General features: G+C 35.4%; 3 protein-coding genes and 4 long non-coding RNA genes across 20 annotated transcripts; 3 read left to right on the top strand and 4 right to left on the bottom strand.

Moving 5' to 3' along the window:
• Positions 1 to 3,237: 3,237 nt before the first annotated feature.
• On the bottom strand, positions 3,238 to 13,096 carry LOC127841453 (uncharacterized). Its single transcript, XR_008030991.1, has 3 exons — positions 12,350 to 13,096; positions 8,535 to 8,603; positions 3,238 to 3,269 (listed from the first exon to the last, which is right to left on the bottom strand). It is a non-coding gene; the product is annotated as an uncharacterized LOC127841453 (long non-coding RNA).
• A 14-nt stretch (positions 13,097 to 13,110) lies between these two features.
• LOC127841452 (uncharacterized) lies at positions 13,111 to 15,778 on the top strand. Its single transcript, XR_008030990.1, has 5 exons — positions 13,111 to 13,626; positions 14,077 to 14,153; positions 14,349 to 14,444; positions 15,050 to 15,131; positions 15,423 to 15,778. It is a non-coding gene; the product is annotated as an uncharacterized LOC127841452 (long non-coding RNA).
• A 2,442-nt stretch (positions 15,779 to 18,220) lies between these two features.
• LOC127841450 (uncharacterized) lies at positions 18,221 to 29,602 on the bottom strand. Of its 5 annotated transcripts, none has more exons than XR_008030987.1 (10): positions 29,040 to 29,602; positions 28,586 to 28,858; positions 27,728 to 27,826; positions 27,360 to 27,436; positions 27,069 to 27,164; positions 26,382 to 26,463; positions 23,845 to 26,090; positions 22,748 to 22,879; positions 22,293 to 22,418; positions 18,221 to 20,971 (listed from the first exon to the last, which is right to left on the bottom strand). It is a non-coding gene; the product is annotated as an uncharacterized LOC127841450 (long non-coding RNA). The 5 variants fall into 5 exon arrangements; XR_008030989.1 differs by having other exon boundaries at positions 27,778 to 27,826; XR_008030988.1 differs by having other exon boundaries at positions 29,156 to 29,602.
• A 4,918-nt stretch (positions 29,603 to 34,520) lies between these two features.
• On the bottom strand, positions 34,521 to 152,580 carry LOC127841439 (protein mono-ADP-ribosyltransferase PARP14-like). Of its 7 annotated transcripts, none has more exons than XR_008030982.1 (31): positions 152,297 to 152,580; positions 142,014 to 142,135; positions 137,099 to 137,762; positions 134,843 to 135,076; positions 134,054 to 134,326; positions 132,243 to 132,512; positions 126,177 to 126,476; positions 124,141 to 124,389; positions 122,760 to 123,098; positions 120,269 to 120,520; positions 116,371 to 116,607; positions 112,974 to 114,698; positions 112,002 to 112,257; positions 111,667 to 111,863; positions 110,069 to 110,167; positions 109,087 to 109,175; positions 108,710 to 108,940; positions 106,596 to 106,817; positions 101,504 to 101,603; positions 95,592 to 95,753; positions 95,395 to 95,460; positions 95,041 to 95,220; positions 86,015 to 86,191; positions 78,487 to 78,692; positions 76,957 to 77,075; positions 76,453 to 76,635; positions 69,993 to 70,102; positions 68,040 to 68,182; positions 60,596 to 60,773; positions 36,240 to 37,326; positions 34,521 to 36,094 (listed from the first exon to the last, which is right to left on the bottom strand). XR_008030982.1 is itself a non-coding variant. In XM_052370257.1 (30 exons), exons 1-30 carry the CDS (start codon positions 152,487 to 152,489, stop codon positions 37,040 to 37,042), a joined length of 7,863 nt encoding a protein of 2,620 aa, XP_052226217.1. In that variant the 5' UTR covers positions 152,490 to 152,580; the 3' UTR covers positions 34,521 to 37,039. The 7 variants fall into 7 exon arrangements, 4 of the variants coding, with proteins under 4 accessions (XP_052226217.1, XP_052226219.1, XP_052226218.1 ...); XR_008030983.1 differs by having other exon boundaries at positions 36,385 to 37,326; XM_052370257.1 differs by having other exon boundaries at positions 34,521 to 37,326.
• A 1,917-nt stretch (positions 152,581 to 154,497) lies between these two features.
• Positions 154,498 to 197,669, top strand: LOC127841441 (DNA-directed DNA/RNA polymerase mu-like). Of its 3 annotated transcripts, none has more exons than XM_052370267.1 (10): positions 154,498 to 154,657; positions 176,481 to 176,673; positions 177,801 to 177,896; positions 180,661 to 180,737; positions 183,076 to 183,169; positions 184,731 to 184,802; positions 185,960 to 186,080; positions 186,476 to 186,608; positions 192,061 to 192,769; positions 195,869 to 197,669. In XM_052370267.1, exons 1-10 carry the CDS (start codon positions 154,545 to 154,547, stop codon positions 195,953 to 195,955), a joined length of 1,695 nt encoding a protein of 564 aa, XP_052226227.1. In that variant the 5' UTR covers positions 154,498 to 154,544; the 3' UTR covers positions 195,956 to 197,669. The 3 variants fall into 3 exon arrangements, with proteins under 3 accessions (XP_052226227.1, XP_052226228.1, XP_052226226.1); XM_052370268.1 differs by having other exon boundaries at positions 183,076 to 183,178; positions 192,061 to 192,753; XM_052370266.1 differs by having other exon boundaries at positions 183,076 to 183,178.
• A 335-nt stretch (positions 197,670 to 198,004) lies between these two features.
• On the bottom strand, positions 198,005 to 198,526 carry LOC127841454 (uncharacterized). Its single transcript, XR_008030992.1, has 2 exons — positions 198,456 to 198,526; positions 198,005 to 198,311 (listed from the first exon to the last, which is right to left on the bottom strand). It is a non-coding gene; the product is annotated as an uncharacterized LOC127841454 (long non-coding RNA).
• Positions 198,527 to 198,582: 56 nt separating this feature from the next.
• Positions 198,583 to 217,671, top strand: LOC127841447 (fumarylacetoacetate hydrolase domain-containing protein 2-like). 2 transcript variants are annotated; one of them, XM_052370276.1, is made up of 8 exons: positions 198,583 to 198,793; positions 199,883 to 200,099; positions 201,378 to 201,437; positions 202,253 to 202,421; positions 206,726 to 206,834; positions 207,798 to 207,885; positions 208,906 to 208,942; positions 209,692 to 217,671. In XM_052370276.1, exons 1-8 carry the CDS (start codon positions 198,633 to 198,635, stop codon positions 209,697 to 209,699), a joined length of 849 nt encoding a protein of 282 aa, XP_052226236.1. In that variant the 5' UTR covers positions 198,583 to 198,632; the 3' UTR covers positions 209,700 to 217,671. The 2 variants fall into 2 exon arrangements, with proteins under 2 accessions (XP_052226236.1, XP_052226235.1); XM_052370275.1 differs by lacking the exon at positions 208,906 to 208,942 and having other exon boundaries at positions 198,585 to 198,793.
• The last annotated feature ends 27,065 nt before the right edge of the window (positions 217,672 to 244,736 follow it).

The following is a 244,736-nucleotide window of genomic DNA, read 5'->3' as shown; positions in this document are numbered from 1 at the left end:
TTTCTTATTGCTTTTGGAAATATCTTATATATAATGTTATAATGTTCGCATGTATCTCCAATTTATTTCTACACACCGTTCAATACATTGAGCTGTACACTATAAATGTAGGGACTAAAATATGATAATAACATTTCTCATCTCTTCTTCTTCTTGTCAATCACTCAAATGGAAACACTGGCCCCTGTGGTACACATTCTTTTTGATCAGCATGTTTTGTCTGCCAAACTGAAAAAATAATAATCACAAATAAACATTTTAAAGAGAAGTGTATGCCCCAACACTAATCTTTAGTTTCAAACAATTGTTATGTCCAAACAAATTAAACTAAAATACCAAAGTGTGGCAAATTCAAATGCTTTTTACTTTGAGCTAATAGAGAGAGTTATACAGACAACAAGACATTTGCACATGGGTGAATACTTGTGTTATTTGGATAAGGCATTACCATGATATAGTCTGAGCGTATAGGACGCAATGCATGCCTCTCCAACCGCTCAACTATTGGGACTGCTAGATGATGATTTCAGCTGAGGAGCTAAACAAAAATGAGCAAGTGCCATAGTTTTCTGCAAAATTTGGGCTGCATACATAATTTATTCCTTTAAGATGCCATGTTTTCCAATGTTGACTAGAAATGGCGCGGCAGAGACCGACGCACATCCCCACGCCGCATGTTTGACCCAGGGGCGCCCCAGGGTTGGTAATGGGGCCATGCATAGTTGACCGTATTGTCATAAGAGAAGTTCAGTATCAATTAGAAGTGAATCGGTGTAGAAATGAAGAATTATAGTAAAGTAAAAGGCAATTTTGGGTGGTCGTGGCCTATGTGGAGGGGCACCCCCCCAGGGTTGGTAATGGGGGCCATACATAGTTGAGATTGACCGTATTGTCATAAAGGGGGTTCAGTATTATTTGAAGTAAATGGGTGAAGAACTTTTAAAGTTATCGAAGGATCCAGAAAAGTGTCAGACTGACAGACACGAGCGCAAACCGTAAGTCCCTCTCCTTTTCAAGGGTAGGAAAACTAACAAGTTTTGATAATAATGTAAAATAATGGTCAAAAACAAGAAACTGATTGAAATACAAAGTTAGGAGGTCGCCCAAAGGGTGTTCTCATTATGTTATATGCACAAACAGGGATTTCAGATATTAAAGGGATCAGGACCATGGATAATTAATAAACCCTCATGTCAATTTCATGTGAATTGCCAGCATTTAATTCTTACGTTCACCTACCATTACTAACATCAAGAGTGTCTTGGTTTGGGTAAAGCTTTCGTATATTGTTTGGAGGCATAGTGTAATAGCTGTGATATTTTAGGAATAATGAACCTAACACAAAACTGAAGCAAATCTGCACCTTTCTAGGTATATTTTGACCTTTGACCTTGAAGGATGACCTTGACCTTTCACCCACTCAAAATGTGCAGCTTCCATGAGAAACACATGCATGCCAAATATGAAGTTGCTTTCTTCAATATTGCAAAAGTTATGGCAAAATATTTAAGTTGGAGCAACAAACCAACAGACAGACCAACAGACAGGGCGAAAACAATATGTCCCCCCACTATAGTTCATTCCAACGCTCACGGACACTGGAACCCCCGGGGAGAGTAGGAAAGCTTCCACTATAAATATATATTTCATATATAATAGTCGACTAAAAACCCTATTTTACTATGATTCAAGGGCCATAACTCAGGGGGTGTCTGGGTCTATTTGGCCCATTATCTAACTTGACTTAGATGTTATTGCCTGTACACATTTTCATGAAGTTTGGTGAAGATCTGATGACAATTGCTTGACTTATTGAACGGAAAATAATCCGGACGGACTGACAGACGGACTTACTAACTTACAGACGGACGGATGGACTAACAAACTAAAGGACGGAGCGATTGTTAATATGCCCTCAAAATCACTGGTTCGGGGGGCATAAAAACGACATTGTATAAAATGTATTGTATTTCTTAAACTGTATGAACGTTATATCATACATGCCATACGTCCCGGATTTTCCGGGACAGTCCCGGAAATGAAAAACTTGTCCCGCTGTCCCGGAAATCTGTCAAATGTCCCCGAATTTACAAAATCCATATATACATGTACCTTATCTTAGGCTTAACTGCACCTCAATCTGTGTAATATATGCAGCGTCTCCATGACAAATGCCTACCCGAATAGGCAGACCTACGCTACATGTCAAAATCGATCAATTACAAGGGGTCCTGTTATCATATTGATTGTCTCACGTTCGCTGTCAAACCGAAAGGCGGCATTGTTTTGGTTGTTAATTGACTTATATCTACATCGAAACAGAGTGCAACTAATGTGTGACTGTACGGATTTTAAGTTGACGATCTACCGGTACTGTTTTGTTGTGATTGTTTTATGTGATTGGTTGTAATGTATTGTGAATTGATTTGAGTTGACAATCTAACGGTACTGTATTGTTGTATTTTTTATTATATAAATGTGATAAATGAAAAAAGGCGTATTCAACAACTACGCGTTACACACCGGTCTTAATAACAATAACGCAGTGACGTCACCATCTATGTTTAGATAACGATTACAACTGAAAACACATGGCCTGTATCTAGTAAAGGAACTAGTAATGTTTAATTTGACGTAATAGATCAAGTATATTCGGATAGGCTTTCGAACTTTTGCAATTAACGATGCGAAACAAAACAAAACGTACCAAAAATGCATATGTCTATAAATATCGCTACATTTTAGACATGTCCCGGAAAATCGGCAAAAGTCCCGGTCATGTATGGGTTATAATGTTATTTCCATTTAACATTATCATTACATGATCTCATGCTACATTGGAAGTCCTCTGAACTGTTTATATACAGACAGATCAATCCCTAGTTTTATCTTCCAGGGATCATAAGATGTCTTGAAATCAATTATGAACTGTTCCAATCATTTAAAATACTGTATGAAATAAATGACAAAGTTATGGCCCAGACAAACTTCAGGTTTAAAACACAATAAGTGACCCCATGACCTAGTTTCTGACCGGGCATGATCCATATTCAAACTTGACCTATACATCATCTAGATACAATTTGGTGACCAAGTTTGGGTGAAGATCTGATGAAATTTCGGGACAGGACTGACGGACCGACAAAGTGGTTCCTATATAGCCCCCATTACCAAAAAGATAGTATTACCAGCAGTTGGTTTCAATGGAAATGTTCTTACCAGACAAGAGGTGTGATGGCAAATTGTTGTGAGGGGAAACTGGAAAATATCTGAAACAAAAATAAAGTCTTATATAATTTGAAGCGCTATATTGTTAAGTCAAATTTTAATATTTGATAATCATAATACTGCTAGCTGTCTGATTACAGAGTCTTCACAACATAATGCGTTAACAGTTTTCCTGCAATAAGCAAACAGGACAAAATCAACAACACGAGTATTTATAATATATTCAGAGACAAAGATGATCCATCCATGTCTTTGGAAATAAACAAAGGGCATTTAACAATTATTTTGGCCTCATTTTAGCCATGTTGATAAATATAATGGGTCATACTGCTTGGTGCGTTACAAGTGAAACACCATCAAAACCAGTGCTCCAGCTTGGCATGAATGGAAGGGGCGCAGCACCCTGCCATTCAAAGATTCCAACCTGTCAACCTTGGACACCCTTCATGCCCTTTGATGAAAATGCCGAGTTGGGAATAGGGAGTTACAGTTGTAAGATCGTACGCGAATATCATTTGCCATTTAAAAGGAATCATGATGTTCAAACTTAACCTTTGACCTAGAAGTTGGCAAAGGGTTTGTTTTTATTTGGTCGCATTTTAGAATTTACAGAGCATATTTTGCAAATCAGTGTGTGCTTAGAAGCCTTAGCTACGGAAAGAACCGCAACTCAATTTGCTTAGAACGATCACCACTGCCTGTCTGCAACAGATGACAAATGATTCTGCTCTAGCAGTGAGTGTATATACCAGCTTGTAAGACGACATTGGCCAGACTAGTGTTTATCATTAAAGTCTGTACGTATTTGTTCCATTTTTGACCTCATCCAAGATATCATTGGGACAAATGTTCGGACAAAGTTTCATGATGATCAGACAATAAATGTGGCCTCTAGAGTGTTAACAAGGTTTTACTATATAGCCATAAAAGAAAAAATGCAGAGCCCACTGGCAGCCATGTTTTTCAACCAATCAGCATCATGTTTGAACTCGTCCAAGATATTATTGGGATGAATCTTCTGACCATTTTTCATGAACATCAGAAATAAAAGTGGGCCTCTAAAGTGTTAACAAGACTTTACTATAGCCATATAATGAAAAAAATGCCCCGCCCCCTGGAAGTCGTGTTTTCCAAGCAAATGTACCCATTTTCAAACTCTTTCAAGATATCATTGAGACCAATCTTCTGACCAAATTTCATGAAGCTTGACAATAAATGTGGCCTCTAAAGTGTTAACAAGGTTTTACTAAAGCCCTATAAGGAAAAAATGCCCCGCCCCCTGGTGGCCATGTTTTTATAGCAACCATACCCATTTTCGAACTCTTTCAAGACATCATTGGGACAAATCTTCTGACCAAGTTTCATAAAGATCAGACAATAAATGTGGCCTCTAGAATGTTAACAAGGTTTTACTATAGCCATAGAAGGAAAAATGCTCTGCCCCCTGGCAGCCATGTTTTTCAACCAATCAGCATCATTTTTAAAAACTCGTCCAAGATATTATTGGGATGAATCTTCTGACCATGTTTCATGAAGATCCGACAATAAATGTGGCCTCTAGGGTGTTAACAAGATTTTACTATAGCCATTTATAGCCATATTAGGAAAAATGCCCTGCCCCTTGGCAGCCATGTTTTTCAAGCAAACATAACCATTTTCAAACTCATCCAAGATATCATTGAGACCAATCTTCTGACCAAATTTCACGAAGATTGGACAATGCGGCCTCTAGAGTGTTCACACGGTTTTACTAAAGCCATATATAACCATATATGGACCATATATAAATGACCATATAATGAAAAAATGCCCCGCCCCCTGGTGGCCATGTTTTTAAAGCAACCAAAACCATTTTCAAACTCATCCAAGATATCATTGGAAAAATGTTCTGACCAAGTTTCATGAAAATCTGACAATAAATGTGGCCTCTAGAGTGATAACAAGGTTTACTATAGCCATATAAGGAAAATGCCCCACCTCATAAATGCCATGTTTTTCAACCAACCGGCGTCATTTTAAAACTTGTCAAAGATATTATTGGGTTGAATCTTAAGTAATATGCATATAATAATGGAAAAAGGGCCATTATTCTTACAAAATGCTTGATACAGTTGTCTGCTCTTCTTTATAGATTGGGGTCATGTTGGTAAATAAGTTTGCAAAATATGAAAGCAATATGTCAAGGGACGTTAAAAATATTTTAGGTGGTACGCCAACTTTAACATAGATTTATCAATAATATGAATATTCAAAATGGTAAAGGAGCCATAATTATTACAAAATGCTTGATAGAGTTGTCTGCTCTTGTTTATAGGTTGGGGTCATGTTGGTAAAGAAAAATGCAAAATATAAAAGCAATATGTCAAGGGACATTGAAAATATTTGGGGTAGTAAAACAAACTTAAACATTTGCTGCATTTTCTAAGTGGAATAGGGGCCATAATCAGTTTTCGAAATTAGCACACGCCCGATCGCCCGTGGCGAGTAAAATTACTGCCGGGCACATACAAAATTCAAGTTTGTGGCCCGCCGGGCATGTAAATTATTGAAGCCAATTGACAGTTTATAAAAAAAAAATCGTAAGCGGTTCTTGATATTTGCAGATCTCTTGATCAATTTTGCGAACAAACACCTTTCCGTAAGTTGTAAAACAATGAAATTCGATTGGTTTAACAACACGCACCTGCTTGCACACGTCATCGTTATTGTTTTTTGACCGATGCAGTTCGGTCACATTCCGTTCTTATCGACGGTTTCTCTAGACATTAATCGAGGAAGATACTTTTTGAATCAATCAAGTAATACACTTCCGTTTTTGTCAATGTAAACAAATGTCATTGTCGACATAGAGGCAGTATCTTAGGTATGTTGATGGGGCTAAGCCCGATAAAGCACTTCCAAAATAGAAAATTGACAATGATTTAGAGAAAAAGGAAGCCAAGAAATGGTATGAGGACACCAGAGAACGCTCTTTTCAAGAGCACTGGTGTAACGATCGACCGTCTTAATTCTAGTGATTGATTAGATGTAATTGTATTCACTACTATTGAAACAAATGTTCTGCTTTACTATGTGTAGCATGTAAGTGTTAAAATGTTGTGATTTGTTATAATTTTGGTTAAAAAAGTTTGGGCATGTAAAAAATATGTTGGGCATGTACAAATTCTTAAGTAACTGGCCCGACTGGCATGTAACTTTTCAAAGCTAATTTCGAAGACTGCATAATTATTACAAAATGCTTGATAGAGTTGTCTGCTCTTGTTTATAGGTTGGGGTCATGTTTGTTAAGAAGTATGCAAAATATGAAAGAAATATGCCAAGGGACATTGAAAATATTTGGGGTAGTACGCAAACTTTTAACATTTGCATGCTCACACTAACGCCAATGCTAAGGCTAACGCAAACGCCGGGTGAGTAGAATTGCTCCACTATATAGTCTAGATTTCATATATAATAGTCGAGCTAAAAAGGGTCTTTCTGTAAATCTTTAAGAGAACAAATTAAAAACTCAACAGGCCTTTTTTATTATTAAATATGCTTGTTTCCATATATAATTTAAGGCCCTAAAATCATTCAGGATATAACTTTGAACATTTTTTACAGAAATAAAATGATCTTAAAGTTCTCTGCAATGCAAAGTAATTTTTACACACTAGATATTTAAAAAAAAAAAATTGTTAACTTGTCCATGCTATTCGGGCCGGCTGTGCTCTGCCTATGGAAAATCTTGATTATATATATATTATATATATATACCTGTTGTGACCCTTGAGATCCTTATGAAATGTTCATAATTCACTAATAACTGTATGTAAAAACAAGAGCACCGCCTTGCGGGTGCAGACCGCTCATCTATTTTCTTTTTTAAAGGTGAAGGGACTCTCATTTTCAATCACAAAGGAGGGAGGGGTGGAGTGAAGAGCGGTGCATTGTGTGGGGGTGTGGACATTTATTTTTTCTTCCAAAAATGCGAAAAAAAGGAGAAAAAAAATCGGGGGGGGGGGGGGGGTGGTGGGGGGGGGGGGGGGATTCTTGGGGTGCGATGGTTGGACGGTATTTCAAACATAAATAATAAAAATAAATATTTGTGTTTTTTAACCGTTTCATAAAAAAAAAAATGGGGGGGGGTGAGGGGGGGGTATAGTGTGAGGGTGTGGGTGGTAATTTGTGAGATGATCTTAAAAAAAAAAAAAATAATAATAAGGGGGGGGGGATTAGGGTGGGGGGAGGGGGGGTGGGGGGGGGGGATTCTTGGGTGCGATGGTTGGACGGTATTTCAAACATAAAATAATCAAAATAAATAGTTTTTGTTTTTTAACCGTTTAAAAAAAAATTGGGGAGGGGGGTGGTGGGGGTATAGTGTGAGGGTGTGGTGGTCATTTGTGAGATGATCTTAAAAAAAAAAAAAAATAATAAGGGGTGGGGGTTGGGGGGGGGGGGGCACGGGCGATGGTTTGGGTGGAGTCTATTGTGGTATGTCAGGTAAGAGTAGTTTCAATCTATCAATCAAATCTAATCATAAATAAAGAAGTTATGGCAATTTTAGAGAAATTTAATAATTTGACCTTGAGAGTCAAGGTCATTCAAAGGTCAAGGTAAAATTCAACTTGCCAGGTACAGTAACCTCATGATAGCATGAAAGTATTTGAAGTTTGAAAGCAATAGCCTTGATACTTAAGAAGTAAAGTGGATCGAAACACAAAATTTAACCATATATTCAAAGTTACTAAGTAAAAAGGGCCATAATTCCATAAAAATGACATCCAGTTATGCAACTTGTCCTTTTACTGTACCCTTATGATAGTTTGCGAGTGTTCCAAGTATGAAAGCAATATCTATGATACTTTAGGGGTAAAGTGGACCAAAACACAAAACTTAACCAAACTTTCAATTTTCTAAGTATAAAGGGCCCATAATTCCGTCCAAATGCCAGTCAGAGTTACATAACTTTGCCTGCACAGTCCCCTTACGGTAGTTAGTAAGTGCTGCAAGTATGAAAGCAATAGCTTTGATACTTAAGGAATAAAATGGACCTTAACACAAAACTTAACCAAAATTTTCAATTTTCTAAGTATAAAAAGGGCACATAATTCAGTCAAAATGCACGCCAGAGTTATCTAACTTTGCCTGCCCAGTCCCCTCATGATAGTAAGTAAGTGTACCAAGTTTGAATGCAATAGCATTGATACTTTCTGAGAAAAGTGGACCTAAACACAAAACTTAACCGGACACCGACGCCGACGCCAAGGTGATGACAATAGCTCATAATTTTTTTCAAAAAATAGATGAGCTAAAAATAGTATTACCAGATAATCGGGTTCAAAAGTTATTTCTTTCAAGACAGGATGGTTGGTGGGAAATGTCTTCCGACGAAACTGAAAAACATCTAAAACAAAAATAAAGTGACTTCTTGTATAATTTGAAGCACTATTCATTTTAATACAATTTTGTTTTGACAGCCATAGTTCTGCTGAGCCTAAAAATTAAAAGTAGGTCAACAAAACACAAAATGAAATCCAATGATTGCATCACCAAATCTTCTACATATCCAATTAATAAAATTAATGTTTATATATAGACGGTTTTGATACATGGCACAACATCAGGGGTGTCAAATGTCCCAAATTTGAAATCCTAATGATAAAGTCTGGAGTCTGAGCCTGTAGGTCCCTTACAGGTAGAGCCCCCCAAACTGAAAGCCATAGTTCATTGTTCTTTTTATAGTCTTAGTTGCTATTTCTGGTGAGTAAAATGCAAACTATTATAAGCCAGACCACCAGTAACACTCGATGTGTAATTGTCATTTTATATAAATGTTATAAAGAACATCGATAACAAGGGCTGTTTGTAAAACATGCATGCCCCCCATATGGGCTGTCCGTTGTAGTGGCAGCCATTATGTGAATACGTTTTTTGTCACTGTGACCTTGACCTTTGACCTAGTGACCTGAAAATCAATATGGGTCATCTGCATGTCATGATAAATGTACCCATGAAGTTTCATGATCCTAGGCGTAAGCGTTCTTGAGTTATCATCGGAAACCATTTAACTATTTCGGGTCACCGTGAATTTGACCTTTGACATAGTTACCTCAAAATTAATACGGGTCATCTGCGAGTCATGATCAATCTACCTATGAAGTTTCATGATCCTAGGCGTATGCGTTTTTGAGTTATCAACCGGACCCCATTCTATTATTTCGGGTCACCGTGACCTTGACCTAGTGACCTCAAAATCAATAGGGGTCGTCTGCAAGTCATGATCAATCTACCTATGAAGTTTCATGATCCTTGGCATATGCGTTCTTGAGTTATCATCCAGAAACCATTTTACTATTTCGGGTCCCCATGACCTAGAGCTTTGACCTAGTGACCTCTAAATGAATAGGGATCATCTGCGAGTCATGATCTATCTTCCTATGAAGTTTCATGATCCTAGGCCTAAGCGTTCTTGAGTTATCATCCGGAAACCACCTGGTGGACGGACCGACAGACCGACCAACCCACATGTGCAAAGCAATATACCCCCCTCTTCTTCGAAGTGGGGCATAATAAATGTTAATCCACTAACCATACAGTAAAACAACTGTCCAAAAATATATCCAGATATGTCTTTTGCAAATGAAATAATATATGCACTTAGTTTGACAGCAGAAAATGGAAATTAAATGATGGGGACATATGCTACATTTTGTAGTATGTAAGATTTCTGGAAAGTAGCCAAGAGGTTAGGTCAGTTACCTTTTATGTCCTTGTCAGCGGATAACCAATCAGAAAATAGTAAAACAAGGGACAAAATTGTCATAAAACCAGGTTTTCAATGTAGAAAAAAGTCTGATAGAGGGAGACAACTCAAACTGAACTGTTTATAATTAACCCCCTTTGTTTCAAAATAAATATATTTTTAGTTGTGGCGACCTTGACCTTGGAGATATTGACGTAATTCTAAAGTGCGATACAACGTCCCACGATGGTGAACAAATATGCCAAATCATTTTTAAGTCTCACAATGAATGACATAGTTTTGGCCCGGACAAGCTCTTTTATGGCCATTTTTGACCTTTGAACTCAAAGTGTGACCTTGATCTTGGATATATTGACGGTATTCTTTTGAGCGACACACCGTCTAATGATGGTGAACAAATGTGCCAAATGATTTTAAATTCTCACCAAGAACCACAACGTTATGGCACGGACAAGCTTGTTCCGTCCGCCCGCCAGCCGGCATTTGCCAAATTGAATAACCCGTTTTTTTCTTTGGAAAACCTTGTTAAAAAGACCAGGAAAAATCCATACTAAGCGCACATGCCCGGCATGCCAATGAAGCAATTACAATATTTGTTCACACCCCCTTAAAACAAATCATCAGATTTACACTGATCTAAAATTCAATCCTGAATAGCTCAAATCGGGATTTCCAAATAATCCGGACAATTAACACCCTTGCAACATGCATGGGTTGCTAAGTTACTAAATGTCCTACATATAACAAATTCAGAATTTGTGTTCCATCCCACTCACATAAATAGCAATTGCAAGATGTCCATTACAAACCTGTTTGTTATCATTCTGACCTTTTTGTACTTCTATAGTTTTTCAAATTTTAATGTGATTAAAGTGCAAACACCTGATTATAGAAGGTATACCTAAGATCATATTGCTTGCCATGAGTAATAATCCAACAGATTGGCTTTGTTTGTATGCCAATAGATAGAGCTTGCACATTCTTTTTCAATATGTGGTTATGGACAACTGTAAACATTACTTCATGTATTTTAAGGAGCCTTTGCATGTTTTGGTAAATTGACAAAATAAAACAAGAGCAGCTGTCACCATAGGATGACTTATGCCCCCTATAAATGCTTGATAGAAGTTATGAGCTTTTTTCGAAACCTAAACACAGATTTCGAAACCTAAACGCGGACCCTAAGTTCAAGGTCACAGGGGTCAAAATTTGTGTGCGTATGGAAAGGCCTTGTCCATATACACATGCATACCAAATATGAAGGTCATATCACAAGGGACATAGAAGTTATGAGCATTTTTCAATATCTAAACGCAGATTTCGAAACCTAAACGCGGACCCTAACTTCAAGGTCAAGGTCACAGGGGTAAAATTTTTTGTGCGTATGGAAAGGCCTTGTTCATATACACATGCATACCAAATATGAAGGTTATATCTCAAAACATAGAAGTTATGAGCATTTTTCAATATCTAAACGCAGATTTCGAAACCTAAACGCGGACCCTAACTTCAAGGTCAAGGTCACAGGGGTAAAATTTTTGTGCGTATGGAAAGGCCTTGTCCATATACACATGCATACCAAATATGAAGGTTATATCTCAAGGGACATAGAAGTTATGAGCATTTTTCAAAACCTAAACGCAGATTTTGAAACCTAAACACGGACCTTAAGTTCAAGGTAACAGGGGTAAAAATTTGTGTTCGTATGGAAAGGCCTTGTCCATATGCACATGCATACCAAATATGAAGGTTATATCTCAAGGGAAATAGAAGTTATGAGCATTTTTCGAAACCTAAACGCAAAGTGTGACAGAAATACGGACCAACAGACGGACAGTCTGATAACTATATGCCCCCTTTTCTTTGAAAGGGGGCATAAAAATTGTTTCAGACTTGCACATTTTTGTTGCAGTTATGATATTTGTGAGAAAACAGTTATACTTAACATTAACAACCTGAAATTGATAAATCGTTGCAAAGCAAAACAATTGAATAATTTGGAGTTCTGTTGTCGTTTTTAGTGACACTACGAGCTTTGCTTATAGAAACTAAAAGTATAAAATATTGTATGAGCATGGATGGCCGTCTTAGCGTTAGACTTTTACTCCAGAGGTCAGTGGTTCGAGCCCAGATGAGGATTACTTTTTCTTTTAATTTGTTCTTGTTTTTTAATTGAGCTTTTTAGATTTAATGTTTATATTTATAAATATAACGCATTTAATGACAAACTTCAATACATGCCATAATCTGTTATAAGGTCCATTAAATACCAAGATGAGTATCAAGGAACCTGAGTGAAACATTTTATCTTATTTCGGATATATACAGGACTGCTTATTGGAAACAAAAAGTTTGCTCGATTCTTGAATGACTTACAAAAATGTTAATCAAATCAAGTAGGTTCGTTTATTCTTCGTCTGTTGTCCCATCTCGCCAACAGTCAACCAGCTCCCTCCAGGCTTGTCAGTTCCAGGCGAGTCTCTCTAGCTGCCCCCATTTTGGCCCATCTGCTTAGAATCTGCATCCAGGTCACGGCGCCAGGTGTTACTGTATTTGAAATAAAGTAGGTTGGATGCCATTAAATGTGACTTTAAACACCATAATGAGAGACAAAATAACAGGTCTATTTCCCTTCAATTAATAACAAGCAAATTCATTGAATTGATATCCCCCGCTAATTAGCTTCTGGACACAAAAGTGTTATATTTGACACTCAGGTAAAAAAGCATTTTTTTAGGTTCGAAGGGCCATAACTCTGTTATTAACAGATAGTGTACAATGCCATTTGGCATGCATCATCCTCTTATCTATACATATACTCATACCAAGTTTCGATGAAATCCACCAAAGCACTTCCAAGGTATGGCTCCCAACACAAAAGTGCCGGATGGACGGAAAGACAGGCGGACAAGGCCAAAACAATATCCCTCCGCCTATTGCAGGGTGATAATAACATGAATGTAAATTAAAGCCAGCACATATATGAATTAACTGCCTAGATGGGTGTATTAAATATAATTTAGGGCTGTACAATACTTACTGATATGTGAGCATATATTTACTTTTAGTAAATATAAATAAATGTAACAGTAATACTTACACACTTGTGACTGTGAGTAGCAATAACCACGCACCTGCTATGCAAATTATTGCGCAATCGGTGTTCAGGCAAAAAGTTGACCGAAAAATGTGGGGTGTTTTTAACGCTTCACTACGAGCATGAAAGAAGTAATCCAAATGAAAAATTTGCATATGTGGGAGGAGATATGTCCAAATAAGCAGTATCTGACCTTGCCATGACCGGAAAATAAAAAATCATTGCTCAAAAGTGAAAGTAAAAAATTCGAAGGCCAATATTTTGCAGAAAGAAGGCAGATTCACTTGAAATTTAGCTTTTAATAAATCAATTATTGTGTTTTTTAATAAATTCTAACCATTTGAATCAGGTATATGCGCGTGAAATAATATATATTTATTTATTTCCAACACCACTATTCCTGTGCAGTAGAGTTACTCCCCTTTACGCGGAATTATTACATTGTTGTTACGGTGAATTCGGGAGCGATCTTTTGAGCAGTTTTACGGATATCGGTACGATAAACACAGTATTTGTTTGGCAGGAAGAGAAATCGTCTCATTTGGTATCGATGCAGGTATGAATTCACTTAAATCACCTAAATTATTGTGTTAATTATGTCAAAGAAAATCTGTTCCAGATCGTACCCGCGCCATGTCGTACCGGACTTGTCTTCATTTGTAACAAATGTAAAATGTAACTTCTGTGATTGATCATAATCATAAACTTAAAAGCTAAGGTACGTTATTAGTTTTAAGTTGATTATACATTTAGGGAGCATTATAATTCGCACACCATCTCATTATTAGTTTTGTTAACGTGTTAAAACTGCTATAATTAATTTCAGTTATTTCATTTACATGATTAATATACAAAAAATAAATGGATATTATTATATATAAAGGTTAGGTTCTAGAATTAACCTTTGCAAAATTGAGGATGCAATGCTAAGACTCGGTTATTATGTGTCGCAGGTTTTGTGCATACCGGTATTGAAATTCTATTTTATTTACTTGTTATTTTATAGAGAACATGACTGACAAAGATCTATTGGACAGTGATTATGATGGGATTTCACAAATACATGAGCACAGTTACATTGTGGTAAGTAACATTTTAAGCAGTTGCATGTTGAAGACATTGAATTTGATGGTTAACAATTATATCCTGAATTAAAACTTAATTATTTAATAATACAGAATATACACATGCCCCTACTGTAAGAAATAATATTATTGTTGGAAATGTACTTTGTAAGTATGATGACAAAAATATGAACGTGTCTGTTCATTTGCATAGATATCGGACTCTGACGAGACACAACCACCTTCACCTTTTGGTTGACAGGAATATTCCAGTGAAAGATCAGTTGTTCAACAGCCTTTTTGACAAACAGTATGTGTGGCTGCATCTTATTATTAATTTTAATATTACTATTAAAATTAAATTGGAAATTACTTCAGTTGGCAAAGGAATTCCAGTTATTTCATCATATGGCGCTACATTAAAAAGATGACTTAAATGGATGAAATATTAAATGCCCTTACAATTGGCTAATTTTGATCTCAGCATGATTTTTTAGCAAACTTTGAAAAAAGAAACATTGAATCAGTAAAAGCTTGTAGAAAACATTTGCGGTTAAATGTTCTGTTCTTTCAGTTTGTCAGTATCACTTAATTAATATTTGCATGCAGTGCACTATTATATTTCAGCATCTTTGGAGTTCCTTTCATGAAGAAAACAAGCTCTTAATTAATGTATCGACAATGATTTACTAAATCCAAGAAGTTGTTTAAAGATATTGAGCTGTTACATACATTCGCCTATTATGAGTTCGAAACTTCTTACAGTAATTATTATAATATTTTTTTAATTATTTTATTATATGTTTATCTTTTTTTGAATAGGTGTGTGTTAAACTATTCTAACAAATAGTGTTTCTGTTTCATCTTACAAAAGTATATAAGATTTAATTTAGCAATGCATTGTCGATCTTTTAGAATTCCTGGTGCTGCCATTCCTAATCAACCGACATATCAGAATTTTGGATAAGAATTCAGATTACTGGCTGCATATTCAACCGTAAGTGCTTTTCCTGTTCAATTTAACTGCTAATTCATAAATAAAACTTTGTTTAAGAGAAATAATATTACTTAGAAAATGTTCTTAAATACCAGGTTGTATCACATTTGTATTGGGTGGGTGGGGCAGTTGTACATGTTTTGGATAATGTTTTTTTTTTAAATACTAACCAAATAAGTTTTTGTTTTTTGAACATTTATTCTTGTTTTGTTGTACATTATTTCAACTGTGATATTGAATCACATGCACATTTGCAATTTAGAAAAATCAACTTTGTATTGTCTATTTCAGGAATTTTTGGGTCCTGGGTTGGTGGGGGGTAACGTGTTTCAGACCAGAATCCTGCCGGACCATCCAATTGCAAGGACATCTAACATAGCTGAAATGTATCTGTAATGAATTATTAAAAGTTTGGATAAAAAATGTGTTCTTAAATCATTATTTTAAACAAATTATACACCCAGGTTGACTATTTTGAAAAAATGAAAAATGACAATTTTTACACATGGGATTTTTCAATGTTTCCACATTCACTAACATTACTTTAGACAATGTAAGATAGACAAACCATACATATTTGGAAATGGTTTACTAATATCTATCAGAAAATGTATAATTTTACTGGGTTTATGTCAATTTTCAAAATCAGTGGTTATTGCTACTGTGAGTTTATACATGTAACTAAACCTCCTTTATAATTTTATAACAGTGTTTTATTCCTGCCATAGTATTAAGAAGTCACTTGCTCAATAACACATTTAAGCATGAGCTGTTTTTTTTAATCTGCATACATAAGAAAACATCGAAAAAAAACACAAGAGGAGCATGTATCCGAAAGTAAATTACGTCCGAAATCGGGCAAGTTAAGCATGCGCGAAATTCACAAAAACATCGATTAAATATGGTTTAAACAGAATCATATGTAAAACTTGAATGATAAATTAAACATTATCCAACAAAAGCATGCAGCTATAACCAAAAAACAACAGCAAAAATCAGCAATATAGCGATGTTGTTGAATAACTCAGCGAAGGCTAGCAAGAAGAGAATTTTCCAGGTCGTGTCAGTTTTGGAAGGAAAACTATTTGGCAAAAAAATATGGAAATACAACGCCTTTGCAGCAACATTTACGACAATGATTTTTTCCTTCTATTTTCATTGGATTTTAAAAGTATTAAATAAAATTTGTTACTTTGATAATGATAAGTAGTTATATCTCTATTTATAGTGAAAATATTGTGAATAAACATATTAAATTTGGAATACAGATTTATAGTGCTGATTGTGCACTACGTGAGCGAGGTGTTTATTTTGCGGATCGGCTAGTATGAATTACGAGTGTTATAAAGCCCTATTTGTCTGCTTGAACAAATTTGATGCTTTAGATGCACACTTGCACATCATGTGGAGTTCTGCAAACATCATTAGATACAGACAGGCACACTATTAGGAGTTCAGAATACAGATTTATAGTGAAGATCCTGTATCTTCTATTTACCAGCGTCTCTGCGTCTCTTCGCAAGTTTTTATACGGGTGTTATAGCGTTGGTGAAGTAATGGGCGCCTATAAATCTTTATCCAGATAACGTTCGCATCGTGCTTATAATGTACGTTAAATTCGGGTTTATAAATTATTGGTCCCTAATGATCTGTGCTCAGTTTACATGACATGCGCTTATATACGCCCGTTATCCCATAGTTGAACCCTATAAATATATGCGTCCAAAAATTGAGTGAGATTGGGATATGCATGGGATAACTCATTGACTTCTATCTATGGACTATCTGCGCGAATACGAGTGTAATAGCGTTTGGGAACTAATGAGCGCCGATTATTCTGCGTCCAGACAACGTTTTTTTTATATCCTGCGTAAACGGTTATATTCGTGTTTAAAAATGATGGTTTAACGGTAATCTGGGCCCAGTAACATTTACATACGGTCGTACGTGCATTATAGAGCATTTAGAGCCCTATCAACCTGAGTCGAGAGTCAACACATTAAGCATAGGCGGCTCCAATGGAGGGGAGCGGACGCGGCGTACGCCCCCCCCCCCCAAAATCTTCAAAGTAAAGTCAAATCATTTGATGTTTCACACTGAGCTAGATCTAAATCACCTATGTAAACTCATTTTTATCTTCTTCTTCGTACTCAAAATTGCCCACTAATCACAGACAATCGCTAAAATGTTTTAACTTTATACTCTGTGTCGCCCGGCGTATAAACTATGCATATTTTTGGCATTATATTTTTGTGTTTTATTTTTTATATTTTTTGTACCATTGTATAATTAATACCCCCACCCCCTCCAAAAAAGCATCCAGACAACGTCCACTTCGTGCTTATACGGTACAATTCGGGTGAAACCAGGGATGGATGCCCATTTATCTGCGCCCAGTTAACGTTCACATGCGAATATATGGTCTTAATTGCATTATAGTGTAATAAAAACCAATAAATCTGCATCGTATGGCCTAATAAAACCCAATCAATCAGCATCGAGTGAATAAATTGAGTTTCTTTATACGGTATCAATTGCATGAAGAAACTGATCCACTTCTGTTTATCTGTGTCCATAGAATATGCACATGTTATTTTACGGATTTAATAGCGTTGAGGAACACATGAACCCATATTGGTATACGTCTAGGCAACGATCACATCGTGCTTATACATCGGGTTTTATAAATGAAGGACAAACAAACAATCTCATGTGCTTATCCCTTTACCTCTCACAAATGCACTTTGATGCATTTAAAGTCCTTTAGAAAATTAAATTAAATAAGTCCTTTCTTAACATATTCAAGTTTTAAATGCTTCATTTCCAATCCTTATGTACTGATGAGTAACAAACAGCATAAAACCTTAACAGACTGCGAGTTGCTGTTCAGGGTTTATGCTGGTTGCAAAATGAATTTTCACTTTGCTTCTTATGGGAGAAAGGGTTATACGGCCTATATTACATTTTAGAAGTTATACATTGTAATTACCTTATAATTGATGGATTGTTATTGTCAATGACTTTATGTTCTCTGATAATGGCATATCTTCCGTTTTAAGACAAACATTGTTACAAACAAAAATGCTTAGAACAAGAACAACATTTATTCAGCAACAAAGCTTATACAAGCTCATAGCTTACATTATATATGGATTATACAATTTATTTATAAGTGATGGTAGAAGATAAAGAATGGACGATATTGTTATGAACTGGTTAACATGGTATGTTTATGAAGGGAAAACATGATTTCATATAATATTGCAACTTTTTTAATCAATGACATTAACATGATAAAAAGGAGTACACCTTATTGGTAAATGTGCGTGATGCATATGGATCAATTGTTAGGCTATAAGACTAAATATATCTATTATGTATATCATTACATACATACATACATACATACATGCATGCATACATAAATATATACAACTTTATATGGTATTTCAATATGAACACACATCTATGAGATTTAACCATCCTTGGCCACATAAGTGCTGTTGAGTGCAGTCCTATGTTTGGTTAAATTTATTTGTTGCGAAAACCCGGACTAGACTTAAAAGGTTACAAATAAACAATAATTACAACTTTAAGTATTTTAAGATCATCTTTGAAGAGTGTCGCCATAACTAATGCGATAATGACGAATATGGTTAATTTCACAACTATACACAGTTAACATCATACGTCTCCTAAAATGCAGATAAAATTGACGTTTTAACAACGCATTATTTACACGAACTTCATCTTTAATATTTACTGATTCAAGGTGAAATGGGAGAAATGGTGAAATGGTTTACACACAATCTATACATTGCTGCCATTCACGTTTGTGGCAAACCATCTCGTTTCAAGAAAATCATACCATAACATCGAATAAACTATGGTTATACGCAAATGCTAAAAAATGCATTGATTTTTTATCAAGAAAAAATATAAAATAGCAATAAAAGAGCGCAAATATGAACGCTTTTGTTTTGCAGACGAATTACAAAATATAGAAAAGGAGAGCGTATTAATAACAGAAAGGCACAACATTAAATATATAAGGTTCATCAAACCCGATATTTTTGGTGTATTCTGCAGAATGCGTCTTAAATTAAAGAAGTTAAATCGAACCACTCAACCGTAGATGATATTTATAAAATAAAATGAACACTCGTTCCATGTGAAAGAAAGCCAAACATGAAAGTACTACGATCAAAGTGCGAATAAAAGTATAAATACATTTATAAATGTTAGCAAAACATGACATTTCTAAACGCTGGAAAATTAATAAATTAACAAAACAAAAATAAAATCCCGGGAAAGCAACAACCTCCGGATAAGATTATCAAATGTTCAATAGCAAGACATTCAAAAGCAAACAATAACCATTGGTTTAATCAATTAATATTCTTGTCTTGGTGCGAAGGGAAAAAGTCATAGTTTAAAGAAATTGACGTAAATGATGCCACAATTATAAACGCATACCTGTATATGGATATTTTCACGGATTTTGGCATGTGTTGAAGTTTTAAAAATAAAAATGATGAAATAAATAAAATAATGTAAAAAGATAAATGTTTACATCGGAATTAAATAGCTCCATAATTAAACAAGAACAAAATCAAAGATAAAAAAGTTATCCTTAACTAGTCTTAAACAACTGACCATTTGAGTAAAACACTAGAACTTAAACAACTCGCCCATCTGTGATCGTATAGTAAGTAATATGTTTATGTTATTATTTATATCAGCAATCATCGTACTGTCACAAAATATAATGATAACAACAGAACTCGCCAAATTATTCCTTCATAATGCTTTAAATTTTTAATGTGTTTAAATCATCAAAATATGCAAATACTGTAATATTGTAGAGCTTAGTAAATGTTCAGTATTACTGATTCCTCGCTAAAATAAAACTACAACGAAAATTTTGAAATCTGAAAAAAAATCAATTTCGTCAATTAACCAAAACGTGAAAAGGTCCATTTAACAAAACAATGGTACAAATCTATTCACAAGAGGCAAACTAATATCAGACATCAGAATTTTAATATGCTCACTATTTACAACAAATGTAAATGATAAAGGAAAATTATGTCGCATGTTTCGTTTACAAAACAATGTATGACCTTAGCATCTTAGGCCGAAAAGTAATAGATGAAAATATAATAACACAATTTCTTAAATTTTGCTTAATGAGATGTATAACTCTGTCAAATGTTATGTATCATCCTCTTATCCATATTTATACTCATACCAAGTTTCAATGACATCCGCCAAAGCACTTCCAAGATATGGCTCCGGACACAAAAAATTATTAAAATATTTTCGCAAACTTAATGATAAATCCGAAATGTTGTTTACATTTCGTGACGTCATTTGACGTTGCAATGTTATTTCAGCAACATAACAAAATGCGATTGGTCAATCAAACGAAAATAAGCCAATGAAAATCCTTAAAAAGTATATTACACATGTGTAAGATAAAAATATTCGTAATGGTTATATTACAAGGGGAAGCAGGGTATGGCATGTGATAAATATATATATCTGTATTGAAGTAACTGTTAATTACACACTAAGCACACTCACAAGCTGAACCAAGTTGTGTTGGTCATCATTGCTATCACAACCCTTCTTTGCTGCCTTATTCATGTGATATCTGATCACTTTTTTGTAGGGGCAAATCTCCTTTTAGTTCTTGATGGAGCAGGTGTTACATTCTTCATAACAAATGAGGTCAGATGGCGTTGCATTTCTTCAACATTTGCAACGCCCTCTTCCACCACAAGTTCTTTAATTTTTGAGGCAACATCACTGTCGATACGTTGCAACAGCCCAGCGTTCTGTTGAAGATTCAATAAGAAATTTAAATAGCAGCAATTAATATAAACATGCACTTTGCAAACATTATCACCCCAATGTACGATCATCTGCATTTTAATACAGATCTTCAAGCTAATATAAATACATTATTATAAAGAGGTGTCAAATGAAAAGATGTAGATGTCTCAGTGTCTGACAGACAGTGTGACCCCAGGTTGCGTTGTTGTTGATTAGTTACATGTAAGATAATCAGTAAAATTTGAATCTTAAATTAACAAGAGCTTGTTAACAGACAAAACAGCAGCCCCCTAGTGGATATTTGCTGCATTGTATTTATATAACCATAGCAATCAGCAATTTGAACCATATTAAAGAAATTGACATGAAGTGCATATTCCCAATACGGCCATTTATGCCCTCCAAACTTTATCAACTCTGCTTACGTACTTTTTGAGTCAGCACGCTTTTAGTTTCCAATCATTTCTTTAAACTCAGCAACAATAATTTGGGCTGGAGGCAAAAAAAAAATGAAGGAAATTGTACATTCAACTTTTTGTCCCTCTTTCAACATACCAAATTTCATCAACCTAGGTAATTTACTAGTTGACATATTGCAATATGCTGATTGCGAAGATGGACATACACACACACAAACGTAATGACAACTGCAAGTTCAATATACCTATGCCTTTCGGCAGGGAATAATAAAGAAATTATAATGGAAACCAGGGCATAATCTTTATGTCCTTCTTCTCCTCATTATTTCGTTATTATTATCTTAATTATTGCAAAACTTGACTTCTTAAGAAAGTCTTTAAACAGTCATTTTTAATAAAAGTCCATATAAATCATTCGACCACTGGCGTGTGGCTACCTTCGATTCCAGGAGCATGCTTTTAACAATCTTTAGTTTTATTATTTGATGTCAAATAACAACTATCAAAACTCAAGCATTTAGAGAAAATTAATTGTAAGTTATTTTATTATACACATCATCTTTTAAGGAAAGATCTAGGATAATGTAAAGGTACAGAGTGCTGCCAAACAAATCAGGTTTAAAGCTGGAGCAGTCTGATGACATTTTTAAATATTCTGCATAATCCTATTCATCTTTTAGTTAACACTGGTAAAAATAGCTATAAAGCAAAGTCTTTAGATTTGGTTTTAAACATATGCAAAAAAATCAAATTCAAAAGATTTTTACATTTTTTAAAATTATTACGTGCCAGGTAAACAAGAAATCCCCATGATGGGGCAACTGTTGACAATTTTGATCACATGTTACAGCAAATGAATCAACAGAAATTTAACTTTACAGAGTGTTACTTTACATATCAGTACCTCTCCACTTGTATGGTACTTGTGTTCGATGTTAGGAAACACCACCATTATCTTCTTGATGCCTTTACTCAGATCACTCCTCACATTAGAAGCAGCCATTTTTTTGTCCAGCTCGCTTGATGAACCCTTGTATTAAATGACATAATGTTGACAACCTAAACAGTGCTTAAAACCAACAATAGCAAAAAATGATTGGATGAAGATGTTTAATTTAATTGTCATCATATTTTGCTTATCACACTTTTACAGAGGTAAAAACAATAAAAATGAGGCAAACACAATACAAAAGTACAATTTGTATGAATCAGAAGAAATTGATGATATAACCAGTGGATTTTGAGCATTGGTGCAATAGTAAGATTTCTTAAGTGTTATGATTGCAATAAAACAATGTAATGTACAGTAATTGTCCTGCTTGTGGGTAAATTTAATAAAAGAAAAACAACACATCCAACCTCTTCAGGGGTGAATATCAACACTTCCTTCAGAATGATAGAAGCAGGACAGTCCAATTTTTTGGAGAGCTGCACTGCATGCCTTGTTTTCTATTTAGCATATGAATGTTGCTCACTGCTAACTGTCTTTGTCTGAAAAGTATGTTAATATCTTTACAACTTTATGTACATGAAAATGCATATTTTATCTGATATCACACAGTGTTGAGTTTTGACAACTATTTGGACCAAATTTGTTTAAGAACAGATACTGCAAGGCTATGTCATAATATTAGTCAGTATAAAACAAAAGGGTAAACATTTTACTCTTCATGGAATGATCTGATCAATGTTGGCATTTTACCAAGTCCAAAGAAATAAATCTTATATTTTTATCTGAGCATTCATCAAGACAATAAGAACAAAAAATTTTGTTTTGCACTGAAATCAACACCATTTTAAGAACATTTTTAAAATCCTGTGTCCATCATTACATGTACATTGTTTATTTTTGCATTAAATGGCTTACAGGATGCGCTAAATTGATGTTTCAAAGTTTATATATAAAAGATTCTTGTACATTTAGCTGATTCATCTGGATCCTATTTTTTAACAAAATTGTTATTAAATACAATGCTTTCCAATTCAGTAAAGACTGATTTATATGAGACATTGCTATTGTATTGTTTATGAAAATAAAGATTCTGCATACTAACAAGGAGCTCAGGTAAGCTAAAAAGAGCACCGCATAAAAGGTGCCACGCTCAGCTGCGGGTGCAGTTTTAAATACATGAAAGCTTGTCAGATTTTTTTGTGTTTTTTTAAGAGGTCGCAGTGACCTTGACCTTTGACCTAGTAACCCCAAAATGCGTGTGACATGTAGAACTCATCAAGGTGCAGCTGCATATGAAGTTTCAAAGTTGTAGGTTGAAGCACTTTGATTTTAGAGCCAATGACAAAATGTTAAGGTTTTAGCATGACGCGGACGGCCAATGACACGACGACCGACACGACACGACAAGCTGGCTATGACAATACCTCGGGTTTTCTTCGAAAACAGCCGAGCTAAAAATCAATGACAACATGGAGGGGAAGGTTACCATTTTTCTGTCCAATACCTTCTCCTTTTCCAGTTTTCTCTTCTTATTCTTGTCTGTACCATGGTGGCATTTCAGAACCTGATGTCCAAGGCTCACATACATATAAGGGTTCACCCCATGGACCCAACAAACCTTATGGGAGGATGAAGTAAAAACTGAAATTATTCATCAAAACAGATTTTTTTTATTTTCTGCTTATGTATACACTTTATATAAAAAACACAAAAAATTGAAATTAAACAAAAAATCCATATCATGAATTCATTCATTTAATAGGAACAAGAGATGTGTTTGTCAGAAACACAATGCCCTCTATTGCGCCGCTTTGATTTTTGTTTTACCTTAGACCTTAAAGGATGGCCTTGACCTTTCACCACTCAAAATGTGCAGCTCCACAAGATACACGTGCATGCCAAATATCAAGTTGATATGTTCAATATTTCATAAGTTAATATTTCAAAAGTTATCGCAAGGTTACCAAGGTTAAAGTTTTGGGACAGAATGACAGACAGACAGGCCAAAAACAATATACCCCCGATCATTCAAACTGGGGGCATTACAATAGTTGATAAAGGTACATAGAATCACATTGTTCTTAAAAAAAGAGAAAGTACAAATGTTTTCACCTTTATAAGTCTTCATTTTAAAACTTTTTTGATTTTTGAAAGACAATTAATAAGGAATTTTGTGACAGGATATGGGAATGAACAATACTTTATCAATTGGGGAAAAATTCTTTCATTTTTTTAAGTCAAAATATTAATGCAAGTAAAAAGCTATCTGTGAGGCATGCTTTTTTCTACTTACCCGTTGTGATAAATATTCAGGCCACATAAAAGCTAAATAGATTTGATAACGTCTTTACAAACTTATTGTATAAAAATAATTAATACCATAGTGTATTGCAAACATTTCATCATTTAAGAAATATATGAGTGTGGCAGAATTTATAGGTGCCAGTGTAAATTTAGTATTAATTTAGTAAATGGTGAATAAAAAATAATAACATATTCACAATTTTTTTAATATTTTGCTCTAACATGGCTCATCTTGAAGGACATACGCTTTTTGGTACAAATTCAAGTGATTAACATAGTAATCAAATACTGAGAAAACGCTGCTTAATGCCCCTGTGTTGCCATGGCTGTGAATACATGGCCATCATCACCTGGGTATAAATATCCATGCATCCAGAACAGTATTTACAGATTGCACTGCTGTTACTTAATAATAAATAAATTAAAATAAGTGCATGCAGAACAATGTACGCTGAATTGCTAACAGTTGATACTGTTATTTTCCATTAGAAGTTTACTGTGTTTATTTAAAAAGTACTTGAATGATAATTTGTTAAATAATCAGAGCTCGATTCAATGTATTCAAAATGACAATAATGGAAGGTAATTGTATTTCTCTTCAACTTATAATTGATAATATTTGACAACAATTTCATTAATAATATTCACTCTAGTCAGGTCTACAAAACGGTAGTGTCAATATTGTAAGGAAAACAAAAATGGAAATGCCGAATTTTTTGGTTCTATAACCGATTATTTAACGATTATACTATCAATTTGATGTTTTTAAATTTGTGCTTTTGCATCGTTAAAACAATTAAATAAAAGTATCTTGTCTTCATTGTGATTTCTCGTGTGACGATTGGCAGACGACATCTTGAAAACTTTGACAAACATGCGGTAGCAGTATCTTTACAGCAAAATTTTTGTTTCCTAACCATGTTGCCAAATTGTCCTTACAATACTGACTCGACGAAGGTCTACTAAACGGTCGTGTCAATGGTCCCAGTGTCAATATTGTAAGGAAAACAAAAAGGAAAGCTAAATGTGTTTCTTTCAAACCAACTATTTTTTATAGATTAACATGTCTCTCTTTTTAGCAATAACCACTGATTTTGAAAATTGACATAAACCCAGTAAAATTATACATTTTCTGATAGATATTAGTAAACCATTTCCAAATATGTATGGTTTGTCTATCTTACATTGTCTAAAGTAATGTTAGTGAATGCGGAAACATTGAAAAATCCCATGTGTAAAAATTGTCATTTTTCATTTTTTCAAAATAGTCAACCTGGGTGTATAATTTGTTTAAAATAATGATTTAAGAACACATTTTTTATCCAAACTTTTAATAATTCATTACAGATACATTTCAGCTATGTTAGATGTCCTTGCAATTGGATGGTCCGGCAGGATTCTGGTCTGAAACACGTTACCCCCCACCAACCCAGGACCCAAAAATTCCTGAAATAGACAATACAAAGTTGATTTTTCTAAATTGCAAATGTGCATGTGATTCAATATCACAGTTGAAATAATGTACAACAAAACAAGAATAAATGTTCAAAAAACAAAAACTTATTTGGTTAGTATTTAAAAAAAAAACATTATCCAAAACATGTACAACTGCCCCACCCACCCAATACAAATGTGATACAACCTGGTATTTAAGAACATTTTCTAAGTAATATTATTTCTCTTAAACAAAGTTTTATTTATGAATTAGCAGTTAAATTGAACAGGAAAAACACTTACGGTTGAATATGCAGCCAGTAATCTGAATTCTTATCCAAAATTCTGATATGTCGGTTGATTAGGAATGGCAGCACCAGGAATTCTAAAAGATCGACAATGCATTGCTAAATTAAATCTTATATACTTTTGTAAGATGAAACAGAAACACTATTTGTTAGAATAGTTTAACACACACCTATTCAAAAAAAGATAAACATATAATAAAATAATTAAAAAAATATTATAATAATTACTGTAAGAAGTTTCGAACTCATAATAGGCGAATGTATGTAACAGCTCAATATCTTTAAACAACTTCTTGGATTTAGTAAATCATTGTCGATACATTAATTAAGAGCTTGTTTTCTTCATGAAAGGAACTCCAAAGATGCTGAAATATAATAGTGCACTGCATGCAAATATTAATTAAGTGATACTGACAAACTGAAAGAACAGAACATTTAACCGCAAATGTTTTCTACAAGCTTTTACTGATTCAATGTTTCTTTTTTCAAAGTTTGCTAAAAAATCATGCTGAGATCAAAATTAGCCAATTGTAAGGGCATTTAATATTTCATCCATTTAAGTCATCTTTTTAATGTAGCGCCATATGATGAAATAACTGGAATTCCTTTGCCAACTGAAGTAATTTCCAATTTAATTTTAATAGTAATATTAAAATTAATAATAAGATGCAGCCACACATACTGTTTGTCAAAAAGGCTGTTGAACAACTGATCTTTCACTGGAATATTCCTGTCAACCAAAAGGTGAAGGTGGTTGTGTCTCGTCAGAGTCCGATATCTATGCAAATGAACAGACACATTCATATTTTTGTCATCATACTTACAAAGTACATTTCCAACAATAATATTATTTCTTACAGTAGGGGCATGTGTATATTCTGTATTATTAAATAATTAAGTTTTAATTCAGGATATAATTGTTAACCATCAAATTCAATGTCTTCAACATGCAACTGCTTAAAATGTTACTTACCACAATGTAACTGTGCTCATGTATTTGTGAAATCCCATCATAATCACTGTCCAATAGATCTTTGTCAGTCATGTTCTCTATAAAATAACAAGTAAATAAAATAGAATTTCAATACCGGTATGCACAAAACCTGCGACACATAATAACCGAGTCTTAGCATTGCATCCTCAATTTTGCAAAGGTTAATTCTAGAACCTAACCTTTATATATAATAATATCCATTTATTTTTTGTATATTAATATTGTAAATGAAATAAGAACTGAAATTAATTATAGCAGTTTTAACACGTTAACAAAACTAATAATGAGATGGTGTGCGAATTATAATGCTCCCTAAATGTATAATCAACTTAAAACTAATAACGTACCTTAGCTTTTAAGTTTATGATTATGATCAATCACAGAAGTTATATTTTACATTTGTTACAAATGAAGACAAGTCCGGTACGACATGGCGCGGGTACGATCTGGAACAGATTTTCTTTGACATAATTAACACAATAATTTAGGTGATTTAAGTGAATTCATACCTGCATCGATACCAAATGAGACGATTTCTCTTCCTGCCAAACAAATACTGTGTTTATCGTACCGATATCCGTAAAACTGCTCAAAAGATCGCTCCCGAATTCACCGTAACAACAATGTAATAATTCCGCGTAAAGGGGAGTAACTCTACTGCACAGGAATAGTGGTGTTGGAAATAAATAAATATATATTATTTCACGCGCATATACCTGATTCAAATGGTTAGAATTTATTAAAAAACACAATAATTGATTTATTAAAAGCTAAATTTCAAGTGAATCTGCCTTCTTTCTGCAAAATATTGGCCTTCGAATTTTTTACTTTCACTTTTGAGCAATGATTTTTTATTTTCCGGTCATGGCAAGGTCAGATACTGCTTATTTGGACATATCTCCTCCCACATATGCAAATTTTTCATTTGGATTACTTCTTTCATGCTCGTAGTGAAGCGTTAAAAACACCCTACATTTTTCGGTCAACTTTTTGCCTGAACACCGATTGCGCAATAATTTGCATAGCAGGTGCGTGGTTATTGCTACTCTTTTCTCTTTTCATTAAAATATGTTTGAGTTTCTTTCAAACGCCAGCTGGTTACAACCACAACAATCAATTAAACTTTGAAGAATTATTAATTTATGCTTCTTTCAACAGAAATCATTACGTTTAGATATATGAACAAAATAATAAAATGAATTTACCTGAATTACCAAAGGTTTTTGTGCTGTAACCAATTATGTAGGTTATTCGTATCAATTTCATTTCTTTTTATGTAAGCTTTTGCATCGTCAAAACAATAAAATAACATTATTTTGTCTTCGTTACGATTTCTCGCGTGGAGATTTACAGACGCCATCTTGAAAACTACGACCAACTTTCGGTATCAGTCTCTTTACGGCAATTTTTTTGTTTCCTTATATCGTTGCCAAATTGCCCATACGATACTGACTCGACGAATTTTCCAGGGGAAACAACTAAAAAAGTAATGCGAACGGATTTAAATGGCTCATGCACGAAAGTTTATAATATAGCAACAACACATGATTTAGCTATAGAATTAGAATGCGAAAGATTTTTTTTAACTATTACTCGAAGATTCCTTAACTAAATAAAATATCAATAAAATTAAAAGTTAAAACTTTGAGTTTGACCTACTTAGCAATCAATGGTCAAAACAACCTCGAAATAGCTTTTTCTTCATGTCAACAATACAATTGTTGAGTTAATGTTGACGTAATACTAATAATGGTAATACTATCCATATTCTCTACCTAGAATACTCATCATATTAAAATATCCAATATTTCTTTTCACGCTAACAATTCAACATGGCTTACAATCGGTTTTGCTCGGGCATGCGCATTGCAAGCCTATTTGGTTTGGTCCCGCCTTTTTCTCCATATATGGTCATTTGAGCTTGTGGACGGCCGTGGACCATCCACCTACAGCTAAACAAAAGCATAATCGCCAAGACCGTAGCATCAGTTCGGAGCGTTATGACCGCGAGCTACTTTCGTTTCTACTAATCGATAGCTACTGGTTACGTAACAAAGTATCGACAAGGTTAAACGCGCGTGGGTAAAACATAAAATGTGTATTTCTCGTGTTTAACTCGCTATACATCCATTAATAACAACGTAAATATACTAAAAGTTATATTTTTTTGAAAGAGGAATTAATAAGCAACAAGATAACGTATAAACCAATAAAATCGGATGATTTGTTTTGCATAAATTTGAATTGACTACAGTAAGGGTCAAATTGACCTTATCGCAACATCCGGGCACTTGCGTCAGTTAGAGTTACATGCCCCTTGACGACGGTGAAAACAAAAGCGCTGTCGCCATTTTATTTGCATTGAAATATTTAACACTGCTCGCAATTTACTTAAGTTAAAGCACATCTTCGCGAGCATTTTTTAGAATAAAAATACCCAGAAATAGAAATTCTTTCATAATAAATTTAATTTAATGAACGAACACAAATAAGGATGAAAACAAACAACCAATAAATTTTAAATATATGCAACATATAGTATAGCTGATTTGAACCTCTATATTTGTTACCTTATTACCTTGTTACGTATTAAATAAATTCTCAGGATAAATGTTATTGTTTTTATTTAATTCACACCAATTTCAACACTTTGTTTCCGCATGTTAGGCATTTGAATGCCCCTTTCTTCATCACAAACCGATTATCTCGTTATGATCGGATACTGTCCAGACAAAGAAAACACGGTGTCATAAAGCTAGCTGGGGACCTATACTTGGGGCTCTGCATAAACCACATGTGGTCATTAAACACAATTTATGATACCTCTATGTCATCTCTTATGATACTGAGCAGTCATTTAAGCCAAATTTTTAATGCCGAAATAATTGAATATACAGTTGCTTTATAAAACACTTTGACACCTTAAATAAACACTTAATTAAATTAAATGCAATATTTTTCATTTGATTGTTTGCATCAGTCTTAAAATCGTGTAAGCTTTTGTATTCTGGCGTTTAATTGCCCCTTTGTTTTGCATAATCCGATTATCTCGTTTTGATCAAATATTGTCCAAACTTAACTGACAAGAAGGTGTCATAAACCACACTGGGTGGTCCAGACAGTGTCATTTAACACGATAGATGCCACCATGTCTCCTCTTTCTGGTAGTATTAAGCAGTCATTTGGATGAATAATTAACGCCGATGTACTTAACAGTTGCTTAAATTAGATATGTGACATATGGTCAAATATAAAATCATGTCCAATTTGCAATTTACACCGTAAAGATACAAGCCCGATTAATTTATTTAAGTATTTAATAATTATTAAATTTACGTAAAAAAAAAGTAATGTATTTAGCGTGTATCAGTTAATTACAAGAAATATCTTTAAAAAAGATATACGGCGTAAATAGTTTAATGAATGAGATCAAGGATAGCGAATGTCTTTTTCTGTGCAGTTCTTAGCTGCATCACACGCAGTACGGGATGTTACGGGGAGTTTTCGCGGCTTATTTTACATTATAACATATTGCTGGTCATAAACCTATAGATACAAAACAGAAAACCAAAAGAAGAATGGAAGTGAAATTTAAACATATGAGTCAACCGGCCACACGAGAACAAACCTGTTTTAGTGGTCTGTCGGGCATTGCTATTTGATCGATTATTAACAGTATCGAGAATCATCGTGCTCATGCTTAAAGTGATATTATGGGCATTTTGCACTGTCGAATTGAGCTGAAAAGAATTAACAGGTCAAAATAGTTAGTTAAAATGTGGTTACTGATCAATTATCTGCAACTCACCTTGCTACCAGTTGTTTATAAAAATATATTTTATATTCGATATTCTTACGTGACCCACCCATCCTGTAAGCCGAAATGATCCGTAAAACAATATTGTGTCTTTGTTTCGTATAAACAAATCTGCACTCAAACTAAATTTAGGTTCACCTCGTAAACGCATGATCAGTTGTCAAACGAAAGTACGGTTAATATTCAAATGCATTATTTTTCTCTTTCTGGTATATTGTTTTAGTATGTTGATGCTGCATTAATTACTATAAGTGTATATGAAGTAGAAACATCAAAAATAATCAACGGTTGCGATAGACACCTATAAACTGTTACATGCTCATAATATAACTTAAGTACATTAGGCAATATGGTGGAATAATTATTGTTAAATTTATTAAAAATAATATTTATCATTGTATTGTTGAAAACACATTAAGAATCTATTATTGACATACCATAATTATATTGCTGAATATCTTCTTTTAACATATTTCTGGTCTAAAGAAAATTCCAGGTAACCTAGTTCACGGATAGCGTCTTTATTATATAACGATTATTTTACTGACCGCGAACTCCGGTGATGACCTGTATATAAACTCTGAATGTCCGCGACTTGACCCGAAACCTCGCGGGTTGAAATGCAATTCTTTAAAGTGAGGCCTCGCTTCCACTGCTCTTTATACTTTTACATGTTAACATGTTGACAGGAATATGGAAGTAAGTACTAAATATGAGAACATAGCCTTTTAAGTATAAACGCTTTTGCGCTGGTCATACTCTGAAAATAAAAGGTGTACGCACAAACTGTATTGATGTCGAGAATTGAGTGTAAAACTGTTCTATCTATTAAGCCTTTTCATTAGAGATAAAATTGTTTCATACAGTAAAACAGTGGTACAAAGACGCGGATATGTTTCCAATGTTCTGGTGGTATACTCAAATCAGCCAATGGAATAAATGAAGTGTATTCATTCGTACCTAGCCGCGGGAAATTTTATTTGAATTTTATTGGACACTTACAAAGGTCAAGTCAGGGTGAAAAGCTGGCTTATGCAGCTTACGCCGAAAAAAGACGTCATTCCGTATTATGATTTAATGTTACGACAATAAACGATCGACATCATAAAAAAGAAATTACGTTTGACAGCAACGGGGGTAAATAATGTTTGAAAAACAAATATTTATACAGATATATGTGTGTTAATTTTATTATTTGTCACTCGTACTCATTACAATGAACACAGCTAAGGCTTTCAGTAAGTCATGTACCAGATGTCCCTACGTATTTTACAGCTTCACATTAGCATGATAAATTGACATAGTAGAAATAGAATTATAATGTTCGAAGATAAATGAACCCTGAAAAGAACGACAATACTCATTACATCAACATCTACAAGGATACTCCCATTATTACAGAATAAACGAATTTACCCGGTGTCTCAGTGAGAAAGTTAATCATGAATGTCGCCGTACTCGATCGTCGCCCACTTGGTCGGGTCATTTTTCCAACATCCAGCTTGCAATTTGTACGGACATTCATTAAGTCCAATTAGTTTTATTTTCTGATCATATCGGGCTTTCGAAGTGCAATCTAACCCTTCATAATAGTCAAAAGACATTAAAACACCAAATACAGGACATTTAATTACCTATCGACTTCCCAATAGGAATGCAATTGACGAAATATCAGCAGAGGTGCTAAATCAGCGTAGTAAATCGACCGTATCTAGGGCATTGTTTTCACCGTCGCTAAGGGACTGCCCCTTTTGTGACGTCATCGCGATAAGGTCAATACTCGTGTCAACTCCTGTCAATATACGCTCCGTGATCAAATGTGCCTAGTAGATCTATATTTTTTATTATTTTATGCAGGATGAAAACCAAAGCAAAAGAAACATAATTTCTGTTGAAATATTTAACAGTTTAGTGTACATATTTTTAAGAATTAATTAGATATATAAATGTGACTGTTGGGACATGTTCCATTGCATTAAGACCATTATTTTGTGTGTATTTATGCATATTTAACACTGCAATGTAGCAAAATTATAATAACAGAGGTTTAGGAATCATGTGGACCACAGAGTATTACAATTGGGATCCATTAAAATTTTGTGATCTGTGTATAGTAAATCCGCCGTGACTGTTGGGACAAAAAATTTCTATAGTTAGTATGATGAATTGATAAACCTGAAAGGTCAAAGACCAGTCTAATTTTCTCTATGGCTGTTCAATGAAGACAATAACATGCATGCTTATATTTAGGGTGATGTTAAAGCAGAAATAGAGGCACTTTTAACAGTTGGGACAAAAACCGTGACTGTTGGGACACATATTTTAGGCAATGTAAAGTTGATACTTGTCAACATATAAGTTTGACTGAAATATGTATACCTCTGTTAGGGTCTTAAGAATACGTTAAGATAGCTTTTTCATAGAAATCTGCTATCGTCAAACAGTGAGCATTAGAAGAGACACACCGTCAAACCGTGACTGTTGGGACAAACTTAATTGGTGCATTTTAGGACACAAATCTCCAGAATTCAGGAAATATTATGACAAAGGTTAGGATACCATCATTAGATGGTGCCTAATGTCTAGTGAAATAGATAGGTTACATACATTTAAAGCTGCATGTATTGTTTATTTCATGCAATATATAATAAAGGTATGAAAATGCTCTTCTGGCCTCAATTGAGTATATTAAAAAAAAACACAAGTAAAATTAGAAAATGCTTGTTTTTTCTCTTGAAAATGATTTTCTGAGAAAAACAGATAGTCTTGCAACAGTATAAATACAAAAATAATTTAATATGATACTAAAATATCTTTTAACATGCATTTCTCATTTACCAAAAAAAAATGTCACGTTAAAATGGCAGTATTTTGCAAGTTTGGGCAAATTTAAAGTTTCATAATTTTCAAATGAGTTGGCCGATTTATCTGAAATTTTCAACACAGAAAGAGTAAAACCTATTCAAATGAAAACAGAATTAGAAATATGATAATAAAAAGAAACTTTTCTTAAACATGCCTTCAAAACCTAGCCTCACAGTATCAGATACATGTATTGTCAAGATAAACATTCTTGCCAAATTTCATCAAGCTTGACTCAAATATCTTGATTCTACAGCGGTAAAGTTTATCACATTAGCTCACCATAAGCACGTTGTGTTGAGATGAACAAAAATGAAACAAAAAAGGATTTCTTATGACAAGATCAATAAAAGCTAACAGGCCATTGTACACACAGACTAGAAAACCTAGTATGAGTTTGTGAAATACATTTCCAATCAAAGTGACTAATGGCGATGTTTGAATTCTGTAACACAATAAGATATGATGAAGTTGTTTTATTCCACAAACATAACGTTCAGTTACAAAGTGCATGACTTACTCAACAAACAACAACAGAAAACATAAAGATATTTAATCACAATAAGCAGGTACCAATGCGAAATCCGGTTCCTTTTTTTCAAACGTTTTTGTTAAGGGCAAAAATGCCATAAAGAAATATACAATCTCTTTACCACTACCAAAACCACAACAAAGACTTTTTCTCACATACTGAGTGGGTAATTTATATCTTCCCTCGGAATGCAGAAAATATTACTTTAAGCAAGACAATAATGAACAAAACATAAAATTGAAGAGTTGAAAACATCGGCGAAGAAAATTCTTTATAATCAACTTAAATATAAACATTAAAAGTTATTTCATATTGACGAATATTAAACATAGTCATGTACTGAAATACATGCAGTTTTTCAACAATGGACACAATACTTGGGCAGTTTGGTGAAGTTCTGTAGAATGTGAATGACACATTTTTAATTTCTTTACAAAAGGCAATAACTCTGAATTCCTGGCGCCACTTGGCTGGTTATCAATCTTGGCCTCCATTTATGTCAACAACCATTTCATGAAGGTTTAGCAAAGGTAAGATAACAATTGTATTAGAGCAAAACACCAAAAAAGAGTATTGTTTTGTATAAGCAAAGAGCAATAACTAGGAAGCCCTTGCTGAAGCTGGTTTTTACTCTTTGCCTCAATTCTATGAAAACAAACACTTCCAGAAAGTTTGGTGAAGATAAAATGAAAAACGTTCAACTAAGAAAATGTACTGCCTGCCCAACGGACCATTCATCTGCCAAGGGCTTTTACAATCTAACATTTAGACTTCCCAGTATAGGAAAAAGGAACAAAAGTGCAATAATATAAAATTATAACAGTTTTCGTTATATAGGTAAAACTAGTGTATCAGGATAAATAAACATATAAATGAACTAACTAAAATGCATAATCTTTTTCAATGTGCATCGCAAATTCCTCATTGAAGTCCCAGTGGCGTAGTGGATAAGTGGTCCACCTAGCGACCAGGAAGTCATGGGTTTGATCCCCACTGTTGGAGCATGGATTAGATCTCCCCAAACCAAGTACTGGTTCTTCCCAAGAAAAGCAATCAAGAGCGTTATGATAAGCAATGGCTTTCAATGCAATCCAGCTTAAACAAGGGCTGTTTGTAAAACATGCATGCCCCCCATATGGGCTGTCCGTTGTAGTGGCAGCCATTGTGTGAATACGTTTTTTGTCACTGTGACCTTGACCTTTGACCTAGTGACCTGAAAATCAATAGGGGTCATCTGCGAGTCACGATCAATGTACCTATGAAGTGTCATGATCCTAGGCAAAAGCGTTCTTAAGTTATCATCCGAAAATCATTTTACCATTTCGGATCACCGTGACCTTGACCTTTGACCTTGTGACCTCAAAATCAATAGGAGTCATCTGCGAGTCATGATCAATCTACCTATGAAGTTTCATGATCCTAGGCGTATGCGTTCTTGAGTTATCATCCGAAAACAATTTTACTATTTCGGGTCACCGTGACCTTGACCTTTGACCTAGTGACCTCAAAATCAATAGGGGTCATCTGCGAGTCATGATCAATCTACCCATGAAGTTTCATGATCCTAGGCGTATGCGTTCTTGAGTTATCATCCAGAAACCATTTTACTATTTCGGGTCACCGTGACCTTGACCTTTGACCTAGTGACCTCAAAATCAATAGGGGTCATCTGCGAGTTATGATCAATCTACCCATGAAGTTTCATGATCCTAGGCTTATGCGTTCTTGAGTTATCATCCGGAAACCATTTTACTATTTCGGGTCACAGTGACCTTGACCTTTGACCTAGTGACCTCAAAATCAATAGGGGTCATCTGTGAGTCATGATTAATGTACCTATGAAGTTTCATGATCCTAGGCCCATGCGTTCTTGAGTTATCGTCTGACAACCACCTGGTGGACGGACCGACAGACCTACCGACCGACAGACCGACCGACATGAGCAAAGCAATATACCCCCTCTCCTTCGAAGGGGGGCATAATTAATTGGTTTAAACTAAATTTATCTTATGTTTACATTTTTTCCCATTCTTAATAACAATTTAACAAGTAAAAGTTGGTAAACATAAACAAGTGTAGAAGGTTCAAGGAAATCAATACATATACACAAATAATGTAGTAATAACATATAAACAACAATATATCAACACAATTAATTATAAAAAAACATCATGCATATAAGAACAATAGATCATTACCCAAACATACAAATGGACAAACAATAATAAACATATGCTAGCAGGAAAACTCAAATGAAGACATATCAAACTACATATAGAAAATAAAAATTTGAAGTTTACATAAAGGAATGTCATTATGCAACCAAATAATGAAAAAAAACACATTCTTTAAAGACTTTGTCGAACTTTAATTATATACAAAGACACACAACTATGTTTCATATGTTCGACCACAGAAATATGAAGGGTTCAGTTTTTGGTTTCACCACTATTTGACATTGATTATGTACAAAGGATACGCCTGTGTATCATTAAATATGATAAACATGGTCGGGTTCACAGTGTTATCTGTAACTGAGTCATATAAGGCATTTTGTCCTCCGCTTGGCTTAGGAGGCGGTACACGCATTCCTCCACGGCCTGCAGTGAATTCGCCGGTAAGAACTGCACAGTAGTAAATTTTTTTGACTCCATTTGCATCTGGTCTCGAGTAAGTGTTGCTACATGAATAAGCTGAATTAACTGCGAAGTATACACCGTCACCATGCACAGTCGCTGAAAGTAAGATTCATGAAATACGTTTTTCCAACAAAATAAAAGGTAACAATTAGCAGTCAGACTTTACATCTCAACTATAACGTTATGCATGTTCTGTAAAATGCAGTCCAAATTTTAAAATAACAAATATGCTACTTCATGTGTTTCAGCGCTGTGGTTCATCATTTTAGTAGCAGTGAAATTAACTGGGTTTATTATAACAAGAGGGCAACGCACCCTAAGGCGCTCAACTGAGACCCTAAAAGGAACTAACCTGTTCTGAGAATATAGAGTTCAAAATAGTGAAAGTAATGTATGAAATATAACTATGTAATTTCTAGGCCCATTTTATTTTTAAATTCAGCTGAGATATCATTAGAAACAAAAGATGTGTTTGCTCAGAAACACAACGCCCCCTTATGCACCACTTTGATTTTTTTGTTGACATTTGACCTTAAAGGATGACCTTGACATAGACGTTTCACCACTCAAAATGTGCAGCTCCATGAGATACACATGCATGCCAAATATCAAATTGCTATCAATATTGCAAACGTTATGACCAAGTTTAAAGTTTTGTGACACATACAATGACAGGCACATACAATGAGAGAGAGAGAGAGAGAGAGAGAGAGAGAGAGAGAGAGAGAGAGAGAGAGAGAGAGAGAGAGAGAGAGAGAGAGAGAGAGAGAGAGAGAGAGAGACAGAGAGACAGAGAGACAGAGAGAGAGAGAGACAGAGAGACAGAGAGACAGAGAGAGAGACAGAGAGAGAGAGAGACAGACACAGAGACAGAGACAGAGACAGAGAGAGAGAGAGAGAGAGAGAGAGAGAGAGAGAGAGAGAGAGAGAGAGAGAATGGATTGGAGAGACGAGACGAGAAGAGACGAGACGAGATGGACAGACAGACAGACAGACAGACAGACAGCAAATAGACAGACAGACCACAAACAATATACCCCCGATCATTCGATCGGGGGGCATAAACATGTTCTGACTGAGATATATGCAGATTGGTAAAAGGAAACAACTTCTAGAGTCTAAACATGTTTTTTTATTTGACCTAGTGACCTATTTCTTATGCTCACATGAACCAGTTTCAATATCAGCCAATATATCATCGGTACAAAGTTTAAGACAAAGTTTCATGAAGATCGGCCAATAAATGAGGCCATTAAAGCATTAACAAAGTTTAAATTAGCCATATTAGGAAAGTTACCCTGCACCCTAGAGGCCATATTTTTCAAGGAACCAGAACCATTTCCAATATTCAGTCGAGATATCATTAGAACAAATGATCTGACCAGGGTTTGTGAAGATTGAACTGTAAATGTAAAATCTAGAGTGGTAACAAGGTTTGACTATAGCCATATAAGAAGCTGCCCCGCCTCCTTGCAGCCATGGTTTTCAATTGACTAAAAACCATTTTTAAACTGGGCCCAGATCCAGAACAAATGTTCTTATAAAGTTTCATGAAGATTGGACTAAACATGTGACCTCTAGAGTGTTAGCAAGGTTTAACTATAGCCATAATAGGAAAACTGCTCTACCCCCTGGATGTTATGTTTTTAACAGAACTGAAACAATTTAAGAACTTGGTGGAGATATCATTAAAACAAATGTTCTGATCAGGTTTCAAGAAGTTAAATTAGACTTTAGGAGTGTTAGCAAGGTTTCACTTTAACCATTAAACAAAAACTGTCCTGCGCCCTGGCAGCCATATTTTTCAATGCAGTGAACCATTTAAAAATCAGGCCAAATATCATTAGAACAAAATGTGCCTACCAAGTTTCATGAATATTGGACTTAAAATGTTACTTCTATAGTGATAACTAGGGTTTACTAAAGCCATATAAGAAAAACGGCCCTGCCCTCTGACTGCCATGTTTTTCAATGACTGTACTGAACCATTTTTGACCTTAGCTGATATATGGTAAGAACAAATGTTCTGACAGAGTTTCATGAAGATTTGACAATAAATGTGACTTCTAGAGTGTTAACATACTTTTCCGTTCATTTGACATAGTGACCTACTTTTCTGACCTTACATGAAGCAATTTCCAACTCAGCAAAGATATAGTTTACCTAATTGTTCTGACCAAATGTCATGAAGATTGGACAATAAATGTGGCCCCTTGAGTGTTAACAAGGTAAATGTTGATGACACACGACTGAAGACTCACAACAAAGCTCACCATGAGCACGTTGTAATCAGGTGAGCTAAAAACAGTATTGTTTTTTTTTACATGTAATGCAATTTGCATAGGTTCACATTTGTACAAAACCATTATTTTTTTTAAAGCATGTTGAAATAAAAAAGTAATAATCTGTTAGTTGCCAAAATTTAATTATATGAAACCGTCACAAATTCTTCATCATGTAGATTGCCTGTATTGATTGAAATAATGTAGAATATCAATTAACCACATAAAAACCCTATCAAATAAGTACACTTGTTGTTGTTTTTTTCAATATGACAAAGAAACCGATCATTTTACCAAAAGACATCCTGTTTTTGTCCTGTCAGAGACCTAATTATAATACATTTCATTATAGAACATATGAAAGTTTGGTGCAGATTGAGCAATACAGTTCTTAAGTTTTAAATTTCACAAGCGCCCTATGTTTTTAACGTTTTCGGATTCAGTTAAAACATCATTTAGACAGTTTCTATCAACTTACATATTTAAAGAAAAAATAATGTGACTTTAAATATGTGCGTATGCTTTTTTATGTCTGGATAAGAAAAACTGACCGCTTCTCAGGTGGTTGTTTTTCTTAAGTGCGGAAACATTTTCAACAAAGTCAAATTTAGGCAAATACATAATAAAGTTACCTGTTGACGAGGTAAAACATGCTATTTTAAGTGTGTTCACAATCTGTTGAATTAGTCGCTTAAGAAACACAACAACTCCCTGGGTGCCATGTTTTTCAACAGATACTTCGTATGCTGTGACTAAATTTTTGTTTTGCTCTAGTACAATGATTTAATAAATGTTGTTTATAGATGGGTGCAGATGGATGAACAGGGAAATAACTGTAAAATAACAAAGCAAAGAGTAATTGGTTTCATGCATTGCAAATCTCCTCATTGATATCTCAACACCCATGCAATTTCATGTAGCAATCTTGTACAATATCTGAGATATACCCCTGAAAAGTTACATCATATAAAATGAATAAAAGTGCAGTAACGTAACTCTTTTTAAAATCAAAGCACTGAAGGCACTGAAGTTGTTCGCTATTGCATAAACTTAGACGCAACTCAGTTTTCAAAATTATGTTTCAGCTTTTTATATCGTAAGTTTGAAATGAACACAACCCATTCAAATTCATAAAGATTCTTAAAGCACAGGTCGAGATGTGTGTGCACTGTTTATCCTCATATTTATGGTATAGAGATAACTTAGACAAAATAACAACAATATGTCCCTTTTTTTCGCAATTGGTTGCTGCACTGGCAACCATCTTTAGAATTTTGGTTGCCTCGCTAAAGCATAACATGCCTAGAATCATGTACATGTTGTGTTATGTGTATCTAATACTTTATCTATTTTCTTTAAATTATTGAACAACAAGTTTGCCGACATGACAGACTTTTAATGCATCATGTCTTGTTGTGAGCTGCAGTTGAATCATTTCCTAGGCCTAATTGATCCACAGTCGCCAATTTGTATTCTATGTTTAATTGGATTGAGTTGTTAAAGCTTGGAAAAAGCTAGTTGCCCTGCTTTTTAGCCCAACCTTAACCAACTTTTGAAATTGAGTTTCCTGGGCTTAAATCTACTGGCTTCAGACTAACAGGCAACCACTAAACCTGTAAGTTATTTATGATGTAAGATCTGACAGTGTATTGAACTCATTAAATTTGCAAGTCTGAAGACATTAAAGGGACCTTCACGTTTTGGTAAACGATTTAATAATTTGGAGAGTTCTGTTGTTGTCGTTGTATTTTTTTATACTATAATGATTGCTTATACGTATTCAGTATAAAATACATCTCTCATTGTAGGCTTCCCGTGCAAAGTAAGTGAGCCGATCGAGAGGCTTTCAGTGCCTGAACAAAAGCGAAAGTAGGCATTTTTTAAGTAAAATTGATAAAAATTACCATATAGCGTACATTGAACATCTATGACACTAGATATTTTAAATATTACAGAAAAGCTATGTTAAAAAGTCATCAAAATGGCATGTATGCACGATTGTTCCACCACCATTGTCATCATTCTATCTTCGATAGCGTTTGTGATAAGTGTTTGGACCTGCGGAATACTGTGAACCTGTAGCTGGATAAATGCTTCAACTCATGGACCAGCTCTTTTTATACACAAATGTGTTTACGGGTTTTAATTTGAGATTTTCTTACATGTTTTGTGAATGTCGATCATCTATTTTCTTGTTTATGACAAAGAGGCAGCCAAGAATGAACAGAGAGGCAACATTTTGACAGAAAGGCCACCGATATGCACCGTGACTCAGTCTCATTTAAGTGGGACACTCAATGCCCATTGTGAATAATAGGTCATCATACGGTTCAGCATGCTTGCATTGTTTAATTATATGAATATTTATCTCATTGTTTAACACAAGTACAAAATTGATTATATGAGCAGATGTGAGATAAACTCTGCATTTTTAAACCAAACTATATGAATAAATATTACCTGTATAAATAATGAACATTTGGTCAGGGTTTTGAAAGCTTGATCAGTGCAATAATACTTTCCAGAGAGTTAAGATATATGAATGTATTTTTACTTATTTTAGTTAGTTCAGTTGGTTTTAAAATAGTTTTTGACACAAACTCTTGCATTTGAAAACTATTATTTTGTTGATAGCAGTAGCCAATAGAGAAACAGTCAGGCAATAACAATAGACATGTTAGTGAAACAGGCCACACACAAATAAAACACAAACAAAATGAGGAAAACTGACTTTGAATGGTCTATCTGACTTTAGGTAAACAAGTTTAATGGAAAAGAACCGAACATTTGCCGAAATGTAAACACAATAAAAGACATAAATTATCACACTTCAAAATAAAACGCAACAAGGGCTGTTTGTAAAACATGCATGCCCCCCATATGGGCTGTCCGTTGTAGTGGCAGCCATTGTGTGAATACGTTTTTTGTCACTGTGACCTTGACCTTTGACCTAGTGACCTGAAAATCAATAGGGGTCATCTGCGAGTCACGATCAATGTACCTATGAAGTGTCATGATCCTAGGCAAAAGCGTTCTTGAGTTATCATCTGAAAATCATTTTACTATTTCGGGTCACCGTGACCTTGACCTTTGACCTAGTGACCTCAAAATCAATAGAGGTCATCTGCGAGTCATGATCAATCTACCCATGAAGTTTCATGATCCTAGGCGTATGCGTTCTTGAGTTATCATTCAAAAACCATTTTACTATTTCGGGTCACCGTAACCTTGACCTTTGACCTAGTGACCTCAAAATCAATAGGGGTCATCTGCGAGTTATGATCAATGTACCTATGAAGTTTCATGATCCTAGGCCCAAGCGTTCTTGAGTTATCATCTGAGAACCACCTGGTGGACGGACCGACAGACGGACCGACAGACCGAACGACAGACTGACCGATATGAGCAAAGCAATATACCCCCTCTTCTTCGAAGGGGGGCATAATAAAATACAAAACATACCAATTTAATGTTTAAAATACTTAATAATTCTTTCAAACCATCTGCTGCATTATAACTTTTTAAAGAAAAATTAAATAAACATATAAACATAAACAAGATGGGAATGAAGTACTCATCAGAGTTTGTGGAAAATCATTTGTTTGAAGTTGAACTGGTAACCTAGTTTTTGGACACATGTGACCCAGATTACAACTTGACCTAGGTATTATCCAGATAAACATAATAGTGGCATACATTGAGATGACAAAGTTTTTATTTATTTTACATGGTGACATAGGTTTTGGACGCATGTGACATTCAAATTAAACCTAGAAAAAGATAAACATTCTGAGCAAGTTTCATCAGGATTGAGTAACATATCTGCTATCAAGTGTAGTTATAAAGTTTTAAGACCCGGTGGCCTAGTTTTCTAATGCTTGTGATCGAGATTCCAACTAAGCCTTTATACTGTCCAGATAAATATTCTGACTAAGTTTCGTAAAAAATTAGCAATAAATCTAGCCTTTTCAGGTAAGAAAAAGTTTGACCGGCCACTTTCTTTTTGGATGCACTCGACCCAGAATCCAACAAAGTTTAATTAACAATAAGATATAAATGTGGACTCTATAGTAATCACAATGTTTTTCTAAGATTTGACCTTATGACCTAGTTTTAAAAGACTAGTGACCCAGATTCAAATTGGGCCTATATATTTTCAAAAAAAATTCTGACAAAGTTTCACCAAAGTTATCATATATAAGTGATAACAAGGTTTTTCTTAGATTTGACCTGGTGACTTAGTCTACTCTTTGGACTCGCATAACCCGCATTCAAACTCAGCTTAGATATTGTCAAGATAAACATGACAAAAATTTCATCAAGAATGAGTTATAAATGTGGCCTCCAGCATGGCAACAAGGTTTTTCTAAATTTTTTGCAGATTTGACCTGATGACCTAGACATATGCAACCTTTAAGCAAACTCCCCTTATAGGGATTATTAGGATAAACAGCCTGAATAAGTTCCCCAAGATTGAGTCATAAATGTGGCCTCTAAAGTGGTCAGAAGGTTTTTATTAGATTTGACCTGGTGACCAACTTCTTGACACAAATGATTCAGAATCAAACTCTGACAGTGTAGATATAATACAGACAAATATTCAGAACAAGTTTCATCAAGATAGATTTCTAAATGTGGCCTCTAGAATGGCAATAGGGTTTTCTATGATTTGAAAAAGTTACATTATTTTTGGACACACATGAAATACATGCAAACTTGACATAGATATTGCCTAGATAAACATTCTGACCTGAAGTTCTATCAAGATTAAATAAACAAGAGATGTGTTTGTCAGAAACACAATGCCCCCTATTGCGCCGCTTTGAAATAAAATTTCAATATATCATTTGGCAGGTTTAGGAATTATCTCCCTTTTAAAGCTTATTACTTTCCCTTGGATTGTTTTTTTTTTACTTTTGACCTTGAAGGATGACCTTGACCTTTCACCACTCAAAATTTGCAGCTTCATGAGATACACATGCATGCCAAATATCAAGTTGCTATCTTCAATATTGCAAAAGTTATGGCCAATGTTAAAGTTTTCTGATGGACGCACAGACAGACAGACTGAAGGACTGACAGACGGACTGACAGACAGTTCAACTGCTATATGCCACCCTACTGGGGGCATAAAAATGTGACATCTTAAGTGGTATTGAGCAAAAAGTGTAAGTCCCTAACCACACCCTGTTTCTCAGATTAGATAGCAACTAGAGCTTTGTCACAGATGTGACGAATACCCCCACATGCCGCATTGACACAGAATATTGTGCATGTTGTCTTCACAAAAGACAGCGGACACCATGCTCAATGTTTAAAACGCACTAAGTGACCCAGTGACCTGGTTTTTGACCATGCTTGGCCCATGTTCGAACTTGACCTACACATCATCTAGATACAACTTCTAACCAAGTGTGGTGAAGATCAGATGAAAACTACTTGAATTAGAGAGCAGACACCATGCTTAATGTGTAAAACGTACTTAGTGACCCAGTGACCTTGTTTTTGACCCGGCATGACCCATTTTCGAACTTGACCTAGACATCATCTAGATACAACTTCTGACCAAGTTTGGTGAAGATCTGATGAAAACTACTTGAATTAGAGAGCGGACACCATGCTCAATGTTTAAAATGCACTAAGTGACCCCGTGACCTAGTTTTTGACCTGCCATGACCCATTTTCGAACTTGGCCTAGACATCATCTAGATACAACTTCTGACCAAGTTTTGTGAAGCTCTGATGAAAACTACTTGAATTAGAGAGTGGACAACATGCTGAATGTTTAAAACGCACTAAGTGAACCTGTGACCTAGTTTTTGACCCAACAAGGCCCATGTTCGAACTTGGCCTAGACATCATTGAGATACAACTTCTGACCAAGTTTGGTGAAGATCGGATGAAAACTACTTGAATTAGAGAGAAGACACGAACCGACCGACAGACAAGCTCACTCCTATATACCCCCCTAAACTTCGTTTAGTGGGGGTATAATGAAGCACTTTAGTGTGACTGAGCATACAGTGTTAGTATGGCGTTTCTTCCACTTTATGTAGTGGCCAATTTTTTGTCCCCAATTTACCACGCATTCAACTTAGTCAAGTTATAATAGAAACAAATTATGAATAAAGATTAGCTTCTAGAGAATTCAAAAGCTAAAAGTTGACAATATATGACAAATTGACATAATTAAACACCTCACAGTTAGCATGTTATGCTCAGGTAAGCTAATATCCTAAACCAATGTCAGTGCAAGTGGAATAGAAGGTCTTGTTGAGTCTCCATGTTTATTTACAAAATATAATGAAAACAGAAACAATACAAAATATTCAATCCCGTCTCATTTGTAATGCTTTATTATTTTATTAATTCCCCATGATGATCATTCATAAACGTAAATGTATTTTAGGTATTACTCTACCTCATAAATGTTTCTTTGCTTCCTGATGTTCAGTGTTTTTTTTAATATTTTAATGCGAGACAAAAGGTTGAAATATGGAAAATTTGACAATTGGTGAACATGTCACTTAAATTTATTCAGTAGATCAAGAAAATACCCTTCAATCTGTCAAAAATCCATTTAAATCCATTTGATACACAATCATGAATGCACTACTGATGCGTGAATAAGCTCAAAACATGTCCAGAGGATAGTCTTAACATTGATTCATACAAGCAACTAACCACACAACAACAACAAACATATCCTCATTTACTTTTTTAACAAGTTGAAAGATATACAAATAAGATCCTATCAGCCTGATACATTCTTTCTGTGTATAGATGATCAATCATACAAATGACACACACACTTTAAACAACTGCTTACTTTCCTTATATAAATACAACACAATTCTGCATTTTTAGGAGTAAATATTGAAAATATAAATTAAAAACTTTGTTCGGTATATTGGGTTCACAAATCAATATCTGCATAGGCAGATTGCAATCAAGTAATCATATTCTCAAATAAATCTGAACATTTTCACTGGTCATGACAAGTGTATTCATACATCAAACTTATGGTTTGTAGAATTCTTTCATATATGTATACGCAGGACAGCTGTCAACATTTACCAAACATAGTTTTAAAAATCTGTTCAGTGTAGTACATTATTGCCTTTGAATAATTCTGGGCAAAGATACCATCAAGCTTAAGCCATTCTATCAATCACAGAAATTTCATACACATCGTAAACACATGTTATAAAAATGCTCAAAAATTCCCAGCTAGAAAAACAACATCAAAAGGATGCTGCTACTTAACTAGAGCTTTGCCACAGACGTGACATATACCCCCACATGCTGCATTGACACAGAATATTTTGCATGCTGTCTTCACAAATCAAGAGAAGGTAATTTATGGACATTTTTAAGAATTATTATGCCATTATCATTTATGGCCATTTTTACCTTTGAACTCTTGAATTCTTTTGCATGACAAGCCGTCCAATGACTGTGCACAAAATTAATGTACAGAGTCATTTTAAAATCTCACAATGAATGACCTAGTTATGGCCCGGACAAGCTCATTTATGGTCATTTTTGACTTTTGAACTCAAAGTGTGACCTTGCCCTTGGAGATATTGACGTAATTCTTTCGCATGACACACCCTGCAATGATTGTGATCAAATATACAGAGTAATTTTAAAATCTCACAATTAATGACATAGTTATGGCCCATATAAGATCATTTATGGCCATTTTTTACCTTTGAACTCAAAATGTGACCATGACCTTAGGGATATGGACGTTATTCTTACACGCCACACCGTCCAATGTATGTGAACAAATGTACCAAGTCATTTTAAAAATTTCACAGTGACACACTGTCCAATGATGCTGAACAAATGTGCCAAATGATTTTAAAGTCTCAAAATAAATGACAAAGTTATGTCCCGGACAAGCATTTGACCTTTGAACTCCACTTGAGCAAAGTGACTCCAATGGTAATGGAGGTATAATAAGTACACTAGAGGTAGGAAAAGCGCTTGTCAATCTTTATCACCTAATGCACTAAGACACATAGTATACTTGTCTTTGCGTTTGCAAAATAGTACCTGTCATGTTCATACTCACACACTAGGAGTGCTAGTTATTTATAATTTTCACTCTAAAAAAAGAATCTTTTACAATACTTAAAAAGCGTCCCTTTCAAACAAATATGTATTATTAACATCCAAAAATAGCTTTTTTTGGAATTCAAAATAGTACTAATACAATATGTCAACAATCAGGAAAAAGGACCTTAATTGTTGATAATGACAAGACACTATGTGGCTCAACACAATTATAATTACACACTAATTGACAATTGATTTGATCCATTGCCCAAACAAATAATATAAACCCTACATATGCAACAAACCTCTTCCTAAATATCTTAGCGGCTAACAACAGAAAATGTAGTATTTTATTCTAAAATAAGAAACACAGTAAATGCCACAAAACCAGGTTTTCAGCGTTTTACTTGTTAATTGAACTAATTGAAATCTCAAGCTGGGTCTGCATATACATGTAAGCTACCAACGCACATCAAAATTTACAGCACAGTATCCCAATCAGAACTCCATGGAAACCAGTTTTCTATCTCTATGCATTTAAGCGAACTACACACACACACACACTTTCAGAGACGAGCTCCATGACCATACAAGCTCAATTTATTGAGCAGAAACCTTCTGTTCTATCTTTAGTAACACTGATCATGAGCTTAAATCAACTCAGGCCAAATGAAAAGTTATCCATATACAAGCTTGCAATATTGAATGTTTAATCAAGATTGCTAAATGAAAATTTCAGTTAATGACTACCTATTGGCTGCTTATTTTTTTAGTAATCTTTACCTTGATCCAACAAGCCCTATGCCAACCCAAGCAATGTGTGCATGTAAGCTAGCTATACACAAAATGTGCATTAATTTCATCCAAACTTAAGCTATAGAAAAGAAACCCTTCGGCCATTAATTATTAGTAACAGAAACCTTGACCTGACAACCTCCAAATAAATCCCAAGCTATATCATAGTGTAAGCTTTTATTTCAAAAGATTCATTAAGATTGATCATTGTAAACTAAGCGTATTTAACAGAAACAAAAGTTTAACGCCGCATGAACGGATGACCACCCACCTACCTGCCAGATCCCTATCTTAAAACCAGGATTTACAACTAGTTTGAAAACCTGTTTGAAAATCCTTTCCAAACATCTGTATTAAATGATTGTTTTACAATCATAGATCTTTTTTCTACGCACACTCACACAGCAAAATATTTTGTTTATAAACAATAACATGGTAAACAAGAGATTGCCAAGCAATATTGTCCCCTACTGGTGAAACTCCACCATTGTCAGAATTTTTTATTTAATTTTTTTTATATTTGTTGCCATAGCAACCAGAATTCTTGACATAGGAACAAAATGAAATGACCTGCATAATCTCCATATTGCCATCTATCCATGTTTCAAGTTTCATGAAAAATATGAAGAACTTTTAAAGTTATCGCAGGATCCAGAAAAGTGTGACAGACAGACTAACTGACTGACAGACTGACTGACAGACAGACAGATGGAGTGCAAACCATAAGTCCCCTCCGGTTTCACCGGTAGGGGACAAAAAATCACTTCCCAGGTGAGAAAATATCAGAAGGAGAAGTACTAGTAGAAGAAGTTAAATAAAATAACAAATGAAATGAAGTACATCATGCTTTTGCAAACTTTTGATGACAGTATTTTAGCTTGCAAGTGTCATTAAAGTCTGCTGTTTTTGTATGTGTTTGTTTTTAGTCAATAGTTGTGAGCATTAATTTAGGCAATATATTACAGCAAATCAATGTGTATTCATTTACAAATATGTTTGAAAACTTGAATATGTATTGCTTTAATTTGGTTGTATATTAAGCGGAAGTACCATTAATATTTATAATAATATTAATATTGAAACTAATATTACAATATGTAGTGATTAAGCAAAGTATTGCAGCTGTTGTACCAAACAAAGTTTTGTGACAAACTGTTGAATTCCATAAAAAAAATGCAACTTAATTATATACACATGTCTGACTATAAATACAAAAATTATATTTTATGGAAGTCTTGTTAACATAATTATAACATTATAACAATAATAAAAAGTACACAAATAATGTATATCAACTGACATTAAACTGTTTTTGCAACAAAACCATATATATAATCCCAGCAGTGTGTTTAAGTTACTTAAAATGGACAATATAGAGCGGATATGCTTGTGTATCATTAAATATAATAAACATCACTGGGTTTTGTAGATTATTTGTCACTGAGTCATATAATGCATTTTTTCCACCAGAAGGTTTAGCTGGAGGTACTCGCATTCCACGCTGACCCAATATGAATTCCCCTGTCAGAACTCCACAGTAGTACATCCGTTTAACACCATTCGGATCTGGTCTGGAGTATGCATCTTGTGCAGAATAATCTGCTCTGACCGCGAAGTAGACTCCATCACCGAATGCAACCGCTGTAAGTCATGACATTAACTGTAGTGAATCGGGTTATAGCTCGGTATTTCTTTAATTAATTGTTAAGAGACAACTCCATTCTGGGTTTTTTTTTCAACATCGCTTTGATATTGCTGCTAAAATGAATGCATTTACCAAGGACCTTTTCTGTAATGTATACATAGCCTATTAAATTCTTTCAATTAGGAGATTTTTAAAATACTTAAATAGGGTCACTGACTAAACATTTATATAATCGTTAATAATCAAAGTCAATATTAAGCTCCATTATGCCCATATTCACGATTGAACTTTGATAGGGGCATTGACACTAGTTTTTTAAAAACTGCATGATACATAATAAAGAAACATTATGAACAATCTCTTTTATTGCGGTATTTAAATATGTGTTACATCAACTTTTGAGCTGCAGGGGACATAATGTATTGTGGGCATAACGCCATGTAAACACACTGATTATTTGTACTAATAGGCGAAATATATCAGGAAAGAGTGGAACTTGTTCTGGCGAAATATATCAGGAAAGAGTGGAACTTGTTCTGGCGAAATATATCAGGAAAGAGTGGAATTTGTTCTGGCGAAATATATCAGGAAAGAGTGGAACTTGTTCTGTGTATATTTGTACTAAGACATGACCTTTTGAGATGGGCTTTATGTGAACATGACGTCAAAACACTGTGACCATTTGAGTCAAATTAGTTTAAATTTCTTTATTAAATCATTTTTATTTAAAAATTGCATATTTTTTTATGGAAATCAACATAAATTGATTGATGTTACAATCTGAGCATTCACATGTTTGACCATGCGCCTGTAATTGAACACAAATGTTAAACCTTGAAGGTATGCCTCTCTGATTATACTCCTTTAATTGACGTTTCGGCATAATGCCTTTATCAAAACAATGGAAACAAGGGACAAAATTGTCACAAAACCAGGTTTTCATTGTGAAAAAAAATCTGATAAAGGGAGACAACTCAAACTGAACTTTTTAAATGAACAAACAAAATTAACCCCCTTTGTAAGTTTGTTTTAAAATAAATCTATTTTTAGTCAGGGCGACCTTGACATTGGAGATATTGACGTGATTCTTTCGTGCGACACACCGTCCCATGATGGTGAACAAATGTGCCAAATGATTTTAAAATCTCATAATGAATGACATAGTTATAGCCCAGACAAGCTCATTTATGGCTATTTTTTACCTTTGAACTCAAAGTGTGACCTTGACCTTGGAGATATTGACGTAATTTTTTTGCGCGACACACCGTCTAATGATGGTTAACAAATGTGCCAAATGATTTTAAAATCTCACAATGAACGACAAAGTTATGGCCCGGACAAGCTTGTTCCGCCCGCCCGCCAGCCAGCCCGCCAGCCCGCCCGCATTCGCCAATCTAATAACCAGTTTTTTCCTTCGGAAAACCTGGTTAATAATATGTTAACTACATTTTTACGTCTTTTGACTGCACAATTTAAATAACAAAGAAAAATGTTTTTAAACGTCAAATGACGTTGTACATGATGACGTCATAAATGGCGTTATATAAAATGGCGCCAAAAATTGTAAAAATTCACCAAAAATGAAATTACGTTAAACACTTACATATTGTGTCTTATTCTTATGTTAAATGTGTGCTTTATATATTTAAGAAATTGATATATAAACTGTCTTCAAAAGGGAAGCTAGCTGAACTTACACAGAAAAAGAATGAAAAATTCTACAAGCTGTTAAACTGTAAGTTAGACTTTTTATCTTCATAGGTAACACTAGACAATTTTCAAGAAAGTTCCATACAAATGGATGGGAACTGTTTCTACAGATGTATTGCAAAAGCAATATATAATAATGACAACAAGCACGAAATAGTTAGACAAAAAATTAATAACCATATGAAGGACTTAAAAGATGTTTACAAAGAATACGTAGATAGAAGTATCACAAAGCATATAGAAAATCATTCATTTAGTGACGGAAGAGTTGAATCGTGGGCAACTGAAGCCGAAATATATGCAGCAGCAACCCTATTTTTAAGTGAAATATGCATATTTGCTGACGACCAAAATATTACAAGTAAACTACTTTTCCAACCACTTAATGGGGTTAAAAAAAAACAAAAAATATTCCTAAGATTAAGAATGCAGCATTTCACTTTACTTCATATAAAATTGAACCAAAACAAACATCAATTATACCTTCCTGAATATGAGAGAATGAATAGGGAAGTTCAAATAGATTGGTTTACAATGGAGTCCTGTTGCAATTTTGAAAAAAGAGGACATAAAATGAACTATCAAGATAAGAAAAATAGAAAAATGCAAGAGTCTGATACACAAAAACTTAAATCAAACGATAAAAGAACTAAAAACAAGGGTGAAAATAAACCAGCAAAAAAAGACACAATTGAAACCAATAATAATAGTCTTGACACTGTTACAAATCTGTCTTCAAGAAAGTTAACAGAAGCAGAAACAAGTCTATTATCCAAAGGAATATCTTTTGTACCGTCTAAAAAACACGTAGATTCATCAAAGATACACAGTGACCTAGCAGAATGGGAGAGACGGATGCGACTGGCAGAGTATTTCCATAGTGATGAAAATCAAGAAAGGAAAAATGAAAAGCAGGAATATGAGATAAAGAAAGAAAGCCGTTTTACTCCTGAACCTGGTAGAGAAAAGTGGCTAGATGCTTATATAGAAGCAGTTAAAAATGATATTCTAAATGGCATAAAAGAAAATGGGACAGTCAAATATCACAAAACAATAAAAACAAGCATTACACACGTTACTAAATGATTCCAGTATAATAATGAGGCCTGCAGACAAAGGTTCTGGAATAGTGATAACAGACGCAAATGAATATGTAGAAAAACTCAGGAATTAACTTAATGACAGCACATCATATGAAAAAACTAATGGGAATGGACTTGAAAATGCAAACAAAAAGGTGAAGCAACTAGCAAATAAACTATTTAGAAACGGCATTATCTCAAAGAACTTACAACAATACTTGATACCCAAATATCCATCAAGAGGGAAACTCAAAGGAAATCCAAAAATACATAAAATAGGCAACCCGTATAGAACAATCGTAAATGGCATTGGAACAAGTACTGAAAGAATGGCAGAGGTAGCAGAAAAGGAACTAGAAACCTATGTTATAAAAACACCAAGCTATATAAGAGACACCACAGCATTTTTAAACGCTATAGAGAGGGAAATAACTACACCATTGCCAGAAGGAATTATCTTATACTGTTTTGATGTTGTCAAGTTATACCCATCGATTCCAAACAAAGAGGGCCTAGAGGCGTGCAAACAAGCTTTAAATGAACGCTGTACTAAGACCATCAACACTGAAGCGGTGATTGAAATGATTGAAACTGTTTTAGAAAATAATGTGATCGAATTTTGTGGACAAGAATACAGACAAAAAGAGGGATTAGCTATTGGATCAAAACTTATGCCTGTTGTTACGTGAGAAAATGGGATGAACAATTATCTGAATACAATAAACAACCAATATTCTATAAACGTTTCATAGATGATGGGTTTGGACTATGGACACATGGAATTGACGAACTCCTGAAATTTTTCGACTATGCGAACAAAATACATGAAAACATCAAAGTAGAATTAAGATGGAACACAACACAGATAGACTTCTTAGACACAAAAATTCACCTAGAAGATAATAAAATAACAACTGATTTATACTCAAAGCCAAACGATAAGCATCAATATGTCCAATATGACTCAGACCATCCAACAAATGTGAAGAAAGCAATACCTTATGGATTAGGAATACGTTTAAAAAGAATATGTTCTGACGAAAACAAATACAGACATCGGAAAAAAGAACTAAAACAGAATCAACAGAAAAGAGGATATCCAAATAAATTTGTTAACCATGAATTATCCCGAGTTGATAATTTAAATAGGAAAGACTTACTAAAGAAGAAAGAAACAAATAAAACAGCCAACAAGAGAGTACCACTAGCTATAACTTATTCTAACAACCTTCCAAATATCCACTCAATAATTCGAAAACATACTGACAAACTAAATAAATCAGACAGAATGAAAAATATATTCCCAGACGTACCAATAGTTGCATACAGACGAGATAGGAATATCGGTGACATTTTAGTTCATGGAAAAACAAATAAAGAGATAAACAAACGTTTTCAACTAATACCACAATCGTGTAAGACTAATTGTATAGTCTGTAAAATGTTGAAAAGAGGTTTTCATAACAACCCAAAAAGTGAAATTCCAAATGAAGCAATAAAACAGAACTGTTACATTTATAACTTGGTGTATGGTATATTTTGTATTAAATGCCAAAAGATGGTATACGTCGGAGAGACAAGCAGATCATTAAAGGAACGTGCCAAAGAACACGAGGCTGATGTGCGGCTACGAAGAAATAAACCAATCTCAGAACATTTCAATGGTGCGGGCCACAGAGTGCAGGATATGGGTGTATCAGTGTTAGCACAAATAAGAGACAGTTCCCATTATTACAGACTTATTAAAGAATTGGAATTCATAAAGAAGTTTCAAACGCAATCACAAAATGGACTAAATACAAAAAATCAACTTGATGTCCTGCTACGGGAAACTATCTTGTAAAAAATATATGTGAAAAACATTTTATATTAATCATCAACATAAATGAATGTAAAAATAATAGTACTTTATGCAATTTATCTTGTCCATAATGTGTATATGATATATATATAGAATAGCAAGTATGTATGATTATTGAATCAAATATCATTATAATATTTTACATAGATATGGATTGAAATAATTAGTCATTAAATATTAGTTTACCCTATTTAATTTATGATAATAAGTTTAGGTAGATTATAATTACATTTGATGATGATTGTTTTATTGTAAAATATCAATTTCTTAAATATATAAAGCACACATTTAACATAAGAATAAGACACAATATGTGTTTAACGTAATTTCATTTTTGGTGAATTTTTACATTTTTTGGCGCCATTTTATATAACGCCATTTATGACGTCATCATGTACAACGTCATTTGACGTTTAAAAACATTTTTCTTTGTTATTTTAATTGTGCAGTCAAAAAACGTAAAAATGTAGTTAACATATTATTTCCATTGTTTTGATAAAGGCATTATGCCGAAATGTCAATTAAAGGAGTATAATCAGAGAGTTATAATTATTTAATATCCCTTCGGATAATTCAACTGAGCTTGAAGGTATGTTTTATAATCATGTATCGGATTGGACAGCTATTCCTTACTTACAAGATATATTTTACAACCACATGTCTTGGTACATAAAAAAATACACACATCTCAGACCGTCAAATCATTTTTAGCTCATAATTTGAATACTTTTTATACACAACCATTTCACAATGTCTCATGCTAAATTTGATACCTCCAATGTTTACAGTTGCAAAGATGTTAACTGTTGATCAGCCATATCTAGTGAAATCATATGACATCAATTGTGTCAAAATTTCAATCTTTGCAACATAACCCGAATGCTTGGGGAGGACACTAAAAGATATAATGAACACACAAACTGGCCCTGTGAAACTCAACAGAGAACTGTCACCCGACTGGAATTTGCATCCCATATTAATGGTGAATTTTAATCATAGTTGAATATTTAAACAAATCTTAATAGCTGACTTTTTTAGAGTAAATAAAAAAATCGTAAAGCTTTTTTAAACTGACTGAACTGGACTTTGCAGACGACCACTGAAGAATATATGACCTATCAAATATGAAACTTCTGAGTCTGACAATTTACGACTTTTTATAAAGCATTTGCTATCTAAGTCTAAAATGACCATGATACCTCCAGTGATAGGTCGCTGCTAGGCAAATTTTGCACATGGGCATATTTTAAGTAATATTTGTAAAAGAACATTATACAAGACATGGACTTTGTAATTTTGTATAATCAGTTTACAATTTAAGTCAATATTTATCACCAGATCATTTGGGTATGGTCAGTTTTAACCATATGGACAAATGTATGGACAAATGTAAACAATGTATCTAGAGGATCATTTATTAATGTGATATACAAAATATTACCATCACTTCCCTGCTTGTGGGTTCAACTGAGATAATTTAACAGTCATCTTGCTGTTTGATTCTTTATAAATCATGTGCCCAAAGACCTTGGCAAGATATGAACCCAGAGATATAATTTAAATTAGCTTTGTGCAGGACACAGATAGAATTGTACAAACCAAACAAGAAATAATGAAACTGAAACACTGCCAAACCAGGTTTTCAATGGTAGTCTTATAAATTTACTTATTTCAAAACAAATGTACAGTCCAATAATAAGCCTTCATATAAGCTACCTTCACACACATTTTCATAGCTATACATACATTCAAACTCAAGTTAATAATCAGAAAGGTTATTTTTTAGCATAGGTGCAACGCACCTATGCTTTAGATATATACGACATTTCGAAAACACACATCGATCGGTTGACCATTATGAAGCCTTACCTGATCAAAAATCAGACGAAATATCTATTTAATTTAGTATATGGTAATTCTTACAAGTTTTTTTTGGAAACGTTTTTCTAACGTTTTCTTCCAAGAATATTGCTGACACCGTTTTTAGTGAATTTTTCTAAGACCGTTTTACGTGAAAAAACCTTCTAAGAAACTAAAACAAATTTCGTTCGTAAAACAATTCTGTTCTTGTTGATAGTGACCTCACACCTAATTTCTATTTCCTTTGTTTACTGTTCTGTGAGAGGTCAAATGTTTACATAACTGAATTCATAAGGCACTGGTTTAAGGATATGTAACATTTCATCGGTTAATTATAAATAGAAATTAAAACATATTCTCAGCAGGAAGTGGGGCATAAAGCACTTTTATTCTTTGAAAATGTGTAAAAAATGGCGGAGTACGATGAATGTTTTCTGATTTATGACATGGATTCTGACCTGCCTTTCTATGGATTTGATGAAGTAGAGTTTGAAAGTAATAGAGATATGTTAATTGAAGTTAAAATGATTTACTTTGAGCCAGAAATTAACGTTACGAGTACTAGTAGAGCTAAAGGTTTAAATGTGGCATCGGATTTAATGGATTCGCGCGAATTCTGGACGAGTGTTGTGTCTGTAAAATATTAAATGGAAAGCTGTAAATGTATCAAGTCGGAAAAGAAAACGGATGGTTGCATAATGGTATGCGTGAAATAATGTAATTCTACGTATTTATTTTCATAGTTATGTCATTTTGTAACCATTCACATTCGTCACTATTTGGAATTCCCGTTTCTAAAAATAGATCATTTTGGTAACAAGGGGGGCGACTCGTGATGTCAGCAATTGTTAAGATTACAATATACTAAATAATCGATGCTGTACTCTCTTAACAAATCATCATATTTTCTTCGAAGGCATTTTATACACTTTAGACTGTTGTTCTGGTTTTATCGTTTGGAGATATTGATAGGGTAAGCATAGGTGTTCACTACTAAATCCCTGAAATAGGATAAAGTTGGAGATTAAAGTAAAAAATGGCACTGCAAAAGGTTACAATACACTAGAAAACGGCCGAAAAAAAGGCGCAAAAACAGTCGATTTTGATTTGAGTCGAATTCTTTTTTGGTTTGAACATGACATATCTTTTTTATTGCTTAAATCCATTCAGCTAAGAATGCCCTTCAAGAAAAGGTATAGTTATGGGGGTCTCTATGTGCAAAATGTTGTATTTATTTTCGCTCAAAGTTGTCGTTTTTTCATCGAAACATATAAGGAAACTATTTAGTATATTTTGACCTAAACATTTACTTCAGCAGCAACTTCCCTGTATCTTGCAACTATGCTTTCAGCGCCATCGGCGCTCTCGTTAATATTCTTTGTTACAGTGGCATTGACCTTAACCCAAACTGGCCCAAATGCAATCTCAAGCTAGGTCTGCTTGTAAGCAACCTACAAACATAAAATCATTGCAATACCTCTGTAAAAATTTCTAGTTATTTAGCACAAACAGTTTTCCAGACCTTGACCCAACTGGTCCCAAATGATTCTGAAGCTAGGTATGCAATGCAAGCTAACTATGTACACAATTTCAGTACAATATCTCTATACAAAACTAAGTTATGGATGGAAAGCTGTTGAACTTTACCTAACAAAAATGAAATACAATCCTAAACTAGGTCTCACAAGTTGCTGTTTTGCTATTTTTTGTAACAGTGCTTTTGTCCTAGACCCACCATGGTCACAAAATCAACCCCATACTAAGTTGGCATTTCTGATACATAAACACAAACTTCAGTGCAAACAAATTATACCTCATTCCAAACTAAAGTTATAGAGCTGAAACCATTATTCTATTCATAGTAAAAGTGGCCTTGACCATTAACCAACCAGTTCTACAAATAGCCTCAATCTAGTTTTCCATTCAAGCATACTTTCTCAGAACTTTCATCAAAATTATATAAGTCACTGCAAATGAAGGACACCACCAGTTTGCTGTATATTTCTATATTGAGTGCAAAAGACATTGACCCAACTGGTCCCTAATGAAAGTCAATGCTATGCAAGCAAGTGAAGTTATTGAGTGGAAACAATTTTCAAGAAATAGTGAAAATCAGGTCAATACAAAATCTGGATTTTCTATTTTAGTATCATAATTTAGAGGAAATTTTGTTATGTACGTCTTTTAAAACATATACACAGTGATTCAGTGCCAGTTTTGATCCCAGGGGCAAGTTTAAACAAGCTCTCAAGACGACAACTATAGAATGTTACATAATTATCAAATATGATTTTTTTGAAATTCTATTTTAAATCTTAGTATAATGTTCAGCTGCAAAAAATTACTTTTTAAACATTTTTTAAAGTTCTGTAAATCTCTAAAGCGGTTAAGGAGTAGTTAATCCAATGAAAATTAAAGCCTGATGTGTCGATGTAGCTCATTGGCAAATATATTTTATGGTTTGTGTGAAGGGACTGTAATAACAACACAGAACAATATATCAAAGATAAACGGTGTTTATGTTCTGGCGGTCAAGTGGCAAACGCGCGGTTACTTGCGCATGTCACTGCTGCGAACACGTCATGTATGTAATTGGTTGATCAACACTGTTTAGGTTGTTAGCTGAACTGTAGTAACTGTTTTGAAAGAATTAATGTTAATAGTAAAATAGATAAATAATGATTTTGTATGTCAGGGGCGTAGCTGCTATAAGCACAGCAGGCCCGGGCCTACAATTTTTTTTTAAACATGAAAAAAATATAATTGCTTTAAATTCGAAAAACGCATTAAAATGTTGACCCTGAGAGGGGTGAGGTGTTGGAAATCTGCATTTCATATTGACATAAACCTCAGACATTTGATTCTGGTTGTGTTCAAATTAATATCTTCCAATTATCAACTCTACTTCTTTCTATGTGCATGGATTCAAGCTCGCTTCTTTTCACGTGACTTGCTGTTACAAGTTTACATAGATCTACATGTAGATCTACTTGTCTCCCTTTCAACACTACAGTAAGTTGTAATCGATTATCCTTGGATTTCTAAGAAACATTCCGAATGATGTTTATGACCGCAGAAAATTAAAATGGAGCACTTGCCCCCGTATCCCGATCCATTGACTGGATCCAGATCGGGTCGTCCCTTGATGCCGAACAATAATTTGCCGTTATAGACATGCAGACAGTATTATTGGAAATAATCCCCATGGTTTGACTTGTGAATAAGTGGAGTGTTACACTTTTGAATGTTTCTCTGTTCCATATTGTTTTAAAATTTAGTTCTCTGGTATAAAGAGAATACAGTAAAATTTAGTTCTCTGATATTGAGCTAAAACAGTAAAATATCAAAGAAAAACAGGCCAAAGTCTTATATATTCTTATCTTATTATTTGTCTAGATATGCTTAAAATCTCACCACAGGCGTTATAGGATGTAAAAATGTTCAGGGGGAGGACTCCCATACCCCCCGTTTTTATATCATATCCGGGCCTACAGCTAAAAAAATGCTAGCAACGCCCCTGTATGTTGAGATTTTGTAAAGAAATAAGGATTTGTTAATTTACTCTATGACAGATGCATGGCCAGATAATTGAAGACAGATAAAAATGGGAGATGCAAAAAGCTCCATATTGATACTTAGGGCTAAGCTCAGATCAGTTAAAACGCAGACTAATTATGTTGCTTAGAGTCCAAAAAATACACATAAACCACATTATTTCAAAGTTAAGTGCAATAGGTTGATTGGATCATATTTGACTAAATTAACAAGAAAAACATTTTACAAATGATGAAACACGTTCTGTATTCCATAGATAACTCTGTAAATCAGCGGACCGTGTGCCTTAACTGGGCATATGAATTATTATGCAGAAAACCAAACTTAACCATTCTTTCACATCTAATAAAAATACTCAAACAAGGTACAATGACTGGACAAAATAAAAGCATGAAATCACTGCCACAAAATTGAAGATGCCATTTCTTAACATAAAACCTTTTTTTATTCATTATAACATGTAAACTGATGCAAAACTATATCCACCTAAGTTGTAAGTATGAATACATACCGTTCTTTCCACAGTAGCTGCGATTGAAGCCATGCGCATTGACGCTATCCACTGTGTCGGCAGAGGTACCGTGCCAGAGGAAACGTTCGTTTGTTGTTCCCGGAGGATTCTGTCCTTCTAGTTGCTTCTTCTTTGCAGCGTACTGTTGCCATAGAGACTTGTTCTGGACCATTTCAATCTGAACAGAAATGTAAAACAAAGATATGAACTTTGTTTAATTAACCTGTTTTAGGAAGGACAATTCCATGCATGGTGCTAAGTCAATTTCCTACATGGCCACGTGCCTATTTAATTTCATACCTATCCTAACTAAAGTTATTTAGCATATTTTTTATAATATTTCAAGTTACAGTGACACTTTAGGGTCTGAATTTCAGCTAGATACATACAACATTTCATGGCAATATCTCCATCCAAATTGAATTATTGGGCAAAAACCATTTTTCTATTCTTAGTAAAGGTTATGGTGACCTTGGCCCAACTTCGATCCCAAGTTTGGTCTCCTTGCAAGCTAGCTATCTTAAAATGTTCAGCAAGGTTGGTCAATCAAAACTTGTTCTTGACCAGTAAATGCAAAACTTCACTAAAATTGTTTAAGAACAAAAGAGGCGTTACTAAGCTAAATTGTAGATCAGAGCTATGACCCTTGGTAAGTGACAATATATATAATGACCACAAACATGATCACTGATCCTTATGGTTATTGAATATCTTTAGCATTTATCACAATAAGGAGATGTTGAATGGAAATTAACACCGAGTTCATAATGGCACAATATTCTGCTAATTTGCAGGTCACAGTTTAGGGCCTTGGTCAAATAAACAAAAGATATAGTTTCATTTGTATGCCTTAAATGGACTGTCAACCACAAACGAGGAAAAAAGAAAAGTTCTAAAAACCCATATTTTGTTTACAATTATTAGTTTATATTGATTAAAATATCACATCGAACATTTAATCAATTTGTTGTGGCCTAATATAGATATTACTGTGATAACGATATTTAATTGGAACCAAGTCTTATTTAAATCACGCAATACAATAACAACTGGGTGGGGTAACGGCCTAGCAATATTATATATATAAAATGAGGAGCTGCGCCATGAGCGCATGATACGCCCGTCGTTCGCCAATGAAGTAGTAAGGTAATAAATAACCCTTTGAATCATTTTTTTACTTCAGTTTATTTGTATTTGAATACATGGTTTATTTTATAAGTACATGAGCATGGAGCGCCGTCTCCTTGACATTCATACCATATCTTTTTTTGAGTATATGTATGCGTGTATGGAATTCCAATGTTCCAGTCAAATCTCATCCAGTTGAATATGTGAATACTTGATAATTTAACATTGTAACATGGTAAATCCGATACGGTAGGACAGTCAATGAAATCACGAAATTTTGACGAACAAAGTCGCATAACTCTGGAACGACAATTCAGAATTCCGTCAAAAATGAAAGGGGATCAGGGTTTATGAATATTAAGATTGTGTTAAAATTTGAAAAAAATCCATCGAAGGATATTTGAGCTACGGTAGGACATTCAATGAAATCACGAAATTTTGACGAACAAAGTCCCATAACTCTGGAACAACAATTCAGAATTCCGTCAAAAACGAAAGGGGATCAGGGTTTATCAATATTAAGATTGTGTTGAATTTGAAAAAAATCCATCGAAGGATATTTGAGCTACGGTAGGACATTCAATGAAATCACGAAATTTTGACGAACAAAGTCCCATAACTCTGGAACGACAATTCAGAATTCCGTCAAAAACGAAAGGGGATCAGGGTTTATCAATATTAAGATTGTGTTAAAATTTGAAGAAAATCTGTCAAAGGATATTTGACGTAGCGTACGACATTAACAGACGGACGGACGGACGGACAGACGGACGGACGGACAGACGAACGGACGGACGGACAGACGCGGGGTATACCATAATACGTCCCGTCATAGACGGGCGTATAATTATCTATCTACTTGCGTTATTTATAGTATGTATATCGTTATGTCACCTATTTTTGCGATGTACTTTTGATTTCACATCGCAAAATTTTATTACCAAATATACTGAAAATATAAACTTTTTCCAAACAATGTAATATACCAGTCATGATATTGTAATGAATATAAACTAACAAGAGGGCCAAGATGGCCCTAGTTCGCTCACCTGAGAGGAGTCGGTTCATTCAATCTTTACCAAATGTCAAACTTGACCTACTGATATTGTCCAGACAAACATCCTGGTCAAGTTTCATCATTATTTCATCTGCGAGTCATGATCAATGTACCTATGAAGTTTCATGATCCTAGGCGTAAGCAATCTTGAGTTATCATCCAGAAACCATTTTTCTAAGTCGAGTCACCGTGACCTTGACAGCCATTGTGTGAATACGTTTTTTGGCACTGTGACCTTGACCTTTGACCTAGTGACCTGATAATCAATAGGGGTCATCTGCGAGTCATGATCAATATACCTTTGAAGTTTCATGAACCTAGGCCTAAGCGTTCTTGAGTTATCATCCGGAAACCATTTTACTATTTCGGGTCATCGTGACCTTGACCTTTGACCTTGTGACCTGAAAATCAATAGGGGTTATCTGCGAGTCATGATAAATGTATCTTTGAAGTTTCATGATCCTAGGCATAAGCGTTCTTGAGTTAGCATCCGGAAACCATTTTACTGCTTTGGGTCACCGTGACCTTGACCTTTGACCTAGTGACCTGAAAATCGATAGGGGTCATCTGCTAGTCATGATCAATGTACCTATGAAGTTTCGTGATCCTTGGCATAAGCGCTCTTGAGTTATCATCCGGAAACCATCTGGTGGACAGACGGACCGACATGAGCAAAACAATATACCCCCTCTTCTTCGAAAGGGGGGGGGGGGGGGGGGGCATTATGAGAAAACTGCCCCCCTTTCAGCAGCCATGTTATTCAACTGACCGGAACCATTTTTGAACTCAACTCTCGTATCAAGGAAACAAATGTTCTGAGCAAATTTCATGAAAATTGGGCCAACAATGTGACTTCTACTGTGTTCACGTTATCACTATATACATATAGAGAAAAATGCCCCGCCAACTGGCGGCCATGTTTTTTCACCGATCCCGACCATTTTCAAACTCGTCAGAGATATCAATAAAACCAATGTTTTGACCAACTTTCATGATGATTGGGCAAAAATTGTGACTTCTAGAGTGTTTACAAGGTTTCTCTATAGCCAAATAGGAAAAAATGCCACTATATACATATAGAGAAAAATGCCCCGCCCACTGGCGGCCATGTTTTTTTCACCGATCTGGACCATTTTTGAACTCGTCCGAGACATCAATTGAACCAATGTTTTGACCAACTTTCATGATGATTGGGCAAAAATTGTGACTTCTAGAGTGTTTACAAGGTTTCTCTATAGCCAAATAAGGAAAACTGCCCCGCCCACTGGCGGCCATGTTTTTCAACGGATCGGAACCACTTTTGAACTCAACCAAGATATCATTAAGACAAACATTTTGACAAAGTAACATTAAGATTGGGCATGAAATGTGACTTCTACAGTGTTTACAAGGTTTTTCTTTTTTTTTACCTAGTTTTTGACCCGACACAACCCAGTTTCGAACTCGGCCGAGATTTCATTGAGACAAAGCTTCTGACCAAGTTTCATGAAGATGGGACAAGAAATGTTGCCTCTAGAGTGTTTACGAGCAAATGTTAACAGACGGACAGACGGACGGACGGACGGACATACGACGGACAAAGACCGGTCACAAAAGCTCACCTGAGCAATCAGGTGAGCTAAAAATTGTAAAAAATACAGTATTTTAGAACTTTTCTTTTTTTTTGTCGTTTGTGGTTGACAGTCCCTTTAAATATATGTTATGGTTGAAGTAATTTTATGCTAACCTGTCCTTGATTTCTAGAAAATTCTTAAGAAATTTTTAACAAACATTTTTTATTGAATTGCATAATGATTCTAAAGCTGAAAGTGTTGTGTTAAATAATATATATGTTCTTTTTCACCATTAACTGTTTATTTACAGAAATGTACTATTTTTTAGATCAAAATGTTTCTCTGTAAATTTTATTTGTGCAGTGAGCTAAAGCTAATTCTGTTAAAACAGACTTAAGAATACTTGAGAATTTGAATTTCCTAAGTTCAAGAAGCCTTTTGCAGTATTGCAAGCAATACACAGGTCCCTTACCAGAATACTTCCCAATCAGTAACAGAATGTGAATTACAACCTATATTTTACCCTTGATTTGGTATGATATATATAGAATATTATGTGAGTTTTGGATAAATATCAAATTTATCATGCAAGGCTTAGAACTGAGGTAGCGCGAGGCTTACTGAGTTAGAGCCGAGCATGATAAACTTGATCTTTATCAAACTCAAATAATATTCTATTAATCCTAGTATTTCCTCCCTTTTTTCATTAATAGTGATCAAATATTCCATTTTATGATAATTTTGTTCTTCCATAGTTGACAAAAAATTGTTGAAAACACCCATTCGTGTCATTCTGTGTAGATAATATAACAAAGTAATCCATGAGATAACAAACTTTTTATTGAACAAACAACCTTTGTAACATAGGGCACTTATGCTATTGTGTTGAAAATGAGACATAGAGAATAACAGGTTACTGCCTGATCTTTTTGTAATATATCAAGCAAGGCTTAGAATAATATAACAGCGAGGCTTACTTGTTTATCATACCTCTATATCGCCGATTTTAAAGAAAAAATGAAAAGATCGCTAAAAAGCTGCATTTTTAGCGGGAAAGAACATGATTTTTGTCGTTTGATATGTTAATAACAACGTCACGAGCACTTGCGCATATTATTTGTAAAACATGTTTGTTTGCTGTTTGTGTTGCTTTTTGTGTTTAAAATATATTACATCTTGGTATCAAATTGTTTGTTTTGTAAAATCTGATTCAATTTTACTAAAATGATTACTTTATAGTTGATTCCGAGTAATATGACCTACCTCCAATCATCGACTGAAATAAGAACTTCCTGTTGAACTGATATAAAACACTTGTGAAACACTATGTCCCCCCCATATATTTAACCTTTGAACTTGACCTTTGACCTAGAAGGATGACCTTGACCTTTCACCACTTAAAATCAAAATATGCAGCTCCATGAGATACACATGCATGCCAAATAGCAAGTTGCTATCTTCAGTATTGCAAAAGTTATGGCCAATTTTAAAGTTTGACGCAAATGAAAAAACCAACAAACAAACAAACCAACAAACAGACAGACAGGGCAAAAACAATATTTCCCCCAGTATAGACTGGGGGACATAAAAATATATCATGCAACATTATATCAGGCAGATATCAATGCAGCGCTATGATAAAATGCTTATCTATATCAATAACAATAAATTAATTAATTAATATTAGTTTCTCATGAACTTTAAGAATTAGGTCAAAAATAGTAACTCTGTCTATATTATAATAGCAATCAGAAAATACCCTTATCTAAAAAAAAAAAACGATAGTATAGAGCTCAAGTTTATATGATTCTTGTTATACTATAGATTTTCAGCTGGTAATAGGATAAAACTCATATTGCATAGTTTAATTGAATTGCAAAAGTCCATTCATCTCAGCAGTATGAAGTTTGGTTTTGATAACATTCACCACACGTCTCATCTAAGATGTGAAAACATACTTGGCAAAAACATAAAATTACATGTAGTATCCGTGTGCTTACGAATTTCTGTAATTATATATTTAATAGGTTCTTTTTGAGTAAATTAAGTATACATTGTAATTTTACTTTTAGTTGAGTATCAAGTCATCAGACACATGACCGCTGCAGAAATTAATAGTCATGTATAATCGTGTCATCACTTTTAATATGTATACACAGGGCTTTTTTTGGCCCGATTTTATAGCCGAAATTCGGCTATATTCCCAATCGCAAAAAGTATACCTTTTTCTCAAAACTTGCTAAAAAATTCCAAATTGGGAAAAAAACGCTAATGACACCAGTTGTTTCGCTTTTTAACAAAGCGTAGTCTGATCCGGTCTCGTACGGGTTTTAGACTATACCTAAAATTTGGATAACGTCTGCATTATTCATGTGCACAATATTCTACGTGTTGATCAGGCACTTATTATATTTGCGATAAAATTCAAGCGTTTTGTGATACGGCTGCATGGAAAACAAATGTCGCGCAATTCAAAATGTTACGTGAAAAAGATTTCTAAGCCAAACCCTGGCGGCAAAACAAAAACTGTTGATTTTTTTAAGCAAGCGTCATTAAATGAACAAACATTGTCAAGAAGTACAAGTCTTCCCATTGAAACTCCTTCCATTGTTAATGATAGTAATTTAATAACAAGTGACTATTTTGCATCGTCATTGTTGATTCCGAAAGTAAAGTGCTGACTGATATTCAAGATGTTGAAAGCAGTACTTCTTCAGAAGAATATGAAGTGCCTCCTAATAAAATGGTACTGAAGACTTTGTGTGAGCTTATTGTGTGGAAAACTGTTGATCATGGTGGTGATTGTGATAAAAGATGCTGAACTCATTCATTTAATTTTTTAAATCCAAATTTATTTTCCCAACATTTTGAAAATGCCGATAAAATTCCTAATTTCAAAGCCATGGGCTATCTTCCCAAAAAGCTGAAAAAAGCCCTGGTACACATGTATTAAGTTTTGTGATCATAATTTATGTACTTTTTTCAGTTTTTTGGGACAAACATATGATGGATAAACAGAGGTGTTGATTGCAGGACAAACAAATGGCATTCCTAAAGCGAATTGTGTAATACAAGTTTTATTTTCATATCTTGTGTACTTTTTTAATGATTGTAATACTCAGTTTTGTTATATTTTCAATAACCTGACATTTGACCTTTGTTGAAACAAAAAAGATGCACATATTGTCCTACAAGTATACCAAGTTTGATCCATGTATCCAGGATCCAGTGTTTTGGACTCTAACTTATGTACCAATTATTGATAATAGGGTTTTTGGTAAACAGATGCAACACTTACCCTAAGCTCAAAAAGCTCAAAAACTAGCATTTATGAGTCTTTTTTCTACCTTCAACTGATAATAACTTAATAATAAGCTATGATTTCAAGTTTAAATGTTTTATTTTGAAAAGATAAGATTACTCAGTTGACAATTGACAGACATCCATGGTTAATCAAGTATAACCCTCTACTTCGTTGCGCGGTGTAATTAATTTAGAGGGTGTATGATGTAACACATTTATAACGCTTCATAACATAGTCATTAGATAGTCATGGGCTAATTTCTTGTTGCCTAATCCATACAAATACTTATCCTACACAGGTAACGCATACTAGAACATTACTTTTCTCATATGCTTAGCCGCTTTTGATATATACTTAATTCAGAATCGCTTACAATCAATATCGTTAAACATATACTACTACCTTTTGGATAGCAAAATTGGCACCAGCCGTTGATGTGAAGGTAGTTGATATTGTTCCGTATCTAGGGTCAGTGGTAAGTAGGGTATGCACCAAGAGATTTCCTTTCATATCCTTCCAATCTGGTGGTATTTCATTCAATTTGTCTATGAAAGAAATATAATGCTTAATGAAAATAATGTATAACAAGACCTCTGTTTGTGATACACAATGTCCCCTACTGCGCTTTGAAAACGCACAGCAGCTACATGTATTTTAGAGAAAATTGTTAAGTCCAAGGCATATTTCTTCACCAAAAATCAATGGACCTGAACGAAACTCACACTTCATATGTAAGTCATGTAGGTAGACTCCCACACCAAAAATCAGCTGAATATATGAAAGTGTTCGTAAAACAACTCCAGAAAACGGTTATTATAGAGTAATTTTTTAAGTCAAAGGCCCATGATTTCGCCCTGAACAAAAGTCACACTTAATTTGTTAGTCATGTAGGTAGACTCACACATCAAATATCAGGTCAATATCTTAAAGCGTAAAGGAAAAAAGTCTGGAAAATGGAATGCCGGACAGACGGACATACAGAAAGATTAACAGACAGACTGCTATATATGCCACACTACCGGGGGTATACAAACATTTTCTGAATAAAATCTTTCAAACTATTTCCATACATGCCATACGTCCCGGATTGTCCGGGATTGTCCCGGAAATGAAGAACGTGTCCCGCAGTCCCGGAAAAATGTCAAATGTCCCGGAATGTACAAAATCCATATATACATGTTCCTTATCTTAGGCTTAACTGCACCTTGAATCTGTGTTCCCACTAATCCGCAGCGCCTCCATGGCAATGCCTACCCGAATAGGACTACGCTACGTGTCATAATCGATCAATTAACAGGGGTCCTGTTATCATATCGATTGGCTCACGTTCGCAGTCAAACCGAAAAGGCGGCATTGTTTAATGTGGTTGTTAATTGACTTGAATACATGTATACTGATTTTACGGCAGTTTGTTGGCGCATGCTTTGAATGAGCGACAACACTCGTAAGCAGTCATAACTGTACCTGCAGTAAGACCATGCATACGACAAGTGACGTAATTTTCAGAAGCGTGTGATTGTATGGCAGTTTGTTGAATTAATTACGCACAACTGTACATGGTTCGTTCGATTCTCAAATGAGCATTATTCAATTCGTAATCCGAAACATGCTTCCGAATTTTAATGCTTACACGACATTAACAAATTTTTGAGTCAAATCAACAGAGCTTTATCCTTTGTCTCTATAAAAAGCGCGCGAAAATTTAATGTAGAACGTCGTCGCATGGAAAGTGTGGTTGTATTTTGTGTTGTATAAAAACATGAACATCACGTCAGGCTGACGGCAGGCGATTTACGGGTGTTCAGTGGGAAAAACGCCCCGATTGGACATTATTTCATCACTTTAAATAGTAACAAATGCGCTACAAAGTTTTTATGCGGCCATGGATACGCCCACGCGTTTCATGCAGATGATGTGACATGTACACTAAAGTAATTTGGTGCTCTTTTCTAACACGAAAAACACGTGGCTTGTATCAAGTAACGGAAGTAGTAATGTTTAATTTGACGTTAATAGATCTAGTATATTTCGGATAGGCTTTCGAGCTTAGCAATTTACGATGTGATAAAAAATGCGTAACAAAAATGCATATATGTCAATATATATCGCTATATGTATACATGTCCCGGAAAATCTGCAAAAGTCCCGGAAAATTAAGCTCAAAGTCCCGGAATTGGTCTGAAAATTTATGGCATGTATGCTATTTCCAAAAAAAGAATTATCTGTAAATCCGGATTCTAAGGTCTTCTGAGAATGGGTTGGTGAATATGGTCATGGTTCCACAATCAATTCACATTTAAATCATCAGTGGCATTTGTTGGGGTTTAAAGACCTTTTGGAAATGTTTAACTATACCTTGAATCAAATCCTTTCGAACAATCTTTGTTTTCTTGTTGTCATCCTTCTCATCCTTCTCATATTCTTGCAATGTATTGAAATCAACGACAACTTCAACACTGTCTTCCCTGAAATTTGCAATAAACTTACTTTGTTGCCATGTAGCAATATTAACCCTTTCCCGATCAGAAGCAAAGTGAAAATGGCTAGTTGCAAACAGCATAAAACCAGAACAGCCTGTCTGTTAAGGTTTTATGCTGTCTGAAAGGTCTTAAATTAAAATCAACTTTTCAAGGGACTACAAATGCATCAAAACACGTATCTAAGTGTTAAAGGGTTAAATATGCATGTGTTTGAACTGAAGGACAAAGATGCACCCACTTTCTGCTTGTAGTCAAACCTACAAGTGCCTTATTAGTGCCTAAAATACACCCAAATTCCGCTTTGTAGGACTGCAAATGCAGTTCAGTATTAAGAAGAGGTTTCTCAACAATGCAAGCTTCATGTAACCTTTATTTAAATTGAAAAATAACTCTGAGACCCACTTTAACTGTTCTGAGAAGGTAGCATTCACAAGGTTATACAATAGACTATCTAATCTCATGACAAAAGTCAGGCAAAATTTCAACAGCACCAATAATCTCACTGGTTTATCAAGATCAGGAAATACATGTGACCCTTTTTGAAGGACAGGAACCTATATCACTTGGCAACACATTTTCAGAGCAAGTTTCATGATGATTGAGCAAACATACATCACTTCTTTAATGTTCACAGGCTTTTTCTATTATTTTACTGAGTGACCATGTTTTTACACCATACAGCCCATTTTTAAATTCATATGAGATATCATTGGGAAAAATGTTCTGACTAAGTTTTATGAAGATTGGTTTATTAAAAGTGGCATCTTGACAGTTCACTAACTGTTTCTTTAATTTGACCCAGTGACATATTGACCCCAAATGACCCAGTTTTGAATTTGGCAAAGATATCATTTCCACAAATCTTCTTAACAAGTTTCATAAAGATTGGGAAATAAATGTTGCATAATGATAGAGTTTTCATAAGCTTTTTCGTAAATTTGACCTAGTGACCTAGATTTTGACCCCACATGCCCCATTTTTAAACACAGGCAAGACCCTGCTTTGAACATTAGGAGAAATTGTCTGACCTAGAAACCTAGGTTTTGACCCCACATGACTCTGTTTTAAATTTATTCCTAATATCATTGGTATAAACACTCTGACCAGGTTTCATGACATTTATACAATAAATGTTATGTCTACAGTTTTCGCCTCTATTTTTCAATAATTTTAACTAGTTGCCTACTTTTTAAAGACTAATGACCCAGTTTCAAACACAACTGAGATATTTTGGATCATGAAATTGGGTTGCTGCATTTAAATTATATCAAAATCAGATCAATAGTGTTTGAGATCTTATGTGGAATCAGACTTATATCAAAGGGGCAATAACTCCCTGAACGCTCACAGCCTGGACGACCTGACAATAAGCACATGTCCACACTGTTGCAATACTGCAAACAAAGTTTCATCAAATTTGCCCGGATAAGCTTATTTATGGCCATTTTTGACCTTTGAACTCAAAGTGTTATCTTGACCTTGGAGATATCGACGTAATTCTTTCGCGCGACACACTGTCCAGTGATGGTGAACAAATGTGCCAAATCATTTTAAAATTTCACAATTAACGCCAAAGTTATGGCCCAGACAAGCTGATTTATGGCCATTTTTGACCTTTAAACTCAAAGTGTGACCTTGACCTTGGAGATATCGACGTAATTCTTTCTCGCGACACACCGTCCAATAATGGTGAACAAATGTGCCAAATGATTTTAAAATCTCAAAATGAACGCAGTTTTTGCCCAGACAAGCTCATGTATGGCCATTTTTGACCTTTGAACTCAAAGTGTTACCTTGACCTTGGAGATATCGACGTTATTCTTTCATGCAAAACACCTTCCAATTATGGTGAACAAATGTGCCAAATGATTTGAAAATCTCACAATAAATGACAAAGTTATGGCCCTGACAAGCTCATTTATGACCATTTTTGACCTTTGAACTCAAAGTGTGACCTTGACCTTAAAGATATTGAAGTAATTGTTTCGCGCGACACACTGTCCAATGATGGTGAACAAATGTGCCAAATGATTTGAAAATCTCACAATGAACAACATAGTTATGGCCCGGACAAGCTTTCGGGAAAGACAGACAAAGTGACTCCTATATAGCCCCCATTACCAATGGTAATGGGGGTATAATAATAAATTCCAGTGATCTGCCTTAAACATTATTAAAGTAGAACTACCTAAAAATATACACATGTCTGCCCAGAGATGCAGCATACATAGTTTAAAACATTTGGATCATTAGTAATCGAGATCAAAAGAGAAAATGAATTCTTATTCAAAGGGCAATAACTCCCACAAAAATCAATAGTGCAGAACAACCACATTTGCATAACAACCCCTAACTGAGAGTGCATATAAAGTTTTAGCAAATCTGATCGCTAGTTACTGATGTCTACAACTTAAGCTCCACTTTCAAATGACTCCTAAGGTAATAATTCCTGAAACAAGAGGCCCCAAAGGGCTCTGGGTTGCTCACCTGAGAGACTTAGATGGAAAGAAACAAAGATTAAAACTCTTCAGCAAATATTTCAAATTATTAGTATCACAAGACTGACTTTAAAAATAAGGTGTTCCAAAGTATTCACAATAGGCCTATATAGAAAATTACCACACCCACCCTGGCGGCCATGTTTTTAATACCCAGATTTTTTTCAAAATATATAATATAAGGAAAATGCTTCTTACAAACATATAGAGAAAACTGCCCCATCCCCTGACGGCAATGTTTTTCCACTGATCACGACCATTTTCAAACTCATCCGACATATCAATAAAACCAATGTTTTGACCAAGTTTCATGATGATTGGCCAAAAAATGTGACTTTTAGTGTTCACAGGCTTTTTCAGTATATAAATATAAGGAAAATGACCCCCCCTCCCCTGGCGGTCATGTTACTAGATGGATCAAAACCATTTTTGAACTCAAGCGTCGTATCCAGGAAACAAGGGTTGTTAACGTTGTTTTGTGAAAAGAAAAGGTTTGCTGTTTTGGCAGATATATACATATATGTGTTATCAGTAGTTTTGTGTGTGTGTGTTTAAAAATTTTTAAATAGACATTTGTTACCCGTTGCGACAAAGCTATTATTTTGGATAAAAGTAATATGAGGACAGTAATTTAATAATGAGCATCAGCAAACGAAAATGGAAGTACATTTTTCAACAAATTGTTGTCCAAATTTGAGATAATGAGATAAGCATCTCAGCATCTTAACGGGGATGACTGTTTACAGTCTGTTTAGCAAGAACACTTTAAGATACTTAAAACAACCGTATTTGTTCAAGATATTGTGTTTTTATAAAATAGTTTTTGCAAAATTAAATAAAATAAGTTGAATTGTTATCATATACATGTATCAAAGTCAGTTATAAAAATGTAAATGAGTATGAGAATATGTACAGCTACTAGAAATTCAATACTGATCTTCTTTTATAGTACAAAACATCACTTGATCTTTCTTATAGTTATAAATGTGTGCAAATATAGAAGTAAACACACACAAGACATTTGAAAATGTATCATATCAAAACAACAATCAAACTATTTGTAATTTAAATGCACAAAAAATCTGTCGCATAAATACATTATTTTTGGAAAAACAAATGCAAATCAACTTTTCTTCATACAGTTGTTTGTGCTTCTTAAAAGATGTGATAAGTTGTTGTTTTTTTACTACCAAATTGTTCACATTTTTGACAAAGTGTTTTTAAACAACTGGAACAATTTTAGGACTCACCTTGCATTGATATTTCCAATTGAAACAACAATAAAACCTGCTAAAATCACATAATCACAAATAAAATCACAAATCTTTCATAATCACACACAAACTACTGACTAACTGAAAATTGTAGGGGTAAAACATTTCAAGTTGTAATGTCATATCTATCTTATTAATGGTTTCCATCTGACATCAACACAAAGGTCTTTGATGAAAGTGCCCAGTTAATTGGGGTCAATTTCCAGGAGTGTTACACAACTACCACCTGGCAACAATGCAGGCACAGGTATAAATGAGTTTTATAGAGAGTAGCCTAGGATAAGTGAATGAAAAGTCAAATAAGATTCATATGTAACACTTCTTGTTGTTTTATTGGTTTTACCACTATGTTAAATTTCTGCAAAGATATAGATAACAATCATAAGTAATGGCAATAATTAATTTGAGTAATGCAATAATTATAATTAGATATTTGGGTTGTGGTTAATTTTTGAGAATCCATTACCAGTATCATCATAATCATCATCATCATCATCATCATCATCAACATCCGCATTACAACTAGAGTGTTAACATGGTTTTAATAAAGTCATATTATGAAAACTGCCGCTACCCTGGCAGCCATGTTTTTCAACAAACCGTAACCATTTTCGAACTCAGCCAAGCTATCAATACAACAAATCTTCGGACCAAGTTCCATGAAGATTGGGCTATAAATGTTACTTCTAGAGTGTTAATAAGGTTTCACTATAGCCATATAAGCAAAGCTGCCCCGCCCCCTGGCGGCCATATTTTTCAACAGACCGAAACCATTTTCAAACTCAGCCTAGCTATCATAAAAGCAAATGTTCAAACCAAGTTTCATGAAGATTGGACTATAAATGTGACTTCTAGAGTGTTAACAAGGTTTAACTATAGCCATATAAGCAAAACTGCCCTGCCCCCTGGCGGCCATGTTTTTTTACTGATCCGAACCATTTTCAAACTCGACCGTGGTATCCAGGAAACAAATGTTCTGACCAAATTTCATGAAGATTGGACCAAAAATGTGACTTCTAGAGCGTTCACACGTTTTCACTATATACATATATATATAGAGAGAAAACTGCCCCATCCCCTGGCGGCTATTTTTTTTTACCGATCTGGACCATTTTCGAACTCGTCCGAGATATCAATTAAACCAATGTTTTGACCAAGTTTCATGATGATTGGGCAAAAATTGTGACTTCTAGATTGTTCACAAGGTTTATCTAAAGCCATATAAGGAATACTGACCCGCCCACTGGCGGCCATGTTTTTCAATGGACCGAAACCATTTTTGAACTCAACCAACATATCATTAAGACAAACATTTTGACAAAGTTACATGAAGATTGGGCATCAAATGTGACTTCTACAGTGTTCAAAAGGTTTTTCTTTTTTTTGACCTAGTGACCTAGTTTTTGACCCAGCATGACCTAGTTTTGAACTCGGTCGAGGTATCATTGGGACAAATGTTCTGACCAAGTTTCATGAAGATCCGACAATAAATGTGGCCTCTAGAGTGTTCACAAGGCAAATGTTGACGACGAAAGCACAACGCACGACGGACAAAAGGCGATCACAATAGCTCACCATGAGCACGTTGTGCTCAGGTGAGCTAAAAAGCATTTAACCTGAATGAGCAGTCAATATGCGCCTGTCAACCCAATACAGATATTGCAATTCAAGTTTCATTAGATTTAGCTTATAAGTGTCATGAGATCTCAAGCGGAAAAGAAAAGTGTGATGGCATATAAGGGCAGTAGGACAGACAGAACAATATCAAGTAAAAAGGAAACAATTATGGAGAAAATTCATTTCAAATAAGAATTTCAACAGATAAAATAGCAACTTCATGTTATAAATCTCATGAAGACGCTGTAAATAATGGTGTAATATGTTCAATTAAGTAGCTTAAATACACATTAAATAACAGTAATAACTAGCATCTTATAAAAACCAACGCTATGAAAATAATAATAATTTTTGTTAATTTAAATAAAGTCATCACTATGCTGTTAATAAGCATGTACATGAATCTATTACATGCACACTTTTAAGGCTCTAATGTCATATTCATAGAAACAGAACAAACCCCATGCAATTGACAGACACAAAGACAGACAGATAGACTAATTGAGAGATATTTCATAAGAGCCATATTTTGACTTGTCCTAGATAGTTTCATACAGATTTAATCATAAATGTGGCTTAAAACAAGGTGGATCTAAGCTTTTACCTTTTCACCTAATATTTGACCAAATTCGAACTTTGGCTCAATATAGGCAATATGAATTCTGATCCAAACTGAGCCGAAACTGCAGCTTTTAGAGTAGCATTAAGCTAAACTCTGACAATGCACTACATGATACACAACAGAGCACAATTAACATAGACTGAATATAAAAGGTTGCCTTGACTTTGAATGACAACATACCAACCAACACAAAGACTCCAAACTTTGTGAGGGTATTATATATACCACCAGTACTCGGAGACCACACAGTTACACCACGAAAACCCCAAAATTGGGAAACCATCTAATACAACCGCACACAATAAAAATGATAATAATACTTACTTATACATAAATTGGCTGTCTTGATTTTTGAATGCCTTTTCTATTTTGTAGTTGAGATCGAGGCCATAAGCATTTAAATCATCACCTTCATCAGTGACATCTATGTAGTACCACTGCACAACATCTTTCAAGATCATTGCTGCCTGTTTGTCATTTTCAATTTGTATTGCGTCCTTTATTATTCTATAAAACACAGATATTTGTCTATTTGCATTAGAAAACACAGATATTTGTCTATTTGCATTAGAAACAGCACGAACAAATTGATCTTGTTCATCAAACGTTATACAAATGAATGGATACCAAAGTACAGAATGCATTGGTGGAAAAATACCAGGTAATTAAATAAATGGCAATTTCACTTTTGACAAAAAATATATGACAAGTCATAAAGGTCTGCTGAGACAACAAAAATATTTTGATAAACAGGAAATGGGCTTGTTGGTTTGACAGACAATAGGCCAATTTGATTAAAACAATTATTAAATGAACAAACAGACTTACTTATTCATCAAAGTGCTGGCGTGGTGTACATTTGCCATCATTCCAACAATTTCTACTCCATCGCTGATGGGTCTAAAGTCGACATTGTGTTTCTCTGCAATTTTTCTTAATGCGCTTTCCTATAATACCCATTTACAAGAAATGTTAGTTAAACATGAATGACTGCCCACCAACCTACGAGAAGTGAAGTGTAAATGTGTAATTGTTACAAGATATTTTTTTATTGCATCCCCTGTGACCTTGAACTTTGACCTGTTGATCTACAAATTGAGACAGGTCTTACTCCTTCAAGACCAAGCAACATAATTTATAATAATTTATATGATCCTTGGCTAAAGCATTCATTAGAAATTGTATGGGAACCGTTTTCATGTTACAAGTTTCTGTGACCTTGACCTTTAACCTGTTGACTTGAACATCTAAATGCATCCTCCTTTCATCCCAAGTAATCCACATATAAATTTGACATGAAAGTAGGCAAAAGTTTTCTCTACATATCATGCAGCGACAAAATGATCTTCATTTCAAGTTATAACAAGCCACTGTCACCTGAAACTTTGACCTGTTGAACTCAAAATTGATATTACTCTTATGATTTTCAAGCTATGATTTTGGTCTTATTGATCTAACAAGAGCACTGCATAACAGGTGCCACGCTCTGCTGCGGGTGCATTTATGAATAAATGAAAGCTTGACATTTTTTTTTTTTTAAGAGGTCACAGTAACCTTGACCTTTGACCTAATGACCCCAAAAAGGGGTGTGGCATGTAGAACTCATCAAGGTGCAGCTACATATGAAGTTTCAAAGTTGTAGGTTGAAGCACTTTGATTTTAGAGCAAATGTTCAAAACCTTGCCAAAATGTTAAGGTTTTAGCATGACGCGGACAACGGACACGACACGACGAGCTGGCTATGACAATACCTCGGGTTTTCTCCGAAAACAGCCGAGGTAATAAATGAAAGCTTGTCAGAATTATTTTTGTGTGTGTGTGTAAGAGGTCGCAGTGACCTTGACCTTTGACCTAGTGACCCAAATATGGGTGTGGCGTGTAGAACTCATCAAGGTGCATATGAAGTTTCAAAGTTGTAGGTGGAAGCACTTTGATTTTAGAGCCAATGTTCAAAACCTTGACAAAATGTTAAGGTTTTAGCACGACATGGACGGCGGACACGACACGACGACCTGGCTATGACAATACCTCGGGTTTTCTCCGAAAACAGCCGAGCTAAAAATCAATAAACCTCTTTCATTCCTCTTAATTCACTTGTCATACAAATTTGCATGTTCATAGCTTACCTAAAAGCATTCTTTAAATAATGTGAGGAAACATCATCTTCTAATTCAAATTAACCATAATTCCAATTTGCATTATCGTAGGTCAGCATTCTTTAGATATCGCACAGAAACGAAATGGTATACTTACAGACTGGTGCAAAGCAATGTTATCTGTTTCTTTAGAGGTTCATTTTGTGCATACCATCAGTAATGTTGATAAAAAAAAAAATCAATATGAGTACACTATTAATACCTGTGTTCCATCGAACCGTTGTATAATGGAGTCACTTAAACGAGTAGTTGAGACTTCATCTGCAATCATGGCATTTATCTTATCAATGGCTTTTCTTATGTCCGATACTTCCATAGCGTGAATAATAAGGCAGACAGAATTTACGTTAGTGGATGTGTTTCTTGGCTGTGTTCTTGCAGCAGTCATGGATGGTTTTCTTTTAGTACCTGGAATTATAATGTATAAAGACCTAATATTTACATGAATAGTTCTTACTTTATTTTACTTTGGAAAAATTTGAAAAACACAAGATCTGCCACATTGACAATGGAAGTATAAAATGGGACATAACTTAATAAATAATGCAATGACAGTTAATCCTAGCAGATATTAAAAGGCTATGGAAGTTATGCACTAGACAAAACAACACAGGTGACAATTGAGCAGGGATGCCCAATTACTCCAATTTTTTTCAAACTCCAATATGATCAAAAATCAAGCTGGCTCATGATTTTGACCCCTAAGTTTGACCTTTAACTTTGAAGTTGGCAGACAGGTGATAAATGCAAACTCTGTCCGCTGCTTCATGGTGGTCATAAGTGGTAAGTTTTTTTTCAATTTGCATGATGTTTGACCAAGTAACAGTCTATAGCATGGCCTTAGAATTATTTGTATGATAAAATCAATTTATCTTTTTGTCTTTCACTCGTATGTTAACATATTGTACAGAAATAAATTAAAATCAGAAATGAATAATGTGAAATGCTGAAATTATACTGAAATAACTTGAGTCTGTACATACAACAGCAAGTCGGTTTATTTTAGAGAACAGGGTAGAGGAATAATTTGTGATTGCTTTTTCAAGAAGACAAGAGAGTCATGATTTCCCTTAAGCACTCACTGGAGGTCACAGACACTAATTAATTAAGACTTGACCTGGCTACATAGTTTTTTACCCTAATTGACCAAGATTAAAACATGGCCTTCATAAAGGATAAACAATCTGACCAAGTTTCATCAAGATATAGATTTACATGTGTGACAAGATATTAAGAAGTCCTTTAATACATAATGAAAATATAGATCAAACAAGCCCTATTTTAGCATTAAAGTGATATGTTTCTACCTTTGACCTTAAAGTATGACAATCATTTAAAAACATCTGTTTTGTGTGAAACACTCTCTTAACTATGAAACATATGCATCAAGTTGTTTTGAAATCCTTTAATAAATGAGGAAAATATATCTCTAAGAAGCCATATGTTAGCATTACAATAGAATTTGACCTTAAAGTATAACCTTAATGTCTGGATTTTGTGTGAAACACAGCGTCTGATAAAAAGGTAACATTTTTGCAATTTTATTTTGAAATCATGAAAAAAAACAACATATCTTAAACAAACCCTAATTTAGCATTTAAATGCTATTTTTCTAACTTTGACCTTGAAATATTATCTTGATCTTACAACTAGCAATCTAATTTCTGCGAATAACATATTGTCAAATATAGGTTAACATTTGTGCCAAGACATTTTTAAATCCTTACATGCATGTCAAAGTTATACCTAGGAGAAGCCCTTGATGGCTATATGTTAAACATTCCACCTTGAAATATGACCTTGAAATAAAAATAACCAAGTGCCATTGTGCCACTAATTTATAAACATACGCTTACGATTTGGGGGGGGGGGGGTATCAGCAGGCAGCAGGGTTTACAGTCAGCTTATAGTTTAGTAGGAGTTGAGCAAAGAAGCTTGTTAATATAATTATAAACAATGGACTAAAACTTCTTTAGAAAAAAATCAACCATGATGAAACATAGACAACAAGAGATTGCCAAGCAATATGGTCCCCTACCGGTTAAACTCCACCCATTGTCAGTAAAAAAATTTTTTTTTTTTTAATATTTTTGTTGCCATAGCAACCAGAATTTTTGACATAAGAACAAAATGAAATGACGTGCATAATCTCCATCTATCCATGTTTCAAGTTTCATGAAAAAATATTAAGAACTTTTAAAGTTATCGCAGGATCCAGAAAAGTGACACGGACTGACTGACAGACAGACTGACAGACAGACAGACGGAGTGCAAACAATAAGTCCCCTCCGGTTTCACTGGTAGGGGACAATAAGCGCAGTAGCACATGCAGATTATTATCTCTAAAAAATTTAAGACAATTGCAAGCGAAATGTTTGAGGTGTTGCCCACAAAAGCTTTTATATGTACCGGTAAGTCTAAACAAAGGGATTTTTTTTAATAAAGGGCTTTTACTCCTAAATTAAAAAAACAAACTAAATTGTCTAGAGCGTTTATATAAGCTTTCGGCTTTCGATGCAGTCGAGCTAAAATAAATAGGTTCAAACTAAACTAAATTGTGAAACCTTGATAATTTGTGCTGATCTAGAGAGATAATAGTTTAAAACTTTTTCTTATTTAATGCAAATGATAGATTGTTAACATAACTGGACTTAATAATTTCCTGCCAAAAGGAAAGTGAATATGCAGAAAAAAAATAACTTAAAAACAAATACACTAACTCCAATATAATGCTTTTCTGGGGGTCCAAAGATTGCAATCTCGATATATCCGGTGCGCCACATAACTTGTCACCTCATTCATGCATGTATTATTAGTTACACAGTTAGTAACTGATGGTGTATGGGATATACACCCTCAGTAATTTTATACCATACAAGAGCGAAGCTCGACCGACTACTTGATTACTCGGGGTGTATGGAAATTACTCGGGGTGTATGGAAATTACTCGGGGTGTATGGAAATTGACCAGTCGCCAAATTATCGATCACTCCGCCCACATAGTCACGTGGTCTAGTGATAAGAAAACTCCGACAAGCAGATCGCAATTAAAGCGGATTACGTGAGCGAAATACTATATTTGTAACGAGGTATCATGCTCTTTTCTATAATATAAATTATTTAAAGCCGCACAGTAAACTAAACTGCTTTGTAAAACTTTAATACAATCATAAATGCTTTAGAGAAAAATGGCGTAATCAAAATACTGTGAAACCATTTATTTTCGACAGCACAAAATTTCGTCATTTTTATAAAAATGACGATTTCGTCAGCACTTAAATTCGCCGATTTTTTATTTTGAATTAAAAAAAATGCGTCAGTCAATATCCGATTTGTGTGTAATACATATTCGCGATCAATCGCAGTTGCGAAAAATCGTGGTACGAATGCGGGAACACACTTGAGAATCACTGCAGGAGGTGGGGCCTGTTTGTCACATGCCAATTAACTAGTCTTTGGTTATCAAGGGACAGTAATAAACCCTCTTAATGTATGCCATTCACACGTTCATTGTTATGATTAGCGGACAAGTGGGATCGAATAAGCGTTAACGAGTGTTTGTAAAAACAAAGCCAATTGCCAATTAGTATTATTCTATCAAATAGCAAATAAAACTAGTCACTTTTGTTTATTTTCTTGGGTATGTGTTCTAGTTGGTATGATTTTTATTAAAATGCTGTCAATACCGTTTAAAAACTGTTTGTGTTATACGAAAGAGGTTCCAGATTGTTAAGTGTTTTTTTTTCAAATAAAATGCTTTTTTATTCTGATATCAACATTAAAATTATAAACTCTATGTGTGTGTTTATTCTTAAAAAGTAAACTACCGGTATATAAATCAATAATGTCAATAATTTAAAAATAAATAAATTGATACATATAAAATAGTAATACGTGTGGTTAAACGCAAACAATCAAACAACAAACAGCAATTAAAATATTCTTTATTAATGTGTGATAAATACGCATGTTGATCACACATCGTCATCTTTTCATTTGGTTTATTGTCTTTCATCGGCATTCGCTGCGTGATGGCTAATATGCAACACCCCTGAAAAACACAATGCACCTAATGGGTAATAAAGTTATAAACAATTAGCGCTAATTCATTACCATTCTACATAAACGAAGTCAACGCATTTGATACAGCTGTACTGCACACGCGTTTTAAAGAAGTGTAACGTGTCAGTTAAGTACCTTGTGTAATCAACATCCCTTTGTGTCAAAACCGGATTAATCTTGATTACGAAACAGCAGTGAATGTGTGCATGGATTATGTTGGAATTTAATGCCTCATGTCTACGGTAAAGTTTTAAAATATTGTTCAACTTAGTGTTTGTTTTTGTTCAAACATAGAGCATAATTGTTCGTTAGGATCTTAAATTCGCCGATCGGTCGACTGACGAAATTTATGAAAATTAATGCCTGACGATTAATAATGGTTTCACAGTAAATGAGTTAACGGCAGACTGACTATCAGAAACGTTTCTTATACATAACATAGGAAGTTGATGAAAATCCGTTGTAAAAATGAGCATTCATTTTATATTGATTTTGAACTTGTATTAAATCGTCTGACAGTGAATCCGGTGGCTATTTATATATAATTTTGAAAATATTTTTTATTAAATGCAAATGACACATCCATATCATGATGGGGTTTTTGTTTATTACAAATGTTTAGATCTTTGTTTTATTGTGTTATTTTTAAAAAGACACCGATTTTTTTATTTAGATATAAATTAAATTTTGATTGTAACCATAATTTAATACAGGCCTAATTTCGTTGTTTCATTAACAGATAGTCTAATATGCATTTTATTTCATTTATTTTTAATGCGAACCTGTTACATTTCACTATCGAAAAATGAAATGTTGGTATCACGGTACTATTCACGAACATTCGAATTGAATACATTTAGCCTATTATGCATGTCTTTATTTATAACAAGATGGCCCTTATATGTTAATTGCAATTTTCACATTTCTCCCCGTATCAATGTATGTTGTATTATAAATGTTGTTATTGTATTATAAGCCGTATTTTTTACACTTGAAGTCGCTTTAAGCTGGCTAAGCCGCGTTGAAATCACCTTTTTGTTGTTTTTACTTTAGTTAAAACAATATTTAAGTTAACAATTTATAATGATTTCCCTTGTTTATGATCCACTGAAAATAAATATATAATTGGAAATCATTTAAGTAATTAAATAGTTTTCTTTTCTTGTGTACAGTACCTAACAATGCCATAATGTTCCTTCATTCTGAGATCCACGCAACATACTGTCATTTATTAATCATCGACAATTACGCTGAGATTAATTAGCACGTGTGGCAATTATTATGTTGCCCAAACTGCTTAATAATATTGTGCATCAAACGGTATAACACGTTTTTATAGAACACACGATTTATTGTGTTTGATTTCTCATTAATCGTTCATATGTCAGTGATTAATCTAGGTCCGCGTCCTGCGTCTCTGACGCATCAAAATCGGAAAAAACGCACCGTAGCGAAGTATGAGCGTCCTCGAGGACGCATACAAATCCGTGTTTGTATTTCTCACGAATGCATATATTTTACGACGCCGTATGTATCACGCTGTTAAAATTCTACAAGACACATTTTCATTGGCTTACAGAGCCGCATATGCTAAAAATAACCAATCAGTGTATTCGTTCTAAATTTGCTTCGTCGAGATTAATTTTAAAGAGCCCGGATGATAATATTCGTTCGGCTGCATTAAGAAAAAATGCCACCAAAGAAAGTGTTAAAGCTTGACACAAAGCAGCAAACTCTTGTTAATTTTTGGCGGCCCGATACTGGCGGACATGATGACTCGCTCGATTTATCCGCGAGTGTTAACGAAGAGAAGGAACAACCAAGCGCAAGCGTCCGAGATGTAAGCCAGCCAAAGAAACGTGAGTTTTTGACCAAATGGCTTTCAATGTACTCTTGGCTTAGATTTGTTGAAAGAACAGACACGCATGACAACTTTATGTATTGTTCTATTTGCGACGAGAACAACGCTAAAAATAGCATGGTTCAACAAATGCACAATAGAAACTACCAGAAGTTTTAATTTTTTTTTTCTCATTTATTATTATTGTTTTTCATTTCTAGTCAGCGAAATCTAGTAAGGGAAATTCTAGTCTTGTCAGTTGATTAAAAGTTTTAAAAAAAATGTGTTTGTGCTATTTTCTTCAGCCCCCAGGGAAAACACGCAAGGACTCATGAATAAAGTTTGGGACTCATTGAATTTCTATGGGACTCATTGTTTTCAAATATGTGAGTCCTGGGACTCATTGAAGCAAACTTCTAGATTAATCACAGATATGTTCAATAAATAAAGATAAAATAATAACCTTTTATAAAGTATGTATAGCACCTACAATTTTGAATAATGATCGAACAGTTATGATCATGCATTTGATATAAAATCTGTGTAAACTCTTAAAAATTACGTCCATTCCATATGAACGACACGCTTTGTTTGTCGGACAAAATGGCGGCCAGATAAGCGTTGCTGAGGGGTGTGTGAAAAATCGATATCTGATTGGCTGATCGACAAAATGTGGGCGGAGTTGGCGACTGGTCAATTACTCGGGGTGTATGGAAATTACTCGGGGTGTATGGAAAAATACACCAAGGGCACCTGACTGCTCTAAGCCAATCGGATTATGTCATTTTTGTAGGAGGTGAGATATATGTATGGATTAGCATAGATGGGCAATTGTAAAACATGTTTTTTTTCGAACCTTATTGAATTAGGTGTTATATCTATGTGTTATACATATGTATAACATAAAAACATTATTCCATAAAAGTATTTTCAAATGTGTACAATAAAATTTGTTATATGAAAAGAATTGCCAATTTTTATTGTTCACGACCGATAACAAAATCTAGCCACAAATAAACACTCCTCATACCCTGTAAATTATTTGTACTGAATAAAAGCATACACAAATTATACCTCATGTTCAATATCATACCGGTACCATTCATCCTCGTGGAAAGCATGGGCTTTAATATTTGAATTCTCATAACAAACTTCTTACCACATAATAGACAACTCTCTCTAAGATCTTTAAGTTTGGATAAACAATTGGTAGAGCAAAACACTGAGCACACCTTTCCTCTTTATTAAAAACATGTTGTTTACGCTGTATCTAATGTGCAAAGGTTGTTGAGATAGGCAAGTATTGATCTAAGACATTTTCAGTTATAGTATACACCTTTATGCGGGGACTCTGTGTATTCGGCAGCCTGAGCGCTGATTGGCTGATACGACCAAGAAGAAAGTGATTGACAGCTGGCATCATGTCATTTCAAAGCAAATTCAATAGATGAAAAGTTACAAGCAAAATTACCTTTGATGTTGGGCAAGTTGGGTTTTTGTTTGTCGTAGTACACAAGTGTGAATATGATGCACAAAAAAAGGCAAACAATCTGGACCAAACTAGATTTATGAATGTCGGATCACAAATCAAATTAATGTGGGTGAAAAAATGGGGTCAACCGCCGACTCGCGATACATTGGACATCAGGATATATATTGGACCGCAATATACTGGAGTTGCAGTGTATTTAAATCTTCCATCATTTAATGGTTGCCGTGAATTGACAACAACTGACTCAAAACATTCAATCTCTGCAAGAAGGTTGTGACTGAGTTTAAAATGTAGTGCAATTCTTTTTAATATAGGTCAAAATACTAAAAAACAAACCATGTTCTGAACCTGTCATTCCTTGGGCGCCCTGGGCTTCATGTTTGAAATTATCGACCATTTCCTTCTGGAAGATAACAAATCTTACATCTGTCAATGTACCACATCCTTCATTTGCGAACTCTTTCACAGCCTGGCACATTGCATGGGCCGTCTCTGCAGCACTGATATTCATACCTGTAAGTAAAAAACATGGAATTCTATGACTTCTCATGTTTCATCATAATGTATCAATAGGAACTGAACTGCTCTCAACATCTTTTGAGGTGGTCTGAAACTATTTTTTACTAGGCCAAAATATCACTTAAGAGTTAATAAGGTTTTACTATAGCCATTTAAGGAACAAGAGGGCCAAGATGACCCTAGTTCGCTCACCTGAGAGGAGTCGGTTCATTCAATCTTTACCAAACGTCAAACTTGACCTAGATATTGTTCAGACAAACATCCTGGTCAAGTTTCATCATAATTGAACCAAAACACTGGCATATGGTGTGTTTTTGTTTTTGTAAGATTTGACCTGGTGACCTATATTTTGAGTTTACCTCCCCTTACCAAACATCAAACTTTGCTTACAAAAATAACTAGAGCTTTGTCACAGATGTGACGTATACCCCCACGTGCCGCATTGACACAGACTATTTTGCATGCTGTCTTCACAAAACAAGAGAATCCAATTTATGGCGATTTTTAAGAATTATAATGCCATTATCATTTATGGCCATTTCGACCTTTGAACTCTTGAATTCTTTCGCATGACATGCCGTCCAAATTTATGGCCATTTTTTTACTTTTGAACTCCGAGGGTGACCTAGACCTTGGAGTTATCAACATAATTTTTTCGCATGACACATCGTCCAATGATTGTGAACAAATGTACCAGGTATTTTTAAAATCTCACAATTAATGACATAGTTTTGGCCCTGACAAGATCATTTATGGCCATTTTTGACCTTTGAACTCACAGTGTGACCTTGACGTTGCAGATATAAACGGAATTCTTACGCGCGACACACCGTCCAATAATGGTGAACAAATGTGCCAAATGATTTTAAAATCTCACAATGAACAACATAGTTATGGCCCTGACAAGATCATTTATGGCCATTTTTGACCTTTGAACTCAAAGTGAGACCTTGACCTTGGAGATATCAACGTAATTCTTACGCGGGACACCGTCCAATGATGGTGAACAAATATGCCAAATGATTTTAAAATCTCACAATGAATGACATAGTTATGGCCCGGACAAGCTCATTTATGGCCATTTTTGACCTTTGAACTCAAAGTGTGACCTTGACCTTGGAGATATCGACGTAATTCTTTCGCGCGACACACTGTCCAATGATGGTGAACAAATGTGCCAAATGATTTTTAAAAATCTCACAATGAACAACATAGTTATTGCCCAGACAAGCTCATTTATGGCCATTTTTAATCTTTGAACTCAAAGTGTGACCTTGACCTTCGAGATATTGATGTAATTGTTTCGCGCGACACACCGTCCCATGATGGTGAACAAATTTGCCAAATGATTTTAAAATCTAATGATAAATGACATAGTTATGGTCCGGACAAGCATTTTGACCTTTGAACTTCAGTGTGACCTTGACCTTGGAGATATAGACGTACTTCTTTCCCGCGACACACCGTCCCATGATGGTGAACAAATGTACCAAGTCATTTTAAAATTTAACGATAAATGACATTGTTATGGTCCGGACAAACTTTCGGTTTAAAACGCACTAAGTGACCCTGTGACCTCGTTTTTGACCCGACATGACCCATATTTAAACTTGACCTTGACATCATCTAGATACAACTTCTGACCAAGTTTGGTGAAGATTGGATGAATTTTTCGGGACAGACTGACCAACAGACAGACAGACAGACCAGACCGACAAAGTGACTCCTATATAGCCCCCATTACCAGTAATGGGGGTATAAATATTATGACCAAGATTCATAAAATCTGAAACAACATTGTGACCTCTAGAGTGTTTACAAGAATTTGGTATAATATAATGAAAATTTTGACAATCTAAGGGCAATAATTATGCCCCCCCCCCCCCCCACAGCCATGTTATTCAACTGACTGGAACCATTTTCGAACTCAATTCTCATATCAAGGAAACTAATGTTCTGACCAAATTTCATGAAAATTGGGCCAAAAATGTGACTTGTAGAGTGTTCACATGTTTTGACTATATACATATAGAGAAAAATGCCCCGCCCAATGGCGGCCATGTTTTTTCACCAATCTGGACCATTTTCGAACTCGTCCGAGATATAAATAAAACCAATGTTTTGACCAACTTTCATGATGATTGGGCAAAAATTGTGACTTCTAGAGTGTTTACAAGGTTTCTATATAGCCGTATTAGGAAAACTGCCCCCCCCCCCCCAGCAGCCATGTTATTCAACTGACCGGAACCATTTTTTAACTCAACTCTCATATCAAGGAAACAAATGTTCTGACCAAATTTCATGAAAATTGGGCCAAAAATGTGACTTCCCTCGTGTTCACATGTTTTCACTATATACATATAGAGAAAAATGCCCCGCCCAAAGGCGGCCATGTTTTTTCACCGATCTAGACCATTTTCGAACTCGTCCGAGATATCAATAAAACCAACGTTTTGACCAACTTTCATGATGATTGGGCAAAAATTGTGACTTTTAGAGTGTTTATAAGGTTTCTCTATAGCCAAATTAGGAAAACTGCCCCCCCCCCCTGACAGCCATGTTATTCAACTGACCAGAACCATTTTCAAACTCAACTCTCATATCAAGGATACAAATGTTCTGACCAAATTTCATGAAAATTTGGCCAAAAATGTGACTTCTAGAGTGTTCACATGTTTTGACTATATACATATAGAGAAAAATGCCCCGCCCACTGGCGGTCATGTTTTTCCACCGACCTGGACCATTTTCGAACTCGTCCGAGATATCAATAAAACCAATGTTTTGACCAACTTTCATGATGATTGGGCAAAAATTGTGACTTCTAGAGTGTTTACAAGGTTTCTATATAGCCGTATTAGGAAAACTGCCCCCCCCCCCCCCAGCAGCCATGTTATTCAACTGAGCGGAACCATTTTTTAACTCAACTCTCATATCAAGGAAACAAATGTTCTGACCAAATTTCATGAAAATTGGGCCAAAAATGTGACTTCCCTAGTGTTCACATGTTTTCACTATATACATATAGAGAAAAATGCCCCGCCCAAAGGCGGCCATGTTTTTTCACCGATCTGGACAATTTTCGAACTCGTCCGAGATATCAATAAAACCAACGTTTTAACCAACTTTCATGATGATTGGGCAAAAATTGTGACTTTTAGAGTGTTTATAAGGTTTCTCTATAGCCAAATTAGGAAAACTGCCCCCCCCCCCCCCCCTGACAGCCATGTTATTCAACTGACCAGAACCATTTTCAAACTCAACTCTCATATCAAGGAAACAAATGTTCTGACCAAATTTCATGAAAATTTGGCCAAAAATGTGACTTCTAGAGTGTTCACATGTTTTGACTATATACATATAGAGAAAAATGCCCCGCCCACTGGCGGTCATGTTTTTCCACCGACCTGGACCATTTTCGAACTCGTCCGAGATATCAATAAAACCAATGTTTTGACCAACTTTCATGATGATTGGGCAAAAATTGTGACTTCTAGAGTGTTTACAAGGTTTTTCTAAAGCCAAATAAGGAAAACTGCCCTGCCCCCTGGCGGCCATGTTTTTCAACGGACCAGAACCACTTTTGAACTTGACCAACATATCATTTAGGCAAACCAAACATTTTGACAAAGTTACATAAGGATTGGGCATGAAATGTGACTTCTACAGTGTTTACAAGGTTTTTCTTTTTTTTTACCTGGTGACCTAGTTTTTGACCCAGAATGACCCAGTTTCGAACTTGATTGAGATATCATTGGGACAAATCTTCTGACCAAGTTTCATGAAGATCGGACATGAAATGTGGCCTCTAGAGTGTTTACAAACCAAATGTGGACGACGGACGGACAGACGGACGGACGGAAGACGAACAAAGACCGGTTACAAAAGCTCACCTGAGCATTTAGGTGAGCTAAAAATGCCCTGCCGAACCATGACCATTTTTTGAACTCTGCCGAGAGCTATCATTGGAACAAATGTTCTGACCAAGTTTCATAAAGATTGCACCATAAATGTGATGTCTAGATAGTTAACAAGGTTTTACTCAAGCAATAAAGGGGAAAATGCCCCCCTCCCTGGCGGCCATGTTTTTCAACCGACGGGAACCATTTTTTAACTCGGCCCAGATACCATTAGAACAAATATTCAGACCAACTTTCATGAAGATTTGACTAAATACGTGACTTCTAGAGTGCAAATAAGGTTTTACCATAGCCATTTAAGGAAAAAATACCCGGCCCCCTGGCAGCCATGCTTTTCAACAAACCAGAACCATTTTCCAATTATCCAAGATATCATTAGAAAACTGTTCTGACCAAGTTTCATGAAGATTGGACTATAAATGTTACTTTTAGAGTTTAACAAGCTTTTACTATAGCCATATTAGGAAAAATGCCCAGACCCCTGGCAGCCATGTTTTTAAACCAACTGGAACAAATTTCAAACTCATTCACGATATCTTTAGAACAAATGTTCTGACCAAGTTTCAGGAAGATTGGAAAATAAATGTCACTTCTAGAGTGTTAATAAGGTTTTACTACAGCCATAAAAGAAACAAGAGCTGTGTTAGTAAACACAATGCCCCCTACTGCGTCGCTTTGAAGCCATATATTTGACATTTGACCTTGAAGAATTACCTTGACCTTTCACCACTCAAAATGTGCAGCTCCACGAGATACACGTGCATGCCAAATATTGCTATCATCAATATTGCAAAAGTGATGACCAAGGTTAAAGTTTTGGGACAGACAGACACATACAATGACAGACAGACAGACCGGCCAAAAACAATATACCCCCGATCATTTAATCCGGGGGCATAAAAATGCCCTGTACCCTGGAGGCCATGTTGTTCTGGAACCATAAGGCAGCAACTGGAACCATTTTTGAACTCTTCCATGATATCATTGGGGCAAATCTTCTGAGCAAGATTGGACAATAAATGTGGCCTTTAGAGTGCTAACAAGGCAAATGTTGATGACGCACGACAGAAGCACGACAAACAAAAGGCCATCACAAAAGAGCTGTTCCACAACAGTGCACTAGACTATTCTTCAGCTTTGATAATTAAATGTACATTTACTATCAGTCACCTGATTTAAAGACCACAAATACATGTTGGATATATTTAGTAGTTATATGATAGTACATGTAAACTAAAAGCTGAAAGTACATCAATTAAAACAAGAAATGTGTCCAAGCCAGGAAACTAAATGCTCAACTTTTACAAATAAATTTCCTTGAATCTTATAAACTTTGAGATCAAGGTCAGCACCTAAGGTAGCTGCACACAAAATAACAGCACAATACCTCTATCTTATTTCATGGTTTTGAGCGGAAACAATTTTCAATTTTTAATAACAATGATCTTGACCAAACCTGCCTAAAATACAATCACATCCTTAATCTGCCTAAAAGCTACCTATAATATACAAATTGAAGCACATTACATCTCGCAAAACTAAACTTAATGAGTAAAACTCTTTCTTTATTTTTAGTAACAATGACATTCTCCTCACTGGCTTCAGATGCAATCTCTCTCTAGATCAGCCTATAATCTTCAAATGAAACAATTGCAGTGAATTATCTCAATCCCAACTAAAGTTATTAAGCGCAAATCTGTTTTTCACATTGACTCAACTGGCACCAAATGCAAAACCATGCTTAATCTGCATGTCAGCAAGAACAAGAGATGTGTTCGTCAGAAACACAATGCCCCCTATTGCGCCGCTTTGAATTTAAAAAAAAATAAATTTACCTTTGACCTTGAAGGATGCCTTGACCTTGAACTTCCACCACTCAAAATGTGCAGCTTCATGAGAATGCCGCTTTGAAAATACTTTTTTTGACCTTTGACCTTGAAGGATGACCTTGACCTTGAAGGATGACCTTGACCTTGAACTTCCACCACTAAAAATGTGCAGCTTCATGATAACGCCGCTTTGAATTTTTTTTTTACCTTTAACCTTGAAGGATGACCTTGACCTTGAAGGATGACCTTGACCTTGAACTTCCACCACTCAAAATGTGCAGCTTCATGATAATGCCGCTTTGATTTTTTTTACCTTTGACCTTGAAGGATGACCTTGACCTTGAAGGATGACCTTGACCTTGAACTTCAACCACTCAAAATGTGCAGCTTCATGAGAATGCCGATTTGAAAAAAATATTTGATTTTTTTTACCTTTGACCTTGAAGGATGACCTTGACCTTGAAGGATGACCTTGACCTTCCACCACTCAAAATGTGCAGCTACATGATAACGTTGGTTTGAAATATTTTTTTGACCTTTGACCTTGAAGGATGACCTTGACCTTGAAGGATGACCTTGACCTTGAAGGATGACCTTGACCTTGACCTTCCACCACTCAAAATGTGAAGCTTCATGAAAACGCCGCTTTGAAATGAATTTTTTTATTTTTTTACCTTTGACCTTGAAGGATGACCTTGACCTTTCACCGCTCAAAATGTGCAGCTCTATGAGATACACATGCATGCCAAATATCAAGTTGCTATGTTCAATTATTATTATATTTTAAAAGTTATTGCAAAACTTTACTATATTAAAGTTTTAAATATTTGACCTTTGACCTTGAAGGATGACCTTGACCTTTCACCACTCAAAATGTGCAGCTCCATGAGATACACATGCATGCCAAATATCAAGTTGCTATGTTCAATATTTGAAAAGTTATTGCAAAACTTTACTATATTAAATATTTAAATTTTTGACCTTTGACCTTGAAGGATGACCTTGACCTTTCACCACTCAAAATGTGCAGCTCCATGAGGTACACATGCATGCCAAATATCAAGTTGCTATGTTCAATATTTCAAAAGTTATTGCAAAACTTTACATTATTAAAGTTTTAAATTTTTGACCTTGACCTTGAAGGATGACCTTGACCTTTAAGGATGACCTTGACCTTGAACTTCCACCACTCAAAATGTGAAACTTCATGAAAACGCCGCTTTGAAATTTATTTTTGTATTTTTTGACCTTTGACCTTGAAGGATGACCTTGACCTTTCACAACTCAAAATGTGAAGCTCCATGAGATACACATGCATGCCAAATATCAAGTTGCTATGTTCAATATTTCAAAAGTTATTGCAAAACTTTACTGTAAGGTTAAAGTTTTGGGACAGAATGACAGAATGACAGACAGACAGACCAAAAACAATATACCTCCGATCTATCGATCCGGGGGCATAAAAAAGAGCTGTCACCATAGGATGACATATGCCCCCTATAAACGCTTTGATAGAAGCTATGAGCATTTTTGAAACCTAAACGCAGATTTCAAAACCTAAACGCAAACCCAAGTTCAAGATCAAGGTCACAGGGGTCAAAATTTTTGTGTGTATGGAAAGGCCTTGTCCATATACACATGCATACCAAATATGAAGGTTATATCACAAGGGACATAGAAGTTATGAGCATTTTTCGAAACCTAAACGCAAAGTGTGACGGACAGACAGACGGACAGACAGTGCGATTACTATATGTTTGGGGGCATAAAATGTGTTGTTTAGGTAAATATTTACAAAAATTACTAGGGGAATAATTCTGCATAGTGGCAGATCAAAATTATGGGCCTTCATCTCGCATTATGATCTTGAAGAGGTGAGTGATGTTTCAACTAAATATCTGTGGTAGTCACAGTGCTATGAATTTGTCGCATACAGCTTTAACCTAAATTTCAACTTGCAAGCAAACCTTAACCTCTCTATGCTTACTTCAAAAAAGGGTATAATCATGCATTAAGGCTCAGGTCAAAGTTGTAGGTCTTGGTCAGTAAATATTCATAGAGATCCTGAACATATATGTGATGTTTTATTTCAATATCTGTATATAGAGATATGGAATAGATGCGCGCGAATGTAAAACTGAAAGTACAAAAAGGGGCATAATTCCGCTAAATTGAATGTCAGATGTATGGAACCTGGTCAATAACTTCATCCAATTACCTGGAACACATTTGTAAGGTTTCCCTTTTACAAACAGCAGTATGGCGAAGTTGAAAGTTTACCTAAACCAAGTTTCTAATTAAAACAAGAGATTGCCAAGCAATATGGTCCCCTACCGGTGAAACTCCACCATTGTCAGTAATTTTTTTTTGTTGCCATACCAACCAGAATTCTTGATGTAGGAACAAAATGAATCAACGTGCATAGTCTCCATATTGCCATCTTTCCATGTTTCAAGTTTCATGAAAAAATATGAAGAACTGTTAAAGTTATCGCAGGATCAAAAAAATTGTTACGGACTGACAGACAGACTGACGCACAGAGCGAAAACCATGAGTCCTCTCCGGTTTCACCAGAAGGGGACAATAAGACTTGCGTTTGTGAAACTCAAAGCCCCCTTCTGCTCTTTGAAGCCAAACTGCAGCTATTTAAGAGAAAATTACTAAGTTAAGGGCCTGTTAAGTTAAGTTTGAAAAAAATCAATGGACAGGAACGAAACTCACACTTCATCTGCATGGCATGTAGGTTACTAAGACACACCAAAAATCAGCTCAATATCTGAAAGTGTTGAGTAAAAAAACTCCAGAAAATGGTATGCCGGATGGACTGAGGGACAAACAGTGCGACTGCTATATGCCACCCTACCAAGGGCATAAAAAGGGGATATAATTCTGCTAAATTGCAGGTTATGAAATGTGGTCAAAGACTTTGCACAATGACAAAAAAACCTGTATTTTCAATGGAATACCTATAGTAGAAAAACTCATATGAGGAGGTTGCACCTTGACCAGAAGCATCACGCGGATGCCAATGACATCAACATTAAGTATTATAGTTCTGACCATTTGGTGAATAGTCGGTATGGTTTATTCATACCTGTGCCTAGGGCTGGGAAGGCAATGCTTTGATAACCTTCACCCTTAGCCTTCTTAAGACATTTTACGACGACTTGTTTCCATTCCTGTGCAGTTTCCTTTGCTACAACATGCAATATGTTTTTGCAAGCCAGTTGATAAGCCTTGGTAATGGCCAATCCTTCTTTTTTCATTTCCTTTTCTGTAAATATAACACATAATATGACACTTATTGTGGGATAAAATGAAAAGTTTGTTACAATAAAAGCACATGCATACACAGAAATTAAAAAACAACAACATTATAATAAGCACATATGATAAAGAATTTAAAAAAATCTGAAGTAATCAAAGAAGCATAACAATAACAACATACGCTTGGAATGAGCCTCCTTTACAAGCTGGTCTCCACAAATTTTGACGAGGCTTTGGGAAACTTTTCCTTAAAAAAATCAGTTTGATTGTACAAGTAAATTATATATGCATCAGCATTTAACGTGAAATACACATAATATTCCAAACAAACTATAGTCCTGTCCATTGTCAGTATAGTAAAGCTTTAAATAAACTTACCTCTTTTAAGATCTAGAGTCTCGTTTGAACTGTTTACAATACAATCCACTGCCTCCTTTGTTAGGTCACCTTGCGTGACCTTTATTTGAACATTTCCAATAGTAAAGTTGTTCGAGTCCTTTGCAAATGGCAATTCTTCGTACAGGTGTTCATTCTCGCCGTCTATCAGAACAAATAATGTCCAGTATTTAAAAGTTAGTTGCTTATTAAAAAGAATTCTATACATTATGTTTTGCATTATTATTATCATAATATAAATATAAGATAGTGAATATTGATTTAGTTTCAGTAAAGTGTATGTTGTATCAAATACTTGAATTCCCAAAAGATATCTAAAGGTCTGGATGTCTTCTTTCATCTCAATGTTTTATCATAAAGGCAGGTCTATTTTTTAAATTTTCATATATATCAAAGCAATGAAACAATGTATGTAAGTAACATTAAAATGACTGTCAGGTAATCATATAAAACGGACAATGATATTTAAGTATTTTGAGACCGCATTTTTTCATTTATATAAATATGTTTCCAAGCATAAAAAAATAAAATATTAATGTGCGAGAGGGCCATAATGGCCCTAAAGGGCTCACATTGGTTGAAGGTTCCCTTATTTACTAAGTCAATAAGTGTTGACCTAGTTTTTAACCACACTTGACATATTTTACATGGCCATAATATTGTGCAGGTAAACCTTCTGACCATTTTTATCAAGATTTATCCTAAACGTGACTTGAAGAGTTGTAATTTTTTGTTTTAAGATTTGACATGGTCATCTAGTTTTTTTATGAATGTGACCAAGAAATCTTAAATAGGCCAATTCATTGTTAGCAAAGCCATTCTGATCAAGTTTCATGAAGTGACACAAGTGTGGCTACTAAAGTAGTAACAAGGTTTATAGAAGACTTGACCTAGTTACCTTGTTATTGGACCCACGCATCTGAAATTCGGCTTGGCCAAGATATCCTCCAGATATATTCCGAAAAAGCATTCAAAGTTTTATCCAGATTGAGTAAAAAATGTGACCTCTGGAGTGGAAACAATGTTTTTCTAAGAGTTGATTTGCTGATCTAGTTATAGGATGCATGTGAACCCAATTCGAAATCTACCTAGATATTGTCAAGACAAACATTCTGACCAAGTTTAATCAATATTGAGTCATAATTGTGACTTCCAAAGCGGTGACATAATTTGTAGATTTTACCCGGTGACCTAGTTTTTGAATGCATGTTACCCAGACTCAAATTCAGATTAGATTTTTTATGTTTGACCAAGTTTCATCAAATCTGAGTCATACATGTGGCTTCCACAGTGGTAGCAAGGTATTTCTAAGCTTTGACCTAGTGATCTAGTTTTTGGACGCACATGACCAAGATTTGAACTCAATTTAGAGATTTTCAATATGAAATTTCTGACCAAGTTTGAAAGATTTGAAGAAAAATGTGGGCTGTAGAGTGGAAATGATTAAGATATTGGCGATGCACAAGACTCAACGCATCACGCCTGACAAAGGGTGACCTCAATTGCTCATGATTAGCACTTTGTACTCAGGTGAGCAAAAAAACGCAAATTAGTTACCTCCATAATTTTCTTTATTTAATATACATGTACTCGTTGTTTTAACGAGAAGATTAATTTTTACATCGCATTTCAAGACAACTCATTTTAAACACAAATTCATTTTTTAAACATGTCACAACATGTGATACACAAAATGACCTTGGTGATGCACAAAAAGATAAATGTGTTCCCTAAATATTTATTCAAGGCAAATACAAAACACAACCAGCCATTTTAAACAACACTTACATATATAAAATGTTGTTCATTACAAAATACATAACAAACTCATATGGTTACCACATCATTACTTATCATGCAAATCAGATGTCACTTTCATACTGAGTGTAAAGGCACTGTTCATTTACTGGAAAGCAATGTACATACATACTTATATTCATAAAAGTAAGAGGGAGGCCTTTTTATATTTAATTTTGGTTTTATGTCACTTTAAGGACGAATGAATTACACTATATATTCAGATAAAAGGAAATGTCTAGTAGTTGGGGGGACAAGAATTGCACTATGTGTACAGTTAATGGAAAATTTCAAAGGGCCATAACTCTGTGAAAAATCATCCGACCAGAACCGGCTGATAATATGCACATCTCCTCTTGGTAGTGAAGCTTCCCATAAAGTTTAATTGAATTCCGGTCATTAATTGCTGAGAAATAGCCCGGACAAAAATTGTGCACGGACGGACGGACACACGCACGGACAGACGAAGCGGCGACTATATGCTCCCCCTAAAAAAAAAATTTGGGGGAGCATAAAAAAGTACTTGCCCAATAAATGATTACAACAAATCTTCTGAGCAAGTTTCATGCAGATTGGACAAAACTTGTGACTTCTAGAGACTTCACTAGTTTTTTCTACAGCCATACAAGGCAAACTGCCAGAACAACTGGTGGCCTTTTTTTTCAATGGACCAGAACTGTTTTCAAACTCAGGCGAGATATCAAAGATGACAAAGCGTCGTGCGTAATTAATTACAATTTTATTCATATTAAATTGCAAATCTAAATGTTTTATAACATCAATATAACATTTAGTTGTTATATACCAGGAACTACATTTGCTTACAACGTAGCCTAATAACGTAGCACGTGCCATTGATTATAGCAGAAATTTAATAAAAGGGGCTTTAATCAACCGAATTCGCTGTAAAGTGGGATAAAATAACAACTGCCTCATTCCTAATGGCAGGAAAGGGGGATTGGCCTTTCATAAAAACAAATGTTGAGTTCTGAGTATGTTTCATGTGGATTGGGTGAATTTGTGACTTCTGTAGTTTCAACACAGTTTCAAATTGACCATAAAAAGGAAAACGGTGCCACACATTGACTGAAATGTTTTTAAAAACAAGGGCTGTTTGTAAAAATGCATGCCCCCCATATGGGCTGTCAGTTGTAGTGGCAGCTATTGTGTGAATATGTTTTTTGTCACTATGACCTTGACCTTTGACCTAGTGACCTGAATATCAATAGGTTTCATCTGCCAGTCATGATCAATGGACCTATGAAGTTTCATGATCCTAGGCCTAAGCATTCTTGAGTTATCATTCGGAAACCATTTTACTGTTTCGAGTCACTGTGACCTTGACCTTTGACCTAGTGACCTGAAAATCAATAGGGGACATCTGCCAGTCATGATCAATGTACCTATGAAGTTTCATGATCCTAGGCCTAAGCATTCTTGAGTTATCATCCGGAAACCATTTTACTATTTCGAGTCACTGTGACCTTGACCTTTGACCTAGTGACCTGAAAATCAATAGGGGTCATCTGACAGTCATGATCAATGTACCTATGAAGTTTCATGATCCTAGGCCTAAACGTTCTTGAGTTATCATCCGGAAACCATCTGGTGGACGGACCCACGGACTGACGGACCGACGGACCGACCGACATGTGCAAAACAATATACCCCCTCTTCTTCGAAGGGGGGCATACAAATTCCAATTCCATGGTTTTTGGATGGACATTCACCATTTTCAAAATCAGCAAATTAATTCTTAATTTGCATAAGAAATGAATTTCAATGAACTCTCTACAGGAATTCTTGCTAGCAAAATCCAAAACTTGTTTATAATTACAACTTATGACAGATCCGTTATATAAGACATACATTGCATACAAAAATAAATAACAACAACAAGCATCTTTAAATACCTATGTATTTTAAATATATATGTATGCTATTAGTTGTAAGCCTGCGTTCATTTTAAATAGAAATTGTGATATCTTCTTACTTATGTTTTGTTGCAACAAAATGTAATATTTAATGCATATTTTGATTGTTTTGTTTAATTATATCATACCTCTTAAGAATAAGCTATATTTAAAGTATACATAAAGTCATAATGGCAAATGTTTATTAAGATAATGTTTAAGCAAGCTTTAACTTATTGTAATGAGCTGCATGTTAGATGTTTTGTTTGGAAAAAAAAATTAATATGGCCTCATACAAAAAATAACTTCCTAGGATGTCTTTTATTGTGGATTGGTTGTTTATGATCTGAATAAATTGATAGGCTAAAATCACACAGACATGCTTACAATGAATAATATAACATGAACAACTTCAGCTAAATTGTGTAAAAATTAATGCCTCAAATACAGGTTAAAATGATTGTGCTATATTCAATACTATTAATACACATGTACACTTTCTTGTTTATATCTAACTTTTCCCCTGTATTGTGGAAAATCACTTATCACCTGCTTCATTAAACATGTGTACAGATGCTTTCGCATTTGAAAATCATCAAATGCCATGTCTGACGGGTTTTGACCTGATGCTAACGCAAAAGCGGCAGCAACAGCAAACAACCCACAGTCTGATTTCTTTCTTTGTCTTTGAAATTTTGGTACCACAACTTCTATTGTATCATCCATATCCCGACCCATAAGAATCTTTATACTGTTAATGCAAGCTTCATCTGGTTCATTGTACATACTGTCATAGATCTTAACTGAGCCCAATGGACAATCTATAGTTGTAGCCGTCACCCAATGCTGCGTGTGTGAATGTAAAATCTGAATCATTGGATTCCCAGATATGCGCACTTGACCTGCCATCACAACACAGACGTTTTGTAATCCATTTATATTCCGATACGTTTTTGCAATAAGCTTTGAAGCCATGTCAATTTCTACGTCCTCCAGCCAGTATTTGAGGTCATTTATTTTGTCGAGGCCTATCCGCTTGGTAATATACATTTCTTGATCGGATTTCGGTGTAAGAATTCCGTATTGCGAGGTGTCTTCTTCGTCACGCCAGTACAGTTCTACCAAAAAATGAGGAATGTATATAGAATTTGGAAAAAAAACTATACTTTATGCATTAATTAAGCTGGATTGTTTTAAAATAATTTTTTTGGTAGAAATGTACTGGTGTTCCGATAATGATTCCTATTTCATATTATGACTGATTAGCTTTATCAATCAATATATTTACAAGAGCATTGTTTTATTAGGATACTAACACCACTATTGACAAACAAATACAGTTTAAAATTATTAAACACACTTACAATTGTCAATTTAATCATTAAATATTTTACCATTAATACTTATTTGCTTTAAGTTATAAAGGTTAGAAATATATTTCTGTATTAAAAATATTTTCTTAGTCTTACAATTTCCTAAGTGGCTTAGTAAAGCAGGGCCAATGTTTATCTTAAGTGTTGCCAAGTAACGTTTTGATTATTTGAGGCATATTTCACTCTTTCACGTATTACAGTTGTTTGTCAAAAAGTATTTATTTATATATTTATATCAGCTGTAATCTGCCTTTATCAACAATTCATAAATATGCACATGTAAATCACATGCCAAAAACATAAGCCAACATACAACATTTAATAATGCTTACAACCATATAAATGTAAATAAATACAAATTATCATAAAAAATTTTCTACAAAAAAAATACAATATTTTTATTCAATTTTAGATGTTCAACACTAGTTTATACCATAATTTTAACACATCACTATTCAAACACACATTTAGAACAGCATCATAATCTTGCAATATGTAAAAAAAAAACTAAACGAGTCCCAAGTACTTTCATTTGGTTGCAGTTGTGAAATTAAAATAATATTACTCATACAAAATGTTTGGTGCTTTTTTTATTGAAACATTCATTAGATAGACAATGTGTCTTTATGCCGACACGGATGTGCTTCTGTGCAAAATGACTACTTTGGTAATGTAATCTTCACCACATAATAGTTGTACAGTAAATATTTTTTAAATGATAAAATAAAAGGAGATACACTTAATTATACCCATTCCTTTTAACATCCTGTGCATCCAAAATTGATAATTTCTTAATAGGAACCACAATTACCTTCACCGCTCTTAGAACGCAAATTTTGATAGTGATCGTAGCCCCGTGCACGACCTTTGCCACCACCCTTTGCCCATTGAGTAATCTCGCTTTCAAATGCCTAAAATTTTTAAGAAATGTATCAGTAAAAATGCTAACAAAAGACTTGCAGTAGTGAACAGACACACACAAAAAGTTATCTTTCAAATGTCTAACAATTAAAAGAAATTTACCACGAAAAAAATATAACAAGAGGGCCAAGATGGCCCTAGTTCGCTCACCTGAGAGGAGTCGGTTCATTCAATCTTTACCAAATGTCAAACTTGACCTAGATATTGTCCACCTAGATATTGTCCAGACAAACATCCTGGTCAAGTTTCATCATTATTTCATCTGCGAGTCATGATCAATGTACCTATGAAGTTTCATGATCCTAGGCATAAGCATTCTTGAGTTATCATCAAGAAACCATTTTTCTAAGTTGAGTCACCGTGATCTTGACAGCCATTGTGTGAATACGTTTTTTGGCACTGTGACCTTGACCTTTGACCTAGTGACCTGATAATCAATAGGGGTCATCTGCGAGTCATGATCAATACACCTATTTAGTTTCATGAACCTAGGCATAAGCGTTCTTGAGTTATCATCCAGAAACCATTTTACTATCTCAGGTCACCGTGACCTTGACCTTTGACCTAGTGACCTGAAAATCAATAGGGGTCGTCTTCGAGTCATGATCAATGTACCTATGAAGTTATATGATCCTAGGCATAAGCGTTCTTGAGTTATCATCTTGAAACCATTTTACTATTTCGGGTCACCGTGACCTTGACCTTTGACCTAGTGACCTGAAAATCAATAGGGTCATCTGCGAGTCATGATCAATGTTCCTATGAAGTTTCATGATCCTAGGCCAAAGCGTTCTTGAGTTATTATCCGGAAACCATTTTATTATTTCGGGTTATCGTGACCTTGACCTTTGACCTAGTGACCTGAAAATCAATAGGGGTTATCTGCGAGTCATGATCAATGTATCTATAAAGTTTCATGATCCTTGGCATAAGCCTTCTTGAGTTATCATCCGGAAACCATTTTACTGCTTTGGGTCACCGTGACCTTGACCTTTGACCTAGTGACCTGAAAATCAATAGGGGTCATCTGCGAGTCATGATCAATGTACCTATGAAGTTTCATGATCCTTGGCATAAGCGCTCTTGAGTTATCATCTTGAAACCATCTGGTGGACGGACGGACCGACATGAGCAAAACAATATACCCCCTCTTCTTCGAAGTGGGGGGCATAATGAGAAAACTGCCCCCCTCCCAGCAGCAATGTTATTCAACTGACCGGAACCATTTTTGAACTCAGCTCTCGTATCAAGGAAACAAATGTTCTTAGCAAATTTCATGAAAATTTGGCCAAAAATGTGACTTCTACTGTGTTCACATGTTTTCACTAAATACATATAGAGAAAAATGCCCCGCCCACTGGCGGCCATGTTTTTTCACTGATCCCGACCATTTTCAAACTCGTCCGAGATATCAATAAAACCAATGTTTTGACCAACTTTCATGATGATTGGGCAAAAATTGTGACTTCTAGAGTGTTTACAAGGTTTCTCTATAGCCAAATAGGCAAAACTGCCACTATATACATATAGAGAAAAATGCCCCGCCCACTGGCGGCCATGTTTTTTCACCGATCTCAACCATTTTCGAACTTGTCTGAGACATCAATTGAACCAATGTTTTGACTAACTTTCATGATATTTGGGCAAAAATTGTGACTTCTAGAGTGTTTACAAGGTTTCTCTAAAGCCAAATAAGGAAAACTGCCCCGCCCACTGGCGGCCATGTTTTTCAACGGATCGGAACCACTTTTGAACTCAACCAAGATATCATTAAGACAAACATTTTGACAAAGTTACATTTAGATTGGGCATGAAATGTGACTTCTACAGTGTTTACAAGGTTTTTATTTTTTTTGACCTAGTGACCTAGTTTTTGACCCGGCACAACACAGATTCGAACTCGGCCGATATTTCATTGGGACAAAGCTTCTTACCAAGTTTCATGAAGATGGGACAAGAAATGTGGCCTCTAGAGTGTTTACGAGAAAATGTTAACGGACGGACGGACGGACATACGACGGACAAAGACCGGTCACAAAAGCTCACCTGAGCAATCAGGTGAGCAAATAAAAACCTACAATTGAAAGTAGTGAAAGTAGAAAAACACACATATTATCATATTGTGTCCTTTATTATCATTACAAAAATCTAGAACTTGTTTAAGATAAGATTTTAAGTTATTGTATAGGCTACTCTTTTGACTAACCAAAAACATATTTTATGGTCAAATTCTAACAAAACTTTTAGGACTCATCAGAAACTTAAGTAAAAATTTATTTTTTGTCATTTAAAGCATATGATATAAAAGGTCTGAAACATATTCTATGAAAATGAAACAAGGGTCAGATAATATATATGGGATCTGGCACGAGTTGTCATATCATACTATATTTAATTAATCGAGTTCAGGAATTTTGTTAGTAAGCGAGCTTACTAACTAATTTCCTGGACGAGTTTAATAAAATATGGTATGATATGACGAGTGTCAGATCTTTTTTATCACATGCTTTTGAATGAGCAAATTAAATAAATATTTACGCAAACATAATGATTAATCCGGAATGTTGTTTAAATTTCGTGATGTCATTTGATGTTGCAACGTCATTTCAGCGAAATAACAAAATGCAATTGGTCAATTAACGCAAAATAAACCAATGAAAACGCTTTAAAATGTTGTATTACACATGTGTGATATAAAAAAATATGTAATGGTTGTATTACATGAGAAACAGGGTATAGCATGTTATATATTATAATAACGAATATGACACTTTAAATGAACAAGATGGCAAAGGTCCTTGGTCGCTCACCTAAGACCGAACAAACTGAAATGTTAATAGAAGACTTTGTGATGGCTAGACGACTTGGCTGAAATATTGTTAAGGGCAAATTACATGAGCAAGTTTTATCATCATTAGGAAAACATGTGACTTTAAAAAGTTTTCACAAGATTTCACTAAAGCCAAATAGGGAAAAATACCCTGCCCCCGCCAACAATGATTTTTAACGGAAATATTTTGTAACTCTGCCAAATTATCATGAGAACTAATATTTTAAGCAAGTTGAATGATGATTGGGCAAATAACTTGAATTATGGAGTGTTCATAAGTTTTTACTATAGCCATATAAGGGCAACTGCCCAACCCACCATGTTTTATAATAGACCTGAACCGTTGTTACAATCAGCCAAGAAATAATTACAAAAGCAGCAAATTCTTTGAATTTATATCCTCAGCCAAACAAATTTTATTTATGGATGGGGGAAAACCATTGATGCATGGTAAAATACTAACAAAGGGCAATACATATTATTTAAGAAAGTGTAGGCTATGGTTCTTGTGCATGGAACTTATCTCTTGTACCGTCTGTGAGATATAGCCCTGAAAAGTTTTATCATACAAAAACAACAAAGGGCAATTACTCTTATTGATGAAAATGTTATGAAACCGGTGCATTGCACTTCTGCTCATTGATATCTACCGGTATACACCCATGAAGTTTCGTGTTGAGATCTTATATCATACCTAAGATAAAGCTCTGAAGTTACATCATACAAAAACAAAAAGAGGAATAACTCTTATTTAAGAAAGTGCAGGATTATTGTTCTTGTGCAAGGCACTTCTACTCCTTGATATCTATACACCCATGAACTTTCATGCTGAAATCTTGTAATGTATCTGAGATTTAATAGACCTGAATAGTTATATCATACAAAGATATAGATATACATACATATAGATCTGAAAAAGTACATCATTCAAAAACAATAAAGGGTAATTTTTCTTATTTAAGAAAGTGTAGGGTTATGTTTTTTGTTTTTCATGTCATTTCTCCTCATTGGTTTCTAAACACCCAATTAGTATCTAAACACCCATGAAGTTTCATGCTAATATCTTATATAATTTCTGAGATATAGCCCTGAAAAGTTTGTGACAGACAGATGGACAGACTGACAGAGAAACAACGCCAAATCTATATCCATATGGTTGTGGCAAGTTTTGTGATAATTTAACAAAAATTTGACTTCTGGAGCGTTCACAAGGTTTCAATATAGCCATATAAGGAACCCCCCCCCCCCCCCCTGCCCCCCGCCCACCCCCCCCCCCCACCTCTTAAGTCATAGACATCATAAGAACAAATGTTCTTAGCATGTTTAATGATGATTGGCAAAAACGTGTGGCTTTTAGTGTGTTTACAAGATATCACTATAGCAATATGAAGAAAACTGCCCAGCTCCCATGAGGAAACCTTTATCAAGTGACTGGAATCATTTTTGAACTTGGCCGAGATATAATTAAAATTAATGTTCTCATTTAGTTACCAAATGATGATTGGAAGAAAAAAATGTGATGTCTAGTTTTCACATGCTTTTCCTTTAATGTGACCATGTGACCTAGTTTTTTACCAAATGTATTAAAACCCAAACTCGGTCGGGATCATTAAGACAAATGTTCCAACCAAGTTTTAGAATCTTGACAAGATAAATGTCAACGACGGATGACGGACAAATCATGTTGGCCATTGCACGAGGAAAGACAGACAAAAGGTGATCACAAAAGCTCACCATTCCATGAGCACACGTTGTGCTCTGGTACATGTGTGAGTGTGTTTTTAATTTATGAGGTCTTCCAGCCCCTGAGGCTGTATGATGTGAAGACCCGGACTGTATACCACCATTTCTACCAACTAATCTCTTTGACTAACAAAAGTTGAGACAAATTTTGAAATATAGCTGTTATTTCCAGCTATTTATTATTTACTGAAACTACTTTTAGTTTTGGTGTGGTCTTGTGTTGTGTGGGAAAGCCGGAGTACCCGGAGGAAACCCACCAGTCCAGTATGGTAACCACCAACAAAACTCACATGGCCCAGTAACGGAAATTTAACCCTGGTTAATTGCCTAGGTGAGAAGGGAGTGTACCAACCACTGCACTAACCAGACAGCCTTTGCTGTGGTTAGCTAAAAAGCAGAGCATAAATACCTTAATAGTCCCTTCATCTTGTGGATATAGTATAAAATCCACATTTTTTATGCACGATTGCGGATGTTTGGTTGCAAATTCTGAGATGGCTGTTAACATTTCTCTAGCCACAACCTCCTTTGGGTAGCCAAGATTGCCAGTGCCGATAGCAGGGAACGCTATTCCGCTGTGATTACGCTTTTGTGTCTCCTCCATACAAAGGTTGACAAAGCTTTTCAGCTCCTTTTGAAAATACAATTAATAAGCATTTGTTACATGTAACTAAATTATAAGTAGCCTTTTAATTAATATTTACTTTAATATGTTGTTGTTGTTTATTTGTAAAAATAACAAACTTTCCCAACACACTAGTAAGTTATCAATTTAATTAGTCTCTTTTTCTATATGATTGAATACAATAGTCAAGGATGTGATCATTCCCATGCCCAGCTTGCATGTACTTTGCTGACTGCGTTTAAATTACATCCAGTTATAACTGACTGACAAAATCGGGATTTTTGTTGGAAGGGGACTATTATTTTCACCCAGAGAACAACTTAAAGGGACTGTAAACCACGAATGACGAAAAAAGAAAAGTTCAAAAATACCGTATTTTTTTACATTTATAAGTTTATATTAATTAAAATATCACGACTGGTATATTACATTACTTGAAAAAAGTTCATATTTTCAGTATATTCGGTAATAAAATTTCAGTATGTGAAATCGAAAGAACATCGCGAAAATAGGTGACATAACGATATACACACTATAAATAACGCAAGTAGATTGATCATTTTATATATAAACAAGATTTCTTTGAGAAACACAATGCCCCCCAGTAAGCCAAATATGAAGCTGCTAACTATTTCGGGTCACCGTGACCTTGACCTTTGACCTAGTGACCTGAAAATCAATAGGGTCATCTGCGAGTCATGATCAATGTACCTATGAAGTTTCATGATCCTAGGCATAAGCGTTTTTAAGTTATTATCCGGAAACCATTTTACTATTTCGGGTCACCATGACCTTGACCTTTGACCTAGTGACCTGAAAATCAATAGGGTTCATCTGCGAGTCATGATCAATGTACCTATGAAGTTTCATGATCCTAGGCATAAGCATTCTTGAGTTATCATCCGGAAACCATCTGGTGGACGGACCGACCGACGGACCGACCGACCGACCGACCGACCAACCGACATGTGCAAAACAATATACCCCCTCTTCTTCGAAGGGGGGCATAAATATTAACAATTCACTACACGTGCACAATTTGCATTCCTGGGTTTACCACGTGACGATGATGATCAATATACTGGCGTTATGTATAGTTAAGTGGTAGTTACCTGGTAGACATACCCAGTAAAATGTATAACCAAATATACTGAAAATATGAAAACTTAACAACTTTTTTCAAGTAATGTTATATGCCAGTCGTGATATTTTGATCAATATCAACTAATAATTGTAAAAAAATACGGTATTTAACAACTTTTCTTTTCTTCGTCGTCATGGTTGACATGAGTCCCTTTAATATTTATATTTTCATAAATGTATTTATTTATTGTAATATACAAACAGCGCAAAAAACTTTGATCAATCAGATTGATTCTGACAGTTATTTTGATTCTTTGACAAATTAACGTTAATATTACCTTTTTTACAATTTATTTACTGTGATTATTTGGACATAAAAGCAAAGGAAAATTGTAAAATTTAATATGTTTTAGGCATTCTTTTCATTATTTTGCTTTTTAATAAAAACTTTGCAATACAATTAATTATATCCTAAACAAACATTGAGTTGAATTAAATCTATAGAAAAGACTTGATACAACTTCACCTTCATGCATTATTTTGTAATTATTGGTTCTAAGTTCTCTTCGAAGGCGGTTCTTATGCTTCATATGTGTCTTTAAAACACTTTTTAAAAAGTTCCAAGTTTGTTTTTTTTTCCTTTAAAACTGGTAATTATGTGGTTCACACCCCTGCAATATTGATTCTAAATGTTATACTTTAATATAATTAGATTTTGAGTTCATTTTCTAATTCAATTTGTGCAGTTTTTATTTTAAAATAACATGTTAAATCCATTTGGCGGTGTATTTTTGAAATAATAAAATGACCCTTACATCAATAGTTTTCTTCTGTCCATCCCAATTGGAAACAGCCCCGTGCACAACATTGGTGCACTTCAGTTTATGTCCTTTTGTCACAGCCACCTGCCCCTCACCGATTCCATTTGGATACGACTGTTTTAGTTCATTCTGTATTTCCGGCCCAGCTTGCTTAAGTATTGTCTTAGACACAGCGCCATTGTTTAGATCAAGATTTCTTGACGTGGTGTTGACTATGACAGGTATCTAAAAAAATATTTTAAAAGCTTTTTTATGCATTAAGTATCAAACAGGATTTCCGTTTAAGACCATGTTTATGTTTTTTAAAATATGCAGTTGTAAAGATGATATTTTTATAAACGAAATCTAGCAATTATGACATCAATGCATACGTTATGTTTGGCAATTTCTGCTTTTTGAACAGCAACAGTGATGTTTCCAAGCTTGACCGGCAACGCCCTGTTCATTGGTTGAGGCCGTGCTACAACATACCAGATGACCATTATAATAGTATGCACCATAACTAACTATCTCTTGGACACTAGCTACATGTACATTACATTCAACCAGATACCGGTAGTAGTATGTGCAATTTATATTCTTTTCATACATAATCATCACAATTTAAAATATGCACGATTTTCAATGAATGGAATCATCATAACGCAATATCATAAATATTAGAGGATACCTTTCATGTTACTTATTAGAAGTTTTGAAAACTTTATAATAAAATCCAAAATATTAAGATTCCATACGTTAAAACAACACACATCTTTTTGCATAATTTTTTTAGATCTGTAAACACTCTGCCTATCCGTTTGATAGGTGTATATTTCTCAGATTACAACCACAGACACATTCAAATCTTTTCTCTAGCACAAAATTGTATGCAAAGTTCTGTGAGGTTATTAATTAAGTCACATATTTACATTTACAGTGACTCAGGTGATTAAAGCATGATCATGGTGATTAAAGCATGATCAAGCAAACATGTGACTTCTGCTAATATTGTAAGGTCAAATTACAAATGTAAAATTTTGCAATCATTGTAAATGTGCTTATGCATGGAAAAAAAGGTTTACACGATATAGAGAATTTTGTGAAGAAAAAGCTAAAAAACCCTCTAGTGTTCAGTATAAGATATTGCCTATTAAGAAACCCATCAGAAATTATACAGCCATGCACAAACTATGCAAGACTGGTAAAAATAAGAATTAATGTGGACTAAATACTCTCAGTATGACAAGAACAGCAAACTGGCATCGATAGATGCAACCTTTAAATTACCAAAGGGCAGATAGAAATACCATTGCGTATATTACATGTTTTACAACAAACTATGTATTTGGATACCGGTTATAGTACACTTACGTTTAAAAGTGCCTTTACTTGTGTCAGCAGAATATGTGCCAGTACTTTCTTCATCTGAACTATCCATTGGGCGAATTGATCCAGGAGGCAGACTCAATGCTGTAAAAGATAAACAAATAATGGCAATATGTGTAGCTGTCTAATCCCACAGGCAATGTAAGGACTGTCAGAACCAAAATAACAGTTCCAACAGCCCAATATCAGAGTCAGGATAAGGTGTTTGTGGTATACAATTCAAACAATTTCCTAATATGAACAAGAGATGTGTTTGTCAGAAACACAATGCCCACAATGCCCCCCTTCTGCGCCGCTTTGAAGCCATATATTTGACCTTTGACCTTGAAGGATGACCTTGACCTTTCACCACTCAAAATGTGCAGCTCCATGAGATACACATGCATGCCAAATATCAAGTTGCTATCTGAAGCGACATAGAAGTTATGAGCATTTTTCGAAACCTAAACGCAAAGTGTGACGGAACGACAGACAGACAGACTGACAGATGGTCCGATCACTATATGCCCTCCTTCGAGGGCATAAAACCATGTACATGAACACTGGAGTCTCCGGTGTGCAGTCAGGCGCGAACATCGAATGCAAACTGTCGAGTAACACATTTCAACAGTTTGTTGTCGCTTAGAAACAATTAAAGAGTGTGTTGCCGAAAACAAACTGTTGACGTGTCTTGCTCGACAGTTTGCAAAAGGTGATGGAATGTGACACTATATTCTCAGTTCGTGTATATAAACCTACACAAATGCGTCACAGTAAATCATATCTAAACATGATGTAAAACAATCGAAAACGCACACATTTGTCAAAACATCGCAGTCTTAACACTGCTGATCATGTTTTCACAATAACCAAAATTAAATCCAGTATTGACCACATTTTCCGGTAAATCAGTACACAGGACATTATCTGTTTCAATACTAAACTACCTGAAAGAGCGTAACGTCAAAGATACAGCATTCTCCTGGCTACAAAGTTTTCCTTTCGACAGTGTATATACACCCACGCTAATTTTCGCGCGCTTTTTACCAGGACAATACATGAGCAATAGATGTTGCTAGCGTAAGCGTTGGGTAAGCAATGAAATGAAAATAGGAAAAATCATTACACGCACCGTATGGCGTGACATTGTACATTGCTGCATAGTTTTCGCTAGCTTTTTGTTGGGGGCAAAGGAGATACATGTGGATGTTTTATTTAAAGCTAGAAAGTGTGTTTTGGATTACAAAATTTGTATTCTCATTTGGGAATTCAACAAAACATTTATATTATATTTATAATGGATTCAATTTTAAATACCAATATTAACTTTTTTTAAACCCTTTACGTGTCGAAACGATGTTTTGATTATGCATGAAAAGCACAATTTCCAGGAGGATTACACCCGGTTTGTGATAACATTTAAAAATATAACTGATTCCGTATAATTGAATACTCCGGATAATTGAATATTCGGACGTGACAAATGGGCTATTCAATTAAGCGAAATCTACTGTACTTAAGAACACTACATTGACCAGTCTCACAAGATTTTGAATCACCAATCCCTTTGACTAGCTGTCAAGCACTTCTGTATAACAGCATACCTGATGATGACTGCTTGCGGGTGAAGTGGTGAACACTGGAGGCTCCAAATTCCTTTTCTAGCCCCTTAACAAATCCATCAACCGTATCCTCTTTCAAGTCGCATAAATAGATTTCTGTCAGCTCCGATTCTTGTACTTCTCTGAAGAAGTTCTTCACAGAGGCAACAATCACTCCCGTTGCCAGCTTAACAGGGTAACTAATTTGACAACACAATAAAGCTCTATACAGTTGTCATCATAAACAAATCAAATCGGCAAATATCAATGTAGAAGGTAAATGCTATGGTACATTATATAAGAGTTATTACTTTATTAATTTTTAAACTTATACATACCCATATGCCCCACAACTTATAGCAGGCAACGCCACTGATTTGTAGCCCTTTGCAGATGCCTGATGCATTGCCTTAAAAACAACCTCTGTGAGTTTTTCATCCTCTTGCTGCATTCCATCTTTCCAAACAGGACCCGCAACATGAACAATACTCTTAGCTTTTAAATTTCCTGATGTGGACACAAACACTGCTGCTTCGCCAAGTTTTCCATGTGCATCAATGTACAGCTTGCAATCCCTGGCAATAGTATCGCCACCTATGAACGCATGAACAAAATAAAGTAAACTAAACAAATCATCTTAATATTAATAAAAAAACAATAGAAAGCACTCCATTCCTTGACCTTTTAGCTCTTATTTTCGTGTATACATAGCATCGTATCAATCTGTGCCTGTTAGTTTACTATAAATATAAGAAACAGCCAAATGTTCATTTATGAAAAAGACCCTATAGGAGAACACAGTATTTTTAACCAGCATTCAAATATGACCTTTGTCAGTTGTCCTCACACAGAGTAAATTCCAGCTGAATATCAAAATTTAAACAAAATTCTGGCAAAACAACCGTTTATTTCTTTCAACTGAATAAGCACTTGCATATTTTGACGATGTTTTTTCTGTAATGTGAAGTGAAAGGGTTTTACATCAACTTGTTGTTCCACATCAGATTCTTTTATAGAAATCTACTAATTAGTCTTGTGTATTGATAGTTTCTTAATACACGTACAACATACCACCCAAATCAACAATGCTACAGGCTTCACGCTTGACATGTACCAAGGCTTTTAAAATCAAACTACTTCAGATACTAGGGTTTAAGTCATTGATATTTTATGCACAGGGCTTTCCAATTATGTGAATAATCAATGCAATTAATCTTTTATCATTAAATACAGAACTTCTTACAGGTCAAACACAGCATACATTTGATGATATTTTGGATTAAAATAAATGAGCATCAGATATGAGGTACCTTTTTTCAATATCTCTTTTCCCAGTCCCCCACAGAGGCTCAGTTTCTCATCTGCAGCATTAACAATTGCATCAACATTCAAATCAGTCATATTGCCGAACATAACATGTATGTTCCTCTTCTCGTATGCAATACATGATGCTATAATAGAACATCCAGGCGGTAGACTGGAAGCTGTTGAAGTTAAGCTGTATATTCCATAATCCTCATCACCACTGTCTTCATCACTTGATGAGACAATTACTGGGTAGGTACTTTCCACACTGCGCAAAATTCCATGACCTTTGTCCGTTTTCATAAATTGGGAAATGCCAGGTTTGGAAATCTTATGTTGTTGTTTCTTTACCTTCTGAGCTAACAACTCAAGTTCTTGTCTTACTTTATTTATGCCTTTCTTTGTACCAGATACTTCAATTTGGTTTTCTGCAAACTGAACTCTAACATTTTCACCTTTTGCCAAGTCAGATATGTTTTGATTATGATGCTGTCTCAAAAGCTTATGTATGTTTTTAGCAAATGACCACTTGTCACTATATATTGTATTTTTGTCTAGAAAATCATTAATAGTTTCCAAAAGTTTGCTAAATATGTCATCTGTACAAACAAAGGCAACCTCGTCTAAGGATTTGTCTACTGTCAGCTTTCCTTGATGTTCTTCAAGAAGCTGTTTTTCCAATGCTGCCCATGCTTCTGACTGCACTGATGATCGACTCTCTTTAGTAAGTTGAACTTTGCCAATAGATACTGACTTAGTAACAATGTTTACTGCTTTGCTAAGCATTGTGTCATGTTTGCTCATCACAATAAGCTTGCCATTAACAGTTTCCCAAACTGCAATAACTTTGTCATTTTTCAACTTCTTTACAATGTAGTCTTTGACAGGCCTACTCATAAACATTGCCATTGTCTCATTTTGGATCTGGGATTCATTTCGGACAAAAGTATCTTTTATTTTGTACATCTCAATCTGGATTGTGTTAACCACCTTATAAACACCTTCAATTTCTATTTCATTTTTTGTTGGATGAATGTTAATTTTAACTTCAGGAAACTTCTCTAGCATTTGACTAGGGAATTTATCTGCCAACAGCATTTTAGTTTCGATAGGCTTCAAATTTTTCACTTCTACTTTTGTCCATTCCTTTTCCTTCTCTGCAGCATCTTGTATGTCTTTTACAATTTGTTCAACTTTTGTCTTGAGTCCCAAAACGTTTCCTTTTATTCCCACAATATATATTTTGTTTTCTTGCCTTTGTATTAAAATAGCTACGGCTTCAGGATTATCAATAGAAATTTTGCTTAATTCTTCTGTTACCTTTTTCAAAATATCTTGGACAACAAAAACACTTTCAACGTCAAGAGTGTTCATAAAGTCTTGGAAGCTTGCTTTTGCATTGTCATTCCAATCCTTGGCAAGTTTAACACAGTCTTTTACATCCTCAGACAATGTACAATGTAGTTCAACATCTTCAGTGTCATTAGCTGCAGGCCAGATTATTGTGGCATGGCACATAGATAGCTGCTTTTCAACTGCTACTTTGTTGGCACTGGAACGATGCAGAAATTTTATCTTCTGAATATTTGCCTTCACTGTTAAAGGGTTTGGTTTTTTGAATCGTCGTTCGACAGTGTCCCCTTCTGCCCTTCCAATGCATGGGAAGTATCGCCTTACTTCAAGTTGTCTTCCATCAAGCTTCTGGTCTTTTGACAAAACTCTATCTACAACTAAAAAGAGGAGTATCTTGTCTTTCACAGATTTTATAACTCTTCAACCTTAATTGTAAATTTAGTGCAATCTTAAACATGTGAATGCCATAAACAAAATGCAATTTATAATATATATGTGCTAAGTCTTTCAAAACCATTTAGTATGATCCTCTTGTGAACAATGACCCTTAATAGGGCTCTTAACCTAAGACCTGAATGAATGAATGAATGCCTGGAGAACTCACATCATTTTTGTCTTGAAACTTGGTGATTTGAAATTAATGTGAAACTCTATACTTAACGAGGTAAAGCTCCATACGATGTGTTGAACTTAAATGTTTAATTATTATCTTAACGGACGAACCTCTACGAAAATATTTCCAGACATAATTTTCAAAGCTTGCATTTAGAATGTAAATAAAGAAAGTCAAAAATCTTTAAATTCCCTTCATTCTGGACAGCAACCCTCATTTTTAACGGACCGGCCGGGTTATAAGTTCGGTGCTCATTTATTGTTATTTGCAAGTACATGCATATTAACCCTCCATAACCGGATACATACCACTTTTCTAGTATGTATAGTATGTATATATATATATATATATATATGTCCCATAATCCAATATAATTACAATCTAAATTTAAAAAAAAATTCTGGCCACAGTTGATGATAAGTTAAGAATTTCATAAACACAAACATAGGCAATTTAATTTGCACAGTAAATTATGGGACAAGGGGTTTTCTAATTGAACATGTGCGAATCAGTGGACGCAATGTGCGAGCATCGGGCACAGTTCAGATGATTATAACAGCCAATGGACAAGTGAATTTAAATGTAGGTAGATTTAGTACACATTACTTTCCGAAAACCAAGCAAAAAAGACAGTTACATTTTACATCACATTTTAACAGACATTACTGAATTAAGTTTTGTCTACAAATTATAATGAAATGAAAAATTCCTAGATTAACTTGTTAATGAATCAAAAGATCAATAGCACATTAATAGTAACAGCATTAGAACGTGAAACAAGGATAAACACATGCTATTTTTCAAATTCTTATTTACATAAAATAATAGATTATCACACTTAAAATGTAATATGCATCAGTATGGGATAGTCAATAATTGATTATAATAGAGCAGTAATTATATCAGCTCAATGGGCACCACCATATTTGAATTACTAGAAAACACTTAAGACAGACATGGAAGGTTGGAGAAAAAACTGGAGCCATGACCCTCCAGCGTTATATTGAATTCCACATTATGACTGAGTGCGTTATATTGGATTTACAATGTATTGCCTTTAATTCCTTGAGATTACAGTAGGTTTTGTTCACTAGTTTAAACTATTTTTTAATCAAATCACCTACAGCCTGTGCAGCTGACATTTTGAACAACTATGAACGAGAATCATTCTATAAAACTCCTGTGAAGTTTCTCAAAAATTTGTCAACAGATTGTGAGATATCTTGTGAATAGAATTGTTGACAAGAGATGGCAAATGACACTGGACAGCTATTCTACACTGTTGTTAAAACACTTCTCTCAAAACTTTCTACACAAGTTTAGTAAAATGTAGTCAAAATAAAATGGGCCTTTTGTAACATGTTATTTTTATTTTACCTCTGGACAGAAATTAAGAATGTTAACATGTTTGATTGAAATTATAATATTCATAGTACCTTTATAGTCAGCAAAGTAGACCAGACAGTAGTTCTGAGTGGAAAACATTTCCACCTTGTCCACTGGCCCACCATTGCTTCTTTTTTCATTCTCAAAATAAAGGGACACCATGTCCACAGTCGCTGTGTCACTGATGTTTGAGACCAGCACACAATTAGAAATGGGCACTTGACTGACCCGCAAATAAGAACCTTCAAGGGCTTTCAATCTACATGCCTCTTCCAATTTTGCAAAGTCTGCAGGAAATCAAACACATGAATAATTAACAAATATGCCTCAGATTAAAAACATTTTTTAACTGGAGTCTTCATAAAAAGTAATACACAGACCATAATAAAGATAGCATGTAAGTAAAATGTTAAAACTCATGTTACTATATTTCATTTTCAGCAATGTCGCTATCCGGCTAATTATTATAACTGAAGTGGCTAAACATGTTTTCATCAAGTGTCTCATGTACATCAAAATGATATTTATGTAATTAGGAGCAATCCCATACCAATGAGCTTGACTAATCTTCTCCTTCAATTCAATTGATATTGAAAAGTATCTTTTCTGTCAGTCATCTAATATAATTGTCCTGACAAGAGGGCCATTAACGATTAATGATGGCCCTTAAGCACTAACCTGAGTTCAATGACACCAATTGTTGATGAGTTGGACAGTTGATCTAGTTTTTGAACACACTTGACCTAGATAAAAACATGGCCTTCATGTTGTCAAGATAAAAAAAATTAATTGGTGACCTAGTTTGTAGACGCATCTGACTCAGATTCAAACTTAGCCTAGATACTGTCAAGATAACAATCTGGACAAGTTTTACCAAGCTTGAGTCATAAATGTTGACCCTTCAGTGTTAACACTGTTTTACTAGGATTTGACCTCGTGACCAAGTTTTTTATTCATATCACCCAGACTTGAAAACAGACTAGGTTGGCCAAAATGAATATTCTGACCAAGTGTCATCAAGATTGAAACATAAATGTGGCCTCTAATGTGGCAATAATGTTTTTTTACCATTAGACCTGGTGATCTAGTTTTTAGATGCATGTAACCCAGATTCAAAGTATGCCTAGAAAAGGTAAGATAAACATTCTGACCAGGTTTCATGATGGAGTAATACATGTTTGTCTAGAGTAGGAACAATGCTTTACAAATGAATCATAAATATGGCGTCTAGAGTGGTAACAATTTTTTTCACTTTTGACCTGGTAACCTACATTTTGAAACCACATGACCAGTTGCAAAATCACCTAGATCTTATCAAGATAAACATTCCAACCCAGTTTCATTAAGATTGAGTCACAAATGTGGCCTCAAGAGTTGTAACAAGGCGTTTTTTTAAAGATTTAACTTGGTGACCTAGTGTGTTGACGCACATGACCCAGATAAGAACTGAACCTAGAAAGTGTTTCAATAAACATTTTGATGAAGTTTCATCAAGATCGAGTCATAAATGTGGCCTCTAGAATGATCACAAGAATTTCTAAGATTTTACTTAGCCACCTAGTTTTTGGATTCACATGACCAAGATTTGAACGGTCCTAGATATTGTCCAGATAAACATTATGGCAAAACTTTATCAAGATTGAATAAAAATGTGGCCTCTACAGTGGTAACAACCTATAAGTAGGTGATGAACACTGCACACCGGATACCAGACACCACATGATGATTGTCAAAAGGTCATCACAATAGCTCACTATGAGCACGAAAGGTGACCTAAAAATGTTTTTTAAGTTGAAAATCTTTAGTGGTTACAGTGGTTTATGTAAACTTAACCTTGAAAAGTATCATTTCAAAAAAGGAGCTTCATTCAACAACAAAACTGGTCACAGTTATCATTACTCGCAAATGACCTTTTATTCTAACCTTGATACACATGTGCAGTTTAAAATTAAAATCGGTCAGTACAGAAGTCAAGTAGATACAGAGATAATTATGTACTTATTGCTTGCAAAACATGACATACTACATTCCAATGTGTTAAATATGACATAAGTTTCAATTTAATACTGGGATAGCTTTAGAGATATGGAGTTGTTGCATACTATCCTTAATTTGACTGCAGTACAAAAGGGAACATTATTTTGATAAATTGCATGTCAGAATTCTAAATTCCAGTTATGGGTCTCAGACAGTGACCATATGTAATATACTTTAAGACATGTGTGAAGTTTTAATTGAAAATCTGAAGTCATTATAGAAACATTGACTTTATGCACCTAAACCTTACTCCCACTATTTGATGAATAGTCAAACTAATAGACTCCACTAAAAATGTAAACTTTACTATTCAGTCATATCTGAAACTCTGGAAAACTTTTGAAAAAGTTGGCAAGGTTTAATGTGCATCAAACTGTGAAAACTAGAGCTTTGTCACAGACGTGACGAATACCTCCACATGCTGCATTGACACATAATATTTTGCATGTCGTCTTCACAAAAAACAGTGGACACCATGCTCAATTTTTAAAACGCACTAAGTGACCCCTTGACCTAGTTTTTGACCCAGAAAGGCCCATGTTCTAACTTGGCCTTAATATCATCTCCATAAAACTTCTGACCAAGTTTGGTGAAGATCGGATGTAAACTACTTGAATTAGAGAGTGGACACCATGCTGAATGTTAAAAAACGCAATAAGTGACCCCGTGACCTAGTTTTAGGCCCAGTATGGCCCATGTTCAGACTTGTCCTAGAGATCATTCAGATAAAACATGTGACCAAGTTTGGTGAGGATTGGATGAAAACTACTTGAATTAGACAGCAGACAACATGGTGAGGTTTAAAACGCACCAAGATACCCCATGACCTAGTTTTTGACCCGGCATGACCCATATTCAAACTTGACCTAGACATCATCTAGATACAACTCTTGACCAAGTTTGGTGAAGATTGGATGAAGACTACTTGAATTAGAGAGCGGACAACATTGTGAAGTTTAAAACGCACTAAGTGACCCCGTGACCTTGTTTTTGACCCGGCATGACCCGTATTCAAACTAGCCCTAGACATGATCAAGATACAACTTCTGACCAATTTTGGTGAAGATTGAATAAAAACTACTTGAATTAGAGAGCGGACAACATGGTGAGGTTTAAAACACACTAAGTGACCCTGTGACCTAGTTTTTGACCCGGCATGGCCCATGTTCGAACTTGACCTACACATCATCTAGTTACAACTTCTGACCAAGTGTGGTGAAGATCGGATTTAAACTACTTGAAATAGAGAGCGGACACCATGCTCAATGTGTAAAACGTACTTAGTGACCCTGTGACCTAGTTTTTTATCTGGCATGGCTCATGTTTGAACTTGGCCTTCAGATCATCTAGATAAAACTTCTGACCAAGTTTGGTGAAGATCGGATGAAAACTACTTGAATAAGAGAGAGGACACCATGCTGAATGTTAAAAAATGCACCAAGTGACCCTGTGACCTAGTTTTTGACCCTGCAAGGCCCATGTTCGAACTTGGTCTAGACATCATGTAGATACAACTTCTGACCAAGATTGGTGAAGATCGGATGAAAACTACTTGAATAAAAAAGCGGACAATATGCTGAATGTTCAAAACGCACTAAGTGACCCCGTGACCTAGTTTTTGACCCGGCAAGGCCCATGTTCAAACATGGCCTAGACATCATGTAGATACAACTTCTGACCAAGTTTGGTGAAGATCGGATGAAAACTACTTGAATTAGAGAGCAGACACATAATACGGACCGACAGACAGACCGACCGACAGACAAGTTCACTCCTATATACCCCCCTAAACTTTGTTTGTGGGGGTATAACAAAACCATGGGCCCTATTTTATCAAAGTTCTTTTGGCAATGTTACAATGATTGAGGGGGGCACCTCCTCATTGGGAGGTCTTTCACTATAAGGAATTACCTATCTCCTCATTGACTGTAACCAAAACAACATCCTCCTGCTCAGCATGATAGGTCATGGAACCTTCTACCAGAGTAATTCCCACTCTAGCCTCCAAGTACAGATCTAGGACGTTGAATGTTATCTTTTGGTTCAGTCCTTTGATAAGCAGCTTGTTCGGGTAGCTGGGTGGGGGAACTGGAGGGGTGTACAGGGACACAACCAGCTCTTGGCCATCCAGCTTATGTTGCTTCTTCGCCACAGCCTGTGCAACTGTTAAAGAGCAAAAACAATAGATTGTGAAGCATACAAATACATGGAACATATTGCCTGAAAGACAATTAGCTTGTAAAGCAAAAGGGACAACCCACTTCAAGATTTATTGATCGCTAATTGGTCGATCAATATTTAGATAAGAGTTTCATTTACTGGTGCAAAAAATAAATTTTCTTTTCATGGGTATATAAAATAAATCCTTGCAGAAGTAAGAAAACTATTGATAAAATTGCCCTTAAGATACATGCAATGTTTTAATATACCGGTAACATTCAATACAAGAATAGCTAAATAACCAGACAAGGGTCAACCTTCAAGCAATAAATTGACTGCGGTTTATGTCTGCTTTATGATGGGGGTATGCGTATACCAGAGCTTAATGGGTACTGAAAGTGAGATTATTTGGAACTTACTTCCAAATTGGATTCATTTTCGTGTTTTTCGTTAAGGAGTAGCAAATTTTGACCCGTTAAGCCACTTTATATTTATATTTCTTTTAAATGATTACGCCCTTTTGGCTCAACAGTGTTTGTGCTTTCCTCATTTTTTTGTTTCAAGATTGTAGACATCGGAATACAAAAGTTATTGAAGGAAAACCGTCCACAAATCTGTTGCCTACAAATGTGACGTTACAGGAATTGGATGTACAAATATCATTTTCTCTTATAATACAGAGTATTGACTCATGTGTACAGTAAAATATAACTAAAATTATGATTATTTTATTCCCCCCCCCCCAAATTACGACAATAATTTTGTATGATTGTGTATGCAATGTATACAGTTTAAATTCAAATTTCCAATGCAAAAAGCAAAACAAAAGCATCTTTTTATGGAGAAATTAGTTTTTTTCTATTCCAATACAAGGATGTATACTACAGAATGTCACTAAATATTTGTGTCAATATTCCATTTCTAAACTTTAACACATTGACTGTCCTAAATGGTGATGAATTTTAACATTAGTAAGGAAGAGTCCATATTACAATAAGTCGGTAAACATATACAGATCTTGTTTGGAAGGAGTATTTAGCAATCTGAAAGTAAAGACTTGTTTTGCAGTGTCATATAATAGTCATTTTTGTGACCTACAATACTGTCAACAATTTTGACAAAATTGGTCAGTGTGTTGAAATAAGTGTAACGGTTGTAAAATTCATATATTTGATAATAAACAATTAAAATGTTATATTTAAATCACTTGAGTGCAGTCTAAACCTCTTCATGGTAAAAATGATGTTTAATTAAACTCTTGAACTGTGTCTGTTTAATTTATTTATTGGAAACAAGATAGATCCAAGGCTGGGAAAGTGTTAAACCGAGGGACATGACTTAAAAAACTTGGTAGAATCCTACCATACAATATTACATGACAAAGATTTTACCTCTTGGTCTTGTTGTTTCGCGAAAATGTTTTAATCATTTTGCAATATTGGTCTATATAAATCATGTGACCCCTGGGGCATGGCCATTTTTTGACCCCAGAGGCATGACTTAAACAAATTAAGTAGAGGACCACTAGACAATGTTACACAGCAGATATTAGAGCCCTGGCCCTTGTGGTTTTAGAGAAGATTTGTGAAGTTTTCATTTTTAATTAAGTTTTTGTCCTAGTGACCTTCATATGCAATGGAACAGAAGTATCTGACAAGGGGTTAGGGATAAGTAGTCTGAAAAAAAAGGTTAACGCATGTACCTCAGGCACACACTGATGGATGACGCACATCATGGTATCCTTAAAGCTCCCAAGGAGCACTATGTGCTCAGGTGATCTTAAAATACTTTAATATGTACAGCAGAAAGTGTGGAGGCCAATTTTTACTAAAATGGAGTCTAACAATATGAAGATTGTAACCTTCAAATATGAATTTAACCTAGAGCTTGCATGAAAGGCTATGCCTTTCTCAAACCATCTCAAAAACCTTAACCTTTGAGTAATGTTACATGGAAATCCTTCAAATGGCAAAGAAGATATGGTACATACACGAAGCGTAGGCTTGAATACTTAACCAAGTGTGACATAACTTATGAGATGCTATTACTGACTTATGTCTTCTGCACATTACCTCCATGACCTTGATATTTAAGACCAGTTTTATGAAAATCCTTCAAGAGGTATAGGAAATATTCAAAGGAAACAAACATGCTATGACTTTAAAGACACAGGGAATTCTAATACCCCCCCCCCCCCCCCCCTATTTTAGATTTGCAGCGAGTAATTAGTTAAGCAACACACCTGACTCATCCTTGAACTTAATATACATAACATCGTCATCTTCCTCATCTGTAAACCGACTTTCAATCTCACCACCATCAGCCTTCTTCTTGTTCTCGAAATACCACTGAACTGAGTCTCGACTGGACACCTTGCGGACTCCTCGTATTTTTACAGTCTTTAATGGCTGGGATTCTGGTTTCACATGTTCATCTTCTTTATTACGTTTATATATTGTGTTAGATCCCTCATTCATCGGTTCAGAGGATACCTTTGTAGACCTACTTGGTTTGAATAGTTCCACTTTAACTTTATTCTTCAAAATGCAGTGGTTATCTCTTTCCACAACTCTTTTGGCAACTGAAACAAAACTAAAATTAACAAGAGATGTGTTTGTCAGAAACACAATGCACCCTATTGCGCCGCTTTGAAGCCATAAATTTGACCATTGACCTTGAACAATGACCTTGACCTTGACCTTTAGCCACTCAAAATGTGCAGCTCCATGAGATACACATGCATGCCAAATATCAAGTTGCTATCTTCAATATTCAAAAAGTTAAGACCAAACTTAAACGAAGATTAAAGTTTTAGGAACAAAAAATACAATGATATTTGACCTTTGACCTTGAAGGATGACCTTGACCTTGACTTTTCACCACTCAAAATGTGCTGCTCCATGAGATACACATGCATGCCAAATATTAAAAAAGTGAAAAAAGTTTAAACAAGGTTAAAGTTTTGTGACACACACATACAATGACTGACTGACTGACACAATGACAGACAGACAGGCCAAAAACAATATACCCCCGATCTTTCGATCCGGGGGCATAACAAAGCAGTAACAAAAATTATATATCTAAAAGTTAATGAATATAACACTGATACTTCACTGGCATTGAACAACATCAGGGCAAACTAGCAACATTTTATGTAAGGCTTTCACAAGAAACTGAGCCACCATCTAGTTCATGACAGCAATACAGCTTCTGATAGAGGCTAAGATTGCAAACCCTGAGGCTTAGATTGCAAATCCTGAAAAATGACCTATTAATGTCATCTTTATCAATTAATAAACTGACCTCAAGGGCATAATTTGAACTTTCTATGTACAAGATCACTTTGTCCTCAAGTAAGCTAAAATGACATTTTTGATCTTCTGTTTCTTCTTTTTCTAATATATATTATATTATATATAATATAATGACCTCCATAAGCAGACCGGAATGAATATGAAGTACAGTCACTGAATTTCAATCATGTTTCAACCAATCTGCCAAGGGGCTTAAGAATATTCATTTAAATGAATAGTGGACCTCATACACACAGAAATCAATGGGAAAGACAAAAAATTGTTTTGTATTGCTGTTACTGCTAAAAAAAAGTTTAAATACACTACCATGTTCTTCTTTATATGTTATATAAAAAGCTTTTTCTGATGGTCGAAAGCTGATTTCATGAATATCATCTCCGCCTGACTTCTTTTCATTTTCAAAATACATCTCAAATGTATCATCATTTTCCTCTTTCATGACCCCCTCTGGTCCACGTACGATGACTGTACACAACTTCTTTGGCACATAGATTTGCACAGACACCTCCCTTTTCTTTATTGTAAGTGGAAGATTATCAAGAACAGTTTTCACATCTGAAATGAAAATGTTAGTATTATCAATAGAATTTAAGCAGTGTGATTTAATAACAAGAGGGCCAAGAAGGCCATGTATCATTGACACTTGTTTTTATATATATATATATATATATATATATATATATATATATATATAACATCAAAAAGATGCATAGAAATGCTATTTAGCATGCTGTATATGATTTAAATTCAGTAGGTACAACAAAAATGGATGATGGTTGCAATGTTTTAAAGAACATAAAATTACTCTTTTAATTTGGTGAAGGGAAATGGAAAATTCTTAATTTATTTTGAAATCCTTCCAGCGGTTTTACACTTCACACTTAGTTTTTATTTAGCCATATAAGAAACACTGCCTTCCTATCTGCCAGCCATGCTTTTAAACAAAACAAAATAATTTTACAAAATTTGGAAATGTCATCCTTACTGGCAGCCAAATTTAAATTAAATTATTTGAAAGAATCTGGTTTATGTGTCACAAAAGAAACCTTTGTGTTATTTTGGATTTTGTTAAACATTCCATGGCAACCACAATTTTCTATATATTCAAATGATTTATTTAAACAAAAGCTCACCAACCAATAAGAGTATCACGTTTAAACGATTAAAAGGTCGCGTTTCATGTTTTGCTAAAAAATATTTACAAGAACAGTAAAGGTTTAAACAACAGTTAATATCAACAGAATTCATTTTAGCTCATAACGTTACGATGTTGCAAAGCTTATTAACAGCTGCTGAAAATAACTCTTATTTGTATCATGTGCACCAGATGGCTCTTATTCACAATACGGCAAACATAACAATACACCATGTACCGACTAGATGTCTTGAATATTGAACGCATGTGGGCACGAAGTGTTCGAGAAAATTTTCCCGCAGTTTGTTGCATGAGTATGCCCTGAATTGTCTTGTGCACAAAGTGCACGAGGAAATTGTCCAGCTGTTTCTTCATCGGCATTGATTTTGAGAGATATGGCAAACGAGACAGGATGCGGTAAAAATCTCCCTATTGAAACTTTTTTACTAAAATTGAAGTGTGCAAAAAAAGAAACGGCTAAATGTAACTTGTGGGCAACCGTGTTGTATTACGGCTTGTAAGTAGACAAAGTGAAACCCAATGGTTCGAAAACAATGAGAACAGTTGGTTTTAATATGACGTCATTGCGCAAATGGGTATGCACTGAATATAACTTCCGAATATAATTACTACTTTCAGTTTGGAAATTCAATGGCACTGATGCTTTTAAAATGGACATAGGGATACCCTTTAAACGGAATGTTTCATTTATTTCATTTTGTTTAAACGTTTAGAAAAATCTGTAAACCTGATACCCTTACCAACTAATTTATGCTCAGGTAAGCTAAAAATAGTTAAATATTGATCCCAGAAACATTTCAGCTGAGTTTGTTTCCCCCAATCACAAGAAATAATACCTCAACTGGTTATCCTAAATAAGTTGAGAAATTGGAGCCATATGCTAAAACAAGATGGCCATAGGTTACTCACTGAGTTATCATGAAGGCTTGGATTCCAATGCAGCTACATAATGTTTGATATAAAATGATGATACACATATGAAACTTAACAAGCTTTTTGTAATAAGACCTATTAACAAAATTCGACCCCACATAACATATTTTGCATATGCTCTAAAATATAATTACAATAAATTGCATTCACTGAAAAAAGGCGATCTCAAAAGCTCACCATCACCACTTGATCCTCAGATGAGCTTTAATACTTAAAATATTATTTTAAAGACCAAACATCTACAAGAAAATACCTTGTGGTCTCAAAAACTTTATAACAGCATTATTGTCAACTTCATCTATGTCAATGTCTTCTATAGTGCATGATTTCAATTTCCTTGATGAAAAACACATCTCTAACATTTCTTTATCCACTTCAGGTGGGATGTCTTCAACCAGAATCTCAGTTTGTGTGCCATCAAACATGGAATTCGTAGAAGATTTTGAATGGCTGTTAAAGGGTTTTTCATTTGCATCACTGCTACCTAATCGCTCAACAATTAGTTCTTTGCCCATCAATTTCAGAGGACACATATCTAACACACTTTCAACATCTAAAATAAAAGAAAAATGTGCATCAAAATAAAGGAAATATACACAAACAAGTTCAGTAGATATAAGAACATTTAAGGAAATCAACATAGCAAACTTTGGATGTCCAGAAACTCTATTGGGACAGTCATTATTGTTCTTTGCAACTTCTTTTATGATAGAACAACAATTATAAACGTTAAGTGAAAAGCAATGAGGGTTTAAACCAGTTTGAGTGCTAGCCCAACCTCACACTTATTTAAATATTAATTGGAAACTAAATGTGCATCTAAAGGTCTCAATAAAATGTACCTATAAAGAAAGAAAACTCAAACATGAATGCTGAACTGTGATGGGTGAATTTCATAATACACATAATTGTAGTGCCTAAGTGTCAAAAGTATCGGAAATCTATTAAAACAAATAAGGGATAGATTTATAAAAGACATTAAACATTTTAGTTTACAAAGTAAAGGTGTAAGAAAGATCCTGCATATGTTTAATCTACATAACAAAAATAGCTCCACTGCTTATAGCCTCTGAAGACTGATATATGACAGCATTGAAAACATGTATGGTAATATGTCCTACTGAATCCACACAGCACAAATCAAACTATTGTAGTATTTAATACATCAAAGAAAACATAAAAATCGACTAATGCATACAAACAACACAAATACTTTATATAATTATGTGTTGTCACGGTAAGTGCAGAATGCCCCCACACTTATGTTATGACCCACATGTGTAATCTTGACATTCAAAGTAAAGGAAAAAAAACAAGTTGCATTCGGTTCAAAAAATGAAATCTATATATCCTGTATTGAAGTTTGAATGTCTGTAGAATAATTTTTTAACTAAATTGTATGTTTACCACAAGAAAATAACAGGGTAATAACTCAATAAATACCAAAGAAAAGAGTTATAGTTCTTTACTACACATTTTCTCATAAAGTTTTTTATCGTTATATGCAGTTTCATTTGAATCACTTTTATACTTTTTGCGTTATGATTTTCACATTATAATGTCACTATGTAATTGTGCACTGCACTATAAATACCAAGGGCAATAACTCCAAAAACACCGAAGAAAGAGTTACAGTTCTTGAACCACAATTTCCACTGTAGATACATGAAGTTTCAATTTAATAACTTCATTTATAATGGAATAGTGCACACAACTTTAACAAATGGAAATAACTCTGACACAACAGTTATGTTACTTTCAATATGCACTTCCTCTCAAAGCCCTTAAACAATATGCAATTTATTTACTGATATTTGAAACTATTTAACTAATTTCAAGTTATGCTTAGCACAAGTAAATAGTACAGTCCAACCCCTACTTCCAGTCACCCCTCATCGCCGGTCACCCTGTGTAGGCGGCCGGTCTGTGCCGCGACCGTCGATAAACACTATATAATGCACCCCTCTTAAGCGGTAACCCCGTTTCTCCGGCCACGGGAGTTATTCACGCATAACTGATTTACAACTGTTCCCATCTTAAGTGCATTGGGGCCATTCAACGCGCATTGTGTAAACAATGAATCATGAGAATGATTCTTTTTCATTGACTTGATTCTGATGATGATGATGATATTGATGATGATTAGAAAGATAAATAGAATATTTTTTTGAATGAAAATGTTGTCTTATAGCTGATTTTAGAAAGGAAGAAATAAAATTATTTTAAGTTTATACATTGTTTAGTACATGTACACATATCTACCATTTTGTTTATACAAAAATTGAACAGTTGGCCATGCACTCATCAACTCCAGACTCCCTTTGACCCAACCCCCTCTTAAGAGGCCACCCCGCTTAAGCAGCCAATTTGGCTGTTTCCCTTGACTGGCTGCTTAAGAAGGGTTGGACTGTAAATATGTTCTGCCACAAAAAATGACCCAAGACAACTATTTCTAAAAATTCTAAAGCAAGTTTAATGGTTCTTGTAACCTCCAATTCTTGTCAACATCCTCTACCAATATAAAAAGTTCTAATTAAATCCCTTAAAAACTTGTGAATTAATGCTCTGCACGTGACAAATTAACAAAGGTTCATAACTCGGTAAAAACTGAACAGTGTAAAGGTCCTTGTATCCTGCAGTTTCTCTTAAAGGGGCCTTTTCACAGATTTTGGCATATTTTGAAGTTTGTCATTAAATGCTTTATATTGATAAATGTAAACATTGGATCTTAAAAGCTCCAGTAAAAAATCAAGAATAAAATTTAAAAAAGGAAAAAAAAAGTAGCCTGCAGCAGGACTCGAACCAGTGACCCCCAGAGTCCTGGGGTAAAAACCAATAAGACCACTCGGCCATCCTGCCACGTATCAACAAGAGTCGTATTTAATACTATATATAACCATTCTTCGTAGTTTCACAAAATTTAACGACAACATCAGAACTCTCCAAATTATTCAATCGTTTCGCGTTGCAACGCTTTATAATTTTTAGGTTTTTAAATCATCAAAAGATGCATATAATGGCTATATTAGACCATGGTAAATGTTCAGTGTTACTGTTTTCTCACAAATATCATATCTAAAACGAAAATTTGCAAATCTGAAACAACTTTTTTCAATTTTGTCAATTTACCAAAACGTGAAAAGATCCCTTTAAAGCCATCTATTATCATAGGAAGATTCATTTGAATACCGAAATACTTGCAGAGTTATGTTGCACTCAAGAAGCAGACTGTATAAACATAAGAAAATGGTAACTGCATGTACTTTAACAAGAGGGCAATGATGACCCTGAAGCACTCGTTAAAGGTACACAAATTGCCAAGAGACCTAGTTTTTATCCAACTGGCCCCGAGTTCAAAACATGGCCATGATACGATCAAGATAAACAATCTGACCATGTTTCATAAAGATTCTGTCATAAATGTGACTTGGAGAGTGGTAATATGGGTTAGAAAAGATTTGGTAGCATAGTTTTGGACACATTACCCTGATTACAACTAATATTGTCTAGATACAAATTATGAAAAAGTTTCATTCAAATTAAGTTATAAATGTGGTTTCTAAAGTGACAAGAAGGTTTTTCTACACTTGGTGACCAAGTTTTTGGACATACCCGAGATTCCTATTTCACCAAGGTATTGCCTTGCTACACATTCTGATGATATAGATATTGTTAAGCTCATCTTGACCAAGTTCAATGGATATTAAAATTCTCAACAAATTTCATTGAAATAAAGCCATTAATGTGGCTTCTAGAGAGGTTATAAGGTTTTTCTAAGAGATGACTTAGTGACCTATTTTTAAAGGCACATGACCCAGTTTTAAACTCTACATTCAGATGTTCAAATAAACATTGTGACCAACTTTTATTAAGATCGAGTCATAAAGATGGCCTTTAAAGTGGTAAAAAGATTTTTCAACGATCAGATCTGGTGACACAATTTTTAAACCTATGTGACCCTATATCAGACTCACTCACAGAGCTCCAGATAAGGGTCGTATTTTCGTAATTAAGAATTATATTCAAGTCCGTTACGTATTTATTTTAAAATCAGGTCGTACCATTAAGAATTACAAAATCAAGTTACGAATATTATTTTCACATCGGTTCATATAGATTTTTATTGAGTTCTTTTCGCGTATTAAAGATCTTTTTGGTACTTATATAGAATGGTTGTCGGCTTTGTTTAACGAAGCACATTTTTTCCAATAAAAGCGGCATGTACAGTCTATCTGTCAAAACGAAATGGCTGCGCCCCGTGGACCTTCCTAAAAAAACTGCAAAGCGTGCAAATAAACACGCTTTTACCATGTTGTACGCAAAGTTAGCCGAAGTTGAATGTTAAGAAAGACATTATAGAAAAGATCTAATACGATGTTGTATGTTTAGTTGCCGACACAGTCGAAAAAGCTATACAAAAACGCGACATGACGGGTCCAAACATGGAATACATGTAGATAACATTATTGAAACTTTTGTATAATACTGAATAAACAATTTTGAACTCGTACAAATAAAGTTGCAAGTATGTTTATTTTGATTTTTTGCATGAAAATACCCATTATTATTTATTTTTAGGTCATTTAGAAAAGTTAAGAATTATTTTCCAAAACTTAGGAGTAGCGTTAAGAATACAATTTAAGAATTAAGAATTCTTTTTGAAAATCTGGTAGTAACGTTAAGAATTTCACAAAACCTTATCTGGAGCTCTGGACTTACATTGTCAAAGATAATAAAACCTGACCATGTTTTATCAAGATTGAGTCGTAAAACTGGCTTCTAGACTGGTAACAAGGTTTCACTTAGATTTGACCCGGTGACCTAGTTTCTAGACGTGTGAACCAGATTCAAATTCAAGTTCGATAATGTAAATTAATCATATGACCAACTCCCATAACGATTGTGTCATAAATGTGGCATCTATAGTGGTAACAAGGTTTCTCTATGACATGAATTTGTAACCTAGTATTTTTTGCAAGGTGACTCAGATTCTCAACTGTCTAGATATTCTCAAGCTAAACATTTTTACCACATTCCATCAAGATTGGATTAAAGGTATTTTGTACAATTAAACCTTATATCATAGTTTTTGTGTACAGATGACTTAGATTCAAATTTGGCCTAGATATTGTGACACTAAATATTCTGACAAAGTTGCATCAAGATTTAGTCCTAAATGTGGCCTCTAGAATGGTAACAAGGCTTTTTCTAAGATTTGACCTGGTGACATTATTTTTTAAATCAATTGAGCCAGATTTGATAGTGGTTTAAATATTGTCACTACAAACAGGCTTACCAAGTTTTAACAAGATTGGATGATTGTATCCTCTAGAGTGGTAGCAAGGTGCAAGTTGACCTCCTCACAACCAATGACTCAGAACACATGAAAAACAATGCGGACATAACTGATCACAATAGCTCCCGTTCAGCTGTGCGGGCTAATTTGTGCTAAAAAAAACGATATGAGGGTGGTGGTTCTTCAACTATGCACTTCTTCTCAATGTCCTGTGCCAAGGTACATAATTTATAGCAATACTTTTAATATTAAAGGGGCCTTTTTACAGATTTTGGCATGTTTTGAAGTTTGTCATTAAATTCTTTATATTGATAAATATAAACATTGGATATAAAAAGCTCCAGTAAAAAATCAAGAATAAAATTTAAAAAAGAAAAAAAGGTAATCCTCAGCAGGACTCGAACCACTGACCCCTGGAGTCTTGGAGTAAAAAGCCTACGACTTAGACCACCCGACTATCCTTCCGGACATACTACCAGATGTATTTTATAGTTTATACAAGCAATCCTCGTAGTTTCCCAAAATATGACGGCAACAACAGAACTCTCCAAATTATTAATTTGTTTCACGTTGCAACGCTTTATAATTTTCGGGATTTTAAATTGTCAAAAGATGCATATAATGGCTATTTTAGAGCATGGTAAATGTTCAGTATTACTGTTTCCTCCCAAATATCTTAACTAAAACAAAAATTTGCAAATCTGAAACAACTTTTTTCAATTTTGTCAATTTACCCAAACGTGAAAAGATCCCTTTAAGGAAGTAATACTGAAAAAAGAAAGATGACTTAAGGGCAAAAACTCTGCAAGTAAACGTGAGAGGGAGTTCTCATTCTTGTACTATGCTCATTAACTTCAAACAGTCTATAAGTATATTGAGATTCATTTGATTCCATTCAACACTTCCTGAGCTATGCTCTCAACAAAATGTAAGACAGAGTGACAGTTGGAAAGACAAACAATGTGATTACTGTAGAATATGCCTTATTTCAGAAGCATAAAAACAGTTGGTTACAATTGGTACCATTGTCAGAACTGAAGGTAATAACAGCTGATGTAGATCCTGCATTCCAAACTACGTCCACCAACTGTATATGGTTGAACTTCCTCTTGTTTTCGAAAAACATCCTGATATCGTCTTCATCAATGTTTTCTGGTAATCCCTTCACCAAAACTTTCGGTTCAAGTGGTTTTGAACTTTCAGGTTTCTGGTGTGTTCTGCCTTGAGGTCTCTCACACTTAAGAACTGTCCCCATTAATTTCAGTGGACACATATTCATTACACAATCAACATCTACAAATAAGAGAACAAACAGATCATATTTCTCAAATAACTGAGCAGATTCAAAAAGTTAGTTCTCAAACCAAGGACCTCTCAGAAATAAAGAACTGATTCACTACTACTCAGTCTTTCAGACAAAAGTTGTATAATGTATTATATATGTGATGTGTATGTGATACATTTATAATTTATAAAGGAAGCCATGACAACTTTCGACACAAAGATTTCACTAACAGTTTATCTATCGCCACAGGTTGAGATAGACAATTTTAGTTGTGGACAGTGTGAAGTATCAAATATTTGTGATTGCACTTTAAAGTAAAGAAAATAGCTTTGTCACAGACAATACAGTCAGTCAGCTACCAGATAAAATTTGCCTGATTAAGAATCGATCTGCTAATGAAATGTCATACAAAAATTGACATACATGTAACATGCATATTCCCTATATGGCGTTCAATCCAAACACAGAGTTTCATCCACCTAGATCAAGTACTTTTATCTCACGATACAGACTTTAGTTTTTACATATTTTTGTAAGCAAGGCAACTTGATTTTTCCATGACCAAACAAATTCAATTGTTTATGTAATCAAAGCAACCAAAATTTTTGACTGAAAAAAAAGAATAACATGCATTATTCTTCATATCCATTCTCTATGCAAATCCCACTTTTTGGAAACCTAGCTTTGAGTACTTTTTGAGTTGTCACAGGATCCAGATTTTAGTTGCATCTTATTTCTTTAACTATAAATAAAAGCAAACACAATTATTGTCTAAAAAAATGTGCCAAAGGACCCTCTATCCTCATACCAAGTTTTTAGAACCTCCTTTATGTACTTATTACGTCATGGCAGGACCCAGATTTTAATTTTCACTTATTTCTGTGAACAAAGCAACCACACTTTGTGTCTAACAAAATCAAATAGCACGCATATTTCCCCATTGACCCTCTGATCACATTCAAAATATTGTAAGCCAATCTTAAGTATGTTTTGAGTTGTCCAAGCATCCTGATATTAATTTTCATTCATTTTTTTCTGTAACCAAAGCAACCACAATGTGTGTGACCAAAAACTAAACTGAAATATTGTGCATATTCCTTATATTGCCCTCTATCTACATACTAGGTTTCATCAATCTACTCATAGTATTTATTGAATTATTGAAAGATAAAGATGTTAATTTTCACTTTTTTCTGTGACCATAGAAGCTCAATTTTGTCTGTCGCAACCACTGAAGTAACATGCAAATTCCCTATAATGCCCTTTCTAAATGCAGAGTTTCATCAACCTAGCTTCAGTACTTTTTGATCAAATGCAGGTTTCAGAGTATAACAGAGGCAACACTCACACATGCACGCGTTGACAAAATTACACTTACTATATATCTAAAGAGTTAAACATGGTCAATTACCAAATCTGTGAACATGTCAATTTAATTTTATAGACCTATATTAATTAAACTTAAAACAATTTCTTTACTCCATCCAGTCTAATGTTTGGGTTAACATGAACAGTAAATCTACACAGTACATAAATAACAAAATAATACCATTCTCAGAACTGTAAGTTATGATTGCAGACAATGAATCATCACTAAATTTTACGTCAACTACTTCCACATATTCAAACTTTCGTTTATTTTCGAAAAACATTCTGATTTCCTCTTCATCTGTGCCTTCAGGAAATCCAGTCACAATAATACTGGGTGTTGAATCTTCATTTAATTCCTCCTCGAGTTCATTAGTAGTCACTTGAAGCCACTCAACAAATACTTGTGCTCCTTTCATTTGAAAGGTTCTCATTTCAATGAGATTATTTGCACCTAGAAAGATATGTAAACAAGGTAATTTTTAGTTATTACCGTATTTACATAAATACATATATTAAATGAAAACCTTGATACGTTTTTATCAAACGATAAGAAAAAATATATATTTAGTGAGGTTGAAAATGACCTCAGGCATATGGTGAGTTCTAATCGTTTTAAAAACAAGAAGATACATTTTCATTATTCCACACTTTAGTGTTACATTTATTTTGGTTATCCGAGTATTTACTGCATTTATGTTGATTATTTTATGGAATAATGCTCAAGAACATCATAAATGCATGTTCAATCATCAATAATTCCCTAAGTTTAATCATCTTTAGCCATATGACATGTAAAATATGAATGCATGCGTAACTATTTTACTTGCGTTGAGCATCACTTTAACTGAATGTTTATACTATAGGAATAATCTCAAAAGTACTAATGTTCATATAGTTAAAAAGGATGTTTTTGTTATTAATTTCCATGTATTTGCATTCGAAGTAAACTAGGCTTAAAAGTCATTACCTTCAGGAGACGTCATCTCTACCTCTGCAGAGCCTGTCTCGTTATCAAGGACAACACTTGCTACTGACAATGACCCCATCCTTTTACTTTCCAAATGAATCTGTACATATTCTTCATCCACGCTACCAGGTAAGTGTGTTAGCTTTATTTTGCTCAGTGGATCTTTCATAGTTTTGATTTCTTTTTCTGTACCTACATTCTGTTTTCCCAAGTCTACTTTCTGCTTAGTGGTATCTATAGAAGACGAATCCATACATCACATAATTACAAAAACAAAATGATATCAGTTGTCGATGTTCATAAAAAAACTTGTGGTTAGCCGAAGGACAAAATTAATGTTCTGTGCCTTTTTCATAGAGAGAGGGAAAAAGATACTTCTATAGAGTACAAACAAAGTCATTGAATTCATATCCCCATTGAATGAATTTTGTATATTGATGGGTGCAGATGTTTGAACTGGGAAATAATTGAAATATAACAAAGTGTGGAAATAACAGAAAAATAACAGTGTATGGTTATTGTTCTTTTTGCATTTCCATTGTCTTCATTGATATCTATACACCCTTGAAGTTTCATGTTGAAATCTTTTAAAGTAATTGAGATATAGCACTGAATACTTGCGTCATACAACAAAGCAAAGGGAAATAACTCTAAAATAACAAAGTGCAGGGTTATTATTTTCATGAATTGCAATTCATCTCCATTGTAACAATACATACATGAAGTTTCATGTTAAAATCTTGTATTTAAGATATAGCCTGAAAAGATACATCACACAAAAACAACAATGGGCAATAACTCTTATTTAGGAAATTGTAGGGTTATGGTTCCTGTGCAAGGCACTTCTACTCATTTATATCTATACACCATGTAAGTGTCATCATGTTACCATATCTAGTTTCTGAGATAAAGCCCTGAAAAGGTTGTGACAGGCTGAAAGACTGATGTACGGACAGACAATGCCAAAACTATATCCTTCCGCGTTCCAAGTGAATAAAAAGAGGTTATTATAAGAAAAATGCCCACTCCTTGGCACTATTTTATCAACAGGCTCAGTCAAGAAATCAGACACAAAAATATTCTAAGCATAGTTTATGATCATTTGGAAAAAAAGCCATCTAGAGTGTTCAAGGTTCACAATAGCAATGTAAGGTGGCAATGTTTTTTAACAGACTGAAACCATTTTTTAAGACTCGGCTGAAATATCCTGAGCAACATTCAGGATGAAAGGGACACCATGTGTGTTTTAGATTGTTCACTGGATTTTTCTTTAATTTAATAATTTTATTGAACCTAATGATCTTTGTTTCAAACCCAGTTTTAAACTCAAGTCCAGATATCAATGAGATGGATTTTATTTACCAAATTGTATGACCATTTGGCAATAAATGTAAAGGTAAATATTGGAGTCAATAGACAACAGATGACACATGACAAACGAAAAACACCAGACAAAATGTGTTCACAAGAGCTAACAAGAGTGCTGACTTGTCACAAAATATGTTTCAAGTTCCACTTTTCATTGATCAAATTTTATCATTATAAGATTAAAACTATTTCAGTTTGAGAGCATGAAACACCAATTTAGAAAATGTCAAATTATTCAAGGGACATCATTAAGAAGTGGTTCAGATCTCACTGGTTATTGTACTTGGCTTAGATGTTAAGTGCACGAAAATTTACAAACAATTTGATGATGACATTATTAAAACGAGTTTAAGAACAGACAAGGTTAATTTGGCCAATGGTTTCTGAGGCAAGGGCCATAATTCAGGAGTGCTTCATGCCATCTTGCTGGTTATCAAACTTGGCCAAAATTATACACCAATAACCATAATCAAAGTTTCATAAAGATGGAATTTCAGCTGTGTAGGTTAAAGACAGGGCTAACTTAATTAAGGCAATGCTTTATAAATCAAGGGCCATAATGCATACGTGCTTCAGGCGATCAGGCTGGTTAGCAAACTTGACTAAGATATTATGCCCATACTCATTATCAACAAGTTTCTTGATGATCAAATTTAAAATGGTCGAGTTAATGAGCGGACATCATTCTTGATGCCGCTAGCACAACTGCCTTTCTGCTGCCCACCATTTGTTTTACAATGATCACCCAGTTTTTTAAACGTACATACAAAAATTGACCATAAACAACTGCGTTGTTTACTCCATTAAGTACGTCAACCTTAATAAATACATTTTAAACAAGTTGTATTTAGATGATTATCTGTTTATTTTATAATACAATAAAGATACCTGGTTCAACAGATTCTTGAGTATATGCATCACTATTCTCAGGAAGGACTTCTGGTGGGGGCTCATGACCAATTTGTTGTTGTTGTTGCAGTGCCAGCTGTTGCCCTTCAAAATATGCCTTTGCTTGCTGGATGTACACCTCGGTTACAGGTACATATTGAAAACCATTAAAACAAAAGTATTGACCACTATTTGGATCATGACGAATCATTGACATGAAATGTTCATATTGTCCCATCTGTATGGGTCCTTGACCTTGATCAGTCTTCCCTTGACCTTGCCTTCTCTGTGCATGACCCTGACCCTGTATATCACCATGACCCATATGTCCTTGCCAATAAGGCATTTGCTGTTGACCTTGACCAATTTGTCCATAACCTGGATTCATCCATCCATACATCTGGCCCATTGGTGCATTTCCTGGACCCATCTGCTCTTGTCCTTGCCCAGCTTGCGCATGTATCTGATCACTCCCTTCCCTAGAACCTTCCTCCCAATGGTTTCCGTGTTGAGAAGCAAGATGCTTATCACTTGCACCTGTGTGAGGAGCTGACATTTGTGATGTGTAACCTCCAGCAGCATCATAATTCTGGTAGACTGTAGACTGACCTGCCACAGGACCCTGTGGATTAAACTGATGACGTCCTGTGGGTTTAGGGTTTCTCTGTAACAGTAACTACTGTTTATCGCAACTAGGTTTTGGCATTTGATGTAAACAAAAGACTGCTAAATAAAAGTAAGACCATTTTTGCAAGACATGGTAACAACATTTTCCACACATTTTCAGGCATATGACCATTTTAGGGTAAATTCTATAAATGCATCGTTTTTGGACATTGACATATGCAAAATATATTAATAATCAAAATAAACAGATATATCATTGAGTAGTTGTAGTTAATGAGTAGGTATATCATCAGGTAGGGCTGAAAGTACCACAAGTTCTTAACAAGAGATGTGTTTGTCAGAAACACAATGTATTATTGCGCCGCTTTGAAATAAAATTTCAATATATCATTTTGCAGGTTTAGAAATTATCTCTCTTTATAAGCTTATTACTCCCCTTGGATTGTATTTTTTTACTTTTGACCTTGACGGATGACCTTGACCTTTCACAGCTAAAAATAAGCAGCTTTATGAGATACACATGCATGCCAAATATCAAGTTGCTATCTTCAATATTGCAAAAGTTATTGCCAATGTTAATGTCTTCGGACGGACGCACAGACTGACAGACAGACTGACGAACAGTTCAACTGCTGTATGCCACCCTGTCGGGGGCATAAAAAACAAATGTGCCTACCTGAGACAAGAATAAACATAACTGTTCTGGACATATTTTATGATGTTTTGGGATAAAATGTGGCTTTCTAACCTATTTTTGTCTTCCCCAAAATGAAATAGATCTAGGCTAAGACAAACATTTTATCCAAGTCCAACACAGATTTCACACTTTTGCTGGCAAGAGTTTCCTACCACTGCAAACTATTATCAAATATAGATAGGGCATTACTTCATATTGACCTTTATCTGTACTGTAAGTATATGTAAGTATGTAAACGTTTTTAACATTCCACAAAAGCAATCCCAAGCTGTTTAACCTCTAGTAAAAAATAATACCTATAAACCTAACACTGCTGTCATGTATATGCCAGGTTTCATATAAAGAAGTTAAACTCCAGCTGCTGGAACATTATTGCATTCATGATTATATGTTCTTCACGTTTAAAGCCTTTAAGGAACCTTCAGGAGATATTAAATTTTGACCTCCAGGGAAATTAAGTCACGAATAATCACGTTATCACTTTAAATCATAAACTAAGTTTGTAATCAAATCTTATTAACTAACTTTTTGACTTATTTGAACTGAGAAAAGGCGAGACAGACTGCAATTACCTTTATTTTTATTCAAAATGTCATGATCATATCTTGTCCATTTTGAGGTATATTAGTGCTAAAAAAAATCTGTTTTTTAGGTGACCTCACCTTCGACCTATAAACAAGAGGGCCTGAAAGGCCCAAAGTTCCTCACCTGAGATTCAAAGGAACTGACCTGTTCTGTGCAGCCCAAGATGTCATTAGAACAAAATGTTCTTACCAACTTTCATGACTAGTGAACACCTTGGCAGCCACGTTTTTCAACAGACCAGAACCATTTTCATACATATCCAAGATATCATTTAAACAAATATACTGACAAAGTTTCATGAAGATTCATAAGTCCATATAAGGAAAAATGCCCCGCCCACTGGTGGCCATGTTTTCCAGCAACTGGAACCATTTTCAAACTTGTCCAATATATCATTGGGAAAAATCTTCTCACAAAGTTTCATGATGATCGTACAATAAATATGGCTTCTAGAGTGTTAACAAGGTTTAACTATAGCTACAGGGGACAAAATTATTCATAAACTGCACTTAAAATTTTCACTCGTCCTGCAAACACATGCACTCGTCCTTCAAATATGTGTGAAATAAAGATTGCAAAGGGCTGATAGTACTTATAAAATTTCCTAAAGTATATCACTGCTAAGCAGTGAAATAAGTTACTTTATTTATGAGGAACACAAAATAAATAATTTTTTCTAATGCTCGCGTGCTTTCCGTTTCGAACGTTTAAAAAATCGCCCCCGCCCCCTTTTAAGAACGCTCGTATGTCAGACATTTTTCAAACGAAATTCAGACTGGTTTAAATCTGGTTTAAAACCGTACTTCGCGCTTAAATAATTCTTTAAAAGTCAATACTAACAGTGACTGCAGTCGCATGGTTCCCTGTCAACATGTACGCACAAAGCTTACACCAAAAAGCCAATATTTACTCGGGACACAAGTCTCGCATAACAACGCGCACCTGCTGTATGAAATTTACAATTACAATTTCCGGTTCATTCGCATTCTACTTTCGGAATAGATATGCTTTTAGAAAATGATTTTATTAAATGAAAAATAGTCTTACTGGTCAGAAAATTCATTTTTTAACATCAGCTTTTTTTCACTCGTCCTGTAGGACGAGATCTTTAGGGAAATTCACTCGTCCTTTCAAGATTTCACTCGTCAATACGAGCGGACGAGAGGATTTTTTGTCCCCTGAGCTATATAAGGAAAAACACCACGCCCCCTTGGTGGCCATGTTTTTCCACCAACCGGAACCATTTTCAAACTCATCCAAGATATCATTGGGACAAATCATCAGACCAAGTTTCTTGATGATCTGACAATAAATGTGGCCTCTAGAGTGTTAACAAGGTTTTACTAAAGCATGATATATAGCCATATAAGGAAAAATGCCCCGCCCCCTGGTGGCCATGTTTTTTAAGCAACCAAAACCATTTTGGAACTTATCCAAGATATCATTAGGACAAATCTTCTGACCAAGTTTCATGAAGATCGGATTATAAATGTGGCCTCTAGATTGTTAACAAAATTTTACTATAGCCATATAAGGAAAAATGCCATGCCCCCTGGTGGCCATGTTTTTTAAGCAACCGAAACCATTTTCGAAGTTATCTAAGATATCATTAGGACAAATCTTCTGACCAAATTTCATGAAGATTGGACAATAAATGTGGCCTCTAGAGTGTTCATAAGGTTTTACTATAGCCATATATAGCCATATAAGGAAAAATGCCCCGCCCCTTGGCAGCCATGTTTTTCAAGCAAATGTAACCATTTTTGAACTTATCCAAGATATCATTGAGACCAATCTTCTGACCAAATTTCATGAAGATTGGACAATAAATGTGGCCTCTAGAGTGTTAACAAGATTTTACTATAGCCATATAAGGAAAATTGCCCCTCCCCCTTGCTGCCATGTTTTTTCACCGATCTAGACCATTTACAAAGTCGTCCGAGATATCAATGAAACCAATGTTTTGACCAAGTTTCATGATGATTGGGCAAAAATTGTGACTTCTAGAGTATTCACAAGGTTTTTCTATAGCCATATTAGGAATACTGCCCCGCCTACTGGTGGCCATGTTTTTCAACGGACTTGAACCATTTTTTAACTCAACCAACATATAATTTAGACAAACATTTTCACATAGTTACATGAAGATTGAGCATCAAATGTGATTTCTACAGTTTTCACAAGGTTTTTCTTTTTTTGACCTAGTGACCTAGTTTTTGATCCAGCATGACCCAGTTTCGAACTCAGTCGAGGTATCAATGGGACAAATGTTCTGACCAAATTTCACGAAGATCAGACAATAAATGTGGCCTCTAGAGTGTTCACAAGGCAAAATGTTGACGACGCCCGACAGACGACGGATGATGGACAAAAGGCTATCACAAAAGCTCACCATGAGCACGTTGTGCTCAGGTGAGCTAAAAATGCAAAAGGTCTGCATATTCTGATATTTTCACCTTTATTAGTAAACTAGGTTTCATCAAATATCTATGGTGCATTTTGAGAAATCAAATGATTCAGTTTAGTTGAAAAACAGAAATGACATCCACAGGACAAACCTACACCTCCCTGTGGTGATAACAGTAGGGGACTTAGTCCATTCCAAAAATACTAAAAGAGGACATAAACTATAGGCAAACAAAATGTCTCCCACTTCCTTTATTATGAATTTTATCAAATAATGGTCTGTTGCCAGTAGTATTTCTCATCATGTCAGAGAACTGTATAATATGAAATAAGTGTATAAAGCATAAGCAAATGTTGCTGCCAGGTTTGGTGCTGTTTTCCTTACATGGTATAAAAACATTTATAGAGCAAAACTAATGATAATTATGCCATATCAGGAAAACTGTCCCACTCTGTGGCAGCCACTTAAATGCTAAAAAACTATGTACTAACTTCTATTAAATAAAAATGTGTTTGAACTGTAATTAATTTTCAATAAAATTTCATTTATAAGACATAGACAACCACATTTACTAGATTAAACAATACATATAGACAAACCGGAACTTGTGGCATGGTCCAACTTGATGGCAACTCGCATTCTATTGATGCCTTGAATTCTACTGTTCGACTGTCCCCATTAGAATTGATCTCAAGAAATTTTCTTTTCAACCCATTTACATCTGAAAAAAAAGCACAGTAGGTGTTAAAGGGACTGTCAACCGCAATTGTTTTAAAATATTGTATTTTTTTACAATAATTAGTTTTAAGTGATTAAAATATCAAGACTGGTTTATTACATTACATGAAAAAAGTTAATATTTTCAGTACATTCGTTAATAAAATTTTGCGATGTGAAATGGAAAGTACATCGCGTAAATAGGTGACATAATAATATACACACACTTTAAATAACGCAAGTAGATTGATCATTTTATATATAAAATATATACAATTCATGCACAATTTGAATTCCTGGGTTTACCACGTGACGATGATGATCAATCTACTTGCATTATTTATAGTTAACTGGTAGTTACCTGGTAGACATACCCAGTAAAATTTATCACCAAATAAACTGAAAATATGAAAACTTAACAACTTTTTTCAAGTAATGTAATATACCAGTCGTGATATTTTAATCAATATAAACTAATACAGCAGACTCTGCCAATACCAGACTCTCCAAATACCGCAACTCTCCCGATTCCTAACGGTTGGGCCAATCCCGTATTTTCTCCTTCTATTTCTTTGTTAAAAAATGTTGAATAAACCGAACTCTCTCAAAACTGGAAACCGAATATCTCCGTAGATATGGTCATTTTCAATGTAAAATACATTTTGTACACCAGACGGTCCAAATTCTCAAGATGCCCGAGGCGTGAAAATTACAATACCCAGTCAGCACAGCGCGGGCGGTGTCACATATTTTGCTCGCACAATTATCGATAAAAATTAAACATACCATAAAGGTGTCAAGTCGTTACGACGCTAAAGAGGTCCGATTAAATAATGTTAAACAAACTGTAAATGTCTATAATAGACGTGCGGTAAAACCAAAAAGTGATTGGCTCGATCGTTTTATTAAGCTTATGATAAACAATTTAATTACAAAATTAATGCATGCCGTTTCTTGTGATCTTCTCGGGTAGTTTAAAAGATTTTATAGCCATATTTTTAACGCTTAAATGGTTGTTTGTTAGTTAAATATCCATCCATCTGTCTGCAAATTCATTCATTGCCTTTTCTTAATTTCAAACGCATCTTCAGCATTACCGGTAATAATCTCAAATCTACAAGTCTTCTCAAATCTAAAATGTTGCAGCCTCTAGCTAAACGCAGACGCCTAGATCTGAAGTTAGAGGATAAGATTAAGCTGATCAAAGTATCTGAACTTCTCAACCAAAACCATCTCTGAAGGTACTCGGCGAGCGCTTCAAGATTGGAAAGTCAACAGTCAGCGACATCTTGAAGAAAGAAAACGTCTATCAGGAGCAGTGGGAGAGAAATGCGTCCGGCTCCAAGTTCCGTTTCGACAACAAATGCAAGTTCGACCGACTGAATGAGCTGACATGGGAGTGGTTTAACCGGAAGGGGGCCCAGAACTTTCCTTTGTCTGGACCTGTGATCCAGAAGAAGCAAGCAGATTCGCAAAGAAACTGGGGTACCACGACTTCAAGGGGTCCAGCGGCTGGCTCACCTCCTGGAAGTTCCGCTACTCAGTGAAAGCGTTCAAGTTGTCCTGGAAGAGTGCTGGGGTGGACCAGCAGACAGTAAGTGACTTCAAAAGCCGGCTGCCAGACATCATACAGGGATACAGCCTGGAGAACATCTACAATGCCGACGAGACCGGCCTCTACTACAAGGCCTTACCTGACAAGACCCTGGCTATGCGCGGAGACGGTGCAAAGGGATTCAAAGTGCAAAAGGATATGATAACCGTCCTCTTCACATGCAGCGCCACGGGAGCAAAGCTGACACTGCTGGTCATTGGCAAGGCTCCAAATTCCCCGCTGCTAAAAGAACGTGCGACGAGAGTGTCTCTGTGTAACTTACGTCAGTAATAAGCGTGCGTGGATGACGGCAGCTGTGTTCTCTGATTGGCTTCGGGACGTGAATTCAGAGATGCAGAGGAAAGAACGCAAGATCCTGTTATTCCTGGACAACGCTTCGTCCCACACCGCCGACATGAACCTGAGCCATGTCCAGTTGAGCTTTCTTCCGGCCAACACTACGAGTTATTAGAGCTTTCAAGGCTGTCTTCAGGAGGTTTATGCTTGCCACAAAGGAGGAGACTGAAGACGTTGCCATTGTTTGTCGCTCAGTGACGCTTTCGGACGCCATCAAGTGGACAGTTAAGGCGTGGCAGGCAACACCAGCTTCAACGATCCATTAGTGTTTCAGAGCCTGCGGATTCACACCACAGACCACGGAGACCAGTGACGACGATTACCGTGACGACGACATCCATCTCATGGACCTCGTCCTGCATTTCCACTTTCAGTTGGATGAGCTAACATCACTTGACACAGACGTCGAGACTCATGACTCCGAGTGGGAAGCAGACATTGTCAACTGCTTTAGAGAGGACGCCGCCGATCCCGCAGATGGACCATCAAGAGGAAACGCCGGAAGTGCCTCCAGTGACTCTCAAAGAGTACCGCGACTTTGCTCTCCTTCTGCAGCGGTACGGACATGAGACGGATGGCGACTGACTGGCAACTGCAGACATCCTCATCAACAGTTCAGATATGAAGATTGTAAAGCAGCAATGTGTACTGAAGCAGAGAGTGATCTCGACTTTTTCAACAAATCGTGAACTTGGTGCATGTGTAGGTTTTGACAATACTTCTGAGATTATAAATGTCTTGAAAATAATTATAACACTGTTTTTTTGTGCACAACAATCGTATTTGTGTCTTTATTCGTCAAAATTGTCTTTAAGGTGTAATTAATTCAGAGCTATTTATAGCAAACTCCAACACAACTTACTCGCCTATATGATAAAAACGTTACGTACGTACATGTATAAAGCACTACACTCCCTTGGGATTAATCAAAACAAGTCGGTATGGAATGTTTTTTGCTTTTAATTGAATAAAAACACATTTTTTTAAGAATGCTTTAAACATAAACATTACATGAGTACAGTATCACATGGTACATGTAAATGTATATGGTTTGTTTTATTCTTATATGATTTTGTACACAATGCATACAATGTATATTTCGGCAATATGCATACTCTTGGTAAACCGGAGCTCTCTGAAAACTCGACAATCCGGCCGGTCCCCAGACCGTCCGGTTTACAGAGAGTCTACTGTAATTGTAAAAAAATACGGTAATTAAAAACTTTTCTTTTTTTCAATCGAGGTTGACAGTCCCTTTAACAAATGCATAAATCTTCAAGTGTTGCAGTCTTGACTTTCTCATACGGTAAAAGGCATTGTATAACAGGCAGTTATGTATAACATGCATCTACTTTTTGAAGCAAAAAAATCGCGGAAAAAATCGAGTACCGTAAGCAAACTGACAATCGTTATATTTACATTGCCAATCTTGCGTGTTCTTCTCGAGCGTCTATGCGATAGAGATAGAAAGGTCATATAAGTAATGATTACACAAATATTCAACACCATTACTGACTTGACCCGCGAAAAACAAACAATGGAGGTGTCAAGCTGTTTGCCAGTTCTCATGTTTTGATAATAGCCCAGCTACACAAAACTTGACATGTGACGCAAATTACTCAATAATCATAACACCAATCTTGACAAGATATATGAAAATGTGTAAACAAACACAACAACAATGCAAAAAAAAATTATTTACACATTTGAAGAGTAAGAAAAAAAATTCGCAAATATATCAGGGAAAGACCTCTTGCAGACATACTATTGTAAATTGACAAGTGCCCAAAAAATAAATTGTGCAACCCCAGAACAGTAGGGTATAATATTGTGGGGAAAAAACAATAACATTCAAATAACAAGAGCACCGCCTTGCGGGTGCAGACCGCTCATCTATTTTTATTTTTAAAGGTGAAGGGACCTATCTCAATTTCAATCACAAAGGAGGGTGGGGTGGAGTGGAGGGGGGGTGTATAGTGTGGGGGTGTGGTCATTTAATACATTATCTTCCCAAAATGGATTTTTTTTTGGGGGGGATTCATGGGTGGGATGGTTGGACAGTATTTCAAAAATAAAATAATACAAAAAAATATTTGTGTTTTTTAACCATGTTTCAAAAAAAAATTGTGTTTTTTAACCATGTTTAAAAAAAAAACTTTTTTTTTTTGGGGGGGGGGGGGGTTCAGGGGGGGGGGGGGAGCGGGGGGGAAGGTTTGAGTGGAGTCTATTGTGGTTTGTCAGGTAAGAGTTGTTTTGTCAAAGTATCAATCAAATCTAATCATAAATAAAGAAGTTATGGTAATTCTAGCAAAATTTAATAATTTGACCTTGAGAGTCAAGGTCATTCAAAGGTGAAGGTAAAATTCAATTTGCCAGGTACAGTACCCTCATGCTAGCATGAAAGTATTTGAAGTTTGAAAGCAATAGCCTTGATACTTTAGAAGTAAAGTGGATCTAAACACATAATTAAACCATATATTCAAAGTTACTTAGTCAAAAAAGGACCATTATTCCGTAAAAATGACAACCAGAGTTATGCATCTTGTCCTTTACTGTCTCCTTATGATAGTTTGTGAGTGTTCCAAGTATGAAAGCAATATCTGTGATACTTAAGGGGTAAAGTAGACCAAAACACAAAACTTAACCAAATTTTCAATTTTCTAAGTATAAAGGGCCCATAATTCCGTCAAAATGCCAGTCAGAGTTACATAACTTTGTCTGCACAGTCCCCATATGATAGTTAGTAAGTGTTGCAAGTATGAAAGCAATAGCTTTGATACTTTAGGAATAAAGTGGACCTAAACACAAAACTTAACCAAACTTTTCAATTTTCAAAGTATAAAAAGGGCACATAATTCTGTCAAAATGCCAGTCAGAGTTACATAACTTTTTCTGCACAGTCCCCTTATGATAGTTAGTAAGTGTTGCAAGTATGAAAGCAATGGCTTTGATACTTAAGGAATAAAATGGACCTAAACACAAAACTTAACCAAACTTTTCAATTTTCTAAGTATAAAAAGGGCACATAATTCTGTCAAAATGCATGCCAGAGTTATCTAACTTTGCCTGCCCAGTCCCTTTATGATAGTAAGTAAGTGTACCAAGTTTGAATGCAATAGCATTGATACTTTATGAGAAAAGTGGACCTAAATGCAAAACTTAACCGGACGCTGACGCCGACGCCAAGGTGATGACAATAGCTCATAATTTCTTTTCAAAAAATAGATGAGCTAAAAATGGCTTCCTTGTTTTTCATTTTCTTCTGCAAATTTATTGGATTTAAATGCTGTATACGTACCTCAAAAAGATAGAACATATTAATGTTAACTTTATAATGTTTGTCCATCTATATTGAGATCATAAATATAACACAATTATTAACATAGTTACAGTTAAAACAACGGGGAGCAGAATGGTGCCAGTTACTGTACCTTGGTAACTGACGAGGAAAAAATATCTTGGCATGGCTGTAGTGGTGTAAAATGCGCAACAAGTTTTTTTTAATTAAATTTTGGGTAAAAAAACTGCTCGTTATACACAGCGTTTTACGGTATTTGATGTTACTCTTGGCTTTTGTGTATAGAATAGACTCATCACTGTAATCAAGTATTTTGAATTACAATTCAGCACTTAATCAAGATATTTATTTATCAAGAATATTTCAATCCTATCGCTGGTTACATGCTATATTGCAGATATTGTGCTGTCTAACTACTTGTTCTCAGGTACATTTTGGGATTATTTTAGCCTATGAAGATTTATTTTGAAAGAAAGGGGATTCATATCTAAAGTTGTTGTAGAGTGTAGATTATCATATAGTCGTTTTAATTTTTTGTAATTGAAATACAGCATTAACAAGAGCACCACATAACGGGTGCCACGCTCGGCTACAGGTGCAGTTTTGAATAAATGAAAGCTTGTCAGAGTTTGTTGTTTGTTTAGAGAATACAGTGACCTTTGACCTAGTGACCCCAAATGGGTGTGGCGTGTAGAATTCATCAAGGTGCATCTATATATGAAGTTTCAAAGTTGTAGGTGGAAGCACTTTGATTTTTGAGCCAATGTTTAGGTCTTAGCACGACGCGGACAGTGGATGTCAGACGGCGGACAACAAGCTGGCTATGACAATACCTCAGGTTTTCTCCAAAAATGCCAAGCAAAAAAATATAGTACGTGGTTCTTTAGTGCAAACACTATACTTTACTTAGAACAAGAGGGCCTGAAAGGCCCAAAGTCGCTCACCTGAGATAACAAGATATTATTGCGACAAATCTTCTGACCAAGTTTCACGAAGATCGGAAAATAAATGTGGCCTCTAGAGTGTTAACAAGGTTTTACTACAGCCATATAAGGAACAAGATGTGTTTGTGAAACACAATGTCCCCCTATATGACATTTGATCTTGAAGGATGACCTTAACCGTGACCCTTCACCACTCAAAATGTGCAGCTCCATGAGATACACATGCATGTCAAATATAAAATTGCTAGCTTCAATATTGCATAAGTTACATTACATGAGCAATTTTGACCCATATATTTGACCAAGAAGGATGACCTTGACCTTTCACCACTCAAAATGTGCAGCTCCATGAGATACACATGCATGCCAAATATCAAGTTGCTATCTTCAATATTGCAAAAGTATTCATAAAATAAGCGATTTTGGCCACATATATTTGACCTCTGACCTTGAAGGATGACCTTGACCTTTCACCAATTAAAATGTGCAGCTCCATAAGATACACATGCATGCCAAATATCAAGTTGCTATATTCAATATAGCAAAAGTTATTGCAAAATGTTAAAGTTGGCGCAAACCAACCAACCAACCAACCAACCAACAGACCAACCAACCAACAGACCAACAGACAGGGCAAAAACAATATGTCACCCACTACTATAGTGGGGGACATAAAAATGCCCCCCCCCCTGGCAGCAATGTTTTTCAACCAACTGGCATCATTTTTAAACTCATCAAAGATATTATCAGGATGAATCTTCTGACCAAGTTTCATGAAGATCAGACAGTAAATGTGGCCTCTAGAGTGTTAACAAGATTTTATGATAGCAATATAAGGAAAAATGCCCCGCCCCTTGGAAGCCATTTTTTTTAGGCAAACATAATTATTTTCAAACTCATCCAAGATATCATTGAGACCAATCTTCTGACCAAATTTCATGAAGATTGGACAATAAATGTGGCCTCTAGAGTGTTAACAAGGTTTTATTTTAGCCACATAAGGAAAAATGCCCCGCCCCTGGTGGCCATGTTTTTAAAGCAACCAAAACCATTTTCGAACTCATCCAAGATATTATTGGGACAAATCTTCTGACCAAGTTTCATGATGATCGGAAAATAAATGTGACCTCTTGAGTGTTAACAAGGTTTTACTATAACCATATTAGGAAAATAGCCCCACCTCTGTGGTGACCATGTATTTCAACCAACCGGCATCATTTTTGAACTAGTCCAAGATATTATTGGGATGAATCTTCTGACCGAGTTTCATGAAGATAATACTATAAATGTGGCCTCTACAGTGTTAACAATATTTTACTATAGCCTTATATAGCAATATAAGGAAAAATGCCCCGCCTCTTGGCGGCCATGTTATTCAAGCAAACGTAACCATTTTCGAACTCATCCAAGATATCATTGGGACAAATCTTCTGACCATATTTCATCAAGATTGGACAAAAAATGTGGCCTCTAGAGTGTTAACAAGGTTTAACTATAGCCATATAAGGAAAAATGCCCCGCCCCCTGGCGGCCATGTTTTCAACCAACCAGCATCATTTTCAAACTCGTCCAAGATATTATTGGGATGAATCTTCTGACCAAGTTTCATGAAGATCAGACAATAAATGTGGCCTCTAGAGTGTTAACAAGATTTTACTATAGCCATATAAGGAAAAATACCCCGCCCCTTGGCAGCCATGTTTTACCAGCAAATGTAACCATTTTCAAACTCATCCAAGATATCATTGAAACCAATCTTCTGACCAAATTTCATGAAGATTGGACAATATATAAATGTGGCCTCTAGAGAGTGAACAAGGCAAATGTTGACGTCGCACAACGGACAACGCACAAAAGGCGATCACAAAAGCTCACCATGAGCACGTTGTGCTCAAGTGAGCTAAAAATATTTAGGATGTGTAGGCATGTCACAGCCTTCCTGAAAAGTCCCAAACAGTGCTTGTCAACTGGACAGGCTGATGGAAAAGTAAGCATGTCCGGACAAAAATTCACCTGACCGAACAGCGTGGTATAACTGAAGAATTTAGTAAAGTTTAACTCATATTTATTGCAGTGTGCAGCCTGTGTATAAGTATTGGACAACTATAAGTAATTGATTTTGGAACATATAACATCAAATCATTATGTGTTTTTATGCAAATGTAACACACTTTAATTTCAAAATATGGGATTCATTCAATATAATATGTAATTATGTAGTCAACTTGTACAAATATATACTCTTATATATTCTCCGTACAATATCAATCTTTTACAAAACTATCTGTTTTATATTATCAAAAATAAAATGAAAATGGCATTATGCGATATTACACTGATATAAGCACATTTCCGTGTTATTTCATGCGTTCCCACGATACATAAAGCAAAACATTTTATATGTGATGATGACAACTTCAAATTTGACAATTTCGATCATTTGTATAAGCATTTTATTTCATGTGTAGTTTTTTGTTAAAACCTTTGTAATTGGATAGATGGTTATATGTCGGAACAATGAAATTGACATTTTCGAAAAACAACAACAAAGGGAGAATACTCTCAAGAACCAGTAACGCGTTAGTGTTCTATGACAAAAAGGCTCGAAATTCACAAAAAAGTGATTCTAATTGGGTGTAATCGTTCTTTTGGCAAGTATTAGACTTTTCGGTATTTAGTCATATTTTGTTTGGCCTGTCACAAGGACCGGCAATATTAGAAACTTCGCCGGACCATAAAGAATTTTGCCGGACAAGACCGGCGGTCCGGCCTTTTCAGGAAGCCTGATGTCAGGATTGTAGTTGTAAATCTAGCTCTTATTTAATTGTAATGGTTTAGTTTTTGTTTCTTCTAAAGTAACAGGTTATAATACCATCATATACATAATATATATATATATATATTCAAAATGTGTGAATTAATTAAAGACTTTTTTATACAGGCCAGTAAATGTGTGGTATTTTGTAAAATATAACTTGTGGGTAGTGCCAAATTTGTTAATCTTACTCCAAAATAGTGTGGTGTCCATTATTTTTAATCGTGTTGTTTTACATGAACACAAAAAAGTACATGTAAGAAGTTAGGCATTTTTGATTGTAAGCTATTAACAAACACAATTTCAGATCACCTGTCAACAATACCCGCAAGGGGAGTTAGACAGTATAGATAGATAGATGGATGGATGGATGGATGGATGGATGGATGGATGGATGGATGGATGGATGGATGGATGGATGGATGGATGGATGGATGGATGGATGGATGGATGGATGGATGGATGGATGGATGGATGGATGGATGGATGGATAGATAGATAGATAGATAGATAGATAGATAGATAGATAGATAGATAGATAGATAGATACATAGATACATAGATACATAGATAGATAGATAGATAGATAGATAGATAGATAGATAGATCAAAACCTGCCTAAAAACTAGTTATTATGCATGAACGGTTCTTTCTTTTTATACTCTAGTAAACTTGACCCAACTGGAAACACTTAGGCCTTACAATTTTAGACGGTCCAGGAGGCTTAAAAAGAACACCAGTTTTCCCCAGATTCAGGAAAAATGATTTTGTTATTGTTTGACTGTCCAGCCTATTCAGCTTAAATATTTTCATGAAATCAGTATGTATTTTCAGAAAATAATATTCCAAATTAGGACCAGTTACCAGTATATATAAAAAGGCATGCAAATACAAAAGTTGATGAACTTTATTTAGCCTTCAACAAATGTATTTTATCTAAACTATTATATTGTTTTATTTTATGTATTTATTTTTAATTTAAATAATGAATAACATCGCAATATGTTTACTCCAAATTTTTCTACTTTCGATTTCAAAAACGAAAGTGGGCTGCGTAAATAAAAATATATACAGAAAGCATACACATTTAAGGGTGTAAAACCATGTCATTAACAAAAGAAAATACGTTTTTATTAAAAACACCAAGGAGCACTTACACAGTTCCCCCTCTAGTTCCATAATCCATCGTTTTAGATTTCTATTGGCCTCCGCCCCGATAACCTCTTCGATGCGAACGACAGTAACGCTGTGTTGCTGTTGAATTTCATGTCGAAGCACATCCGCCCCGATGTTTTCCGGTACGCCATGTAGCGATATACATTTCTGAAAAATAGTCTCTTTAGCTGCCATAGTGTGTTATGGCATTACTTAGGGAAGAAAATCTTCTTCCACTTAGGCTGCACTTGCCGACGTCCAAAGCGCAAATGATTCATGGGACTTTTGTGAGCATTTCATAACTTTGTAACACGCATTCTGATTGGCTCCGATACTGAATCGCTAACGAAAAGAAAATCTCATTGGTCTTCGGATAGTCTTTCTGAAAATTCGACGTTTGCTTTTACTTTCGTTTTAACTATTACTAGAGTTGCGACACCTTAAGGGTTTCGCGTGATGGAATGAGTGGAAAGATCAAATCAAATTGAAAATCGATTATTTCTATAAAAAAAATGGTACGAAACAAATTTGGGTACAAAAACAAATTTGAGTACGAACCAAAAAGGGTACGAACAAAATAAGGGTACGCAAAACTATTTGGGTAAGAAAAAAATGGGTACGTATATAATATAAGATACGAAAAAATTTGTGTACGAAAAAAATGAGTACGAACAAATGGGTACGAACAAAATTTGGGTACGAACAAATTTGTGAACAAAAGAAAATGGGAACGAATAAAATGTGGGTAGGAAAAAACAAATTTGGTTACGAAAACAAATAAGAGTACGAAAAAATATAGGGAACGCAAAAAAAAGGGTACGAAAAACTATTTAGGTACGAAAAAAATGGGTACGAAAAAAATGTCTGTACGAAACAAGTTTTGGTACGAAAAAAATGGGAACGACAAAAAATTTTGGAATGAAAAATTTTGAGTACAAAAAACATTTGGGTACGAAAAAGATGGGTACGAAAATAAATTAGGGTAAGAACAAATTTGGGTACGAAAAACATTTGGGTACGAAAAAAATGCGAAGGAATTTTTTTTAGATACGAACAAATTTGGGTACGAAAAACATTTAGGTACAAAAAAAATGGGTACGAAAAAAATTGGGTACGAGAAAATTGGGTACGATTAAAATTTGGGTACGAAAAAAATGGGAACGAAAAAAAATTGGGTACAAAAAAAAATGGGTACGAAAAAATTTGGGTACGAAAAACATTTGGGTACGAAAAAAATGGGTACGAAAAACAAATTTTGGTACGAACAAATTTGGGTACAAAAAACATTTGGGTATGAACCAAAAAAAGTACGAAAAAAATTGGCTACGAAAAATTTGGGGACGAAAAAAAATTGGGGACGAAAAAATGGGTACGAAAAAAAATGGATACGAAAACACTATGGCTACGAAATATATTGGGTACGATTTTTTTTATTTAAAATCAATTATGAATTGTCTAGTGCTAGCTAAAGAAACTTCAGCGTACAGTTTATATAGTATTGACAGAAAGTCGCGCCAATAAAAAATCATAAAAAGCGATTTTAAAGTTATGGTAGCCAGAACTAGTCTAGTGCGTGAATTGTCTCGTGGGGGTGAATTGTCTTGGGGTTGCTATTAACGCTACATGTACTTCCGGCCAAGCCACGTGTTTATAGCGATTGCGCAATAAAAAAAACACCACTTTTTCGTAAATTATCAAAAACTGGATATTTTCTCAGATATGACGCATACGCCATCAGTTAGATCACATTCTGGTCCATATACATGTCAAATTTCAGGCACAGTGTTGGGCCAGTTTTCAACACTATCAAATCGCGGCTATACCCTACTAGAGCTTAACGCATTTTAGTCGCCATTATCATTCGTTCAATTGAACGTCATCAATCATGACGTCCAATACATCACTCATTCCATATTTTTTCTTCCTCCCATTAAGTGTAGGGCTCCTCTGGAGCAGCGACGCACTTTATGTACACAAGGAGTCCGGGGTCTGCGAAGAGCCAGTATTTGGTGTCATTTGGGGAGATCTACAGAACGCTCCCACAGTGGAGATCTCTTGTTAAAAAATCTTACCTCCGACTCAGGTCAGAAAACATGTACGTATTTCGTTTTTTTAATTGGACTGTTTTTACAACAGCCATTCGTGTTGTGCTTAAAATTACGACCGAGATGCCAGTTTGACTAGACCGAAATGTTTACTGGTGTGTAACCTACATAAAAAGTCAACAATTAAACAACAACAACAAAGAACATGGATGACAATCCAATCATTTATATTTTAGAGGCAAGAATTCAAAGACAACGTTTAAAAGACATGCAAAATTCAGCACGAAAAAGACAAATACCAATAGCAGAGCAATACAGGTACTATCAATTATTGCTATACCGTCGCTGCTCTGTTTTCATATGTGTATATTTTCGGTTTGTCACGAATTCGGACAAACTATGAAACGTGTGTTTACATTTTAAAACTGCACTATTTGGAATTTTGATCTGACCCCTGGGTCAAATATGGGGGTTGGGGTGGGGCCGAGACAGAGATTATCACTCATTTTTTTATTTTATGTACTTAAACATTGACCATAACTTTTTCAATATTGAAGATAGCAACCTGATATTTGGCATGCATGCATATCTCATGTATCTCACATTTTGAGTGGTGAAAGGTCAAGGTCATCTTTCAAGGTCAAAGTTAAAGGTCACATAACCCCAAACCGGAACTCCTGTTTGCAGGGTTACATGCAGTCAGTTTGATACTTAGCACACATTGTTCAGTTCATGCTGCATAGGATTTGTAAAATACATTGCAAATGGAATGTTCTGGTATCAATTTGAAGGTATATTTGTAAGCAATAAGATAAAAAGCCATTTTTGTGCTCTACTTTTTCTGTTGATGGTTCCCAGCTTTGAAAGAAAGTCATACTATTTGAGCCCAAAATGGTCGCCTCCACATCTGTCAAAACTGGTTTGCCTATTCTAAGGTAAATATTTTGAGTTACAACACATAGAATTTGATGACATGCATTTTTTTCAAAAGAATATGCATGTATCTTTCCAATGATGTATGATGATATAGTGCTGAAACGCTTGGTCATGGTAAAAATTGATATCGAACTTCAACAATATAGAAGGAAAATAATTGCGCATGCGTAACCTAAAAAAACAAATCCGAGGGAAGTAATAAGCTTTAAAGGGAGGTAATTAATGAACCTGCTAAATGATTTAATTATTTTTAATAAATGAAAGCGGCGCAGTAGGGGGCATTGTGGGTCAGCAGCTGGAGCGTGCGCGTCACGACCAAGGCGAGTGTCCCCCGCAGAAGATTTCGGTTGAGGGGAACTTCTGCTGGTGGCTCTGCTAATCCAGCTGAGTCCCTCACCCTCGAGCCGGACGTCTTCCGCTCTGCTGGGATTGCTGTCTTTTCCAAGATGCAGCGGACTTTTCACCGGCTGTCTATCGTCAAGAGCTCGCTGACCCGGACCTGCCAGAGGTCCCGTCTGTAGAGGGACGGGGATAGTGGGACAGCAAGACCACCAGTGTGGAGGAAATATGGGGCGGACCAAAACAGGCTTCTTTCCTGGGCAGGTATAGAAGCATGCCTAAACCTTCGTGGGGGTGGCCTTATTGAGGGACCCCGGGACAGCGGTACTCAGTACTCTCAACGCACTGGGGAAACTGTCTCGGGGATGAAGACGACGGCCGGTGACAGCGAGAGGGGCCATAAAGGCAGAGCTGCTTGCTTGCGCTCCTTTGGTGGAGCTGCGTACAGACAAGAATTTGTCTTTGAATTGTCAACTACCAGTGCACATAATTGGCCACCGTGCACTGGTATTTTTGGATCTAAATTATTTCTTTGGTGAATACCCGGGAAGCCGGGGTAAATTTGACCTACTTTGGCTCAAAATTAATAGTTTTCCCCTGAAAGGTCACAGGGGCAGGTTTGACCATAAAGACTTCGTGAAGAGGCTGGTAGGACCTGAAAATAAACTCTGATACACACACAGGGGGCATTGTGTTTCTGACAAACACAACTGTTTTTTTATGTTATTTTATATTAACTTCTTCATTTCTACACTGATGTACTTCCAATTGATACTGAACATCTCTTATGACAATACAGTTAATCTCAACTATGCATGGCCCCATTACCAACCCTGGGGCGCCCCCTGAGTCAAACATGCGGCGTGGGGATACGCGTCGGCCTCTGCCGCGCCATTTCTAGTTGAAGTTTGTTACTGTCTGTAATGTGTAATTGATTTCAAAGTGAATAGAGATAATCCAAGGGGCTGATGTTGCCATAATAATTGATCAATTAAAGTAATTACGATGAATTATCGTATCATGTACTTGTGATCTTTTGTTGGCAAGAATGGTTGCTTTATGCCGATGTTTTGGGATATTTTTTGAAATGCAAAAAGGTGCAATAATTTTACAGCGAGTAAATGTGATACGTATGGTAAGTTTTTAGATGTGATTTACGTATCCGAGGACGATTATAATTATTTTAAATGTCTATGAAGCATCTTCGTTCATTATTACTAAATTTCTGTTGAATAATCTAGTTGATTGCTTTCAATATTTTCTACTCTACGGTCTTGCTAAATATGACAGGAAGTTTATTAAATTAGCTAATGCTTCATAAACGTATTATCTTTGAAATACTTTAGTCTTTATAATATCATATATATTTACATCAAAATAGATTGAATATAGAGCTAGTAAAATTATGGTTATTTATCTGTTGTGTCTATTATTAGTTGGTTAATTAGAACTGCTGGAAATATTAAGATACACAAAGGAAATATAATTATGTGTAAAACAGTGGTATACTGCAATAATGTGATACACATATACCGTCTTTATCCTAATAAACGCTCCTGCCCTAATAAACGCGCCCCTATTGTAAAATAAAATGAAGGAGTGATCAACATAATAGCGCCCCCTTTTCTGGGCTTCTAAGGGGTAAAGTAATATTATTTTATTGACAGAACATTCTTTTTTTATCAACAAGGTACAGTTCAGCTCACGCAAAACCATAAATTCCACGATCCGCGGAGTTTGATAACATCAAGTGTTTGCAGAGTTGAATCTGCATCGACCATCTTGTTGCCGCGTCTGTTCGCCGAGACAAGCCTCAGCATGATGCTGAGGAAATTGTTTGGTGATGTGACACTCCGCGAACACTCTCATTAACTATAATTTACCTACGATAGAAACTGAATACAAGTTCCGAATCATAAAGTTTATTAAATGTAGATTAAATACGTTCGGACATAAACTATCAAAGCCAATCCCCTCCCAGAAAAATAAAATTAATTTGTCTGTAGAACAATATGTTAGCGTTGTTGTTTTCAAATTTCAACATGTATTTCACACCGTGACAGTTTTTTCTGTCTTTTTAAATGCAGCATATAAAACAAAACCGTGTTCGTACCTAGCTGTAGGATACTGCACCTCGATGAGTGATAATTGCGTGTTTGATAAGACAAGTAACAGTTTGAAGCCAAAGAGAACTCATAAATGATTGTAATATCGTATTTTCCCAAGTCTCTTGATTCCCCGATACATACATTTCAACTGTCTCAATCGCATACATGCAACTTCTCCCGTCTTTATCCATTACTCAATAATCTCGCATATGCCTGATTTCCATTTTTAAAAGCAAATTCTGGTTAATATTGATGATAAAAGTGCTCAATTTCTGCATATGCTTCTATTTAAAGATTTGATGAAATAATCGCCCAATCAGGACAGTCGTATTACAATATGCGTAAATCACCTGACATGGTTTGCACTCGTCGTGTACAGCTATTTTCGACTTTAAATTCTAGCCACATATACATAGTGCACGTGAATTAAATGAATTTCTTTTATCTGAAAAAAGCGCGCGAACATTGGCGTGGGTGTATTTATTTGTGAATAAACATTTCATAGCGGGCGCCGGGTAAAACATTGAGATCATTAATTTTAATTTCCAATAAAAGTTTCGTTGTGAATTTCAACTAAATTGGGGTATGTCGCGAATAACTTGGCATTGACATTTCCTCTTAATAAAATATAATTCAAACCCGCTGTATCGTTACCGTTACGCTGTTTCAGTTCCTTTATTATTGAAACAATTATTTTATTGAATACTGACTGCACACAAGTGTTGTGTACAGTTCATATTCTTCTGCAACGACCAATAACCTTAAACTTAAATCGGGATGGCAGTATTCCCACTGAACACGCAGTTCATCACCAGAAGCAATGTGTCAATATAAATTAAGACGCACATGTACACAAGTCATTTTCTGAAAATCGGGAAGAAGTGAAAGTAATCATTTAAAAAATAAACCAACATTTGATTTTATTCAAATGGTGAACATTATTTATTTTTTTGTTGTCTGTGTATTTTAGCAACACGATCTTATGCAAAAAGATATCGTTTTTTTGTTGATGTTTAAAGCAAGTCTCGTTTCTGAGATTAAACTGTGTAAATTTCTTCGATATGGTTACTGATCTACATTGTTTTGACAGATGACATCTTATGGTAACTGTATGAAGTATGCAGAAAAACTGAAGAAATGTTAAAACAATCACGTATAAATAAGAACTAGAAATGGCGCGGCAGAGGCCGACGCGTATCCCCACGCCGCATGTTTGACCCAAGGGCGCCCCAGGGTTGATCATGGGGCCATGCATAGTTGAGATTGACTGTATTGTCATAAGAGAAGTTCAGTATCAATTAGAAGTGAATGGGTGTAAAAATAAAGAAGTTATAGTAAAAGGCAATTTTGGGAGGGTGTGGCCTATGTGGGCGGGGTGCCCCAGGGTTGGTAATGGGGCCATGCATAGTTGAGATTGACCGTATTGTCATAAGAGAGGTTCAGTATCAATTTGAAGTGAATCAGTGTATTAATGAAGAAATTATAGTAAAAGGCAATTTTGGGCGGGTGTGGTCTATGTGGGCGTGGCGCCCCAGGGTTGGCAACGGGGCCATGCATAGTTGAGTTTGACCGTTTTGTCATAAGAGAGAGGTTCAGTATCAATTTGAAGTGAATCAGTGTAGAAATGAAGAAGTTAATGTAAAATAACCTAAATTTTTTTAATAGTAAATGGATTTTTTTGGTGGGTGTGGCCTATGTGGGCGGGCGCCCCAGGGTTGGGATTGGGGCCATGCATAGTTGAGATTGACCCTAATGTCATAACAAAAGTTCAGTATCAATTTGAAGTGAATCCGTGTAGAAATGAAAAAATTATAGTAAATGGAAATTTTTGGTGGGTGTGGCCTATGTGGGCGGGGCGCCCCAGGGTTGGGAATGGGGCCATGCATGGTTGAGATTGACCGTATTGTCATAGGTGAGGTCCAGTATCAATTTGAAGTGAATCGGTGTAGAAATAAAGAAGTAAATGTAAAATAACCTAAAAAAATGAGTGATAATTTCTGACGCGGCCCCACCCCAACCCCTATAACTTTTGACCCAGGGGTCAGATCAAAATTCCAAATAGTGCACCGTCGCACATATGCTCATAGCTACCATGTGTGTAAATTTCAAGGTTCTAGTGCTTTTAGTGTAGGAGGAGATAGTGGCCAGGACGGACGGACAGACGGACGGACGGACAGACGGACGGACGGACGGCGGAGATCACCACAATATCCCCACCTTTTTTTCAAAAAGCGTGGGGATAATAACTGGGTATTATCTGTATCTGTGTCTTATATTCGTTAATTTGAAATTCTTTTATTCGTTAATTTGAAAATTATTTAACATTTGTTATAGTATACAATCAATATTTGTACATTTTTCTCCTCGGCGAATCGCCGCGTGTCAAGACGCGGCGTGATTCGGCGGATCGATACCGAGGCAGAAACAGAATGATAATGGGGTGCAGTATTCTGGTAAAACTAATTGTGATATGTTGACGATTGCTCAATGAACTTGGAACTTTTTGCAAATACCGGTAAACATATTGTACGTGTAAGTTTATATTATACCTAAAGGGGGGTGAAATAAACGCGCCCCCTTTGTGATTTGCATCGCGCCCGGGTGCGTATATTAGGATAAAGACGGTATGTGTGTTGTAACGTCCTTCACACAAACCCTTGTGTCGAGTCTCTCCACTTCTCCCTAAAGTCTTCTCACTTCTCCCTAAATTAGAGTCCAGGGAGAAGTCAAATTGCAAAGAAGCTGCAAACTGCGTAAAAAATATTTGTTATGACTACAAACTGTAGAAAACAGTAGTAGTTATAATAGTTTTTTCGGCGTAGCTGTCTAAGCCAGCTTTTTACCTTTTACCCCTTACGTGACCTTTGTTAGCGCCCAATAGAATTTAAATTAAACTTCCTGCGGCTAAATACATATGAATACACTTCATTGACTGCATTGGCTGATTTGAGCATTATTACCCAGAACATTGGCAACATAACCGCGTTCTTGTAGTCAAGCATTTAACACTGTTCACTGAAGGGATGCAGGCTTCTAATGGGAGAGTAATATTTGGAATTTATGCAATGTTTTTCCTTAGTTTACGAAGCATTATAGCATTAATCACACGTCTTTAAAATTAAAAGAAGCTGATGTTTACATTCCGATAAGGGGCGGTCACTAAAACGCATACGTAACAACGCCTACGATCAAGATAAGGTTGGAGGTTATATTACGCTAATTCCGATCTGGGTCGCAATCTCTTTCCGAGCCACGATTTCAACAAAACATCAATATTTAAGAATCAATGATTTATTTTCAACATCATGCATTAAAATTCAAACAACGAAACAATAATAAACACCATAATAACGGATACCAATCACCGTCTGCATGTTCCTTCTTTGTTCATATCGTATGCATTTTTCAATGCTACCAACCGTTATAATGTAAATAGTCTGCGTTAGAGAGACCCCGGTAAAGGTCACACTAAACACTACAAAAACACACAAAGCAAAGGTAAACAAAGTAAAACACGTGCACGCAAAGTCCAATAAACCCACTGTAACTCTTGGAATGCCTTTGTATGGAACTATATTTCCTCACATTAATTTATGCGGGTGTACTGCGATTGCGTATGAGTCCCAAGAAAGAATCGACGATTGCTAAAGAATTTTTCATTTCAAGATGGTAAAAATAATTAATGGTAGATTTCACCGAGCGCATATTAAATATTGTTCGGCGGGTTTTCAATGTACAGCAATAGCTCTTGTTCTCATTTTGTGTATTGGTTTCAATTTACACGAACGATTGACCACCCAAGATGTTGACCTAATAAAGGCTTATTCTTGATTATTCGCTATAGGGGGCAGGGGATATATTTTTGACCAAATTTCGAGTTCCGAAAGGCCGCAAACAGTCAAATCGATTTCATCAAAACAGAAAGTGACACAAGAAAGCCTTTTTGTGGCAGTGTCATAGGCAACATACATTGAAAATACAACCAAAGACAAGGCTGGCTTTTTCACTTGTGAAACTATGGCTCTTGATCTTTCCCCCCACCCACCTCATTTTTAATAAAAAATTGAGATGGCATGCACAGTACATTCAAACAGAATGCAATCCTAGTTTTGGCTACATTACTCTCATTATTTTCATCCCTGTGCTATGTTTATTCACATAGAAAAGTGTCTCCCATACGTTCAGATTTTTCAAAATTTACCTTCAAAGATCTGTTCTGTTTCTGCAGCGTGAAATATTGACTTCTGCCAAAAGTGAAAACCTCCTTTTTGAAGATTCAAAATTTCATTGCTAGGGAGCTACCACTAGTTTCAATGTGTTTTTCCAAAATTTTGAGACATTATTTCTAAAACCTTACACGAGAAATACATCTTATAAATTTAATACCTTATTGATTTTTAAAGACCATAGGTTACCCCTACCCTAAAGATATGTAATTTTCAAGGACCCCCCTTTCACTGATATATCCCCTGCCACCTATTCCAGTTGGTTTACGGAAGTTTGCAGTTTCATCACACTGAATTTACTGAATTTAGAAAACTGGAAGAGGGTTTGTCACAATGGTAATATATGTGTGAATAATACCGGGAAACGTTAGCACCTTTGATTGACACATTTCCTCCATGTTAAAACAACATAGTCATAGTTTTTTGTTCTTTTCTGTTCATGAATTAAATACATTTAAATAAGTTGAAGTATTTAAAATATTATTATACACATGCAATTATATTACATAACACAATTTTGATTATGATTTACAAAATACATTTATTCGAATACAACACAATATTACACAATACATTAGAATACAACTCTACTCATCAAACGGTATAAATTAATATAATATTCTCATATATTTACATTTCACAACACATCCATTTATTTGCAAACAATCTTACACCAAACATAAATATTTACATATAAAGCATAAAGACATAATCAAATACAATTTACACACTACATTAAAATACAACTCCACTCAATAATGCTACATACATATAAATCATTTCATATATTATGTACACAACAAACAGTACAATCAGACTTTTGTCTGTTATATGTCTATGTTCCTTTTCAGGCGTCTTTATCGTGGATTGGGTCATGTGTTTAATCGGGCTCAAGGCCTGCGATGTGGCTGCATCTCCTCGGTAGTTTGTGGTGGTGATTTCATCGTCCTCATATTTGTCCCAGGTGTTGAATAGTTTTCTGTGGATTTCCTTGAATATCCTTCTATTCTATGCACACGGGCAGGCGTGTGCTCGGACACTAGACGAATCATCAAGTCTACTGTCGCTGCCTCACGTCGTAGAAGGGAGACAAGCATGTAGAAGCCTAGGTCGGCATGCCTGCTCGCGTATTGATTCTTAAATCTTTTTAGCCCATCTATTTTTTGAAAAAAAAATTATGAGCTATTGTCATCACCTTGGCTTCAGCGTCAGTGTCGGCGTCCAGTTAAGTTTTGCATTGAGGTACACTTTTCTCATAAAGTATCAATGCTATTGCATTCAAACTTTGTACACTTACTTACTATCATAAGGGGACTGGGAAGGCAAAGTAAGAAAATTCTGGCTTGCATTTTGACAGAATTATGTGCCCTTTTTATACTTAGAAAATTGAAAAGTTTGGTTAAGTTTTGTGTTTAGGTCCATTGTATTCCTTAAGTATCAAAGCTATTGCTTTCATACTTGCAACACTTACTAACTATCATAAGGGGACTGTGCAGGCAAAGTTATGTAACTCTGACTGGCATTTTGACAGAATTATGTGCCCTTTTTATACTTAGAGAATTGAAAATTTGGTTAAGTTTTGTGTTTAGGTCCACTTTTTTCCTAAAGTATCAAAGCCATTGCTTTCATACTTGCAACACTTAATAACTATCGTAAGGGGACTTTGCAGGCAAAGTTATGTAACTCTGACTGGCATTTTGACGGAATTAAGGGCCCTTTATACTTGAAAATTTGGTTAAGTTTTGTGTTTGGTCCACTTTACCCCTAAAGTATCATAGATATTGCTTTCATACTTGGAACACTCGCAAACTATCATAAGAGGACAGTAAAGGACCAGTTGCATAACTCTGGTTGTCATTTTTACCGAATTATGGCCCTTTTTTGACTTAGTAACTTTGAATATATGGTTACATTTTGTGTTTAGATTCACTCTACTTCTAAAGTATCAAGGCTCTTGCTTTTAAAATGTAAATATTTTCATGCTAGTATAAGGGTACTGTACCTGGCAAGTTGAATTTTACCTTGACCTTTGAATGACCTTGACTCTCAAGGTCAAATTATTCAATTTTGCTAAAATTGCCATAACTTCTTTATTTATGGTTAGATTCGATTGATACTTTGACAAACCATCCCCCACGCCCTCCCTCCCCAAATTCCCCCCCCCCCCCCCCCCCCGAATCCCCCTCAATCCCACCCATTTTTTTTTTATTATTATTAAAGATCATCTAATAAATGACCACCACACCCTCACACTATACCCACCCCCACCCAAAAAAAAAAATGTGTATGCCCCCGGTAGGGTGGCATATAGCAGTTGAACTGTCGGTCAGTATGTCAGTCAGTCTGTCTGTCAGGCCGAAAAAAACTTAAACATTGGCCATATTTTTTCACTTTTCTTAAAGAAATAGCAACTTGATATTTGGCATGCATGTGTATCTCATGGAGCTGCACATTTTGAATGGTAAAAGGTCAAGGTCATCCTTCAAGGTCAAATGTCATATTTATGGTGTCTGTCCGTCCGAAAAAACTTTAACATTGGCCATAACTTTTTAGCTCACCTGAGCACAACCTGCTCATGGTGAGCTTTTGTGATCGCCTTTTGTCCGTCGTCTGTCGTGCGTTGTCCCTTGTGCAACGTCAACATTTGCCTTGTTCACTCTCTAGAGGCCACATTTATTGTCCAATCTTCATGAAATTTGGTCAGAATATTGATTTCAATAATATATTTGATGAGTTCGAAAATGGTTACGTTTGCTTGAAAAACATGGCTGCCAAGGGGCGAGGCATTTTTCCTTATATGGCTATATATGGCTATAGTAAAATCTTGTTAACACTCTAGAGGCCACATTTATTGTCTGATCTTCATGAAACTTGGTCAGAAGATTTATCCTAATAATATCTTGGACGAGTTCGAAAATGATGCCGGTTGGTTGAAAAACATGGCCGCCAGGGCGCGGGGCATTTTTCCTTATATGGCTATAGTAAAACCTTGTTAACACTCTAGAGGCCACATTTATTTTCCGATCTTCATGAAACTTGCTCAGAAGATTTGTCCCACTGATATCTTTGATGAGTTCAAAAATGGTAACCTTTGCTTAAAAAACATGGCTGCCAAGGGGCGGGGTATTTTTCCTTATATGGCTATAGTAAAATCTTGTTAACACTCTAGAGGCCTCATTTATTGTCCGATCTTAATGAAACTTGCTCAGAAGATTTATCCCAATAATATCTTGGACGAGTTCGAAAATGATGCTGGTTGGTTTAAAAACATGGCCGCCAGGGGGCGGGGCATTTTTCTTTATATGGCTATAGTAAAACCTTGTTAACACTCTAGAGGCCACATTTATTGTCCAGTCTTGATGAAATTTGGTCAGAAGAATTGTCTTATTTGGATATGACATTTGAGTTTGAAAATGGTTCGGATCGGTAAAAAAGCATGGCCGCTGGGGGGGGGGGGGGGGTCATTTTCCTTATATTAATATAGTAAACACAGCTTTTGAACACTATATAGTTTATCATGTCAAGGGAAGTAACTGCAAATGAAAAATTATGTTGAATTGACAGAGTTGTCTCCCTTTTTAAAATATTTGTTTTAAGCACAAGAAGATTAAGTGGAATTAATTATTAATGATAGTTTTACATTCTGGAAGATAGCAAACTTTTGAATATGTTTTTTATTGTTTGATGATTCTGTACAATATGGAATTCTTTTGTCAAACAATTAAAGCGAGACTATACAATTTTTATATGTGTTAAATTGTAATAAATTGATAAATACATGTTACAATAACACAAAATAGGCAAGATATTGAAGACGAATTTCATAAAATGCAGCAAAGACAAATTAGCACCCCGAGCCGATGGTGACGAAGATATTTCCAGCGCCCTCACACTACTTTGGGGGAAGGGGTCCCCAGCCCTTAGGAGGGGGAATTTTTTTGGAAATGGGGGAATTTTTATAAAAAAACAAAAACTGTGTTTACTGTTATAAATATATATTTCTCTATATATGACTGTCTATAAACAGAAAGGTGGACTTTTACTCAATCTGCATAACAGTAATCTAATTTAAATGTGGGTCAGAGATAGGCTTTTTTTCTTACCACAACACTTAATTGAATTATAACTCAATGAGAATGTCATTATTTTCAGGTATCAGCAGTGTGAAATGCATGACGACATAGTACTAACTTTCAGATATAGTTCTTAACAAGATGCTTAATCCAGATTGTCTTTATCTGGAAATTACTGTACAAATAAATATTCTTTGAAAACTGAAGACTGCATTTTGAATAAAGCATTTATTGACTAGAATAAATGTAAATGAAACAGGACATTAACACAAATAACAGTTCTGAAAGATTCAGAGGCTTTCCGCAGTTGCATAAATTTCAGACATTAAATTTGGATGCAGATTTTATAACAGAATAAAGTTTTTTGTGATTTTTTTTACATTTTCTGAGGGTTAAAAAAACTGTTTTTGGGGAAAAAAAATACTTTTCAGGTGGGGGACTGCAGCCGAAATTCGGTGGCAGATTTGATAGATTGAGGGCCCTGATTTCGTACATTATTTTCACAAATTCGACTGTACAGACATTTTCGATTTCAGAATTAAATATCTTGCTTATTTCGCATTTTTCGACACATGTTCTTCTTAAGTTTTATTTTAAATTATATTGAAATGTATGACCTTGTTAACACTCTAGAGGTCACATTTATTTTCCGATCATCATGAAACTTGGTCTGAAGAAATTGTCCCGATGTTATCTTGGATGAGTTCGAAAATGGTTTTTGTTGCTTTAAAAACATGGCCACCAGGAGCGGGGAATTTTTCCTTATATGGCTATATATGGCTTTAGTAAAACCTTTTTAACACTCTAGAGGCCACATTTATTGTCCAATCTTCATGAAATTTGGTCAGAAGATTGGTCTCAATGATATCTTGGATGATTTTGAAAATAATTATGTTTGCTTGAAAAACATAGCTTCCAATGGGGCGGGGCATTTTTCCTTATATGGCTATAGTAAAACCTTGTTAACACTCTAGTTTTATTTAATTCAGTTGCCCAATCTTCATGAAATTTGGTCAGAACATTTGTGTCCTGTGTAGTAAAGTTTGGTTTTATTTGTCAGTATTATGTACCCTTAACTGTTTTATTTAATTTTTCATAACACAGAATTTTCATAATTAACAACTGTTTTAGTCATTATTACTTATGGTAAGCCTATCAACTAAGAGAAAGCTGAAATGAAGACAACATGTACACAGTTTTGCAGTATCTATCTCCATTGTTTAACCTAATGAGTCATATTTCCCAATCTATTTTTAGATGGTTGCTTAGCGACCGTCTAAGGTAGTTAGTCTAAAATTCAGGTCGATACGCCGTAGCTACTAGGAGCCCAATACCCGCTTACTACGCGTTTCTGCGCGAGAAACTGTTGTATAATTTATGCAAGAGGTTTGAGCTCTCCAATTATATTCATTCACAAATGGAAACATGATATTAATATCGTGTTAAATGCTATAGTTTCGAACGGTGCTTTTATAGAAAAGAATCAATAAACAATGAACATATTGTACGTGTCGCAGAGGAGATTGTTTATGAATGAATAAAAAAGTCCACTTTCTGCAGCGTCTTCATTACGTAGTATTTTTGCTCAGTCCATTCATAATATGAGGCTATTAATAGATAGGCCTGTCGATAAACAAAGGAAAGTCCACGGGCAATAACAACACAATAGGTTACGCTCTCACATACACCTCAATGATGTAGTACAGGTCGTAAATTGAGGATATTAATAGATTTGGGTAAAAGTTAACGCTTATTATGCCCCCCTTTGAAGAAGAGGGGGTATATTGCTTTGCTCATGTCGGTCGGTCCGTCCGTCCTTCCATCAGGTGGTTTCCGGATGATAACTCAAGAACGCTTGGGCCTAGGATCATGAAACTTCATAGGTACATTGATCATGACTCGCAGATGGCCCCTATTGATTTTGAGGTCACTAGGTCAAAGGTCAAGGTCACAGGTGAAGGTCACAGTTACTGGAAATAGGCATTTTAAGGATTTAGCATGGTTCAAACAAGGGAAACAACTACCGTTTTTGCATGTTCTTTTTGTTACAGCATTTGCCTCCCTTGTAATATATTTAAATTTTACCAAATGTAAGACTAACTGCATTTTTGTAATGCATACTACTACTACTACTTTTGTTACAGCATTTGCCTCCCTTGTTATATATTTAAATTTTACCAAATGTAAGACTAACTGCATTTTTGTAATGCATACTACTACTACTACTACTTCTACTACTACTACTACTACTGCTACTACTACTACTACTACTACTACTACTACTACTACTACTACTACTACTACTTCTACTACTACTACTACTACTACTACTACTACTACTACTACTACTACCACTACTATTGCTACTACTACTACCACTACTACTACTACTACTACTACACTACACCACCATCACCAACACCACCACCACCACCACCACCACCGTTCACAGTGACAAAAAACGTATTCACACAATGGCTGCTACTACAACTTATAGCCCATATAGGGGGGCATGCATGTTTTACAAACAGCCCTTGTTTATATTCTCAATTTATAAAATGTTGAACATAAGTTCAACAATAACTTCAGCGATACGATAGACAAAAACAAAAAAATGTTTCATAATCGCTAAACCAGAATATAACAAACAATTTATAATAATAATACAAATGACCTGTTTCGTAACCTCGTTCATGCTTCTACAGCGGTTATTTCTGGAAAACGTTCTTTGGTTATGAACAGATAACGGTGATCTTTTGTATTTACGGGTGCTAGCAACGCAATAGTAGAAGGTTAGTAGAAGGTTTAGCTTGTTTATATTCACAGTTCTCAATGCATAGACAGTTGGATATGAGTTCATCAATTACTACAGGCATACTATAGGCACCCTCGAAAATGCTTTATAATAGCTAAAACCGAAAACAACTAAATATATTATATTAAAAACATTTATAACAATAAATATCTTTTAAAAATGTAGTCGGCATATATGCTGACTTTGAAATAAAGTTTGCAATTTACTTTTCTAAATAACTAAATACAATTAAACAAAAGTTAAACTATTGTGTTGTGTTTTTAACCAGGTTTTCTGAAGGAAAAAACTGGTTATTAGATTGGCGAATGCGGGCGGGCTGGCTGGCTGGCGGGCGGGCGGAACAAGCTTGTCCGGGCCATAACTATGTCGTTCGTTGTCAGATTTTAAAATCATTTGGCACATTTGTTCACCATCATTGGACGGTGTGTCGCGCGAAATAATTACGTTGATATCTCCAAGGTCAAGGTCACACTTTGAGTTCAAAGGTCAAAAATGGCCATAAATGAGCTTGTCCTGGCCATAACTATGTCATTCATTGTGAGATTTTTAAATCATTTGGCACATTTGTTCACCATCATGGGACGGTGTGTCGCACGAAAGAATCACGTCAATATCTCCAATTTCAAGGTCGCCACGACTAAAAACAATTTTTTTTTAAAAACAAACTTACAAAGGGGGTTAATTTTGTTTGTTCATTTCAAAAGTTCAGTTTGAGTTTTCTCCCTTTATCAGATTTTTTTTTCACAATGAAAACCTGGTTTTGTGACAATTTTGTCCCTTGTTCACTTGTAAGTTGCATATTCACCGCATGAAATGTGTGTTAGCATTGTCAAACCACACATTAGTGTGAGTAAATAAAAAATATACTACGGGAGAGCACTTCATATGTGTCCTCATATGCCTTGTTATGAGTATCTTTCTTCACTATCGAAATATATCGTATGTTGATATTTGATTTAAACGCAGTTTTCTTTCGACACATTTAAATCACACGTCAATAGCGCCGTCATGCGAAAATGGGTCTTATGCCACTTCGGCAAGCGTTTGTTAAACCCATGTGCTTTTGCGCAGTCAGGCCATAGGCGATGCTGTTCGCTATAAAATCACTCAATATGTTATGTTTCTCCTTACCAGAAGGAGAGATAGCTGAGTGGGCTATTTATATGATGGGCGCATATGGAATAAGACCCATTTTCGCATGACGAGGGTCATTACAAATCTCATTGCGAATTGAAAATGCCACATTTAAGAACAATGCTTTTTGATACAAAGTTGAATTCAAAATAGCAAACTTGCTAATAATGGCAGCCTATCCACACATTAAGGAATGATTTCTAGAGGTGCTGACCAAGTACGGCAAACATTGTGGTATGATAATTAAACGATTTTCTCTTATCGTGACATTATATTATTTCGCTAATGATTATTTTCTCATCTTGGAGGTGAAAGTTAAATTCTGCGAGATGGATTGTAACGCGTAATTGTAACATGGCCACAATTTGTGTCTTTTGAGCAAACAGACAGTAGTCCGGAGTTCCTTACACTGAACAGTGCTACATCCTTTGAATTGAGCACATACGCAGTGATGTAGCAAAAATTCAGAGGTTGTATCTCGAATCAGCTTATTAAATATTCGAAAATATTCATGCGTGTCTGTTGGCGTTATGTAAAAGTCATTAAGATGAAAACTGAGTAAAACAGCTACGCCTACAAGCGCATTTAAGTGCTCTATACCTATGTTTATGTCAGCGTTGTTGACACCGTGTGAACTGATTATTATATATTTTTAATTTGTATATGGTGTCAAAAATCAAAAGTTTTGTACACGGAACTTTCATTATGAATTTATGTTCTTGGTTGATATTAGAAAAAAATATTCCTTTAATATGATGGTGACTGCAAATTTTCTTTATATTAAGTTCTCATTACCATTTTCATCATACTTTCTATGCTTTCAGAACGTCCAAAAAGCATGTTGTTTTTATTTTGTCGAAGTTATTTCTATGAAATAATAAGGATGATAAAAAGTGCACACAAAACTTGACACGTGCGCTATGACACACACTTTATAAAGTTAAATGGCGTGTGTTCATTTCAAACTTGCGATTTTATTTTGAAAAATGAATTACGTGTTAAATTATGCAATAGCGAATATCTTCAGTGCCTTCAGCGCTTTGATTAGTTCTGCTCTAAAATTTGTAAGACCCCAGATATTAATCATTGCAGTGTGTAACTATTTACCACTCAGCTTACTGACCCTCTCACTGTGCTGTATGCCAGATGTTAATATCAGTGGTCAGTTATCAAAGCTGGTTGAACTGTTTGATATATTTTATTTCACAGGAGGAGTATTAAATGCATGTTTTTAACAATTAACAAAGAAATATGTAATTAAATGGGAACTTCATATCAAAACAAGATTCCATAATGATTCACTCTATATAATCGTATTAAAGATATGTTAGCAACTATCAAATGGATAGTCTATGAAAACAATAAGGAAATAATTTTAATTATAAGTTTCTGGAGATAAAAAACAAATTCAGAATAATCTTCAAAATCAAGATTTACCTTTCTTATTTGCGGAGTTCATTTATCAAGATAAATCATTTTCAGGCTTAATGTATTTAAACGATGTCAGAAAATTGAAAATAAAACGGTAATGAATGATACACAATATTAATGAAATGAAATATAAAATTGATACATTTTCATATTTCTAAATTGTTAAGTGTAAAACAGCCTACTGTTGAATAATATGTTTATAAAATGATTCAAGTAAACTGCAATACCTTTACTTAATTGAATAACAACCAGTCAGCAGTGTCATCCTGACCTGAAATAAGCGATTGTGGAATAAATATTTCCGCATTACATAAGTGCTCACAAAGTTACATAACTCATAACCATCCTGTGACCAGTTCATGTGGGTAAGTAAACGAGACCGCACTTCCACACCTGGATACAACATTTGAGTTCGAAAATGGTTTGGATCTATATAAAAAACATGGCCGCCAGGGGGGGGGGGGGTCTTTTTCCTTATATTTATATAGTAAAAAAGCTTGTGAACACTCTAGAAGTCACAATTTTTACTTAATAATCATAAAAAAAAATCAAAACATTAGTTATGTGGATGTCTAGGAAGAGTTTGATAATAGTCGTGATAAGTGGAAAAACATGGGCACCAGGCAGTGGGGCAGTTTTCTTTATATGTATATAGTGAAAACATGTGAACAGTCTAGAAGACATTATCTTCATGAAATTTGGACATATCTTGGAAGAGTTCAAAAATGGTTCAGCTCTGTTTAAAAAAAAACATGGCCGTCAGAGGGCCATTTGTTGTTCATACTTCATGAAACTTGGTTAGAACATTAATTTTGTTTCATTGATATCTTGGGCTGCAAAGAACACGTCATTTCTTTTTATCTCAGGTGAGCGACTTTGGGCCTTTCAGGCCCTCTTGTTCAATATTGAAGATAGCAACTTGATATTTGGCATGCATGTGTATCTCATGGAGCTGAACATTTTTAGTGGTGAAAGGTGAAGGTGAAGGTCATCCTTCAAGGTCAAATATCAAATATATGGCGTCTGTCCCTCCAAAAACATTGGCCATAACTTTTTTAATATTGAAGATAGCAACTTGATATTTGGCATGCATGTGTATATCATGAAGCTGCACAGTTTGAGTGGTGGAAGTTCAAGGTCAAGGTCATCCTTCAAGGTAAAAAAATGAATAAATTCAAAGCGGCTTTCTCATGAAGCTGCACATTTTGATTGGTGGAAGTTCAAGGTCAAGGTCATCCTTCAAGGTCAAAGGTAAAAAAACAAATATATAATTTCATAGCGGCATTATCATGAAGCTGCACATTTTGAGTGGTGGAAGTTCAAGGTCAAGGTCATCCTTCATGGTCAAAGGAAAAAAATAATCAAAGTGGCGTTATCATGAAGCTGCACATTTTGAGTGGTGTAGGTTCAAGGTCAAGGTCATCCTGAAAGGTCAAGTTCATCCTTCAAGGTCAAAGGTCAAACAAAAATCAAAGCGGCGTTATCATGAAGTTGCACATTTTGAGTGGTGGAAGTTCAAGGTCATCCTTCAAGGTCATTTTTTTTTTTAAATTCAAAGCGGCGTTCTCATGAAGCTGCACATTTTGAGTGGTGGAAGTTCAAGGTCAAGGTCATCCTTCAAGGTCAAGGTCATCCTTTAAGGTCAAAGGTAAACAATAAATTCAAAGCGGCGTTCTCATGAAGCTGCACATTTTGAGTGGTGGAAGTTCAACGTCAAGGTCATTCTCCAAGGTCAAGGTCATCCTTCAAGGTCAAAGGTCAAATAAATAATAATTTCAAAGCGGCATTATCATGAAGCTGCACATTTTGAGTGGTGGAAGTTCAAGGCCATCCTTCAAGGTCAAGGTCATCCTTCAAGGTCAAAGGTAAAAAAAAATAATATTTCAAAGCAGCCTTCTCATAAAGCTGCACATTTTGAGTGGTGGAAGTTCAGGGTCAAGGTCATCTTTCTAGGTCAAAGGTAAAAAAATAAAATAAATAATAATTTCAACTCGGCGCAATAGGGGGCATTGTGTTTCTCACAAACACATCTCTTGTTTTTTTCAAACATGGTTAAAAAACACAAATATTTATTTTGTTATTTTATTTTTGAAATACCGTCCAACCATCCCACCCTAGAATCCCTCCCCCCCCCCCAATTGTTTTTTTCATTTTTTTGCATTTTTGGAAGATAATGTAATAAATGACCACACCCCCACACTATACACCCCTCTCCACTCCACCCCTCCATCCTTTGTGATTGAAATTGAGATAGGTCCCTACACCTTTAAAAAGAAAAATAGATGAGCGGTCTGCACCCGCAAGGCGTTGATTTTGTTTTTGTCTGTTTTTGCATTAAGTATATACAGGGCTATAGATAACTTTTGGGGTATATTGGGTTTTTCACCCCCTGTTTGACACCAATAGGGTTTTTGTAAATTTAATAGAGTTTTAGCAAAGATTGTTACCCCTACTTTTGAGCTTAATTGGGTTTTTCATTTCAAGTTTTTTAACTCAATGGGGTAATTAAGGGAATGACATAAAAAATTATAAAATATAATAAAAATCTACTAATGTAACTATATTATTTATACAAATGGAATTCAAAAAGGAATTTATTACCTGTACATAACAACAAACAATTACTTAATTTCTGATCAAAGTTCATTCATTTTTGCGTTGGATAAGACCGAGTTCGTGAACATTGCTGCACAATTGACGGGTCTACAAATAATTACAATAATACGCCAAAGATTGATAACCAATGGAAAGACTGCCTTCTTTTCTTCATAGGAGGGTATATAAACTATCCAGTACATTTTTGTACGGAAAATAAACAGTCTAAATAATACGCCCGGTGTTTGTAAGAAATGCGTTTCGTGACGCAAGGTTTTCTACCGGAATTACGTTTTTAAATTTGTATTTGCGTTTTTGTACACTTTATTTTGAATTAAATTACGTTTTGGGTTATTTTAATTACGTAATAACGCAAATACGCTTGTTATCTATAGCCCTGTGTTCCAATATTCATTTCAACCATGACTTTCTTGTATTTTATCTATGATTTATTTCTAAAATTATGCAAATAAATCTTTAATAGTCAACTGGTCTATTACCTTCAGTCAATACTTAAGTTTAATGTCACAGTACAGTTCCTTTACACTGTTTTGTTACGATTTCATTTATATCAGTTTCGTGTTGCATACCGTACTTTCTAAAAAGCTGATTACACCATCGCTTTACATGTAAATGTTTATTTTGCCTTTTTTCCCTTATGCAATAAACATTGATGTATTTTGCAACATCGGATCATCCTCACATATAGAAATGTTTATTTTAATTTATTATCCTTGAGTACTTGTATCAAACTATTATATAGAACATAATTATTTACTTCCTTAATGCTATTACAAACTAGGATTACTAGCTTATTTAAAGTCCTAAACTATAAATCTCTGGATTGCACTTTCAAATCCCTGTCCAGCCAAAAAAATTATGTGAATATGTACAGGAATATTTATTTATTTTCATTCATGTTACATTTGGCAACATCATTGTTCCAATTCCACAATTTTTCACTTGTTTCTATCCATATTCTTATTCATATTTGCGTTTATTAGTGTAAATATGTTTCTCATATTTATCAGTAATTTGTCGCCGCTTAGTCTGTCTGTGTGTGCATCTGTCTGTTTGTCCGTCCGTGCACAATTTTTGACAGGGCTATTTCTCAGCAAATAATGACCGGAATTCAATGAAACTTTATGGGAAGCTTCTGGTCGGATTATTTTTCACAGAGTTATTGCCCTTTGAAATTTACTATAAAAAAATTATTGTCCCCCCAACTACTGTGCCCTCAAGATGTTTCCTTTTATCTGAATATATAGTGCAATATTGTGACAAAAAAAAACTTTGGGGAGACGGTTTCTTGTTTATATAATATTCTGTCTTTCTGCAAAAAATTGATATCACTTTGATGCTTGCAATATTGAGTCTTTATGTCTAGATTCTACTAACATCTTTTCACATTATAACACATTATCTTTTATTATGCCCCCCTTCGAAGAAGAGGGGGTATATTGTTTTGCACATATTGGTCTGTCGGTCGTTCTGTTCACCAGATGGTTTCCAAATGATAACTCAAGAATGCTTAGGCCTAGGATCATGAAACTTAATAGGTACATTGATCATGACTGGCAAATGACCTCTATCGATTTGCAGGTCACTAGGTCAAAGGTCAAGGTCACAGTGACTCAAAATAGTAAAATGGTTTCCGGATGATAACTCAAGAATGCTTAGACCTAGGATCATGAAACTTCATAGGTACATTGATCATGACTGGCAGATGACCCCTATTGATTTTCAGGTCACCAGATTAAAGGTCAAGGTCACAGTGACTCGAAACAGTAAAATGGTTTCCGGCTGATAACTCAAGAATGCTTACGCCTAGGATCATGAAACTTCATAGGAACATTGATCATGACTGGCAGATTACCCCTATTGATTTTCAGGTCACTAGGTCAAAGGTGAAGGTCACAGTGACTTGAAATAGTAAAATGGTTTCCGGATGATAACTTAAGAATGCTTACGCCTAGGATCATGAAACTTCATAGGTACATTGATAATGACTGGCAGATGACCACTATTGATTTTCAGGTCACTAGGTCAAAGGTCAAGGTCACAGTGACTCGAAATAGTTAAATGGTTTCCGGATGATAACTCAAGAATGCTTATGCCTAGTATCATGAAACTTCATAGGTTCATTGATCGTGAGGTTGATTTTGCGGTGACAAAAAACGTATTCATACAATGGCTGCCACTACAACTGACAGCCCATATGGGGGGCATGCATGTTTTACAAACAGCTGTTGATTAATTCCAACATTATGCTCATAGTATTTCAGTGGCGAATATGTCTCTCTCTCTTCTCCTCTCTCTCTCTCTCTCTCTCTCTCTCTCTCTCTCTCTCTCTCTCTCTCTCTCTCTCTCTCTCTCTCTCTCTCTTCTCTCTTCTCTCTCTCTCTCTGTCTCTCTGTCTCTCTCTCTCTCTCTCTCTCTCTCTCTCTCTCTTCAGTCTTAAAGTATGTTCTCGTCTGTTCACAGCTCATCAGTGACTCATATTGTAACAGAGTTTGACAATGCTGATGCTGTTGCACGCAAACTTGGACTTGAATCTGCCAGATGTTTAAATCAGAGACAAGTAGTGAAATTGCAGTGGTTTGCAGATTGCATAAGGGCTGGTTGTTTAGTGCCAGTGGATGAGCACCATAAAGTAAGGTCTGGAGAAAATAATCAGGTTGGTATTTATCTCTAGTTATTTAATCAGTCATATGTATAGCATACCTATGTCTGAATTCAATTTAGAAACAGTAAAGTTCTGTTTTAAGATTCTGAAATGAAACAAAAGCAGGCTTATAGTGTGGTTAACTTTTGCTCTAAGTTACATTGTGCTCGTTAACATATTGACATTGAAATAAATGTATATTATAATAAACATTCTTTTGATGAGATTAAACCATTCTGAAGTTTAATAAATAAAATAAAAAATCAATTTTAATGAATATGAAAGCAGAACTTTGAAGGGCACGCAATTACACCTTTCTCAATTTAGTTAAACCCTAAAATAAAAGAGCTGCATAAACATGAACTATCAAGGAACACATTATTCTGTAACACGCATACATTTTTATTTCATATTCTCTTTGAATAATTTTTATGTCCCCCACTATAGTAGTGGGGGACATATTGTTTTTGCCCTGTCTGTTGGTTGGTTGGTTGGTCTGTTGGTCTGTTGGTTGGTCTGTGTGCGCCAACTTTATCATTTTGCAATAACTTTTGCTATATTGAATATAGCAACTTGATATTTGGCATGCATGTGTATCTCATGGAGCTGCACATTTTGAGTGGTGAAAGGTCAAAGTCAAGGTCATCCTTCAAGGTCAGAGGTCAAATATATGTGGCCAAAATCGCTCATTTTATGAATACTTTTGCAATATTGAAGATAGCAACTTGATATTTGGCATGCATGTGTATCTCATGGAGCTGCACATTTTGAGTGGTGAAAGGTCAAGGTCATCCTTCAAGGTCAGAGGTCAAATATATGTGGCCCAAATGACTCATTTTATAAATACTTTTGCAATATTGAAGATAGCAACTTGATATTTCGCATGCATGTGTATCTCATGGAGCTGCACATTTTGAGTGGTGAAAGGTCAAGGTCATCCTTCACAAGGTCAAGGCCATTCTTCAAGGTCAAACGTCATATAGGGGGACATTGTGTTTCACAAACGCATCTTGTTATATAAGATGTTGTCATTATCGCCCTAGTCCTATGTTTAATGATTCCTCATAACCTTGTAAACAAAACTTTGTTCCATCCATAATTTGTCTTTTATACTGTTGACATTGGTATTTCAATTTCAGTCTGTGAGAGAGGTAGCCCCACCAGTGTCTGCCCGTATCCCTGACTATGCCTGCCAGAGGCACACTCCTCTCCGGCATCACAATAACAAATTCACAGTATGGTAGAAATGTCACAATTTTTATGCCACCTTTTCGAAGAAAAGGTGGCATATAGTGATCGGACTGTCCGTCCGTCTTTCCGTCACACTTTGCGTTTAGGTTTCGAAAAATGCTCATAACTTCTATGTCCCTTGAGATATAACCTTCATATTTGGTATGCATGTGTATATGGACAAGGCCTTTCCATACGCACAAAAAAATTTACCCCTGTGACCCTGACCTTGAACTTAGGGTCCGTGTTTAGGTTTATAAATCTGCGTTTAGGTTTCAAAAAATGCTCATAACTTCTATGTCCCTTGATATATAACCTTCATATTTGGTATGCATGTGTATATGGACAAGGCCTTTCCATACGCTCAAAAATTTTACCCCTGTGACCTTGACCTTGAACTTAGGGTCCGCGTTTAGGTTTCGAAATCTGCTTTTAGGTTTCGAAAAATGCTCATAACTTCTATGTCCCTTGAGATATAACCTTCATATTTGGTATGCATGTGAATATGGATAAGGCCTTTCCATACGCACACATTTTTTTACCCCTGTGACCTTGAAGTTAGGGTCCGCGTTTAGGTTTTGAAAAATGCTCATAACTTCTATGTCCCTTGAGATATAACCTTCATATTTGGTATACAGTCCAACCCCTCTTAAGCAGCCAGTCAAGGGAAACGGTCAAACTGGCTGCTTAAGCGGGGTGGCCTTTTAGGAGGGGGTTGGGTCATAGGGAGTCTAGAGTTGATGAGTGCATGGCCAACTGTTCAATGTTTGTATAAATAAAATGGTAAATATAATTTTATTTCTTCCGTTCTAAAGTCAGCTATAAAACAACATTTCCATTCAAAAAAATATTCTGTTCATCTTTCTAATCATCATCATCAATATCATCCTCATCAGAATCAAGTCAATGAAAAGAATAATTGTCATGATTCGTTGTTAACAGAATGCGCGTTGTATGGCCCAAATGCACTTAAGATGGGAACAGTTGTGAATCAGTTATGCGTGAATAACTCCCGTGTCACTATCAATCAATCAATGATTTAATTGGTTTATTGCAGTTTTATGTCTTTGTAATACCTCCCGCACAAATTGGTCCTGACAGTGATCTCCTCCACGATAATATCGTGGCCAATTACTTAAGAGACTGATAATAGCAACCATGTGTAATCCTACTGGTAATGGTGCTTTTCATGGTTAATATTATAAAAACATTTATTTTGCCAAGTAAATGGTTTTATCAAAATTAATATTGAAATCATTGTAAATATAAAACAAATATAAATGTTTTGTTAAATTCCCAAATGAGAATCATAATTTGTAATCCGAAACACACTCCCGATTGATTTATGTTAACGAGACATTTACAAATTCTAGCATCAAAAAAAGTCCTCATGTATTTCCTTTGTCCCGACAAAGCGCGCAAAAATTATGCACCAATGTTCAATGTCACGTCATACCCATGCGTGCGTGTATTGATTTTTGGATAAAAACTTTGTAGACCAGATAACATGTAGAGCAGTTGATTTCGGTTAAAAGTTGCGTTGTTCTTTTTAACTTTTAATTAGCCGATAATTGTCATAAATGTGTGCTTGAAATAGTATGATTCAACAGCTACAAATAATCAATTATAAATTAAGAATCTCTTTTCCAGTACTAATAGATTATATTCGCATGTGTGGAAACAAAAAGATAAAACGGTCGCATATTGCTTTTAACCCGATAACATGATAATCTGCCGCTAATTAATTGCAATTTGAAAACTGGCTGTCAAAATGATTATCACACATCACGCTTCAGTACTGCAGAGCCTAAACCGCAGACCGGAAGTACGTATCGAATTCGCCGTTGCGTCGGTGTAATTTTGCCAGTGTACATGACTGACTTACTCGCGCGTGACCAAACATATGGTGGAATTTAACATTTGGGATGCAAAAATGCTGGCCGCTGGCCGGAGAAACGGGGTTACCGCTAAAGAGGGGTGCATTATATAGTGTTTATCGACGGTTGCGGCATAGACCGGCCGCCTACACGGGGCGACCAGCAATGAGGGGTGACCGGAAGTAGGGGTTGGACTGTACATGTGTATACGGACAAGGCCTTTCCATACGCACACAAATTTTGACCCCTGTGACTTTGACCTTGAACTTAGCGTTTAGGTTCCGAAATCTGTGTTTAGGTTTTGAAAAAAGTTCATAACTTCTATCAAGCGTTTATAGTGGGCATAAGTCATTCTATGGTGACAGCTCTTGTTTTATGTTACAAAAGTGCATTCAGATACTGCTAAAAAGTCACATTGTTAAATTGTGATAAAAGTGCACAAATAATGCATTATAAATAGTATTTGTTTATGACATAAATTTATAAATTTAGTTAAAAACACAACTGAAGATAAAAAACACATGTGGTGCAAGTAAGTGCTTAAAGCAAGTTTTATATCTTGCTTACTGAGCAACCTGTATGCCTGAGCCATCAAGTGATAATTGTCCTTGCCATCTGTTCTGTTTTCAATTTGTGACATGTTAAGTAGATTTTACTGTTTCGTCTAGCACATGCACTACTTCCAACAACTCTTTTACTAAGAAAGTTTTTGCTTTGTAACTATGATTACGTATAAAAAAGGAAGCACACAAAGTAGTATATGTAGTTAATGTTTACTTTGAAACTGATGTAAATTTTGATTAGTTGCTTCTCTATAGAATTGTATAAATATTTAAATATAAATGAGTCTTAATGTGTTATTACATATAACAAGTACTTACTGTGTGTTCAGGATGCATTGGAAATATTGGAGAAGTATGCAGATCTCAGATACGACGATCAAGATTACTCAAGAGCACTTGCGTTTCGGTAATTTGTGTGTTTTGATATTTTTAGTGTTTTTTTAGAGGCGTATAATAGTGGTCAGTAAGTTACTCACACTTTACCTGGGCAAGCTTAAGTGATCTAAGTGATTAAAGATAATTATGCTGCTAATTGCAGTAACTGACACTTTGTCTTGTCTTAGTGGAATCACAGGTATGGCGAGAATGACCAAAAAGTTTCATGACTGTTACTTGCACAAGTTCTTCTTTTTAAAGGGGAGAGTGAAATGTTAATAATATGCATGTTTTGAAAGTCAGTTATAAAAAATGGTTTACTTGACTGTTTTAAATATTTTATAAATATGTATTAAAGGTTCTCCAATACAAATCTATTGCTAGAAATTTTTTCAATTTGATTAGCTCCACTGGCCAGAGGCCAGCGAGCCTTTTGTCATGGTCCTGTGTCCGTCATGCATGCGTCCGTGCATGCGTTAACTTTTCCTTAAAACATCTTCTCCTAAACTACTGGTCCAATTCTGATGAAATTTCACAGAAATGTTCCTGGGGTGAACCTCTTTCAAATTTGTTCAAATTATGCCCCTGGGGTCAAATTTGACCCTGCCGCGGGGGTCACAAAAATGAAAATTTGCTTATATAAGGCCTATTTTGTGAAAACTTTCAAAATCTTCTCGTCCGTAATCATTGGGCCTAGGGCTATCAAATTTGGTATGTAGAGACATCCAATAGTCCTCTTCCAAATTTCTTCAAATTATGCCCCTGGGGTCAAATTTGACCCTGCCCCAGGGGTCACAAAATTTAACATATGCTTATATAAGGCCTATTTTGTGAAAACTTTCAAAATCTTCTCGTCCGTAACCATTGGGCCTAAGGCTATCAAATTTGGTATGTAGAGACATCTAATAGTCCTCTTCCAAATTTCTTCAAATTATGCTCCCGGGGTCAAATTTGACCCTGCCCCCGGGGTCACAAAATTGAACATATGCTTATATAAGGCCTATTTTGTGAAAACTTTCAAAATCTTCTCGTCCTTAACCATTGGGCCTAGGTCTATCAAATTTGGTATTTAGAGACATCTTATAGTTCTCTACCAAGTTTGTTCAAATTATGCCCCTGGGGTCATATTTGACCCTGCCCGAGGGTCACAAAATTGAACATACGCTTATATAGGGCCTTTTTTGTGAAAACTTAAAAAATCTTCTTGTCCATAAACATTGGGCCTAGGGCTAGCAAATTTGGTATGTAGTGAAATCTTATAGTTCTCTACCAAGTTTGTTCAAATTATGCCCCTGGGGTCAAATTTGAACCTGCCCAGGAGGTCACAAAATTGAACATATGCTTATATATTGCCTATTTTGTGAAAACTTTAAAAAATTCTTGTCCATAACCATTAGGCCTAGGGCTACACAATTTGGTATGTAGTGACATTTTATAGTCCTCCACTTAGTTTGTTCAAATTATGCCTCGGGAGTCAAATTTGACCCTGCCCTGGGGGCCACAAAACCAATTATATGCTTATTAAGTGCCTATTTTGTGAAAACTTAAAAAATTATCTTGTCCTTAACCATAAGGCTTAGGGCTACCAAATTTGGTATGTAGTGACATCTACCAAGTTTGTTCAAATTATGCTCATGGGGTCAAATTTGACCCTGCCCGGGGGGTCACAAAACTGAACATACCCTTATATGGGGCCTATTTTGTGAAAACTTTAAAAATCTTCTTGTCCATAACCATTGGGCCTAGGGCTACCAAATTTGGTATGTAGTGACATCTAATAAATCTCTACCAAATTTGTTCAAATAATGCCTCTGGGGTCAGCTTTGACCCTGCCCTGGGGGGGGTCACAATATTGAATAAACGCTTATAAAGCGCCTATTTTGTGAAATCTTTAAAAATCTTCTTGTTGAAAACCATTCAGACTATGGCTACCAAATTTAGTATGCAGTAACATCTTATAGTCCTCTACCAAGTTTGTTCAAATTATGCCCTTTGGGTCAAATTTGACCCTGACCCGCGGGTCACAAAATTGAACATTATATACGCTTATATCTTGCTTATTTTGTAAAAACTTTTAAAATATTCTTGTCCTTAACTCAAGGACCTAGGGCTACCATATTTTGTATGTACATGTAGTGAGATATAGTAGTCCTCTACAAAGTTTGCTCAAATTATGCCCTTGGGGTTAAATTTGACCAAGCCCAGTGGGTCACAAAAGTGTACATGTGCTTAAATAGGGCCTATATTTTAGTATTTGCACATGCAGAGAATATTTGAATAGTCTTTTTTCAGCAGTGGAGCGATACAGGGCCATCATGGCCCTTTTGTTTACAAACATTACCAATATGCCAAAATTAAACATTAAACAGGCGAGCGTCATGTGTGTTGAAGTCCCTGTCACGGCCGTTGTCAAGGTTGAGTGAGATACAGAATGTGACGCACATCGGCAGTCACAGTCAGAAGGTCATACTGGTAAGATTGGTTTATTAACTTAAATATATATTGAAATGATCTGCACTTGATTTCAATAAAGGTCCTAGGGCTTTTGTATAATGACACTAGCAAGGTCACATCCTTGAAAGAGCCATTGCTTTGTGTTGTAAGAAAGATCTTGAGAATGGCGTCTGAGTTTGGATTGAACCACTTAGCATTTGGTAGCAAGGCACACTACATGTACTCAAAACCATTGCAACCTTCTTAAATACTAGTACTGATAACTTGACTTTTGTTTGCATCTTCAAACCTGGCTCTCCTACATTGAAGTCAATTGTTCAAGTTGAATGTGTATTTGTTGAAAAATGAATGAACATGATCAAAGTGATTTTTCATGACAGTGTACTTAATAATAATTTATATGAACAGCATATTTTTCAACAGTTATAGATTTGGAACAAAATTTGTAGTTGATATAAAAACATATTTATGCCCCCCTTCGAAGAAGAGGGGCTATATTGCTTTGCTCATGTCGGTCGGTAGGTCGGTCGGTCCGTCCACCAGGTGGTTTCCGGATGATAACTCAAGAACGCTTGGGGCTAGGATCATGAAACTTCATAGGTACATTGATCATGACTCGCAGATGACCCCTATTGATTTTGAGGTCACTAGGTCAAAGGTCACAGGTGAAGGTCATAGTTACTGGAAATAGGCATTTTAAGGATTTGGCATGGTTCAAACAAGGGAAACAACTACCGTTTATGCATGTTCTTTTTATTACAGCATTTGCCTCCCTTTAATTCATTTAAAATCTCATTTTACAGCAGAGATTCCAAATCTGACCTGTAAATGAGCCCCATATTTACTGCCAGTGCTAGGTAACCTTTTCCCATTTGATCATTCTTAAGTATTGGTATTGTAATGCTACTGCTACTACTACTACTACTACTACTAGTACCACTACTACTACTACTACTACTACTACTACTACTACTACTACTACTACTACTACTACTACTACTACTACATTACTACTACTACTACTACTACTACTACTACTACTGCTACTGCTACTGCTACTGCTACTACTACTACTACTACAACTACTACTACTACTACTACTACTACTGCTACTACTACTACTACTACTACTACTACTACTACTACTACTACTACTACTACATTACTCCTCCTCCTCCTCCTCCTCCTCCTGCACCACCACCACCGCCACAGCCGTCGCCGCCACTACCACCACCACCACCACCACCACACTACAACTTATAGCCCATATAGGGGGGCATGCATGTTTTACAAACAGCCCGGGTTATTAATGTTTTAATACATGTTCATTTAAAAGGCTTTATTTGTTAGTTTTTTATTCAAAGTGTATGATATAATAAAAATTTGTGTTTTGTTCGATTAATGAACAAGAAAACTGAGAACTAAATGTTGTATATCTAGGTCACTGTCAGTTGTTTCCCCATGGATACATGGACATTTACCTGCAATGTTTACAAGTCTTCTAAATACATGTCTCTAACAACTTTTCTACCTGTGTATAATTACATAAATATCCTAATAATATTCTCAGGAAATTCTTGAAGATGGCACAAGTGAAGAAGTGGAAAAAATATGCGCAGATCCTTGGTTCCAGAAAATGAAGGTTCTTTTACATTTAACACCCATGCTTCTCTAACCATGCTTGACTTTAGTTACAAATTTAGTTTTTCCAGTTTAAGGCGAACTGAGATTACTTTAAATTATGTTCTTGCTTTGGCTACAAAACTAATTTATGTAACAATTATGCATTGCATTTTTTTAGAATATTTATATTTACTGCATTGGTATGTGATTATTTAATTGCATCTTAGATGTTTAAATATCTGCATAATGAGTTTATCATTTAAAGATGACCTGTAGCTGAAAAAACCTGTGTCTCAAGCTCAAAGGTCAAGGTTACACTTCAGAGTTCATAGGTTAAGTACTATTATGGGCATGATGCAGTTTGTCCATTTCCTAACTTGGTCATTCCTCTGGATCGAATGATCGGGGTTATATTGTTTTTTTGGCCTGCCTGTCTGTCTGTCATTGTATGTGTCTGCCTGTCCCAAAACTTTAACCTAGGTAATAACTTTTGCAATATTGATGATAGCAACTTGATATTTGGCATGCATGCATGTGTATCTCATGGAGCTGCACATTTTGAGTGGTGGAAGGTCAAGGTCATTCTTCAAGGTCAAAGGTCAAATATATGGCTTCAAAGCGGGTAGTAGGGGGCATTGTGTTTCTGACAAACACATCTCTTGTTTTAATTGAAAAAAACACACACGATATTATGTATAAAAATCACCTCATTTAAAGTTGTGTTCAAAAGTCAAGGCCATAACATCTTTTTATAATGAAAAAATAAAATGTCATCTATATTATGGTTTATTTTTGATACTTGCACAATATACCACTGTCAGCGTATGACATTTACTGGAAAAAAAACAATTGATTTTTACCTGATTAAAAAAAAAATTTGATTTGGCAGAAAATTTGTTTTTTTCATATGGCAAAAAATATGAAGTTCATGTGTTGGATGTTGTACATGTAGATTAATGGCCTCAATGGAGAGTGGCAGAGACGCTCATATGAGTCATATGTATTTGCTCCATGGTCAATGTCTGAATTTAAGGTTCACCAAGTCACGATTCAAGGTCAAGTATTTTCAGTTCTTCTCTGTAACATTATTACCTAGTCAAATTTAAACACGATTTCAGGCAATGATTTCTCATGACCAGACATCATAATCCTGTCATATACGACACACTGTTTCAGTTGTTCACTGCAATATTTGGGATAGGACATGCACGAGCCAAAGAGTTCATAGCCAAAGGCTGGAGCAGTATACAGGAGGTACGGGATGGATGTACATCATCAGACTGGAGGATCCAGTGGGGTAAATAGCCTTAGTTTGGAGGGGCTGAACAATCTGGCATGACAGAACGTTTTACAATGCATAAGATTAAAGGAGGCATATAATGCGATTGTCACTATAATAGTTAGGTTTTCAATTAAATTATAATAAAGGCTTAGGAAACAGTCGTGTTAAGAAATATTAACAAAGAGGGAAATTGGTATATGTAGCATTTATATATACATCAGCAAAATGATTCAGAATGATACAAATACAATTGCATGTTATTTTTATAATAATTGGAAAAAATCAGTTAAATGGTAGGACAAAATAAGATTGATCATACTTGTGTAATACAAAAGTGTTCTGCTAGGTCTTACTATCCACTATGATCTTACTGTCTTGTTACTTCATCCGGATTTCTAATGTACCACTAGGTCTTGCTTTCCATGAGGACCTAACTACCCCTGTGACTAGGGCAGAGGCTGACTACATTCTGGGGGTAGTCAGGCGCCATGTGGACAGGGTGCTGCCTGGAGCTGTGATGGAGCTTACTGGGGGATTCAGAAGGTTGGTCGCCATAGTGACTGGTATTGGTATGTCCTTACGAGGGATACCTCCACAAGGTAGGCCCCCACAAAGTGTAGGGCACTTTTAGCTCGGTTGGTAGTGTGCTGGAATGCACAACCGAAGATTGCTTGTTGATTTCCTGGTTGAGTCACATAATTTGTAGGAATTGCTTTTTATGGCCATTCTGTATCTACCTCTGATTTGAATAGGGCAATTGTTAGTTTCCTGCATGGGAAGGGGTACTTAGTTCATGGGTTGACCAAATAAGCCAGGAAAAGCGTGAGTAGGTTAACTGATAGTCGAAATATGACACAAGTACACTGTTTTGTTAAAAATGGATAAAACTCCAGAGAAACAAACAATGACCGAAACCCTCACAAAGTGGGAAGTTTAAAGAATTGTTCATCTGTTGATGTTAAATAAACACCTCTTAAACTTCTAGGCGTTTTGCTCAAATTTCCACCACTGAATAACATAATGTTTAGCTGACTGTAAAGAAGGGAATTCTATTTCCAGTTTTGCCAGAATGTGATCTTTCTTTCCTGTAGAGAAAATGAAGTCTCCAACATTTTTTGTTATCCAATTCTCGATTTGGAGATAGTGCTAAAACTTCCACAGCTTAAATGTATAGGTGATCTTCAAGAAAGGCAATTTGGTTGTCGCTAATTGTTGCAGAATATGAGCTGTTTGTATTTTTCTATTTTGTGGACTCAACTTCTCTTTAACTGCTGGGGTGCTTCTGCTGAAGCTTTTAAAAGTGAAGGTGATTAAGGTGCAAATGAAGAAATTTTAGTTGTAACTAATTTAAGCATCATCAAATATTATTTAATCATAGGACTTTGTCAATTTATCAGCTTGCTGGTGGAGAACTCTTACTTAGCAGTCACAATTGTCGACTGAGTGTGCATATTTGTTAACCTCTTTTTCTCTGGACTGTAACTTTGTCATTAATTGTACAATTCTAAAATAGTTTACCACAAATGTTGACCATCATAAGAGGAAGCGTTATGTGTAACACCCATCTCCAGACCTCAGTGTCAAACTAAGAGGCTTATGGTCAAACTTTACAATGAATTAGCTTGTCTGGACTGTTACTTTGTTATTGATCATTCGGTTTTGAAATAACTAACCAATTTCGCTCGTAACACCTGTCTCCCTACCTTATATGTTAGGGTCACACTTAGAGATCAAAGTTTAAAAACTGTAATTTATAATTCATCATTCAATTTCAAAGTAACCTACCACAAACAACCTTCATGCAGAGACAGAGATTTTAAGGTTGTCTCTCAGTTTTGGACTTCTGGGAATGTATATTTGTCTAAATGTTTATTTTTATTTTTTAGTGTTCACAAACTAATAATTGTAGTTTAGTGTTCAGTTTAACTGACTGGTGGATTTGTCTTTGCCAAAACATGTGGCTTGGTTGCTTTAGTGATTTGGACACATTCACTCTAAACAATGAAAGATGTGATGAACAGAAAATGTAAACATCTACTATTTTGCAAGATTTGTTTTCTGTATTTTGATCTCTTTAAAGGGGCCTTTTCATGTTTTGGTAAATTGACAAAATTACAAAATAATGTGTCAGATTCGCAAATTTTCGTTTTAGGTATGATATTTGTGAGGAAATACTGAACATTACCATGATCTAAAATATCCATTATATGCACATTTTGATGATTTGAAAACCTGAAAATTATAAAGCGTTGCAACGCGAAACGATTGAATAATTTGGAAAGTTTTGTTGTTGTAGTTATATTTTGGGAAACTAAGAGGATTGCTTATACATGTATAAGTAAAAAATACATCCGATCATAGCATGAGTACGGATGGTCGAGTGGTCTAAGCGGGAGACTTTTTACTCCAGGACTCCAGAGGTCAATGGCTTGAGCCCAGTTGAGGGTCACTTTTTTTCCTTTTTTTTATGCCCCTGAAGGAGGGCATATTGTGATCGCACTGTCCGTCTGTCCGTCACACTTTGTGTTTAAGTTTTGAAAAATGCTCATAACTTTTATGTCGCTTTAGATGTAACCTTCATATTTGGTATGCATGTGTATATGGACAAGGCCTTTCCATGCGCACAAACATTTTGACCCCTGTGAAAAGGCCCCTTTAAAGATTGTCCATTTAATTACCTACATTGACATACATATATTTTTTCCAAAGAATACAAAGATTAATTGTTGACCTGTTCATGCTTTTTAGCTCACCTGATTGCTCAGGAGAGCTTTTGTGACCGGTCTTTGTCCGTCGGCCGTCCGTCCGTTAACATTTGTTCGTCAACACTCTAGAGGCCACATTTATTGTCCGATCTTCATGAAACTTGGTTAGAAGCTTTGTCCCAATGATATCTCAGTCGAGTTCGAAACTGGGTTGTGCTGGGTCAAAAACAAGGTCACTAGGTCAAAAAAAAGAAAAAACTTGTAAACACTGTAGAAGTCACATTTCATGCCCAATCTTCATGGAACTTTGTCAAAATGTTTGTCTTAATGATATGTTGGTTGAGTTCAAAAGTGGTTCGGTCCGTTGAAAAACATGGCCGCCAGTGGGCGGGGCAGTTTTCCTTATTCGGTTATAGAGAAACCTTGTAAACACTCTGGAAGTCACAATTTTTTCCCAATCATCATGAAAGTTGGTCAAAACATTGGTTTTATTGATTTCTCGGACGAATTCTAAAATGGTCCAGATCGGTGAAAAAACATGGCCGCCAGTGGGCGGGGCATTTTTCTCTTTATGTATATAGTGAAAACATGTCAACACTCTAGAAGTCACATTTTTGGCCCAATTTTCATGAAATTTTGTCAGAACTTTTGTTTTCTAGATATGTGAGTTAAGTTTGAAAATGGTTCCGGTCTGTTGAAAAACATGGTTTCCATGGGGACGGGCAGTTTTCCTTATATTTATGTAGTAAAAAGGCTTGCAAACAATCATGAATACAGCTCATGTCACATGCGAGACAACTCTTCTAAAATATTGCATTTAAGTTTACAGTAGTTACTTCCCTTTGATTATTAATGTTTTCATAATAATACAGTGTAGTTGTGTTTCATTTATGTGTTAATTGTTATTCGAGGTTGGATGTTTTTTATGCCCCCTTTCAAAGAAAAGGGGGCATATAGTGATCAGACTGTCCGTCTGTCTGTCTGTCTGTCTGTCCGTCTTTCCGTCACACTTTGCATTTAGGTTTCCAAAAATGCTCATAACTTCTATGTCCTTTGAGATATAACCTTCATATTTGGTATGCATGTGTATATGGACAAGGCCTTTCCATATGCACACTTTTTTTTAGCCCTGTGACCTTGACCTTCAACTTAGGGTCCTTGTTAAGGTTTCGAAATCTGCGTTTAGGTTTCGAAAAATGCTCATAACTTCTATGTCCCTTGAGATATAACCTTCATATTTGGTATGCATGTGTATATGGACAAGGCCTTTCCATACGCACACAATTTTTTACCCCTGTGACCTTGACCTTAAACTAAGGGTCTGCGTTTAGGTTTCGAAATCTGCGTTTAGGTTTCGAAAAATGCTCATTACTTTTTTGTCCCTTGAGATATAACCTTCATATTTGGTATGCATGTGTATATGGACAAGGCCTTTCCATACGCACACAAAAAAATTCCCCTGTGACCTTGACCTTGAAGTTAGGGTCCGCGTTTAGGTTTCGAAATCTGCTTTTAGGTTTCGAAAAATGCTCATAACTTCTATGTCCCTTGAGATATAACCTTCATATTTGGTATGCATGTGTATATGGACAAGGCCTTTCCATACGCACACAAATTTTAACCCCTGTGACCTTGACCTTGAATTTAGGGCTGCGTTTAGGTTTCGAAATCTGCGTTTAGGTTTCCAAAAATGCTATAACTTCTATCAAAGCGTTTGTAGGGGGCATATTTCAACCTATGGTGACAGCTCTTGTTTTGAGCTCACCTGATTGCTCAGGTGAGCTTTTGTGACTGGTCTTTGTCCGTCATCCGTCCGTCCACATTTGTTCGTAAACACTCTAGAGGCCATATTTATTGTCCGATCTTCATGAAACTTGGTCAGAAGATTTGTCCCAATGATATCCCGATCAAGTTTGAAACTGGGTCATGCTGGGTCAAAAACTAGGTCACTAGGTCAAAAAAAAGAAAAAGCTTGTAAACACTGTAGAAGTCACATTTAATGCCCAATCTTCATGTTACTTTGTCTATATGTCTGTCTTAATGATATTGGTTGAGTTCAAAAGTGGTTCCGGTCCATTGAAAAACATGGCCGCCAGTTAGCAGGGCAGTTTTCCTTATATGACTATAGAGAAACCTTGTAAACACTCTAAAAGTCACAATTTTGGCCCAATCATCATGAAAAATAATCAAGACATTGGTTTTATTGATATGTCGGACGAGTTTGAAAATGGTCCAGATCGGTGAAAAAACATGGCCGCCAGTGGGCGGGGCATTTTTCTCTATATGTATATAGTGAAAACATGTGAACACTCTAGAAGTCACATTTTTTTTCCAATTTTCATGAAATTTGGTCAGAACATTTGTTTTCTTGATACGAGAGTTGAGTTGGAAAATGGTTCCAGTCAGTTGAATAACATGGCTGCCGGGGGGGGGGGGGGGGGGGGGGGGGGGGGGGAGTCAGTTTTCTTATATTTATATAGTAAAAAAAAGCTTGTGAACACTCTAAAATTCACATTTTTTGCCCAATCATCATGAAACTTGGTGAAAAGATTTGTTTTATATATATCTCAGAAGAATTTGCAAATGGTCCCGATAGGTCAATAAACATGGCTGCCAGGGGGGTGGGGCAGTTTTCCTTATGTGACTATATAGAGAGAAACCTTGTGATCGAACACTATAGAAGTCACATTTTTTGCCTAATCATCGTGAAACTTAGTCAATACATTGGTTTGATTGATTTCTTGGACGAGTTGGAAAATGGCTCAGATCGGTGAAACACACTTTTTAGCTCACCTGATTGCTCAGGTGAGGTTTTAGGATTGCTCTTTATCCGCTGTCCGTCTGTCCACATTTGGTTTGTAAACACTCTAGCATTCACATTTCTCAATCATTCTTTATCAAAGTTGCTGAAAGATCTCAGTCAAGTTTGATGATGAGCAAAATCACGTAATTAATGCCATAATTATTGCCCTTAGATTGTCCAAATTTTCATTATATTATACAAAATCCTTGCAAGCAAAGTTTGATGTTTCGTAAGGGGGTGTCAACTCAAAATATAGGTCACCATTTCAAATCGTACAAAAACAAAAACACTCACTATGCCAGAGTTTTGGTTCAATAATGATGAAACTTGACCAGGATGTTTGTCTGGTCAATATCTAGGTCAAGTTTGACATTAGGTAAAGATTGAATGAACCAACTCCTCTCAGGTGAGCAAACTAGGGCCATCTTGGCCCTCTTGTTAAGTTTTTAATCCTAAATAGTTTTACTTCATTTGTATGTAATTGCAGAGGAAAACAGACTGGTCATGATGTGGACATACTAATCACACACCCCGTAGAAAACAAAATAATAGAAGCTCTACCAAGACTGTTGCAGAGCCTACAGAGTCATGACATAGTGTTGTGTGGCCACCATGAGAGGAGTACATACCACGAGGAACTACTGACACAGAATACAAAGCTCTCACCAAGAGGGCAGTTAGACCATTTTGAGAAATGGATCGGAATTATTAAGGTACCCAATAAAATACGAATCAAAGATGATCAAAGTGATAAAACTTCATCTCATCAACATGGAAACAACAATCGCAATACAGACATGAAAGAGAACAAGGACAAATTTGAGAACAGAAACCTTGAAAGTGACAATAACACTGATTCACATAAGAGTGATGTTGGAAATGAGAAATATCAAAGACAGGAAGATACTCTAGACTCTGGCTCAGCTATCTCAGATTCATTGGAAGATGTGTGGGAAAGCTTGGATAAAGCATCGTCATCCCCTAGCCCAAGTCATGGCAATCCAAGGGAGGTAAAAGCCAGCCAGGGAGACTGGATTGCAAGAAGGGTTGATCTCATTATCTCCCCTTTCAGTCAGTTTTTCTATGCACTGGTAGGTTGGACAGGTAGTAAGCAGTTCAACAGGGACGTGCGCACCTATGCTGAACGAGAGATGAACATGAAACTCTCCAGTCATGGCCTGTACGACTTCAATCAGGTTAATTTGCTTGATCAATCTATGGTCTGTGGTTGTCCATCAGTTCACATACAGTTTTATAAGTTTGTGGAGCCAACTACTTCCACATATCCCAATCAATTGATCTGAAATTTAAATATGTCATCATCATGAAGTGTTGGTGTAAATGTAAATATACCCGGTGATTTACATAGTTATTTGCCCTTGAACACAGCTTATATTGTGCCACGGAGGCATTTGTGATTGTCACATTTTGAAATAAGCTTTTGTTTTATTGTTTAATTAAAAATATTTTTTTGTTCAAATGTGTTTTTAGTGGATACAATTAATGTTAACTCAATTTTCGCGAAAGCACTGATCCATTGGCATGTAGGCAGTAACAACTAAAAGCAAGCTTTGAATAGGCAATCCAAAATCTTTATGACATTCAGTTGAATAGTTGTATAGTATTCTTCTGTTAAATAACTGGCATAGATATGAGTAATTATACCCCCACAAACGAAGTTTAGGGGGGTATATAGGAGTGAGCTTGTCTGTCGGTCGGTCCGTATTAAGTGTCCGCTCTCTAATTCAAGTAGTTTTCATCCGATCTTCACCAAACTTGGTCAGAAGTTGTTTCTACATGATGTCTAGGCCAAGTTTGAACATGGGCCTTGTTGGGTCAAAAACTAGGTCACGGGGTCACTTAGTGCGTTTTAAACATTCAGCATGTTGTCTGCGCTCTAATTCAAGTAGTTTTCATCCGATCTTCACCAAACTTTGTCAGAAGTTGTATCTAGATGATCTTAAGGCCAAGTTCGAACATGGGCCTTGCCAGGTCAAAAACTAGGTCACGGGGTCACTTAGTGCGTTTTAAACATTCAGCATTTTGTCCGCTCTCTGATTCAAGTAGTTTTCATCAGATCTTCATCAAACTTGGTCAGAAGTTGTATCTAGATGATCTTAAGGCCAAGTTCGAACATGGGCCTTGCCGGGTCAAAAACTAGGTCACCGGGTCACCGAGTACGTTTTACACATTGAGCACGGTGTCTGCTCTCTATTTCAAGTAGTTTAAATTCGATCTTCACCACACTTGGTCAGAAGTTGTAACTAGATGATGTGTAGGTCAAGTTTGAACATGGGCCATGCCGGGTCAAAAACTAGGTCACGGGGTCACTAAGTGTGTTTTAAACCTCACCATGTTGTCCGCTCTCTAATTCAAGTAGTTTTTATCCAATCTTCACCAAAATTGGTCAGAAGTTGTATCTTGATAATGTCTAGGGCAAGTTTGAATATGGGTCATGCCGGGTCAAAAACAAGGTCACGGGGTCACTTAGGGCGTTTTAAACATCACAATGTTGTCCGCTCTCTAATTCAAGTAGTTTTCATCCAATCTTCACCAAACTTTGTCAGAAATTGTATCTACATGATGTCTAGTTCAAGTTTGAATATGGGTCATGCCCTGTCAAAAACTAGGTCACGGGGTCACTTAGGGCGTTTTAAACATCACAATGTTGTCCGCTCTCTAATTCAAGTAGTTTTCATCCAATCTTCACCAAACTTGGTCAGAAGTTGTATCTAGATGATGTCTAGTTCAAGTTTGAATATGGGTCATGCCGGGTCAAAAACTAGGTCACAGGGTATCTTAGTGCATTTTAAACCTCACCATGTTGTCCGCTCTCTTATTCAAGTAGTTTTCATCCAATCCTCACCAAACTTGGTCACAAGTTTTATCTAAATGATTTCTAGGACAAGTTTGAACATGGGCCATTCCGGGCCTAAAACTAGGTCACAGGGTCACTTAGTGTGTTTTTTAACATTCAGCTTGGTGTCAGCTCTCTAATTCAAGTAGTTTACATCCAATCTTCACCAAACTTGGTCAGAAGTTTTATGGAGATGATTTTAAGGCCAAGTAAGAACATGGGCCTTTCTGGGTCAAAAACTGGGTCAAGGGGTCACTTAGTGCGTTTTAAAAATTGAGCATGGTGTCGGCTGTTTTTTGTGAAGACGACATGCAAAATAGTATGTGTCAATGCGGCATGTGGGGGTATTCGTCACGTCTGTGACAAAGCTCTAGTTTTGGAGGTTTATTAATATAACCCGGTAGTTTAGATCACAAACAGTGAAAATTATAGCATTACTCCAATCTTTATTCTGGAATGTTTTTTTAACCTACAATTTATTTATTTTTTGTTGAAACTTGACTGAGTGAATGAATAACCCAAACAATTGTCATTGAAATTTAGAGTATCAGATTAATCTTTGCCACCTATAGTATTGTCAAGCTCTTTTAGTATGTACAAATAATTTGTTGTTTAAAAATTGATTTACAAACGACACTTTACTAATTAATAAAGATATTTTTATTATGTTGAAGTTTTGAATAATATTAAAATTTACATGTAATAAATGCACAAGGTTGAAAAGTAACTAGAGCTTTGTCACAGACGTGAAGAATATCCCCACATGCTGCATTGACACAGAATATTTTGCATGTTGTCTTCACAAAAAACAGCGGACACCATGCTTAATGTTGAAAAGCACTAAATGATCCCGTGACCTGATTTTTGACCATGCATGGCCCATGTACGAACTTGACCTACACATCATCTAGATACAACTTCTGACCAAGTGTGGTGAAGATCGGATGAAAACTACTTGAATTAGAGAGCAGACACCATTCTGAATGTGTAAAACGTACTAAGTGACCCCTGTGACCTAGTGTTTGACCTGTTATGACCCATGTTCGAACTTTGCCTAGACATCAGCTAGATACAACTTCTGACCAAGTTTGGTGAAGCTCTGATATACTACTTGAATTAGAGAGCGGACAACATGCTGAATGTTTAAAACGCGGATGAAAACTACTTGAATTAGAGAGCGGACCGACCAACAGACAAGCTCACTCCTATATACCCCCCTAAACTTCGTTTAGTGGGGATATAATAACTGATTCCTGTTCAAAGCCACTTGAGGTCATTTAAAAATCTTTTATTTTTAGGAAATTTGGTTGTATCTGACTATCACAAAGTGCCTGCTAACAAAATTAAATGAGAACATACTTGCATTAACATATATAAAATGAACTTTCATCCAGGTATACATTTGTCCAAATTCACTTTACATAACATTTCTCTTCAGGGGAAGCAGCTTGTGGCCAGTAGCGAGCGTGAAGTGTTTGACAACCTAAAGCTGCCTTACTTTGAACCTCAGGATAGAAACTGCTGATAAATGTTGCCTCTGTGCATCAAAATATAAAGTGTTCTAACACCAAACTCTGCTTATTTTTATTATACAAAGAAGGAAATCAAGTGTTGGCTATTTTGCAATGTTCGTGGTGGTTTCCTAGGTTTTGCAAAATGTTCTGATGAATCCAGGGAAATTGAACAGTGAAATGCACATGCTCAAACATACCGTATCAAAATTTTAAAACCTTGACCTCTTGGATAAATGTGATGTAAACAAAGTTTGATATATTGTGATAAAATATATAATATAATTTATACAAAACTTAAGTTCTTAAAATTTATAACAGTTTTGAGCTTTTTCGTAGCATTATGCATTCACTATAGTTTTGCTTAGTTTGGGGTTATATTAAACTTTTTAATTTATTACTAAATCATTTGACATCATTTGTTTCATTTTTCTTTAGTTTAATTGTGAGCATATTGTTGTAAGGGTTAGATGACATAATTTAAACGTGGGGATCAATTAACGTCATAGAAAGATGTGTATAATTTTGAAAAAATAGTTCTCGTGCAATAACTTTAAATGTGCAGAGAAGGACAAATAAGATCATGTTAGAATCAAAATAATACATTTTATACCATAATTTGCTGGAGAATAACCCACAGCCAGGGGTATAGATGCTTAACATTCCTGATTTAATTCCAACGCATTTATTCTCCTTACTGTTATTCCACAAAAACTATTAACTAAAATTGTGAATTCTTAATAAAGAAATTATTAAGTTGTTGTTTGCTAAATATTTTAATTGTTGGCTCACTATCATCTCATAATGAGCTGTTATATTACATATAACTATTTGACACATACAAGTTTAACAAAATTATTTCAATTATTTTCAGTATTGTTACAAATGAACTTTTTCATTCACATGTCTTACACTTCTATTGACTTCACTGGATGTTTTCCCCAACCTCCGCGCAGAGATTTGATGGGAACCAACATAGCTGAATCAAATTGTATGTGAGTGCAAGGAACGACAAGTCTGCCTGGAGATTGTGTTTTCCCATATGGCCAGTTTCCCATAAAGACAAGTTTACTCGGTCATGTAGGCTAATGAAAGATAGACCAGACATTAGTTTAAGAGGCCACCCATGGTCTTCTCAGCACTGACATCAAATAGGCCTACTACATTTATCTTTGCCTTTTGTGCTGAGTAATTGTTAAGCACCTTATACCCTGCAGAATAGTGTACCATCACACACAGCAAATGAGTGTTCTTGGGTTGGGGTGGAGCTTTATTATTGAACCATGTTACCTGAAAAAAACTAACTTTTAATGCTAGGTTGCCCAGACTGGCGACTATATCTAGCACTTAAGTGGCCCCGCAAAAAAGTGAGTAACCCAAACCTAAGTACACGTCATAATTAGCTTTAAGACTAAATCAGCTCATACTTATTTTCAACAAAACAAAATCAAAAATTAAATTGCTGTTAATCCCTCAATACATTATGCATTTTATAAGCCTGAATCTTTGTGCTGTTTAAAAATAAACAGCGGAAAAACTATTTGGAGCGTTTTAAAAAAGCTTGTTGCTCAGAAGGACTACCATATTTTGAAAATGACCTAAATTATTTGCCCTGGGCGACTGAACAGCCACTAATTTATATCTCCGTGATCACAAATCTCAACATTTTGTAAATTTTACGTTGATTTACATTGGTATGTTAATTGAAATTAAAACAAAGACATGATATTGAATATTATGTTATCTTTAGATAATTATTTGGCACTTCAAACTATTGAAATTCCATCAGTTGCTAGATTGCATCTGACACATGTTTAGTGTAGTACTAAAACAAGTATTGAAGTTCAAGCCTTAATTGTATTAACATATTAATTGTTAATGGACCAGTGTTTAAAGTTGCATGTCCCTATTGTAGGTTTAAGTAATTGTGTGCAGTTTAAGTAATTGTGTGCAAAGTGTTTAAAGTGAAATATGCCTACAAAGATGGCATTATGCATATCAACATAAGCTCAAGGAATCAAAGATCTCAACAAGCGCCGCAAATATTTACTAGATGAGAGACATTATGTGCTTTATGCTATTTTTATTTTTGAAAAGCATAAACAAACATACAATAAGTGCTTATCACATTTCACAATAAATAAAGTGTCAAAAACATAAATTGTTCAGTTTTCCTTCAGGCATAACAAAAGTCCATCTTTTCTAAATTGCAAATACAATCAACTACATGCAATATTATTCAACTTAATACAAAACAGAGCATATATTTTGATGATGTGGCGACATCAGCTGGTTTTGACCAAGGCGAAAAGTACAGCTGCGCCGATGACAGTACTCAGTAGATTGGGACAGGCCCCTGGCCTGGGACCACTAATAGACAAGAGAAAATGTTCATTATATTTGCCTTTATTACAATTTACGGAAAAATGCAATGCCATTATTCAATCAAACATTTAAATACACTAATGAAAAATATAATTGTTGAGCAAATAAAGACAATTTAAATGTACCTACTTCGCCATTTTGCACAGGAAAGTGTCACATGATCAGGTGAACTTTGAGTATCACTGATTGGTCGTCCGGACTTCTGTTCTAGAATTTGATTGGACTACCTTGACCTCGGCTGCAAAAAGGTCAATGTATATATAAAATTACGATAACAAAACTAGATACGACCTACCAAAATTAAGGATGCGGTTTGTACATTTTATACGCAATGGAACGCGATGTATTGGAGTGGAACTTAAGCAAGGAGGAGATATTGTTAACCTTACCGCATCAGATACAGCTTTCCCTGGTGATCTGAGGAGTTACATAGAAAAAGAAAATGCCTTAAAGACCAACTTAAATAGGTAAGATTAATTCGTTGTTGTGTGTGCATGTGTATGAATAGTTCAAGAATTAGGATAGAGAACGCTGGCGCTGGATGAATATATAGCTTATTTGTAATGTCCATCAACATCGAATTCATACATAGCAGTAGCTTAAATTCATATGTTTTGGTAACATGCCAAAGATCTCAATTTAAGTTATCATGAAAACAAAATAGATTAAAATATTCAGTTTTCGCTCGACCTTGACGTTTGATGGGAATATATCTTCACACCGTCACATGTTTACTAGTATTATCTGCATTCAACGTGTCATTTGTAACTAGACCGTCATAACAACGCTTATGTGTACCCGGCCTATATAGAACAACGACCGCATTGCCATCTTCAAAATGTGACATGTCTTTGTGGAAGACTTTCATTAAATCTTATACATAATTATAATAACTAGACGAGTGTAGCGTATGTATATATTAAGTGAAACTATTTTCAATTATGTGAAAACTAATACTGTTGTATGGCTCGCTTAGATATTAATGTCACCTGCAAAGTGTAATCAAATAGAAGATCCGCCTTTATATAACTTTTTTTTCAAGTTTTGACAGAATCATCTGCCCTTATCTTCGACGTATAACACGGTATTATTGAATAACTTAGGAAGACAGGGTACGCTGATTGCTGTCGTCATGCGTATTCGCCGATTTTCGATTTGTTAGTTCAATGTGGATGAATAAATCGAGCCATTCCATTATGATTTTGCATTAATTATATGTGTTTGTGCGTTATGTATACGCCACAGTCCGATGCAGTTACATTTATGCAAAGTATTGTTTAAACGACATTCAGGCATTATTGAATTTCAATATTTCATATATTCGATACATTTTTAGTTTGTTTGTTTTAAATGCTTTATAACTAAACAAGAAAAGGTCGTAACATTAGCCCCCAAAATATTAGTGCTCTTTTTCCATAAAATGACTTACTGCAGTCCGTGTAGACGAAAAAAGCAAAACAAGTGTACGAATTCCGCACAACTTTTTGACAACAGCACGTTGCTCTCACACTTGTATGGAATAGTAACATTTTTTGACAACTTGTATTGTTTCTCAGACTCCTGGGTAGCAATCCCGAAGTGGTGAAGCGACAGGAAGTGACGTTGCTGGCCCCTGTGACGTCATGCGACAAGGTGCTTTGTGTGGGCATGAACTACAAGGACCACTGCGAGGAGCAGAACGCGCCGGTTCCGGTGGAGCCGGTTATCTTCAACAAGTTCCCCAGCTGTATTATCGGTCCCAACGAGACCATGGAATACCCTGCTGAAACTCAGGTAAATCTCTTTGAACGCGCACGTGTAATTATCTTTTCGAGATTTATGAGGTCCTTCCGCACCAAAGCTACATTATATGTGTCCCAGTTCTCCCACCTGATTAACGTACTAGGCTTAGCCGATCAATCAACTATTGCACGTGTATGGGCTCTTGGTTGAATTATTTTGGAAATGATGTGGGTAAAACAAACCCCGGTCGGAGAAATCCTTGTTTTGCGTGTTAAACGAAAGCTAAAACTTAACACATGACTGATACATTTATTAACAACCTAATAAATGAATAAAATGTCTCTAACATATGAATGTACTTTACAAGCATAGTGGTAAGATAAAATTACATACGAATTCATACGATGTATTATTTACCGAATGTTTAGAACATATTAAGAAGGCTAAGACTGAATGCGGAGATTACGCAGAATACAAATGAATACTCGTCGAGAAGAAAGTACACAATGTACGGGCATTCAGCTTAGTGACCTGGGACAACAATAACCGCTACACAATTACGTCTCTACTAACAAATACCACAGCTCCCCAGAAAAAGGCATAGTCGTCTTTGATTAGGCTATAGCCAACTTTCGCGCACAGATTCCACTGATTCCGAGCAATGTTTTATCCAACTTCTACTGTCATTACATGTTTTTGTAATGTTAGATGACTTAAAGTCTTTTCTATTTAGGATATTCCACTAAAAAAAGGCTTACAATTTATTAGAGAATAAAACGTAATAACTTAAAACAAGACACAGTTGTACACTCTATATCCTTCCATAGTTGTAAGGATTGTACTTGTTCATGCAGTGCCTACTGTTAACAGGCATGAGAGGTACACAGTTGGAAGAGTTTGGGCTATGAAGCGTTTGCACAGGCTAACTGGGCCGTCTCGTTATGAATCTGCTATTGACCCGTGTTCCCCTGTAAAACACCACCCATAAACAAAAACATGAACAAACGTCCACTTCGGGTTTAACGATAAAAAGACAAGAAAGGGCAATTAAAACGACGTGTCTAATGGCTATGCTAAATTATTACAAATAATTGTTGAAGAACTATAAGAAAGTTTAAATCAAATGTGAAGCTTGTTTATCTGTTTATGAATAATATTAACATGCAATACTGTAAAGATAAAACATTAACTGCACTCTACGAATACGCGCACATTAGAAAGTAATTTCCGGCCGACAAAAACGCTAAGCCCACGGAAACATACGGATAACGAAACACCTTCACATGTCGGCCTTCAAATTTAATTTTAGCATGTTTTGTTTTACTTCAGTGCTTGGACTGGGAGGTGGAACTCACCATCGTCATTGGAAAGGAAGGAAGAAATATCAAGGTACCTTGGCCGTAGCGTGGGCCAAAACCAATACTTTGATATAGATCGCCATGAATTCATGAATTTAAGAGAACATGCAGGGTTAGATGAAGAGAACTGAAAGAAAAAAATCATGATCAGATTAATGTTCTTTAAAAAGTGTTTCTATATCATACGAGAATTATACTGCGCGATTTCACCTCAGTCGTGAGGTAATTTAACGGTTATCAGTAGATATCAATACCTCAATGCCGTTTGCTGTTGTCTCCTATGCCCGTTATCGCAATGAGGAACTTACAAGGTTTTAGCGAGAGTTTGTTCTCGGACATAAAGAACACTCGACCTGTATGTTTCCAGGGCCGCATGGCCGCCCAGCACGGAAGGTAGAGCGCAGTGGGGTCAATGCGTGGTTCTTGAATGTGATTTCAAGCCCGATTAATTAATCAAATAATCTCATGTGCCATTTATCATCACTCTTCTTAACTGTCCCATGTATGCCTAGCGTCTTGAAAAAGGCCTTGGCAAACAGCGTAGAACCAGATGAGACGCCATGGTCTGCGCTGTTTGCTTAAAGGAATTTCTGTAAGAAATATTCTAAATAAGTATAGAAATGAATATACTTGACATCCCTCATTTTGGAAATAAATTGATCCAATTTAGAAGGATGGGAGAGTCCACCAGGCTTAAATGGGTTAAATTAGATACAATTAGGACAGTTGTCATTTTATTGCATACATCTGCGCACCCAATTGTGATTAACGGTTGTATCCTTATATTTTTTTTCAATGATAATTGTGTGGAAAAAAGTTAATGCAAGCATAAATGTTGTCATTCAGGTGTCTGACGCGATGGATCACGTGTTCGGTTACACGGTGGCCAATGATTTGAGCGCACGTGACTGGCAGCTCACCGCCGGGAAGAACGGAGGTCAGTGGCTACTCGGAAAAGCCATGTTTCAATTCTGTCCCTTGGGGCCCGCGGTTGTGACTCCGGACGAGCTGGGAGGTAACTGTTTTCCTTACGTAGTTTTCCAACCAGCCACCCCTTGTAGCGGTATATCTGAACGTTCTTTCATGAACGATAATACATTTATTTATCATTGCACATATAAGGGTATAGAACGATTCTAAGTAAAGATGCCTAGGAATTGGGCCACAACGCTTGATGTTGTTACGAGGCTTTAGAATGAAAAAGTTGTTTATAGACTGATCAAGAAAGGGTTATGCGAGCAATATCTTGATTCTGCCTTTTTTATTTACAGTATTGTCTAATAGTGAAACATCTGAACCCATAGAGTTAGTTATTAAACGAGCTCCAAAGTGTTTAAAACCATATTCACCATCCACATCGTACGTTTCTGTGCAGATCCTAATTTTCATTTACTAGTCTGTGCGTGGTATCAGAATATTTGGTTTGCATATACAAATGTAGCTATAAACAGTGCATCTGTTAAGTACATACTTTTGCGTGGGTGTACTTTACACATACATTTAATTCAACTGCATGCTCTCTTTTTTGTTGCATGGTGTTGCATATCGTTACCGATATTACGTTCCGTCCACTTTTATCCGATCGGGTAGCAAACTATGAATTGTCTGTAAAATGCTGTGTCATGTGTATTTATATAGTCTGTGCATAGATACATCACCGACTTATATTTGACATTATATTATATTTTATATTATTTGCTCAATTTTCACGCAATTCGCTCTGTTTATGATAACGTAAAAATGTACCAACAACGACTCTCGGAACAAGTTATATATTATTATATTTATATTATAATGTGGGTCGCTGGTGTACAAGAGTGCTGCCAGTAACTAACCATGCAAAGGATTTCACAGACAAGTCACCTCTGCATAAATCATCATAAATAATTAGTATTGTTTACTTAATGCTCAGTTTGTGAATGGACGTCTTTCTGATATTCAATTAATATAACTATTAACCCATCTAAGCCTAGTGGACTGTCCCATCCTTCTAAATTGGATCAATTTATTCCCAAAATTAGGGATGTCTAGTATATTTATTTCTTTATGTAGAATATTTCCTACAGAAATTACTTTAAGCAAACAGCGCAGACCCTGATGAGACACCCATTATGCGGCGTCTCATCTGGGTCTACGCTGTTTGCCAAGGCCTTTTTTTCTAGACGCTGGGCATAAATGGGTTAAATAATTGTTGAAATGATCTTTGTGTCAACGTTTCTTAAAAGCAATGACAGTCTCTTAAAGTGAATGGCGTACACAGCCTTATTCGAATCCATCACGAGGTCATGCCATAAAGGAGTTGAATTTGAATGACTTTTGATCAATTAATCATATGTTTCGGTGAAATCTTACAGATCTCTCACTAATACACTAACAACACTACCATCGTACATCAGGGACGTGATTCACAGAGAGCAAACCAAACACTGTGAGCTAGGCGATTATAAATCCGTTAATGAATGGCTTGTTTCCCCACGTAAGTCAGCGGTAAAATCTTAATGTACTGATCAGAGATAAACGAACGTTTAAATCAGATTTGTAGACTCTTGCCATGGGCAACAGTGCTTCCAGTACATCAAAGTCTTAATTGTTGATTTTGTTTATAGCAGGTTGATGATATTGTAATTGCATTAATACCTGCCTTTAGTTTATTTTTGTGTTATCCGTTTTTTGTGTGGAGCATTATTTTAAAAGTATTAAAATTATTCACATATAATGATAGATGACTTTAAGAGAAATATAGAATTCCATCATCATAACTGTATTAACAGTATTTGCAGAGTTATTGCTCATGGTTTACTAGTATTTCATGTACCAATAATAAATTCATAATATTGAATGAATTAATATAAAACTTGTCAATTGATGCAGAATACATCAACATTTTTGGATTTTCTTATGCAAAGCATAAATCTAAAATTATTGAATGGATTCAAATGCAAATCCATAAAGCACTTAGATTACGTGCAGTAAAAGTACTCATTCTTCAATATTTACAGAGTTATTACCTGGTGTTCGTGTTATTGTGCACTCAATCATTCCATAAACACTGAAGTTGATCAGATTAAACTTACTAGATCTTGAGTGAACATTACTGAATGCAGTGTGTTCGGGGTTATTGTGCTTGGTATTTTTTGTGAAGAGCCCATTTCTATATATTGTAATTATATTGTTCAGATCATAACTAAAAAATCAAATTCAAATGAAGCATTAAACTCATAGAAGACTTTTAGGCTTCTTGGGTTGATAGTGCGTGTGCGTTACAAATTAACATGAAAGACAGAGACTGATCTATAACTACTATCAAATTGTGGACCACATCCAGACATGGTCTGATAAGCTGTGGTCTTATTAATGCTGGCATTTCTGTTTATTTATGTAAATGTTTGATTTACCGTGATATTGCCTTCCAAATACAATACTATAATACACTATTACATGTCGCCGTAGGTTATAAGCGGACCTCCGTGAGTTATATACAGAAAAGACAGTTGAATTGTAAAAAACGGTTTAACAGTTCGTTTTGCGTGACGTATATTTAAAAAGTTGTAAGCATGTTATTCTGTCAACTGATGATACAAAATGTAGTCTGACGTGCATTTGTTACCACTAGTGCCTGTACTAGTTGAGTACATGTGGATAAAATCCAACGTTAACACTTCTTTATGCTTCTTTTCATGATGCTAATTTAGAGTATTTATGTTTTTTTAATGTATCAAAATGTAAGTTTGTTTAAGGGACAACCAGTGAAGTCTGCATGGTTGTTTTCCATCATCGTTTGGCCAACATATATATTTGACATGTTGCGTTTGCTGGATCTTGTTTCTCGTACTCCTACATATAGATATTTATGAAATATGAAATATGTTGTTAGCATGAACATTCTTATTCTCTACGATTACGTACTCTACTGTATTTATTTAATCAAGGATTGTCTTTTCCACTGCATGAACAAATTTAGAACAGCATTGTACGACTTGATGTTGTAAAATTGTTTGTCGAGTTCTTTTGTTGAAATAGTTGACGCAATGATCGGGTTTGTGTCTGCTTGCGTGTGAAAAAGCGAACGTTACTCCGTGCCAAACACAGTTCAAAATAATTTACCACAAATGTTCATCATAATGGACGCCGTGTCCCATATCGTTAATACGGCCCATGTCCATGGCTCGAAAGTATAGGTTGCACCCAGATATCGAATTATAAGTAGAAACGTTTCGTTTATCATTTGCCATTTAACGTTAAAATAACTATCCAAATCTGTTAACCATTTGGAGAAGGCTTGTTTCGCGTAAGCTTAAAGGTCACTGTCACACGTAGACAACGAAGGCCACATTTGAGCATTCAACATCGTGTCCAGGCTGCACTGGCATCATTCATTACGCAATTTTAAAAATGTCAACTATGTGGAGATGACGTATTGCATATAACACCTTTCTTCCTGCTTTAGATGTCTAATTCACATTAAGACGTTTAATATCCAGTTTGGACTATAACTTCCTCATTCATCTTGTAAAATACTTAACATCCAAACTTCACCAAGAAGAGAAGGCTCTTCGCTTGCAAGTCACTGCACCCTTTCCAAGCGGTCAATGTCACTAATATGGGTCGCTTTTTTAACATAACCATTGTGCAGCTCGATACATAATTACAAAAATTCTTGAAGATTTTCTCGACATATTTACGACAAGAAGCTTGCTAAATTTACTATTGGTTGAAATGACATGTGCTTCGCAGTTTTGCTACCATCTAACAAAATCCATAATTCGGTTTTATTTTAAATTCGCATTTTTAAATGCACACAAATCTTTTTTGTGTATTTATGTAAGTGAAAGTTTTATTTACGAAATGTTAGTTGTGTTTAGTCCCCACAATGTATTCGTATTCTGTCAAAATCGCAGCGCTGAGGTCGTTAGGTAAACGGACGTGGCGTACAATTTTCATATCCCTAATAGAAATTGTGCAGGCCACCTTTTTTTATTTTATACCTCTTATTTCAGACCCATACTATAATTATTTCAGCAACAGACTTTCCTGAATACATACCACTTAATTAATAATCTACTGCCGGTATTTGGAAAGATCCTAAAATGAGTCGCAACTGAAGTTCAAATTGAATGAAATCCAGTTTTCTGTTTAAAAATGTGCGGAATAAGATAAATTAAGCAATACTAACGTGTTTAAGACATGTTAATGTTAAAAAAGGTAAACACGAACTTATCTGAGACTTCATGAGTATTTATGACTTTCAAGAACGTCCTGGAGTTTTCTCCACGGTGCTGTGTGACTGCAGGCCCTGGACCCATATTTTCATTCTTGCAGACCCGCACAATCTGGGACTGCGGTGTCGAGTGAATGGCGTCACCAAACAAGAGAGCAACACAAACCAGCTGGTCCACAAGACGCGAGAAATCATCGCCTTCATCTCCAGGTGAATAATCAAGTTTATTTTTGCCTCAATAACAGAACTACGCGTTCATTAAAGGGACTGTCTAACAGTCAAAAGCGTCGTTCGACGCGAATCGATATTTTGGCTAACTACGAGAATTGCTTATATAGCTAAAAAAAATAACTCCGCACTTGACGTGAGCGTGGATGGTCGAGTGGTAAAGTCAGGAGAATTTTTTTTCGAAACTCCATGACTCTAGGGGTCAATGATTCGATCCCTGTGGAGGTTAACGTTTTTTCTTCTTTTTTAAAATTGTATTCTTATTTTTTACTGGAGATTTTTATTTCAAATGTTTAAATTTATCAATATAAAGCATTTAAAGCAGTTAATGACAAGCTTTTATACATGCCAAAATCTGTTGGACAGTCCCTTTAAGTATACACACAAACTATGTTATATTAATCTGCACGTATCAACGATCAACAATTGTCGGATTGTGTTTACATGCGGTATGAATCAACTTGCGGGATAAGTTTGATTTTACTTGAGATTTCGACTACCTCTCTTTTGGCATATTTTTTGGTCAAAATTATAATCATGTACGATTTTTTCTTGAAGGAAAGATTTGTAGAATTGTTCTAATAATATCTTTTTTAACCATAAATGTTAGGTTTAAACACGGACTCTAGATGAGACAATATACGCTCCGTGGTTTAAACTTGTGCTCACATGCACTATAAAACCGTTTCTGAAGCCTCTTTCTTATAACACAGTTTTATGCCATAACTTTTTGATAATTGAAGGAATACTTTTAGTTTTTGACTTTCTTTGCTTTTGAAGTACCCGATACATGCGCGGTTGTTGTTTAACAAGTTTTATTTTATTAGAACTTGCATGGGCTGTACATTTCAGTCAGAACGTAACGCCAATGACGATGATGTTTTATAAGAAAATACTTTAATTTATGCTTGTCAGTTCCTAGTAAGCGATGTTGTTTATTTATAGGTTCATGTGTCTAAAACCAGGAGATCTGATACTCACCGGAACCCCTCCTGGTGTCGGCTGTTTCCGGAAACCACCGGAGTACATGAAGGTAGCCCAATGCGAAATTGCAATATCGAAGTATTTGCGATAATTTTAATCGATTCCCTATGGATATATCATAGATGACTGATGATCGGACGGAAACTTTTAGAACGGCCAGGTCACGTCTTTTACCGTTAGCCTCGTGGTAATAGGTTGCGATAGGTTACTGTTATCGCGGGTGTGTAGTCATATTCCAAACTGCCAATATATTTTATTTGTATAAAACATCAATTTTTCCTGTTGATGCATGATTTTGTTTTGTTGGCTTACTTTAAATAAAAAGTCATGAACAGTTAACACAAGTTTTGCAATAAAAATTACCTCTGTATATCGATGCTGCTATCGATGGTTCAATCACATATATCCCGTGTCATTGCAATTGAGTTGTTTTATTACTTTTGTCATTCTTATTATACATGTATTGGTGCTGAACATAATTATGTGTATACAATACAAGTTAAAATCCATTGTTAATGAAGCAAATAATAGAATACTTGCAATCAACTAGAGTTACACAGGTCATTTAGATAACACATCTGTACGATCTGATGGTCCACTGAACCTTCACAGTCTGTTTAGCTATATCAGCGGAGGGGATTATGTTTTCATCCTATTCAGTTTCTTTCCACCGAACTTTTACAATGATGCTCTAACATAACGAAGGGCCAGTTTAAATCTATAGAATAATTTAAACGTAAAACACGTGCTATACAAACTTTACGTACTTTACCGCAGTTCTAAACGACTTATCTTTTGAACCTATCGTTTTGCCAGATTATTTATTATCCCTCGCCAAAAAGCGTAGGGATGTGGAATTGTGAAGTGTCAGTGAGTGTGTACATGCGTGCGGGCCTGCGCCCGACCACCCGTCACACTATAGATTGTGTGCGAAACTCTCCCTGCATTTTGCATGCGAGCTTCGTCAAACTTTTACAGTCATTATCTCCAATTGATACAGCGCATATTGTCATGGGCTTCCTGTTGTGTTATTTGTGAATGATTTTTTGCCATTTTTATTTAAAATTAGATAAAGAAGCTGGTGTGTGCAATTCCTACTACATTTCGTAAGCGATGTTTTTCAATCTTGTACAGACTCATTATCTCAAAGTATTACAGCTCATATTGTGATGGTTTCGTGGTTATATAATGTTTAAGATTACATATAAAAGCTTCTGTACGCAACTCCTCAACACTGACAGCTTCTCGTATATATACATGTACTATTCATATTAAAAAAACGACTCGTACAGTTTTTAGTTTAATGAAGTTTTACTATCTACAAAATGGTATGTTTCATTACTTTGTTAATCTCAATTGTGTGGTTGCAAATGATTGACACTGCATAGCTTTGTCTATTTTAGTCACTTTTCATGCTTGTGAACTATAGGGTGTTAATAATTTAATACAATTCAAACAATTTAAATGTTCTGAGAATAATGCTTTTGCGCTAACATTTTTCCGTAATTTATGACTTTTCGTAAGTGACTACTGTCGACAAATCTGCTGAGTTCACAATATTATTTTCAATATTTGATAAACATGGAGATTTTTCTTGGAGTCTGGCATACTTGTTTAATAACAATATAATATGCGAACTTCATTTATTGTCGTCAAAATAATATCAGTGTCCTCACTTTTCAATATCTTCTAAATTTTACTTTTTTATGCAATCGTCGCATGATCCAACTTCATCTAATTTTTCTATGCCTTCATTTCAAAAGTGCACATTTTTACTCACGCCTCCTATAATAATACCACGGACCCTAAATTTTAAATCTTCATTGCACATGTTTGCATTTCAAAACGTCTTCAGCGCGGTGACGTGGTAGAAGTCGAGGTAGATGGTATCGGCACAGTGACCACCACGATAGCTTGACCTCACTACGATAGCTTGAAACACCATGTAAGCTCGCCCACCACGATAAAGTGACCACCTTATAGACTGCGATGGACTGTGTCTAGCTTTGCATGGTTGGGTTTTCCTATGACACACAATTAAACCGCCAGCTATGTTTAAGTTAAAATGGCAATACTTATTTTACTAATTCAAGAGTCAGTGTGTTTTTTATTTGATGTGTTTAGCTGTACAATTGTTGAGTTGTTTCTTGTCAAGTCATTGTGCTATTGTTCATGTTTGAATGTTTATTGAAAATTTGAATCGCACTGTAACGTGAAATTATATATTTTATGCTCTTAATGAAGTAGATCAAAACGTTCATTTTATTACATATATATATATATATATATATATATATATATATATATATATATATATATATATATATATATATATATATACTATGCAAAATGAATATTGTCCTAGATTGTTTTATGTTGGCACGTTAATAAAGGATATGTTGTCTAGATAATTAACTCGTTCTTTATTTAATGATAAAACATGAAACATGTAAACGACATACATTGCTATTTCACAATAGCCAGGCACAGTATTGTGCAGACACAACATGGCCTACAGACGTTCTTTTTCGAGAAGTTTATTTGCATTTGAACAGCAGACTTTTTTTTCTAACATTGGAATGTAATTTGCGGAATTGTTTGGCTGTGGTTTTATTAAGAATGTTTTCAGATTAGCGATTCGTTTACAGCTGTATGTGTATTGCCAACTGTTTATGCTTCAAGCCTTTCGCAACTCTGGTCTCAAGTGATATATATTGATCAGCCAAACTAATGATTGTTTAATTGAGCCGTTTTTGAAAGTGTTAATATGATTGTGAGTAATGTTACGGCCGCAAAAATGGGTGGTTTTGCCTGAAGGCGACGGGATGAGTGCGTTATTTGTCTGAACAACAGAGTTGCATGCTCTGAGCTGGCATATGCGTTAACCGATACACCATAGATATTTTTATGACCGCATAGCTTTTTATTTTTTACAGTGCCATTCGATATAAATAGCATACAAAGTGAATTTCGCTGCTACTTTGTATTATTCCATGCCAATTCGCTTATGTTCTGTTGTTTTTCCCCTCGTAATAAACTCGGTTTGTTGAACAGCATCGATAATTGATCGCGACTTTAATGTGCTGGTTAATACATCTCTATACGATAGGTTGTTTTACTCTAACTCCTGAAAATGCGGTTGTTTGAAGCGCAACAATACGTGTTGGCGTTATAGCATAAAGCAACTTCAATCCAGTAATACTTAATATACCGTTACTCTTATTGTTAAATCATCCACAATTAACATCTTAATAATGTAAACATCCACAGGAAACATTTTGTAATGATATACTTACGCTAGCATCTGCAATCCTTTTATTAGCTGAGCACAACGTGCTCATGGTGAGCTTGTGTTATACCTTGATGTCCGCCGGTATGTCCGTGTGTCAACATTTAATTCGAAGGACAATTCGCCTGAACGGGTGTGAAAATGTTTTACGTGGATGTTCCTCAGTGTGTTTGTGTGTGTGCGGGTGTGTGTGTGTGTGTGTGACTGGGGGGAGGGGGTCAGTCCTCTAGTCAGAGGACTAGTCAGTCTAGTCAGTCCAAGGTTTCCTATTTGGTATTTACCATAATCTAGAGGACCTCTACAACATTTGTCTAAATTATGCCTTTAGAGTCAAAACCGGAACCACGTCAAGAGTTACCCGTTTCAAATAGACTTATAAAGAGAACATCTTGCTTTGAATTGACGTATAGAGCAAAGTAACTTCAAAAAGCTTTACAAAAACGAGGATTTGTAAATATTGGTAATCAAAGTCCTGTACTAAGTGCCTTCAACACTTGCCCATGTCGTCAAAAGAGTAACAAACTACAAGTCTCGAGCATTATAACTTTTCTACAGTTTCTAAATTCAACGTTCAATGATCCTCGTGGTAATCTTATTCAGCTTACTGATTCCAGTTCAGATGTATGTATTTTGAGAACAAGGCTTGTACGAGATTAGATGTAAGTATTGTGGGAACTATGCTGTTGCCAGATTAGATGTATGTATTTTGAGAACTAGGCTGGTACCAGATTAGATGTGAGTATTGTGAGGACACGCCTGATACCAGATCAGATGTATGTATTTTGAGAATTAGGCTGGTACCAGCTAAGATGTATGTTTAGTGAGAACTAGGCTGGTACCAGATCAGGTGTATGTATTGTGAAAACTAGACAGGTACCAGATCAGGTGTAAGATTTGTCAGAACTAGGCTGGTATCAGATCAGATGTATGTATTGTGAGAACTAAGCGGGTTCCAGATTATATGTATCTATTGTGAGAACTAGTCTGGTACCAGACCAGATGTATGTATTGTCAGAACTAGGCTGGTACCAGATCAGATGTATGTATTTTATGAACTAGGCTGGTCCCAGATCAGATGTATGTATAGTGAGAACTAGGCTAGTACCGGAGCAGATGTATGTATTTTGAGAACTAGGCTGGTACCAGATAAAATGTTTGTATTGTGAGTTCTTGGCTGGTACCAGATCAGATGTAAGTATTGTGAGAACAAGGCTGGTACCAGATCAGATGTATGTACACTGAGAAATAGGCTGGTACCAGATTAGATGTAAATATTGTGAGAACTAGGCTGGTACCAGATCAGATGGATGAATTGTTAGAACTAGGCTGGTACCAGATCAGATGTAAGTATTGTGAGAACTATGCTGTTACCAGATCAGATGTAAGTATTGTGAGAACTAGGCTGGTACCAGATCAGATGGATGAATTGTTAGAACTAGGCTGGTACCAGATCCGATGTAAGTATTGTGAGAACAAGGCTGGTACCAGATCAGATGTATGTACAGTGAGAACTAGGCTGGTACCAGATTAGATGTTAGTATTGTGAGATCTATGCTGGTACCAGATCAGATGTATGTATTGTGAGAACCAGGCGGGTACCAGATCAGATGTATTTTAAAATCTAGGCTGGTACTTGATCAGATGTCAGTATTGTGAGGACTAGGCTGGTACCAGATCAGATGTTTGTATTGGGAGAACTTGGCTACTACCAGATCAGATGTATTTATTGTGAGAACTAGTCTTGTGCCAGATAAGATGTTTGTATTGTGAGAACTTGATTGGTACCACAGGGGCCAGTCAAAAAAAAGTATATATAAGAAAAAGGAAAAGGGCACCAACGCAATCCTACTACCGGACATGAATTCCAATGCACTGCTACACAATTCATATGTTTATCAACAAAAACTATGCACAGATTTACAGCAAAATAATTATCTTTCAAATGGTACCTCTGTCATTCCATTCGACGCAGTATTAAACTTTCCACATGGCCTCAAACACGTTAAATTGTCCAAAATTCGGTCGATGTAGCTAAGCCTGTCCACTTGTGTTTACACTGGAGGAGTCCTGTTAGGCACGTCATAAGCGATTCCCCGATAAATTGTCTATGTCTCCATATAAAACACACCCAGACTCGTTTTCACACACAATAATTCTTAACGTCAAAAGCAACCATTTGCCGGTGTCAATGTCAATTGTTACCTTACCTTTGAACTTTTTACAATTTCAACCAATCAAATAACGGCGTTCCAAAATCTGCGCGATGCGGTCGGAAAATGGCTGCTTTTGACATTTAGAATTATTGTGTATGAAAACGAGTTGATTTCTTGGCTAATATTCGGAAACCAAGCGAGTTATTGACGTGGTTAGTGTTCCTTATATATATACTCTTTTTTTACTGGCCCCTGTGAGTGGTACCAGGTCAGATGTATGTATTGTGAGAATAGGCTGGTGCCAGATCAGATGTATGTATTGTGAGAACTAGGCTGGTACCAGATCAGATTTATGTATTGTTAGAACTAGGTTGGTACCAGATCAGATGTAAGTATTGTTAGAACTAGGCTGGTACCAGATCAGATGTATGTATTGTGAGACCTAGGCTGGTACTTGATAAGATATATGTATTGTGAGAACTAGTATGGTACCAGCTCATATGTATGTATTGTGAGAACTAGGCTTGTACCAGATCAGATCTATGTATAATGAGAACTAGACAAGATCAGATGTAAGTTTTGTCAGAACTAGTCTGGTACCAGATCAGATTTATGTATTGTGATAACTAGGCTGGTACCAGATCAGGTGTATGTAATATGAGAACTAGGCTGGTACCAGATCAGATATATGTATTGTGAGAACAAGGCTGGTACAATATTAGATGTAAGTATTGTGAGAACTAGGCTGGTACCATCATTTGTATGTATTGTGAAAACTTGGCTGGTATCAGATCAGATGTATGTATTATGAGAAATAGGCTAGTACCAGATCAGATGTACTAGTATGTATTGTGAGAACTAGGCTTGTACCAGATTAGATGTATGTATTGTGAGAACTAGGCTGGTACCAGATCATTTGTATGTATTGTGAGAACTGGCCTTGTGCCAGATCAGATGTATGTATTTGAGAACAAGGCTAGTAACAGATCAGATGTATGTATTGTGATAACTAGGTTGGTACCAGGTAACGTGTATGTATTGTGAGAACTAGGCTGGAACAAGGCAACGTGTATGTATTGTGAGAACTAGGCTGGTACCAGATCAGGTGTATGAATTGTGAGAACTATGTTGGTACCAGATCATATGCATAAATTGTGAGAACTAGGCTTGTGCCAGATCAATTGTTTGTATTGTGCGAACTGGGCAAGCGCCAGATCAATTGTATGTATTGTGAGAACTGGTCTGGAACCAGATCAGATGTATTTATTGTGAGAACTAGGCTAGTACCAGATCAGATGTATGTATTGTGACAACTCGGATGGTACCAGATCAGATGTATGTATTGTGAGATCTAGGCTGGTACCAGATCAGGTGTATGTATTATGAGAACTAGGCTAGGAGCAGATCAGATGTATGTATTTTGAGAACTATGCTGGTACCAGATCAGATGTATGTATTGTGCGAACTAGGCTGTTACCAGATTAGATGTAAGTATTGTGAGGACACGGCTGTTACCAAATCAGATGTTAGTATTGTCAGAACTAGTCTCTGGTACCAGATGAGATGTATGCATAGTGAGAACTAGGCTGGTACCAGATCATATGTATGTATTATGAGAACTAGGCTGGTACCAGATCAGATTTTTGTATTGTGACAAATAGGCTAATACCAGATCAGATGTATGTATTGTAAGGACTAGGCTTGTACCAGATTAGATGTATGTATTGTGGGAACTAGGCTGGTACCAGATCAATTATAGGTATTAGGAGAAATAGGCTAGTACCATATCAGATATAAGTTTTGTCAGATATAGGCTGGTACCGGATCAGATATAAGTATTGGCAGAACTAGCCTGGTACCAGATCATATGTATGTATTGTGGGAACTCTGCTGGTATCAAACCAGATGTATGTGTTGTGAGAACTAGGCTGGTACCAGATCATATGTATGTATTGTGAGAACTAGGCTAGTACTAGATCAGATGTATGTATTGTGAGAACTAGGCTGGTACCTGATCAGATGTATGTATTGTGCGAACAGGGCTGGTACCAGATCAGATGTATGTATTGTGAGAACTAGGCTGGTACCAGATTTGATGTAAGTATTGTGAGAACTAGGTTGATACCAGATCAGATGTATGTATTGTGAGAACTAGGTTAGTACCAGATTAGATGTAAGTATATGTAAGTATTGTGAAGTTAGGCTGGTACATATTCAGATGTAAGTATTATGAGAACTAGGCTGGTACCAGATCAGATGTTTGTATTGTGAGAACTAGGCTAGTACCAGATAAGTTGTATGTATTGTGAGAACTAGGGTAATATCAGATCAAATGTATGTATCGTAAGAACTAGTCTGGTACCAGATCAGACGATAATGCTAAAATTTCGGATGCACAATTGGATTTAGAAAAGGATGTTCAACTGTTGATGCTATTTACATATTGATGTCTGTTGTGCAACATGTTTTATATGAAAATAAACGTTTGTATGCTGTTTACGTCGATTTACTTAAATGTTTTGATAGTATATATCGTAATGCGTTATGGTTAAAAATGTACAAATCTGGTATAAAAGGTAAATTATTAATAATAATTAAGAATATATATGAAACTGTTAAATCTTGTGTTAAGTCGTGTACATCATACTCTGAATACTTAAGTTTTGCTGTCGGTCTAAGACAAGGAGAGGTACTGTCCCCGATTCTTTTTTCACTGTTTGTAGAAGATTTGGAACTTTTTTTACAAGATAGCAACCTGTCTGGCTTAAATATAGACGACATAACCTTTATTTTATTGTCATTTGCAGATGACATGGCCATTTTAGGCAAATCGCCAGAAGAATGAACCATCTAGATAAACTTTACCAGTATTGTAATTCATGGGGGCTCAATGTGAATACTTCAAAAACAAAAATAACGGGGTTTCGCAAAAGGGGTAAAATTCGAGATAATAAAAAATGGACATATAATGGACAAAATATAGAAATCGTCGATAATTTCAATTATCTCGGCACTGTTATTAACTACACTGGTAGTTTCACTTTAAATCAAGAACATTTGGTTAGAAAAGCTCTAAAGGCGATGCATATTTTACTCTATAAATGTAAGCAGTAAAGCTTAAGTTAAGCCAAAATTATTTTGTCAGTTGTTTGATTCTTTTGTTGGGTCTATTTGTTGCTATGCATCTGAAATATGGGGTTTTAATAAATCAAAAGAAATCGAACGCATTCATTTAAAATTTTGCAAAAGATTGTTGAATGTAAATATAAATACATGTAATGCTGTAGTATATGGTGAGTTAGGCAGATACCCGTTGTATGTGAAAAGATATGTACGAATTGTTAAATATTGGTTAAAAATTGTTAACAGTAAAAATATTATTATACAAACTGTATATATCCAAGCATTGAATGATTGTATTAAAGGATGCAAAAATTGGGTTGCAAATGTTAAAAAATTGTTAAATGAATACGGATTTTCCCATGTGTTTGAAACTGCAAATACAACTAATAGTAGTTCTTTTGTATGTGAATTTAAATGCAGACTTATTGACACCGCTAAGCAGGAATGGTTTGGAAATATGAATAGAAATTCTGTTCTAGATATGTATAGAATTTTTCAAACCTCTCTTGAATATGATAACTACTTGGATTTATTGCCTAAAAACCTACGTGTATACTTTGATAAATTAAGGGCTTCGGCCCACCCGTTGAGAATTCAGACCGGAAGGTACTCACGCAACAATATCCCTCCCTTGTGAGAAACAGTATTGTCTTTGTTGTAATCAACGGGACATAGAGGATGAATTCCATTTTATTTGTTTTTTTTTGCATGCTTTCGTTTACTACGTCAAAAATACATTAAACGTATTTATTACATGAACCCATCTGTTGTAAAGTTTCATTATTTATTAACATCAACATGTAAATTTGAAATTATTAATGTATGTAAATATGTTAAGGAAGCCTTAACTATACGAAATTCTATTATGAATACCACTAATTGACTTAATAGTTTTTTTCTTATTAAGTTCCCATAAATATCTGTCACTTTTTTGCATTGATATTATGTGAAATAATTGTTCTTCTGTTTTTGTACTTTCTGCAAAAATTATACAATATATACCATACCCAAATTAAACGTAATAATTTATCCTTCCTGCCTTTAAAAAAGTATGTTTCTTCTTTTCAAAATCGTAGTTTTTTCTCTGTTCATATTTTGTTTTGAAATTTCAATGAATTTACACATTGAATTTATAAATATATATATAATATTGTATCATTGATTTTGTCAAAATTATTATATTTTGACACGTTACATTGTTTAATTTATAAATATATGCATTAAAGACGATGTACATATGTATAAGTCTGAATAAACTGTCTGTTCTGTTCTATGTATTGTGAGAACTGGTCTGGTACCAGATAAGATGTATTTATTGTGAGAACTAGGCTGGTACCAGATCAGATGTATGTATTCTGACAACTAGGATGGTACCAGATCATTTGTATGTATAGTGCGAACTAGGCTGGTACCATATTAGATGTAAGTATTGTGAGAACTAGGCTGGTACCAGATTAGACGTATGTATTGTGAAAACTAGGCCGGTACCAGATCAGGTGTATGCATTGTGAGAACAAGGCAAGTACCAGATCATTAGTATGTATTTTGAGACCTAGACTGGTACCAGATCAGATGTATGTATTGTGAGAACTAGGCTTTTACCAGATTAGATGAAAGTATTGTGAAAACACGGCTGTTACCAGATCAGATGTAAGTATTGTCAGAACTAGTCTGGTACCAGATCAGATGTATGTATTATGAGAACTAGGCTGGTACCAGATCAGATTTTTGTAATGTGAGAAATAGGCTGGTACCAGATCAGATTTATGTATTGTAAGTACTAGGCTAGTACCAGATTAGATGTATGTATTGTGGGAACTAGGCTGGTACCAGATCAGATGTAGGTATTTGGAAAATAGGCTAGTACCAGATCAGATGTATGTATTGTGAGATATAGGCTGGTACCGGATCAGATGGAAGTATTGTCAAAACTAGCCTGGTACCAGATTATGTGTATGTATTGTGAGAACTCTGCTTGTATCAAATCAGATGTATGTATTGTGAGAACTAGGCTGGTACCAGATCATATGTATGTATTGCGAGAACTAGGCTGGTACCAGATCAGATGTATGTATTGTGAGAGCTAGGCTAGTACTGTATCAGATGTATGTATTGTGAGAACTAGGCAGGTACCTGATCAGTAGATTGGTTACCTCCCCTTATCTATCGTTACTCTCTATATAGGGATCGGTACAGGCTAATTTTACCGGTCCAAATTTGGACCGGTTAATATATCGCGAGATTATACGAGGTTCAGGGGAAGTAATCCGTGTACCATTTCCAAACCGGAAACAAAACATTTCCCGAACTTTTTGACAGCTGACAGGTAAGAATAAAAGCTCGTTATTATTGCGTATGATGATCGTATGGTTTTAAAAAACTGCGAAATACGAAAACAGTTGCGTTAGTTTCGACATTTTATTAGACGTTCATACGTAGTTGTTTAATATACAACATGAAAAGTGACGTCGCGTGCATGTTAGCGGATAAACGTTAACGTCATGAATTCCCGACAGTAATAAACAACGTTCCGATTGGTTTTCGCGTTATCCAATTAAAATCGCCGATACATTAGCCTGTACCTGTTGTATATTATAGTCAACGGTTATATTCAACGGGGAACCAGTTAACCTGATCAGATGTATGTATTGTGAGAACTAGGCTGGCACCAGATCAGATGTATGTATTGTGATAACTAGGCTGGTACCAGAGTAAATGCAAGTATATGTAAGTATTGTGAAGTTAGGCTGGTACCTGATCAGATGTAAGTATTGTGAGAACTAGGCTGGTACCAGATCAGATGTATGTATTGTGAGAACTAAGCGAGTACCAGATAAGTTTTATGTATTGTGAGAACTAGGGTAATATCAGATCAAATGTATGTATCGTGAGAACTAGTCTGGTACCATATCAGATGTATGTATGGTGAGAACTAGGCTGGTACCAGATAAGATGTAAGTATTGTCAGAACTAGGTGGATACAAGATCAGATGTATGTATTGTGAGAACTAGGCTAGTACCAGATACGATATAAGTATATGTAAGTATTGTGAAGTTATGCTGGTACCTGATCAGATGTAAGTATTGTGAGAACTAGGCTGGTACCAGATCAGATGTATGTATTGTGAGAACTAGGCTAGTACCAGATAAGTTGTATGTATTGTGAGAACTAGGGTAATATCAAATCAAATGTATGTATCGTGAGAACTAGTCTGGTACCAGATCAGATATTTGTATGGTGAGAACTAGGCTGGTACCAGATTAGATGGATGTATTGTGAGAAATAGGCTGGCACCAGACAAGATGTATGTATTGTGAAAAATTTGCTAGTATCAGATCAGATGTAGGTATTACGAGAACTAGGCTGGTACCAGATTAGATGAATGTATTGTGGAAATAGACTGGTACCCGATCAGGTTTATCTATTGTGAGAACAATACTGGTACCAGATCAGATGTATATATTGTGGGATCTAGTCTGGTATCAAATCAGATGTATGTATTGTAAGAACAAGGCTGGTACCAGATCAGATGTATGTATTGTGGGAACTATGCTGGTACCAGATCAGATGTATCTATTGTGAGAACTAGACTGGTACCAGATCAGATGCTTTTATTGTGGGATCTAGTTTGGTACCAATTTAGATGTGTGTATTGTAAGAACTAGTCTGGTACCAGATCATATGTATGTATTGTGGGAAAAGTCTGGTACCAGATCAAATTATTTAGTGTGAGAACTATGCTGGTACCAGATCAAATGTAGGTATTATGAGCACTAGGCTGGCTCCAGATCAGATGTATGTATTGTGAGAACTCGATGCAATCTTGCACCGCCTAGTATGCTAGAATGATGCCAGTTGTTTCGTATTATTAATTTACACTGATTCCGTTCTGTTTGCAGTTTATATTTAATCAAAAAGATATATTAGACGCGAAAAAAACTTATTTTAGGGTTTCACTTGGTTACGGGTCTCTGTGTTAAGAAGTTGCTGTAAGAAAAGTAAAAACTTGCCATAGTTTATGGTTTATTTTCAGGCAAGTAGTACAAACATAGCTACACAATAAACAATTAGACAATAAACCTTTATGTCTGAAGATTTTTTTGTTACTGACCAGCACCCAATTGTATAAACAGTATCTTACCTTTAATAATCCTTTGAAATCCATAAATAAGCCATTTAATTCAATAATTGACGAGTTTGCATCTAGGGTCTTCGATAATTATTTTAGCATAGTTGAATAAAGACCCTTATGCCATCATATCATTATATTCAAATGAGAACTCAATAAACTTTCTTCCTCGTCACACGCTACGTCATATACTCTATGTACATTACTGCTGTTAAAATGAACCGGAGCAGTTTATCAAATGTGTCGTGTTCTGAGAAAAATGGGCATAATGCATGTGCTTAAAGTGTCGTCCCATATTAGCCTGTGCAGTTGGCACATGCTAATCAGGGACGACACTTTCCGCTTTTATGACATTTTTTTGTTAAAATGAAGTCCTTTCTTAGCAAAAATCAATTTTTGGCGGAAAGTGTCGTCCCTGATTAGCCTGTGCGAACTTAACAAGCTAATCTGGGACGACACTTTACGCACATGCATTATTCCCAGTTTTCTCAGAACACGACACAAATAATAGCCGTTGGTGAACTCGGTTGCATTTGCAGATTTCTGCATACAAAGATATATTTAAACTTGAACAATGTTTTATTTGTCTACGGTAAATTCCCTTATTGCACAAGAAAGTAAGTAAGTTTATTGTAAACATAAGCCAAATTAGAAGAATAGTCTAGCATGTTACGACGACCATGTATAATTTTTATGTTACATCTAGAACAACTAGAAGAATAGACGTCTTTGTAAGCACTCTCTTCTTGCAGTTTGGAAGCACCAGGGATTCCGCTAAATGATGCAAATCCCGACATCATTATCAATTTGTCCCTGGTCATTTTGATGAACTCATAGTTAAAATTTACACTTTATTTTATTGTGAATTCATTTGTTAATGAATTTGATAAAAAAATACATGTCGCTGTTTATAAGCGTGACACTGCGCGCGAAAATTACGTCATTAGAAAATGCATTGTGGGAATGTTTTGGTTAAAGTTACCGGTGGTTAAATTCCACTATGCGCGGTTAGGTTACTTTGCGGTATATCGTGTTTATACAATCGAGTTACCTTGAAGGTTACAATACCTGAATACCGCAAACTGACCAAGGTTTGAATGTTACCGAGCGGTAACTTTAACCAGCGTTTATACAATCGGGTGCTGCAGAAGTCAGCCGACAACAAACGGTAATCGTGTCGTGACGGCAGACTAATTTTCATTTCAAAGGTAATTATGCAATAATTCAATGTTATGCCGATGTATTGATTTAACAGGGAAATAGTTAGTTGTTGATAAAGATTTTAAATACTGTCTATCTTTTACAGATGTATTTAATTATACTAATGAATGTGAAGTAATAGCTACCCCGGTAAATGTAACGTGAACTACCTTTTTTTTCACTACTGCATTTAGTCGTTTACAACTTTTAGTTGCACGATGTAGTATCATGTTATAATAACTTATTACTAGTAATTATGCCCCTTCAAAGAAGCGGGAATACATAGCTTGCACCTGCCCGTCGGTTAGTCATATTGTCTGTGCGGTGCATATCAACTTTCACATACGATCATGCATATTGGTATGATGATTATTTGTAAGAAAAAAAGATGCATACCGAATTTGATGTCAATCGGTCAAAGGCCAAGGTCACAGTGGCTTGGAACGTTGAGCTATGCAAGTCCACTATTTGGTTTAAGTACTTTTAATATCCATTATATCAATCAATAAGCAGACTTGCAATTATCATAATTCATTTTCTGTTTATTTAACACTGTATTGAAGTGCATACATTATGGTATTGCCATCAGTAAACTCTTTGAAGCATAGCGATTTAGTTATCTTAAATGGTATTTCCAAAAGAACTGTTTCAGCCATTTTAATTACTCCCCTACATGTGTAACCCGGTAAAGTCTGGTCTTACTACGCCAACATTATTTAATATGGCAAGCGGTTCGACGCATAATTCCAAGAAACTAGGTTTCTCATGAGAACCTAGGTTCTCATTCTGAGAACCTAGGTTAACCTAGGATCTCGCTTGAAGATTGCACATGGCTTCAAGAACCCAAGTTTTCAAATGAGAACCTTGGTTTTCATGAAAACCTAGGTTCTAATTTGAAAACCTAGGTTCTCATTTAAAAACCTAGGTTCTCATGAGAACCTAGGTTCTCATTCTGAGAACCTAGGTTCTCATGAGAAACCTAGTTTCTTGCGGTTCGACGCATAATCCCAAGAAACTAGGTTTCTCATGAGAACCTAGGTTCTCAGAATGAGAACCTAGGTTCTTCGCTTGAAGATTGCTCATGGCTATGGCAAGCGGTTCGACGCATAATCCCAAGAAACTAGGTTTCTCATGAGAACCTAGGTTCTCAGAATGAGAACCTAGGTTCTTCGCTTGAAGATTGCACATGGCGTCAAGAACCCAAGTTTTCAAATGAGAACCTAGGTTTTCATGAGAACCTAGGTTTTCATGAAAAACCTAGTTTCTTGGGATTATGCGTCGAACTGCTTGCCATATCCGTGGTTTTCATTTGGGAACCATAGGTTCTCTGAGAACCTAGGTTCTCATTATGAGAACCTAGGTTTTCAGAGAACCTAGGTTCTCATGAGAACCTAGGTTCTCATTATGAGAACCAAGGTTCTCATAGAACCTAGGTTCTCATGAGAACCTAGGTTCTTTGAAAACCTAGGTTCTCTGAGAACCTAGGTTTTCAGAATTACGCGTCGGACGGCGTAAACTTGCTCGTTTGGAATACGGGACACATATTATACAGGGCGCAGGATAATGTGGTTCACATATGATTACACACGGGCTGGACAGAATGAAAACACGCCGTTAAGAACTTTATTTTTGCAGATATCTCAAGTTATTGAAATATGTTTGCAAAGTCTTTAGCGCATAAGTTTTTCTTCCAGTGTTGCCGATATCTTACGATTGAATAATACATTATTACACATAATCAATAGAGATAAAACTTGTATTTTATACCATAATGATTGCTTCCTACATGTAGGTCACAGACATACTTAAAATAGAAAACTGTACCGTACAGTCGTTTGAGGCCCGAACAAGGGAACTGAATATTTGAAACTCATTTAATGCTGTAACAATGTATTATGTAACGATTGATCTGAATTTTTAGTCTCAAAATAATACATGTATTTACAATTAAAGATGTATTTCATTAACAGTTCAATTTTTTATTAACGTGTTCAGACCAATGTCGACCGATTACTTCACTAATTTCATTCCTCAAGAACACCCATGCACGGAAACATGAACAAGAGGCGGTCACCGACGGCTAATGCCTGTTGTCACAAATATTCAACAGATAAGTTTCGTAGAATATTACTGAGCATTGTCTGAACATTGTTCAGAAAATGCTCTTGGGGAGAAACATTCACGGTTTCACGCCTATTTCTATTCATTTTACACATATGCTGCCAGCGTGTACCGAGCAATGGGAGACAACTGGAGGTTAATTATGGCAAGCAGTTCGACGCATAATCACAAAAAACTAGGTTTCTCATGAGAAACTAGGTTCTCATGAGAACCTAGGTTTATGAAATCCCAAGAAACCAGGTTTCTCACGAGAACCTAGGTTCTCATGAGAACCTAGGTTCTCATGAGAACCAAGGTTTATGAAATCCCAAGAAACCAGGTTTCTCATGAGAACCTAGGTTTTCATGAGAACCTAGGTTCTCATTTGAAAACCTTGGTTTACGCTTGAGAACCTAGGTTCTCATGAGAAACTAGGTTTTTCATGAGAACCTAGGTTCTCAAAGACACATAGAACTTAGGTTCTCATGAGAACCTAGGTTCTCATGAGAACCTAGGTTCTCATTCTGAGAACTTAAGTTCTCGTTTGGTATCCTAGGTTTTCACAAGAACCTAGGTTCTCATTTGAAAACCTAGGTTCTCATGAGAACCTAGGTTCTCATTCTGAGAACCTAGGTTCTCATGAGAAACCTAGTTTCTTGGGATTATGCGTCGAACCGCTTGCCATACATGGCTTCAAGAACCCAAGTTTTCAAATGAGAACCTAGGTTTTCATGAGAAAACTTAAGTTCTCGTTTGGTATCCTAGGTTTTCACAAGAACCTAGGTTCTCATTTGAAAACCAAGGTTCTAATGAGAACCTAAGTTCTCATTCTGAGAACCTAGGTTCTCATGAGAAACCTAGTTTCTTTGGATTATGCGTCGAACCGCTTACCGTAATTTAACCCGGTAAAGTCTGTTATCTTACATGGTATTTCCAAAAGAACTGTTTCAGCCAGTTTAATTAGTCCCCTACATGTGTAAGCCGGTAAAGTCTAGTCTTACAACGCCAATATCTTTTAACCCGGTAATGTCTGTTCTTACAACGACAACATCATAAAAGCCGGTAAAGTCTGGTCTTACAACGCCAACATCATTTATGCCTGTAAATTATGTTCTTACAACGGCACCATCATTTAAGCCGGAAAGAGACTGATGTCTTATTTGAAGTCCCGGATTACCAATAAGGCGGAGTAGGCAACTGCCTATGGGCCCCTAAAATTTTGGGGAACCTTAAGGCCGTGACGAAATATATGTATAACTTTCTTAACATGTCTGCAACATGGTATTCTCGCGGTACTAAAACAAAACATTCGCGTGTAAAAACCGAATGCAATATAACTATAAATATACAATCATAATTGATTTGCTTCATTTCAGAGTTACTTTTTATAACAAAAAATCCCTAAATATTAATTGCATTCACAACAAAAACAAGACCACCGCGTGGGCCCAAAATGTTTCGCTGCCTATGGGCTTCCACGGTACTTTGTCCGGCACTTCTTTTCTCCGACAAAGATGATGTTAATATATTGATTTATATTACTGCTATATTAATAACATAGAGGATATTTGTTGGATATAGTGGAATTCCGATTTTAATTCATGAGCGAACATAGAAAATAATATTTTCCCGGGTGGCACCGAATCCAACAAATTTTCTTTTTATTGTATGCTCACAAATGATTTTAACTGGCGATTTTCACTGCAAAAATGACCTCATTACGTAAACGAGAGCGCCGATGGCGTTAAAAGCATAGGAGCAAGATACAGGGAAGAATGGCGTCACGTGGTATAATGTAGTTCGATATCGCCATCCGCGAATTTCTCAAATCAATAATTTCAAACAATTACCGACTATTTAAATAGATAATCTTTCCATTTACATCAGTGTTTGAAACGCTTTTGAAAAATAATTACCCAAGCCTTTCAAAATTTAAGCACGGACAGATCTGTATCGAACTATTCTTTTCACAAATGAAAATAGACGCTACCCTATTCGTCTGCGTCAAGAATATGTCGTAAAACTTTTGGTAAGCGTTAGATGCAGACGTGCACAACAGATTGAGTTCTGAATACAGATTTTTATAGAAACTCCTCACAGCAGTTACTTCCCTTGCTTCGCCCGGTCAGTAACTTCTCGTATAAGGGAGGCAACTGCGTAGGAGTTTGAGATTTATAGTGCAGATAGAATTGTTTTACGAACGAAATTTGTTTTAGGTTATAAGAAGATTTTTTGACACAAAACGGTCTTAGAAAAATTCACTAAAAACGGTGTCAGCAATATTCTTGGAAGAAAACGTTAGAAAAACGTTTCCAAAAAAAAATTGTAAGAATGACCATATACTAAATTAAATAGATATTTCGTCTGATTTTTGATCAGGTAAGGCTTCATAATGGGTAACCGATAGATGTGGATTTTCGAAATGTGGTATATACCATAAGCATAGGTGCGTAAACGCACCTATGCTAAAAAACGGCGTCATTTCACAGGGAAACCGATAATTTTCCCTGTTTAAAACAGTGAATTAGTGGTTTTAATTCACTGATATTTCTCTATTAACCACGGGAAAGCATGAACTAATGTAGGAGGATCGAAATTATTAAAAAAGTCATTTGTGTTGCCTTTTCCTATTTTTTCTTGGGTTTGAGGTTAGCATGCATGTTTTGCAAACATTTCTTATAAATGCTAACAAGTTAACAGAGACAGGTACGATATGCATTACGGAATGCTCTGAAACCACAGTGTGCTAATTGTATAACAATTACTCAATTACCCGTCAAGCACTCCCATTGACAAGAAAGAGCAGATTTTATTATTAGATTAAGAGAAAACAGAATGGAACATTACAACATCTTGTAGAAGCAGAAACAACGCCCACGACTTCTTGATTCTCGACTTCCGCCTGTTTGACAGTAGTCTGGCCTTTTCATTAAAATAAATGCATCGCCACTGCGAAGTAAGTTCAACTTACATTTATTGCCTCTTTTAGACGTGAGCAGTTTTGAGCGCGTACAATCTTTGTTTAACATGGGAAATATCTTCGCAAGAATTCATGTCACAATACTAGCTATTTATGTAAGAAGTTATATTACAGTATAACATTTACCAGGATATTAAGCAGATTGCAGTTTTAATGGTTAAAGTTTTCCTATTCCCTACCACACCACGTGCCACACCACGAGCAATCTCAAACGATGTCTTGATTTAAGCTATGCACATGTGAAGTTACATCTCAATATCACAAATAATTCACGTAATTGAGAAAAGAAATCAAACCATTGACCTCTGCTCAATCAGAATTCAATAATAAATTTGGCATAATTTTACATGTATTTTTATCAAATTACAAAACTTATCTATGCTTTCGTTATTTGTGTATTGGTAACATAACTTCGTTTGTGTTTAAATGTTATATTGGTTTCATTGGTTTCATTGTTTTCATGTTTATTCATTAACCGGCACTTTACTATCTTGTGTAGGTTTATTTTTACAATAATATTCTTTTGTTTAAACTGCTTCAATACATTTACAATCACACAAACTGAAAGAAAAACGGCATTTTATTGACCTAGAATGCTTCAAAGCTTACAACCAAATCTTTACAAAATTTCCCATATACCCATCATCAAACAAGCATTTGAATATTATTTATCTTAGAACTCGGAAGGTACTTAATTTCTTCTTAATTGTAGGGATCGGAAACGCTTTATTGTGTAAACAATATAAACACATACTTTATGTACCTTCCGGTCAGTAAATACTCTTCTATCTTTTGAAGCAGACATTATTTACCCGATATTTTCTAGAACCGTTTAACGACCAATAATCTACAACCAACATAAGTGTTAAGATGATGTTATGTTCCGGAAGTCGGTTAGCTTTTGAATTAAACGGATATTAAAACTTTAAGACTGTATGCTTCTAGTTCTACGAGTTGATACTATTGGCATTTTTAATTTCAATTGGTAACTCTAATGCAGCGCACTTATCTAACTGAAGGCAAATAGACAGTGATATTAAAACGTTGTAAACAATCAAGAAAATTTACTTCATTGAACTTATACCAAAAAAAAAGACTGAGTGACATGTGTTAATGAGTTCAATTTGCATATTTTGATTTTTATGGTCTTTTTTTGCTAATGCCAGACTGAGCCAGCGTAATTTTATTTGTTAAATAATCGCAAAATATTAAAAATACAAATAATTTAACATAACGACAAAAATGCTGTTTTAAGTTTTTAACTTTTGTAAGAAATAGAAGTACAATTCACTATATAATGTGTATCCGTTTGATACGTAATAGTAAAAAAAACAAGCAACATCGTCACAGTTTTTGACAGGAACCTTCACATCGCATGTTCTTTCGAAATTCTATTAACTATCTGTTTATTCCAATGAAGTGAAAAATGCTGTAAGTGTTACTGCTGTATAACTAGTTTTATCATTCATTTTCATATAGTAGTAAATCTCGTTTTAAGAACATTTCTTAAATTTTCATTGCTTTTTCTTTTTAATTATTTGTATGTGCGGTTGGAAAAATGGATTATTTGACAATAATAATATGACCTGGTCGATTTGCGACCTTTCATACTTGTGAACTTATGTTTAATATTCATCAAAGTAAAAAATATTTCTCAATGTATGAATGCGTGTTTTATCAGCATTTACCAGCAGTTGGGTCATATCTAAACAAAAGGGATTGTTCGATATTGTTCGATTCGTTATTCATTTACTGAACATCACTGATCAGCCTTTAATTTACGCAGCGCCATGCCTATTAAAGCAAGTTGACACACAAATGTCGAATGCAATCATTTCATCTGATGTCATCACCATACACATATATATATATATTTTAATAGTATGTTTTTTAATATTATTTAAATTATACATTTCTTTGTCATGATGACCATCTAATGTTTTAAAAATAAACTCAATTAATTGGAGATTGAATGTTTTATCTGATATGAGTAATTGCATTCATATCTTTGTATGTAATCTGCTATCACCATGTAGTCGAAAGTGAATGTAATTCGGTCAATGCAATAGTATTAGCAATGAAAGCACAATAAATCTTTGATATATATAAGTCAAAGGGCATAACAGACAATTATGTGAACTTAGGTCAAGACAAATATAAACCAATACGTTTTATTTGGTATTATTGAACTAATTAATTTGCAATCTAGAAATAATGATAGACAATATTGATTTGTTTTAAGCAAAATATTGACGATATTAGAAGCCATACTTTTTGAAATAAATATTAGTTGTATTTGAGTATATTGGTGTTGTCAGAAGAACAAAACAAAAAGACAAATAATAAAGTTATCTTATTGGTAAACATAAAATATTCAATTTAAAATCATTCGGGCAATACAAATGAATATTGACGATAATTAACTACATATTTACTAGCTTGCTTCTTTTCAAGCACACGGATTTCGAGTCAATCCATTTTAAAAATTTCGTATTCATAAATAAATTTATAACTTGAATTTCCCGGATCATACAGACTTGAAACACATTGTTTGCTTCACATGAAAATGATGCAATGGATCCATTTCAAGAAACAATGCAAACCACTGTAATAGACATTATCATTTTCCGGTTGTTCATCACGTGTATAGTGATATTTAAGGAATTGTCATGGGTGTTGCGTGACGAGCACAGTCACGTTTCTTTACAAAAGTGTTGATTTTGAGACAGATTTCTGAAAATAATAGATCTTTTTAGTACTTTTACGTTGTGTTATTGTTGCAGTTTTGGTTTTAACTGGTCTAGATTAGATAAATGTTGTGTCTCAGGGAGCGACAATAACTAATTCCGAGATAACACTACCAAGTTTTTGCAATGTTTAGTAAATGAAAGGGCACACTCGGATTTTAGATGTACTATTATTTCACAAAAAGTTTTAAGCTGTTCCGCTATTTTATGTTGTTTGAATTATCAGTTCATTGTGTTTTGTATTGCATGTGCAATTTGTTAATTGCCTTGGTTAGAGAAACGTAGATATTAACCCATTAATGCCTAGCGTCGAGAAAAAAGGCCTTGGCAAACAGCGTAGACCCAGATGAGACGCCGCATGACTCTAGACATCCCTAATTTTGGAAATAAATTGATCCAATTTAAAAGATGGCAGAGTCCACCAGGCATACATGGGTTAACAAGAACACCTTTTGTGTGTATTCTCTCCAGTTTCATGATTCAAATATTGAAGCATGTTACGAAGGAAAAAGTTCAGCTTAAAGTTCATGATACACGATGTATGTGTTATTGCAATTTCGGATTCAAAATGATATACAATGTTACATAAAACAAATATAATTTCTTTTGTTTAAATAAAAAAAGAACCTTCAAAACGAGAATGATTGATTCCAAATGACTGTAAAATAGAATATGCACTCGTCGCGTACTACGTTTCCATAACGAGGGCTTAACGTATTTCAGTGTAAGTTACATGTACTGTAATTATTTGATACGCATCATTCTTATTGAACAATCCATGTATGAACAAAATGGCCAATATTAATTAGTCCGACTAGGAATTGATCGTAATTTTAAGACACCAGGAATATACCTGAAATATAGCTAAACAAAAAGGGGTAATAACTAACCAATTAATATGCTTTAATAAATAATGCATTGTGTTCATATGTTGCCTCATTCTCGGGACTATTAAAATATCGACAGATAGCATTACTTGTCGCCAATAAGATAACCGACGTTTGCATAAGTGTCATAATTGAGGCTAAATACTTAACTTTACTTACTCTTAATTGAAATTGTATCTCGCAAGCAAAGAATTCTCAATTTCTGTATAATAAGGGTAACTTTTTTAGAGAACGTGGGTTTTATACATCGGAAAAAGAACAAAACATTAATTATATAACCGACTATATAACCAGTTCGGAGCCAAAAAAGGTCGCTACAGTGGCGGGCTGGCAATATACTACCGAAACGAATTATCGGACAATATATCAATTGTAGAGGTCAATATGGAATTGTCTGGGTAAAGCTAAAATGATTTGTTTTCCCTAGAATCTGATATGTATTTATGTCATACATATATTCTACCTGTTCATTCTAAAGTTTTAATTGATTTTTTTTTTGGTGAAATAGAAAAAGGAATTAAAAGATACGGGCTGTAAGGTTAAACATGTATCACTGGTGATCTAAATGCTAGGCAAGATAATTTAACGGATATCTTAGAATTTGACAAACATCTTGACTCTATAGAAGTTACAAACACAGAAAATACAAACAATGTAATATCGATAGTACGAAATAATCCAGACTAAGTCATTGATTCTCTCACTGGGTTGGATTCCACCGCAAGTACGGCAGTGGAAATCTGTCACGCTTTATTGTTCACGTTTATCATATTTGAACGCAACGAGCGTCAATAAGCGAATAGCACTCTGGGTAGCTTCTAAGTCTAATCGTTTATGTAAAAATTGGGTTTTTGTTGTTAAAAAAGTTTCTAGATGTTAATAACTTGAATATGTATAGCAGTATTTTGCAACCAATATCGTCATCTTTTGTCGATGAAGTCATAAATATTGTTAAAAATAAGTACATATCCGAGTGGCATGACAGAATAAATAGTAACACTGGTCCTTCTAGAAGAGGAGGTAATAAATTGCGTATTTATAAATGTGTTAAATCTGAATATGTTACTGAACAATACTGTAAATTAATTATGCTACCTAGACATAGATCTGCGTTTTGTAAGTTCCGGTGTGGAGTAGCTCCCATAAGAATCGAAACCGGCAGGTATGAAGGTTTACCAATTCAGGAAAGAAATTGTCCATTTTGTAATAATGTTGAAGATGAGTACCATGTATTGTCCCATTGCCCAGTGTACTGTGATATCAGAGAAACTTGTTTAATCGTGCCTTCGAGACAAATGTGTTGTTCTCAACACTAAATGATGTTGACAAATTTAACTATCTGTTTTCCAATTCTAATATCACACGAGCCTGTGCCAAAACCTGCTATCTCATGCTACAGAGGCGAGTATTTTTAATTTCTAAATAATCTTTGATTTTTGTGTATAATGTGATAATTGTTTTAGTTTTCCCCATTTTTTATTGCGTCTGAAGCAACTTTTCTAATCCGGTTCACGGTGATCTGATCAACGTGATATATGATTTCTTACATCCATTTTTTAACTAATGCGCGATAGTGCTTTTTTCTTTCCTTCAGTATCTTACAATTGTTTTAAGGCAGTTCTTAATTAAATTGATTAGCAAAGTTTTCTTCAGTGTTAACTTTATATTTAAGTTATTTGTGCAAAAGTGTTGAATTGATAAAAGTCATAATGTATGTAATTTGTATATATAAGCAGAATTCTTAACTGCGACAGCGTCTTATAATTCCAATATGGAATGGCAATATACATTTTACATTTTGTAATTATTTGTATTGTTATTACCATGTTTGTATATTGATGAGACTTAAATAAAGATATACTACTTGGTAGCAATGGCAAAAAAATTAATTTATGTAAATCCACTAACCACATAATTATAAATGGTCGTCTAAACAGTGAACAAGAAAACCACTTCACATTTTCATCAACACGTGGCTTGAGTGTAACTGATTACTTAATTATAAACGCGAACGATGCTGAAGCGTAAGCGAATTTGAAATACTCGAATGGACATGTTTTTCCGATCATCCGGCCATTTATTTCTGTTTTAAATGTATCTCAAGAAACAAAGTTATACAACCCGAATGCACAGAAAGAACTAAATTGTGTTTAATTCGAGTCTGGTTGAGCAATTCCAAACCTCTTTTAACGAAAACACAAATTTACTCATCAACAGTCAATATAAATGACGAAATAAAAGGTATCACAGATCTCATATATAACAATGCGGTCAAAGTATTTGGCAAAACTATTAGCCCAAATGAGCATTATAAAAATGAAAATAAAAAACAATCTACAAAATGGTTTGACAGTAATTTTTATTTAACAAAGAAAAATTTAAAACGTGCGAAAAACACGTTTAACAAATCAAAAACTGATGAAAATAGACACCATTTCGTAAAAACGCGCACACTATACAACAAAACAAGAAAAAAAGCAAAAGCGAAAAACAAAAGAGCGGAAGGAATAAAGCTTGAAAATACCGCATTAACAAAGCCAAAACATTTCTGGAAATCTCTCAAACAGTGCTATAAGCAGAGCTCAAACACCAATAATAGCACAAAATTAGATGCTTTTTACGCGCACTTCAATCAATTATTAGGTACACATCCTACCGAAATAAACGCTAACTTAGATTTCGATGAAATAACTGACAATGAATTAGATGGGGAATTCACTTTAGATGAATTAAAATCAGCCGTTTTCAAGTAAAAAAATAACAAGTCGTGCGGCCCGGATAATATAAGCGCAGAGATAATTAAATCGTCTTTTGACATAATTGCACCGCAATTTCTTTCAATACACAATAAGCTATTTAGAAATGCTGAATACCCTGAAAGCTGGGGCCTTGGGTACATAGTTCCAATAATTAAGGGTGGAAAGCCAAACGAAGCTAAAAACTACAGAGGTATAACTTTAAATAACATTTTAGACAAAATATATTCGCCACTACTTCTCAATCGCCTTACAAAGTGGACAAACAAACATGATACAATTATCAACTGCCAATTCGGATATCAAAAAAGGAAAGAGTACATCAGACTGCTTTTTATACTTCATGCAATAATATCAAAAGTATTTAATTCAGGTAAAAAATTATACACAATTTTATTGATTATCAGCAATGTTATGATAAAATTGATCATACACTACTATGGCAAAAATTAATGACATAAAATATAAGCTCCAAAATGGTTAACGCCTTAAGAGCCATGTATAGTGTCGTTAAATCAATAATTAAGTTTAATCAAACATTGCCAGACCCCATCAGTATTCAACAAGGCGTGAAACAAGGCGACGCCAGCTCATCTTTGTTGTTCATGATGTTCGTAAATGACATACTAGAGCACAGTGACCTGAACATAAATGACTTATTCACCATAAACGAGTTAAAACTCTTTCTAATATTATACGCTGACGACCAAATTCTGTTCGCAACCTCGCAAGTAGCGCTGCAAAAGATGTTAACCAACATAGAAACTTACTGTAACACGTGAAAATTAAAAAACAATACAACCAAACAAAAGTTTTAATTGTTGAAAAAGGAACCAGATATACTGATATCGATATTTTCCTTTACTGTGAGAAACTCGAAGTCGTAACTTCCTTCAAATATCTGGGAGAATACCTTTTTAAAAATGGCAGTTTTAACAGAACACACAAATGTATAGCAGAGCACCCTTCTGAGTCAATGCATCGATTATTCTCTATCTTCAATAAATACGATTTCAGTGCAAAAAGCAAACTGAAACTTTTCGATATTTTAGTTATATCAGTCTTAAACTACTCATCCGAAATATGGGGTACAGCGCGAACAACCGATATTGAAGCCGTTCACACGAAGTTCCTAAGGAAGATAGTATGCATTAATCAGTCAACTAATCTCAGCGCCCTGAACGGTGATCTAGGACGAATTCCTTTCTAAGAAATACAAAAAAAATATTGTCAAGTACTGGTTTAAACTACTATCGTCAAATGAAAGCAGCGTGATACGACTTACATACAACATGTTAAAAACGATGCAAATAACGGTAATACTTAAGGCAATCAAACTGGGCTTGGCACGTGAAAATCATTTTGGAAAACATTGGGATGTCTGAACTATGGGTCAATCAAAACATTACTGAAGTACAGTTACAGCTTTGTAAAGGATAATGGATATTTATACACAAACATGGCATGGCGAAGTGATAATTCCCCACGTCTCTCATTGTATTGCCTATTTAAACACCATTTTACACTTAAATCATATTTAGATAAAGTAAACGAAAAGAATCGCACTTAGTAAGTTCCGCTTATCATCACATAATCTCGAAATAGAAAGGGGGCGGTATACTATTATCGAACGAGAAAATCGGAAATGTGTTAATTATGCGCCATGAACGTAATAGAAAATGAATATCATTTCCTACTAGTATGTCCAATATATGCACACCTACGAAAACAACTTTTTAAACCGCACTATTGCAGATGGCCAACAATAAATAAATTTGCAAGATTAATGTTCAGCAAAAGTAAAACGAAATTTATTTACGAAGCAAATAACTTAAGACAGCATCTTGATTCGTAATTCTATATTTAATCAGTAATCAATAAGTTATCTTGATGTTAATGGCAAAATTGAAACATATACATGCTAGGAATGTGTACCTTGTGTGTTTTTGTCATCACTTGCATATATAAAATTAATGCTTATTTTCAAATGTGAGGGCTATGAACCTGTATAGGCTTTATAGATAAATAAATGTTGTTGTTGTCGTCTACTCACATATATATAATCAATGCTCATTTTCATATGTGAGGGCTATAAACTTGTATAGGCTTTATTGATGAATACATGTTGTTGTTGTTGTTGTTGTTGTATTCTTGCATATATTAAATTAATGCTCATTTTCATATGTGAGGGCTATAAACTTGTATAGGCTTTATTGATGAATACATGTTGTTGTTGTTGTTGTTGTTGTATTCTTGCATATATTAAATTAATGCTCATTTTCATATGTGAGGGCTATGAACTCGTATTAGCTTCATTGATGAATAAATGTTGTTGTTGTTGTTGTATATATCTCATAACATACACAAAAAAGAATTATATTATAATATGACGAAACAGTACATTATGTAATTTACTTAAATGTTTAAAGTAATTCATTAAAAATATTCCACTTAGATAAGATTATTAACATTGTTATTTCAGACACACCCACACATAGCATTCGTATTCACAAATGATTATTTCTTCAAATAATAGTGAAAATTCTTCACATCGTATGTCTTGTAAGTAATTAGAAAATAAGATGTGCAGTTGCAATATCAGATGCAATTATGTACTCCCTTCATAACTAACCCTGTTAACCAGTTCATAACACTATCGTCCAATGTCTATCTTCTATCATTACTTATAAATTGTATAATGCATATATAATGTAGGCTATGAGCTTGTATAAGCTTTACTGCTGAATAAATGTTGTTGTTGTTAAAACAAAAAAAATACTCGCGGCCATATCGACTGTGAAACAGCCTCTTGAATTTGGACATCTAAGAAACCGAACAATTCATATCAATTGCAATTATGCGAAGAACGTTCCTCATATTAAAAGTAGAATCAAAAACGGGTTATGATTTCATACCATATTTTATGACGGGTTCAGGAATTTTGTTAATAAGCGAGCTTACTTCTACATTCCAAAGACGAGTTTTAAAATAATTGTATAACAATGAGATTCGGATCTGTTTTTGACTAATAGTAAATGCCTTTGAATAAAAACTAAGATAATAAATAATTTTATTATCCTCCTTTAATTCACGTTCGGCATTGGACCTTTATCAAACAAAGTTGTTATCAAACAAAGTTGTAAATAAAGGCGCAATGCCGAAACGTTAATAAAATGAAGAGCATAAGAGGATGCATTATCATCAAATAGCCCCTTAGAATAACTACACTAAAAATAATGAAGTTAATAATAACTTTATAGTAAACATGTTTAGTTTGCGTGACCTTACTGCACGCTCAGCAAAATAACGGAAAGCGATTTTCAGTCAAGCAAAACATAGCCATTGAAGCATAAACAGCTATCTTACACATATTTAAGATACGAATATACGTTATATGGCAAAGAAAACATGGTGTAGTGTGTAATACATGTAATACATACTTTAATAGTTAGATCTGATGGCCTCAAACGGTGCCATGAGCACGTGACAGCTCGTATAATAAAAAAAGTTGTAATAAATTATATAAAAAAAACAATATCAATGCGTTTACCGGGCCACAAAACATTTTCATTTGATAGATTTTATTAAAAAATGCATGTGCCTGCATGTGTGCAGAGTTCGCACAAAAACAAAATTGTTTCAATCGCCATGGAACCGAAAGTCGACGCTATGAGCAGATCACACGTTAAATGTTTATAAGCGAATGTGTTTGTTTTTTATTGTTTTGAGAAATCAGTTACAGTAGTCAGTGGTAAAATTCCGAACAGTGAAACCGGTCAATAGGAAAGACATCCTGCAATATAAGATGACGCGAATTATAAAAGGACTTAGCGTGTTTTGTGTCTAAAAAGGTTTTAAATTATGTTTAATATGCAGTTAATTTAATCGTATAATCATCCAATATGATTGTTACACTATATATGATCATTAAAAGGGAAACATTTTGACGTAAGAGTTCGTTCTTCCTACACGTAGGCGGACAGTCTGTGAATGTCCACTGCTTGCGAGAAAACTGCCCGGCAGTTCAGTCTGTGAATGTGCACCGCTTGCGAGAAAACTGACCGGCAGTTCAGTCTGTAAATGTGCACTGCTTGCGAGAAACTGCCTGGCATTTCAGTCTGTGAATGTGCACTGCTTTCGAGAAAACTTCCCGGCAGTTCAGTCTGTGAATGTGCACTGCTTGCGAGAAACTGCCCGGTAGTTCAGTCTGTGAATGTGCACTGCTTTCGAGAAAACTGTCCGGCAGTTCAGTCTGTGAATGTGCACTGCTTGCGAGAAAACTGCCCGGCAGTTTAGTCTGTAAATGTGCACTGCTTGCGAGAAACTGCCCGGCAGTTCAGTCTGTAAATGAACACTGCTTGCGAGAAAACTGCCCGGCAGTTCAGTCTGTGAATGTGCACTGCTTGCGAGAAAACTGCCCGGTAGATCAGTCTGTGAATGTGCACTGCTTGCGAGAAAACTGTCCAGCAGTTCAGTCTGTGAATGTGCACTGCTTGCGAGAAAACTTCCCGGCAGTTCAGTCTGTGAATGTGCACTTCTTGCGAGAAAACTTCCCGGCAGTTCAGTCTGTGAATGTACACTGCCTGCGAGAAAACTGTCCGGCAGTTCAGTCTGTGAATGTGCACTGCCTGCGATAAAACTTTCCGGCAGTTCAGTCTGTGAATGTGCAATGCCTGCACATCTGGTTCATTTAATGTGTAAACAACTAATACATTATAGTCCATTATGTTTATGCTTCACGTGACATTCCTGAGATTATAAATATAGGACTATTGCTATTTCACAACCATGGTCAGGAGAGAAATGTTTGTTAACATCTGCAAGTCAAGTAAGTGCATCGATGAAAGTATTCTAAATAATTATTCAGCGCATGCTGTCTGCTCTCAAATGTAGGAACTATGCCAGTTACAATAACAGTTAGTTTTAACATCAAGGTTCTAACCTCTTGGGAGTTTATTTTTCCACTTAAAACCCATCGTGTATGATGTCTATTCCAGTTGACTCTCGTCATTAACGTAACCAGTCTGTATTTGCTAAAATGTGAAGTCAAAGATATATAACATTTGTTATGATCTAAATATAAATGTTCATAAATATCATTTCGATCACCGACGATAACAACGACAACAACAACCCCAACCACGACTTTCACCACAATCAGTGTCATGACCATATTCTCACCGAAATTTGTTAACAACAACATCACTACTATACACATCAACAAATTTGCCATCACCACAACCACCACCATCACCACCACAGCAATTGGCTTACAAAAACAACATAATAAAAAACGCAACCATATAAATAACACTAACCTGAGCAGCCACATGCACATCGATCAATAAACGTACGGCGACATATGAATCCAGATTTGCGCATTGTACTCTTATTCATCATGGCTGATCATATTTGAGACGATTCAAACAAAAATAGATCAAATGCCATATGACAATATGTGGCCAACGTAGCTTCAAATAAGCTTGCGCATCCTAAGAAACACGTTACACGAACCCTATCTTGATATTGTGCATGTAACATGAATACAGTCTTGAAATGGAACACGTCACGTGCAATAAATGCTGTCACGACAGTATACTTTTTTAAATTTACAAATCATAATGCTTTGAATTGAAATTTCCATGACAAAGATCTTGGTTTTTATAAATGGCATGTTTAATGTTATTGTGTTTGTGTTTCGTCCTTGACTGTTAAGGATATAATTAATTGACCTTTAATATAAACAATTGTGGATGTTAACACGAAGTTATCGTCGGAAAATGCATCTGCTGCTTAACTATTCGTCCATATTTGCACGGAACCTCCTGTATTCGCGCCAGATGTATTGGGACAGTGTAGTTATTGATAATTCATTTTAACCAATCACGTTATGCTCTCTTTCAGCTAGTTCGTGGACACTTAAAAAAACACTTTGCATCAATGATGCGCACGCAATATTTCTTACATTTATAAAAACCCTATATTCGTGCATGTTTTAATGTATAGCCATGTTTCTAACATGCTTAGAAAACGTCAGTTTGAAAACGCATTTTTTCGCGTCTCTTTCGCGATTATAAAAATAAATACTATGTACAGAACATTTAGCGAGTTTGGTTAAGCATCTAGATTAGTTGTTTTTTGGTTGTTTTGTCCATAATTTAGAAAGTGCACCTTTGTTTTAACAATTTAAAAAGCACATGGACCTACTTGATTGGAAACATTGATTTACAATAGTTTGTCATGCGATTTAAAGTATTTGCCATCGTCACCATTAGTTGCAGGATTATTTAACGCGTATCAAACATGTCAACAAAGTTAGATATGAGCCGCACCAAGGGAAAACAGTTCTATATTTTTGTGCGTAGTGTCGTCTTTGAGACCGGCTAATAGTTATATTAAATTGGGAATTTTCACGTGGCAGCGACATCATCTTGGCTATTCAGAAGATAAAAGACCGATTTGTAATTTATTGTTTGATAGCTGACCCATACTTTACAAAAGAGACTGTATCATAATGATCAATGTCTTTGAAGAAAAATACATGTATTATATCCACGTTCATAACGGATATTTCCATTGAAAGAACGTTAGTTTGTTAAACAAATAAAATTGAGCATAAATCATTGACTCACTTTATATATTAAGAAGCCCTTTCGCACAGGTCAAATAAATTGTTTTTGTTTTTTTCTAAATTTACTATATTTTTCTTATGTTTCTACGTGGGTTCCGAAAAATATTGCATACATGTTTATGAAAAATAAATACATAAAACATTAGTTAGTTGCACGTATGATTTAAATTACATAAATCGTCTTTATAATGATTATGCTTATTGAATTTACAAAACATAATGTGGAAAATGGTTTTACTGCTCGGGGCTCGATTTGTTATTGAAACTCAGAAACACGAGTTAGCATAAAATTTGAAAGCTATTGGTATATTGAGCTGTTTTATTGTTAATACTAATTACGATAATGCTTATATATGCCGTTTGTAGGTCAAGTACTTGAGTGTTCGTATGTCTTCAAAACTGTTTTCTCGAAAAATAACAGGTGTCCGTCTATTTTGCTATCAACAAAAAAGGTATTCTGAAGCGAATCATACAAGCAAATATATCATTATATAACTAGCGAAGAGTTTAAGTCAGAACACAGTTGCAAACACTCAAACCTGTTAAATGGTTCCTGAAAAATAACGGTAGCACACATGGTTTCACTAAGTGTTTGAATTGTGATGTGCTCTGAACTTGGCTCGTGTTTATTTCGACACACATAATCTGTTTCAACTATAAGTATATGTAAACCTTCTGTCTTGTTTAATACTGAATTGTTTTGCGCTTGTCCTCTGTTAAAAACTGAATTGTTTTGTGCTTGTTTTCTGTTGAACACTGAATTGTTTTGTGTTTAGTTTCTGTTGAAGTTGTCTGAAACAAGGACTTAAATGTGCATAAGAATTATCGCGCGCCTTTCATAATATAAGTGAAACATTTGATAAACCAATACTCGCCTCCCCACGCGACAATTATATTGATAAATCAATAAAGGCACTTTGCTTGATACAAATGTAAATAAAGAGTTGAATTATTGCTTTATTAGCTTCAAAACAAAGAGAAAACACGAAGCAAGCGTAAATATACATATAAATTACAACGTCATACGTAATCTTAAAGTTCACATAATATCAAAACACAGATATTTCATCATAACAAATGCATAAAAATTATTAGTTTGACACTTATAAATGTAATCGATAGAGCATTTAACATACGGCGACAAGCCATGTGAATCCAGATTAATTGATACGCAGATTATATTATTCAGATTATATAAATAGCTCTTCTATTTCAAATTATTATTTTGGTTTTACTGCATGATTTTACAGCATTGCATATATTTTGCTGTTTTATTTTTTTGCGTCACCATAATGGATGTCTGCAATACACCAGTACCAAATCTTAGAACTTCGCATAACATCTGAAAAATAGCATCATCTTAAAACAACATCTTGTTGTTTTGTTTATGAAAGCAGTAGTTTGCTCCGCAGAACAAAATATGACATGATAAATGGTGTGTTTTTTTACATGTAAATATTGACATCGGAACTATTGTATGTCGCGTACACAGGCGTCTTGTCAAAACTTGTGTAAAGTTAATCCTTGAAATAAATCCTGCTGCTATTTTTGTTAACTGGCGAGACAGTGATTTTGTTTACCATACAAAACATCAGTGAATACTGATAAAGAGTTCGAAAAATCAAAGTTTAATGCGTTTACTGTGAATGATCAATATGATCAATATGCTTTACATTTAATCATTAAATAACACGCTTTATCGATGAGGTTTTACTTCAATTAAGGTGAATGATGCACAGTTTAACTATTTTAGAAATAAACAACATGATTTATTTACGGCAAATATCATTGTCTTTTGGTGTTGATTACGTCATATAATTATAGGTATAATAGCAACATAATTAAATTTATAGAGCGAACAATCTTACTTAAAAGGTCGCCGTGGTGTAGTGGATATGGTGTCCGCTTAGCGACCGGGAGGTCACGAGTTGGATCCCATCTGTGGATCATAGACACAGAGTATTGTTTCTAGTTCCAGGAAACGGACTCGTGAGCGTTTTAAATAAGACTTAGCGTTTCTATGCAATCGAGCAAAAATAAATAAGTTTAAAAAACAATCTATACTATTTAAGATGTGGGCTTTAAACCTCAAAGTTTGTCATATATACATTGAAAGCAGCTCACAATTAATTATAAATTTGTTTCAGTACAAAGCAATAAAAACGACCTACAGTTTCCAATCTGAGGATTTCACGACATGATTTTTTTCCAATTTGAGTTTTTTTCCGCGCTAATTTTCCCAATATGGTTTTCCAAATTTGGCAATAAAAAATCGGTTTGCTAAATCAAAGTTCATCAAAATGCTAGATCGTGTATTTTTTTTTAATATATATTTGTTGCATTTAAAAGCATTTTTTCCCATTATTTAACAACACATATGACGCTGATTATTCACTCAATGGAAATGAATGAAGTTGACGCCTTTGTATCGTTTTGACGTCACGTAAGCCCATTTAAGTACTCTGACACCTTTTCACCGGATTTCGCCTTAACACGTTTAATTGTTAAAATCGCAATCATTTCCGGCTTGTTGTTGGCTATTGTGGAGAATGTGTCGTTCTGATTCTTGTAATGCTACTATCGCCCTTGTGGTTTAATTCGTACCAATCGAAACTCCAAACCATTGGTTATTACCGCAATTATAAGGATATAGTGGGAAATGTTTTTTTCTAAACAAACCATGGTCAAAGCCGAATCGTGTGAAAGTTGTTCCAGAAATTCATAGATATTGTTTAGTAAAATGCACCTGCTTTCACGAGTTATCTAGCAAACTTGAACAGCACATCATTTACACAGCGCAGTCAATCATCTATGTTATTGTTGCAATTTGATTTTTTTAGACAGCACATTATTTTCACAGCGCAGTCAATAATCTATATAATTGTTGCATTTTTTTAGACAGCACATTATTTTCACAGTTAATCATCTATATAATTGGCGCAATTTAATTTCTATACAGCACATTATTTACACAGCGCAGACAATCGTCTATGTTATGGTTGTAATTTATTTTTTTACAGCATATTATTTACACAGCGCAAGCAATCATCTGTCGTACGATTCCCTTATTTCGAGCATAGCCTTATTGTGATCACTATGTTTACATTAAGAACGCGGCTCTCGTGATGATGTTACGCGCATGCGCTCCGCGTATTTAATTATACTAACATAACTGCGTTTTAAAATAAATACATACACGACTAAAATATGGAACAAAAAGTATAATTGCATTTCAAAATCTTACTTCAACTGAAATAATACAAATGTATGCCTATTCCATGCATTTTTTCGATACTTTTCATTAAACGTGCACATAAATTGCAGCTGACGACTGCGCTAGTGTAAACACAATATTTTCATGTATTAGATTTATTTTAAAGACAATTCTTTTAATTTTTCATTCACAATTCCCAGAAAATGTTGCATGGAAGATGCTGTGCGCGCACATCGCGAAAATAGGTGACATGACGAAATACACATGTTCAATGGGTAAACCCTGTCCCGATCGGATCAATGTTATCAAATCTTTTAATAGCAACATATATGCCGAAATTTTATTTCAACAAATTGCAAACGTTGTTTTTTTGCAATTCTTGAGCACGTTTCCGTGTCAATATTGCTCAAAAGAAGATCGACCGATAAAACACAAACTTGTTAAAATGTTAATAGAAATTATAAAAAAAAATAAATTAATGTTTCAGTTTCTATAAATATGTTCAGTGAATCGATTATTTGAAGTATTGTTGGCCTATAGCAATCGAGTACTCTCACCTTTAAGACGTGACGTCTCGAGAACAGGTAAACAACGCGCGTTGTGGATGTAATTTGCGAGCGTCTATCGGCTTTGCGTGATTAAACACGCTGTAACCCTCCCGTTCACACATAGCTGCGACTTTACGACGATCATCCCGATCAAGCCACGATCTGAAAAAAGGATCAAGGCCGATCGGAGACTTAATCGAGCAGTTTGGAAAATTATGGTCTTCATTTCGACCGTTCTACGATGCCCCTACGTCAAACGCTTACTGCGTTTACTGCCGCGACATTCAAGATCATACTACGACGCTACTCAGGGCTTTTACTGCGCTTTTACTACGATCATGAAGATCTTTCCACGATGTTTCCGCGCTGCCTGTACGATTACGGCGCTTCTACTACGCTCTTTTTACGACTCTACACCGATTCTTGTTGGCCACGATCCCGTCACGCTTGTTTTGAGCATGTTCAAAATGAGCGTGGCGAGAGCGTAGAGCTCTCCGATCACGAAGACTCTACCGCGGTCATACTGCGCTTATGAAGACTCTACTACGTTTCTCCTGCGATTTGTCACGATCGGCCACGTTTTCGGCCACACTTAGATCGTAGAAGAAGCGGCGTCTATGTGTGAACGGGGGTAAATAAACAATTTTGACATGGTTTTAACGACAACGAAATAAATCTTTAAAGGTACGTCGAATATTGCGGCATTGTTTGAATTAATTCAGAAATTATTTTATTTGTTTCTTTGACCACTCGACTCACGGTAATTGAAAGTCAATCATCTATATAATTGTTGCAATTTAATTTTTATACAACACAGTTAATCATCTAAATTATTGTTGCCATTTTTAATTTTATGTTGGTTATAGAAAGCACAATAATAAAAATATATATATATACAAAATGTTGCAAGTTCATTTCGCCGACTTCACATCGATTATTCATTAATAGTTTACGACTTGTTCATTAGTGAATTTGTCGTCATTTTGAGTCGTTTTAATGTGTTGACGTCACAAAAACGCATGTATGTATTTTTTCGCAGAACAAGGCGGAGTGAATTCTGAGACATTCTTGTTCGTTTTCACTTTTTTACAATATAGCACAAACTATACAATTAGATCTTCAAATCTGGGACACATGCCCTG

This window comes from Dreissena polymorpha, chromosome 8, assembly GCF_020536995.1.
Source record: "Dreissena polymorpha isolate Duluth1 chromosome 8, UMN_Dpol_1.0, whole genome shotgun sequence".
Classification (NCBI taxonomy): domain Eukaryota; kingdom Metazoa; phylum Mollusca; class Bivalvia; order Myida; family Dreissenidae; genus Dreissena; species Dreissena polymorpha.
The sequence above is the reverse complement of the archived record's forward strand: the minus strand, read 5'-3'. Positions and strand labels throughout refer to the sequence as shown.

Bases quoted from the DNA above. Each gene is read 5' to 3' on its own strand.
- LOC127841447 (XM_052370275.1), top strand. From the start codon at position 198,633: ATGCGGTTTGTACATTTTATACGCAATGGAACGCGATGTATTGGAGTG. The intron at 200,100-201,377 runs GTAAATCTCTTT...GTTTTACTTCAG, and splicing joins AATACCCTGCTGAAACTCAG to TGCTTGGACTGGGAGGTGGA. The intron at 206,835-207,797 runs GTGAATAATCAA...GTTTATTTATAG, and splicing joins ATCATCGCCTTCATCTCCAG to GTTCATGTGTCTAAAACCAG.
- LOC127841439 (XM_052370257.1), bottom strand. From the start codon at position 152,489: ATGGCAGCTAAAGAGACTATTTTTCAGAAATGTATATCGCTACATGGC. The intron at 135,077-137,098 runs GTATCTTTATTG...CGTCTTCTATAG, and splicing joins TCAAGAATCTGTTGAACCAG to ATACCACTAAGCAGAAAGTA. The intron at 116,608-120,268 runs GTAATTCCTTAT...GATTTCCTGCAG, and splicing joins TACAGTCAATGAGGAGATAG to ACTTTGCAAAATTGGAAGAG.
- LOC127841441 (XM_052370266.1), top strand. From the start codon at position 154,545: ATGGATGACAATCCAATCATTTATATTTTAGAGGCAAGAATTCAAAGA. The intron at 184,803-185,959 runs GTTCTTTTACAT...ACACTGTTTCAG, and splicing joins CTTGGTTCCAGAAAATGAAG to TTGTTCACTGCAATATTTGG. The intron at 186,081-186,475 runs GTAAATAGCCTT...ATGTACCACTAG, and splicing joins AGACTGGAGGATCCAGTGGG to GTCTTGCTTTCCATGAGGAC.